Source organism: Phaenicophaeus curvirostris, chromosome 15, assembly GCF_032191515.1.
Source record: "Phaenicophaeus curvirostris isolate KB17595 chromosome 15, BPBGC_Pcur_1.0, whole genome shotgun sequence".
Taxonomy (NCBI): domain Eukaryota; kingdom Metazoa; phylum Chordata; class Aves; order Cuculiformes; family Cuculidae; genus Phaenicophaeus; species Phaenicophaeus curvirostris.
Window position 1 is genome coordinate 11,128,202 of NC_091406.1, and position 254,925 is coordinate 11,383,126.

A 254,925-nucleotide genomic window follows, 5' to 3' on the forward strand; every position below is an offset into this window, starting at 1 on the left:
ACTGCCTCAACGTGGCATTCCCCTCCAGCGCCTGGTGAAGCAGCAGGCGTGGGACAAGCTATCTGAGATAATATTGGAATATGAGCACATTTAAAACTGAGAATAACCTGTGCCTCGATAGAGACTAAAGGCACTTGAACCCTGGGGTGCTTCTTCCTCCCCGAGCACCCGGTGTTGCAGATGTCAGGGTGGGAGAAGAGCACTGGGTTCTCTGGGAGTCTGCCTCTGTTTGAGACAGCATGACACACACTTTATTAAAGCCACCACAGAGCTATCATTAGCACTCATACCTCAAGAATGTGTGCTAAAATCCTCCTGGAATGTTCCAGGCTTTGAGCTAATAAAGCTATTATATGTAAATTAAGTTACAGGTATCTAATCTTAATCTCTCTGGGTTTCATTGCCTTTTGTTTATGAAACTAAATACAATGATGCATAATAATAATTAAAGATTGGCTGATGAGCAGGAATAAATCCATGTCTCCTGGGCAGTCACTGAATATTAGTAATTTTTAAAAATCCGTTGTTTTTTTATAACATACAATTATTGTTGTACTAAAACCGAATTAGCAAAGTTCGTCTGGTGTCCGTCTGCATGTAAAGCAGCCCCGGCAAATGGTGATGATTTCTACATGCTCCAGCTTGAGTTTCTCTCTGAAAGAGGTTCAGGGCAACCCAGCACAGCCCTGCTCCACAGCAGCCAGTGCTCCTTGCCATGGTAACCTCTTTCTGCCTGGACACGTGCAGCCTTTCCACCTGCCAGCAGTGGCTTTTATTTTTCTCAGGCAGCTTCTCAGTTTTAGATGCTGTCACTCACAAACCCATCCTCCAGGCCATGCTACTGGGTGCAGACCCCAGCCTTCCCGTGCAAGCCTGCATCACCCTAACAAATACAGAAAATGAAGAATAACTTCTTCAAAGCAAAGCTTTCTGTATTGATCCCATGGAAGAGAGCGAGTTAAGCAGAGGGCTATCCCAGGAGCTACCTGTCTGGAATGTTTCATTTCACAATGAACTAAGTGAGCCAATGCCCCAGTACTGCTGGTGCTGCTTCCATAGCTCTTGCCCAGCACAGCAAGAGGCAGCTCTGGACAGAGGTGGCACCTCACAGACACCCTGGTTCAGCTCTGGCAGCAGATGGACTGACTGAGGGGTTGTGGTTGACTTCCCAGACTGGATTTTTAAATCTATTTCATGATTTCTTTGGCTGTGTCAAATCACTGAATCCATGGAGGTGGGAAAGACAGTCTTGCGCAGGTTTATTCACAGGTCACTGAGGAGTGATGATGAGTTTGTGGCTACTCATGACATGTCCCTGGAGCTGTGATTGCAGCCCTGTGAGCCTGGTGTGGCCAATCTGTCACAGAACAAGAGCCAAGACACTGGTGTCTGTACTGTCGTCCTCTGAAACCCTTCCTGTGCGCATCCTCATCAGCAATTGTCTCTCCATTCCTCCTCCACTGCCACCCCTGTACCCCTAGTCCAACACCCTCAGCCAGCTCTTCCCAGAACACCGACCAATGTTGTTGCAACGTGCCTGTGGCTGATGCTCCCCTTGTGTCAGCACTGATTTCCATTCTATTAAAAGCATGAAGTGGCTTTAGCCATCTTTGTAAGCACAAAGCAGACATTTGTACCCAGGCATCACTCTCGCTGGACCTCCCAGTGCTGTTTTGCCTTCCTGTGTAAATGGCTTTCCTTCTAGTACTTACATGACAGTGCAAAAGCTTCAGACAGAGGCAGTTTTGCAATGTAAATACACCATCTTCCTTAACTAAACGCAGTCAGCGAAGGGTCATGTTTATGAATCTGTGGAACTGAATATTAAACACATTTCTTCATATATGGGAATAGTATCAAACCCAGAGCGTGATGCCAATCTGAACTACAAAATTCGGTGAGTTTGAGAGAGATGTTCTCTTCCCCTTAAAAAGCTCCCTCAGTACACATGCCAAGGTGAACTCTATGTATGAGAAAATAAAAAGGGTCTGGACTAGCAGCCTAGACTTGAGCAATGGATTAAAGAAACTCAATCTATTTTCTTTGAAAAAGAGATGACAGATGAGTAACTTGATTACAGGCTACAAATGCCAGCTCAGAAAAAGCTTTGTGATGATAAGAAAGTCTTCAACTGTGTAGCGGATCCAGAGCCTGGAAATTCAAATCAGACAAATGCAGAATAGGAAGCAGGGTAAGAAATTAAATAGCAGAACAGCATGCACAGGGATGAAGTGATTCTTTATTACTTGCTGGCTTTGAAAATCAGGACTGGGTGTCGTTCTAAAAGGTCAAACCAGGAGATCTAAGGCAAGTAGTGCAACATATGTCAGTGTCTTGGGGAGCCTGAAGAGCCGGGTGACACAGAAGGGCTGCAGTAGCAGGTGGATCAACACCAACACAACATTTCAAAACCACACAGCTAGCAGGAGTGAGGAGTGACACCGGCTCCCAGGACTGGCTCCTGTTCCCCTTCTCTGCTACCTGCATCCTCTTCCCCTCAGAGAGAGACTGGACAGCACTGCTCTGCACAGCAGCCCAGCTGTGAGCTTTCTGCAAAGTGACACCAAAACAGGGCCTGAGGGGACCTCCAGGAAAATCTGCTGCCTAGGGAGGGGAGGAAAAGCAATGTTTACAATAGCAGCTGGCCCATGACTTGCCTTTGTCCTGATCATGGTCTGTGTTTATTTTTTGCATCAGCCAAGGCCTCTCAGTTGTTTGAAGGCAATGGAAAGGAAAGAGCTCATTTCACTCAATCACACAGGAATGGCAGCTATGGTTTGGCAGAGGATGGGTCCAGGATGCCTGTGCAGCAAAGCTGTGTTTGTGAGGCTGCTTGAGGTAATGGCCCTTAGCCCGGAGAGCAGGAAATATTAATGAGCTGTTAATTATTTCTGAGCTTCTCATGCATTCACACAGATCTGTGTGAAAGGGTGTTGGCAACTTCTCAGTCGTCCAAAAGAGTGCAGTTCTCTTTGCTGTTTTCTCTCTGCCATCTGAGCATCTTTACATCCTCATTCTTTGCAGAGAAGCTATGGACACTTCCCATTCCCTGTAGTTCAGGCAGAAACACAGTGTCCAGGCAGTAGGCATTTACAGTGTCCTTTGCTTTTGACACTTGTTCCAGAACGCCAGGAGGCTCCAGAGGGATCAGAGCAGTGCTGCCCAAGCCAGGCACTGCTCCACCCTGCTCTCAGCTGCTGGTACCCAGCCCTAAAACCTCGGAGCACCCTATAATCCTGGGAAAAGCCAGATACTGGCCACTTCAGACTGACAAATCTAGTAAACACAGGCCTGCGTGGAAGCACATGCTGCAGATATGGGGAATAGCAAACAGCACCTGCAGCTTCCTCAGTGCCTTTTCCTGGACCGAGTACTGAAGCTTGCCAAAGGTTTACAAGCAGTTACTCCATGGCTCATTAGGATGTTCAAGCAATAAAGGTAATATCTGGGACTGTAGCGACTGGCAGGGGCTAGTACTTCCAGACAGCACTGGAGGACCTGGAGCAGCAGGTGAGGAGAGAAACATGGGTTTGCGTCATGTGTTGGGCCAGCACAAGCTTGCTGTGGCAAGCAACAGGCACAGGCAGTGAGACTGTCTTAGCCTGGAACCCAGAGCCAAGCAAACAGCTTCTGCCTCTCAGCAGGGCTTGATGAGTGGGTCCAGAGTCACATGCACGAGTCTTCCTGAGAGCAGAGCTGGCTAACAGCATGGAGCACCCTCAGCTGTGCCATGCCAATTCCCTGTTTCTTTGGCTAAAGCACCAATGGGGGCACAGAGACAAGCTGGCTCCCACAGGCACAGGCAATCAGAGCCAAGAAATCCAGCAAGGCAAAGAGAAAACAAACAGCACCCAGAAGACAACCTATGCAGCAGCGCACCAGCTTCCAGCCTTTTGACACAAGAAGGGAAATGTTTAGGAATTGAGCATTTTTCAGACTACAATGAGGAGACAGCCAAACTGCAGCAAGGTTGGCTGAGAGAGGGTCATGAAGCCAGAGCAGCTGCAATATAGAGAGAAACAGGCAAAGGCTGCATGTACATGTAATGCAAGCAGCTCTGGAAAACCCCTGCAGCATCCCCCCTGCAGCATCCCCCCTGCAGCATCCCCCCTGCAGAAGTGACAGGTAGGCATGGGAAAGGCTTTGTGACTGCTAGGTATCAGCATTGGTGAGCAGCAAGTTATCAAAAGTTTGATCCACAAAACAACATCCAGTTGTGAGCCTGGAAAACAACTTATTTCTTTATGGCTGAAGTTCACAAAGCACAGGACCTATAAAATAATTAAGCCTTCAGAGCTGTGCTTGTTTACTACAAAAAGGCAAGAGGGAGCTTGTTGTAGAAAGGGCACCTAGGGGCAGGCTTGCTGGGCAGCTGAAACAGGCTCAGCAATATTCCAGAGCTCAGCAGAGGAAATGATCGGAGAAAAAAGCAAAACACAGCCAAGAGAATATGCAGAGATGAAAAAGCAGAAGAGAAAGATAACTGAAAAGGAAGGTCTGTGGGTGGTGCTGAGAAGAACATGACAATGGAAAATGATGTTCATGTGGTTCCTGTACTGTCACCATGGCAAAAGATATTGTTATTCTAAAGCTTGCAGAGCAGAAAAACAAGGGAAAGAGCCACCCTGTTGAAGCCATGGCTGAGGGTTTCAGATTGTGCCCATGGGTGACACTGCAGGTAGTGCAAACTTGCAGAGAAAGGAGCGCCCAGATTAAATCAGTCAAAGCAAGGTAGGTGGGTGCAGATCAGCCTCAAACTTGGTGCCAAAATGGCACCAGGACATCAGGGGTTTTGTAAGTGAACCACTCCAGCACTCTGCAAGTGGAGATGGCACAGCCCAAGCAGGCAAAGCCACACTGAAGTGTCTTATGCAAGCACAACCACAGCACAGGCTGCAGGGAGGGAATCCCCACAAAGCCATGGGAAACAATGCAGTCGGAGACTTTGGCAATACCACCAGCTCACAAACCCAGCGCCACCAAACCTCAGAGAAAGTCTTTGTGTATTACAGGCAGAAGAAAGCCACGAGGAAGTCCCAAATGCAAGTGATGTGCCATGCCATGATATGCCTTTACTAACACAGAATAAAGATGGATTTCCAGGAGGAGTCATTTCAGAAATGGTATCAATAAAAAGAAGGGGACAATTCATGCAGTACAGGATTTTCCCAGGGAAGATACACTGCACTGGTAGTAAAAATAAGGGAGGGAGTGAAGTAAACTGGAAGAGAAGACCCTCCATCAACAAGGCAGAGCCCATCAGCCATTCTCAGTTTGTCGTGTGAGATTTTCTTTCTCCATCAGCCAGATGCAAACAGTCACAAACCTGACTTAAAATGCAAGTGGAAGAACAGGACTGCCAGCAGCATGCGCGGCTGGCAGGACGGTGTCACAGCAGATGACATTCTGGAGTGAGGCTCTGAAGCACCAGCCATCACAGCTCTGGCTTAGGTCTCCAAAGAAAGGCAGGAGCAGGTTTCAGCTTGCACAAAAGCAAGATGAAATTTTCAGTGACTGTGGCACCACTGAAGGGACACCTGCTCTCTTCCAAAGTCAACAACCTTCCTGCCAAAAAGCAAATGCAAATCACCATCTGTCCTTTCAGAGACTATTAGGATTTGTAAAGTATCCAATGGACACTCTTGCCTAAATGCCTCTTTATCCATTGTATCCTTCCACATGAAAACACAACAGATAAGCAAGATCAAGACGTTTCCAGTCTGAGATGCATACTGAGAACAGAAAGAGACATGGAATCGAAAAAGTAGTAATGTGCCAGTCTTCAAGGCAAGTTTGGAAAGCATCTGAGAACAAATCGTACTGCTAGTGCTTATGTGTGTGAGTTTATCAAGACAGCATCAAGGAGATTTAAGAAGAAAAGATGTCCGTTCCCCACAAAGTTACTTTAAGGAGTTCAGTAAAACACAGAAGGAAAGGACCAATAGAAGCTAGAACAAACCCAACTCTGCAGAAGCCAGGTACAAAGCAGGTCATGTTACCTCAAAAAATTGAGTTTCTGGAGTATCAAGCAGCTTCCAAAATAGACATAAGATAATGCTGACAGAGAGGACAGAGATGACTCAGAAAGCAATGACCCTCCTACCAAGTCTGGCTGCCCAAGGATGCACAGCATCCCTGCAGCTGTCTTGTGGTGCACCAGCGTGGTCTGCCCCAAGTGTAGCCATCACCAGAGCATGCACTTTATTCTTCTATCAGACCATGAGACAAACAAGATGGGAAAGCCCAGCTGATGAGTTAGGGAAGTCTGGGAGAGGCTCCAGAAGAACACAAGCCTAGTGCACAGCAGTAGTATAGGAACTTCTGCGAATCCTTCTCAGAACACCAAAGCAGGAGGGATTTTTTTACCTGATTAATGTTGTACTAGTACTTTGGGATCAAGCATGGCTTAAATCTTGGAAAGCAGTAAGAAGTCACCCTGCAATCCAAAAACCAGCTGCAAGAAACTGAAGGTGTCATAGACAGAATTAATCCTTAGAGTCAGGACATAAATGCTGTAGCCACTGTTCCCTACACACCAATGGATGTTTATGTGTTCTTGTCTGGCCCCAAAGCTACTGTCAGAGAAAGAAAAAAACCCCAAACAAAATAGCAAAATAAACCCATCACCCCATAACCAGTGCCCAAATGGAATTCGATTATGTAAGAATTTATTCTTCTTTCTCAAAAACCGTCTGGTGCTCAGGGGCTTATTTCTTTGTATTCATCCCGATTCCTGGACTGTATCCCAACAGCCTTTATGGCAGCCAAATACAGAGTCATTTTTTAATCTCACATACACCCACCCCTCCTCTAATGTGACGGGAATTGTTGGCACTTGTGCTGCTTCCTACACTTGTCTCCAGCGTGGTTGTGAGGGAAGCCTCTTGCTGCCAGGTTTCCTGCCGGTGTTTCCCCCTCAGAGGAGCCGTAGCTGTGGGACAGCATGCAGGAGCTGGGACACTTAGTGCACTCTGACACCATCACATTTTTCTGCAGAGCTGGGACAAGACAGGAACATGGAGCTCTTCACCCATCAGCTGGTACCCAGAAGAGCCAGTTGCCCTTTCATGTGTCCCTGTCACTAGCATATGTGGTTTCTACCAGCTGTACATTTGGAAGGGATAATGTTTTCTGCACCAAGTTTATCAGTTCACTGTCTCTACTCTCTCCAGTCCCAGAGAGATGAAAGCCCAACACAGCATCCAGCCCTGTTCTCCCATCAGTCCTGCTGAATGCGAAGTACCTACAAGTGCAGAAAGTGACGTGGAGGTCAATGCTGGTAACTCCTGGCAATACCTCTGTGCCCTGTGGCTGGTGACAGCAGAGACGACAGTTCCAGTGCTGACCCATGCCTGATGCCATCTCAGCACAAGAACTATTTAATGTCAGCTGGGACTTTTTTTTATCTGGCCTCACTGTTCCCTGTCCACAGTCAATGGCCACTTCCCAGCTGCCCTGTCCTTCCTCTCTTTACAGTTTCGCTTCTCCCTTCCCCCAGGGATATGGCAAGCTCTCAGGGCAGGGACACATCTCAGCACACACTGGTGCATTCCCACCCTACCACAGTGCAGGGGAGGGAAGCTTTATTCAAGCACATGCAGTTACAGTTCGTGACTCTTGGCTGTGGCTCAGTCTCCTGGAATCAATCTCTAATGCACCTCCTGCCATACATATTTATGATCCCAATTATCGCTGAACAAACCCCCAGGTTGCTGTGAAAATAAAATATTTTTAATCTAAATTGCCCAGTTTACGTACCTCACCCACTTCTCCCTAGCAGAACAGCTGGTGTTTATCAACATTTCATTACTCTTCCAAGCAACATAGGAATATGCTGGTTGGAGAGGACCAGCCTCCTCTGAGGTAAGATGAGCTCTAGTTTACCTCTGCCTGTGACTCTCAGTGATGAGTCTTCAGCTGGAGGCCAGCCTTTGCCAAAGAGTTTGATGGAGGTGGATAAACGATGTGACACCTGTGGACACCATCTCCAGCTACAAAACTTAGGCACTGAGCTCCAGATCAGCTCTGTACAGCCGCAGTGTGTTTTTAGCAGGGTGCATCATCATTAGCTGTAGTTGATTGCCCCGGTTATGGGGAGGCCTAGGTTTGTATCCTTGGGATGGGAGAGGCAGCTCCCAGTCACACCTTAGATCCACACAGCACACCACACCACCAAAATTCAGACTTCTCTTCCAAGCGATATGTGCTTCCCTGCCCAACTGCCAGGCTTTGACAGTACTCAGGGAGGGTTTCTATCCCTTGTGTAACACTTGGGAGCTGAGGCATGGAGTGGAAAAATGCTGAGTTGGAGCTGTATGGTACATTTGGGAAAAGGAAGGTCTCTGCATCCAGCCCAGCCTCCATCAAGAATAGGCCCATGAGGATTTGCAGCTCTGTACAGTGAAGGAATGATGAAAGATGCCTGATGATAATTATTATTGTTGGGTGTTATAGCTCAGCAGGAAAGAGAAGTTTCCGTTTAAACCCAAATAAATATAGCTATCTTTACACTTCTGTCCATATCTATATTTACAGTTCTCAGCACTTCCTTTTTCCTAACACCTTGGGAGGCTCACACCGGAGCTAAGATGATCCAAGAATTATTCTTGTTGTGGTTATTTCCACTGTCCAAGAATGAGCATATGTTAAAGAAATCTAGTCCCTCTTTATTCCTGGTGGTAAATAGCCCACTGAGGTATTATACAAAAAACAGGGTCAGAGTGCCAGCATTGATTTTCAGGTGGGCTTAGATCAGGACTGGTAGCACTGGTGCCAGGAAGGCTGCACTGGTGAAAGGTCAGAATGACACAGGTTGGCATCAGCTCCAGACATCAGCGCACAGAAGCACTGAAGCCAAAGCAAGGAGGCTCCTACAGCATGCCTCGCCTTTTAGAAGTGCTGGAAAGAAGGTGCTGCTTTTAGCAGCCATGTGAAGGCACATGCTGCTGCACATGGTCTCTGTCGGTGCTATTTCCAGCTCGGCTGGCTGAGGACTGAAGGAAGGAGAACTCCTGGGACCAGTCACGGAGCAGACAGTCACGTGCTTCTCAGAAATAAGTCACAAGCCACAATAAGATAACAACACCTGGTGTGAGAGGAGACTTGATCCATCCTTTCTCCTAATTTTTCCTCCGTCTGTTAGGGCTGACGTTAGTGCTGTTGAAGGAGGGCTGGACACTGGTGGCCATTGTCTAATGTAGAATAAACACCTCCTGTGTGTTCCTACAGTTGTGCTTTTCCAAGCTCCTCTTGGAACATCACAGCTCTGGCCAGGCTCTACATGCTGCAGCCCAAGGGGTGCGTACCCCTTATGTGATCCCTGTGCTCCCTCCCGACATACACTCGTGGGTGCTCCTTGCCGTGTCATTTGACAGACAGCTCCCCGTCACTGGGCCCCAGAAATGATGGACAATATCCCCCACAGCCAGGAAAGGGTGCAGGACAATAACCCTCCATCTGGCTGCCACAGGACGTGAGCCATTGCCTGGCACAAAGCCCCCAAAGCACGTTTCTCAGCCTACGAAACTGCGCTTGGTGGCTGAAGGGATATGGTATCCTCACCATCCTTCAAGTGTGAGCCCAGGAGCTGGTACGCATGACTGACAACTCCATATTTCACTCTGTGAGAAGGCTTAGAGGAGATCTTATAGTGACCTTCCAGTACCAGAAAGGGCCTACAAGAAAGCTGGAGAGGGACTATTCATAAAGCCTTGTGGTGATAGGGTGAGGGGAATGGGTATAAGCTGGAGAGGGGCAGATTTAGACTAGACATTAGGAAGCATTTCTTCACCATGAGAGTGGTGAGACACTGGAACAGGTTGCCCAGAGAAGCTGTGGCTGCCCCATCCCTGGGGGTGTTCAAAGCCAGGGTGGATGGGGGCTTTGGGTAGCCTGATCTAGTGGGATGTCCCTGCCAATGGCGGGGGGGTGGAACTAGATGATCTTTAAGATCTCTTCCAACCGTCACTATTCTATGATTCTATTATTTTGGAGTTCAGTTAACCTTGGCCACCCGGATATCTCATCCCACTAGGAAAAGAACCCAGCTTTGTCACAGTGCATGGGAGCGGGCAGGTAGGCAAGGGAAAGGGGAAATGATATTTTATGGAACATTCCCAAGGAGCAAGTCTCTTTTTATTTCCCCTCAGGAATCAAAAATTTGTTTGCTTTGTCAAGAGGACACATATGGTTAAAAACCAAGGGCCAGATCCACACTCCATGCAAATCAGAACATTTCTGTTTGACTTCATGGAGCTTAGTTGATTTAGACCAGCTGAGGCACTGACCCTCTATATTTAAACAAAGCCCATTTTTGCTCATTGGTTCTAGGCAGAACAGCCTCAGGTTTTGCTCTGGAAGGGGTATTTTAGCGATATTTTAGCATGATCTCTGCACGATTCATCCTCCACTGGGCCTAACCTTGACAAGAACCACAACAGTCACTGGCCACTGGTGTGCGTCTAGGGACTCTGCCACAGATAGAGGCACAGCCCACCACATTCTGGCCCTCAAGTACAGAGCCTGGCCAGCAGCGCAGCACCAGCCGCTACAACCACTGGTAAGAAAAGCCCTGATGGGATGCCTAGGCAGCAGCCTTGTGGTGGCCTCAGACTCCACCTCAAGGACCCAAAGGGCACTACTGAGGACCAGACAGTCGTGTAGCAGCTACTGCAGGCAAGATGCTGTGGGGCCAGGCAGCATCCCTAAGCATGGTGCAAGCAGGAGAAATGGGAACGGCACCACACGGACCCTCAGGTCTTCCAGAACCACCAAGGCATCCCTCCCTTCCTGCCCCTCGAGAGCCTATTGTCCAATTGTCAACTTGCCTTCTGGTATGAAGATGTGAGGCTGTTATTTTCACTGCTTAAAAAAACCCCAACAAAACAAACCAAAAAAAAAAAAAAAGAAAAAGAAAAAAGAATTACCTGAAAACGGCTGTAAAGATCCTGCCCTAATACAGTGAGCATCAGCCACCTGAACTGAGCAGGGGGTGAGCAGCCCTGTGGAATGAGGCAGGAAGGTTTTGGAGACTGACTCTTCCCTGAGCTTGCTCTGTTTCAAATGGGACAAAGATTCACCTCCTCTAAGTGCAGGGCTGAGGCTCCCCTAATGGCATTGCAGAAATGCCTGGTAAACAAGCAGTGAACTATTCATTGTCTCTATGATGGATGCTTCACAGAGATTAGAAGGCGAAAATGAACTCAGAGTTTGCAAAGAGCAGTGAGGAAATAAATGTCCTGTGTTTAGCATTTCCAGCTAGTGGAGCACGTCAGGGAGGTGGGAGGACTTGGAGCAGGGTCTTGCTGTGAAGTCCCAGCTTGTTCTCTGGCCTCTGGTTGTCACAGCAAAGAGATAGGCTGGAAAAACTGATCATTCCTCACTGTACAGCAGTCCAAACTGGAAACTGAAGTTGGTATTGGCTGGGAAGCATCGCTCGCCTGTTTCAGTCTGCAAACATGGGCATTTATTGCTCTCTGGTGGTGAGATGGGCGGTGGAGGAGAGCTGTATGCCTGTTCCTGGTGCTGGGAGGCAGCTCTCGGAAGCCTCCCCATGCCTCCTTCTCCACCTGCTCATTCTGCAGAGGAGCTTTCATTTCCCCTTTAGTCGTACACCTCAGGGCATCTGGAGGCAGCTTGCCTGCATAGCCAACTTGCCCTGCTGCAAGTCCCCCTGTCCCCTGCCAGCACCCCTGACCCTGTCAGTGCCCCAGTACAGGGGGCTGGATGTGTGCCACACTCAGTGTGCACCCATCATCCCCATCCACTCTCCAACACTCCTGCATCCCGCAGGGATCTGCTACCTGGAGAAGAGAAGCTGGGGATTGGTGCCATACTGAAAAGCCTGAGCAAGGTTGAGAATAATGGATCTTTTCCTATACAGGACCCACTGCCTGTTCATGCTTTAGATGCTGAAAAGGCACAGGGGCTGTGTGGCAGAAGAGGCCACCCTGTCTGCTCTAGTGCCAAAGCTGGGGCTGATCAGCAGGGCTAGGGTGAGGTAGGGCTCTGCCTCCTCCCCAAGAAGCTGTCCACTTGCATACGGGGCTCATGCAGCCCCTTTAATTTCTCCTTTTTTCCCTAATTCTGCTTCTGGCTGCCAATAGCTTTAGTGGTGCTTTGTACCAATGAAGCCCTGGGCTCTGCAGAGTCGTGGGTCACAGACAGTACAGAAAACAGTCATCAATAAATAAAGAATTTACTATTCAAGTTAAAACACATTTGGGTTGAGCTGTGCTGTTCTATGGGACCTGAGGTGTAGCGAGCACCTCGCTGAGACAGGCAGGCACATAGCGCACAGCTTGACTCCCAGAAAATGAGGGTGGGGTCCTGTGTGCTTGGTCCTTTGTCTGCTGGAGAAAAAAGTGTAAATGCCATCAGCTCCTTAGGACACAGCAGAGGACCTCTTCTAGGCTGGTTGTTCTAAAGAGCAGATGCATCTGTGCCAGTGGCGATGCAAGGCACTGCTTGATGACTTGTACTTGAGTCCTCAGGGTGGTGGGTCAATCAGATGCTGTGGCTGCCTTTGCTCAGCCATCTGGGCTGGTACGTGGCACAGTCCGGAATCACACAGCTATGGGGATGTCCCACAGCTTGGCATGAACAAAGCGTTGCAGATTCTCATCTCCCAGCTCAATCGCTGTGGTGAGGGCCAGGAGGAAGAAGACTTCTCCATTCTCTCCATCCTAACCATAAAAGACAAGGCAGGCATTAGGAAGTGGTTTAAAGGAAGGTCACAGGGTATAGGGAAGCTGGAGCAGGGCCCAGTGGTTCCAGGCAGAACCCAATGACACCTGACTTTCTTGAAATGGACTCCATAGAGTCACAGCTAAATGCCAGCACTTCTTTCCAAATTGCCTTTCCCCCTTCAAAACCTGATTGTGTCAGCATTGTGCACATTTATTCTAAAGCTGGAGATAGGATGGACAATCACAAGATGCGGCCGCCTACATGTGTGGCTCTCTGGCAGCTTAGGTGATACTCAGCCTCCATGTCTCCATCAAAGACCAGATTGCTCAACACAGTATCATGGAAAGAGGTTCCTACCTTCAGTTTGTGCAGAGCCAGTTTGCCAAGGTGGCAATACACCTTGCAGTAGTACAAGGCCTCTCCAGAGCACTGCAGCAATGGGGGGGTGGAAGGCAAGTGTCTTCAGGTACCACTCTTCTGCGAGCTCATATATATGCAGCAAATAGTAGACTGTAGCCAGGCGGTGGAATGCAACCAGCTTTTGCAATTGATTTCCTGGAAAAGAGTTGCTGATACAATCAGCCTGCAGCACTGCTTGCAATACATCCCCAGCCTGGGGGCATGGATGTCTTCATAAGGAGGCACTGGGTTTGAAGACGATTTAGACAAAACAGCCATGAGCAGGGCTGCTGATATCAAGACTGGACAGATTGTGCAGGGAGTATGTAATTCAACCAGGGGATTTTGTGGGTGCTGGAAGAAGTTGTTACAAGACTGGTTCCATCTCAGGCATTTATGCTGGCATTTTGCCCATTCAAACTATTTCTGTAATGGGAAGGGATGAGCTTATCAGAAGAGCCAGAGCAGAGAAGAACTGTTCAGTCCTGTTCCTTCATCAGATTATCCATGTTCTGCTGTAGCAGCAACCCTCAGCTCAGCAAGTCCCCCCACTGCCACAGAAAAGCACTCCCGTAGGGCTGTCATGCAGCTTTAAAAGGGAAGTGGCCTTAAAAAGATGTTACCTCTTAGTCTTATGAAAGCAGGAGTTCCCCTTTTCAGTGCACACTGTTCTCATCCAGAAAGGCAACCCCATCTGCAGGAGCCAGTAGGTACTGTACCCTGCGGGTGTGCATCACTCACCGACCCTGATGCTCAGCCTGGCTGCCAGCGTGGCAAACTCCAATTCCTTCCCATAGTCCCGCAGCTCAATCTGCAGCTCCACCAGCTTATTGAACAGCCGTAGCTCTGTCTTAGTGGCCTTTAGTTTCCTGGCCAAGGGCACAGCACGTCCCTGAATAGAGAGAACAGTGAGTCCAGGCTGTTCCTGGAGGTATGGCTACAGCACTGGCCACAGAGAAGTGGCAGAGCAGCAGGAGATGGACCAAGTGCTTGGCATGACAGGCAGATGATGGAGTGGTTTGAGTGCTGCAGGTTCAGGTTCTAGTCCATTCTTTACTTTGAAAATGAGTTTCATATCCCGGAGCGTGGTTCTCAAAACCTGAGTCTCAAATCTCTACCCTTCCTTAGGTGTCAGAAATTCTGACCCTGAGCATGTCCCCAGGGGTGATCAGCTCACAACTAACACTGCTGGAATTTGTAATGTAAGGATCTTGTTCACACCTCCCAAATGATCTCTAGGGTGAGCTGCAGACATTGCAAAATATGTTTGTGCTCCGGGCTTCCCCCCCTGCAGCAATGTTTGCACTCTGGCATGCTCAGAACCACCTTGTTCCTCCCCAGTCTCTATCCCTCCAGCCTGGCCATGCAGTACTGCAGCCAGCCCTGGGGCAAAGGTCCCTACAACCATCACTTTGTGGAGACACAAGAACAGAAACACTTAAAGGGATCAATACCCTATGAAACGCCACTGCTCGATCTCTGTTTCGGCTGCCATTAAAAAAGGTATCACCTGCTTTTTCATAAACATCCATGGCCAAGTAGGAGTTCTTAGACTTCAGAGCAGTCTGAATGGCTCCCTAGAAGGAAGAGGAACTGAAGTGAGTCATGGAAAGAGGCATTTGCACATAGACATTGGTGTGATTAAATAAAACCAAGTCATCATAAATGTGAGCCCCAGTGCTCCAAAGAGAATGCAGACAGCTTGGCCAGCAGGTATACGGCACTGTTGCACTGCTTTTGCAAGTGATGTGTGTAAGGATGGAGCCAGGAGCCAGGTCAGCTGGGATATCCAGTGGCATCAGGATTTAGAGTTGGGACTGTGCAGCCAGCAGCTACCGTGACCCTGGTCTGTTGTTAGGATGTGATGGAGCCCATGTGAAGATTAAGAAGGTGAACTTAGAGAAAGTTCAGAGTCAGCAGGAGGGAGGGCAGGTATGCTAACTTATGGGAAGATCAGTTATTTGTGCCAGTTATGCACTTGGCCCTGATGCCACCTTCCAGCCAGAACATGTTGTTCCTTACACCATTATAGTTTATCATTGCCAGTGACCTTGCCTGGGAAGGAACCTCTCAGAGACTCAGACATGTCTTGCTGGGATCTGGTGCTGACTGGCCCTTCTTAGACTCTGCCTCCTTGGCCCTCCTTTAGACCCTGCTTTCCTGCCAAAACCATAATCCAGAGAGGCAATGATGGCTCTTTGTTATGGGTCTCAGATCACTCTTATGAACAGAAGGAAACAGGCTGATGCCAAAGCTATCTATTCATTTCACCCATGCCACTGAGCAGCCACCCTGTACCAGTATCTCCCTGCCTCCACCACCCTGATTTAGAGGCACGCTGGTGTGGCTGATGGGAAAAGCTCCTCTCCTTGTTCCCATCAAGGTGTACCTCAGTCACTCAGCCTCACCAGTTCAGAATTGTTTCTGGACAATAGTGAGGACCTAAACATCCTCTACATGTGCCCAAGCCAGTGCTTTGCTGGATACCCCATCTCAGTGCAACCCAGCAGATCTAACCAGCCTTCTGCTCTGCTCTGGAAGCATGAAAGGATTTCTCATCTTTTAATAGAAGCTGCTCCCTGAATGAAGAAGCTCTAAGATTTTATGAGCTGCTCTTCCTCCTCACAGCTCAGATGATAAAATAATGCTAGAGATGGAAAGAAGCCAGTGATCTACTCCACGAAGTCTCCAAGCACTTCCCTGGCACCTTACCCCTTACCTATATGTATTTCAATAGGAATCAGTAACCTAGCACCTCCAGCTTCTTTTGGCACTCCTACATCACTTTCTTACTCAAGAGATTCGCTTTGCCTGAAGAATCCTCTAAACCTAGTACATGGAAGGAAAGACAGGAAATTTCGTGCCAGATAGTGTATGACTGTAAGGCAACAGCTCCTCCTTCCAGCAGCATAAAGAACTTTCCCTTTCAAGTCTTCCAGCTCACAAAGGCTCCTACGATGCAAATGCAGCTAGCTGAGGTGAGAATGGGACTAAGCCAGCTCCCTCCTCCACACCTGAAAGTACAATTCCATCAGCTCATCTTCCTGCATAAGATAGCAGATCCTTCCTGCCTGCAGCCAGGCCTCTGCTGCTTTTACAGTCTCCTTACGGTCAATGAAGATCCTTACACTCTGTTTGGCGCAGTCCAGTGACTGTTTCAAAGACCTGTGATGGTAACAGACAAAAATCCATCACAGGGCCCCCACAGCAATCAGCACCTCCCCATTGGCAATCCTGTCTTCTCCTCCTACAGTTGTCAAAGGTTAAAGACTACTGGACAGCCACAGCTCTGGGCAATGTCCTGTTATAATTGTGGAAGTCTCTGTGCTTTACTGCACATGTGTATCATCTGGAAACCTTGTATCAGCCTGGGACCCCAGTGCTCAGCACAGCCCCAAGGCATCCAGCTCCCAGAGGGGCCGCTCCCTGACCCCTGCTGGTTTCAGCTGATAAAGAGGGGTTTGTCCAGATCACCTGCAAACCCTATTTTCTCCCCTACACTAAGCCAGAGAGACACTCCTAAAAATGTATGGGAGTACAGGCAGGGAGTGCTTGCACCATCCATTTTTCACACACCATCTGTCACCCAAACTCAAATCTCTGACTATTGTTTGTCCCTCAATGCAGCACACACTTTCCCCACCTCTCTCTTGGGACTCCCAGGAAAGCCACTGCTCTTGCTTTGGGCAAGCAGGGACCCCAATCTAACAGCATCTAACAGCCACAGGCAGGACTTACTCAGATGTACGCAAAGCCTGGTGGAGCTGGCTGAGTGTCTGCAATACTTTGCCTTCCATCTTTCTGTCCTGCAGCTGTTGTGCCAAAGATACCCAATGCTCATGGTCGGCAATACAGGCCTGGAGACTGGGGGACACTTTGTTGTAGAAATGGCAGAGAGATTCAGTGATAGGAAGCTGACCTGCATGGTACAGGGAAGGGAAAGGGACAGGTCATGAAGCTGCATTATGGACCTGACAGGGTGCTATGCAGAGGTGAACACTGCTTTGGTTTCCACCAACAAAGCTGTACTCATTTCAGGGCAAAAACCAACGCCAATTCATAACAGAGTTTGGCATCCTCCACCTTCTGCCTGTTCACCATGGCCTGCTCTAGCCACAGTACCACCCGCACCAACTCCATCTCCAGATCTTCACTGCCCTGGAGTTCAGCATACAGCTGAGTGGACTGCAGCAGATAGAGCTCAGACGGCTGTCTCGGCCCATGTGAGAGGCTCAGCTGACCTAGGTTAGCCGGAGCAATAGCTTGGTTCCTCTTGTTTCCATTCTCCCTGGCTTTGTGCAGAGCCTGGAGGTAGCTCTCTGCAGCCTTTTGCACCTGCCCTTCTTCTTTGAGGGCAATGGCCAGGAGATTGTGCACAGCTCCTTCCAGAGTCATGCTCTTCGTTCCATGCAAAGAGCGTAAGAGCTGCCACATGATGTGTGCAGCTGGGCCTGGCTGGCTATTCAGGAGATACATCCACCCCAAAGAGAGAGAAGACTCAAAAGCTTCCTCCTCGCCCATCAGTCTGCTGGGGGTTACGGCCATGGCTGCATAATGAACAGCCCTGTCAAACACACCATGCTAGAGGTACATCCTGGATAAGATGGTACACAGTGCCCTCTGGGCAGACGCAGCTCTGCTTTCACAGGAGAAGTGCAATGCCTCCTTGAGATAGTAACAAGCCAGTACTGGGATGCTACTCCTCTTCACCAAAACATCAGATAGCAGCAGGGGACCTGCTGTAGGCAGGGACCTACAGCTAGGATCAGTCAAAAGCAACATCTACCAGGGTGAACCACAGGTGAAGAGCTGCCCTGGAAGTAGAGAAAACCCCTACAAACCACAGTGTGGCAGGGCACAGCTCTTGAAGGTAGCTACAACCTCCACAACCAGACTGAGCAGGAAGCTTGGAGGCTGCCTCAACCATAGTAGTTGTCTACCCTGCAAAACCCCACGCAGGGAGCTCTCTTGAAACTGCCCAGCATTGCTCTCTGTGGGGAGCCACGGGCTGGGCATGTAAGGAGAGGGGAAACTCACCCAGCTGGTACACAGAAGTGATGTCAGTGCATGTCAGGTCACTGAGGAGGGTGGTGAAGTGCTGCTCATCATCATTGCAGAGGATACGCAGGAGAGGTGATTTTTCTTCTTCACTCAGAAACACCAAGTTCTTTCCCCTGGGTTGAGACAGATGTCGGGGAAAAACAGCCAATGTCGCCCCATCCCCTGACACTGCAGCTGTCCTGTGGGATGGGGATGGGCATTCCCATCCCTCCTCTTCCTCACACCATAAAAGGTCTGCTACAGATGAATATAAGAGTCTAGACACCTTCCCCACCAGGGCTCTCAGAGGCAGGTTCTCCATGGAGGAACTGGTGTGTACAAGAAGGAAGGATCTATTGGTCTTTTTTGTCTCCAGAAGGCTTTTCTGAGGCCAGGGCATAATCTGCTCTCCTCTCTGTTCTCTGTAGTGTCACAGAAAAGTCCTGCCACACACACTACTGGAGGAGAAGCCTTTTTTTGGATGAGTATTGAACCAGAGCTGTGTTTTTAAGCCTGACATCAGGCTCAGCTTTGCATCAGCCTCTCATCTGCTACCAGTTCATTTCCCTGATCATTCCAGTCCTCTGCAAAGTCCCTGTGTGCAGGAACACACCCTGCAGCATCCCTGGGGGAACTTCTTTTTCTCATCTGGGTTTGGTGTCCCATCATATATCCCATCATGCTGGGAGCCTTCCAGTACATGCTCTGCTCTGCTGGGCAGAAGCTCCTAACTTGAACAGGACACAGGCCCTTCTATCATCACTCTGCAGGGCACACAACTTCTTTCTGGCTGCTTTCTGGAGCTGGGAATTGAGGCACTGGGAAGAGCGGCTCTCAACACAGAAGAAGTGTGAAATCTCTTTAAAAGGAAATACACAGGGTTAAGGGGAAGAAGAAGACAAACAGAGCTGCCTCCACCAGAGGGGTTGCAGCCCTCCAGTTATTTTTATGGTCCTCCTCTAGATCCTCTCTAATAGACCCATCTCTTAGTTGCTCTGGGGGCTGCAGAGCTGGATGCAGCACTCCGAGGGGCTCTTGTTCTGACGGCCAGTGGTGCTGCCCTGTGCTGGTCTTGCTGTTGCCCTGTGCTCCACTCTCACCCTTGCCTTTGGGGGCACGTCCCCCAGCCCACATGGCACATTCACCTAATCCCTCCCACAGGCCTCGGCACCAGAAACCCCATGATCTGCCCAGCTCACCCCAGCTTCCACGTTGACCTCAGTGGAGCAGAGCTACACCCAAGCAAGCCACAGCTGATTTCTCTGTGGGGACCTTCAGGGCTGGCAGGGTTCATCTCACCTCTGAGGTCAGAACTGTCCAAACCCCAGATGTGAACACCAGGAGGGACTGATTTGGCTGCTGTGCAGGATCCCTTGGGCTGTCCAGGATGGAGACGCATTCCCTCTTCACTCACATGTTCTGACCTCCCCCAGCCTCCAGGACTCAGGACCGGCTGTGTGGTCTCACTGCACTAGAGGTGGCAGATGTCTGCAGAGCATCTTTGGGGAAGAGCCACACAGCCCCTGCAAAATAAAACCAAAAAGGTCTAGGAAGAGAAGGTAGAGAGGCCTTTTCTGGATGGACCTTACTTCAGTAGCCAGTCAATGCCAGTGCCACCACAGCAGTGACTTGTTTGCTGTGGTGTGCTCCAGAAACATTTGTGGCTCTCCCAGACACCCAAGCATCACAGTGCATGACAAAGCCTTGAGCTTTTCCAAAGTAGTAAGTAATTACTCCAGTAAGCAATTTCTCACCAGACAGACTCCCATGCCACGACACGGGCTGCCTGGCATGACTGCAATATCCCTAAAGCAAAGCATGAGGAGTTGTGGGACAGGCTGTGACAGGACAGACTTCATGTTCATGCAGCAGGCTGGGAAACTTCTAACTGAAGTGCAGTCAAACCAAAACGCTTTGCTGGATGAGTTGCACCAAGTGATGCTTCTGTGCAGTCCTGGCCGGGCACCAGACTGCCTGCACTAGAGAAGGCTGAAAATGTGGGGATTTCTAGTCCTTATCAGCAGAAACGCGGTATCAAAATGTTGGGGTTGCCAGGAGAAGGGACCATCCTCCTTGTCCTCCTTGCTGCAGCTCGCTCACCCTCCTGATCTCCAGACGTTAGGGTGCAAAGCACTGCAGCTCTCTCCTGGTGTGCTAAAGTCAAGCTGGTATTTCCCATGCAAAGCTGCATGGCCACAGGGACCTGCATGAAGGTGAGTGCTGGGACAGGCCAGTGCCGCTCTCCCTGTGGCAAGGACACTGTCTGTTCCTGTTGCACACTGTCACTGGAAAGCTCCACATTTAGAAAACTCCCCCCAGCTAACCTAGGGATGCTCTGAAGGTGTGGGAACTGGAGGGGGATTTCACATCAGGTGCAGGTTTTGGGCTGTCTGCCTGTGCTCAGAGCACACTTTCCGAGTCTCTGTGTTGAAGTCAGGCACACCTTTACACAAAAAATGTTGCTGGTTTGGGCCCATGTTGTCAAGGTGGTCAGTGCTTGGACAGGGCAGGTATTTTCAATCAAAACTTTTTGCTTCATTCAGAATGCTGTGAGTTTCAGCAATGCCTGCTCACTGATTAGTGTCAAATTATTTTACCCAGGGGAAAATAATATTTTTCTTTCCTAATTCAACATAACACAACATTGTTTCATTTTGATGAATTTTGATAGGAATGGTTGGACTCGATGATCCGGTGGGTCTCTTCCAACCTGGTTATTCTATGATTCTATGATTCTATGATTTTCTAAACAAAGATGTCTTCATTTGTGGTTTGGAAATTTCCTTTTGCTTTCAAGTTTACCAAGATAACTTAGTGACTAAACCCACCACTCTACAAGCAAAGGCATCAACCTCCTGCTTGACTTGAACTGTTGTTTGCCAGCAACCCCAAAAAAACTCCTTTTCTCCTCCTTATCCTGCTCTTCACCATCCCTGAATCTCCTCTGGAGAACCCCCTTGCTGCTGCTGAAGCCCTCAGCATGGCCTCCATGGGAAAGCCCAGTCCTGTAAGTACAGAACAATTTTGCAGGGGTCTTGGTCTGCACTGGCTGGGGATCAGCCTGTGCCAGCTCTCCAGGGTCTCTACTCCTTTTCCAAACACGGTGTAGCCTTGCCAGCTGAGCAGCCTCTCCAGCAGTGCCAGTCAGTCACAATTCCCTCTGCAGGGCATGAAATGGGAGGCACAAATCATCCAAGCACTCCTTCTCCAGGGGATGCAGCTGCTGCAGACACCACAGTGTCCAGGGCTTCACGCAGCAGCACCCTTCCCTGGAACCAAGTCCACTTTCTTCAACCAGCGTGTCTGCTGGGATTTCTCCTGTCACTCTCCTGTTAGATCCTGGGTATAAAGGAACCAAGCCAAACCTGTCCTTCCCCAGTGTGCTCACCACCACCGGATCTGAGCTTCAGATTTAGCCAGGACAAAAAAACCCCAACTCTCTGTCTCAATCTGGATTTACACAGCTGTGTCCCTGCACTGGACTGCTCCAAACACCTGCAACCACCATGTCCCGGCCATGTTTGCTCAGCTAGGGACAAAAGGCAAAGGCAGGCGACTGGCACCCAGCAAGAGACTCGCACAGCGGCCGCAAGGGCAGAGCAGTGCAAGCGGCTGTACTGACCTGCTCCTCTCCATGTGCCTGTGTGGGGCCCCTCACTCTGTTCCGCAGCAGTGCTTTCCTCCTGGAGAACTCTTGGCCTTGAAGCTCCAGCCTCTCCTAGCCAGGTCCCCCGAGGGAACGCCGCTGGCGCCGGGATGCGATGCGCACCGGTGAGTGTGTGCACTGGGCTGTGTACGTGTTTGGAAGGCGGGTGAGCTTGCCCAGCACCACCACTCCCTTGCACAAGGAAAGGAATTTCTTCCAAGAGCAACTTATCTTGGGAACCTCCGCTTCCCAGCAGAGCTGCCGGTGTGGAGGTCAATGAGTTACCCAGAGTTATGCTATAAACAGCCCAGTAAACAGCAGACTGCCGGCTCCCGAGGAAAAGCACAAACACCTAGGCACCACCTCTGCCCCGGCTCTGCAGTAAACACGATCCAGCGAGGCTGCCCATGGTGTCAGGGAGCAGCTCAGGGCTCACATGTCCACATCAGCCTCGGCTCTCTCCCAGCACTCACCTGTTCCTTGTTCCTGGACCCAGCGCTGCATCCTTGGGGCTTGGGACTTTCTGTCCTTGCTGTGCCCTGACTGCCTCTGCTACAGCAAAGGGAGAGGCTCTACCTCAGCCATAGTTTGAGCATCCCGGGGAGATGGCAGAGGCGCTCAGCTCTGAATCTCCCTTCTTCTCTGACAAACTGCAAATACAGACACACAGAACAAGAGATCTGTGGACCCAGCAGTATTTGTGCACCCTGGCTAAACTCTGCAAACACGGCTAGCAGAAAAAAAATACAGGGATTTTATTTTCCTTTGAAAACAATGGAAGAGCTAATATCAATTTTTTTTAATACTCCTTTTTCCTTCTGGGAGCACTCAGACATTTTCTATTCTGTGGCAGGTTCAAAATGACGACTCATTGCTTTTTGCTTTGTTTTTTAAAAATGAACCTGAAAGAAAAAGGAAGTTAGCCTCAACCTGACTTCAGTCCAGGGAAAAGGCAAACCAATAAGATGAAACATTTTGGTTTGGCCTAAACAAACTCCTAAACAAACTCCTTCCCTCCTCCTCTGAAAGCCCCCCCCAGCCACAGCACTGACCACATCCGAGGGAGCCGCAGGAGCAAGCAGGGCCAGCAGGGACATTTCCTCATTCTTGCATCCTCTGCTTTTGCTTTCACCCTCTGCAAATAAGCACAGAGTGGTGATAAGCACCTGCCCATGCCATGCCCCTTCACTGCAATCATGGGCCCTTCAGGCTGCGGTCAGTGCCTGCTGGCACAGGGGAACGTGAGCATGGGGAAGAGGGTTCTGCTCTCATTTACCTCCCTTCATACCTTTGCATGTCCAAGAATGATGGTGTTGGGACAGCATCTTCCTTGGTGTGCCAGCAGCTGGGGGCAGCTTGGGAATGAGTGCTCATGCACCGCTGCAGGACACAGGGGAGGTTCAATAGTAAAACCAGTGGGTTAAGTCACTGAAATGCAGTTGGACAGGTCTGCCTTTAAGGTATTTCTCTTTGCTGGTGGCTCTCACTCAATAGTCTTCTTCCACCTCCAAGGCCCTTCTTGTATTTCTCCTTCCTGTGCAGCACACGACAATCCAAATCTGCTGCCTGCTCTGGGAAATTTGCTTCAACCTGCAGCTAAAGGGTTAAGCGTGTTCCAGGGCTGAACTAAGCTGAACTCAGTGCTTAATTTTCAGAAATGCTGAGGCCTGCTCCTCTCACATTGTTTTCAGCCAGAGGCGGAGGAAGTAAGCGCTCTTGGAAAACAGACCATGTGTGGTGGTCATGCCTGGGTGGGTCAGGAGGCTGGGACCATCCTTCGGCACAAACAGCTGCCACCCCTGCACCAGGGAGCTGCGCAGGGAGCAGACCACGCTGCTGCTGTGAGATCCCCCCATTAGCGCTGGGGTGTGAACCCCAAGCATCCTCTCGGCTCCAGCATGTGGGTCTCCGAACGTGACCGCTGCTTCAGAGCCAGTGGGTCAGTGTCACTGCCCAGGAAGCCTCCAGACTGTGTTGAGACAGAGCCAGGGAAGTGGAAGCCACAGATAAGGCGTGGGAAGGAAGAAAGAAGGACCAGAGCCAGCGAGCTGAGCTCCAGTGTTTGACAATTGCTGCAGCTCCTGCCTGGGACTGTGTGGCTGGAAAGAGCCTTTCAGTTCACCCCTGTAGCTGGGGTTTTTCCAGCTCACTTGCAGGAAGGTTTGGATGCATCAGGGGAAGCCCCATGATGCTGCTCCATATGCAGGTGTCTTGCAGGTGCTGGTTTTGGTGTAGATAGCTTAGTGATAAGATACAGGAGAGCAGCAAGGAAAAGCAGTTACAAGCGTACAGCCGCATGGCACTGCCTCTCAGAGCCTCTTTGAACTCTTTTGTTCGTTGCATCCCTTCCTTGGCCACCCTGGACAGTGCTGGGCAGAGATACTTCCAGCCTGGGAAAAAAGCAGGGATGAGAGGCCAAGGAGAGAAGATGTGACTGGATGGGACAGTCTCTGTCCCAGTGCACTGCCTTGCTCAATCACCTTTGCCCAGGTGCAGGCAGACCTGCAGCACCTTCCAGTACCACCACTGCTTTGGAAATGGTTGCAGGGGAATAAGCCATAGGAGTTTCTAGGCACAGGACTGTCAGGGAAAACTTCTTTCTGCCTCTATAACACCTTATTCCAAGGTTGCAGAGGTAGCCTGGACCTCATGTCCTCTGCAAGATCTGAACTAACAGCTCGTGAAACCATTAGGCACCCTCAGGACACTCCTCCCAGCTCCCTCTGACTCCTGTCAGGTCTCTCCTGCCTGCACTACAAGTTTGCAGGGACAAGGGGTGGGGTGCCAGGCTCTCCGCCCCAGAGCAACTCCATCCTGCACAAGGACACCTGCACCCCGGCAGAGGGCATGGGAGAACATGAGATGTGTCATGAGCTTCTGACACTCCCAGCCTGTCCCACATCCCCAGGCTGCTCCGTCTCAAAATCCCACTGCTCTCCACATCACCTGCAGAAGAGGAGCCCTTCGCACTGCCTCACACTGCCTCTCAAACCGGTGATTTTCCTGGAGTCATCAGGCCCTCTCTCACCCCCAATATATTGTTTCCTCAGTATTTCCACCACCTCCAAGCCTGACTTTGCTGGGCACCCAGCCAAGGTGGCCACTCACCCCAAAAATCGGTCTTCAGCAGAAAAGGACCTCAGGTGATGAAGTCTCTCTTGGCTGATGGAAGAACTCCACCCTTCCTGCTGCCCCATCCAGTCACATCTTCTCTCCTTGGCCTCTCATCCTTGCTTTTCTCCCAGGCTGGAAGTATCTCTGCCCAGCACTGGCCAGATCGTTAAATGGCCTTAACTGTATAAATCATGTAGGAGATTTGGTAGTTTGTTGCCAGCCTCTGAGAGACACAGAGACCTCCCTAAACGTCCCCAGACATGGTCTGGGTGCAGATGAGCACCTGCAGCCCTCGTTGGGGTGGTGAGCTGAAGAAGGAGCTATCTGGGAGCCCTCCTGCCTTGCCCACCTCTCCAGACCAGAAGCCATATGAAGAGGATCCTCTCTGCTGGCCCACAAGGTGGCTTCTCACCAGCCAGAAACAGGGAAAGCACTGACTGGACACGGCTATATGCAAGTGGCTGTCTCAGCCTTTGCACCATGACCTTGTATGTGCTCTGGAGAGGTTTTCCTGTGGCCCCAGGGAGTCCCTGGCTGTCAGACTGTGCTGGGACAGCAGAGAAAGTTCTCTCTGATATGTCCCCTGGCAGGGGGGCTGATGCCAAGCCCAGAGGCTGTGCTATTCCCATCCAATAAACTGGAAAAAAAGATGGCACGATGCCTTTCTTTGTGAAGGTGCTCGGAAAATCATTACATCAGGGCTATGTGACCAAGAGAGGCAAACCTGAGCTGGTTTCCTGCAAGTTGCAGTCTGGTCGAGGAGTCACTGGTGTGCAGCTCCTGGCTGCAAGATACAAGCCAAGTGGCTGCTTTTCAACCCCGGGAGGGTGCAGGGCCACTCTTGTGGAAATGCATGGGCGCGTTGGGGTTCTGCCATATGGGGACTAGTGGTCCCCATCTGGGAGGCTGAGATCTGCCATCCAGGGACATGCAGCACTGGGCACAGCCCGTGTTGTGAGCACAGCCCCACACAGGACTCACTGCACTGCCCAGCTCCCCACTGCAAAAGGGGCAATTGGCTGATAGGCATTCTTGGCTGCTGGGAGACTCCCATCGCAGCTCTGAAGATGAGTTTGGGGTGCAAACCTTCAGCATGCAAATCTTGCTGCTTCCACGAGCTTGCAGATCATAGAATCATAGAATAACCAGATTGGAAGAGACCCACCGGATCATCGAGTCCAACCATCCCTATCAAACACTAAACCATGCCCCTTAGCACCTCGCCCACCCGTGCCTTAAACACCTCCAGAGAAGGTGACTGAACCACCTCCCTGGGCAGCCTGTTCCAGTGCCCAATGACTCTTTCTGTGAAAAATTTTTTCCTGATGTCCAGCCTAAATCTCCCCTGGTGGAGCTTGAGGCCATTCCCCCTTGTCCTGTCCCCTGTCACTTGGGAGAAGAGGCCAGCTCCCTCCTCTCCACAACCTCCTTTCAGGTGGGGTGTGATGGTGCATTTGACCTACCCAAGGAAGGGCAGAGCTGCTGGACCAGCAGGCATCACCTCTAAGGATCTTGCTCTAGAAGACAGTAGAGGTGCACAGTGCCGCTGCACTCTCGCCCTCCTGCATATTAATTGTCAGAACCATTAGATGGCAGCAACTACCGTGCCACCAGCCTCCTGCTCCCTCACTTGCTCCCAGCCTTGCAAAAACGGGTTTGGAGCAAGGAGCCAGCCCTGCTGCCCACAGCCCCGATGCAGCAGCAGCCTGTGCTTGCTGCACAGTGGGGAAATAACACTGAGATGCAGCAAGCATTGTGGGACTGCAGAATTGGGCTTGCAAGGAACAACAAGGGAAGGCTCTGAAATCAGATACTGGTATCCCAACATTGGGCTCAACAGTCCATGAGTTTGGCCACCTGGGTCTAGAGGACAACTCCGGGGAGGATGGCTCTCTGGAGCCCACCTGCAAGGGTCTGCTGTGAGCACCCAGCTGGGAATCGCCAGTTGCTGGCTTACAAAAACCAGTCTCCATGCACCAAGCTAACAAGCCGTCAGCAAAGACACGCTCAGTTCCAGCAGAGATTTTATTGTCTCTGTGCTAAAAACATCATAGGTCAAGTAACACATCGGGCAAATGTAACCTGGCATGTGCAGCCGAGGTTCGTCCTGGTGCTGTGCTGGATGGAGCTGACTGAAAGTTAGATGGAAAACTGCCCAAAACATCACAGTTGTTCTCTTTGGAGGGGTTTCCAAAGAAAACGTGTTTCATTTGGAAATATTTCTAGAAAATCAAGCTTTACAAAATATTTCATTTTAACTTCTCAGTTTCCTTGTATTTCTCCCTCCTAGTCTCTATTTTCCTTTATTATTCTCTGCTGTCTCTGCTTTCACCCTGTCCCTATTTTACCACTGAAATAGAAATGAACAAGACAAGCAAGGAGAGTGAAAAATGACAAAGTTAGCACAACACCCCCTGATCTCCAATTTTTCATTTTTCAATTTCACCCACAGTAGGAATACAGTAATGAAAATGCATTTTGTTCATCTTTAGACTACAAGCGTGTATTAAAACCTAACCTCCTTTGTACTACTTTTCCTTCCAACATCCACAATATGAGTTGCAAGAGGCTGTTTCCTGCACATAGAGCACCAAAAAGCAATTCCAGTGCTGCTTTCCCCATTGCCAGCCCGGCAAGCATTGATAAAAATAGTGCCACAGAGCCTGCCACAGAGCCTGGGCAAAGACAAAATTCATATTGAACCACCCTATCTAATTCACACAGCTCAGGCTCAAGCTTAACCATACAGTAAAGGGAAAACATTTAAAGAAATCTTTTGATAATTTGAAAAAAAATCAATATATTTAGACTTTCCTCTGGAAGAAAAACTGATTAAAATATTAATTGCCTGTGCTGATCTAGAGGGGTTTTTGAAGCTCTTAATGATCCAAACTGCTGGTGAAGGTGTTGGCCTTGATGCCATTTCCTTTTAAAAAGCAACAAAGCAGCTCAGTGAGGCCAAGCATCTTGGTTTGATATTTTCAGGGTGGAACATTTTGATTTTTCAACTTACAAAGATTTGCTCCTTTAATTCTTTGTACATAAAGCTGAGGCTGAAATCAGAATGAAAGCTTTCAGTTTAAGCTAATTAATCCAAACACTTTGATTCAAATCCTGTTGTGTTTTCTCAGTTTTGCTCTCCGGGAATTTATTTTAAGAGTCTGCATTCCATTTTTAGACTAGGGGGAAAAAATAAAAGTGAGATTTCCTAGAAAAGAGATAACCCACTGCCTACCTGGGGCTAGCCTTTCTGCACTGTTTCATATGCTTAGACACGTAGAAAGAAATTATCTTTTCTTAATTACATTGTTTGGCCTCCTTCTGAACTACGCAGGCAGCGTGGTCTAGAGAGCTGGTCTGAACTTTGCTGCCAGCCCCCAGAGCGAGCAGTGCCATGCACTGGCCTGAAGGTCTCCCAGATTCTCCTGGAAACACCCTGATTCTCGGTTTCCGTATGAAACAATATGAGGAACAAAAGGAAAAACAAGTTATCATGGTAACGCCACTCCAGCAATAAGAAAGAAGCAGCATTTGCCAAGGCTAAATTGCTCTTTCTGAGAAGGTGGTGCTCCCCAGGGAGCTCTGGGAAGACGGGAGGTGTGCCAGCCAGCTTCCACAAGCGGAGAGGTCCAAGGGCTGGGCTTCTCACAGGCTGTTTGTGGTAGGCAAGGCTGTCCATTAACATCTAGGGATCCTGGGAAGGAGGATGTTTCTTCCTTCCATCAGTCCTTGCTGCTTCAGGGCAACTTAGAAGGGGAAACTAAAAATAAACCCAACTTCCGATGACCTTTAATGGGTTGAAGCATAGTTGGCAATGGGAAAGCAGGTCAGGTACCTCGGGGGCTAGAGCTGCAGCTGGTATAAATCTCTCTTTGCATTGCTTTGCTGATGCCACTCGGCGTTGTGGGGCCACTGTCCCCGATGGGTCCCCGCTCGCCCTGCAGCAGGGCCAGGAGCAGGGCCTATGCCAGCACGGTGTACATGAACTCAGCGACACATGTCTAGGGGGAAAAGAAGCTGCCCCACCTCAGGCAATAAGCCCCGATACCTCCTGGGAGCCCCAGCCTTGCTGTGTGCCACAACAGCGTGCTCCTTGGCTTTTCCTGTGTGCTGCTGTGGCAGAGATGTGCACAGGAGCCTTAGCTCTCCTGAAAGGCTAAAGAGTGAGAGACTCTTGAGGGTTTTAGGTGTAGAGAATTTTAGGGCAAACACTGTTTTCCAATGTCCTGAAGCCTTTGCCAGCATCCTTCCCTTCGGCAGGTCATGCAGGACCTCTCCTTTCCTGGAGTTCTGATCTTTCAGGAGGGGAGGTAAAGCACTCCTGATATGCAGGAAGAGTCACTCCAGAGCTTCCACAGCACCTTGTTTCACTTATCTGCTTTTGATTTCTGAATATCTCTTGCTAAGGACTCAGCCTCTGTGATAAGATGGATAATGCCAAAGGACCTGTAGCTCCTCCTGTGCACAGTGTAGGCATCCCTCCCTGGCTTTGCAGGATGACTACAGGTCACAGATGATGGACTATGGTGCACACAAGCATGACCTGGAGCATACCCAGTTTACAACTATTCTCCATTGGCTAGAGGGTTTTTTTCCTGAAAAAATTTGCACAGCACTAAAATTAATGACTGAAAATGTGAGTTTGATTGAAAATAATCCATCATTTTGCTATCGCTTTGATGCAGGCAGCCTGAGGAACATCTGCCTCTGCCTGTCTGTGTCTTCTCCTGCCGACATGGGGAATTGCTGGGAAGGGCTGTTGTGCTGCTGTGAAAACTGGAAGAAAGCCAAACCACTGGAGAATGCCTCGATGGTTGCTGCAACTGAGGAAGAGGAGTAGGGTCCTGTGCTGCATGAGGCACCAACTGCGCTGTCAGGTCCTACCACAGCATCTCAGGACCCCTCTTAAAACACCCACTACAAAGTTCACTGTCTCTGCTCCTAGTTGCTATGTTTGCCATAGATTTCCAAAGTAAAAATCTAATCTTCATCATCTGGAAGGTAATCCTGCCAGCATGAGAAGAGCAAGTCTGGCTTTCCATCAGGGAAGCAGGCAACAGCATCTGACCACTCCTGACTTTACCTCAGCCAGCCCCCACCTCACAGGCAAGGCAGGGGTCAAGACAAAAACGGGTGGGGAGATGCATAGTCCTGCAGAATTTCCTCCATCCCATGACACAGATAATGCACCGTGGTATAATGGGATCTCCAGACCCCTTAGGCTTCTCTCCTGCCTTTGGGAAATATTACAGCCCCGGACTTACAGGCTTCTTTTGGAAAATGTCACCAGCTTCCAATGAGTCAGTCCTGCTTCTCTGCAGCCTGCCCAGACCTCCACAGGAGGCATCAGGCTGTGCTGTGCTGGGATCCCTGTGGGCATCTCACTGCCGTTGTTTGGACTTAACTCTTGTTGCTGGGAAAGGAGAGCTTCTCACTGCCAGCGCACGTGCAGGCAGGTCTGCTGGCAGCTTGGGCTGGCAGGGATGCGTTCAGCCAGCTGGTGCCTCTGGGACAGACAGACAGACACATTTGTGCGAGGGCACCCTGGAGCAAGGGCTGCAGCTGGGATCTCTGGCCAAGGCATTTCCACTCCTCCTGCAACTGTGATTCACAGGGCCTGGCAGTGAAGGTTGTTCACCAAGATAACTGCCAGTCGAAGGGGAAATAAAGTGGGTGGAAAGCCTGGAGCTGCTACAGGGAGACCTCTGAAAGTTGTTCCACGTGACTGTACGTGTGTGTGTTTTCAAATGTGTATGTATGCATGTGTCTGTACTGAGGTGTGCTGAAAGGGATGCTATGGCTTCAAGTAAAATAGAAATGCCAGAGCTAAGGTGTGCTTACACGATCTTTTAACTCTCTGGCCTCTCCTAACCCTGTCTCTCCTGGACTTGGGCCCTGCTTTCCAATATTTCCCTTGCAGACTTTCCATTCCTAACCCAAGACACGGAGGAGGGAGAAGGGAACCCCTTCTCCAAGGCTTTTTCCCCACACCCCACTCTGTAGGAGCAGGAAGGGGGCTGCCCCTCCATCCCTAGGGACCAACACCCCTTCCCGGGGACAACAGCTGAGCCTCAAACAGAAACCTGTGGCTGGTGGCTTCCCAGGTCACCAGCTGCAGAGAGGCTGAGCATGATTTCTCCTCGTTCCTGGTGTTAGTACAGCACAAGATGCATTTTGAGCCCAGTTTCTGGTGATTTCACATGGAGACAGCAACTTCCAGCTCTCCCAGTAATCAGCCAGCTGATGTTTGAGTCAAGGCATCAGGAAAGAAGAAACAGTTATCAAGTGGGTGAGGAAGGTTCGGTTCAGGTGACTCTCCCAGCATCTCACAAAGACACAGAGATAAGAATGTCAGTGTCCATGGAAGCCATCAGTAAAATTAAATGAATTTAGCACCTTGTTTTCTTCTGTCCTCTTACCAACATCCATATCATGTCTGTTTTCATTGAAGGATACAGGGTCCTGCAGGCAGCAGCTTCCTCTGCGCAGGCTGAGCTACATGGTACATGCTGGGTACTGAATGAGGCAGGCGCCTTATGGGAAAAATACGCATCTAATCATTGCTGTGAAAGACTGTGTTGCAAAGCACAGACACAAAGGGATGAAAGGAGTCTGCGTTAACATCCTGACATTTCCTCATTTCTGACTTCTTGTCTCAGGCATCCTCAACACCCTTTTATGGCAGCTTTTGCAGCTGGTTTCCTCAGTCAAAGAAAAGGAAATGGGATTTCCAAAACCCCCTGGGACAGCGCAGATGGTGAGGAGCTCTGACCAGTGCCCCGCACCATGGGTCCCTGCCGCAGGTTGGCCAGGGGCCGGTTCCCTGTGTGGGAGTCACTGGCTGAGGTAGGGAGTGGCAGGGCTTTGAGCTCCCTGCTGTCAACTCACCAGTGCCAAAATCCCATGGTGAGGAGCACCTGATGCCCTGTCCACCTGCCCTGCTGTCAGCATCCGCTAGCTCTTCCCCACGGCACATCTCCATGGTGCTGGGACCATCAAGCAGAGAGGGCATGGAGCACAAGTTCTGTGCTGGTGCCTCCTGAGCTTGGCTGAAGCATCCTGTCCTCCTCCACAACCCTCTGAATCCCAGCCTGTCTGTGCTGGAAATTTCAAGTTGTTCTGAAGGCAAGGAAGTTAACAAGATTTGGAAACCAGGTCAGCGGAAGAAGCTTAATTAGCTCGCTGAACCGTGGGGACCAGCTCACATCATATCTGCTTTATTGACTCTCCAAACAGACATTATTGATACAGTAAGTGTGAGCTTTGCCGTGCTGGGACCCTGCATTAGGTGGGGATGCCCTGTGCTCTTGGCAGGCTCAGGGAAACTTTGCAAAGGGCCCCAAGTCAGCACCACGGGACAGCTTGAGCCATCCTGCTGTGCTCTGTCAGCAAAATTGCTTTGCTCTTGCCTGCTCCCCTCAGCCCTGCAGGGGACCCCGGACCTCCAGTCCACTGCTGGTCCTGCTCTTGCCACCCACCCGCTGCCTCTGGGGAGGGGACAGAGCCAAAGAGGACAGGCAGCAGGGCTTGCAGTGAGCTGGCTGTGTCACTGGCAGCACAGGCGTAGCTCACACGACCTGCTCCCTGTCTTGTCATGTCACCGCAAACATCCGCTGCTGCAAATAAAACAGCAAGAGAGAGGGAAAGCAAAAGGCCCTCTCTGGGCCGCACTCCAGCCCCAGGAGCAGGAGAGATGCAGTGCCTGTCACACCACATGAAAAACACCTTTCATTAGCAGCAAGATCGTAGCTCACCCCTTTGAATCGCAGCGCAATTTCTTGGGGGCTCGGCAGGCAGAGGGGGCACAGCTCGCACCCTGGCAGCAGCTCTAATGGGTAAGGCTTTATTCTGACAGATAGCTGCTCACGAACAAAACAAGGAGCTAATGGCTTTGAAGTGTTCCAGGAATCCTGATGCACTGCCGGCAGAGAAGGCTGCTTGCTGTTTGTGACAGAAGAGCCCCCTCTCCATCCTGCAATCTGTTGCTGTGCAGATACCCCCAGCCTTCTTCCTCCTCCTGATGTGGGACAGACACCTTGCCTTGCAAGGACTGACAGGGGTGGCCAGCCTGGACAGCTGCTGGAGGGGAACCTTGGCACTAGAGGAAATCTAGATAAATCAAGCATAAATTCTATCTATCCTGGGGGAGCGTTTCTTTGCATGCTCAGCTCCTACAGGGCTAAGCTGGAGAGCGAACAGTACGGGACTGGCATCCAGTCCCATGTAGGTCTGGATAGGAGCAGCATCGGGTGGGGTGGCTACCCTGTGGGGTGTGTGTTTGGGGGACTCGGTGGCGAGGAGGGACTAGTCTGGAAGGTCCTGGGAGCTGCAGGCAGGGCTGACAGCAGGGCTGTGAGCAGGTCACTGAGCAGGGCAGCCTGCGGGACTGAGGGCAGGACTGCAGGTAGGGCAGAGCAGCAGGCAGGACTGAGGACGGAGCAGCAGGCAGGGCCAGGGTGGAGGCAGGACTACAGGCATGGCAGAGCAGAGGCAGGACCGCAGGCAGGGCTGGAGTGCAGGCAGGATGTGGGCAGGGCAGGGTAGGGCAGCGGGTAGGGCAGCAGGCAGGACACAAACGGGGCAGTGGGCAGGGCAGGGGTGTGGGGTGCAGGCAGGGCAACAAGGTGGGCAGGCGGTGCCCAGCAGATGATGCAGTTTCCCCTCTGTCCCCCATACTGCCCCCCTGGTCCCCTCTGCCACCCCTTTGGTCCCCTCTGGCCCCCATACTAACCCCTCCGATCCTCTCCCTCCCTGGTGCGCCCCTCCCCTACCCCCTCTGCCCCTCGTATCCCCCCCCGGTCCCCTCTGCCTCCCGTGTCCCCCCCCCCCCGGTCCCCTCTGCCCCTCGTATCTCCCCCCGGTCCCCTCTGCCCCCCGTGTCCTCCTCGATCTCATACAGCACCCCCCCCCCCAGTCCCCTTTGCCCCCCGTGTCCCCTCGGTCCCCTATGCCCCCGCGTCCTCCCCTCGGTCCCCTCTGCCCCCCGTGCCCCCCTCGGTCCCCTGCCCGGTGTCCCTGCCCGGTGTCCCCCGGTCGGACCGGCGGGGCGGGGCGGCCGCTGCGCATCCCCCGCCGGGCTCCCCGCCCGCTATAAGAGCTGCGGCCGCGCTCGGCAGCGGGACCCTCCCCCGGGACCCTCCCCTGCCCTGGGCCGGTCCTGGGCGTCCTCCTCCTCGCCGACAGCCTTGACCTTGGCCGTCGCGACCCGTCCCGTCCGGGAGCGAGGGGGCGTTGGGGCTGGGTCGCGGGCGGCGCGGGATGCGTTAGCCGGGATCGCGCAGCAATCTCTCTGCTGGCAAGGAGAAGGCGACCTCCTCCCGCTGCCGGGGGAATAAACGCGGCTTGAGAGAGCGTCCTTGCCCCCTGCGCTGAGTGAGGAGGACGAGGAGGACCGGCAGGATGAGCACGAGCAGTAAGTGCGGCGCTGCCAGCATCTGCGGGGGGAACGGGGCTGATGCTGCGCTGATGGAGCTGGGGGGATCGAAAAGAAAATGACAAAACGGCGCTGACGAGCCTAACGGGATGGATTTTTCTAAATTTTCCTGCCTGCCATTTTTTTTTTTTTTCCTTTGCTGGCCCTTCTTTCCTGTGGGCTAAGCCGCGGTGCTAATCTCCACGGGGCGCTGGGCTTGTATTTCTGGGGCTCGGAGGGCAGATCGTGGGCTAAAATGTCGATATGCAACATGGTGAGGGGGAGCCGGGAGCGATCTGACAGGCAGAAGGCTCGCTTGGTTATGCTACTGCCGATGAATAATTGGATGCAGGGGGAACAGCCGATGGAGACGAGGAGCGGGGTGAGGAGAGACCCAGAAACCAGGGACCTGAGCAAAGCACAGGTGCAGTATGGAAAAACGTACCTTCTGCAGATGGGGATGTGGCTGTTTCTATTGTGTGTGCTGAAAGAGAGTAGGGACAGAGGCACTCATGCACCGTGTATGAATTTCTAAAGAAGCAGAGCTTGGAAATGTGCTGCATAAGATAAGAACTGGCACCTGGTACTTGTCTGGTTACCTCTGCTTTTGTGTCCTTCTTGTGAAGTCTGGAAAGATTGATCACATTTGATTGAGTCTCAATAAATTTTGTTTTCCTCACTGATATGATGTGTGACAGCTGTACCCACCCCACTAGCACAGCTTTGATCCGTTCCTTTAAAAGCAGTGAGCCCCCAGCCAAAGGAGATGATGCTGGTGGCCACCTAAGGGTCTTCCTCCTGAGACAACCTGCCCAGGGAAAGTGCCCCCCATCCTGTAGGTCCTAGAGGCCGTGTGAAGTGAGGAGGGCTTCCCCAGGCAGAAAGCAGCAGGGCAGTGACTTCTCCATCACATTGACGTGTTGAGATTTCTCAATCTGAGGGCTTGGGGTGGTTCCCGAGCAAAACAGCGTGAAAAATTCCTTGGCATGCTGCAAGGCAACAGAACAGGTGATTCCAGCTCTGTTGGGCTGTGTCAGAGGCAAGAAAACTTTCCAGGTGCCATCTGCATGAGCCACACCTGGAACAGGAGCTAGCCCCCTTCCCAGGGCTGGCAGTGCCCACGCAGGAAACAATAGAGACTGGTTCTATCTGAGACAGCTGGATGACTGCTAACAAAGGGTCGTCCCTTCTGCCTCTCTGGGTGACGACCTCAGGTCTGGTGCAGAGGGCTGGGATGGCACATTGTGCTGGGATGGCACATTGTGCTTGCTGGGGTCAGTGACCGCACTGGTCAGATGGGGCTGATAAGCTTCCTCTAAGCCAATTTTGACAAATCCATGTTGGTTCCTTTTGGGATTCCTTTCCAGCTCTTAATAGCCAGCTTAGCTGCTGATAATGATAAGGCCTGTTTACGGTGCTGGTGTGTTATAACTATCAGATTGCGCTGCAAAACTCCTTTACTGGGTCCTCCCACGCAGCGAACAGTGCCAGCAAACCCAAACGTGCTGCCTGCCTGTTGCTCTGACATGACTCACAGGAGGAGGCCACGGGGCAGGCAGCAAGTGCAGAGCGGGGAGTCATTGGGGAGGTTTTCCTCCTTCTGCCACTGCCTTGCTCTGTGACCTTGGGCACATCACTTGGCTGTGCCTCGGCTGCTGGGTTTGCCAGCAGCAGGCTGCCCCTGTGGCTCTTGCCCAGCCCCTTGGATGGCTTTGCAGTCTTTGCCTAAATATTGCCATTACTGCTTCCTAAGAAGTCATGTGTTTCAGTAAAGGTTTCTGAACTCTGTCATATCTGCTGATCGTTTCCTCTGCTCTATGTTGATTACTTATGGTCTCTTTGGGACCACACTCGGTACAAGGGCTGTGCAAACCCTGCAGAGCAGTAGGCTCTGTCCTGTTAGACTTCCAGGCTTTTTTTCCCAGTAATGGAGGAACTTAAAGTAGGGCTTGTCATATGCTAATGCTGGGTCATGTCTTTTCTTAGCAATGGCACAATCCTCTCCCCAGCTGGTTCTGTGATCGAGGCATGTGGGGCCACCTCTTCTGTCAGCATGTTCTATGCTTGGTGTGAATGTTGCCAAAAGCTGCCTCTCCTCTTGCTGCTGCTTTAGTGCTGTGCATCCCTCACAGGCTGTGTGCCTGCAAGGCAAAAAGAAGCCCCGGATCCTCGTGTCAGTGCTGTCTATGCCATCCTGATTTCACCCCACCAACGCTATGTGGCAGTGACCTGCAATGGCTTTTGTGGCCCATTGCTAGCAGCCAGGAGCTCAGTGCTACTTGTTGGTCAGGGAAGCCTCTCAGCCTTGCTTGCAGCTCTGCCTCTCAGGTGTGGCCAGCTCTGCTGCTCCCTGCATTGATTTCCACCACCAGTGTAGTGACTGAGAGCTCAGATACAATGGGGTCCAGTCAGCAGAATCAGCTGGGCTCCAGCCTCCCAGGTCTGGTGTCTCTTGGTGTGCAGGACCCTACCTGTGCAGGTATGAGGAGGGAGCAAGACACAGGAAGAAGAGGAGGATGGATGATGCTGACAGATTGTGTATGGGGTGATGATCTGCAGTCCTATCTGTGACTGCAGTACCAAAGTTCTGGGGTTGGCAAATGAATGAGACTGGTGGTGTTGTATCCTCAGCTGTGCATCTCATCTGTGAGTTCCCACACTGCTTTCAATCTTACTCAGTGCATTTTGATAACTCTTCTGTCCTGTCTGAAGCTGACGTGAGGCAGGAAACCCGGGGCTGTGGGCTGCTGCTGGCCTCAAGCCATGCTGTTGTGCAAAACTGTTGGCAAGACCTCCAGGGAGCTCTGTGCAGGATTTACAGGGCTGTGCAGGTGCACTTCATGCACAGTACACAGGAGCCTCGCCTGCCCCTGCTGAGGGGACAGGGGTTTGCTTTTCACCCCAATATGGGTCCCACTGTTGGAGGCCCCATGTTATCTCCTCTCCCATGATGCAAGGAAGGCAAAGCCATATGGAAATTTTGCTCTTTTAAGGGGAAGAGGAAAAGGCCATTGATCTTGTGTGTAAACTCATATCCTGAGGCTGCAGAGCAGGCCAGGCAGCCCTGAGGGTACAAAGATTGTGCTGGCTGGGAAGGCAGCCTCTCCTCCTGGGCTCATCAGGTGTGCAGTGAGCATTTGGAGGGCACAGTGTTGATATTTACATTAGCCATGCTATTTATACTTCCCACTCCAGTTAGCACTGCTAATTGGTTGCAAATAGATTCATATATTCATAAACAGGTCTGTCAGTGCTGTGCTGCATTTCCACTGAAGCTGGCTCCTGTAGTACAAACCCTCGTCCAGGAGAACATCCCTTAAAATCACCCTCTGAACTACCCTACGTTCCAGGCTCAGCTGCTTCTGTGCAGGGAGGCTAATGTGGCCAGTACTGGGTTTGTATGCATTGAAACACAAAGAGTTGAAGCTGTCAACTGCTCCAGGTATTTGAGACTTTGAAATGGTTGTGAATAATCCCTTCTACTGCTGTGAAGGTAGCCAGCAGGTCTGGGTGCTGCTGGTCCATGCAGTGAGTATGGCCTGCGAGTAGGGGATCACCCTTGGAGGACCCATGAGAGATGACATTTATACATTGTCCCATCTCTCCCAGCTCTTTTGGAGTGGGAGGGGTCCTGCTGGAAATCTTGGCACTGGTCTTTTTTGGGAGCAAGGTCTTTGGCACTGGTCTTTTTTGTTGTTCTGGGTTACCTTGGTCTGAGCAAAGACATTCACAACTCCTGGAGGAGGTTAAACCCCAGTGGACTGGGTCAAATCTGATTTGGCTGGATCTGGGTTGCAATGGATGATTGAAACTGGTTCTCAAACTAGAGATCCTCCAGACACCCTTCTGTCCCCAACATGCATCCTGAAGACAGCAGAGCTGTCTATCCCTCATCCTTTTCCCTCCGAGCAGCTGACAGCCAGTTGGAGCATGGGTTGCTCTTGCAGAGGATTTGATACGTGAGGTGGAAAGTTTCCCCAGACTATCCCAAATCCTGGCACCTCTCAAGTTCCTGCTTGGAGGCTCCTCTAGGCTTAGAAATCTCGGCAAGGGAGACATGAGGAAAGGCTGGCCAGCTAAGCATTTGGGCAGGAAGGCTTCATGACAGATACTGAGGAGCGCAGCATGTTTGCCTAGTTATTTTTGTCTTCCCTAAATCATGCTCCCTGTTTCACGGTGATCTCTACTAAGCCTCGTTACCCATTAATCTCTAGGCACAAGTGGTTGCAAGGTGTTTACCAGCAAACTCTATTAAGTCCCTGTGTAAATAAAGAGGATTCACGTAGTGCTGCAGGTCTCTGGGAGCTCCAGCTCTGCTCTGCATAGCTGTTCAGGCAGGGTGATTCACCAGGTTTCCCCACCCTGTGGGACAGGACCAGCTGAGGGGAACGTGATGTTGCTGCTGTGTTCAGAAGAGCAGTGAACCCAGAGGTATCAGCCCATCAGCGTGATGAGCAGTGTCGGTGTCTTCTCTGTGAAAAGGCTCTAGGTTTTGCAGGAGTGGCAAGGGCAGAGGTGTTAAGGTACAGCTGAACCTTTTCATTCATAGCATACATGGTTCCTGGTCAACACTGGTTCCTGTTTCATCTTAGCAATGCTGGAGGCTGCTGCAGGTATATAGTGAATGAGGGACAAAGCACAGCTTCAGTGACGGGGCACTCAGAGTGAGATGCTGTGTAGGCTAGTGGTGTTGCTGCCTGGTCCCTGGGTACTTGGTGAGATGGGCTTTGGCTCTGGATAAACCCTTGTGCTTCTCATCCGTGCTCTCCCCGAAGAGAGCCAAGCAGAAGCCTTCCTTCTTGGTCAGGTTATCATGGAGGAGGCTTGTAGAAGTGGAAGAGCTTTTGGGGAGGCTGATGTACACTCAGAGTTCAAGGCACAGGTGCAGCTGGGACAGAGAAGAGAAGAGGGACATAAATGCAAGACAGAGTCTTGCAAAAGGTGGAAAGCTACCCTTCTAGTATGTTCTCTTTAAACCCAGCTGTGAACATTACCTAGTGTCTGTGCTTCTCCAAGGAGGGCTTTAGCACTCGGTTTTGCAGAACTGGGGCACCAGGCTTTCCACCCACAATTTGGACCTCTCAATTAACACTCAAGCCTGACTGCCACAAACAACCTAATATAAATTGTCCCCTCTGTTCTGCCGGGCAGACTTGCAAAGGGACAGTCATCTGTTTCATTTGCTTTGGTGCCAGAAAATTTGGAGCCCAGGCAGCTTCTCTCTGTCCTCAGGCTGGTAGATGGACTCCATCCTCTTCCTAAGCTTTGTTCAGGCTCTCCTGCAAACCATCTTTCTTGGCAGCTTGCCCTTCGAAGAGCAGAAGCCATGGAAAGTGGCCCTGCAGGCCAATGAAGTGCGTGCTGTAAAGTCAATTGAAGCAATTGAATTATTTCAAGGGCCTACCATGCTCTTGTAAAATAAATAGCGAGTTTTTTAATGACAAAGTGATGATCAGTTTAGCTAGATAACTGTATTTGTGATGCCAGCAGGCTAGACTACTGACAGACTGTCCTGTTACCAGCAAGGAGTCAGTGTGGTGCTGCCTTCACTCCCTGTGAAAGAGCGAAGACAAAGCCACCAAGTGCCTGCCAGACCCTGCAGTCCTATCATGATGGTGCCATAATGAAATGGCTGGAACATTTAATTAGATATTTTTAGACTAAATACATCAGTGCCTCTCAGCTGTGAGCACTGCAGCACCTCCAGAAAGCCTCCTGGGGGTAGACTGGTGATGGCAAGGAAGCAGGTGGAGGGTGATGTGAGAAGGGGGCTTTGCAGGGTGAAAGGGGGCTAAGAGTGACCACAGTAACCATAGAAAAGGCAGAGCCTTAAGTCCAGATGTTCACATCCAGGAAGTTTGCTTGTGAGCAGCTCAGGGCAAGTGGGCAGGATGACTGGCAGCCTGCAGTAGGGAAGGTAGTTCTTGCTTGGAGGACACCTAGGCTGTCCCAAGGCGTCATGAGCCCAGCCTCTCTATCTCTTGAGTCTATAGGCTCAGTAAATCACTAGGGCAGTAGAAGAGATTGAGTACAGTGATGCACAGCCCTGATGGACCTGGCTTTCTAGAAAAGGGCTGCCTGAAGCCTAACAGGATCAAACTGAGTGCACAGCTCCCACTTACTTGATGGTGGCTCAGGTTTTTGGTAGATCATAGCTTATACATGCTTTTTCCAATTCAGTTATAGTATTCCAAATGCTTTATTAGTATCAGCTGTAAGCCATGGGCTGGGAAGTTACGTGCCTTCTCTGCTGTCTGCCATGGAAATCTGAAAGAAAAAGAATCTGGTATTATGGTTTCCTTATTCAGCCGATCTGACCTTCCTTTCTTCTTAGCCTTTTTACCCTGGCAAAGTCCTCTGACCCCAAGCATGACTTGTTTTTCTGTTCATCGACTTTACTCCACCTCTATAATGAATAAATAATTTTGTTTCTGAGACTTGAACTTGGAGGGGGAAGAGATGAGAGCATGTGCTTGAGGGTTTGAAGCCATCCTGTGGGCTTCTGTGTTCTTTCTTGGTAACAAGTGATGCATTTTGGAGAGCACCACACTGCTGTGGGAAAGGAAAGGCTTCGCTGGTGCAGTTCCAGCCCTGAAACACTTCCTCAGCTCAACCCGAGTCCATTGCAATCTCAATTTGAATTTCAGGGTTTGACCTATTCTCACAGTAGTGAATTATATGATGGATTTTTGGATTCATACAGCCAGACTGCAGTCTGCAGCTGAACAAGGCAGGTCTAACCTAGACTAGGACTCCCAAGTGTGAGCTTGCAAAGTGCATGTGCCAGGCTCTGCAGTGAAGCTTCCCTCACAAACATGGTTTTAGTGTCTTGCTCCTAAAAGCACAGCACAAGGCCCTGCTTGTTCTTCCCAGCATCTGTTTTGTATGGGCTGTGCTCTGAGGATCTTGCTGCTTTTTTCTTGTCATCCATCCCTTTGCCAGCCCTGAATCTCCTTGCACAGAAGTGTCCCAGGGAGGACTGCCCAGCCCAGGGGTGCTTGTTTGCCAAGGGAAGCTATTTATAAAGCAGCTGGGGGACTGGGCGAGTTGTTCTCTGGCTCAGCAGTACTTGCTGGGGCATGTTGGGTGCTGTTGGGTGCTGTAGCGGGATCTCCCTGTCACAGTTGCTCCCAGCCCAGATTCTCAGTGGAGAATCCAGGGAGGGTCCTGGCAAGATAGCCAGCCCAGTGTGGCTGTGTTTCAGCCCTATCAAGGACTTTTCCCAGCTAAAATCTTTAGAAGAGGAGGAAGGAGGGAAGGAAGCTGTGTGTGAAACCCACTCTGTTGCATGTCAGGAGCTGCAGCTCATCCAAGCCCCAGAGGGAGGGCAGCTGCCTCCCCCAGCGGAACCTCTTCAAAGGTCCGGGCTTCCTTGCCCAACAAGGCAGGGCTGGATCTGGGCTTGCCTGGCAGCCACTGCCACCTCGCCTGTCTACTACAGCACTGAATCAGAGTGCTCTTCCCAGGGAAAATAATCCCCAGGCAGCTTGGCCAAAGTGGTGCCTGGCTGGGGCAGTGAGTGGCTTTCCACAGCAAGTCCTCATGGTTGATGCTTGCCCTGTGAGGTGGGCATTAATGGTCAGGTGCTGAGTACAGCAAAGGCATGGAAATGCCTTTCTTGCCCAGCCCAAAGAAATGGAAGCTGGGGCAGATAGAGGTCCCAGAGCCCCTCCAGAGGTGGTGCAGACCCCACTTGCTCTGACCATCCAGCTCAAACACAGCCCCTGTAGGGCAGCTGGAGGTCTAGGGCAGGCAGGTGTGCTGCAAGATTCAGCTTCTCCTGCCATCTGAGCAGGCAGCTCTGCTCCGGATTTTCCGTCTCTCTGCTCGTCTTGCAGCAGTCCTCAGAGCGTGATAGAGTACAGGCTTCCCCCAGCTCTTGTCTGCGCTCAGACCACAGCACAGCGCTGGTTCCCACAAACACATCCCTCCCTCCCTCTGCCTCGGCTGCGTTTTCCAAGGGGCTGTGGCTTCCCTCCTCTGCCGTGGCACCTTCTCCATCAGCTCCGGGTCCTCAGAGGATGAAGAAGGTGGAACAAGGTAAGATGAGCTCCCTCTAACCTCTTAGGTGCTATAAATAGCCGCGTCACCCAAGCATCGTCGGAGAGTGATGTGGCTGAGTTCAGGCTCCTCTGAGCTCCTGCTGCCTCCGTTGCAGACACACCCAACGCTCCATCATCAGAGCCGATGCACATGGGGTTCCTGCAGGTCTGGCTGGTGACACAGAGCATGTCATCGCATTAGCGCGTGCCGGGACACCTCCTGGGTTATGCACAGCTTAATCCCATCTGGCAGCTGCCAGGGCTGGTATCCTGCGGTTGGGTCAGCGTGCCCGCACCTCGCTGGCAGCGGCAGCCAGGCACCTTGCAGCAGGGAGCCTTCCCCCCGCAGTAGAGATTTAGCAGCCTGCTCTCGGCTCTTGCCAAGCTGAGCTGTGGCACAGGTGTCATGAACAGGCCAGGGCAAGGGGATGGCTTTGGGACATGTGTCAGGTCTTCAGGGAAGGGGAAGGCAGCTCTTCTGTAGGAAATGATGGGATTGGGGAAAGAAAAGTGGTTTTCGTGGTGCTGTTGGAGTGCCTCTGTGGTCTCTGAATGCTCCTTTGCTTCCTTCACCCAGGCTGGGCTGGACTTGATCAGGAAAACGTGGACCTTCTTGTTTATTCAGGCTGTTGTCAGAGAGATTCATTTTTGGGGGTAGGCTGTACCTTTGGGAGGGAATTTTGCTGGCAGCACCAAGATATCCCCCAGCTCTTGACTCTCTGGGATCACCTCTTGACCGCCAACCAGCATGGGCACAAAGCAGTTTAGCAGCTTAAAAGTGTATGGACATAGGATGAGAAGTACAGCCATCTTCTCAGTAAGGAAGCCCTCCTTCATCTGGCAGCAGATGCTAATGCATGAAGCTGGATGATCCCCAGCTTGTGGAGCCTTTTATTCAGTGAGCAAAACCATCCCTTCAGATGCTACTTGGGAGAACTTGCACTGTTGCCCTACCATGTAGCCCAGCCACCCCCTCGAAAGGTACAGGTTGGAACTGATCCTTCCCCACTGAGACAAGAGGTGCCTGGCTGTGCTGCACTGGGTGAGCTGGCCAGGAAGAGCACAGGGACAGAGTGTAGATGTCCTCCCCTCCTCTGCTCTTGGGGAAAAAAAAAAAAAAGTCACTGCCCGCCTGGTGAGTTATGTGGTGATGACGGCTCATGATGGGTTACATATAAAATCCCTTGCATCCCTGAGGATGCTACCAGTTGAAAGCTTTTATGGCATTTTAAAAATAGGCACAGAGGGGGAGAGAATGAGAAGATGGATAGGTAGGTGGATCCCTAATAAGGAGAGAAAAGGAAACAGCTAGAGAGGGAATGGAAAGACTTTAGTGAACGGCATGTGAGTGATTGCTGAGGGAGGGGGTGGTGTGGTCATACCGAGCGGCTGAGCTGCATGCCCAGCGGGAATGGGAAACCCTATAAAAAGCCTGGCTGTGAGATATGCTCTTTGCATGTGCCGGGGAGAGAAATGGGGTGAGCATCAGCTCGGGCTGTGTCTCCTGCAGACGCTGACTGCGTTCTACAAGTAGCTGTTAGAAATAATCCATGACTCCTGGATGGCTGGGCCTGGGCTGGCCGCTGCTGCAGTTGTGTGATTCCCTGAACAGCTCCAGGCTCATCTGTGCTCCTTTCCCTGCCTCGAGGCTCAGGCTGACAGCCTTGCCTGGGAGCTGATGGATGAGGTTGGTCCTGGCTCTGGCTTTCCTGAAGGTGGCTTTTCCCACCTGGGCTGTGCTCCAAGAAAGATTGAGAGCTGCCTCTTTGGTCTGTCTTCTGATTTCCTGCTGCCTGACAGCTTGCAGCACCTAGAGGCAAGATGTGGTGGGGGGGGGGGGCATGCCTGTGGCTGATTGAGGGTATAGTTCCCCAGCGCCTGGCGGGAGCGGTGGTCCCAGAGCTGCTGCCAAGAGGTCCTTTCAGCGGGACAGCCCTGCTCTGCCTTGCATCACTGCCAGCACAGTGCCTCCCAAGTCCCAAGAAGCAGCTTCAGGCCCTTCCTTGTGCTTGTGGCAGCTCTCCCCATCACTCAGAGAAGATTACACGGAGTGTCTCCAAGAAATGCTAATCGCTTTGGCTTGCGCTTGGTACAGCAGAGCCACTGGGCATTCAGAGCTCTTAGTCAGCTTAGAGATCTGCCAGATCCTTCCTCTCCTTCCCCTGGAGAGCTGGCAGAGGTCTGCCGTAGCGGCTGCTGATCCCTGCATCCCTGGGCCCCAGCTGAGCTGCAGGCTTGCACCCGTGCTGGCCCAGACCTGCGGTCCCAAATACCCAGTGGCACAAAGCACAGTGTGTTCTCATGGGGTCATTGCAACCTTGTGGTGAAACACCCCAAGCTCAGCTCCTGGCAGGCACAGCACAGTGTCTCATCTCTCTGACGGAAAGACAACAGGAGTTTCCCATCCTGAGGCATGAGGATCGAGCTCGTGCTGCGGCAAAAGCCCTCAGCACTGTTCTGCTGTCAGTCCTCCCGGACCCCTCAGCTGCTGCCGCCTGCCCCTGCTCTGCCACTGGCAATTAAAGCTCTGTGCAGCCGGTCTCCTTTGGTGCAGGCTGCTGAGAAGCATTCCTTGGCTTTGCCCTCGCTCGAACTGCAGGGGAAAAACGCTGCTAACAAGACTCCTCTGTTAGACTTGCCAGCCTGCCACATCCAGGCAGTCTCCCTCTTGCTTGCTTTCTTGTCTTTTATTTTTTCTTCCTCATCACCTAGACAAATAGCCAGGGAAGCGGAGGCTGGTGATGGGTTAGCCCTGCCTGCCTCTGGGCTGGGGAAGGGCAAAGCCGGGGAGTGTGTTGCACTGGCCTCTTGCGAAGAGTTGCCACTCACCTGTGTGCTGGTCTGGCTGTACTTCTCCAGCCCACAACACTTTTTTGTAGTGCTGCAGCACAAGAGCTGAGGTCTGAGCCCAGTCACCCTCTATGGGTGCTGAGGTCTCTTCCTTAACTCCTTTACTCAACCTTAGGGCAGCCCCTAGCTTGGGGAGGGTGAAGAGCTGCCTCCTACCCTGACTGGCTTCTGCTGACTCTGAGGAGCTTCTCACCTGGTCTGAAATAACTTCTGGAGGAGCAGTAGAGTGGTCTGAGCCAGCAGCACCGTCCTTGCTGGTGAGTGCCTGTTATCCTCCTGAAGGCAGAGGGTATCCTCAGTCCCACCATGGGCCTTTCCTGGGCTTTCGACTTTCCTGGGCTGCTGTGAGAGCATCCTATGGGCGCGTGGCAGAGCAAGGGCTCGCCAAGAGAGGTCATCTGCGGCTGCCCCAGAACTCGCTCCCTGCTTTGCTGGTCAGGTGGCATAAAGGGTCCGGTTTGGGAAATAATTCTTTTCCTTGGCAGGCAGTTTTTGGTTCATTTAAGCCAAAAGCATGCACAACAAAGAACATGTTCATTTTTCTCCCTTGAAAGGGAGCTTGTTCCCTGGAAAATGCCAGCTCTGCTGGGCCTGTTGATTGCCTGTTAATTGTCACTAATGAGGAACTGGGCAATGTGGCTTCCAGAGGCTGGTGGGGACAGACCGTCGCTTCTGCTTAAAAAGGGATATCTCAGCGGGAATGGAGCTGTGACCTCAAAGCAGGCAGGTTTAGCTGCATGAATGGGTTTGTTACTGGAGAATGCCTCAATTCCTGTACCTATAGCATGGGGCACGGCAGCACTTAGCCCTGACTCCAGAGTGAAGGGTGTGGAGGGTTAAGAGGATCTCTGGTGCTTACTGTACACAGATGGATTTATTTACATGTATATTGCAGGGAGGTGGAATGGGGAGGGCTAAGCCCGTGCTGCCCAGGAAGGAGGGAGGGTTAAATCTCTGTGGCTCTCGCATGTTGGGAGCACGGGGCTGCCGGGCAGCAGGACCTGATGCCAAGGCTTGGCTGTTTGCCTCCAGCCTGATGGTTGAAGGCTGTTTTTCTCCTGGCCCTGATGAAAGGCTTTTTAGCAGGAGACAGTCACGTCTGCCTGCCTGCCGCTTTCCGTGCTACAGCCCCCCCCTTCCTTTTGAAGTTGGGTTTCTGGGAGTATGCAGGAGCTGAGGAGAGCACAAGTGTGGGAAGGAGGAGGGGAGAGGATTACATCTGTGCTGAAACCCCTTGTATGCTCATGGGAGTTCATTGTTCTGCATGTGCCTTGTCCTGCTGTGTCCCCCACCATCCCCAGTCTGGTTTACTCTCTCTTGGCTCCATCACTAGCCACCCTATGCTCTGCTAGCAGAGGCTTAAGACGTAGCTGGGGGGATATTAAGCCCCTCTGAGAGTGTTGTGCTGCATAAGCACCACTGCAGAGATGTGCAACGAGGCTGGGCTCTCTCTTCTCCCACAGCAGCCGCTCTCCTGGTGCCTGTCACCTGCTGCCCTGGCTGCTCTTGTAGCATCTGCAATAATTAATTTGGTGGTTTCTCTCATCTTCTCTTTGCTAAAATGCCTGAGTTGTCTCACCTGGTGCTTTTCCCAAGAGTTTTCTCAGTTTTTTCCCCATTCCTACCTGGCTTTCCTGTACAGCCAGCCCTGCTGACCACCTCCCTCTCCCCAGGTACCTGCTCTCATCTCTGCAATCAGTGGGCTGAGGCACCACCCTAGCACTCGCTGTCTGCCTGCAAGAAGCTGTTTCTGTGTTATCTGTTCTCTGTATCATGAGGGTGGCTCAGCAGAGGGGGAACTTCCCTGTGGGATTTGTTATTTCATTAGAATAAACAGCCAAGTGGAATGTTATTTTCCATTCCAGCTAAGAGAGGTTGTAGTTGCTGCTTTTTGACCCAAACCCTGGTGTCCGTATTTTAATTCTCTGTCTTCAATGAAGTGGGATGAAGAAGTGAGAGCAGAGCATGCTTCGGCAGTGGATGCAGCTTGTGTTCCTGCAGTGCAAGGGCTTATGTCAATATATTTGTGGTTGTCTCTGCCTCCTACCCTGACCTTGGATTAGGGGTTCGGGTGAGTCTCAAGCCATACAACAAAATGTGCTTTGTCCCATGCTGCCTCCATGCTCCTTTCATAACCAGCCTTGGAGATAACCCACTACTGTGGGTTTGGGACTAGCTATTGCTCAGAAGGGTCCTGTTCTCCACTTGGGGGTCTTGACAGTCTGGCCTCCAAAGTGCCTTCTTGAGGGCTCAGGGGATGCAGGCTGCACTGTTCTGCTTGTGAAATAGCAGGACAAACAGGCTGAGAAAGGGTTCTGGACCCCAAAACTGGGGTTTGTGGGAGCGTGGGCAGCCCTGAGCTAGCATGCTGCATGTGATGTGCTGTGACCCAAAAGCTGGGCTGCTCCATCTATGCAAGTGGAAGAAGATGGGTGCTGAATAAGCTGGTCCCAGACACCCATCTGTCGGTCACCTTAAGGGTCTCTTCAGTTTGAGATTGGAGAGCTGCCTCAGGGTGTGGGAAGGGCTCCTTGCAGTCTCCTGGGTCTCTAGGACGTCCTGCAGCGCAGCTTCAGGCTGCCAGCCTGGGAATTGATGTGGGACATGGCATGTCTTGGAGGGACCTTTTGCTAGGACAGTCACAACAGGGCTGACAGACAGCGTCTCTGTGGTGTACTCCGTGTGCACCCTGGGTCATCTTGCTGAAGGTCATCCCAAGGTGAGCAGCCTGAAGGCAGCTCTTCTCCTATCTCTTCCACAATGCCTGTGCTTTCCCACCCTGTCGCTCCCTCTTGCCCCAGACATCCCTCCATGACTTTAGACTGTTTCCATCTTTTTTTGTGTCCCCTTCCCCATTTTCTTCTTTCATTTTTCTCTGTTGCTCCTGTCAGCTTTGTTCACCCCAGCTGTGTACTGGGGTTGCCATGGTGACTGCTAGAGCATCTCTGCATCCCGGAGCAGTGGTCCTGTGCCTGCCCTGGCTGTGGGGCGCCCACTCAGACAGGACAGCAACCACCCCCACCAAGGGGGATGGAGATCCCTGGGGACATCCCAGCAACACAACCTGATGTCAAGGGAGGGGGCAGTTCAGGACACAGGACAGACCTTGCCAGCCCAGGATGAGGCCACACAACACCTTGCCGGGGGCGGGTGGGGAACACGTTGGCAGGGCTGGCTGTGTGACACAGCTTTATTTACCTCTCGCTGCCAGAACTGTTAATCTTCAATAAATATGTTTTTAATGAGCAAGCGCTACTTAAGGAAAACAGAGGAGCTGCAGCAGCCCAGGCAGTCCCTTTAGATTTAATGGGGCACTATCACCTGCCAGCAGAGTGGAATGTGAGTCTAAATATATGAATATAGAGCTGCACCCCAGTGCAGGACATGTGGACCTTTTTTCTTGCCCTTGGGAATCAGCTTCCTTTTCCCATTCTAGGAGCCATGCTATATTGATTTTCTTGATATCGTTGCTTATTGCTGTGCTGCAGTGACTTGACCTTGCCTTGGCCAGGACTGCGGGGTGCAAACCTCCCCATGTGCTTGGGCAAAGCATCACCTGGATCCCAGATCCAGTCCTTGGCTCTGACTTGTGGAGAATCATGGCTGGCAGTGGGGACTTGGATGGGTCCCCTGGTCTTGTAAGGCATCCCCATGAGCTGTGCTCTGCTATTGGAGGACATAAGCAGAGCCCTGGTTTAGAGGCAAGTCTGTGGCTTTGGCTTTCTGGTGCTGCTTTGCAGACAATGTAGCTTTTCAGTGTTTGTCAGAGCTTCTGTACCCCTTTCATGAGATAATTAGGATGACGTCTTATTAGCTGATTACTGGAGAAACATATATTTACTGAGGATTTATTCTGGAAACAACATTAATCTCCTGTATAGTTGCTAAACCCCCATAAATAATCTGATTTTGATAATCAAATGCTATTGCAACCCCCTCCCCCCATAAATCTCAATTAAATGCACATTTAATTCACATAAAGTTGCCAAATTTGCTTGTATGCTTCTGTCCTGCTGTTTGCCTCAGGCAGATGTCTGTGTATGTGTGAGCTCAAGTCTGTTTATCAGACAGCCCAAAACCAGAATATAGACTGCCAAGGCAGCGCAGTTATGGTAACAGCAACGCTCCTCTCCTGTGGTCTTAGATGGGGAACCCAACACATCCCAGCTTCCTGCTGCCAGAGCTGCTCAAACTCAAGTGCTTCACAAACATCCCCATGCGTGGCCCTTCCCTGGCTGATTCCTTGTGCTGGAATTTGCAGTGAGGAGAACAGGAGTAACCATAGGAGCCAGCACCTGGAGCACCCCAGCCTTGCTCAAGGTGCATGGACATGGGTGTGCCTGGGGAGAGGCAGGGAGGGGAGGTGCAGTTGCTGAAACCCGTGCAGAGGCTTTCAACAGCATTAGCGTGGGATGAAAACCTAGGTCTTGCTGGGCTTGGTTGAGTCCTGACCAACCCTGCGCCAGCCATGGAGACTTCTCAGGCCTTAGTGCCAGCGAGTGGCTCACAGTGGGAAGAAACCTTCCTGGAGGAAGGAGGTGGCTAGCCCTGGACTTATGACATGAGGTGTTGCCAGCTTCTTCTGGAGCTGGAGGGAGATTCTAGGCATCAAATGATGTTGTCAGAGCCACATTGATTTATTTTTATCTCCTTGGTTTTGCAAATAGTACGCAGCTAGCTGCAGCGGGGAGTGCTCCAGAGAGAGCTGGACTCGTAGCAGAGCTCTGGAGGTGGTGGTGATGTGGATCCACACTGAGGGACTGGATTGCAGCAAACCTCCTGCTGCCTTTCATGGTGTGGGGCTTTGACACTCACCTGTGCTGCTCAGGTGCTGTCCCTGCAGCTGCAGGGGGTGATGGTCTTTGGAGTGCAGGCTCCCCATCCCTGCTGCCTCTTCTGGGGTGCCAGGAGTGACAGCCTGGGCTATGTTCATCTCTGTGATGGGGACCACACTAGGGGAGCCATAAAGGAAATGATGAAGCTGTTTAAATTGCTGAGAAGATGTCTACTAAGATCTCCTCCTGAGCCTGGCTGGAGCCCAGCCTGCTAATTATGGTGGTAGGGGATATACACAAACATACAGATGGCAAGAAGAACAAAAACTGCTTCTAATATTGAAAGCTCAGTTTCTGGCCAGCTGAAACCAACACATGGCAGAAGCTAAACGTTACCAGCTTTGGGTGAGGCTGAAGCGTATTGCCAGCCTGTGCAGGAGCTGTTAGAGCCCTTACAGAGCCCAGCGGGAATTTTGCTTCTCCCAGGGCAGCAGGATGGACCTGAGCCTGCAGCTGCTGTCAGCAGAGGAGTGGGGAGGCCAGGCTGTGGTGGTGGTATCTGTTGATCCTTGCAGTGCCAAGGGGCTGTGCTTCTTGGAGCTTGTAAAAGATGCTCTGTCCCACAGAATTTTACCCTTCCCATGGGCACTAAGGATGGAGTGGGTGAGATGGACATTGGTCAGCAAGGGGCTGGTGTTTTTCTAGCACCGTTCTGAGGAGCCTGTGGGACAATGCACCTGCCTGATCCTTGTGCCATCCTGCAGTGCTTGTGGTGCCTGAAACCTGTTGGTGGCCGTGGGGCTGTCCCTGGCATGGTGCTGTCCCCCGCTCCACCCCACCACCCACACAGACCTGGTGCCTGCTGTTCTCCATCTCTGCCACCCATATGCAGAGCCAGGTGTCTCAAATAAGCTCCATGGGGGGTGGAACACAATCTTTTTATGACCACTTAAAGGCTACATTTGCTACCTTTAACAGAATTAGAGTGTGGATCACAGTAGATTAAGAAAAGTAGTAAACACCCTCTGTGCTGCCTGGTCCTCCTCTGCAGGGAGGGACCACGCTGAGGCCAGGAAGGCTGAGGTTCTGCTGAGCCCTTCTCTGAAAGGGGGTTTGCACGGTTTTTGTAGAATGGTCTGTATTAATTGACTGCAGATATGTGGTTTTGTTTCTTTTGACCCCATGGTTTGCAGGCAGTTTGATGGTTCAGCAGTGCCCTTTGTGCTGCAGCCTGGGCTGTGTGTCACCCCTCCCAGGAACACAGCTGATGGGATCCCAGTTGTTTTAGAAAGCACCTTGCCAGGATATAAGAAGAGTAGATAGAGGAATTTGGAGCCTGCTGGGAGAGCTCCTGATGGTGCTTTGTCGCCAAGCCTAAGCAGTAATTCATCCCCTGGAATGGGACTGGCTTGGGGGGTGGCTGATCTTGAACCTCCTGTCCCTCTGAGCATACACTGATTGCATTGAGATTGGTCTGTAACATATGCCCCTTCCATGCATCCTATTTATGGGGAGATTGTCCCCTCTGTGACGCCAGGGCTTGCTTTGCCAGCTGTCACCTCCTATCCAAATTCCCATTTCATTGCATTAATATCTATACAGTGTCTCTGGATAGAGATTTGATTTCAATTCCCTTCCTGGAGTAGAATGAGTTAAAAATAGCAAATCCAACACCCCTCATTCCCTCTCTGTGACGCAGTCTCCCAGGTTGGAGTTACAATGACAGAGTGAATATGGTTTAAAATAAAACAAGTCAGTGAACTGCACTATGCAGAAGAGGAGAACAAGCTCCAGCCTGTAGAAGTGACATGGAGATGTCTCTGGTCTTCTAACCTTTGCCTGCAGAAGGCAGGAGTTGGGAATTGCTCTGCCTTGAGGTGCTGCTATGGGCCAGATAAGCGATGCTACATGCAGAGCAATTAGTGGAGTAGTACAGGAGGCATTCAGCCCATCAGGGAATCAACTGATCGCAGAAGAAACCAGGAAGAAATTAGCTCATTGCATCATGGTTTTGGGCTCATCTCTAGAGCATCACGTGCAGGCTGCCTTGCCAAGTATCGGCTGGATGCTAACCTGAATGATCAGGCCAGAGAGGTGCTGGACTCGGCAGCACTGTGGTCCCCCTGAAATAGCTGCTTGCAGACACACAGACTCACCGGGTGGATCCTCTCCCAGAAGGGGTACCAGACTATATAAGCAACAGCCTGCTGCAAGGTGGCGGATTGCCAGCCTGGCTGCATCTCATCTAACAGGGCTTTTTCTCTGCTCTGGTATAGAAAATTCTAAATCCCCACATTTTTCATTCTCAGACACTGCCCTAGTTTAAAAATGCTGGCTCCTGGCTTGCTTTGTGATTTTTTTAGATATAGCATCCTTTGTTTTTGATGTATGCACCATATGTTTTGAAAACTGCAGCAAAATCCATTGGGCTTGTGGGTGGAGGTTAAAGGGAAAAAGCATTTCCATACGGGAAGCCACAAATGCAAAACACAGCAGCAAACAGAAAATCCCTCCATGCATCAGCCAGAAATAAGCTCCTTTCTGTCCTGGCTGTCTCTGGCGTGTTTGTGTGCGTGCGAGGAACAAGCCTGAATGTTTCCATTGTGTCAGCTCCTGTCCTGGACACCCTGGTACTGACTTCACAGCCCCCTCCAAGGCCCAGCAGGAGATGCCACCGTGTCAGAGACCATACGACAGCTCCTTTGCCCTTCCCCTTCCTCAGAAACCCTCTTTGCTGCTTTCTAGGGGTTTAATTTTTTTTTTCTTTTTGTCTGGGACAAAGCCCCCTGCTAATTCTTGTCCAGGCTGCTGCATCCCTGGTTGGCAGCAGCTGGTGAGCTTTGGTGGCAGAGGGGAATGTCCACCCCCAGGCTCACTGCACTCATACAAAGCAATGACTGTATCCCAGCATTGAACACAGCCTCTATTTAGTAGGAAATTTGGCCTCAGCAAAATGACGAGCTAACGGTTTTTATCTTTTGGCCAGGACCTCAAGTTTAGTCTCTTCTACCAGTGCACATCTGGCACGCCTTGGCTGTAGGACTCAAGAGCATTCTCTTGCATGGACCACCCCAAACCTGTCCAGCCTGGTTAAAGCAGAAAATAGCATCATGCGGGCTGGGTCCAATCCTCAGCTGAGGCATGCTCCTATTCTCACTGTCTGAGTCTGCTGGGTGAGCTGTTTGGCTGGCTGTAGCTCACTCACTTGTCACGTCTCATGAATAAAATCTGAGGGAGGAGATGGGCCAGTGCCTGGCTGCCAAGCGGGCTGTCACCCTCAAGACCACCCTGCCCAGTCTCCTCCCCAGCATCACCCAGGGTGGGCAGGAGAGAGGCTGGGTTGGCCAAAGGCTTCAGTAGGAGGGGAAGAGGCTGGTGGGACCCATGTGGTTATGAGGTGGCCTGAAGCTCCTGCCACCTCTTGCTGGGGGTGGCAGCTTGGGTTTGGCCCCACACCCAGTGTGGGGTGGGATGCAGTGGCTATGTGTGCTGAAGGAAGGAAATGTCGTGGGATGGCTGCAGCGGAGGGAGGGGATGTGGGGAAGACTCTCCTGCTTGCCCTTGCTCTGCAGCATCCTCTTGCACTGGAGATTTGGAGCTGGGACCATGTCATCCCACGGGGCGTGTGTGCCCTGGGGCTGGCAGGTTCCAGCAGCAGGGCAGAGAGGGGCTGCTACCAAGGATTCTCCTGTATGCTGCAGCATGGTGTCCTCCAGAGAACAGGGCTTCAGGTGGTCCTCCGTGCACCTGGGATCACGGAGGGCCGCCAAGAGCAGCCATGTGTCTATGTGGCTGCTCGCGTGGGTTTGTACTCACCTAGGTGCCTGCCCCAGGGTGGTCCCTAGCTCTGCTTTCGAACGCAGGAAGAGCTTGAGCCATGGTTGTGTGACGTGTCTCTGTGCAGGATGCACTCATCCGCCTCACGCCCCCTCACTCATACACAATTTATTTGTATCTATAGCAGCTTAAGCAAGGTTTTTTTAAGCTGAACCAGATGTAAGGATGAAATCCCATCTTCAGCCTCTCAGCAGGGATCTCTCCTCACCCACCTCAAATAAACCTTCCTGCAGCCCAAAATGCTGATCTGAGTGCTGCACATCTGCTGGGGAGGTGGCGGCCAGTGGGAGTGATGGTGAACGCTGGTGGCAGAGCGGAGTGCTGCCAGCTGCGTGCAGAATCCAGGGGATGCCTCTGGCTGTGAGTTAGGGCAGGGATGCAGCAGAGATGTGCACGAGGGTGAGAGGACAGGAGCGTGTTTGTCAGCTCTCACTGTGTCCCTGGTCAGATTGTCATTAGGTTTGTGTGCAAAAGGGTGGGTTTGGTGCAGTGTCGTAGGAGCCTGGTCTCACCTTTCACAGTGGGAGTGGAGGGCTGTGGACCAAGAAGGGCTGCGACCTGCTGATGCAGGGATGGGGGCTTTCGACAGCTCCCTGCTGGCTCCTGCAGCTCTGCATCACCCTGGGTTTCACTCCTGCTGCTTTGTTGCTTCATTAGACCTCCTGAATTGTGGCTGACCTTCTGAATTGAGAGGCAGGCCCTCAAGAGGGATCCGTTCTGGCTTTCTGGGCCCAGATCCAGCGTTTTAGCAGCCCCCTCAGTGATGAATCTAAGGCGGGTGTGTGCAGGCATCTGCTAGGGGTGTCTGAGTGCATATGTCCCCTGTGGTGGTGGGACACCTGTCATCTACTGCTGGGGCAACGGGGGAAAGAGAAGAGCTCTGGGCGGCACACGTGCTCTGAATTCAGCCCCTGGGGATGCCTGTTTGCTGTCTGCATCCTCCATCTCTCCTTCAGCTAGAGCACACTCATGCCTCTCACTCTCTTTCCACCGTGGCTTCACTGCTCCATTTTTCCTGAAAGAAAAGCAAGTCGATAGTTGCCTGCGTTCCTGGGCAGCTCTGTGCAGTTCCCCAGCCCTACACCAGTGTGTGTCCTGCAGTGTGGTGTGCTGCCACGGTGCCCTGCTCGGCTGCTGGCTCTGCACTGGCTCAGCGGCAGCCCCTGCACAGCCAGCTCCCAGACCACAGCTGGCACTTGGACTCCTGACCATGGCCATGGGAGCTGCAGGCATGTCTGGATCAAGCCGTTCTCAGCCCTGCACGTCTTATGAGGAGAGGCTTGTGGCACCAAAGCCACCAGGCACCCAAGCTTGGGGTGAAAGTGCCTTGTGCAGGGACCTCAGCATGGCTGTGGGGAAGCCCAGTGGAACTGGGATCTGGTCCAGCTGTGCTGCAATGATGCCCTGGGGCCCTGGAGGCTTGCTCATAGGGCCAGAGGTGCTCTGATATGGTCCCTTCCACCTGTGCTGCACCTGATACCTGTGCAAGCCAGGCTGCTCTTACAGGGTGTGGGAGATACAGTAGAGCTGGCAGCACAAGTCACCTTGTAGCTGTCAGGGTATGGAGAGGCTTATCCCATACGCTGGGGGAAGCATCTCACTTCCCAGCACTGCTAGTCCCAAGTTGCTGGTAGGGGCTTCATACCACTGCAGTGGATCTGGATAGCAGTTGGATAGCCAAGTTCTGGGGAGCTGCACCAGCAAGGAGCTGTCCTGCTCCCCCCAAAAGGATGCTCAGGACTGCCACAGTCCTGGCTGGTACCCTGCTGAACCTGGGCTCTGGCAGCCACGAGCCTCAGTGACCTCCAAGCGCCAAAGCCAAGGCTGGCCAGGCAGACTGCTACCACTCCTTAGCTTCACCATCACGGCAGCTCCCCCTGCACTGGGCTACTCCTTCAGGAGTCTGACCTTATGTCAGAGCCGGGAGTGAGCTTCAGGGCTGTGACTAGCTAATGTCTTCACAAAGACTTGAAGAGGAAGAAGGAGAGTAGCTGTCTGGCTTGGAGAGGTGCAGAGTATCCTTGCTCCTGCCTGGAAATGGAACAGAGAGGGCTGCTTACAGCTGTCCTGCCACAGCCAGCCTGGGGCAGGACTTGGCACCAGCCCTGTGGTGTGTGGAGCTCACCATGCCTTCCTCTCCTGCTTAGTGTAACTCCCTGCTCCAGGCTCACCACTGCTCCTTCCCTGAGCAGCCATGCATTTCAGCCATTATTAATTAAAACGCAATCTATCCTTTCTCTTCTTCTCCCCAAGACGCCAAAACCTGCTAAAATATTCTCGGGGATAATAGGGAGGGGAATTAAATTGTTACTGTGAAATTCGAGCTGTGCCTTTTGGAGATCTATTGCCTCTCCTAGAGCCTGCAATTCCCAGTTGAGTACTGCGCTCGGTGGAAATACCATGCCTGCCTGGGAGCCTAGGAACGCCATGTAAGATATACAGGCAGCTGCAGCATGTTCAGCCTGCATGCAGATATGATGCACCAGGTGCCGGGGGATCTCTTTTCTGTGAGCCATTGGAGAGGCCGAGCTCCTTGTCCCTGACCTGTGTGGTTATCTGCAGCACTCAATGTCAGTTGTGGGGTGCAGCCCAGGGTCCCCCATGGGACAGGCACTCTGGGTGTGATGCTGCATGTTAGGATGCAAACAATATTGCTTGTGGAGAGCATCTCCCGGTGCGTGTGTGCTGCTGGGAGCAGATGCGGGCAGCAGCCAAGAGGATTTTGCCTGCGGCTCTGAGCGCTGTGCCCAGGAGTGTGGGAGGAGCAGCCCCTGCCCTGCCTGTGAGGAGGGGGCTGCTGGATGCACAGTCTTCCTTCTCCCACATCACCTGGTTCTTCCATTCCTCCTGCAAATTGCTGCTGGGGAAAGGGACGTGCTCAAGGTGGGGAGCAGATTGCCCAGCGCAGGGAGACTGAGCATCCCACAGGGCCTTCCTGGAGGGGATGAAATGGGAAGAACTGCCTGGTGCTGTGTTAGTCATGGCAAAAAATCCCCACATCCCAGTTGCATCTGACTGGGGGGGCAGCTTGGGTCAGGCATGGGAAAGGCAGGCTGCCACCGTGCATTTGAGGTCCCCCTGGAACCCAGTTCAGGAGCATGTGGAGCCCAGAGCTCTGCTGGAAGAGGCTCTGTCATGTCTGCAGACAGGCAAATGTGCTAGCACCAGGCGTACCAGCTGCAATTGCAGTTCGAGGAGATCTTGTTGCCATGACAAGCTGTATAAGTATTATCTGGGAAAAAAAGACCCCAGCAGTGCTTATTGGAGATGGGAGAAAAGCAGCCAGCGTGGAGGGCACATACAAACCACATAAACCATGCACTGATGTGTCTACAAGCACGTGTGTTCAACTGCACATGTTAAACTCCTCCTAATGTGTGTTGTCTTCCAGTGTTGCACCCCGAAAACCTGCCTTGCTTCGGCCCCCTCCCTTGCTTGGTGCCCACTCAGCTCCCACAGGGTTGCTGCATTCCTGGCCCCTCACCCTCCTCCTGTCCCTGTGCAGCCATCCCAGCAGGGCCCTTACAGGCATGGGAAGTTATCCGCAAAGCTCTTGAGAGATGTCAGCCCCATGCCGCAACACATTTCTTTAGTAGCAGGGGCTGGTGAGGGACAATTAAACTTTAAAGGGCGGTTCTGCACTGGGAAGTGAATGCTGTTAAAGACCATGGTGCCTCAGCAGGTGTTGATACCAGGGTGAGAGCATCAGTAGTGGGTGATGCAGCCCAGCTCCAGGCACCTACCCTGCAGCACAGATCAGTGTGGGGCTGAGGATGCTGAGGATGCTGTTTAGCCTGCAGCAGGGGACTCATCCTTTCCCTGGACAATGACTCTTGCATCAGTGATGCTCTAGGTGTGACTCTGACCCTCAGAGTGGAAATGCCATGCACAGGCTTGTTCCCCGTGGTGCTCCTTGGCTGCTGCCAGGCTGGGTGGCTGCGCGTTGTTGGGACAGTGTGCTCCCTGCCTTACCAGCTCCAGGCAGCTCAGGGAATTGCTGTCAGGCTGGGGAAGCTCAGCAGCACTACACAATGCTTTCTGTTGTCATGCTGCACTGCACTGAGGTCTTCGAATTTCCTTGCATCTGCAAGAACTAGAAGAGCAACTTTTTCCTCTCTTTCTTGAGAATCTGAGAAAATCACGGTTGCAGCAGTTGGTGGTTTCAGCAAACCAGGGCCATGCTGAGGCCCCTAGCCCAGCACACCCTGCAGCCCCACTGGCAGTGGGAGTGGGGCTTGGTGGTGGCAGAGGGGTTCCCTGGGGTGGCTGCAGGTTTCTGCAGGGGAGAAAATAAACCAGCTGCAGTGTCTGCTGGCAGTGGCATCTTTGGGTTTCCCTAGCACATTATGGGCTGCCTGCGCTGGGGAGGTAAACATCCTGCAGGCAGGCACAGGCAGCTGCCGGTGGTCGGGTCTGTGTGGGAGACAATCACCAGCTTCCTCAGCGCTGGTGTTTGGAGAATAATTTCCATGAATGCAGCCAGAAACGAACTCTGATGTGTGAGCAGGGCCTGCGCTGTTCACTGCTCTGTCTTTTTTTCCCTTCTTCCTTCTATCCTCTTTCTTTTTCCCTGTCTCTCCTTCTCCTTTGTCACCTCCAACTGTGTTCTTGGCCTCCCTCCTCTCTCTTTCTGGAGCAGTAGGAGTGCGTGTCTCCCGCAGACCAGCTCCCACCACAGCATGTGATCCTGCCGTGCCCTTGCTGCTAACACGAGGCTTTGGTGCCCTTCTCACATCACTGGCCAACCGCAGTGGCTGCCACTACTCAAGTCTGCGTGAGAGAGAATTTGCTGCCTCCCTCCAGCTCCGCCTTGACATGAGCTCTGGGGAACCCCCCCAGCACTAGGGACCCTCCTGGCACTGGCTGCTTTGCTTCCCAGTGCGGTGCTGGGAGCTTGGGGAGCAGAGCAAGAGACCAGAGAGGCTGGTTCTGCCCACTCCACCCCTCTGCATAGGCAGCACATGCTGTGCAGAACAAGGTGCTGTGGGCTCTCTGGACTGTGCCCACACCTCCACCCCATCTATCCTGCCTGCAGTCCTGCCAGGGCAGGGCGTAAGCCTTCCAGCATCCCAAGGTTCAAACCTGCAGCGAGCCCCAGGGTCAGGGGCTGGAGCAGGGCCAGAATGTACGTTTGAGCTCATTACGAGCCCATTGCCGTAGTTTTACTCAGCTGCCAGTCCTCCTGGAGAGGCAGTGGGTGGGGAGAGGCACAGACAGGCCAGGCGGTGGCAAATGGGAAGCAACATAGGTGCTGGCACCTCTGCCTCACATCCTCTGCAAAGAAAGGACTTCCACAGAGCTTATTTATTGCTATCCTCTGTGATATCCAGCCACGCTCATTCAAGCCCTCCCCGTGATATTTGGCTAAAGAGGACTCCCCCATGCAATGCCAGTGCTGGCTGAGCATCTCCATCCCAGCCCCACCCTGCTGCCAGCAGCCGGGTGGCCTTGCTTGTGCTGGCACCTGCAACTCTGCCTCCCCTGGCTGCCGTCCTCACAACACTCGTGTCTTGTTTGTGTCCCGTGTCACACCCAGGAGGGAGGTGATGTGGTGCAGGAGCGATGGAGTAAGGGGACAATGTGAGGCAGGTGGCAGCAATAATTGGTCATGATGTAATTAAGGAAGCCTAGGGCTAGATTAGGAGCTGCGACACAGTGGAGGTTTTTTAGCTGTAAGCCACAGATGGCTCTGCCTGCAAGTGGGGAGAGGAGAGGCTGGTATGGACTTGCTGGGGGTTCGTAATCCTGCCTGCGTGACACTCCATGCTGACTAACAGGACTGTTTTCTGATGGCTTGGAAATACCTCAGTGCCTGGTCCACATGAGGAGGGTGGTCTCTGTTGCTCCCAGCCCACTCTCCCTGCCGGTGCCCATCACAGCCCATTCCTGTGCTGCTTGCGTGGGGACAGCAATGAATGCCATGCAAACAGTGGGAGAAGCAGCCAGAGCCACTCCAACTCAAACTATCGTACAGCAGATGTGTGGTACCTGCTCTTGACCCATTCCTTCATTAGGAGCACCTGGCCTGCCTCAAACTAAAGACATCAATATTAAGTAAGGAGCCATATGACACTTCTGGATTTTACTTAGGGGAATGATCAGAAGGGAAAATATTTTGACCAAAGGTGAATATATAATTTTCTCCTTGATCAAAATGACTTTTATATGCAGAAGCTCGATGGAAAACAATGGCCAGCAGCCTGAGCACTGAGATGGCCACACAGATACCACAGCAGGTCTCAGATTCGCCACTAGAGCTGCACAACCTGACTGCTGGCCTCTTCTTCTATTTCAGGAGGAATTCAGCTGATCTTTCAGCTAGGCCACAGAGCAAGGTGCCCCTTACCTGGCTGTCTGCTGCCGACAGACCCAAGTGCCATTTGATAGGAATGGTTGGACTCGATGATCCGGTGGGTCTTTTCCAACCTGGTGATTCTATGATTCCCCACTGTCACATTCTCAGCAGGGAGATGGAATGAGCAAGCAGCCACGCTAGCTGGAACACACTTGTCCCCATGCACTAGGGTCAGAGGCAGTTCTCCCCACGCCGCCCATGGCACCGGCATCATTTGGCTCCGAGCTCATCTTTCCATTTCTCCTCAAGACTTTTTTGTGGCTGTGGACAAACTCTCTCCTGTGGGATGGCAGGCAGGAGCCCTCAGCCCTGCTGCTGCTGAGAAACCCATATCCTGCAGCCTCTGGAGCTCCCACCCTTCCTCCCGGCTGCCCTTGGGACACAGAATGACTCCTGCCTGAAGGGGAAATCCTCCCCCTCGCCTCTCACAGGGCTCAGAGCTGGCTGTGCTGCCCCACATCCCTGCTGAGGCAAGAGGATTTGGGATGCGGGCTTCTGGAGGGCCACCTCTCCATCCCCGCATCCCAGCAGGGCTTTCTTTTGCATCCCCTCGCTCTCCACCCTCAGCCCAGCACATCATGTGCCATCGCCCAGGCTGTGCCTAGGCACACCTAGCGTCCCCAGGAGCCAGCCCCATGCTGACAGGCACAGCTCCCAGCAGGGACATCTCCCAGCACGCAGCCAGCACCCACTTGCTCACACCTCGTTGCACATGCCTGCGCTCAGCCCCAACCGTGGCCCCTGGCTCCCACCCACTTCAGCTTCCGACAGTGGCACTGCCTCTCAGTATTAATTAAGGAGTGAACGCTTTACTTTTCCACAGTGCCCTTCACCTGTGGCTCTCCAAGCATTGTGCAAATATTCATTACTGGTAATTAATTAAATCAGGCCTCCCCATCCCCCTGTGGAGAAGCTGTCTCATAAACATGCTGATAGCAAGCACTGCGTCAAGGCAGGCTCTCCAAGCTGGGTGGGAGCATCTAATTACCTGTTGCTAATGATGCAAACTCCACCTGCAGCAGTTTCTACCTAGTTGGCCTTCCTGGAGAGCTGATGGACTGGGAGAGGGAGATGGTGGGAAACTGGCAGGATTGGGTCTGATCCCAGTAAGGAATAGTGGATGGATCTTTATAAATGCCTGTGGATGTCCTGTTCCTTGCAATTTGTACTTGTGGAAGCTTGGTCGTTGTTTGCTGGTTGAGGAGTGTGGGGCTGCGGTACATGAGGCTGCCTGAGCAGGAGGTGGGCTGCCCAAGTAGCTGTTGGAGCTGCTTTGTGTCAGCCTTTCAGCCGCTGTGGGTTGTGCCCTGTTACTTGTATTGGTGCTGAGGTGTTATCCCTCCAAGGTTGGTAGAGATCGTGTCCCCACAGCCTCTGCACTCCTGAAGGGCTCAAGGCGTTTCAGAGGCACTACAAGGGCTCAGCATTCCTCTGTCCTGGTGCTCCTTGGTGGAGGGCTGGGATGCTGCGCAGCAAGAGAAACGGGAAGGCAAGCAAAGTTGTTGACCCTCCTGAACTGGAAGGTGGGTGCTGTGGAAATGAAGGAAGGGGATTGCCTGGGGATGCGCAGCAGGAACCTGCGGATTGCTTACTGCAGCATAGCTTGTGGAATCTCTTGGGCAAGGTCCCTCCGCCCTCCTAGGGGACAAAGCTCCTCAATGCAGCGTTGGGTGTTGTTTGGGGGCACTGTCTCTTCCCCCACCCAGGTTGCAAACTCCCTTGTTTGCATATGGATGCCACTATCTCTAGGGCTGCGTAGGGCACCGATCCCTGACCGGAGGTGCCACGTTAATCCGGATCAGTGGGAAATCTGCTGCATGTCCACGGAGTCCCACGTGGCAGCTCCTCGGTCTCTGCAGATCAAATGCCACTCAGGACACGGGGCAGTCGCACAGGAACCTGGCCCTGGGCCGTCTTTTGCACTGCATTGTGGAGCACAAATGCATTAATCGCTGAACGAAGCCAGCTTAATTTCCCACTTCACAAGCAAAAGCAGGAGCAAACTGGGGTGAGATTAGGGCATTCCTTGGGCAGCTCCCACCCCCTCACCTCGACTGCTGTATCTCAGCCTGCGAGGCCACTAATGCTACTTACATTATTACTGGATTATTTTGGTGTAATGAGCTTTGCTCTGCTCAGCTGTCCCTCTGCTCAGGGGTGTTGTGATGTGTAATACTTCCTGCACAAGGCCACGAGGCGGGCAGCTGCCTGCTCAAAAACAAGCAGAGCCCCAGCAAAACAATGCATTAATGTTCCCGGAGCAAAATTCCAGCATGGGCCGGAGGTTAATCACAAATCAGGGAGCTTTTGGCTTAGAGCTGAACAAAGCCAGCAGGCAGGAGGGTGATGGTGTCCTACGCCAGGTCTTGACCCATCCCCGTGAGTACAAATAGGAGTGACGGTATCGGTTTCATCTCTGCCAGCAATGTAACGCAGCTATAAGCATCTCTTTCATCTTCAACTCCTTTTCTCTGCTTTCTTTCCCATCAGACCTGCCAGTGCAGTGGCTTGGCGATGTGTTGCTATGGTCACCAAGAAGTTTCCCCTAGAGACCAGAAGCCTGGAATAAGCAATGCCTACATTTTCTGACATCGATTTTTTTTTCTTTCCCTCTTTTTTATTTTTAATGTTTGTTTAAGTGTTGATTAATTCCCAGCCTTTTCCCCTACCTCCCTCCTGCTTTTTTCTCTAAGCTTTGTGGAATGCTGTGGCTGTGTCCCACGGCTTGGCTTCTGCTACGTTCTCGGTGAGGGCGCGAGCGTGGAGTGTGTGGGAGGAAGTTTCACTGCTGTAACTCCTGCTCTGCTGGAGACACCTACAGAAGAAATCCCTAGTTTATTCTAGCCTTGGGAGATCCTGTTGGGTGGCCTGCAGCAGCAGCCGCAGGAGGTCGTGGACCCCTCTTCCCAGGGCTTGCACATCCTTGCCAAACATGCCTGCAAAAGCATGGGTGGGGGTGCCCTTTGCAACTGTGCATTGTATTTAGGGCCTCAAAGTGATTTAGGTCTACACTAATTAGTGTCTCTGCTGGTCTGAGCTCCAGGCCTGACTCCTGTTTTATGCCTCCTCCTTCGGTACCTCAAGTATCTCTCTTGGCCTCTCTCTTGGCCTGGAAGAGCACAATCAGGAGGGAAACCCCAGCAACTCTTAAAAGTTCACATCAAGGATGGAGCCTGAGATTTGTAAGGGGCAGTGGAGCACTCATAGGAAAGCATCTTGGCTTTCCTGGTAGTACTCAGGTTGGACTTGGCAAGGCAGTCAGATCCCAGCAGTTCCAGTTTCCAGAAGCTCCTTAGCTGTTGGAGATGAAGCAGTGGTCAGGGAGGGTCAGCCTGTTTATTTGAATAGTGCTGCATGTCCAGAGAGTGTCTCCAGGCACTTGGCACATGGGATGAGATTTTACTGTGAGACAGTCTCAATGTCATTTTGACTCCTCTTTCTCTGCTTTTGAAGCTGATAATGGCCTGCTTCTGTTCCCTGTCACACGATCTGCCCCTGGTGAGTGAGGAGCCTCTCTGATGAGTGATCTCTTCTGTCCTGTGGCCTTTTTTCCCTGCCCTGGAGGAAGTTCACATACCAGGTTTCAATCAGCCACTTCTCTTGTTCCTGGGAATGCAGTTCAGCATTGGATCAGAAAGGTTCTGGCCCATTGAAATCCTGCTGTTGGCTGCTTGAGTCACCCACATTGCAAATCCCTCTCTGAAATCTTACAGCAAACAAATCCTTTGCTGCTTGGCCCAGCCCACTGGGGTTACTGTGGTGTCAGCCAGCCCGGAGCTCCTGTGAGCAGCCCATGCACTTGCAGGTGGGGCCGGGAAAGCAGGAGCTGCTCTTTAAAGTGTTATCTCTGTGTGTTTGGGGATTGTGCTGAGAGAGCAGGAAAGACCCCTTGCTCTTTACGGTTCCTCCCTCGGCACGTGGGACGATGCTGCAGAGCGTCAGCCCTTTGTGGTGATTTGCAGAGCTGAACAGAGGGAAACGAGGAGTGGAGGTGAGTCCTCGGACCATCAGCAGTAGCAGAAAGTCAGATCTTGCCCATAGGTCCAGGGGAGCTCTGTTGCCCTCCACTGTAGCCCTGAGAACAGATCCTGCACACACTGTGGTGCTGCTCCAGCAGGAGCAGCAGGGCTGGAATGCTGCTCCTTACTGAGGAGGCGAGAGTCTCACCAGGGTCAAACACTCAGTTGCTGTGATGTTTGAAAGCTCCTTGAAAAATGACTTCTTTATTCAGTTCCTAACCAAACAAGTGGAAGCTCCAAAATACAACAATTCCTTCCCATGCTGCTGCCAAATCTGTGTGGGCTGGCGTGTTTCTGAGCAGGTCATCAGCAAGCCAGGACTGCCCAAGGGCTGAGTGGAGCAGAGCTGGTGGGTAGCTGGTCCCTGTGTTGTCCTTCTGCACCTGTATAGGAGATAGGAGAGCATCTGGGGAGCTCTACATGGCCTTGGGGTGATGGTGCAGGTGACGTGGTTGTTCATGCAGGAACAGGGAGCAGTGCCCAGTCACTTACACTGCACAGAACTTAGGACTGCAGACCTGCATAGCAACTTTCTGTGGGGACAGGGGAGTCCCAGATCCAGAGAGGTGTATGCACCCATCTCAGTCAGTGGATGCTGGCATGGTCTCAGCTGTCCTTTGCCCTTAGTGACTGGCCTGATGTCGGGCTGCTGCAGTTGCTGCAGGGCTCTATTGCAGCTGCCCAGCTGAGGTCAGTACCGTGATGCCCGGCTGCGTCCCGAATGCTAACAGAACATTCCTCTCTCTCTTGCTTTTCCCTCCCTCCTTTCTACCAGCAGTTCCCTATCAGCAAAACCCCTACACTCCAGGGAGCAGCTCCACTGTGATCCAGTGCTACCGCTGTGGGGACACCTGCAAGGGCGAGGTAGTGCGCGTCCAGAGCAATCACTTCCACATCCGCTGTTTCACCTGCCAAGGTAGGATGGTGCTGCCCAAATTGCTGGTGGCCAGGTTGTCCTACAGCCCCAGCTGCACTGTGGAAGGCAAAAGGCTGGGGACAGACCTGCCTGGTCCACTGAGATGTCATCTAGCTGGGGGTGGCAGCTTCCTGCAGGGATGGATGTGGCTTGGTGCAGGCAGGGAGGTAATGGCATGGGTGGTGATGCCGCTGTATGATGTGGCTGAGACCACTCAGAGGTGCCTGAGACATGGGCACTGCCACTCTCCATGAGCTGCCTGAATGGCACCAGCCTGCACTGTGGTAATTCCAAACATTCCTACAGCCTATCTGTGATTTGAGGGGGCCACCTCATCCTTCAGCTGCCTGTCCCCAAATTGAAAGAAGGAGGTGTCACCAGCCTGGCTGAGAGGCAGCGAGGTGGGGGAGACACCCAGAGCAACTCCTGACAGGGCTGGGGGAGGGTGACAGATCGATGCTACCGAGGAGCTGTGAGATGCCATGTGCTGTAGCTGGAGCTCAGCAGCCCCCAGGGGTGGCAGAATAGAGAGGGGAGTTTGTTTGAATTCTCCCTGAGCACAAGAGCAGAGCTGCAGAGCTGTAAAAGCTAATGGCCCAGAGCTGACACTGAAGGACTCCTTAGCGTATTTATTAAAGCAGTGGCTCTCAACCAGGCCAGTAGCCACTTCTATAGGTTGTAAAGCATCCCATTACCAGGGCTTTTTAAAGGTTTCTGGTTTTCCGAGCTTCCAGCACCTTGTTCTAAGCAGGACATAAATCCCCTTCCCCTTGACCATGCTTTGCTTCTCCTTCCCCGGGAACAGAGAGTTTGGCTGGAGGAGACTCTTCCTCTGGGCTGTCACCCCAGCTGAAGCCCCCAGCTCCGAGTCTCTGGGTGGGGATGCAGGCTCCAGGTTGCCTTCAGGGCTGACCTACATGCTCCGGGCATTGTGCTGAGCTCGTACCAGCTTGGTGCACAGGATCAAGTGGGAGCTGTGCATCCAGACAAAGAGCTCAGACAGCCACCAGCTTCAAAGGGGCCAGGAGCCAGCAGGGAGAGCTTGGCAATGCTTGCTGCCTGGTTTCCAAGTGAAAGGGAATAAATAATGAGAGGAAATCCTCCTGTCTCACCTTTCCTCACAGCTCTTACCCCCTGCCACCTCTAGCTGGCTGCTGCCAGCTACAATGACAGCCCCATGGCTCCTCCCTGACGTGTCCCTGGGAGCCTGGCATGGCTGGTGCAGCCCCCGGGGATGTACTCTGGGTCCCACAGCAAACAGGGCTCGGACCCAACTCAGATTTTTGTGCTTCTGCTTCCTGATACTGTCCCAGGTAGCCTGTCCCTCCTCACTGACAAGGAAGTGCTGGCAGGCTGATTTGGAGAGCAGTGGGTGCTGGCGAGATGCCTGCAGCCCCAGGCAGCGGCTTTGCCAGGGAATGCTCAGTGGGAGGGGAGCTGCATCTCTGCCCTCTGCAAGGTCCAGCTGTGCCCTGGGGAGCAGGGCTTCTGCGCAGGCTGGCCCAGGGGTGCAGGAGAGGTGTGCAGAGACAGGACAGAGGGGTGCTTGGAGTTGGAGGGTAAAGCAGAGGCCAAGATAAGCTGTCCCAGAAGGTGCTTGGTTGCTCTGTCGTTCCCACCTCCACCTTGTCACCTTGTAGGACATCATGCAAAGGGTGGTCCTTGTGCCACTCCTGCAATGCCTTCCAGGATCCTGTTGCTCTCGAGGTCTCTCTGTGGGTGGAGAAGATGTAGGAGGGAAATGGCATTAAGAGACAAGGCTTGCCTCGTCTCCTTGGATTACTCTGACAGGCAGTGCACCACCCACGGTTTCCACAGCAGGGAAGGAAATGAGGTTGGGTTGGACACCTATGGAAAAATAAGCAGTGAGAGCGCCAGCCCCAGTGTGTCCCAGGACCTGTTCCCATTAGGGCATGTGGCTTCATGTCCAGGCCAGGGAGTGGAGATGGCTCATCATGGAGAAGGTCACGGCCCAGGGCGTGGAGAATCATAGAATAACCAGGTTGGAAGAGACCCACTGGATCATCGAGTCCAACCATTCCTATCAAACACTAGACCACGCCCCTCAGCACCTCGTCCACCCGTGCCTTAAACACCTCCAGGGAAGGTGACTCAACCACCTCCCTGGGCAGCCTCTCCCAGTGCCCGATGACCCTTTCTGTGAAAAATGTTTTCCTGATGTCCAGCCTAAACCTTGCCTGGCAGATCTTGAGGCCATTCCCTCTTGTCCTGTCCCCTGTCACTTGGGAGAAGAGGCCAGCACCCTCCTCTCCAGACCTCTCCCCCGCTGTCCCTGGGGCATGCCAGCTCTTTCCCAGCCCTGCTCTTGGCTTCCTGACACCTTGACAGTGTCAAATGTAGGGGCTGAGCCCCATCCAGGTGCCGTGGGTCCAGGAGGGGATGCCACAGTCCCTCCCAGGCTGTTTGTGCATGGTGAGTGGAGGCTGCACAGGTTCCCTGCCAGCGCTGGGATTTCCTCTGGGAGCGCCCAGCCCTGTCCTGCACCCCCACCACAGCCCAACACTGACATCTTGTGGTGCTGGGGAAGGTCCCGGTGCGTCTGGTGGGAAGGGAAACCCTCCGAGATGCCTACAGAAAGTTGTGTCTTCGAGGATGCCCTGGGACTGCTGTTGGAGAGGCAGCAGAGGTGGGTTCAGAGATCCTGGCTGAGCCGTGGGGCTGGACCTGCCCGCTGCCCCCTTGACTGGGTGTGTGTCCTCCCCCTGCAGTGTGCGGCTGTGACCTGGCCCAGTCAGGCTTCTTCTTTAAGAACCAGGAGTACATCTGCACCCACGACTACCAGCAGCTCTACGGGACCCGCTGCGACAGCTGTGGGGACTTCATCACTGGAGAGGTCATCTCTGCGCTGGGGAGGACCTACCACCCCAAGTGCTTTGTCTGCAGCACCTGCAGGTGAGCTGGAGCCATCGCGGAGGGTGCGTGACCGCCCTGCAGATCCCCTGTGCAGCCCTTGGCTGTGCACCATGGAGAGGGCTGTTCCTTAGCCTGCAGTCCCTTGTTCCCCACTCAGCACCACAGAAGACACCTCGTCTGTGTTTTCTTAGTGGAGACCTTTGGGAGGCAATGAAATGGCTCCAACCCTTCCCTTTGGAGCCTAGAGACCTGCCTTAATGCCTGCCTCCATCCTGCTGCCCCAGCACACACGCACTCTCACTGCCTCTTGTTGTAGCGCTTGCCTGGGGCCCCTCTGCTCCCTGGTGCTGTGGGTCCCACTGGCCCCTTAGGGAAGGAACTCCTGGGCAATCCCAAGCACTGCACAAAGGGCAGTGAGCAGCTCACACCTCCCGACTTCTCCTTGGCCACAGGAAGCCGTTCCCCATCGGAGACAAGGTCACATTCAGTGGGAAGGACTGCGTCTGCCAAAACTGCTCCCACTCACTCATCAGCACCAAACCCATCAAGATCCACGGCCCCAGCCGTAAGTTGTCTGCTCTTGTGTTATGTGGTGGTTGCAAGGAGAGGGACGACGTGCCCCTGGACTGTGCTCGGAGTCAGGATGATGAGATGGGTTTTGGGGCTAGCATGCAGTGCTGCAGAGAGTCATGGGGGTTCGCAGAGGTTTCAGAGGAGGAACAGGGCAGTCCTGCGGCTCCACCCAGGATTGCAGGTCACTGCTGGTTTCAGAAACTCCCTTGGCCTATTTGTGACCTTGGCAGGTGCTGCCACACTGGCAGGTGCTGTCTGGGGCACTGGGGAGGTTTTTGGAGCCAGGTTTGCTCTGAGGCAGTGCCCAGATGTTGCTTTGTGTCCAGCTGCACAGAAGTCTCTGTCAAAGTGCCAGCCCCAGGACTCCTCTCTCCCTTTGAGTTGATGAACCCAAGCTAAAACTTGGCAAGAGCTATGGAGAGGCTCTTTTGAGTGGATTTGGCCTCGCTTTTGACCCCAGCTTGTTCCTTGGGATATGCTCCCTTTGTGCCATGTTCTTCGCCCTCTGTTTTTTCCCATACTGCTGCCTCTCTCCCCCAGACAACTGCAGAGCATCCCGTGGGTGCTGTGCCTGAGGGCTGGTAGAGCATCCCTGCGGCACGAAGCTGCAGCACGCAGCCTCAGCCTGCATCTGGAGCGAGGAGACTGCAGCGTTAATGCGTGGTCCATGCTTCACTGTCTCCCATATGCCCCGTGTTTGCTGCTGTCAAGTCCCGGGGGAGCTGTCTCAGCGCAGTGTGTGGGCAGGTGGCAGAAGGCAGGGAGAGCCAGGAGCTGTGCCACAATGTGGAGCCCAAACTCTGCCACATCAGCAAGCTGAGCTGGGTTTGGGGGCTGCGTTGCTGCGGCTCAGCAAGCCCTGGAGCATAAGTGCCTGAAGCAGAGTCCTGCAGACAGGGCTGGATGCAGATCTGTGGTGTCATCTGTGGTCCTCGTCACCCACAGTGGTGGCACTGGTGGTGGCCATTGAGTTACGACTTGGTGCTGACGGGTCACCTGGTGGGTAGCCCCCCCCAGGCTGCCTCCCCCTGCTCTCATCATGGCTTTGATGGAGCTGGGGGATGCGACAGGGTTTGAATGAGCCCCAGCCAGAGGACAGGCCTTCCCCCGCCTTCCTCCAGCGGCCCCCCAGGCTGCGCAGAGGCAGGCTGCGGCCACCCCACAGCACTCCGCTGCCTTCTGTAGCAGGGGAAGGGCAGCCACATGCTCTGCCTCTTGCCTGCCTTCTTCTGCCTCCCTGTCCCCTTCCTGCCAGGGCTCCTCCCCAGCCTGCAGCCTGGGGTTACCTGAGGGCACTATGCTTTATTCATAAGCACTCACAGGCAGCAGCCAGACAAAGCTTGCTGCCTGTGTGTGCCCCTGCAAGCCCAGGTGGCCCTGGCAGTGCCACTCAGATAGGAGATGTGCCTACTGGAGTCTGCGCCGGTGCCCTCTGCGGGGAGGACATCCCTAAAAGAAGGATGCTGAGCCTCTCCCTCAAGCCCCAGTTCAAAAATCTGAACCTGCAGCTTTCTGTAGCTGCAAGGACTTGGTGCAGGGCTGCCTGGGGATGGGCTGAGTGGAAAAGTCATCCTGCTCAGGCTGCCTGTGTGGGGCTGCTGCGCTTCCTTGGTGCCAAAGCAGGGAGAGGGTTAAGGAGAAACTGTCCGGCCAAGCCTGCTGCCCAAGGGGAGAGGAGGACAAGGAGGAGTCAAGGTCAGGGGTCCGAGGCCCATGTGCTTCCTGCTCCCATCCTTGACAGGAGCCAGGGGAAGCGGAGAAGGAAGGGAGTCTCGTAAATACTGCAGCGGGGCCGGACGAGACTGCCGGAGAGCACAGCCCTTCCTCTGCTGCGCTCACTGCCGGACACTTCCCACAGCTCCTGCCATGGAGGAGAGCCCCCAGGGACCTGCCAGGACAGCATAACCCTGGCTATCCATGCACTTGCCCTGGCTTGAGCTCACTGTCCACCAGGGAGACCTGGCAGGTGCTTGGCTGGGCTGGCTTTGCTCCTGGCTCCTTTACTGGGAACAAGCAAAGGTGGTGTATTCATATAAGGAAATTATTCTGCATAAAGAAGGGTTCCCCAAGGGGCTACCCCTGGAGTGATCTCGGGAGCAGGGTTTTTATAAGAGCAATATCCTCTAGAAAAGGGGGTCGTCTGGGGCAGGGCTTTCCTCTGGGTGCTAGAGGTGCACTGGGTTAAACAAGCCAGGGTGCCTCAGCATGAGCCAGTAGCTGTGGATGTTCCTGCCGTGCTGCCAAGCTCCCCACCCGAGGGCTGTCGTGGTCCCATGAGCTCCCCTCGCTTCTGTCCCCCAAGACTGTGCAGGCTGCAAGGAGGAGATCAAGCAAGGCCAGTCCCTCCTGGCCCTGGAGAAGCAGTGGCACGTCAGCTGCTTCAAGTGCCAAACGTGTGGAATCATCCTCACCGGCGAGTACATCAGCAAGTGAGTGCCACCGTGCCAGTGGCAGGTTTGGACCTGCCCGCTGCTGTTGGGCTGTGCCGTGCCTAGTCTGGCTCATCCATAACTCACCCCCTTCTCCTCCCTCTTCCGCAGGGATGGCATCCCGTACTGCGAGTCCGACTACCATGCCCAGTTCGGCATCAAGTGCGAGACCTGTGACCGGTACATCAGCGGCAGGGTCCTGGAGGTGAGTCCTGGGGCCACAGCTGCGCTGTGCCAGTCTGGAATCTGGAATAGGGACCACATGCATCTTGCCGCTAGGTTCTTGCCTTGTTACCCTGCTCTCTCAAGACTGTGGTTGTCCCTGCAGCGGGTGTGTGGACACAGTCTGACCACTTTCTCTGGAGGGATGGGGAAGGAGCACAGCCATGTTTCATACCTTTGGAGAGGTGACTTGAGAACTGGAGCTCCAGAGGCAGACAGAGCATGCGGCTGGCCTGTGCATGCTGGGATCTGTCTGGAGCCCAAGATGTAGGAACACGAGACTTAACTACTGGCATGTTCCCATGGTGCTTACCCCAGCCTGCCTTCTGAGCGCATCCCTCTGCAAGCAGCCTGCCTGTTGCCTTGGAAACACATCCAGCAGAGCTGCCCGCAGCAGAGCCTGATCGAGGGTCTGCAGCACCCTGCCCACAGGCGGCTACCCCCATAGCATGACCTTTCGCAGGGTAGCAAGCAGAGCAGGGAGTCCTCTGCCCTGGGCCAAATCCAGAATTGGGGCTTTACTCATCACCTTGCTGGCCTGCAGGAGCTGCTCTGCAAGGTTTTGGTGCAGGTGGCTGTGGAGGATGCTCTGGGAGATGGTGGAGCTGCACAGCCAGTGAGGGGACAAGGGTTGCTGTTGAGGAGGGGCAGAAAGGTCCATCAGGGCTGGTCCTTCCTGTTAACCAGGCAGTCCCTGCTCCTGGAGGTGATGTGTCCTGTCATGCTTTGTGTTTATACCCCAGTGTTTGCAGGGGAGAAAAATAAATCCAGAAAATCCAGTCTGAGGGTAAACTAAATGCCCAGGAGACAGAGATGTCAGAGTGGAGCCTGTTGTGATTTTTAGACTCCCTGGTGATGCTATGGAGTCAGGCTGTGGTGGTGCAGAGGCAGCTATTCTGAAAGCATGCTCAGTCACTCTGAGACCTTCCCTTCTGCGCAGCAGAATGGGAGGGAAACTCTCCCAGGGCAGCACTGGCACCCACTTGTCCACCTTCCCTAGACAGCAGCAGTAGGAACTCTATCCCAAAAATGAGAGGTACCATGGCTCTACAGCAAGCCAGACTGCAGGTGCTGTGGGCTGGAATGGCAGCGGTTGTGAAGGTCTCCAGCCTGCTGAGAGCTCTTCCAGGCCATCTGCCTGTTTCACTCACAGCCTATCAAGAAGTGGTCACTCCCTCTTGTCTGCTGCACCCACATCCAGGCATGGGAGCCCTCTGTGTTTGATGAGATTCTGGGAGATTCTGGTGGGCCAGAGGTGGTGTACCTCGGTGCCAGGGATCCCACAGGCAGAGCTGAAGTGCTCCCTCCTTGCAGGTGCTGTCACAAAGCTGAGAGGAGCGTAGGGCTTGGGTGCTAGGGCTGTGCTGGACAAGGACAGCAGAGCATCCCTTGCCTCCCTATGGCCAGGGCTCAGTCACCCTCCCCAGGTACGTGCCTGTTCGCAGTATTGAATAATCTCCTATAGAACCATAGGCTTTAATTGTCTTCTCCAGCAGAGTGCAAAATGGAAAGGGTGCCTTTAAATAATTTTAGGCCTTAAGGAGCCTTTTTGTGCTATTCCAGCAGCTTCCAGGCTTTCCCGGCTGCTCTGAGCTGAGCAGCCAAGCTTGGATGATTAATGAGTCTTTAAGGGACCACAAGTGATAGGTCTCTTCCCTCACAGGTCTCTTCCTTCGCAGCTTCTACCAGCCTTTTATGAGCTATAATTTTAACCAATATAAAAGGAACAAGGTTTGTGTACAGTTTGGAGAGTTGTTCCTCAAGGGGCAATGGTGGGTGTTGAGGGGTGTTTTTAGAGAAGGTCTGTGTTGAAATGAATGTTGGGATTGAGCTGGTACATGGCCCTGGAGGAGCAGCCAGCCTTGCTCCATGTCTATGCCTCCAGATCTGCAAAGCATCCTCTTCCAGCTGCCTGTGACAGCAGCCCAGGTACTCTAGATAGGAAAAGATTTGGGTTTTTTCTTATTGTGAGCACACCAAGGCATGGCAGGGGACTAAGTCAGTCCTAGAAAACCACCCGCATCCCACATTCAGAGGACTGGGGGAGACAGCCCATGAGTCACGAGGAACCTGTGTCCCCAGCATTAGCAATACAAGCAAGGGAACTGCAGGCACATGAGCATGAAGCGCTTAGGAGCTGGGTTGTTTTTCATCTCTTTTTCCTGTGTTTATAGCCATCTCCTCTGATTGATGTGTCTCAGTGTGCCTGTCCTGGGTGCACAGTATTGGCTGGTGGGTGCCATCTGCAGGGATGCTCGTGGGGCGCTGCAGCAGGCAGCTGCCCAGCAGGGCTTTGTGCATGGGGCTTGGGCAGAGCAAGAGGATCCATCCATCTTTGGAGAGCCTCTGCCTTGCTGGGGATGGTGGGTCGTCTCCTTGGAGCAATGGGCATGAGACTCAATGAGACCATTGGCATGATGTCAGTGACATGAGGCTCCAGGTGAGGCTTTTCATGGTAAAATTGTTCTGGGATCTGTGCAGCCTGGAACAAGCTAGCACATTTGCTCGGGCTGGCAAAGGGTTCAGTGCAAGCCCTTGGCATGGTAAGCTGCTGGTGTGCCAGAGCTCAGGGCAGCTACTTGCTGGGGCTGCCATGGGGACCACCGCTGTCCCTTGGGGAGCCTGAAGAACCGGAGCTGTGGCCTTTCTTGCTGCTCATCTACATTCACCATGGATGTGAGCCTGCAGCTCTCCAACCCATGATTTCTCTGCCATGTTATCAAGCTTTTGGGTGTGAACTCGGGGCTGTGGGCTCACTCAGGCCGTTGTGCTGCTTCCAGCTGGCATGAGGAGAGGTGCCTGGGCCACAGGGCTGTTCCATCCCTGGATTGAGATGCATTGCAACAAAAGAAAGAGGGGTACAAACCCTCCCACTCCTCTCCCATGCCTGTCCTGAAACCTTGCTTTCATTTTTGGCATAAACTGGAGGGAAAAACCCACTGGTTGCCATTTGTGCCCCTTGGACACTGAGCTCCAGGTTGATTTTTATGGTCAATCAACTGGCAGATTCTATTATCCTTGCAGTAAATTTTCCTGTTTATCCTCCCTATTTCAAACAAGCTCCAGCCTCCTCTATCATAACCTTCCCTTTCATCAGCCAGAGCCTCGTCTACCTTCTGTCGCCTTAAATTATCCTTTCTCTTCTCTTGGATTATTATGGGAGTAAAATGTCCTTTAGGGTCTGGCTCTAACCGCACAGCCCAGATTCGTCCTGCCCTGAGCTAGCTCCTGTCTCCCAGCTCCCAGCCCAGAAAATGAGCCTATAATTGAAATACTAGCAGACACTTTGAGTGGAAACAAGCTACCAATTAAAGCTATTATCCCTGTCAAAGAGCAAAGGGAGCAGCCCAGCTTCTGCTCGGCTGGGGAGCAGCATGTCACTAGTGCTGAGGTTTGGGCATGGCCTCACAGGAGGTGAAAAGTTTCTTTAGAGAGAGAGGCTGCCCATGGTAGTCAGGGAGGGTCTGATAGCAAGAGGAAGTCTGTGCTTTGCAAGGTTTATTTTGGGGCCCTTCTTCTCCCTTTACTGCTTTCCTGCTGTAACATCCAGGGCCAAATTTGTTGTTTCTTTTCAAAGCTGTAGAGAGAAGGAGTGTGGCTGCTTGGCTGAGCATTACTGCAGTGGGTCTTGATTATTTCCAGAGTCCAAGGACAATTTATTAGGGATGTGGATCGTACAGGTGCCTTTATTGGGGGGGTTGGGACCTTCTGGCTTCTGATCATAGAGTCACTGGGTTAGAAAAGATCTTTGAGATCATCAAGTGCAACTGTATCTGTCCATGACCAAATCATATCCCTAAGCACTTCATCTACCCATCTTCTAAACACTTCCAGGCCATTTCCTTGGTGTTGGGCAGTGCAGGTGGGGTGCAGAAGGGCCCCAGTCTGGCTCAGTCCTGCAGGACCATTAGTGATGAAGTGGTCTGTGGTTTCCTCTTTACACTGCAGTGGTCTCTGAGGCCACTCTAGGCAATTTTAACTCCCAGTTCATCACTGCCTGCAGCAGCGAGTGATGCCAGGTCAACTCAGCCTCAGGGACACCAGCAGGTTGGCATGTCCTGCCTACCTCAGAGGCGCTTCTTCTCTGCTTGCCCTTGCAGGCAGGAGGGAAGCATTACCACCCGACTTGTGCCAGATGTGTCCGCTGCCACCAGATGTTTACAGAAGGAGAGGAGATGTACCTCACAGGTAGGTAGAGATCCTTCTGCAGGGAAGAGGGACTCTTCTGCCCATCACTGGGGCATGGGCCAGCACGGCTGTGTAGAGGTTTTGGGATTCAGGTCCTCGTGGTGATCAGTATCTCCATGGAGCATAGACCCAGTGTCCACAATGCCAGACACCCTTCCATGCTGCTCCTCAGACCCTGCACTCTTGCTGGACCACGTGGCAATTATTCCTCTCCATGAAACCTTCCCTGCTGTTGATCTGAAGGAGACTTTGTTCCTGTCAGCAGCTTTTTGCTCCCTGTGAGTCTCCCCGCACAGCTGGGGAGTGCTACCTGGCATGCCTGGATGTGTCCCTGGCCTGCGCCCAGCAAATAGAGGCTGAGATGGTGCAGGATGCTTGGCTCCCCACTCTCCCAAGCCCCGGGGGAGTGTGGCCCAGGAACCCTTCCCCACTACCCCACTCTCACTGCCCAGGTTATGCTGCACGGAGCACCGGAGGGGTAAAGCTTTCACTTGGCACAGATAGGTGGTTTGGGTTTGGTTTCAGCTTTTGCTTATCCCTGCCTGGAGCTGCCTTAGGGACTGTTTCCAGCACAGAGGGAGGGTTTGTTTTGCCTCAGTAACCTGTGCTTGTCTGTCACCCTGAGTCACTAATGATTCCATTGGTGAAAAGGGGAGAATTGTGCCCTGAGAGAGCCAGCATTGGAGTCCCAGCAAGGCCCTGTTGTGGGCAGCAGGATGATTGTGGTCAGTATCAACCCCAGAGCACACCTCCACGAAGCTCAGTGACTTTGCTGGTTCCATCCCGGAGGGTATGTGAAGGGCTAGGGATGCCCTGGGCTCAGTGTTACCCTGAGTTTAACCAGCAGGAGCTGTATGGCCGAGTAGTGGTTAGGCTGCACCAAAAATACACCTAGGTTTGCTGTTGCGGTGGAGTAGTGTTGGCCACTACATCTCAGTACTTCAGAGCTATTTTATTTCTTAGTATGGACACTCAGTCCCCACTACCCTGACTTCCCAATGGACACACACCTGTGGCTGCTCTGTAGTGGAGAAGGCACCCAGGGAAGCTGGTGGGACTCAACAGGTTACCCCTCTCATTATCCTCAGGGCTCACTGCCTCCTTTCTCCATGGAGAGACTCTAGTTCCTACCCCCCTGCCCCTGCAGAACTCCCAGGAGCCGCCTCCCTGGCATGCAGGGGTTGCACTTCTGTAACACTGGATGCTCAATGCAGAGAGAGCACTGACCCATCGGCTCCGGGGGAACATGGGCTGCAGGTCACTGCTGGAGCTGGCAGGGACAGGATGGGTCTCCCCCATGGCAGGGGCAGCTGGCTGATTCCCTAGCAGCAGGGTTGAGCTCTGCGTGGAGCTGAAACACTTCCACTTTGCAGGCTCTGAAGTGTGGCACCCCATCTGCAAGCAGGCGGCCAGAGCAGAGAAGAAGCTAAAGGTAGGCGGCTGGGTGAGGGGCATCTCTGAGAGACGGCATTTCCCACGTGAGGTTGCCCCTGAGACCCTGCTGGAGGGTAACTGTTGTGGCAGTGTCCGAGCCTAGGGTGGCTTCTTGAGGCTGGTGGTGCAACTTTTATCCCCACTGCCCAGAGGATGGCGGGTGGCTGTGGCCAAAGCTTTTAGTGGGATGTGGCTCCTGGCTGGCACTAGCCCATGCCACAGCTGGGAAGGGGGTACAGCAGTCCCCTTACTGAACATTTGCACCCCTCTCTGCACCCAGATGGCCACGGGGACAGCTGTTCAATGGGTCTTGCCAGACCACTTGCCTTATTCTGGGTCTGGCTGTGAGGTGCCAAGCTGGACAGCAGGGCAGCCTACAACAGCCATGGGCACCAGAAGCAAGCAGATGAAAAAGAGGAACTGGACCTTGAGTGAAATTCAGCCCCAAACCTTGTTATTTGCTTGCTGCATCCAGCATTGTGTCTGCTCAGAGGGCCCTCCTTGCTGTGCTCTCACCTATCCTCCGCTTTTCTGCCTCCACAGCACAGAAGGACTTCAGAAACCTCTATCTCACCCCCTGGTTCCAGCATCGGCTCCCCAAACCGTGTCATCTGCGTAAGTATAGCTCCGCCCCTTGTCTGCATGGGGCAGGAGGGATGCTCTGGCCCCAGGGAAAGGAACCTGGTTTATGGCGCTGCTTTGCAGTGGGAGGCATCTCCCAGGGACAAGTCCAGCTTTTGAGGAAAGCACGGACAAGCTGTGCCCTCTCTCTCCATCAGCATCCCATGCTGCCAGTGTCGTTACCACAGACCAAGAGTGCTCGGAGGGGCACAGTCCCACCCTCCTAGCTCCTCTGCCTCTTCTTGTTGCTGCCTCTCAGGCGTCTCTTACCTTGTCTGGCTGCTGGGGTGATGGTGGGCTCTGTCTGCTCTGTGCTGGCTCCACACTACATGCTCCAGCCTCCCCTACTTTCTCTCCTCTTCCTTTCCGTCTCTCTGTCTCTCCCTCTCCCTAGGCTAAAGTGGATAATGAGATCCTTAATTACAAAGACCTGGCAGCTCTTCCCAAGATTAAAGCCATCTATGAAGTGCAGCGTCCTGACCTCATTTCCTACGAGCCCTATCACAGATACACATCGGATGAGACGTTGGAGAGATATAGCTATGGGGAGGTACTGAGTCTCGATACGCCCAACGCTGGACTGCACAGGGAGCTGAGCCCTGAGGCAGGGCAAGGGGAGAAACTGCATGTGGGTTCGCTCACTCCAGAGGGAACACTACAGGGAGGCAGGAAAGGGGGTGAGGTCTTTCCCAGAAGCTCCCTGTTGCTACGAAGAGGGCTTGGACTGGAAGGGAAGTCTTAGTATTCCTGCTGTAGAGTAAGAAAGAAACCAGTGACCTTATCAGCTGATGGCAGCAGCCTGCCCACCCTGTGCTGCAGGCCTGACGTGCAGTTTCAAATGGCACTGAGCAGCGGGAGGCGTCATCCCTGGGAGTGATGTGGCAGGGAGCTCGGTCATCACAGCCCACAGCGGGACAGGAGGAGGGATGCACACACGTGCATCCTCTAGGGTTGAGGGAGAGAAAGCCAGTAGGCTCAGCCCAAAGCCTGGCCCCTGGCAGACAATCCTCCTTGCCACCCAGCTCCAGCATAGCATCCCTGGAGCACAACGGGGCTGCCCTTGTCGCGTGCTGTCCTCATAGCCAGGGGAGGGGGGTTTGGACAGTGCGTTTGTGCAAGCGTGTGATGAGATGATGCCCTAGCGGTGTGTGGCACAGGACTGCCTTATCCCGCTTCCCCAAGCAGGCTGGGGCTGCTGGGTGATTTCAGTAAGCTCATGGAAGAGGAGGGTCTGAGCAGCTCACGCAGAGATGAGGGACCTGAGGTGGTCCTGGAAGAGGACTTGTAATGACCAGAAGCAACATCTCTTATATTTCCTGTCCCAATGCTTATTCCAAGCCTGGTTTCCTCCAGCCCACACAGTGATGGTGCAGGCAGCGTGGCCATAGCCTGCTGAGGAGCACCATGGGGCCAGCAGCCACCTTCTCCCCTTGCAGGGAGGTCTCTGAGGAGGGGTGCAGGCTTCTGGTTCAGGAGGTGCCATCCTCACCTCAGCTTCCCTCCTGACCAGGGGCTCCTTTCCACAGTTCAGCTGTAACACAGCAAAAAGGAGCCACTGTGGGACCCCAGTCTGTCACCACTTCTCTTAACCATGTGCGCTCTCTCTCTCTCTCTCTCTCTTTCTTTCATCTTTCTCTCCTGCCTTTGCCTACTGGTGCCTCCAGTCCCTGGGGACCCTCTCCCCATACTCACAGGTAATGTCACCTCCTACTGCCATAGTGTGTCCGTCTGTCCAGGGAGCCCTGGGGCTTTGCTGAGCCCGCCTGGGTGCTGCCTCAAGGTGGGGGGAGGCAGGGGGACCCTGTCTAGGGGCGTCCTGTCCTTCGGGCTCTGGGGAAAGCAACATGCAAGTCCTCCCTGGAAGAGTGGACCCAGGGTGCAGCTTCTGCTCCATGGAGGGGGACACCAGTAACTGGGAGCAAGCACATACAAAGGGTGCAATCGCCAGGCAAGGGGGTGAAAGCCTCTGACTGGACAATGTCACCTGGTTCCAGACCCTGAGCTTCGCTGCCTGCATAGTGGGGAGGCAGAGCAGCCTGGGGACCCCTGTCTGTGAGACACTGAGCTGTCTCATCCTTCATCATGCCAGCTCTAATTCTGCTTGTCTCCACACCTTTTCCCATCCCCAGGACATCTACGAGAGCTTTGACACACGGCAGAGGCGAGCCTCCAGCCCTGGCTACATTGACTCTCCCACCTACAGCCGCCAGGGCGTGTCCCCCACCATCCCGAGGTCCCCCCACCATTTCTACCGCTCAGGTGAGGATTTCAGCTGCAATGGCAAGCTGGGCTATGCTCAGACCCCCAGGTGGAGCAGGGACCACCAAACTGTCACCTGCTTCTCCCAGAGGACCTCGGTGGTCCCTCCTCTGTCAAGCAGGCAGGGGACCTGTGGGGTCTGTGGGGTGCTGATGGCCACAGGAGCTGTGGGGCAGTGACCAGCTCTGCTGTGAGCATCCTATGGTTCCGCTGACTCTTGTCTTGTGAGCAACAAGGAGAAACTGAGAGGGCTTTGTCCTGGCTCAAGTCTGACCTGGGGCTCATGGAAGATGGAGTGGGGAGGGAGGTCACCCCAGGTCCAGAGAAGCCCCCTCAGCTGGCTTGGTGGCTCTGGGAGGGTACTTGTGCCCAGCTGGTGCTGTAAGCAGGGGGTCTTTGCACACACACGTGTGCACACCCTGGAGCATGTTCTTGGGGAGAAGCAGAGTGTGTCTGTGCCATGTTTCCTGTTCTTTGGAGCCAGGGAGGAACAGCTGGAAAAATCCAAGGTCAGTAAGTCCAGAGGTCCCACATTCCTTGAGCTCCACCTGTGCTGCACCGCCAAGGGCCTGTCACTGTTTGCCTCTGCAGCACGCTCAGCTTTTCCTCTTGCCAGCAGTGAGGCAGCCTGCTGCCCTGTAACAGCACCCACACGCGGGGTTTCCTCTGCATCCCACCTTTCTCCAGAGATGCAGGAAATCTCCCCCTGTTCCATCACACCCCATCCTGGACCACGGCCCAGCGTGCGTCCTCATCACCCCTGCCACATGGGTCACCCCCTGCTCTTCTAACACCACTGCATTTAACACCCATTTACTTCTGCTCTTGTTCTCTCTCTTGGTCACTTATGGCTGCTTCTGCTCGGCACTGCGTAGGCACTGAGAGCGGGCGCAGCTCCCCATACTATAGCCAGTTAGATGTGAGGTCCTCCACTCCAACCTCATACCAAGCACCCAAGCATTTCCACATCCCAGGTAGGCTCTGGAGCACCCCAGTCTGTGGGGAAGCACTGTGTCTGTGGCATGCCCGCATGTGCCGTCCTCCCTGTGTCGCATGCGTAGCTCCACCACCTGTCTAGAGCCAGCTGGCAGCAGGACCTACCCCTGGTAGAGGCCATCCATAAACAGAACCTGCAGCTTGAACTCTCCTCCTTCCCTATCACCCCCCAGACATCCCAGAGCTGCCTGGAGTCTGCTTGATCCTTGCAACATCCCTGCCCTTCCTCTTCCCTGACCTTCCTCCACACCCCACGCGAAGATGAGTCCCCTGAAGAGAGCCTACCCCCTTCCCTGCCTTCCCCCCACCAAGGATCACAAGCCAAAGTGTGTCTACTGGAGGCCTTTCCGTGCCCATCTGCTACAGATGACTATTTTATACTCCCCCTAGGGCCCGCTGCTCCCTCCCCCCAGAGTCTTCTGGGCTTGCCAGATGCCTGCTCCCCTTCTGCAGGGATTGCAGGGGGCCACCAGGTAAGGGCCACCACTCCCTCCCAGCCACACAGAGCCCATGGGGATGGGGATGGAGTGGGCAGAAGGGGAGAGCAGGGAGGGAAGCAGGCAGGCAGAGCAGCCCATGCATCCATCAGCAGAGCCCCAGACCACCCTGTTAAGCTGTAGGCATCTTCCGTTGCCCTTGTCCTCCTTCCGAGTGGAACCCTGCACAATGTGTAGCTGATGCCCTGGAATGCCCAGAGGCTCCCCACCATGGTCTCCTGCTCCCATCCCTGCCAGGGTTCGGTCCTGCTCCCTGCCCTGCCCTCCTGCTGACAGTCAGTGGTTTATGGATGGCCCCGTCCCTGCTCTGCCGGCTCTGCTGCCTGGTCCCTGTGCAGGGGCCGTAGGTCTCAGCACTACGCTCCAGCTTGCTTCCCCTCCCAGCTCTTTTCTCTCTCTGCTGTGGAAAGAGGCTTTGGCTGATGTTGTTTCACCCCCAGGTAGATTGCAGGTGGTTCTTGCGGGTGCTGGCACCCCCAAGAAACCGCATCAGAGTGAGCTGTGGTGCCTTGCTGCCGGCTGGCAGGGGTGGCCGGTGGTTCCTGGCTGTGCCGCTCCCTCCCGGGGCTGGCAGCACCCACCACCTCGTGGTGCATGCTGACGCTGGGGTGCTCACTGCATGTCCTCTGTGCTCAGCGCTGCCTGAGAGCAGCCCTGGGACCGCGCTCCGGCTGCCCATCCCGGAACCTGCCTGGCCCCGCACTCCCATGGGATGCGTGGACCCAGAAGCAGTTGTGTGATGGAAACGTGGTGTGGGGATAGCATCTCCTGCAGGACCTCCGTCCTGTCTGCTCTCAGCACACCCACACTGACCTCCCCTTCCTCCCCTCTTTCCTTCTTTCTTCTTTTTCTTCTTTTCTTTTGCCACCAGCTGCCGGCGAGAGTAACATCTACCGGAAACCTCCCATCTATAAGCGACACGGTACAGTTTGCTTGCTGTGCACCGGGCACTGCTCCGCGGGGCAGTGTACCAGCCTGGGGCTTGGGCTGCCTGAGTTGTGTGTAGGGGCAGGGTGGGAGATGGGAGTTATTGGGGGCTGGGCTTTGGTGGGATGATACTCCTGCTTCCCCTCTGGGCAGCAAAGTGCAGAGTTCAGTAAGAGAAAAGGCAGCTTTGGACCACAACCTTGTATGGAAGGCTGAAGATTAACAGGGGCCAGGGATAGCTGTGGGAGAGGAGGTGAGGCTGTGAAAGGATGGCAGAGGGGACAAGGGTGGCCATTGCTTGCTGGTGCCAGAGCAGCCTTAGGAAAGGGATGAAGGAAGTAATTTGTAGTTTGATATGGAGTCCTGGAGAAAAATCATAGCCCATCTTGCATGGATGCTTCAGGGCGAAACAAGCCTGGGGGATGTTGAGGGGTGGGGAGGAGGCACAGGGATGTTTGATGTCTCTCAGTGGGGCTGGCTTACACTGTCCCCTCTTGCTACTGAGCATAGAGGGTCAGCAGCTCCCCCTAAGCGGTAACTGTGTCTCCTTTCTCTCTCTCTCCGGGCTGTCCTTTCCCACTTGCCCAACTCCTTCTGCCCTGCTGCTGGCTGCACCCACTGCTGTAAGTACCTGCCATCGCCAGGGTCCCCTGCACCTGCTTGTGGTGGTGGGATGGCTCTGCCACACAGCCTGTCCTTGGTGTTTCTTCCCCTGTGAGTCTCCTGGCCCCTGCAAGAGAGGAGCAAGGCTCACCCTTGGGTTCCTCACATGTGCTGCCAAGGCTCAGCTCCCAGTCTGAGCAGAGCTCTGTGTGTGGCCCTGCCCCTTCCAGAGCTGCTGGGTTCACCCATCAGCTCCTCCCTGCTGCACAGCCCACGGCTACCTTCCCCAGAGCCCTTTCCCTGCCAGGACTGAGCATTCCTGCATCCCCTCCAGCCTGTGTGGTTCTAGCGCTCCAGGTCATGGGACTGCCTGGGACACAGGGGCACAGGGAAGTTGGTGGCACTGGTGGTACTGGTGCTGGGGTGAGCGCTGTGCAGGAACCAGAGCCTGTTGTGGTGCTGTGGAGCTATTTGGGTCCCTTCCCGAGAGTTTGTTGCTGTCTCAATCGTCTGTCTCTGCACCCTTGTCTCCAGGAGGTGTCAGCAGTTTGAAAATGGATTATTCCCAGCCCTGCTCCATGCCATCCCAGGCATAAATTACTGGAAGCCACTGGGGAGAGGGCTGGGAAGAGTATATGCCTTCGTCCCGGGGTGGATCTTTGCAAGTCCTGCCAGTGGGACCCAGGGTCTTCATTACAGCTCTGCTTGCTCCTTTTGCAGACAACCTCCCTGCAGCCACAAAAAGCAAAACCAGTGAAGACATTGCACAGTCATCCAAGTATAGCCCTGCCTACTCCCCGGACCCTTACTACCACTCCGAGTCAGAATACTGGTCCTTCCAAGGCTCCCCCAAAGGTAACAACTCCACATGAGTTCAAGGGGAAAGGGAAGCCCATTCCTGCCCCTAAACACAGCCCTTCCCTGGGAGGGACACCGCCTCATGTTGGGTCTGGATCCAAAGGTGGGGTTGGGGTAAAATACCTGCCAAAGTGACTCCAAAATCTTAGAAGCCTTTGGGACTCAGCTGTCCCCATGTGGCTGGAGACTGCTTCCTCCCTACCCGCTTCCACCTTCATCTGCATCTAACCACACCACATGTCTTCTTGCAGCCCCCCGTGCCCGGAGGTTCTCATCAGGAGGTGAGGAGGATGGGTACGACCGGGGCATGCACAAGGTGAGTGATCTCCCTGCCTGCAGCCTGGCAGGGGAGAGCTGGCAGCAAGCTGCCTCTGTGGTGGTTGGGTTTTCAGAGGAGGCTCAGCTTAGATCCACCACCCAGGAAGGGGCCACCATCTCCGCTGCCCTCTGCCATCTCTCCCGCCTTGGCCACCCCCAGCATGGGGTCTGAAGGATGGGTGTGCACCCCTCGTCAAGGCACCCCACACCAGCACCTCGTCCCCAGGGATGTAGGAGCAGATTGGAGGTGCTGAGCCCATGCTGGGAGATGCCATGCCCTGCCGTGGTCTGCCAGTGATCAGGGCTGGGTGGCAAAAGAAAGGGTGCAAAGCAGCTTTCCCTCCCTGCCCAGATCCAGAGTGGCATCGGCAGGCTGATCCTGAGGGAGGAGATGAAGGCTCGATCCAACTCCTACGCAGATCCCTGGACACCCCCTCGCAGCTCGGCCAGCAGCAGAGAAGCCCTGCACACGGTTGGCTACGAGGGCTCCCTCAACGGCTGTAAGGACAACACTGTCTGTCTGTCCATCCCACCTGGCACAGTGTGGGAAGTTTGCTGGGGTGGAGAGGGCAAAACGAGGTGCTGGGAAAGAGTGGTGGAAGAGTTGCTGGACAACAGAGTTGGAATCAAGAGGCTCTTTTCCTCTCTGGAGAGCTCCATTCATGCCCTGTGGTCTGGCTGGGAAGGGGCATCACCTGGTTGATGTTTGCAGTCTGTCTGAGCGGCCTGTGAAGTGTCTCATGGGATGGATGGATGGATGAAGGGTCCCTTGAGAATCTCACAGGACAGGCTTGCTAGGCTTGCTCTGAGCTATTTGGGGCTCCCTGTGTGCGTACCTCCTCGTTACGGGCACATTGGGGACCTCCTGGCACCCCAGACTGGCCCCAGGGTTGCCTTCCTTGCTTGCGCTGCTCTCCCTGCACAGCACCCAGCCCCTCTGCCCTCGGGGCTGCAGGAGAGAGTATTGGGGAGCCTGACATCACAGGTGCCCCTGCCCGCTCTGTGCTTTCCTTCCTCATGGCACATCTGCCCTCATGGTGCTGGGGCTGTTCAGAGATGCTCAGGGAGCCCCCCAGCCCCCCTGGGCTCCCGGGAGCCCCAAGGACCCATGGGGCTGACAGCCAAAACGCTCTGCATGGCGTGGGGTGCTTGGTCCCCCCTGATGCCTGGCTCTGCTCTCCTTGCAGCTCCCCGGACTCACTACCTGGCTGATAGCGGTGAGTGTGTGAGCCTGCAGCTCTCCAAGGCTGGTCTCCCTTGGCTGTGGAGTCCAGAGCCTGAGCTGGAGAAGGTGCTGGGACCAGGGTGGGAATAAGCGGAGAGGAGAAGGAGTCCTTCAACTGCCAAGCCAGGGCAGAGCTGCTGGCAGCTCCAGAAGAGGGCGGGTCAGAGAAACTGAGAGAGGAGATGGTGTTGTGGTGAAGGATGAGCTGGGTGGGCTGCCATGGGAAAGGGATTTTGGGAAGAGGAATGTCGGTGCAGGAAGAAGCCAGACTGGAAATGAGTTGGAGCTGGAAGGAGACAGAGCTGAGTGATGTGGAGCTGGGTAGTGGCACGGGAGCACAGGGGTAGGGTGGCCCAGTGGGCGTTCTCCCAGAGTGAGGAGCTCGCCCCTGCATTTTCCTTATGCACCTTGGTGACTTATTTGCAGATCCCCTCATTTCTAAGTCGGCCTCCCTTCCTGCCTACAGGAGGAACGGGCTGCACAGGGTAAGTGCCTCCTGCCTGCATCCTGCTGCTGCACCCTTCATCACTCTCCCCAGGCTTCCCCTTCGGTGCTCTCCTGTCACAAGCAGGGTGTCCTGCTCCCCTCTTCTCTGCACCACTGCTGTCCTTGCTGTTCTGTGCCAGTCCAAAGTGACCCTTAGCAAGGACCAAAAGGCCTTTCCAGGTCCTGCAGGACAGAGGTCCCTGCCCTGAAAGCCATGCAGGACATGTTTCTGAGGGATGTTGGCTCTGCTTCCCAGCAGAACTTTGCTTTATATCCTGGGGCAGCGATTGCTGGAGGTCAGGAGATCTTGTCCTGCTTCCATGTGACCTGGGCTTGTCACTTCACCTCCTTGTGCCTCGGTTTCCCCACTGTCATGCATGAAGAGAGGGTCCTGCTTTCGGGTGGGTGCCTTGTCCCCTGGGGACATGTAAGGTGCTGTGCTGAGCATCTGGAGGAGACCCCTGCTTACTCCTCCCTCCCTGTACCTTCCTGCAGCCTCCCAGCGCCGAGCTTTTCCACTACGACAGCACGAACGCCGTCAACTGGGGGATGCGAGGTAAGGCGCCGTGGGGCTGGGGACCCTGTGGGCATGGAGATGCTGTGGGGCTGCCTACCCTGCCACGGGCAGCGCTGGAATATGAGGCTGAGGGTGGAGGGAGAAGGGTGAGACAGGCAGGGGTCTCTACAGCCCCAGGGGGAGGATCCTGGCAGTGGAAATGAGTGTGGCTTATGTCTCTCTTGTCTTTTCTCTCCCCCACAGAGTACAAGGTAAGATGCTCCTGCTCCAAGAAGCAGCTGCCAGCTGGAGGTGCAAGTACCAGCCAGAGGGAGTCCCAGAGACACCTCTCTGTGTCTCCAGACCCTTCAGGAGGAAGCTTTGCCCTCTGCCCACAATGCCCTGCCTTCATCCCCTACCTGAAATCCCTGTCCCAAGACCGTGGGGCTCAGACCAGAGTCCTTCCCCTCCTACCAGGGTCCCAAGCACTTGGCTGAGCAGAAGTGTCTCCTGGGTGAGGAACAAAGAGAGGTGGTTGTGCTGGGCGCTTCCTGCTCACGCTTGTCCCTGGGTCACTCCTCATTTTGCAGAGTGAGCAGGTTATTCCAGAGCACCAAGGCGGTTCAAGGTGGATCAGGGTCACCCTGAAAGCAAGTACCCCTCTGCCTTGTCCCATCCAAGCTCTGGAGGCAACTGTGCCACCCAAACACTGCCAAACACAGAAGGGGGAGGCTTTGTCCTTGTGGCCCCCACGTCATCATTCCCAAGTATGCCCCAGCTGTCCTCTTCTGGCTCCAGAGCTACCTCGTGGTCTTCCTGTCCCTGTACAGATATATCCCTACGAGCTGCTCCTGGTGAAGACGAGAGGGAGAAACCAGCTTCCCAAGGATGTGGACAGGACTCGGTTAGAGGTGAGGAGAGCCTTTTCCACCAAGGACAATGGGGCTTAGAGGGACCTGATCCTGCTGTAAGGGGCTCATGGACATGCAGGGAGCATCTCCGTAGCTCCTCAGGAACACACGGGTGCCAGCACATGGTCATGGTAACCTGCTTCTCTGCTGGCTGGGCTGAAACGTTGCCTATGCCAGTAGCATGAGTGCGTTTGGCAGGAGGGAGCTGGGTGCTCCGCGACTGGTGGGAGTTGCAGCACACCATCACCTCCAGCTGGGCAGGGGATGCTGTCTGACCCCCTCATGTGCCCCCCCTGCCATGCTACAGCCATGTGGCTGTCGTCCCTGGGTGGTGGCTGTGGTCCCCAGCATCCCCTCTCTTCGCAGCGCCACCTCTCCCAGGAGGAATTCTACCAGATCTTCGGCATGACCATCGCTGAGTTCGACCGCCTGGCCCTCTGGAAGAGGAACGAGCTGAAGAAGCAGGCCCGGCTGTTTTAAATGCAGTGCACTATAAATATATATATACCTATAAATATATATATAGAAAGATCTCTATATTGCAGCTCTGTATGATTCTCGGTGCTGTATGCAGCAGAGGTGCCCTCTGCACCCCTGAGAGTGAATTGGAGTCTTGCAGATCATTTTATGCTCTTTTTTCCTTTTCTTTTTCAACCCTGTTCCGTACCGATCCTCGGGTTCTCCCGGGGGTTAGAGCCACAAAGTGCTTGGTGTCTGTCATTGCCACCCCATGGGGACAAGGGGGGAAGAAGTTTCCAGCTGTCGCTGCAGTTCCCAGGGCTGTGTTTTGGGGCCAGGGAAGAGCAGGGCTGTGGGCTGGGGTGGGTGCCTTGTCAGCCTCTGTTCAGCTGGTCTCTGTATTTACTTATAGGTTGGAAGATGTCCTGAGTACAGTTGCAGGGAAAGGGGATCCCACCAAGCCAAGGAGGGCTCCTTAATGCCCTCCATGCCTTTAACAGGACTGAGCACTAGTGGCACCTTCAGCCTCGCCTCGGGGGTCGGAAACACAGAGCCTGGGACAGGGATAAAGGAGGATTGGAGATGGGAATCCCAAGAGGAGCAGGGTGCATCCCTGTGGGTCAAGGTGCAAATGTGAGCCCCATATTTCTGCATAGCCAGTTTCTCCTCACAAAGAGCCAGAATAACTTATTTCCATACCATCTCAAACCCAAGCATTTCTTAAATGAGAACCAAAGCTGCCTCTTCCCTTGTGCAGTTTCTGGTTGCTCTTCAGATCTGGCCAGGGCCAGCAAGCCCTGAGAGCAGAAAAGCTGCAACAGCACCTGGTCCTGGGGCTTGGGGCCACCACGCTTTGGGCCCCACCAGAGGTGATGTGACCACCCAGTCCTGCTGCTTGGGGGTCTCAGCACTCACGTGAGCAGTGGTGGGAGCACTGAGGCAGGGCTAGATGTGCCCGTCCTGCTAACTGCTGGCCCTTTTCATGGAGATTTTCCTGAAATACCCCATCACTGATGTCGGTGTCCAAGACTAATGCCTCTGCAATTCCAGAAACAAACGCTGTTACCAGGGCCATTTGGTGTTCACTGCAAACTATTGGGATTTTTATTTTGCTTTTGTATGTTTTCTTTTTAAACTAATAGGGTTGTTTCCGTACAAACATCTTTCCTGGTGTCATCTGTGGTGCTCTGGTTTCCTGTTTGCTTCTCTGGCACAGTTTTCAGGCATACTGCAGGACTGAGCAGTTCCCAAACAGGCCAGCAAGCCACGGGTCACCTCTGCAAGAGCTGGGTCAGCAGGGTTGCTCCGACGAGACAGTGAGGGTCTCACCTTCACTGTGCAATGGGTCAACTCTGCTTCTGCCTGTTCTGGTCCTTTTGGAAACATTCCTGCCCTTGTGTCTCCTCACAGGTGGATCAAATGCCCTCCCTGTCATAAGCACCAGCACTGGGTGCTGAGCCTGCCCAGCTTGTTGCTCAAAAAAGCCCTCGCCGGGTTCCTGTGTGAGGCAGGAGAAATACGCGGGGCGCTTTGCAGGGGTTTGCCAGGGTGCAGCGTGCCCAGGGCAGGAGAACTCCCACCAGCAGCAGCCCCGGCTCTGGGAGCTTTACGCTGGCATGGAACAGGCTGGGGACTGCGGTGGGGATAGCAATATTGCACTGGTAATTGCTCTTGTCTACTGTAGAGCTGCAGTAAACGAGCCCATCATATTGATAATTATTTCAGCCATATAAATTATGGCTCTGTAATTCAAGTGCAGCCATTCGGGGCTGTAAGGAACTTGCATCTCCAGCAGCACTTTCGGTGGTAAAGCCTGGGGGATGTTATTAATAACACAACAATGGGAGTTTTTTTATTTTCAAAACATTTTAGGGACAGTCACTGTTCCTCACAACTACCTGCATGACAAAGATGGGGAAACTGAGGTGGGGCTCAATGCCACCTCTCAGAGCTAAGGAAGCCCCTCTGGCCTGCACCGTTTGGGGCAACAGACACCCCACAGGAGCTTTGTGGATGGGCAGTGAGCACCCACTGACCCCATATTATGAGAGAAAATGGGGCTCAATCCAAATGGGAGGGAACAGCCTCCAAGAGGAGCTGCCTGTGGAGAGCAGGGCTGGGTCCCCGAAGGCCACAGGGCATGCGGCAGGAGCTGCTGCCTCTATGCCGTCCTGGCCTGAGCGTGCCCAACTGTGGAAGCCCTAGAGGCAGCTGCTAATGCACCTCTAATATTTCAGTTATTGCTTTCCCAAGTGATAACTGGGTACATGTGAAACCAAATCACTGTTCTGTCACAGCCTGCTGTCCCCAGGGGAGGACTCAGCTGCAGTCCTGAGGCCAGGGGAAATTGTCCCGGGGTGTCAGGAGTCACTGCCCTGCTGCCAGGCGGTCTCCACGAACAGGACACTCCGTTGCATGCCTCACAACTCTCCCAAGCCCAGGCATCCCCTCAGGTCATTGTTGGGGAGGGACAATGATGGTGGCATGAGCACCATAGGATTGTAGAATCTTTAAGGTTGGAAAAATCTTTATGGTTGAAAAAAGCCCAACCATCAACGTAACACCAACATATCTACTAAACCAATGTCCCAAAGTACCACGTCTACACTTTTGTTTCTTAACACCTCCAGGGATGGAGACTTCACCACTGCTCTTGGCAGCCTGTTCCAGTGCTTGACCACTCCTTCAGTAAAGAATTTTTTCCTATCATCCAATCTGTACCTCCCCTGGTGCAACTTGAGGTCATTTCCTCTCATCCTATCACTTGTTACTTAGGAGAAGAGCCAAGAACCCACCTTGCTACAACTTCTTTATTTTTTTTAGGGGGTTGTAGAGAGCAATAACGTCTCCCGTCAGCCCCTTCTTCTCCAGGCTAAACAAGCCCAGTTCCCTCAGCCTCTCCTCATAAGCCTTGTTCTCCAGCCCCCTCACCACAGCCAGGCAGAGGCTGGCACCAGGAGGGAGCAGGTATGCAGAGGGCTGCGGGGGGGAGTGGGGACAGAGGTGATAAGGGGGAGCTGTACCTGCTCACTGGGTGGGTGTTTGGAGAGCGAAATTGGCTCTGGGATCTTTGCCCAAACCGAAGTTACCCAAACCCAACAACCGCGGTGGGGCAGGTGGCCGGGTCTAGCACCCCTTCCCTTCCGGGGGGGCTCTCCGGTCGCTGCCGGGGATGCTCGGGATGCAGGGATGCGGGGCGCTGGGTACCACTCGGGGGTCAGCGGCCAGGGGACGCCTCGGGGCGGTCCGTGGGTGCCGTGCCGAGCCGTGCCGGTGCTGGGCGCTGCCGCACAGCCTGGGAGGGGCGGGCGGAGCGATTGGCCGCTCGGGAGCGCAAACCCTGCCCCGCCGGGCGGCTGCGAACGGGGACACTCGCCCTGCTGCGCCTCCCGGGGCGGCCGTGCCGCGGCTCCGAGACCATGGACCGGCTCAGCGGTAAGGGGGGATGGGATGGGACGGGACGGGATGGGATGAGCATCCCTTCCCCCGCCGAGCCGAGCAGAGGGGATGCCCGTCCTGGTCCCAGGAGGCTGCGGGTCGCGCATCCCTTGCCAGCCGAGCGGGTGCAGCACCCTGGCTCCGTGCGGGACCCTGCCCCGAGGATGCCCTCGCACCCAGTCGGGGCACAAACTGGTGCCTGTTTACCTTTGCTCGTCAGGTCGGTGGAAAGGCAGCGGCTTGCGAGCAAGTGCGTGGGGTGTAAGCGCTTGTTAGGGGAAACCGTGGTCGTGGAAAGGGAGGCGGCTGGTGCTTCAAGCCGGAGATGATCGGGTCTGGAGAGTTTCCCCAGCTGGGGAAGATGCCGGTGGTCTCATAAAGCCGTGGAGGGCTTGATCCCCACCCTGCTGGGAGGCGGCTGCGTTCCCACACGTGTGCGCTTCCCGCCTGCAGCTTGTGGCATCGGGCGCACGTAGCTGCGAGGCTTTGATCTGGGATAGGAATAAACCTGCCAGGGCTTTGGGCCAACTTTGCAGAGAAGGTCCTGGCTTTCTTCTGGGGCTGGCAGGTCCCAGGATCGGAGCAGAGGGAGGCTTTCGGGGGGAACGCTGCTGTAGAATGGTGGCCTGCAGCTGCAGAGAAGAATCAGGTGGTGACATCGTGTACCACAGGGGTCCTGGCCCTTGACCCGTCCTTGGAGGTGCTGCAGCAGCACCAGCCAAAAATGATAACAAAGGGGCCAGGGGTATTGCAGTGCAGCATCTGCAGCCCTGGGTCAGCACCAGAAAGACCTGAGGGTCAAGAGTTCCCCTTCCCGATGTAAAAGGATGGGGTGGTGTTTCCGCAGTGGAAACGCAGCATGAGGAGTTTGACTCTTGGGCTGCAGCTCACAGTGCTCAGAGAGCAGTGTCAGTGCCCGGCAGCCTGGGAGGGACAGGGATGGTGACAGGGACAGCCTTCCCCACGGCTGCAGCTTGCCCTGCCTGCCAGCTGGCCAGGGTGGCTTTTCCAGCTCTGAAGTAGGGAGATGTTGCAGGGAGGGTGAGTGTTATCAAATGACACATGATGCCAGAGCTGTCCTCCAGACCCTCCTGTTCATCACTCAGAGCCACCGGATCCTTCAGGGGGCTGTGATTCATGGAGGGAAGGTGTGGGGATGTCACCAGGCTCCCTTCCCTAGTGCAAGGGAGTGCTGGGTCCAGTGATGAGTAGGAGCTCTGTGCCCTGTTCGCAGCCTCTGCCTGCTTTCTGGTAGCTCCTTTCTTCACCTGGAGCTTCACTCGGTGACTCTGTGTATACTGACTTGCTCTTGCTTTATGACCTACCAGCTTCTTCATTGCTTTCTGTGCTCCAGCTGAGCCTGCTGCCTTCCCTGGCAGGCTGGGCAGCACGCAGTTTGAGGTTCAGCTCTACACCACCAGCTGACCAGAAGAATCGATGCTGTGAGGTGTCTGCAGAGTTGTCTGGGTTGTTTCAGGTTGTGCTTATAGAGAAGTGAATGTGTGTGTGATTTGGGAGGTGATCTCTGCCAAGAACCTTTACTCTAGCAGGGCTGTGCTCACACACGGCTTCTCCTTGTTAGTGGCTCTTCCCTGACCTTTTGTGCCACCAGAAATTAGGTCCTGCACCAAACTTATCTGGGGTTTAAATCCAGAAAAGCCAGTGGAGAAGTGTCAGGGATAAACTTGGCTCCAGCTCGCCCACAGGGATGGGGAGGCAGCAGGGTTGGTGGGAGGGAGCCTGGATCATTCCTGACCTGCTGCCTGCAAGCTGGCGGCAGGAATCCCACCCGCCCCATGCACGTAGCCCAGTGGAAGGGGGTGTGGAGTGGGTGAGAAGCACAGATCAGGCCAGCTGTTAGCACGCCAGGCAAGTGCCGAGCTCTCCCCTGCATTGCAGCCATTCCTTCTCCTGGAAATTCAGCTGCCCGGGGCCACAGCCTGTTTATAGCCAGAGAGCGTGTGGAGAAGAGGATTGAGCCCACCATGGGGGTGGGAGGGTTGTCCCAGGGATGCTGACGCTGCGAGAAGCAGGAGTCATTGGAGTTGGGTTTTAACCTGTATCTTCCAATATCCTTCCACACGCAATGCTGCCCTTAACTAGGGGAAACGGGTCTCACTGCGGGTACTGGATCCCTGTTGTGTCCTCCAGCCAGGGACCCTAGGGACTGTCCTATCTGCTCAGGCCGTCTGGAAAACCTGCCTCTTTCCTGTTTGCTCTTGACCTGGAAATGCTGCTTTCCAGTGCAAATGTGCTGAGCTGCAAGGCTGATGCACCCTGTGCCACAGAGCAGTGCTGAGCCCCGATGTGCCTGAAATCCTCTCACCTGCAGCTGACAGGAAAACTTTTCCCAGCCCAGGAAAACTTTGTTTAAGGTTTTGAAGAAGTTGCCTTATCCCAGACATTTGGAAGGCTTTTCAGAGAAGGACAGGGAGTGAAAACTGGGCTTGACCCAAGATTTGCCTGTCGTTCAGTAGACAACTAACTTGCTGGGGACAGGAGATAAGGATTTAGCAGAGTGGAGGCTTGAAGGAGTTTCTGGCATCCCAGACTCACCTCCTAAATCCTTAACCCTTCCCTACACCAGCTACCATCTAGTCTGGCGTGGCTAAAGCTTTCTTCTGAGGAACGCACACCTCCTCCTGTATATAAGCAACCTTCTTCCAGTGAAAATTAATGGCACAGCTATCAGTCCTGCAAAATATCTGTGAAATGTCACTCTTCCAGAGCAACACTAGGACAGTTTGGTTGGAAACTTCCCAAGGAGTTCTGCATTGTCTCTGCCAACCCTGTCCCACTGCCGTGCAAACAAGAGGCTGGCACCCTGTGCCAGGGCACCCACGGGGTGAAGACAGCGGATCCTGCCACACGCGGGGAGGGCCAACAGCCTGCCTTTCATCACCCCGTGGTGCTAAACGTGGCAGCATTCAAGTAGCTCAGGTCCCTTTGCAGCCACTGTGCTGATGATCTGCAGCCTCCACAGTGGGGAAGGATGAAAATAACTTCTCTAACCCTCCCTCCCCCAGCTCTCCCCACAGCACAGCTGCTGCAGCCTCTTCCATCTTTGCTCCTGATATGCCTCCCATCGCATCAAAGGCAGGCTCTTTGGCAGGCAAGGGAAAACACTGACATTTCGTAACAGTTTGGAACAAAAACAGATCTTTGCTGCAAGGGGTTTCCATGATTAAAATACTTTTTTTTTTTTTTTGAAGTGGGTTTCATGTGCATGTGATCCTGGAAGCAACAGGAGGGAGCTCTGGGAGGCACTGGTATGCTCTGATTGCTAACAATTAGCAGGAGATGTGTAAGAAGCAGCTTGAAGAATGGCTTTGGCTTTCTTCTGGTTTTTTTTAACATTAAACCCACCCAGTTTGGTGATAGGGGAAGAGCCGCTTTTTGACTCCTTGTCCAGTGGGCTCAGCCTCCAATTTTCACGTGGTCCCAGTGTCATCTTATGCTTTGGGAAACTGAGGTTGTAAAGGGGTGGAAGTTACATAGGAACAGGTTTGATATCTGGCTTCTGTGTCTGGGAGTTAAAAACAGGTAGGATGAACCAGTCCTGGAACAGACAGAGCCATCAGCAATAACCAGAGCAGTCGCATCTTACCCTGTGCTCAAGCCTGTCAGCTCTCCCGCCAGGATAAACTGGTTTCCTGCCTCCCCACAGGGGTTAAGTGGGTAGGAAATGCTGTCGGCTGGTGGCCTTGCCACTGCACCTGATGCTCCCGGCGGAGCTGGGCAAGGGAAGGAAAGGGAAGGGCTGTTCTCAGCTGAGAAAATACGCTTATCCTGCCCTCTCAGGGTCCTCTGGAGCAGCACAGCCCCAGCCCCCAACACGGAGACCCTCTGCCATGCTCTGCCTGCCCTGGGATCATCACTTTCCAGGAGGGACGGGGCTGAGGTGGCCACTGGGAGGGTCCCAGTCCGGGCAGGGGGACTCCTGCAGGGCACAGGTCCTGAGTTCTGGGGTGGGGATTATCCCTACAGGGCATCTGTAGTTTCTTCTCCCACCACCTCTGAAAAGAGACTTCTGCATTGTGCAGTGGCTGAAAGTGTTTGGGAAAGCAAAGCTGGCTGGTGGGTAATCCAGCAGCTCCTTCCTGCAAATCCCACGCCCTTCCTGCCTACACCCTGACAGGTGAGGGTTCCATACCCCCCTCTGATTCTCACAGTCCAAGCACAATTGATTTGGTGTGACTCTTCCTCCTAGAAACACCTACCAGCACTGTCAGCCTCCCCACGTCTCGCTCGTGCATGTTGGGTATTGCATCCAAGATGTTTTGGACCTTGGCTTTAGGAAAGGGTGATGTGCGGGACACAGGATGTACAGGACACGGATGCAGAGACCTTTCCACCCCCATCAGTGGTCCTGGGGTGTCTATTTGAGGATGTTGGGGCTAGAGGAGGCCCTCGGTGTCTGTTCCTGCCTGGGTGCAGGGTGGTGGGGAGTGCATTCCCATCACAGAGCTGCCATTAGCACTGGGATGCTGGGTCAGCAGGTTTCCCCACCACGGGTCCTGCAATTATCTGTAATTCCCTTCTGTCCGGGAAGCTGAGGTTTGGTAGAGACAAAGGGCTACAGAGAGATTAGAGCTTCAGGTGTCCCCAGCTCGGAGAGAGCAGGAAGGTGCGACACAGGATGCTGTTTGGTGTCTGCCCACCACAGAAGGTGGGCGCAGGGCAAATGACTGTGGAATCAGTCCCGCGGCCTCTGCAGTGCTGGAGGGGAGCCCAGGACAACCTGCAGCTCCTGCACTACAGAGTTTGTTTGGAAAAGGCCGACACCAAAATTTTGGTTGGAGAAAATACAGTTTATTCTGGGTTCTGACTAATCCTAACATCTCCCCTCTGCCTGAAGCTTGTTTTTCATACATTACTCAGCAGGTCTCGCCCCTGCCTGACTATTCCTTTAAAGGGCATCTCAAACCTCTCTTTTTCATTCATTATTTAAACGTATTCTCCAGCCAGCAGCCTCAAAGCCCGGCAGAGCATCCTGCCTGGTGAGGCTGGCACCAAGTTTTGAAACATAGCCTGGAAGTCCTGAATCTGGTCTGCATGTATTTGCAGAGCTAATTGTGTTGATTGGGTTGAGCTGTGGCTGGAAACAACTTGTACCTGGGGTTAGGAGCTGCTGGGATTCCTGAGTCTGGGGCAGAGTGAGACTGCCCATGCCCTGCCTGCTGGGAGTACGACTGGGGTCACTCAGCAGTATGTCACCTGTGTGCTTTTATTTGCTCAATTTGTTGCTGTGCTCAGCAGTAAGAGAGGGCAACCCAGAAACCACCCCCTCCTCCTCCAGGCTCTGGGCAGCTTCAGCCTCTTCGGGTTAGAGGGATAAAGTTGGCTTTTCGGGAGCTAAAGCAAACCACCACAATCTTCTCGGGGAGGTGAAGAAGGGGCTGCTAAGCCATCAGTAACCCCTGGACAAGGACTCGTGCAGCACCATGGGGCACCCCAGGGTCGTTATCTGCCTGGGACACAGGAGATGTTTGCGGGTGATTTAATCAGCCTGTTAATTATTACCTGCACCAATTGTGGAGCTGCTCTGCTTCCCTGTGAGCTGCTGTGAGGAAGGACATATGCTGCAACGCAGCAAGGGCTGCCCCTGGGTTTTTTTCCAGTTCAGAGAGCCTATGCCCCTCCGATGCCCCGTGGCTCTGGTGGGGGCTTCCTGCGGAGGTGACACCCCTCTGGGTGCCATGCCCGAGGGGACTGGGAGCCAAGCAGAGCGCACAGGGTGAGGGTGCTGCTGTCCTGGGGGAAGGCTGCAGCTCTGGCCACGCAGTCACTGCCACTGAGGGGGGGATTTTCCACCTGCAGCCATGCTCCAAGTGTGGGCATTGCCAGGAGAGCTTGACCCAGCTTGGGCCAGCGCTGCAGGGCAGCTCCCATCCCTCTGGGCCAAGCTGCGAGGAGTGTGCTTCCAGTATGGGGCTGGATAGGGAAGGAAGCACCATGATTCCCTTGTTCTCCAGTTTCTCCTTAATCCAGGTGTATAAAGAAGAGACTTGGCTGGCCCCGCAGCAGTGAGTGATGCTTTCTTCACTGTGTGAGCTGGCAGGGGTGTGAACAGAGGTGATAATCTTTGCCCTTTTACAAGCTCTGCTGGCCTGTAATTACACTTCTCTCAATTCAGGACTCCTGGTTTTTGTGTAAGACTGTGGAGAGGTTGTGAAACTGTCTCTCCTCAAGAAAAGAGAGCACAGGGATGTGGATGTTTGGGATGTAGCGCCTGTGGCAGATTCCCTTGTGCCCAGGTTCTTGGCACTGGCTGGGTGCACTGGGCAGAGCTCTAGCCATGTGCTGCAGCTCCCCTTGCTCTTCTCTGCTTTTTGGGGGTGGAAAGGACTCCAGAAAGCTGCTTTGGCACAGAGGGATGAAGCAGGAGGGTTTGGGGTGAGTGAGGTTGAGAGCGTGGTTCTGCCACTCTGCCCTGGGTTGGACTTGTTGCTTGGCCAGTCTCTGCTGTGGTGGGTGAGCGACTGGGAGCAAGGCCATGCGATAAGGCTTTCTGCAGGGCTATTTATACTGGCAGATGAGCTGCTGCTGGCAAAAGCACTGGGCCAGACCCAGGACCCTTCACACAAGTGCTGCTGAAAGTGGCAGAGCTGGCCGAGCCCCTGGGGTTGTGCTGGGAGTGGAATCCCCCTGTCAGCATCGGGGTGTGGGTCTGGAGCGGATGGGGCCACAGATGAAGGGGGTTTGGCAGGCGTGACCAGGACAGGTTTCTTGCTATTTAACCTCTCCTCCTCACCCAGGGATGGAACAGAAGGGAAAGGCCCTGTGAACCCTGCAGGCTGGTTCATGTAAGGAGAGAAGCCAAGGGTGACTGTGCTGGGCAGGAGAGCTGATGGAGGACCTTCTGCCTCCTTGAACAAGCAGGTTTCACGTTCATCTCCTGGGACTGATTCTCCAAAGTTCTCAGCTAATGATATTAGTTGCAGTAAGGTCACCACAATGAGGTTCTCAGGAGATGTGTGTCTTTGCCCTGCCTGCTGCAGCCTGGCTCGTGGGGTGCAGGGTGGGCAGTGGGGAGTTGGGGAGGTGGCAGGGAAGTTCAGCAGTTTGGACAATGGGTCAAAAGGTTTGACCTCACCTTATGCTGCTCCACAACACCCAGGGATGCTGTGGCAGCCGAGCTGGGAACTGCAGGGGGAGCAGGGACAGCTGCTGGGATCCCAGGGCTAATGGCAAGGGATTGTAAGGGGTTGGAAGAGTCACCGACTGGGGCAGTTGGAGAGCTGGGGAGGGTGGGGGGCCCCTGGCCACATCAAGTGGCCCCAAGCGCTCAGGCTTCCGCTGACATTGTTGTATGCCGAGTCAGAGATGCTCCCCTCATCCACCCCACTCAAGGGGCCCTTGTTTCCAGGGAGGAGATGATTCATGTGCATCCACTAGCCCCTTAGCAAATCTTCCACTGTTACAGGATGTTGCCGGAGTTTAAGTGTGATCATTAATGGTTGGCTTTTCTCTAAAAACCCTCCGGGCTGGAGCACGCCAAGTTGCTCCATAGCTGTACAGACTGCTGCTCTGGGAGGAGACATTACTTTCCAGGCTGGTGTTTCTGGCTCCACCAGCTCATCCCAGTTATCCCAATTTGCCCCACACCCAGCTGATGTTGGCTGTCCAGGAGCCTGAGCCTGGCTGGCAGGGATGCCCTGCTCATCCCTGCTGCCCTCCAGGGCTGAGCTTTGCCCTTCTCCTGCCTGCTTGGCAGAGCTCTCCTCCTGCCTGCACCGGAGGAGCCGTGGCCGCAGGCAGGGTGCAGGCAGGCAGCAGTCTGTCCTCCTGTCTTCTGCACAAAGGAACAATTCTGGGAGCGCTGAGTCTCCCCCACCAAGGCACTTCCTCACTGGCTACGTGCCTACCTCCTCCCTGTGTGTAAGAAACCTCCTTGGGGATGGGAATGGGAATGGCCCTGAGAGCTCAGCAAAGAGCTCAGGATGCTTTAGTCTTCCTCAAGCAGTGCTGGTGGGGAAAAGGTGGCCCTGTTGGGATGAGAAGCAGCTTGCTGGAGCTGGAGGGGCACTCCAGGCATCACCCCTTCAGGCATCACCCCTCCAGGCATCACCCCTCCAGTGATACCTGCACCCTGTGCTGGGGCAGAAGAAGGCTAGGGGCAGGCAGTGAGGTATGGAGGCATGTCCCAGTGCCCAAGTGTCTCTTGCAGACTGCTCAACTTCATGATGCCTGTGGAGAGGTCAGAGTGGTTTATCTGCTGCCACGAACTCCTCAGGTGATGCTCAGTCTGTCTGTCTCCCATGGTAGGCAGCCTCCCTGCAGGGCTCCTCCTGGGGCTGGGGCATCTCTGCTGCTGTCACTGGGTGCTGGGGCAGCCCCCAGCTGTGCCCCCTTCCCTAGCCCACACCCCACCTATTTATGGTATCCCAGGAGCTATAAACATTTGTTTACTGCCGGTGGCAGCTCGAAGCAGCTCTCTGTGGGCCAGCACAGCATCCCAGGGCCCTGCCCGCGCCAACAGGAAGGATTTATTTTTGCTTGGTTTTTATTTTAGCTACAAACAATGGCCGTCACTCCCAGCATCCGATTTCCCCCCAGCCCTCCTCACCCCCAGCCTCCACCTGGCGCAGGAGGAAGTGTGGCCAGGGGCAGGCAGGGAATGCGAGAGCTGTGGCTGTGGGATGGGAGTCCCTGTGCACCTCCCCGCAGCAGCCCCGCAGCATTATGGTGCTGTGGAACAGCATCTCCACTCCGCAAGGCTCTACAGACAAGCTTTGCTTGAGGCGACAACTCCACGTGTGTTGTCTTATTTGTCCCCCCTACAAAAGCTGGGTCTGTACACCAGGAAACTCCTGCTTTGGCTTGGCCAGATCTTCTTCCTCCTCCTCCTCTTCCTCTTCTCTGCAGGTTGCTGGAGCAAGATCTGACTTTTGCTCCCATGACAGAGCAGAGGCTGGGGAAGGAGAGATGGACTCTGCAGCTGCAGGCTTTGCCTGGAGGGCCCTTATCTCCGCACTGTGGAAGTGGATTCTCAAAGGGGGTCTAAAAATAGAGCTGGCCTGGGTGCAAGGTGGAAAGAGATGGTGGGGTGCTGGAAGGGATGCAGCTTCTCTGCCAGCATTGTCTTGGTGCTGGTCCCCTGGCTCACGCAGTTCCAGCAGAGCTGCACTGGGGCCCCCCAGCCCATCAAGCCCGAGTTAGCTAATGCTAAAGCCATCTGCTGCTGCAGCTCCTGGTGTTCCCAGGCTCAGGAGACCTTTCTGACATCTCTATCCCACTGTTGCAGTGGGACAGGCTGCAAATGTGGAGAGGAATTAATTTGCAGGAGGGGCTGGCGTTTCTCCCTGTCCTGGGATGCCTGCATCCAAAGCCTGAGCCCAGCAAAGTGGTGTAATCCCGCAGGACTTGGGTTGCAAGAGAAGCCCCAGAAGAAAGCAGCAGGTGGGAGCCATTTGTCAGCACCAGAGGCAAGGCCAGAGGTGTCCTGCAAATGAGCCAGTGCCGAGGCAGGTGGGGGACACGGGGCCCCTTTCTGGCTGTGTTGCCTGCTCAGTGCTTGTGGCTGCTCTGTGCTGCCTTCTCCCCAGGAACCCTTTGATGTCCTGCCAGTGCTTCCGTCCCCTGGCTCTGCGGTTTCACGCTATGGTTGATAGGACCCGCAGGGGCAGGGTTGTGCATCCACACCAGCACCCACGCACCCAGCACCAGCACATGAGCCTGGTCCCCTGCCTGCTGTGCTGTGGGCACAGACACAGGCTGGTGTGGGGTCTGCACTTACTCCTGCAGCTACTGCAGAGGGAATGTGCTGGTTCTTGCTCACCAAGTGACCTCAGGGAGGTCACATTGGCACCCACTGCCCTCCACAAAGCAGCCCTGAAGTAATCTCTGCTCGCTTCCTGCAGCACCCCATTAACCTTATTTAGACCAGGAGCCTAACCAATGTAGGAAAATAATTCCTTCCCTTCCTCTGCAACCCTGGGCAGAAGCTCAGCTCAGCGGGCCATGCACTCTTCTGGGATCACAGCCCTCTTTGAGTGCCCCCCCTTGTATTTCGGAGGATGTTTAACAAGGGAGACGGAGGGGACAGCTCAGCTGGGGAGGAACAAAGGCGCCTTCAGTGCTCATCCTGCGCCGTGCTTCGTGCACCCTGGCTCAGAGCTGGTGCTTGGGATGTCGGTGGTGAGTTCATCCGCCTGCCATGACAGGGGACAAACCTTATGCGGGTGCTCTCAGTTCTTTTGCTCAAGGGAGTGGCCTCACCATGCACACCACCTGCTTTGTCACCAACAGTAGAAACCTGCTTCATCTTTTGCCCTCAGCTGGTGTGAAGCCCTAACTAGGAACTGGTGGCTGTGATGGGGGATGTCCTGCACACAACAGGGGATGGGAAGCTAGTGAGCACCATGGCGTAGACTTTGGTGAGCTGTGGGAAGCTGATGTAGTCCATGTGCACAGGCCGCTTCTCTTCCATGGGCACTCATGGCTACCTGAGAGCCTGCTGAGCTGAGGCAGCAGCAAGGTGGATAAGTGTCTCCCTAGATGCTTGTAGGTGCTGGATGGACAGGGAGGAACCTTGCTTTTCTGTCCCAGATGCTTCCTTGCTAGTCCTGTACCCACCAAGCCCTGCAGGGGAGGATGTGTCAGCTGGCCTGGAGAGCATCACTGAGCATAAGCCTGCTCCCATCCTGCCCATGCAGTGCTCTGCAGACATCCCAGGGCAGATCTGCCTCTCTTTCCTTCCTCTGCCTCTGCAGAGGGGCAAGAAGAGGACCATGGGAGCTGATCCCTTACCCTCACTCATCGCACACCTGAGCTGGATCAGATCCCTGCCCCAAGAGGTACATGCTGAAGAGGGCAGTGAGCACGTTGTCAGCAGGACTTAGGTCCCATGGCTGCCTGTCTGCTGGAACAGGATCCCCATGCCCTCTTTGGTTGCCCTCTTGTTCCCCGCAGGCTTAGGGTTGCCGCCAGCTCCCCAGGCTTACTTCTTACTTCTGGAGCTGTGCTGAGGGTTCTCCCCACCCCTGGGGCTACTTGTCCACGTTTGGCCTGCTCACAGGAGATGGGCGCTGGCAAGGCCACCCTTGCTGAAAGGGCTGATGCTGCTGTTTAGTTTGGCACTAGGGAGGGAGGAGGAAGCAGAAGGTCCGTGGAGATAGAAGCCCGTTGGCAGGGGCAGCAGGAAGAGGCTTGTGAGCCTCATCCTGCCTCATGTCCTGGGGAGGCATTGATTTGCGGCTGGGCATGCTGTCTCCTTGCCTCAAGGCTTATCTTGGGCTGGTGCTGTTCCACATCAACCCACTCGTGCCGGGCTCCCCTTGAGCCAAAAAGCTTTGAAACAGAATTTGGTTTTGCTGTGTTGTCCCTGCTTTGGACAGCAGAGCCAGCCTGCTTCCCGCTGGTCCCAGGGGGCTTATTGCACTCTGGCTGTGGCTCACCGGGGTGCAAAGCGAGCACCCAAAATTCTGGGTCAGACCAGGTCAGTTTTTGATGAGTGTTGTGCAGAGTGGATACAGTGTTTGGATAGGACTCGTTAGGCAGAACCTCGTTAAAGAACATGAGTAATGAGGATCCCAGCAGCACAGCATCTTGCCTTCCCTCTGGGAAATACGCCCCGTGCCAGCCTTCACTACCATTCAGCTCTGCTCTGCTGGGACCCTTCCCCTGGCAGAGCCCAGAGGGGCTCAGCAGTGGGGACAGAGCCCAGCAGTGGGGACAGGCACAGCTCAGGCAGAGAGTCCCCGATGCTCCGTGCTGCCAGGGCGCACACCCTCCCCTTCTTGCAAACCGTCCTCATCAGTCAGCACGTCGGAACTGCCTCTGCCATCACCTCTGGCCTCCCCTCTGTCCCTGGAGGCTGTAAGCCAGCTGCACACTGTCCCAGCTGTGCTGCAATGACTTTCAGTTGCTGCCAATAAAAGGAATCCGGCTCACGCCTGCACTGGAAGAAAGAGCAGCGTTTTTTCCCCCCACCCTCTGTAGGCTCCAGAGCTGCAAGTTTCCTGGTGTCTTTGAGCTTGGCCTCTCCAATGCAGGCTGGCTCCTGCAGGACCTACCCTGGGTTCCAGTGGAGCTGGGCAAGTGTGTGGTTCTGGGTAAAATGGGAGCCTGGCTTTGGATGCAGCTTAGTTTAGTCTTATCCTGCTTGGAGGAGAAAAGGTACAGGAAAAACCTGCAATAAGGATGTCAGTGCATGTGCAGAACTGAAGGTGTGGGAGCTCATGTGAAATTTGGAGTCCAGAGCTCACCTTTTTCGAGTCCTCCCTGTCCTTCCCATCCCTGACCAACATGTGTTCCCAAAGCTGTCAGTCACTGCTGCCAGCACCATACATTCTGCTTTCAGTGTATTTTTTGTAGCCCTGCTCTGCTATGCAAACACCCAAATGTTTTCTGGAGCCCTGCTGCATGGGTAACCCCACAGCTGTGATGTGCTTCTGCTTCAGGAAAACTAGCCCATGAATCACCATGTTAAATACCCACACTTCTATGTGTTGTGCCTGTAATGGTGATTTGCAGAAAATTCTCTTTTCCTGCTTTTTGCTGGGCTCTCTCTACCTCTCCTGCCTGGTTGGTCTGCCAGGCTGATGCTGTATTCAGGTGCAGCAGCCACTGAGGAGCTGGCAGGTACTGGGATCTCAGACACTGGAAAGCTGACAAACAGTGACTTCTGGTGTGGTTCTCCTTTGCCAAGATTTCAGCTGCTCCAACCCTCTTGGCCACCTCTGGGGCCGTGTGTATTAGCCTGAGGCTCAGCAAACACAGGGCTGGATGGGGAGAGCCCCTCCTGTGCTGCAGGGACTGTCCCCAGGGGGAATGCTCTGTGCCTGGAGCGAAGAGTGGAGTGGCCATGGAGCAGGGTGGATGAGCTGGGATCATACAGGGAAGGACTGACAGCAGGGCAGAGGAGATGCTGTTGGTGAGCATGGGAAGGCTCTAGCCTGCATAAGGGCACCATGCAGAGGTGGTACTGGGCTTTGAGGCTGCAGGGTGGTCTGAACACTGCAGGGGAATACAAATGTCCCCTAGCAGGCGACAGGTGGGAGGACATCCCTCTGGGCAGCACTGGCAGGTGGCTCTGACAATGGCCTTTGGGTTTCCTTTCCTTCCTTCCATCACTACCCAGCACCCAGCACAGCAATGGGGCACCAACAGCAGTGATATGCTATTGGGCGAACAGGGATGTACTTTTGTCTGTGTGGAAAAATACGAGTGCTGAGCCCTTTGATACTGTCCAGGAGTTCTGCAGAGCTGGTGTTTCTGTTCATGGGCTCAGCTGTCTACATCCCAGCATCTGCTTGCAGGTGGAAGAGCTTGTGCATGGAAGGAGCATGTGTGTGCTTAGCAAATGCTGGTCCAGCTGGGAAAGATGCCCATCCTGGGGTCTTCCACTTGTTTCAGTGCCTTCTGCCTTGTCATAACCCTGGCACTCCGACTCTATTCTGGCTGACAGGCTTCTTCCTTCTCCCCGCAGTGCTGGACCAGCTCCTGCCAGAGCTCAGCATCTTGCTTAAACTGCTGGACCACGAGTACCTGAGTGCCACCACACAGGAGAAGAAGCTGGCTGTCTCCACTATCCTGCAGAAGCTGCAGCCACCCACAGGTCTGTGTCTGCTCCTGAGGTGCCCAGTGGCTGTCTCCGGGGGCAGTGGGTGTCCCCAACAGCTACCTGAGGCCAAAACCCCAGTGAAGTAAGGAAAACCATCAGCAGCACAGGAACCCCAGCACCTGCTCAGCATCCTCAGGGAATTTTGGTCCCAGTTCTCTCTTCCTGGCTTCTCCCAGCCCCAGGTGCAGGGGCTGGCGTTGAGCCCTGCTGTGGCTGCAGGAGGGCTGTTCCCTGCGGAAACACCACTTTACGGATGTTTTCCTGCCACCGGTTTCTGCTGAGCATAGGGGTTTCCGCGGGAAGGCCGTGCACCTGGGGCTTCACAGCCTTCCCACCTTCCTGCCCTCCCAGGGCAGGGGGGCAACAGGATCCCTGGGGGCTCTCCTTCACTCCCCAGGCGCCTGCTCCAGAGGAGTGCCCTGTGGCATGGGTGGGTGAGCTGGCCTGTGCCCTTGGGTTGGTGTTTGCGGGCAGGAGGGGTGCTGATGCTTGGCACAGCCCCCCTGTCCACCCCCTGGCTGAGACCATCCCTCTCCCTCCCAGGGAAAGATGTGGACTACATGTATGTCAACACAGCATCCCTGAGCAATGGCACCAGCTTCGTGGAATCTCTCTTCGAGGAGTTTGGTATGTGTGGACATCCCAGGGGTCACACTTGGTGGGTTCTGTGCTGGTCCTGGGGTCCCCACTCACAGTGCAGGCTCTTGGGGCACCCCAGGGAGGGAGGCTGCAAGCCGTGTCTTTGTGCCATGGGGGGTCCGTGCACACCCAGCCCAGCTGCATTTACCAGCAGTGCCCAGCTCCCAGCACCTTCCCAGCGAAGGTGCTTGCCTTGGGGGTCCCTGGAGGGCATGGCTGAGGAGGCTGGCTCTGGGGTTTCCTGCTCCCTTCATCCTTTCCGCTCACCCCTGGGCAGACTGTGACCTGCGGGATCTCCAGGACATGCAGGAGGAGGAGGGGGACACCAGTGACAGCGTTGGCTTGGAGCTGGTGAGCAGACAGACAGAAAAAAGCGTAAGTCCCTGAATGCCCACCTGTGAGGTCTGCTCTGTACCTGCCTGGGGAGGTGGCAGTGCCCGGCACTGGGACCCCTGCCTGTCCCTTGCCACCATGGTAGCTGCTGAGACTCGGGACCCTCTCCGCTGCCTGGCTAATGTGGGTGGTGTTTCTGCTGTAGGTGCCTGTGGATCCTGCTCCACCACTGCCCACCACTCCGCCGCCTGAGGATTACTATGAGGAAGCCCTGCCCCTGGGGCCTGGCAAGGCTCCCGAGTACATCACCTCCCGCAGTGAGTCCTGCTCCACACTGGGGTGGCAGGAGGGTGGAGGGAGCCCTGCAAGCTGTCCTCTGCATCCTCTCACCTGCCTCCCTGCCTGGCCAAGCAGGCAGCCCTCAGTGGGCCTGATGGCTCATCCAGGGGAAGGAAACGTCCCTGCTCCCACCAGCTTCGCTCTTGTCCTGCTTCCTTCCCATCACACTGCTCTGTTATTCCAATGAGTTGTTTGCTCTGGCTCGACGGAGAAGGGGGCGATGGGGGAAGGTTGGAGCCACGGGGTGGCCAGTGCTGAGATGCCCTGGGAAGGTGTGCTTTGCTCTGTCCCTGGATGGAGCATCCTTGAGGGAAAACAGGTGTAACAGCCCAGCTGCCCTCTGCTTCTTCCACAGACAGCTCCAGCCCCCCCAACTCCATAGAGGATGGCTATTACGAGGATGCAGACAGCAATTACCCAGTCACCAGGATGAACGGGGAACAAAAAAACTCTTGTAGGTATCTGAGTGGCCTTACTAGGGAGAGAGAGCTTCAGCAAAGTCCAACCCTGACGTGGGGGCTTGAGGGCTAGACTGGGGGCACATGGGATTGAGGCTAGGCAACTTCTCATGTGTCAGAGGCTGCTGGGCAAAAAGCAAGAAGTGTGGAGTGTTGGTTGTGACACAAGCCAGAGCCCTCTTGCTGCAGCAGGGGTGTGATCAGTGCCATTTCTGTCACCAGCAAGGGGAATGCCTGTGCAGTTCTCATTGCCCGTGTGAGCTGCCTCTGCCACAGTGGAGGAGAGCCAGGACAAAGACACCCCTGCAGAGCCCTGCTCCTCTGAGCCCCGCAGAGGGCCAGCACATGATCCTCTGTTGCAGATAGAAGGTTTAATCCAGGCTTTCAGTTTGAGGCTTGCAAAGAAATAAGCCAGCCCAGGGGTCTGGAAAAACACACTTGGCCTAGGAGCATCCTGCCTGGCTTGGAAGGGAAGCTGGGGGTGGCTGGGGTCAAAACACCTCTGTTTTCAGAGGCTGACAAGGAGTCCATCCATTGCCAGCCCAGGCTCTGTGCTGGAGCTCACCGGGCATGGGGGGCAGCGCGTGAGCATGCTGGGCAGGCAGGGCCCCGGGGTGCATTGGGGTGACCCGCCTGCTTCCTTCCAGACAATGACTCGGATGCGATGAGCAGCTCTTACGAGTCGTATGATGAGGAGGAGGAGGAGGGGAAGGGCCAGCAGCTGACACACCAGTGGCCATCGGAGGAAGCCTCCATGAACCTGGTGAAGGACTGCAGAATTTGTGCTTTCCTATTGCGCAAGAAGCGTTTTGGACAGTGGGCCAAGCAGCTCACCATCATACGGGACAGCAAACTGCTGGTGAGCCCAGAGCTGGAGAGGGGCAGGAGCCCACTGGAGGGTTGGGTGGGAAGCCGAGTCCAGGCTGAAGAAAAATAGCACTGACTGAGCCAAGACCCTGCCCCAAGGCTGCGACTGCCCTGCAGAGCACATGCAGGGGCTACCCTTGCTTTCCTTGCAAGCTAATGGAAGTCCCTCTCTTTTGGGACTCCACAGAGCGAGAGGGCACACCACAGCCCTCCTGCCCCCGAAGCACATCCATCCGTGCTACCTATGAGAGACCCTGAGAGGGACCCCAGCGCTACCCGGCACAGCAGGTTTCTTCTGAGCCCTGAGCAGTTTTTTTGCTTCCCTTAGTGCTACAAAAGCTCCAAGGACCAGCAGCCACACATGGAGGTGCCTCTGGTCTCCTGCAACGTCATCTACGTCCCTAAGGACGGGCGACGCAAGAAGCATGAGCTGCGGTTCTCGCTGCCAGGGGCTGAAGCACTGGTGCTGGCCGTGCAGAGCAAGGAGCAAGCGGAGGAGTGGCTGAAGGTACCACTGCCACAGCTGACCCCCACTTGGCCCAGAGGGGCACACCGACCCTCCTTGGCATCCTCTCTGGATGAGGCAGGGAGGGGGCTGCCCTAAGAAAGCCCTTACATCACTGAAAGGGGAAGGGGGCTTTGCTCCCATCTCTTATCGATTGGAGGGGGGGTGGTAAGCCAATTCCCAGGGCCTGGGCGTCTCCGGTGCCGATAGCCCCCGCAGGGTGGGGATGTTTGCTCTCCCCCTCCTCTTCCCTGTGGCCCTTTCCTGTCTTTGTTCAGGGTTGGGAGGCAGGGGCCGCAGGGAAGGGGCTGTGGGTGGGAAATGCACTTCTGTGCACGCCACAAACCTGGCTGGTACCCCAAATGTGGAAGAACAGGGTCATTTTACATGGCCTGGACAAGCCATGCTGTGCCTGCCTGTAAAACGGGGTCCTGAGGTGTCTTGCAGTAGCAGCTGACTATGGGGCTTGGCACCCAAGTCCCTCACCTCTGAGATTTCCAAAATCTAATAAAATCTGCAAAAATAGTTGCAGTTTTGAAGGGGTCAAGGTGTGTGCAATTGCCCAGGCAAGCCGAGCTTGTGCCTTGAGCAGGGCTTGTCCTGTCCCACAGAGACCTCCCTGTGGTTCATCCCTGCTCTGGCAGCAAGAAGGGAATGTACCGAGCCAGGAAAAGCAGCCCTGGCTCTCTGGTGCCTTTTGAGCAGCTGCTGGGGTCTGTCTCCACAGGTGATAAAAGAAGCCAGCAGTCCAGCAGCAGGTGGGATGGAAGCTCCCACCTCCCCAGTGATGCCATGCAAGATGGACCTGGATAAGGTGATGGTTTCTAACCACAGTGCTGGGGTGCTGTGTGAGGCTGCTGCAGCTGAGCCTCCTTCAGCTAAGCCTGGGGAATGAGGGTCCAGGAGAGCACCAAGCTCCTGGTACTGCACAAGGTATCCTTCCCACCCTCACTGTAGCTCCGTGGGGCTTATAGGGCTCCCCACTGCTGGGAGGGGGGAACGGGGCTCCCCTGGCACCAGGGGATGTCCCAGCCCTATTGGGAAGGACAAAGGGCCAATAGTGGCTGATGCTGGAGGCTGTACAGGGGCTGCTGCTGACAGGCTGCCTGCTCCACTCCCCCTGCAGCGGCTGTCGCAGGAGAAACACACCTCTGACTCGGACAGTGTGGCGACGGGTGAGACCAGCTCCCCAGCATCCCGCAGAGATCCCAGTGAGCATGGTACGGCACCTGCCCCCAGCCAGGCAGGCTCTCACCCCTGGCCTGAGGGGATGGCTGTGTGCACCACAGCTGGGGAGCATCCTCTCCCAGGGACTGGGGGTGCCGTGACATGTGCTGGAGGCACACAACTACCCTGTTCTTCTTCCAGGGAAAGGCAAAAAGAGTGGCTTGGCTGACCTGAAGGGCTCAGTGAGCCGGGCAGCAGGGAAGAAGATCACCAGGATCATCAGCTTCTCCAAGAAGAAGCCTTCCTCTGAGGACACGCAGACCTCCTGCACCGAGGAGGACATCCCCTGCAGTGGTTCGTGTGGCCAGGGCAGGGATGGGGCTTGGCTCGCATGGGGCTGGGAACACTGGGGAGCTGCTATCTTTCCCCCCAGCCTGTCTATGTTGAGGGCAGGCAGGGGATCATACAATCACCAGGTTGGAAAAGACCCACCAGATCATCGAGTCCAACCGTTCCTATCGAACACTAAACCATGTCCCTCAGCACCTCGTCCACCTGTCCCTTAAACACCTCCAGGGAAGGTGAATCAACCCCCTCCCTGGGCAGCCTGTTCCAGTGCCCAATGACCCTTTCCATGAAAATTTTTTTCCTGATGTCCAGCCTAAACCTTCCCTGGCAGAGCTTGAGGCCATTCCCTCTTGTTCTGCCCCCTGTCACTTGGGAGAAGAGGCCAGCACCCTCCTCTCCACAACCTCCTTTCAGGTAGTTGTAGAGAGCAATGAGGTCTCCCCTCAGCCTCCTCTTCTCCAGGCTAAACAACCCCAGCTCTCTCAGCCGTTTGTCATAAAGCCTGTTTTCCAGCCTCATAAGTGGGTGCTGGAGTTGAGGCAAGCTCACTGAGCTTCTGGGGGACAATGACCTAGCCTGAGGCTACAAAATGATGCCCAGTCCTGGCTCTGCCAATTCCTGTGGTGTGTAGGGAAGGGGTGAAGGGTCAGCTCTGCCACCGCAGAAAACGGACTCTGGTGACTGCGTGGCACTGAGCAGGGTTCCCATCTGGCTCTCTGTGGGGAAACTGAGGCACAGGAGGATCAAAAGAGTAGGAAGCTATGTTGTAATTTCTGAGCATCCCTGTGTCATTAAAGCCTGCCCAAGGTCCAGCTGAGCAGGTGCTGAGACCCTTCCCTCATTCTTGCCTCCCTCAGGCTACCTCAGCGTCCTGGTTAACCAGTGCTGGAAGGAGCGCTGGTGTCGCCTGAAGGGCAACACGCTCTACTTCCACAAGGACCGCACTGACCTGCGGACCCACGTGAACGCCATCGTCCTCCGGGGCTGTGAGGTGGTCCCGGGTCTGGGCCCCAAACACCCCTTCGCCTTCCGCATCCTTCGCAATGGGCAGGAGGTGGCCGCACTGGAGGTGAGGGGGCAGTGGGGTGGGCAGCGTGTGCTGGTCCCATGAGGAGGGGGTTGCGAGGCTGAGGGAACGTCTCCTGTGATGATCAATGCTTGCATGCAAGCAGTGCCTTGTTTTCCCTTTCCCTGCACATTAAAGAAGCCCAGGGCTTCTGTGGGGTGAGCTGGAGGCAGCCATACAGGTGTCTGCAGGCTGGAGGCAGAGAGAAGGCTGGCAGGGCTGACGTGTGCAGTTTGCAGGGAGCAGCTGGCAGTTTGGGACTGGGATCTCCTACATGTGCACAGCCTGTAGCATGTGTGTGTTCTCTTAGACCTTCCTAAGCCTTGCACACATTCTTCATGTTACAATGTTCTCCACAGCAGAGCTTTGCACGGGGAGGCAGGAGCGAGAGTGAGGGGCCAGCAGCTGGGCAAGCACCCCAACTCTTTCTCTCTCCTACAGGCGAGCTGCTCTGAAGACTTGGGCCGCTGGCTGGGTCTTCTCTTGGTGGAGATGGGCTCACAGACGGCACCGGAGGCATTGCACTACGACTATGTGGACGTGGAGACAATTGCCAACATAGTGACGGCTGTGAGGCACTCCTACCTGTAAGGCTGCCCTGCTGCTGTGCCATGGGCTGGGCAGGGACCGCGCTGGGGGAAGAGCATTGGCCGTGGGTGCTGATCCCTAGAAAAGACACAGGCTGGGGCATGGTTTCATAGAATCATAGAATCACCAGGTTGGAAAAGACCCACCAGATCATCGAGTCCAACCGTTCCTATCGAACACTAAACCATGTCCCTCAGCACCTCGTCCACCTGTCCCTTAAACACCTCCAGGGAAGGTGACTCAACCACCTCCCTGGGCAGCCTGTTCCAGTGCCCAATGACCCTTTCCATGAAAATTTTTTTCCTGATGTCCAGCCTAAACCTTCCCTGGCAGAGCTTGAGGCCATTCCCTCTTGTTCTGCCCCCTGTCACTTGGGAGAAGAGGCCAGCACCCTCCTCTCCACAACCTCCTTTCAGGTAGTTGTAGAGAGCAATGAGGTCTCCCCTCAGCCTCCTCTTCTCCAGGCTAAACAACCCCAGCTCTCTCAGCCGTTTGTCATAAAGCCTGTTTTCCAGCCTCATAAGTGGGTGCTGGAGTTGAGGCAAGCTCACTGAGCTTCTGGGGGACAATGACCTAGCCTGAGGCTACAAAATGATGCCCAGTCCTGGCTCTGCCAATTCCTGTGGTGTGTAGGGAAGGGGTGAAGGGTCAGCTCTGCCACTGCAGAAAACGGACTCTGGTGACTGCGTGGCAGCCTAAACCTTCCCTGGCAGAGCTTGAGGCCATTCCCTCTCGTCCTGTCCCCTGCCACTTGGGAGAAGAGGCCAGCACCCTCCTCTCCACAACCTCCTTTCAGGTAGTTGTAGAGAGCAATGAGGTCTCCCCTCAGCTTCTTCTTCTCCAGGCTAAACAACCCCACAGTTTGTGATGTGATCTTGAGCTACTATCCTGAGGGCTGGCAGTTCAGGAAGCAGGGCAGTTTCCCTCAGGCAGAATGGAAAGGGGAAGGTGTTTCATCAATGCTGATGAAGAACTTAAGGGATACACGTGGCAGGGCAGGGTAGAGTGCTCATGAGTGAAGCTGGGAGAGCAATGCAGGAAGCCCTCTGAGACAGGGTTTACTGGGGGGCTGCCAGGGATGTCCTGGAAAGGAAAATTGCATCACTCCATCCACAGATGGGCCAGCTCCTCCCAGGACCACCGGCCAGATTCCTCCCGTGTGGTGTACGATGACGTCCCCTATGAGAAGGTTCAGGTGAGTGTAACTTAAAGGCTCGCGCTCTTCCATCACTGTAGCTGGGCTATAGAAGATGCTCCAGGGAGCCTTGGCTGGGCTGTGATGGCCCCACAGGTGATTCAGCTTGCTCTCCCTCCTGTCCCTGCTGCAGGCTGAGGAGGAGCCAGCGCGGCCGGCAGGAGCCCAGGTGAAGCGTCATGCCTCCTCCTGCAGTGAGAAGTCACGGCGGGTGGACCCACAAGTCAAAGTGAAGAGGCACGCATCAAGTGAGTGATGCCACAACTCTCCATGGGGGGACCTGGCCAGTGCAGGAGGTTGCTCTTCCCCCAGGAGGTCTGCAGCCAGGCTGGGGCTGCACTGGCTCAGCTGGACCTTGGGTGGCATCCCTGCAGCTGGGGTCAGAAGTTTTGTGACAGGCTCTGCTTCTGCATGCAGATGCCAACCAGTACAGGTACGGGAAGAACCGGGCTGAGGAGGACGCCCGACGATTTCTGACAGAGAAGGAGAAGCTGGAGAAGGAGAAAGCGTCGATCCGCAATGAGCTGATGTTGCTAAGGAAAGAAAAGCGAGAGCTGCGGGAGGCAATGAAAGGCAGCACAGGTAGGTTGGAGCATCCAGCGCTGCAGCTGGAGATGCTCAATGACACTTGGATTCTGGGGGAAGGCTGCAGAGCTGGGGTGGGATGGGGACACTGGGCTGGCAGTGGCATTGTGGCTGTGAGCAGGGCTCTCTGCAGCACACTGCTGGGCTAGCAGCCCCATCTAGTGTCCCATCCAGGAGGGTGGGTGGCTCCTCTGTCACCTCAGCCCCAGGCAGGTGCTGAGCTGGGCACACTTGTGCAAGCAGGGTCAAAGCTGCAGGACCTGGAGCAGCGGGTGGCAGTGCTGGAGGAGCAGTGCCGGCAAAAAGAGGAGTATCGTGTGGACCTGGAGCTCAAGCTGACAGAAGTGAAGGAGCGGCTGAAGCAGTCGCTGGCTGGAGGGCCAGCCCTGGGGCTGGCTGTGACCAGCAAGGCTGAGAATGAGGTATGTGCCACTTCTTCATCACTATTGTGACTCCAGCTTCCTTCAGCAATGGTGTTTGGGGTGATTGAGGGAGCAGCACGTGGGGAAGAGGAGACATCCCTTCTGCTTTGTCCCATTGTAGATAGAGGTGGGAAGCAAAGTGCCAATTACTTTTGGCTACATCAGCTTTGACTTCATGACAGTTTGTGCTTTTTTTTATTCCCTGGCTGTCCCTGTTCCCTGGGTCTCCTAAATCCTCCTCGTCCTTGCTCTCCCTTTTCCACAGGAAGCTACAAACAAGCCAAACGGGAGCCCCCCTGAGCACTTGGTGCCTGTTAACTGTGCAGCTGAACTGAGGAAGAGAAGTCCCTCCATCCTCCCTGCCAACAAGGGAAACGTGCTACGGAAAGCCAAGGTCCAGCTTTGCTCCCCATCTCCTCCCTGGTCCCATGGGAAATCTCATTCTTTGTCCCATCCTCCTTGCTTGACCATGAAATCTGGGGACTGGGGATGCTTCCTCCTCCAAAAGCAAGGGGTGCTGCCAGGGTGTCCTGCAGCCAAGCTAGTGCAGTTCAGCTGTACTCACTGCTGGCATGAGCCTGGTCTGCAGGGAGATCTAGAAGGTGGGCAGAGGGAAGAACATCACTTCTACAATGACCAGGGCAGCAGTGACTCCAGGCTTTGAAGATGCTGGGGTGGTCTACAGTCCCCCAGTAGGGAGGGATGCTCTCGAAGGACTCAGTGCTCATTTCTCCAGCAATGTCTCCTTATTTCCTGTTTCTTTTTTTTTGCCCTTTTTCCTGCAGGAATGGGAAAAGAAGCAGACTTAAGCCAGGCTGTGGAAGCACCTGCCAAGCCTCTGCCGGATGCTGAGGCTCATGGAGGAGCTACAAGCCCCCTTTCTCCGAGGCGCCAGGAGGGTGCTGGGAAGGCATGTGGGGAGAGATGTCCTCCCACACTCCACCACTGCAGCACCATCAGCCTCGTGGGCAACACTATAAACCATGGGGAAGGGGGTGGGAGAGGAATATGGGAGGAGGGTGGGGAAGGGGAGTCCTTTGTGGAACATGGTCACATACTACTGGGAAGCCCATCTCTGGGGCGAACCTCCTCCAGATCCAGGAGTTGGGCACAAGGTGTATGTGCCCATATGTGGCGCAGAAGTAAGAAGAGGAGAGCCTGATGGCTGGCAGCCAGCGTTCCGATTTATCAGGATCAGTGTGTGCCACCCTGGGGATGCTGGAGGCCAGGCTAACACTTTCTAAAGTGACTACAGACTCATTGGGGATTTTTGGCTGCCCTCAGTGTTGGGGTTCATGAGCTGCTCAGGACTGGATGTTTCAGAGACACTGATCGTTCACCCTGCTCACTGCTCCCAGCTCCGCAGGGTCTCATCTCAGGGTTCCTCGTGCCTCAAGCTCGCTGTGCCTCAACCAAGTGCCCTTGTCCACTATTTTCTTCTTGTCCTCCAGGTAGTAAGGGTGAGGGCACACTGGCTTCCCTTGGGAATGAGCAAAGCTCGAGCGTCAGCATTTGAAAGCAAATTAACAGTGGACACCTTTCAAGCTTGCTAAACAGCTTAGATGTGCTGCAAAGGGCTGAGGCTGGAGGCAACCCAGCTCTCTCTGCCCTAGCCCGTTACCAGCTTTTGAGTGAGCAGGGAAAGGGATGGGTTTGTCTCCTGGCCAACAGCACATTCACAATATTTCTGCTGCAGTCAGACATGGTTTGCCAAGGCATGCGCTCAAATGGAGCGAAGGGAAGTTTTAAAAATTAAAAAAAAAGAAAAGCTTTCAAATGAGGGGACTGGAACAGAAAAGAGAAATAGAGAAAGGTCATTTAGCACAAGAGGTAAAAAAGGACAGGAATAAAAGGGAAAGGCCCAGGCTTTTGTGCTGGGAAAGGGAGCCCATTGCCCACTCATGCTAATGACTGCCACAGTTAACCTTTGGAGCTCGCTCTTTCAAAGCCCTCTTGTTGGTAACTAGGTAAGCAGCTTTTAATAAAAACGCTGGCACTGGTATGCCCCTTCCTGGTGTAGGTACCATGGGGGGATAGAACTCCTCCTCCTCACAGGAATAGGGCAGGACAGCTCTGGGGTGGGCTCAGCATCCCGGTGGCAGCGGCTGCTGGGACTGGCAGGCTGGGTGAACCTTGTATGCTGGGTTAGCTCAGAGCCCTGAGCTTAGCTGCCTGCCGCCCAGGCTGGAGGGGATCCCTGTCTGTCAGGGATAAGGGTCCGGAAAGCCCTGTTCCCAAAGTGCTTGTCCTCTTCTGTGCAGCATCTTCCCTGTGCTGGTTGTTGCTGCTGCTGTCACCTCTGGGACCTGGACCCTCACCGTCCCATGTCACCTCAGAAAAGGGTACATCCCCTTTCCTCAAAGCATCACCTCTCCCAGTAAACAAACAGTGGGGAGAACTGGAGCTGGACCGCCACAGCCTGCGAAAACACATCATAGAACCATAGAACGGTTTGGGTTGGAAGGAACATCAAAGATCACACGGTTCCACCCTCCTGCCATGGGCAGAGATACCTCCCACTGGATGAGGCTGCTCAAAGCCCCATCCAACCTGGCCTTGAACACCTCCAGGGGTGGGGCATCTATGACTTCTTAGGGCAACCTGGCCTTTAATTTCACCCACACTGCCAAGAAGCAGAGTTACCATCTGGTGCACAAAACCCACAAAAAGTGTGTTCAGCAGTGAGGGCAAGCCAGACAGATTCCGGGGTGAGCTGTGCCAAGGGGGCCAGCCTTAAACCCTAGGGGCCCAGGGGGACCCATCGGATGGCTCATTGGGAAAAGCTCCTCTGTGCTTCTTTGGTGTGACACGAGGGGCTCGTCCACGGGGTGAGGAACGGAAAGGGGAGACTTATTCCTCATGCTTTAGTCCAGAGCGTGTCCAGAGAAGAGCACCAAAGCTGGTGAAGGGGCTGGAGAACAAGTCTTATGAGGAGCAGCTGAGAGAGCTGGGGTTGTTTAGCCTGGAGAAGAGGAGGCTGAGGGGAGACCTCATTGCTCTCTACAGCTACTTGAAAGGAGGTTGTGGAGAGGAGGGAGCTGGGCTCTTCTCCCAAGTGACAGGTGATGGGACAAAGGGCAATGGCCTCAAGCTCCGCCAGGGGAGGATCAAACTGGATATCAGGAAAAAATTTTTCACAGAAAGGGTCGTTGGGCACTGGCACAGGCTGCCCAGGGAGGGGATTGAGTCACCTTCCCTGGAGGTGTTTAGAAGATGGGTAGATGAGGTGCTCAGGGTCATAGAATCATAGAATCACCAGGCTGGACAAGACCTCTTGGATCATCAAGTCCATCCATTCCTATCTGCCACTAAACCATGTCCCTGAGCGCCTCGTCTACCCGTCTTTTAAATCCCTCCAGGGATGGTTTGGTGGCAGACAGGAATGGTTGGACTCGGTGACCCACGAGGCCTCTTCCAACCTGGTGATTCTCATTCTCTGGCCTGGTGACCCACGACGTTCCCCGACGCTCAGCTGAGGCCCCGCCCCCTCCTCCACACATCGTTGAGCGCACAGACCACGCCTCCTCATTAAACCACGCCCCCAGCCACGAGACCACGCCCTCTACTACAGCGCTCCCGCCCCGCGCCGAGGCCCCTTTATGCCCCTCCCGGCATCCGTAGCGCGCGAGCGCGGAGGCTTCTGGGAGTTGTAGTCGGGGGGTTCCCCTCGCCGCCCTCAGTCGCTCGGCGAGCGGGGCCATGGCCGCCCGCTCCCTGCGGAGCTTCGCCACCGCCCTCGGCGCGCAGCGGCGCGGCAGGTACGTGAGGCGGCGGGAAGGGGAGGCCGTGCCGGTCCCCTCCTTCATCCGGGAGCGAGCGTGGCGCTCCGCTTTGGGGCCGAGACGTGGCAGCGCTCAGGGCCTGTCGTGGCGCCTCGGCGGGCTGAGGGCACTGGCGGCTGTGGAACACGGTGGATGGAAAAGCGCAACCACCCCCAGAGCTTTTCTTGTCCCCCGTCGCGAGGGGCACGCTGCCCGCCTTCAGCTCGCCGGGTGGCCCGGGAGAAAAACAGGCTCTCATTTTTCCTTGAAAAGTGACATTTAAAGGCAAAGCTCGTTTTATTTTTTAGGGGAAAGCCTTTTTGCGGTGGGTAAATGATGCCAGGAGGTGGTTTGTGGTGATTCCTGCGCCTCTTGTCCGTTTATTCATATGCTTAAGATGCTCCTCAGGCTTTATTTTTGGTGGTGAGGCAGCACCTCTGCTTTCAGGCTCATAGCTCTCTGCAGCTCCCTGAAAGGAGGTTGTGGTGAGGTGGGTGTTGGGCTCTTCTGCCAAGTAACAGGGGAGAGGGCAGGAGGAAATGGCCTCAAGCTTGAGGGTTTCACTGGAGATTAGGAAAAATTTCATTGCTGAACGAGTTATCAGGCGCCAGAGCAGGCTGCTAGGGAAGCGGGATGCCGTCACCATCCCTGGAGGGATATAAAAGGTGGGCAGGTGAAGTGCTCAGGGATAGCTTTAGTAGTGGACAGGTACGATTGGACTCCATGATCTCAAAGGTCTTTTTCAACCAACCAAGTCTATATATAGACAAAAAGCGACCATCTGGTCATATTTTTGGGCACTGTGGAATGTGCTTTGAGAAAGTGAAATCCATAACAGGTGCTTTTGAATGAAAAGGAAAAAAAAGTCAAAATACATGTTAGTTTATCCTAGAGTTTTCTCTGAAAATAAAACAAACCCAGAAGAGCACTTAATTGCAATAAAATAATTCTGCAGCACATAAAAGCAGCCTCTGTGGTCAGGTGAAACAAACAAAAAAAAAAAGGCGAAATGTCTGTTAACTTATTTTAGAGGGAATAACTTATTTTCCCTGGGAATAAAACTGAAGAGACCACTCACATGCAATAAAATAATTATGCAGCACTTAATGGAAGAAACTGTGTTTGAGACTAAATGTAAAGATTTGTGTCTGAAAGTCCTTCCTCTTTCTTGAGCTTTTCCATGTGAGAAGACTGCTTTGCCCCTCTCAAAATGTGCCCAAGGTTGAAATAGGTGACTTTTTCTGATGAGAGCTGAGTAGGCTTCCTTCATGGACACCTGCCAGAACCTGCCGTCAATGTGAAACTCCTCTTTGTATGCGAGTTCCTCGGCTGTGCTTGTGTCCCAGCCAACAGGAGAGGCTCTGTACAGCAAAGCAGTGGGTGGTGGGGCCCGTGCTGTACCGTTCTTACCCTGGATGCGCGGTAGGCTGGGAGCTCACTGCCCTGTTTGAAGCCATCCCGCATTAAGATCCACTGCACAACCTTGTTCTCCAGTTTGGTGGAAGAGGAATCCACGTGGTATTACTCCTCGGTATCACTCCCTGTTGAAACAGAGCAGTAATTGGAGGCAATTAGGAGATTTCCTTCCAAAGCAGACTCATCTGAACTAAAACACTAATGCAGATGTGTCTGTATGTCTGGGCACTTGTGTGCTTTGTCATGCTGATTTGGGAGGAGGAAGAGGGAGGGTTTAAGGAGAGATGGGGTAGGACCTTAGTGTTCAGAGGGAACACAACAGAGTCAGTTTGGGATATTGAGGTGTGCCTGTGCTTCAGGAAGAGGTGATGGATACTGTTGTTCTGCGATTCTATGACAACTGCAATATGGATGCAATCAGCTTCTCTGCTTCGCTGTCTGGCTTTCTATGACATCAGTTTGTGAATCTTCCAGCATCACCAGCTTAGTTGTATAATCCCTTCACAAGCTCTGGGACTTCCACGTGTCTCTTACTTGAGGATGTGTCAACTTCCTCCAGGGGGATATTTGCGTATTTCTAGGGCAGCTGTCATCACGACTGTGTTTAGAGCACAGTGCAGTGGACAGACTGTAAATAGCACTTGCCCTTTTTAGTGGAGTATTTCTTTCACCCTGAAGGAAGAACTAAATTGAGCGGCATTTTCAGTTCTGCATAATAGCCTTTCTTAAGAATTCCCTTTGGAGTTAGTCTGTGGTTCTCGTTTCTGAACAGGCGTGTCTGAACGGTGTGTGATACCCGAGGCATTTTACTGCACAGATGAGTGTTCTGTAACTTGGTTTCAAAAGCTGGAGAAAGGAGTCCATACAGGCAGCTCTCTGCTCCACGTAGGCAGATCCCCGTGGTTGAGGCACCAGATCATCATGCCCCTCTCCTCCTACACACAGAAACACACCCATTCGTGTGGTGTAAATCACTTGCAGAGGGAAATGAGGCACTAACTTTTGCTTCTTGGATACAAAAGAGATAACTTTTGTATAGCTTTTTTAAGATACAGGAGTCTAAGCTGTGAAGTGCCTGGCAAGGCTGCTTTCTCAGCTGCCTTTCAGGTTTTTTGATTCATCTGTAGCATGGCTAGTTTCCATCCCTGAAGCTCTTTAAATGAAATGCGAGATGATAAAGGCCAAAGCTTATAGCTGGTGCTTATCACAGACACGCCTTTTGTTTACAAAGGAAGTTTTGCAGTTGTTCAGAGCTTCACGGATTGACTGTGAAGGCTCAGTGAAGAGGGTCCTTCTCTGAACCCATGTCCCCTGTAGTCTCCTTTTTGTAACTTTGGAACAATGCTGTGTTAACCAGTCAACAAAAAAAAAAAAATGTCACAAGCATCTTAAAAAACATTCAAGATGGAATCTCGTTCCCCAAAGAGATCTCTCTGCAGCCAGGGTTAGAATTCTGGGGTTTCTTCTGTGCTGGTGGTCCTGGAACCCAGAACTGCAGTGGCTGGGCAGCTTTTTGGAAAGAGCCTGGTGACAGCCGCTCCCCTGGTTCTTTAAAGATCAGTGTGAGGAATCACACAATTGTTCAGATTGGGAAAGACCTTTAAGATCATCAAGTCCAGCCTTCAGAATGAGTGTACATAGCAGAAGCACTTTCAGACTTGTAGTTAGTATGTAACATGCTGAAAAGGAGTTGTTTGATGTATAGATCATGTTTTAAGTACCCACTTAATAAAAAAAAAATTGCATATGCAAATGTCTTCAGCTGGGAAAAGAAAGTTTGTCATTAATATTGTGGGACATGTAACAACCTTGTGTTAAAGATGAGATGAGGGATCATGTGGGCTGCTAAGCAGGAAGTGGGAGGAGGTGCTTGGTGGTCTTTGGGCAGATACAGATCTCTTAAACTGTGCTTCGGTCTTGGAGCTGAGCCAGTCTAAGCCCTGGCTGCTGCCCAAAGTGGGACAATTCTTCCCCATGTTCTCCCTCTCACATTTTGCCAGGCTTCGCGTGTTTGTCTTCTCTTTTGTACTGGCACTTGCACTCATGTGATACGTCAGCAAACCTATTCAGGGACACAGACAGAAAAGTCTTTTTGTTTTGTAGGGTTAGTTTTCAGCTAATTTAGTTCTCTGAACCTTTGTTCTTTGCAGTTCTAGTACTGGAATAAGGGGAGCAAACCTGTCCCTTCCAGTTACTGCTGTAAGCTCAGCTTAGCTGGATTGCTGATCAGCATTTAGGTCTCATGATAGATTTAATAGCACCAGAAACAAAAGCTCTGCACTTCTACAGTGATACACCTGAGTAATATAGCCTTGCAGAAGAGTAAGAAAGCTTAATGGTGTAGACTTGGTAATGTGAACTTAGCTATATTGACTCTGGGGCTGCAGTTGTTGTCTCTATGCAGTGTTGAATTGTGCTGTATAAACACAGAAGTTTGAGTCGGAGCCAATGCAGTCATTTCTGTGCCATGATGTGGTTCACGCGGCGGATGTGCACTTACTATATGCACAACCCTTCCATTAAAGATGTTGAAAGCCCTGCTTGGAGGGAGAGCCTAGGTGTTCCCAGAAAAGGAGACGCTTCCTGGTTAAGCGTGTTCTGAAATGTTTCCTGAAAGGCACTTACTTAGGAGTAAATGGAACTTTCTTCTGCAGACTTTGTTCCTGGTATGAGGTGTGAGAGGGAGCTGGGCATGAGGCTTTGGCCTCATGCCGGCAGGAGTGGTTCCTGTCTAGGTTGCTTTGTATAAGCTGGGGTATAGGAGGGAGAGTGAAAACTCTTTGTTTCAGTTTTGGAATGACAGCATTGTTACAGCAGGTGAAGGGCTTTCTGGGAACAAACAGCATGAAGTGCTTTTTTTGGTGTCTACCATACTGGATTTTATTATCATTTGACCAAACTGTTTTCAGCCAGACTTCTATTATCTAGTTTTTTTGAAAACCTATGAGATTGTTATAGTGTGGCATAGGCTGCTAGGTACCTAGGCAGTGTTTAGACAGCTCAATCCAATTATCTGACTCTTAGTTGTTTCATCAATTCATCTGCAAGTTGTGGAGTCAGCCTCCTGGGTGAGCTCCACCTGCTGCACCAACAGGAACTGCTGACAAGTGTGCTTTAGTTGAAAAGCATACTTGGATGAAAAAGTGAGTGGAAATATGGTAGGCTTCAGCACTTGAGGTTTGAGCTTGGTCTGTCTTTTTTGCCTTTGGGACTCTCACATTGCTAGTAAAGATAAAAATAGTTGAAGTGCCTTGGAGAATATTAAGGACAATTTTCACTGGCATGTTCAGTCTCTTTCCCAAACACAGCCAACAGTGCTAGGAAAGTCTGGGCAGAAGGCCCCAGAATATTGGGCTGCACACAACTTGCTCATGTCTCTGACAGTTTTCTTTGACTTCTTAACTCTTCTTTGTGCAGTGGACATGCAAGCAGAGCACAGTGTAGTGATTGCTTCTTTGTAAAAGAAGTGATTGGCAAAACATTCAAATTCTTCTTTTCATTCATTGGAAGGAAAACTGAATGCAACAAATGGTGTGTCTGTTTGCACCCAGGAGAACAAATAGGTCAGAGCTTCCAAGAAATGGATCCTCTGTTAGGCAGCGGTTTGAGATGTGTACCTCTTTCCTTGCTTGTTGAATTGCTCCACAGAAATCCACAGCCATCCTACTGGTGTGACTTGCACTATTGTGGGCACTGTACCATCTTAGGTAGCAGGCTGGGCTCTTCTTGCCTGTCTTGTTAAGTGCCATGCGATTGCAGAGTTACTGAACTTTGCTCAGAACGTTTGGGTTTTTTTAAATAACTGTAAAACATTTATATACACCACCTGCCTCCTTTTCAAGACTACCTTGCAAAAATGTTTCTGAAGTTTGTCATCTGGTACTGACCGCCTGCACTGGGAGGTCAGCAAAAATGCAACCCACAACTTGTTTCCCTGTGAAAAAGGGACTCTTTTTAAGGTACATCAAAGAAGTGGTGTACAGCCTTTCTAGTGGTGTGTGTCTAAAATAAAAGAATTTTTCAAGGCCTGTGTTTCTGTGCTAGCTTTCCATATTTTCTGAAAAGACCTAAAACTTTATCTGGAGTCCTATATACCTTATTTAAGTGAGCCTGCTTTTAGTAATTATGCTAAACTAGAATTCTTTTTGACTCTGTTGTTACTTAACTTTCCTTCTTTGTTGCTAGTTTGTATTTCAGGGAATCCCCATGTGTTTTCAGCACTGCAGCTCAGCAGAGAAGCACAGGAGATGAGTGTGGCCCAGAAGATCCCCGTGAGGAGCCCAGGCATCCTCTTTCTGACTGTGCCTTAGAGCACAAAGCCATCAAATTGGAAGAACAAGTCCGGGATTTAACTGTGAGTATGCTGGTGGTGGCATCATGTGTTTCGGTTGGTCCCCTTGACTTGATCTGTCTTTCAGCGGTAGCTTTTCTTCTGTAATCCATGCATCGTTCACACAACGCTGCTATTGCAGATTTCAAAGCGGCTTTGTTCTATGTGTGAGAGGGAGCGCTGTGAAAGTACAGCCTGCCTTCCCCAGAATTGTTGCCAGTCAGTAGTGCTGAGACACTCAAAGTATGATCCTGGCAAGCAAGACACTGTGTTGGAGCTGGTCAGGTTAGTTCTTTCACAGCATTGTACAGAGAGTATGGCAGTAGCTTCACTGCAATTAGTATCACATATTGTGTCGCACTGGATCCAGATTGTCTGAAAATGAAAGTCCTCCTCAGTGACAGCGGTGTGGTGGAAATGGTAAGGATCATGTTATAGGGACTCTGAAGAACAGATGTGACTAAGGGAAGGATTAAATATTGCAGCACTGGGCAGGCAATTCTAAAGATAATCACCCTCAGAGTGCTACCACACCAACTGATAAAACAGCTGGTTGCAGATCTGTTGCTGAGACCACCAACTTGCATACTTGAGAACACGTGAGTGTCTTAGTGGCTGCAAGTCATGCAAAAAGCAGCAGCCTGACGATGCACTGTTCAATTGAGCTGTGCCCTGAATGCTTCTGGCCTTCGCTCGGGTCTTATGAGGGAGTTGAATTTGTACTGGTTAATCAGGAGGAAAGGGATTTGGGTTTGCATGTAACGAAAATGCAGAAGCTCAGCACAATCTTCTGACATGAAGTGGCCTTTTTAAAAATAGTTTCTAGAGGACTGCCAGCTTGTCAGGAAAAGGGTCTTAGTTTGATGTCTCCCCTTGCTATTGTGGTTACAGGAACGGTACCGGAAAGCTTTGGCAGATTCTGAGAATGTCCGGAGGAGAACACAGAAGTTTGTGGAAGATGCCAAGCTCTTTGGTAAGCAGATTGAGGCAGAGCTGTGTTTACTGTGATAGCCTGCCTGCCTGATCATAAAATGCTCATGTACAGCTTTTCTCTTCCCCCATCCTGCCCTTGTTCGTTGAAAGTCTGGCATGATGTTTGGCCTGCACTTCTGGCAACTGGGCTTACTTGCTATTTTTTCTGTATATCCATCTGTGTCCTGTCAGGTTTATCTCAGTTTCACAATCTTTTTCTAATAAAATACGCCTGGTGCAATTGAATGTAATTCTGCTGACTTGGTTAAAATTACAGTTTCTTCTGTATGCTGAGAGTTGGCTCTGACAAGGTCTATGTCATACTCTTAGCTGTGTCACCAGGTTGTGATTTCCTTTACTGTAATAATGGTCTCTTCTTCAGAGGTAGTTCCTGCCTGAGACAAAGATTGTCAGTTCGTATATCAGATGTTCTTTAAAGCTTCTAAAATATTTTAGCATCAAGGAAGTGGTGGGCTGCATTTATAAGATTGGCAATGGAGACAGGTAAAGTGCAAAGAAACTGCTGTTTGATCATCACACTTTGCCAGCCCCGTATCTGAGAATGAGAAACTGTTCTCCACAATGCATGAATCTTGGAAGATTTTTTTTTTTTTAAGTTAATTCCAGTAGCTTTGAAATTAGAGCTGCTGTATTTTTCTTACCATTCTACCCACTACTATAAAATAGCTGTTGAGTTCTGGGATAATCAGCACCAAAGGTTTTGAGAGTGTTTTTTTGAGCTCTTTGAATTTTATGTGTAATGTACTTCAGATCTGAAGAAAGGTTAGGTTCTTTATTAGAAGTTACTCACGGAGTGAGACATGAGTGTCTGTAGAGCATTAAAATAGACTCTGGTGCAAGAGGAAAACCTGAAGGGAGGTTGTGGTGAGGTAGGTGTCAGTGTCTTTTCCCAGGCAGGATGCGAGGAAGCAGCTCAAGTTGTACGAGGGAGGTTTAGGTTGGATAATAGGAAAAGAATTCTTCACCAACAAGGTTGTCAAGTGCTGGAATGGGCTGCCCAGGGAAGTGGTGGAGTTGCCATCCCTGGAGTTATTTAAAAGATGTGTAGATGTAGCACTTAGGGACAGGATTTAGTGCTGGACTTGGCAGTGTTAGGTTAAGAGTTGGACTCAATGATCTTAAAGTTTTCTTCCAAATTAAACAACTCTGATTTTATGAAATGGTAATTGGTCTACTTCTGTCTGCTCCTTTGTTGCTTCTCCTTCATGCTTCTTCATTCTGTGCATGTTTAAACATGTAGGTGCTACTACTGACGGCACATAACTATTCTTTCTCTGTTTTCCTAATGTATCTTTCCAGGAAGTTGGCTGAATTCCTGATATTCCTGCACTGTGTAAATACACCACTTCTGGAAATGCATAGAACCTAAACACATTTTTCTAATGAAAAAGACTGCATGACTTTTCATGACCATCCCAAAGACTGTTTTGTCCAGTACTTCCATAATGGTTTTAACTTACAAAAAAAAAAACGTTGGATGTGTTTTTGAATGGTCATGTATTATTTCTACTTCCTCCCGTTCTGCTTGTTCTCTGCGTGCATGGGCATTTGTGTGAGCTGCTTGGCAAAACATTTACCTCTGTGGGACTGTGTGAGAGGGTGTGGAATAGTGTCCTAAATGATTACTCTTGATTACAGGAGTTATTTGGAGTGAAATACTAATGCTCTGCTTGTCAGGTATACTATATATGTGTGTGTGTACGTAGATGCATATAGATGTACCTTTCCTGGATATACCTTGGTCTGGAGAGTCTTTAGATTTACTACCCCTGTAATGATAACGCTTTGGCTGCAGGATACAGAAGGCACTGTCTGCTCTCATTAAAGTAAGAGCTGAGATCAACCAGCAGCTTTAAAAGTGCTTTCTAACTGCTGTGACTTCATGGCTGCCATTGGTACTGTAGTTTTGCGTGTTTATTTATTGTTTCTTTGTGCCTGTAGGGATCCAGAGTTTCTGCAGGGACCTTGTGGAGGTAGCAGATATCTTGGAGAAGACTACCGAGAGTGCTGCAGAAGAAGCAGAGCCTAGTAATCCAAATCCAACCCTGAAGAAAATATATGAAGGCCTCTCTCTCATAGAGGCCAAATTGCAAAGTGTATTTGCCAAACACGGCCTTCAGAAGATGAACCCTGTTGGTGGCAAGTATGATCCGTATGACCATGAAATAGTCTGCCATGTGCCAGCTGAGGGGTTGCAGCCGGGCACAATAGCACTGGTGACTCAGGATGGATATAAACTCCATGGTCGCACTATCAGACACGCGCTTGTCGGTGTGGCAGTAGAGTCACAGGAATGATGTGGGCATCATCCCCACTGGCGTCTGGGACCTTACTGAGCTGAGGACCCCTCGGGACTCAGTCACAACTGCAGCTGCATGTCTTTACTTATTTATTAAGCTAGGTTTGTATTGTACGTTGGCTTCTTTATAATGTGTGCAGTCATTTTGGCATTAATTCTAAGGTACTTGTATATTTAATAGTCCTTTTTGGAATATGTGGAGTAGTAAGAGAAGTCCTCCTATTTGTCAGAAATGTGGCACTGTAGCCCCTTTCTCCATTGCTCGTTTCTCCATTAAGACTTGTACAGGGAAGAGGAGAAAGGTGGAAGAGAAAGGGAAATTCTCTGAGAGCTAAGGAATCTTATTTCCTGGTTCCATTTCTGAGACAGATTCCTGCAGTGGCCTTCAAGAAAGTAACTTCTCTGCCTCAGTTTCCATATCTGTATTAAGGGACATATATAATAATACTTACTGACCTACCTCACAGGGATGTGGTGAGGCTTTTTTTTTTTTTTGCGAAACACTCGGAAGAGGAAAAGCCCAGAGGGCTGAGTATTATTATCAGACTGGTTCTGGTGTCTTCCCTTGTCCCAGACCCCTCAGGTGTGGATGAAGGTGATCGCTCGAAATGACATTTAGGGGCAGCTTTTTCTTATGTTACTTCAGGAAAACCATATTGAAACAATGAAATCTTTGTCTTAGTATAGCTCAGTAGGAATGAGGTTTTAAAGAGAATTCAGTTCTTAGGTCAGACTTTAACATGTTAATATTTGTTCTCCAGGAAAAACTTCAGCTTACCTCCTTGTTCCTAAAGGTAAAACAGGGGGTAGTTGTTCTTGTTGGAGCCAGAAAACTGTTCTCAAAGCTCTCTTTCTCCAACCAAAAAAACCTCCATATTTTAGAGGAGAGTAATCTCTCTTCCCTGATGGGTATTTGTGCAGCCTTCAAGCATGATAAAATATGTTCTTTGTTGCAGCTGCGGGCAAAATGAAGATGTGCCCTGAAGCAGGAAATCTGGACTGTTTTATTTTCTCAGCTCTCCAATAATGGTACTTTTAACACTAACTTCCAGTTCACGTTCAGATTCTACTTTTGTGTGGTCATAGTAAATATCAAACCTTTGGGGTTTTGACACAAGGAGAGAAATCTTTTCTACTAAAAGTCTCAAGTGCCCTTGAACCAATTTTAGTAGCGGTGACAAGAAAAGCAAGAAAAGCAGAAGGCTGAGGAAGCGAAAGCTGACTTCAAGCTGTCCTCTTAGTTGGAGGCATGTTGTTGTCACAGCGTGGCATATGTGTTTCCCAGTGGTGCTTTGCCTGGGAGTCCATTTATCTCAGCTGAAAGGATGCAGTCACTGAGTAAAATAAGAATTTAACCCTTTACAGAGCAGCAAGCAGTATAATGACAGAAGCGTTATGTAAACCAGCCTGTGGTCTGCACTATACAAAACCAAGGCAGGAGTGCTTGTTTTCAGGTTGGTTTATACTGATGCGTTAATTCCTGCCTTTTTACTTCCTGGAATCGGATCCATGGTTTGACAGTAATTTGAGATGCAGTTTAAAAACTTTTTTCTTATGGTGGATGCCATAATTGGTTTGGAAGAAAGTTTATTCTCCCATTCCTTTGCAGGCTTCAGTTGCATAATCCTTTTGTGGCGGACCTCAGGATTACTGCAGCCTTCAGTTAGCAGCTATCGACAGTCTTTCATCTGAGGAGACTGTGTGCAGCTAGTTAGTTGTCATTCCAGAATTTAAGGAAGATGTACATTTCTAGTATGCCCTGTGCAAGCTGCTTTAGTGGCAGCTGTGTGTGAGTGACTTGGTAGTGGATACCTTTAGAAGTGCAGTTTTCTGCCTCTGTGTAGTTAGGTTTTCAGGCAGGTACTTGAGATTTCAACGCTGAAACAGTGGTTCATGGCAGCGTTGGGCTACTTCAGACAAACCTTTTGTTCAGTGTTCTTGTTTTGTCTTGTTGGAAATTCAGAGGTATAGAAGACTTCCTGTTCCTTGTTTTGCTGGTCTGCATGCTGACTGGCTCACCAGGTTATGCTGTGACTCAAGACAAAGAACAGGTACAATACAAAGCGTGGCAATGCAAAGTCTTGCTGCTGTGCCTCAAGACTGTCTGGAGCCTGCTCAGAGGAAACCCTGTCTTGAGCTGGAAAGAGCATTTGGGTTATCTGCTGAGTCTTTTTCCAATATGGGGGGAGAGATGGCTATGGAAACTTTGAATATGAAATTTTATTTATAAGGAACTCAACAAAAGCAAAGGCATTTTACACAACAGGTGGTTTTCTGTCATAGGCTGCAGCTTACATGAACCAGATTTAAAAGTAGTGTGTGATCAGAAGTGATGGGATCCAAATCCTCTTTAAACTGACCCAGAGCCACTTGACTGTGAAACTATGCTACAGCTACTTGATCCGCTTCCAGACTGTTTGCCAGGCCTGCCTGTCTCCTCAGCCAGTATTCACCCGTTTTTGCCTTAAAGAAATACCCTAAAATGCACTCCTGACATTCTGTCTGTAATAAGAGGCTTTCAATTCTGCTTTTGCATCTGGGATCTGCTTTCACTGAGGCACTATCGAGTGGCTAGAGCCAGAATCCAAGGCATCCAGTTCTTGTGCAGTCTTTCTCACCCTCCCACATGCCCCATTTAAGTTTGGGAAAGCCATTTTCCCCTGTTCATGCCCCAGTTTTTTCAATCTAGGGAACTTCTACAGGATCTTACTGGGCTTTTATGATGATTACTGTAAGATGTACCGATTGCTTAGAGACTCTTTTAGAAAAGTTACCAAAGAGATAAATACTGTAGCTATTGTTTGTCCTAGTTTCTGCTTCCTTTGAATGGTGAAGTGAAAATGAAATAACCAAACCTGGATTCCATCACAGAAGCCAAATTTCCTAGGCAAAATTAGATTCTCTTGCCTTTCAAGCACACTTAATGATCTCTTTTATCATGGATGAGATTGTGTAAGGGTGGATTGAGTTTCTTCTTTGTAGATTGTTGCTCCCTTGCCTGCCCTGTTTGTGTAAAGCTTGCACACTCAGCACAGTGGGGCAGAATCCCCGCTGGTGCAGTTCTGTTGCACTCTGCAGATTTAAACTAGAGAGGAGAGCGACCTGTGAACTTTTTGTTTCCAGTCACTTTATTCAATGACTATTTAATAAAGCACACAAATACGTTAGAAGGGATGGAATAGCAGAGGGGAGGAAGTGTCACATACCTCTTGGTCATTTCCACTCTGTTCACCCAGCCATGAATGGAAGAGCTCGAACTAGGAATGCAGACAACTAGATACGAGGTGCATGCCACGGTGATGTGTGGGCCTGCATTTCTGCTCCTGGGAAGCAGGCAGCCCTGATGTCTGGGGTGTTTGCCTTGCTCTGTGACCTTGCCATATCCCTCCAGTGGGGCATGCTTGAGGTGAACTCCTGGACGAGTCTCCTGTGGCACTGCCTCATGACTGTCGCAGTGTCTTAACTCTGACCAGGAGCAGTGCACAATGTGAATGTTGCTTTGTTAACCTTAAATTCTCAGTGCTGCTTCAGCAGAGCTTCTGTTGAAAGAAACAGCTGCAATAAATCTAGCTATTAGCAGTCCTTTAATTTTTTAAACAAATGTATTTAAGTTTTATATGTGAATATTGTAGTATTTTTTTATTTTAAAACTTGAGATGTTTTGATATTACTTGCAAAGTCAAATGAACAAAGCGTCGCTAATCTCCAAAAATCTTAAGTCCATTTATTTGATGGGAAACCTGTATATATTGTAATTTTTTTGTGTTTCTGTGCTCTTTGTTTACCCAAAGGTTATGGCTCTGTGAAAGACAGACTGAAGTGTGGGAGTGGTGCAAGTAATTGACAACGACATTTGAGTTAATGTTGGAAAGGGCTGATTTCCTTTAGATGTCCAGATACTGTCCATTTGCTAATAAAAACAAAGAATTGCAGTTGTTTCCTTTTCCTTTTTTTCCATCCCCAAACTGCTGCTCATTCTGACCGTCACTTTAACTGTCTGGGACTGTGGATTGAAAGTTTTCTCGTTATTCCTGATCCGTTGTCTAAAATGTGGGCTGTAGTCCATGGCACTGGAGAACACTGTTGAACGTGTTATTAGTAATTTTTCAGGTGGTCTCCAAGAAATTCACACACGCGCGTGTGTGTGTGTGTCATCTTTCCTGATGCAGGTGAGTTGTTGGGGATTTTTGCACTAATAAACTGACACGTGTGTCATCCTCTGCTTCTGTGTGCCTGTTCCTAGAAATCTGCTCATGGACCATGGCATAGAGGAATGCTGTCTGCCAGCCTTCGGGGATGGATCATTCTGCAGAACTCTGCTAACAGCTGAAATCTTGATATCTGGTTTTATTTTTGCTGTTCTGTCTCTCTCAAAGCTCCAATGTACTGCTTTTTTGTCCTTTTGTGTGTGGTGCGCTGTAGCAAGTGTGCTGTGTGGCAGCTCGATTTAAGGGTGGCTCAGCATACGCTGTGTATTAATGCTTGTGGCACCCACAGGCAGGTTATGGTTCCAGGGATTTGCTGGAGAAAAGAACGAGCTTTCTCTGTCAGGGGGTGATTGTAACAGATCTTGTTCTCTCCTGCATGCCTCCATTCCTCATTTTGTCTTAGCCTTGGAAGGGTGCCATGTTAGTGAGCCTTGCCATGTTCTGCTGAAGCTTTGCATGCCCCTGGACACTTCTCACTATAAAAAAATACTTTGCAAAAGACCATTTGCAAATGGCCTTTATGAGATGAGATGTGTATTTCTATGTCAGCAATGTCCCCTTGTGATTTTGGAGATTCTGCCTCACAGAGGCTCATCCTCATTCTCCCAAAGTGTGTGGGCACTGCTTGGTGTTCGCTAGCTGGATCAGAGCAGGGCATGCTCCTGCCTGTTAGAAATTTCTGGCTCTGCTGGTTTTTCTCTGCTGCAAGAGAGAGAGTCAAAAGTTTTCCAACCACAGCCACCTCCATCTGCAGAAAGGACCTGAGCTGGTGAGTGTGTGGAAGAGCATTTTGCTTATGGTGCGGTATTGCAGATCAGCTCAAGCAGGGCACAGGCTGAGATTCCTGCTGGGGCCATTGGGAGTGTTATGACACGGACACCGAGGAGCTTTGCTGTGTGAACAACCAGATTTCTTATCGCCCACAACCATCGTGAAATGAGGGTGGTTAAGTAAGAGCATGTTAAAATCCGAGGCATGCTGTGAAGGTCTGTGTGCTGTGTTCTAAGTTGCTTTGGGAAGATCATCTCTCCATCCTGGTGTGTTGACACTGCCCATTGTAAGGACTTGGATGGACTGAGCAACAGGAATTTTGGCCTGTCCCCCCTCTAGATGTTCACACCTGATTTGGTGGGTTGTGCACACTCCCTCATGCAGTGGCTCCACCGGGGAGGAGGGGTGGGGAAAGGAGAGGGCCCCGGTCTTGTGTTCTGTTGCTCCTGAGACAAAGTTCAGATAATGGATTCCCAAACTAAATTCTGTCACTTGGAACAGAGCCAGCCCTGGGCTATAGCAGGCACTCTGTCTGTAATACTTGTCCCTACCTGTTCCAGAGTTTTCACTGAGTCTTTGCTATCCTTTGTAATGCGAGCAGTGGCAGCCTCTTGGATGGGATCCCCATGGCACAAGCTGCTTGCTGGGAGCACCTTGTTTTGCCCGGGGCAGAAAGTACAAGCAAAAGCTTGAAAGCTTGAAATGCTTTTGCTGATGCATAAACGGCCGGGAACCCAGTACTGAACGCTCTGTGCCGTCACCGTGTGCAGACTGAGCACATGGAAAATGTGCTCCAGCAGCACCCTGGCTGAGTTCTGCCCTGGGGTGCAGCCCCCAGCACGTTTGCAGCCGGACAGAGGTGGTGCCAGGGGGCAGCTCTGGCTTTTGGGCCCTTGGTTAACCCCTGGGTTGTTTGCAAGTGGGATGCAGCCAAGTGTCCTGGTGGATGCGCAGTGGGCATGTGAGGAACAGGGCACCGAGGATCCTTGCTGAGGTTGTGCTGGGAGTTGCTGGTGTGCTGCGCCCAGCACTGTTGGATAGAATCATAGAATGGTTTGGGTTGGAAGTGACCGTGGACATCATCTAATTCCAGCACCTTCCCAGAGGCAGGGACACCTCCCACCAGATCAGGTTGCTCAAGCCCCATCCAACCTGGCCCTGAACACCTCCAGGGATGGGGCAGCCACAGCTTTCTTGGGCAGCGTGCGCCAGTGCCTCAGCATCCCCATTGTGAAGAATTTCTTCCTAACATCTAATCTAAATCTTCCCCCTTACGGTTTAGAGCCATTCCCCCTCGTCCTACCACTACATGCCCTTGTAAAAAGTCTCTCTTCAGCTTTCCTGTAGCCCCTTCAGATACTGGAAAGCTGCTATAAGATCTTCCCTGGAGCCTTCTCCTCTCCAGGCTGAACAACCCCAAATCTCAGTGTGTCCTCATCGCAGAGGTGCTCCAGCCCTTGGATCATCTTCGTGGCCTCCTCTGGACCCTTTCCAACTGTTTCATCTCCTTCTTATGTTGAGGATTCCAGAACTTGGACACGGTACCCAGGTGAGGTCTCTCGGGAGTGGAGTAAAGGGGCAGAACCCCCTCCCTCGCCCTGCTGGTCCCACTGCTTTGGATGCAGCGCAGCACCCGGCTGGCTCTCTGGGCTGGGAGCGCACATCACTGGCTCACACCGAGCTTCTCCTTCGGAGAACCCACCGCCAGGGCTGCTCTAGCTCGTCCCCGGAGCCGCGCGCAGCCCGTGCCGGGGCGGAGCTCCGCACGCCATGGCCGCGCTCAGCCTCCCGCTGCTGCTCCTGCTCCTGCTGCTGCTGCTGCCGCCGCCGCTGCCCGCCGCCCGCGCCCCACCGCGAACCATTGGTACGTGCATCCCCCCGAGCATCCCCCTGGCATCCCTGCTGCGGCCCCTTGGCATCCTCCCTCGGCATCCTTGGTGCATCCCCTCTGTATCCCCGCTGCATTCCCTCCGCATCCCTCTGGCTCCCCCTCATTATCCCTGCTGCACCCCCTCAGTATCCCCACTGCACCCCGTCAGCATCCCTGCCGCATCTCCTCGGTACACTGCATTCTCTCAGCATCCCCCCGGCACACCCTCAGCATCCCCACCGCATCCCCCTGGTACCCCTTCAGTATCCCTGCTGCATCCCCTCGGTACCCTCTTCCTCGCAGGCGCTGCTGGCCCCTTCGGTCGCTATGCGTGGGGAAGCAGTGGGTCTGGCAGGGGGCAGAGCGGCTGTCTCGGGGCGCCCTGCTGACCCCGGCCCCCCGGCCCCTCTCTGCCGGCAGCCGTCGTGGGCGCCGGGCTGGGCGGCTCGGCCGTCGCCTATTTCCTGCAGCAGCACTTCGGGCCGCAGGTGCAGCTGGACGTGTACGAGCCGGCGGGCGTGGGCGGCCGGCTGGCCACCGTCACCGTCAACAAGCAGCAGTATGAAAGCCGAGGAGCCACCATCCACGCTCTCAGCCTCCACATGCAGGACTTCGTCAAGATCCTGGGTGAGCACGGGCACCCCACGACGTGCTGAGCTTGTGGGGCTGCGCCCTGGGCTTGTGAGGAGGGCTGCTGCCAGTCCACCTTGGCACCCGCAGCGTGCGGAGACCCCTCTGCTGGCCCTGCCACCCTGGCCCTGTTGTGCTCTGGAAGAGAAAGGGATGGGGCGCCCCAGCAGGGTGAGGGGTCCTGGTGGAATTAGTGCACGGGAGAGGGTTCACCAAATCCCACCAGATTGTCCCAGCCGGCAGGATATCAACTCCATGCAATGCCCCCACATATAGGCTCTGGCTGGGGTCCTACTGCCCTGGTGTCTCACGCTCCCTGGTGCTCCTCCAAGAGCATCTCTGCCCACGTCCGTGCTGCGGTAGCAGTTGATGTTGGCTTCCCCAGCCGGCCCCAGGGAGGTGTGTGAGCCCCGTGGGGCCGGGGCCCCTCTGCTCACCCCAGGCCTCAAGCACCGGCGTGAGGTGGCAGGGAAAAGTGCCATATTCAGCGGGGAGCACTTCGTCCTGGAGGAGACCGACTGGTACCTGCTCAACCTCTTCCGTCTCTGGTGGCACTACGGCATCAGCTTCCTGCGCCTGCAGATGTGGGTGGAGGAGGTGATGGAGAAGTTCATGAGGTAGGGGCATGCGGGATGGGGGGATGTGAGGGGTCTTCCCCAGCACTGGGGGATCATCAGGTGCCCCTGTCCCCTCCAGGATCTACAAGTACCAGGCACACGGCTACGCCTTCTCCACCCTGGAGGAGCTGCTGCGCTCGCTGGGGGGTGACACCTTTGTCAACATGACACAGCGCTCAGTGGCCGAGTCCCTGCTGGAGGTGGGCGTCACGCAGCGCTTTGTGGACGATGTCATCGCTGCTGTCCTGCGCTCCAGCTACGGGCAGTCGGTGCTGGTGCCCGCCTTCGCAGGTGACACCAGGGATCCCCTCTCCTTCGCAGCGTCGTCCCCTCTGTGGGTCAGGCTGTGGAGCCACACTCCTCTTCCTCTCCCCAGGAGCCATGTCGCTGGCGGGGGCCCAGGGCAGCACCTGGGCAGTGGAAGGAGGCAACAAGCTGGTGTGCTCGGGTCTGCTGAAGCTGACCAAGGCCAACGTCATCCCGGCCAGGGTGACGGGCATCTCTCTGCACAGCTCGGGTGAGCCTGGGTGTGGGTGCAGCAGGGTGGGAGGCTAGTGGTAGCAGCATGGAGATGCTGGGGCAGAGGGAGGCTGGTCCTGGGAAAGCATCTGGGAGAGGGGCCTGGGATCCCTCCGTCTCCTCCCCTTGTTTGATCTGTGGGGGCCCTGCAGTACAGGCGTTGGCCCTGAGGTCCCTTGGGTCTCTTCTATAGCCCCATCTTGTTGCAGGCTTGCTCCCTGGCCCAGCACAGCAGAAGGGCTGGGTAGCTGGGGCTCAAGGGGTGGGCTGTGCTGCCCCGATCCTCCTTGTCCCACTAGGCTGGGCTTCTCTGGAAGTTTTTCCCCACAGGCTTGGTAAAATCTTCTTTCCGCTTCCCTAGTGTCACTGCACTGGTGTGTCCCAGAAAACCAGGGGATGACTAGGAATAAAGAGGTCACGGTAATACAGCCTGGGGCTCAGGGCTACTCCTGACTGCCCACCATCTCGTTTCAGAGGGAAGAGCCCTGTACCAGGTGCACTACGAGGGCAGTGAAGGCCCTGGCTCGGCTTTCTATGATATGGTGGTGGTGACGACTCCCCTGCACCCCAGCAGGAGTAACTTCACCTTTGAGAACTTTGAGCCATCCATTGCTGACTTCCCGGGAGCCTTCCAGCCCTCTGTCACCTCCGTGGTGCACGGCTACCTCAACTCTTCCTACTTCGGCTTCCCCGACCCCAAGCTCTTCCCCTTCGCCAGCATCCTCACCACCGACACCCCCAGCCTCTTCTTCAACGTCATGGACAACATCTGTCCTGTCAACATCTCAGCAGCTTTCCGTCGCAAGCAGCCCCAGGAGGCCGCGGTGTGGCGCGTCCTCTCCCAGCAGCCACTGGACAAGCAGCAGCTGAAGACCCTCTTCAGGTCCTACTACTCCGTGCAGGTGACGGAGTGGCAGTCGTATCCCCGCTACGATGCTGCCAGGTCCCTCCCACCCATCGTGCTGCACGAAAACCTCTTCTACCTCAGCGGTGTGGAGTGGGTGGCCAGCTCCATGGAGATGATAGCCGTGGCAGCCAAGAACGTGGCCCTGCTGGCTTACAACCGCTGGCATCAGGACCTGGACAAAATTGACCAGAAGGACTTGATGCACAAGGTGAAGACAGAGCTGTGATGCCTGCAGGGAGGTGGTGGGCCAGGAGCTTCTGCGTGTAGTAGCCTGGGGTGTATTTATTGCCTTGGGGACACCAGGGGGTTCAGGGCTGGGGGGAAGGAGATGGGCTGCATCCTGGATGATTTAAATGTGCGTCGCCATCAGGAATACAGTCCCTGCCCCGTGTTGCTGTGTGTGTGTGCCCGCGTGCCTGGATTTCCCTGTTCCTCCTCCCCAGGCTTTACTGGGAAGGAGCCTGCGCTTTTTTTCTGTGACAAAGAGTCACTGTACATCTGTTTTCGGGGGGGACCTCAGGAGGGCTTTCAAGGATGAGGCTGGCTGGCACGGGCAGCAGATGGGTGCCCCTCAGTGAGTTGCTTGGCTCCCACCACAGCCTCTCCTGCTTTCCTGGCTTTGCAGGACCTTAGAAGTTCCCGTGGTCTCTCCCACACCACGTGTGCATGGAGCCTCGACCTGGCTGCTCACCCGGCACCCTGGGGATGGACGTGCGTGGTGCTCCTGGCTTGCAGGGAGAGGTGCCTGCTGCTGGGTGCTCCCTGTTTCCAGGGGCATCCAGGCTTCCCCGAGCGTGGTGCTTGGCTGTGTTTTGGGGAGCAGAGGGGCTTCTCTGGGAGAAGGTTGGGCAGCACCTACCACCGGGGGGACAGGGTGGAGGGGCATCACGGCAGGGTAAGGCAAGGGGTGGCTCAGACAGGGGCCAGCAATGTGCTTTATTGAGGACCTTGGAAGCTGCCCAGACTGCCCTCTGCTTTCCCCCTTCCTGGGCTGCCTGGCCCAGCACAGAGGAGCTTGCAAGGGAACGCTAGGGAGGACCCCATCCTACTGATGGAGCAAACAAAGGCAAACAGAGGCTTTGGGAAAGGAGGTGGCCTGATCCTGCCTAGCCAGGGGAATCTAGGGGCAACTGCCTCCCTCTCTCCCCCAGCCCACCCTGCTGAGCTCCTCCCTGGAGGTGAGGGGGCTGGGGGTGGTGTCTCTCTGCAAGGCTGGCTGCGTAGCTAGCTTCGGGGGCTAAACACCCCCCGAAGTGGCTGCTTGGGCTGAGGCTGATGGAATCTGCAGGGGGATTCTGGGGAGCTCTTGGAGCTGCAGCCTCCTTGCACAGAGGCTCTCCTTACCCTGACGCTTGGCTGGGCGACTCTCCCAGAGGGCTGGAGAAGCTCAGGAAGCAAGAGCAAGCTGGTTAGATGCCTGGCTGCAGCAGTTAGCTCTGTAGCCTCAGAAGATGCATGTGCAGGCCACAGCAATGGTCTCCATGACCATCTGGTACTTCTTGTGACACTTCTTCCCGGAGGGCTTGTGCCCAGCCTCGCCTGGCGCCTGGCAGAGCAGCCGGCGGACGGGCAGGCGGCTGTAGATGGGGATGCTGGCCATGGTGCGGTCCTCCTGCATTGTGAACGGGTTGATGCAGCCAGTGCAGAGACATTGGGCTTCTGGGATGTCTGCCGGGATCCGCGTCGCATCGTGGTTTATGCTGGAGGAGAGGAAAAGCAAGATGAGGCTGGAGAGGTGGTAAGATGGGAGTCAGTGGGTGGCTGGGGAAGGGCAGGACACCAACTCTGCTGGGTAAAAAGGGGTCCTGTTTCACATCACACCCCCCAGCAGCCACCACAGCTCCGAGATGCTGGAGCTGGAGCTGCCACGGTGCTCACTGGCACAGAGCTACCCTGCGTGTCCCCAGGGTCCCTGCCCCAACCTCACCTGTAGGCCCAGGGGGACAGGCTCCTCCTGTTGGACCTCCAGAGCCTCAGGTTGACCTGGCACTTGGTGTCTCCTGGCTCGGAGCTGTTCCTCAGCTGGTGCACCATGTCCTGGATGCTGTGTTCGTAGTCTGACATGGAGGTGTAGGAGTCATCTGGGGCCCAGGCCAGGGCCGGGGTGGCTGGTGGGGGGCGCACTGAGCCTCTTCTCCTGCCTTTCGCTGCCTTGCTTTGGTCCTTTGCTTCAGGGACCAGGACCATGGCAAAGGTGAAGATGCAGAGGAGAAGCTGAGGAGGAAGGAGGATGGTGCGTGACTGCATCAGTCTGCAGGGTTGGCGTGGAAGGGGAACTCTCCCACCTCCCAGGGGTCACCGAGCGATGGCAGAACCACCTTGGCTTTGGAGTGGCCTATGTGACCCCCAAAGGGTGCAGCTGTCCTGCAGGCAAGACCCGTGGATGCACTCAAGGGCAGGTGGCAGGAGTGGTGGGCACAGGGGCATGGTGAGTCCCTAGCCAAGCCCCAGCTGCTGTGTGTGGCTATAAAGCCCATCAGCTGAGTTGGAGCTGCCCCAAGTGCCCCGGCCACCGCTGAGAGGGATGGGTGCACCTTCAGCTCAAGCCATACCCAGGCAGTCTCTGGTTTAAAAGAAGCTTTAGAGATGAGACAGTCAAGAATGAGATCTTTATCCAAACCCTCCTCTCCCTCCCTCTTTGCTCTGAGGATGGTGAGAGAGAAGAGAAAGATGCTTTTTCCTTTCCTTCTCCCTCCAGCCTTGCCGGGCCGAGCTCCCGTGTGCTGCCACCCGGCAGGCTGCCCAGTGCTGAACAAAGTTGCTTTCTGTAGTCCTGCTCCCTGCTATTCGTGTCCCTGCAGCCGGCCACAGGCAGCCATGCACCCTGACCGAGGGCATGCGGTGCCCTGGGCAGGGACCACTCCGACGGGGCTATTTTTCCCCTCCAGTGCCAGTCTGTCCAGTTAAACTGTCGCAGCTTTGCTCTCCGAGGCTGTTGCAACCTTGCCATGCCAGGCATGGGAGCGACGGGCCTGGCAGACCACAGCGTGCATCTCCAAAGCAAACAAACCCAGGTAGCCACCCGTAAACAAGCGTGCAAATAATCCTGTTATAGAAGGAAAACAAGGAAGGAGCCCTGAGCTGCTGTGCAGCCACCTACCAGGTTTGGAGCCCGCTCCATCGCCGCCGAGGGGCTGATGTCCTGCAGTGTGGCTGGCACGAGCTGAGCTGGGGAGCTAAAAAGGGAAAGCCCCAGCCCCTGGCTCCGCTCTGCCGGAGGTGTGTCCGGTCCCCGAGGTGCCAGGGAGCCTCGCCACCCGCAGGGCTGGGGGCCAGCACGCTCTGGGACTCGGCCACCCACCGCCTCCCTGGCCACTGGCTCCACCTGCGGAGGTGGCTGGGGATGGTGGCAGGTCCCCTGCGGACCGTGCAGCCTGGAGGGGGCTCAGCAGGCAATAACCTGGGCTCTGGGGGTGCTACCTGCATGGTCACAGCCCTGCCAGGGCCAGGGGGCACAGGGCTGGTGGAGCAGGGGCTCGCGGTGACTGTGTCCTGAGTGGGCAGCAAGGTGTGCAAGGAGCTTGGGGCTGTCCTGCTGTCCCTGTGGGGGCAGCTGGGGGCTCATCGTTATCCCTGTGCCACCACCAGTCCCTTCTGCCCAGCAGTGGGACAATGGAACCCCTCTCTTCCTGCGCCCCTGGTCTGTCTGTCCCGAAACGCTTCTCCTCCTGCTGTCTGCAAACCCGTCCCAAAGCCCAGGCAGGGGGTACACCCCAGCTCTGCTCGCAGCTGGCCTCGGGGCTGAGCCCTGAGCTGCAGGGTGACGGGTGGGTGCTGCCCCTGGCTGTACCGCACTGCCCCGGCTCCCCGGGACCGGGCACTGGGGTGCAGGGTGCTGCGTGGGGGAAACTGAGGCACGGGAGGGGCCGGCCGCCGAGCCGCGTTTTAGGGAGGGGGGATAGGGGGCCTCTCTCGCTGACCCTGGATGAAGGCCGAGGGCTGCAGCAGCCCAGTATTGCAGCCCCCTTGCCCTGGGCTCTCTGTCCCCGCAGCCACGCAGCCGCTGTGCCACACGATGGTGCTGTCCCCCACCCAACCCCCGTCCTTCCTTTCTGTATCCCTTCCTTCCCTCTTCCTCTTCATCCCTCCTCCCCTCCCTGCATCCCTCCTCCCCTCCATCCTTCCTTGCTGCCTCTCCTCCCATCCATCCCTCCCTCCTCCCCTCCCTGCATCCCTCCTCCCCTCCATCCTTCCTTGCGTCTCTCCTCCCATCCATCCCTCCCTCCTCCCCACCCTGCATCCCTCCACCCCTCCATCCCCAGACTGTGAAGGGAGGCAGGGATACCTCATGCTGCTCCCCAGCTCACAGACAGAGGAGTGGAAGTGCCCCTGCTCCCTCCCCAGCACCACCAGCATGTGTGGAAGCACTAGATGTTGAGCTTCCCTCTGCTTCCCAACTCTGTGCACATCTCCAGGGGTCTGAAGGCCTTTGTGCTTTGTAGGGTGGTGGGAAATTTCCCCCTCCTTGTCCCAGTCCATGAACTGGGCCACTAGAAAACCACACGAATAGGATAAAATTCACTGCACCCCCAATTCACGCTGCATCCCTCCTCTTCCCAGCCTCACCATCCCGGGATGCAGCAGGGGACGCAGCGTGGCTGCTCGCGCTTGCAAGGGAGCCCCAGCCCATGTTAAGATCCCCCAGGTCAGCCCCAGCACAGGGTTTTAGGGTACTTGCCGTCCCCTCAGGTGAGACCTGATGCTCTGCACTAAGCACTGCATGTTCCTTTTGTCACCTCGGGGACCCGGTAGAGAAGACTTGGCCATAGCAGGAGCCCTGCAGCTGCCCCAGACAGTACGGCAGCTCCTCATCCTCCAACATCAGCCTTTTTGGGGATGCTGAGCCAGTCCCTGCCTGCACCCCAGTGATTTCACCCTCAGGTCTGTGATCCCCCAGGAAGGGCTGGTGAGCAGCCCCAGGTCTGGGTGCTCGGTGCCGTCTGCCTGTGTGTACCGCAGCCGCCTGCGTTGTGTCAGCGCTCGACAATGCTGTTTACACATGAGAGAGACTCAGAGGCATCCACGCCGGCAGCCAGTTACCCAGTTTTGATCTTTTTTGGTGAAAAGGAAACCAGGGCTTTTCAGACATGGCCAAATTTGATAAGCTGGAGGAGGCAGGGGCGGTCTCGGGAAGCTTTTCCCCACTGGCTTTGTGCGAGGGAAGGGGCCATGGTGTGCTGGCAGCTGGGTGGTGGCCAGCCCCTGTCCTCCTCCCCTGGGAGTGGGTTGCCCAGAGGGGAGAGGGGGGTTGTTTTTTGGTTTTTGTCATACATGCTCATCCCTGCTCCCTTCCCACAACATTGCTCCATTGCCACTGGAAAGCAGACCCGGGGAGTGGGAACTGGCCCCTAAACAGGACAGGAGGAGCTGCAAAGGTGGGCTCTACCTGCTTTAAATAAACCCAAGCATCTATTTCACAGGGTAACAGAGCCCAGTGCCATGCTTATAGCTGAGCCCAAGCTCCGCGTCAGAGGCATGCAGGGCAGCTGTGCTGGGTGGGAGGGATGCGCTGGCCAGGAAACCTGTGACAGGGCACACAGTTGACAGAGGCTGCGGGTAAGGGAATGGGGGAAATGCAACCACAGTTCCCACTCTGGCAGAAAATAGCTTTTTGCCTTTTTTCATGAGCAGGAATGCACCTACTGGGGCAGGAGATACTGGTGTGGGGTCTGTGGCAATGGGCAGCAGCGTTGCTGGGGCCGTACTGCAGCGCATGACCATTTCTCAGGACAGCAGTCTGTTCCCAAGCTGGAATTCTCCGTGGGGTTTGTGAGGCCCCAGCACAACCCACCTACCAGCTTGGGCTGATGGGAGGCTCCGACACAGCCGTGGCATCTACTATCTCTGTATGAGCAACATTTTCCACTCATCAAACACAAGCATATTCTAACAAGCCAGCCTTGCCAGAGCCAGCCCCATGCCCTGGCTGGGAGGAGAGCTGGGACTGGAGCCACTGGTGTGGGGAACAACACAGAGATCCCCCACATCCCCCTCCACCCCCTGGCAGGTAGTGTCCAGCTGAGCCAGTTGCGTGGGGCTCACATCCATATTTGCACAAAGGGCCGCTGAGCGTGTGAGCAGCTCCAGAGACACCCGAGCCAAAAAGGCTTATTTTAAGCTTGCTGGAAAAAGAACATTGTTTAGTGGGAATTAAAACGCCATGTTCTCAAAAAAGGGAAAAACAAAAAGTGCTTAATTCTGCCGGATCCTGGCGCTACATAAACACAGCCACAGCCCGGCTGGCGAGGGTGGCCAGGAATTTTTTGCTGGCATCGAGGAGGGTGGATGGGTGCCCTCCCCTGGAAGTTGTCATGGGACACAGAACCATCCCCTCCTGCACCCCGGTGTCGCCAGTGCTGTCCCTGGAGTCCTCACCCTGATGGGAAGGGTTTTCTCGTGGGAGGGAAGGGGCATCGCTGATGCAGATGCTGCAGCTGCAGAGCCACCTGAAGTGCCCGGCTGCCACCCATGGGCAGGAGGGGTGACGATGTGAGGGTCTGGATGAGCTGTCATCGTCCTGGAGTCTCCCTGTGCCTGGGTTCTGCATCAAAGGACACAATTATTTATATAGCGCTAATCCGGCTGTCTCAGCCGCCCCACAGCCAAGGGCAGGGAGCTGGGTGATGCTCGGGGCCGTGTTAATCACGCCTTTTGGATCACATGCATGAGATACCAGCCAGGATTCAGTGTTGGGAGGCAGAGCTGTGCAGGGCTGTTCTTTGGGGCTGGGGACCGTGGGGCCAGCAGCACCCTGGCCTGACTACCCCCAGACAGGAGGCTCACAGGGGGCTGGAGGTGTCAAGAAAGTGGCTGCTGGCAGTTCTGGGACATTGAGGCAGGAGAGAGGCTGCACGTCCAGCACATCCTGCTGCAGCCCCGCCGGCGCATCCATCAGCCGCCCAGCGTTTACAGCACGTCACTGGTTACATGATCCAGACACTCAGGTTCCTCCTGCCCCACTCCTCTCCTGCCTTTTGTTTTCTTTTGCTTTCTGCTCCTGGAGACAGAACACCTGATGGAAAAAGCCTGCTCCCCGTGCTGGAAACACCCGCTTCCTTCCGCCCCTGCCTGGCACAGCGCCTGGAGCGCTGAGGCTCCCTGCTCCTGCTGTCCCGTGTCTGGCTGACCCTGGGGTGGCCGTGGAGGGGACGGTGTCAGGGCATGGCAGGGACAGGCAATGCTGGGTTTCCAAATAACTCAGTTTTTCTTCCAACACACAGCCTAAGCCACCAATCGTGGTGGCTGGACGCAAGCCCCTGAGCACCTCAGAGTGGTGGCTGCATTTTGTGCTGGACTTCAAAGGTGAGACAAAGTCCTGATAGGACACCCTCTGCATCCTGACTCCTGGGTGCTGGAAGGACTGTCCTACCAACCCCATCTAGGGCACAGGGAGCAGCCTGGAGCCACCCCTCTGCCCTCCTTGTAAGGCCACAGGTAGCTCCCAGGGATGGGCTTCCAGGGCAGCGATGACCTACAGATGTGTGAAGAGAAAGCCTCTTACTTTAGGGCTTTGGTAGCTTTTGCTTGCGGGCAGTTATCCAAGTTCCCAGTTTCCCAGGGCAAGACAGAGGGCAGAAGGAAATGGAAAGCTTGGCAATCGCACTGACGCCTGCCCTGGAGGGTGCTCGAGTCAAATGCCCCCTCCTCCCTGTGGCCCTGCGCATGGGGCCACTGCATGTGGGGAACCCTGAGCTCCTGGGGAGTCAAGCGGTGGTCAGAGCAGAAAGTCTCCTGCCCTGGTCTCCATCCCCTGATTGTATGTGCTGCACTTTTAGGAGTTGGTGGAGGGAAGGGATCTACAAAGCAGCACAGGCCAGTCCTGAATGTCACCTTCAGAGCTGCTCCAACCCAGCTTGTTCATTAATCACACTGTCCTGCCCCTGGAGGGGAGATGGAGCGTGCATGGGGTGAGGGAGCCAGGGGCTGCCTGCTCTTGGGTGTAACGATACAGGGGCTGAGAAACAGCTGCCCCCTCACAGCCTCCTCTGATGGTTGGACTTGATGACCCGATGGGTCTCTTCCAACCTGGTGATTCTATGATGTCGGGCAGCAGATGAAAAGCCTGTAAATTCAAGTGTGCTTGGATGTTAGCAGGGCTCGTGAGAGAGGAGTTTCTTCTCTCTCTCTCTCCCAAGGCTCTCGGGACGGTGGGAGCAGCTGGGGGGGCTCCCTCTGCATCCCCTCATCCCCTCCTTGGGGCGGACGTGAGGCTGTCGCGGCCACCCAGGACCATCCGGACCTTCACACCCAGCCGAGGGGGCTGGAGGGCAGCTGGCGGGGGTGGATATCACTTTTGTGGAGATACTGAAACTGAATCTTCCACAAGGAGGGATTGCTGGGCAGCATCTTAGTGAAGGAGTAACAAAAACAAACCCGCGCTGAGGAATCCTGCTTTGCCCCAAATGTTTTTCTTATGGAGTTGTAATAAGACAAGAGTTGTAAAGATAGTAACCTCCTAAACATTACCTTATTAAGGCTTCTCAGAAACCACAGGGCACGACCCCTCTGGGTCATGGAACAAGAGAGCAGCATCCAGCGAACAAACAGAGGTTAACGTTACATTTTTCACTTCATTTAGGAAACCTGGATTCTAATTATAGGATTTGTTTAATGGCAGCAGTGGCGCTTCACTCAAAGCCAGCACCCTGAGAGCAGGGGCTGTGTGGCCATGTGGAGGGGAGAGACATCAGGGGTGGAGGGGCCAGGAGATGCCAGTTCTGTGCCAGCTCCGGGGGAGGCTGCTGGTCTCCCAGCACATGGGGATGAGCTCAACACCCGTAGGCTGCCCAGCTCAGCCGTGAGAATGGGGGTCAGACGTGGTGTGGGAGGGTTTTTGTGCCCAGGGAAGAGCCCCATTGTGTCCTGAGGGCATGCCACACATGCTGTTCTAGCTCTGTGCCCTACTCTAAGGCTCATCTGCAGCAGAGGAAAGGGGATGCCACTGCAGCAGGGCTGTGCTCTGTGCAATTCCCTTTGCATGCCCAGCCCATCTTGCGTTCGGCCCCGCACCCTGGTGCCTGCAGGCAGACCGGCTGGGAGCTGGGTGCTCCTGGGGCATGGCAAGATCAAGGCTTGTCCTGCCACAGGGCCACTGGATCTATGTGTGTGCAGGGATTGAAACAAGCAGGGATTTTTTCCCTTAGTCTGCTGCCAGCAGCCCCAAGGAAGTCCTTCATATTCCTGTGCGGGTACTTCATCAGTGGCTCTGGCTCCTTGGAGGACACCAGCTGCCTGTTCCCCCTGGGTTTAAGCTTGCTGCCGGCAGGTTCAGGCACTGCTGCTCCAGTCCCTGCTCTCCTGGTAGATCCTGAGCATCTCCCTGGGGCCGTGTTGGTGTCTGATTTCCCATATCTTATATTCTCCTCCACTGAGCCCAGCTGGCCCCATGGTCCTCATTGCAGGGGAGGGAGCAGGGCTGAGCACACACCATCCCCAGACCCAGCTTTAGCGGCTGGGTGATCCACAGCGGCCTGGCCAGGCGCTGCCTCTCCTCCTTGCCTCTTTAACTCCCAGAGTGACTTGCCTACAACCCTCGTGGCCAGCAGTGAGTGTTTCTGCTGCAGCTGAGCAAAACCAAGCTGGCTGATGCAGGGTTGGCTTTGCCAGCTTGCTTTCTTGCAGCCCCCTTAGGAGAGCTGGTTGGCTCCAAGCTCCCATCTCCCTGTCTGCAAAAGGCAGCAGGGCTTCATTTGTAGCCCTGACCCTCCAGAGATGCCTGCAGACATCCAGAGCTGTGCCCTCAGTGTGGGAGGGATGTCCTGGGAGTCAACAGAGGTGCTGTAGGGATGCTCGGCTCCTGTAGCAGGGACTGCTGCAGCGCTGAGCTGGTGCATAAATCTGGGAGGAGTAGGAGGGATGCCAAGCACTCCACTTTGTCCCTGTACAAAGCTTGACACGGTGGCAAAAGGGCCCTGGTCCTGGCTTCAGGGCTGTCCCCAATCCCCGGTCTCGGGGATCCAGGCACAGTAGGACCCCTCTCCTTTCCTGGCCCCTCCAGGACGTGTTGCTGGTAGAAGTCCTGCCCTGCCAGACTCTTACTCCACACTTGTCCCTGCCACGGCTAAGGCAGCGCATGCACATCCCCACGCACCAGGAGTGCTCAGCCACTCCAGCTGTGCCTGTGCATGGATCAGGTTTGACCTCCTTCCTGTGAGCTCAGGGCATGAGACTCCAGGGAGTGACACTGCCTCAGAAAACCCAGAGGAGAAAGTGTTGGTACCCGCACCTTACTTCCTCAACTCTCCCTTTGTTATCAGTTGCTGCAGAGGACCCTACAGTGACTGTTTCCTCCTCCTTTTTCTGCTGCCTTTGGCTGTATCGCTCAGAGGGGCTCAGTAGAGCAGTGGTATCCAGAGAAGACGCAACCCCCTTCCTTGCCATGCTGGGGCCGATGGAGGGTGATGAAGCTGCTTCGGTGCTGGGTGTTTCGCTCCCAAGCCGCCAACTGGCTGCTCATTGACAGGGCCCCAGTGCCGGCTGGAGCCCATACATGGACTCATGGTCCACGCAGGGCCGGGAGGGGCCAGGGCTGACGCAGCCCCACCGTGATGAAGCTCCCACACTGGCTCCTCATGCTGCTAAATCCCAGCGAAAGCTGCCATATGCATGCGGCTCTGCAGTCCTGGGGGTCCTAACCCCACCGGCTCTCAGGGATCTCACCCTGCACACATGGACAGCCTGGTGAGAGCCCCATGGCCACTAAAATGTTTTTTTTCCCAGGCCAGATGGAACTTTTCAAAGTAATGGGAGTCACAAGCCATCTCCAGCCAGGCCAAGGAGCACGTCCTCTCCCTTCCCCCAGCTGGACGGACAGACACCGGTGCTGTCCTGGCTCCCCAGCCCCATGGCCAACCTGCCGTGCTGGGACCCCAGCCCACCAGCAATGGGGTGTACGTTCCCCGTGCGTGGTCCCAGGGCTGGGAGGAAGTCAGTTATTGCAAACAACTTTCTCCGAGCGGGATGGCCTCGGTTCCCAGGCGTTGCTGGCAACCGGCGCAGCCTTGTCTGCTCTCCTCCCCCTGCTCCCCCCAGCCCTCTTTCCCTCGCTCCCCCTCTCCGACTTAATGACTTCCACATGGGCCTCTGGCATCCCGAGCCAAGCCTCCCAGCATTGTCTGAAATCTCCAAATTTAGAAGAAATATGAAAATTGTCAAGCAGCCCTTCCTTAGGGGGTAAAAGCAACACTCGGCTGCGCGGCGGCGGGTCGCGGCTGTGGGGCCACGTGACGGCACCCCAGCCAATGGATCCCCTCGACGCCCCTGACAGCGGTGCCCGTCGGCAGCCTGGCCTCCTCCTGCAGCTCATATAAGGTAAAAAGAAAAAGGTTTTCCAGCTTCTGAGCAGCCTGGAAGGAGTTTTTTGCCAAGGGCTCCCATGCCAGCCACTTAAAAAACCCCGTCTGGCAGCGCAGGGGTCCCAGTGGCGGGTTATAATGTGCCAGGAGGAGATGATGGCTGCGTGCCCGTGTCCCCACGGTGCCCTGTGCAGGTGTGGGGCCGCAGGTAGGTGCCCGCGGGTGGAGGGAGCGAGTGGGCTCGTAGGTGGGAACACTGGGACACCCGTCTGTGCCGGGCAGTGGGGATGGGGGGCAGTTGGTGCTGAGGCTCCCCGGCTGCGCGGATGCTCCTGCTCTGCTTGGTGCCTTCCTGGCTACGGGCTGGGACAGGCACATAGGAGGAAAAGAAAAGTGTGGCTTCTCTAGCTTCTCCTCTGCCAGCGTGGGATGCTCAGCTCTGCCAGCTGCAGGGAGGTGGGCAGGGATGCCCCCACCATAGATGCGTGGGTACTGTGGCTGAGGAGCCAGAAAGGAGAGTGGACCACTGCCATGGGCCACCAAGCAGGGAAATCTGCCCTGCATGGAGCTGGTGAGGAGTGACCAGGGTCACCTCAGGGCTGTGAGATCCTGAGCAAAGACTTTCCCCCAAATCAGTCCCTACAGCTCCTTCTTGTCCCTGGGAGAGGAGTTTGGTGGGGCTCATCCAGCTTTTGGGAGGTGGGGAAGGAGCCTCCCAGGGCTGGAGGAGGAATCGTTTTCTACTCTTTGTACATTTAGGATGCAAAAAACGGGAAGCCGGAGGCAAGCCCGGGCGGGCTCCTTGTGCAGCAGGGACCATGGGCTGCTCACTTGGCTCCTCCGGCCAGCCGTGCCGCTGCCACTTCTTGGGGAAAACAGGCTAGGGAGGGAACGGGACTGCGGCTAACCACCAGAGGCTTGCAGGGGGCCGAAGCCACCCTATCCCATGCACTCGCACTGCTCAAGAGCAACCCGCAACTTGCAGCTCTGGAGACCCTAATGCCAGCCCAGCCTGCGCTGCTGCCTTGCCCAGCTGGCACCACCGGTGTGCTCTCACCTGCCAGCATGTCCTGGGCTCCGCTGCTCACTGGGTGAGTGGTTGCCATGCCCTCATTCCCCTGGAGCTGCAGCAGTGCCTGCTGAGCGAGGTCACCCCATGGAAGCTAGTGGCTGAGCCCTGGCCTGGCCACAGAGCTCATGGGGAGGGCAAGGGGCATGCGGCAAGCAGTGTCGTGTTCCTAGACAGCCTTGAGCTTAGGCTTTGAAGAGGATGTCGTGCCTGCACCCTGTCCCTCACAGGACACAGCGCTGTCTTCGCCTGGGTTATGGCTGGCTCTGTACTGTCCCTCTGCTCGCAGGGTGCCAGCAGTGGCTGTCCCCTCTCAGCGGGTCACCGGGGGACACCATGCCCAGAGGGCGTGTGGTAGCCAGCTGCCATGTCCCTCTGCCTCCTTCCTCCTGCCTGTCCCACCACTACAGGGACAGCCAGCTGTCAGTCAGGTCCAGCCACGGTGCTGTTAATGCTGGGGATGCCAGCTCCATACAGGCTGCACGTCCCTCTGCGAAGGGACTGTAACCAGGGCACTGTAACTTCTCAGGGTTAGCCTGTCCCAACCCTTTCCCACCCAGCTGTGCCTCAAGGGCTTCTCGCTGTCACTAGCAGCTCCCCGGGCAGCTGCAGCATCTCAGTGCTGGGATGCCACACATGGGAACAGGGAGCCACCACAGAGACGTGGCCTGTGTCCCCATCCCAGTGGTGGCATTCCCTGCCCTCGCCCTGTGCCTGCTCCAGCTTCTCGGCCTCTGCATATCAGCCGTAGTGCCCTGCTGGAGGGCAACACCATAACGTCCCCACCACCAGCCGACAGGAGAGGAGTTAATTCCCAGCACACACAAGCAGACGCCTCTGCCAAAGATTTCCCAAGCAGTTATCAGCAGGAATTTGGGAAAGGCTGTGTCTAGACAGGCTGCAGCTCTGGGTGGCTGCTGGATAGAGTGGCATTTCCCTCCACGCTTGTCAAGAGGCAGTCTGGAGATGATTAAGGGCTTTTTTTTTTTTTTTTTCTTTTTTAACCAAAACCCAGCCTTGTTGCTGATCAGGTTTTTCCGAGGCTTGTTCCTTCATAACTCCAGTGAAACCTGCCTTTGCTCATCACTAGCATCCTGCTGCTGCTTTCCTTGTGGGGCTGAGCCAGGGAGAGCCAGTGCCCGAGGCCCAGCAGAGCCGCCTGCCACGGCTCCTGGAGAAGGAGTCGGTGACAATCCACACTGCCAGGCTGCAGCACGAGGTCTCGTGTCAGCAGCATGCGGGCACTGTGCCCAGTGAAGGTGATGGGCAGTGGTGAGGCACCCCTAGCCTGCAGGCAGGGCTGTGACAGAGCAGGGGGCTGAGTGCGAGGATGGGGACCCCGGTGTTCTCCCCGGAGTGGCCCCAGTTCCTCAACACGTGCAGGGCAGAAGCAGTAAAAAAAACCTCATCTTAGTGAGCGAGCCGAGAGTCGAGCAGCAAACAATGAGGCAAGAGGCTGGAAATCTGAGCTTGGAGCCGTTTCACCATCCTTTGACCTTGGCCGGGAGCATGCAGAGGAGGCAAGTGGAACAGATCCTGCATGGAGGGAGGTTCCAGATATGGGGATGAAGCCCAACACACATCTTGCCTGCTGCCGGCAGCTGCGGGTGCTGGGGGAGCACTCGCTGCTCCTCCATCCCGAAGCCCTTTGCCCACACAGGACCGTGCATGTTCACAGGGCTTGTCTCAGCCCTGGCTCCGTACCTGGTTGTGCCCTTCCCTGGGCGATGGGGACGTCCTGGGGAGCTGGGGCAGTGCCTGCCCCCCGGCAGCACCGGCCAGCCAGGCTCAGGGAGGGCAGAGGGGAGCAGGACCTCCTCCTCCCCTACCAGCTGCCAAGAGGGTCACTGGCTGTGACATGCTGGTTCTGGCAGCCCAGATCGTGCTTCATTGGCTCGGAGCACAAACAGCATGTGCAAGGCCAGTCTCGTCTGGCACAGCCACAGAGGTGGAGGGTAGTGTCTGGAGTCAGGCCAGGGACGTGGTTACCTGGGGGTACACAGTTTTTGTTGTCGCACACCCTAATGATGCCAGGGAAATAGGTCAGTGGATGCCCTGGGCTGCCCCAGGGATGGATAAGGACCGTTCCTGGCAGTGGCAGCCAGATCACTGCTGCACACCCAGCCCATTCTGCTGGTAGAATTGAGCATGGAGCTGGTGTGGCCATGCAAGGACGTGCCAGCACCATCCTAGGGCAGGGAGAGGTGGTAGCACTGGGGCAGAGCTGGCCTCTGCCAAGCAGCATGCCAGGAGCCCACTGTGGTGTTAGCACAGCGGGGCAGCGTTCCAGCACTGGGGCTGTGGCTGCTGCAAATGAGCATCTTCCTGCTGCCCAGCAGATGTGAGGGATATAGATGCCTTGTGCTGGTGGATAAGCTGGTGACAATCATGTTGCCTGTGGGGATGTGGATGGGGCTCCTCGAGGGTCTGTGAGCCTCCAGGGCCAGCCCTGTGCCCACATTAGTTGCACAATGTGTGCAGCTGTCAGGTAGGCAGGTGAACAGACTCGCATGCAGTCAGGGCAAGTGAGAGGCAACCAGTGTGCTCAAGCTCTATTTGACACGAGGCATCGAAGCAGAAGGTACTGAAAATCAACGTTGTCCTTGACCCGCTGTTCTTGAATTGGGGAAGCAGTGCCGTGCGGCACCAGAGGCACAGGAGATGCTGAGCATGCCAGGAGGCAAGATGCCTATGGCATGGACAGCCCCTTGCAGGGCTCTGTCCTGCTGTGCGCAGGGAGGGCTGCCCGCCCTGGCACTCTGCTCCTTGTCAAGCACAGGGGACTCAGCCCCGGCTGAGGCTGTGTTGGGATGAGGGTAAGACAGCTCTGTTAGACCCCTTCCCCAGCAGCTGTAGGGAGGTGGGATGCACTGGTGATGCTGGAGTTGTCCCACCCTGGGGCAGCAGCGTGCAGGCAGCGAGGTCTTCACCCTGAGCTCACTAGGATGGCTCCGTCACGGTGGCAGGGCCAGGAGATTAAGAACAGCACTCTATCTCCTTCCCTGGGCTGAGCTGCACCAGGAGGTGAGCCAAGGACAGCAGTGGATGGGGTCTGTGGACAGGGCCACGGGACCCATCATGCCACGTGCAGGGCAGATGCTCTGTGGTGGCAAACAGGTAGCCCCGGTGCTTGCTGTGTAACCAGCTTAATGGATGCTGGTACATGGGGAAACCTCTTTTTCTCTTCCAGCCTGGCCTTCTTATCTGGGCTCCCCCACTGAGGATTTGACCTTCATTTTTTTCTTTTAAATTTCATTTTAATCATTCCCTGCCTCCAGCCCCCAACAGCCGTGTTGCACCTGAGCAGAGGAGCTGCACCGCTCACCCAGCTTGGTGTGATCCCTAGAGCCCAGCTCTGCAAGGAAAGAGCACCAAGTACCAGTCCTGAAGTAACTTTTGTGCTGGACCTTTTCTCATGTCTTGTCTCATGTTTACTAGTAGCTTGATCCATTTGGGGCATTTTCTTTTAGCATCTTTTGCAGCTCGCCTGCGTAGGCAGCGGGCAGGGCTGGGAAAGTTGGGGCCTGCAGGGGAAGTGATTTACTAACTGGGCTTCTCTCATGTCCAGGCGATGCTGCTGCACACATACCCCCACTTCTCCTCTCCCTTGCTGGAGCAGAGATAAGACGATAAAGCCTGGATAAGCAGCCAAGAGTGCTGGCAGCTTAATGAGCTCCAGCCACACCATGGCTGTGCCTCCGTGACAGGAGGGGGAGCTTGGCTGCTGCCCGACTGCTTCATCTCTAGGCTCTTTGCTGCTCTTGTGTGAGCTCCTGTATGCTCCATCAAAGAGCCACCAGGTCCTCCAGCAAGTACCAGCCAAGAGCCATGCAAGAGTGGGTTGAGGAGCATGAGCCCAGGGAGCAAGGAGGATGCTGGAGCAGCTGCCCCACACCACTTGGGAACAGCGTCCACGGAAAGTTCTTTATGCGGTGCTCTGGGTTCCCATCAGCTCTTCCCAGGGAGGACTAGAGGCTGGTGACGTGATAGCTTGTTCCCGCTGGGACTTCACCCCTGCACCATTTCCTCTGGACCAAGAATGTGACGTGTAAACAGAGCGGGAGGGCTGGTTTTGCGCCCGCTCTCACGCTCCGCGTGCCCCGGGGCCAGCACAGGAGCTGGCAGGCGTCAACCCTTCCCGGTGGGCTCCCCATGCCCCCCAAACACCTTCCAGTGGTGGGATGGGGAGGGGGAGGCACCTCTGGGAGGAGATGGTGGCTGGTGGGCTGGGGGCAGCGGGAAAGAGCTGTGGCTTCAGGAAAGGCAATGACCAGGCTGCTACGTGCCTTGGCTCTTCACAGCCATGCTCCTTCCAGCCATGAATCCCCATCCCCGTCTCCAGAGGCTCTTTCTCACCCTCAAGCCAGGCTTTGTTGTTGCTGGAAGGTTCCAGACCCTTGCCACTGTGGTCAGCACAAGCAGCTTTGTAGGAGCCGTTGGGTCTGTGTGGTGGCACAGGACTGGGCACAGTGGGTAGGGATGGTGGGGCTTGTCCCATGCCCTCAGGGTGACGAATGGAGAGATGCCAGCTCTTCTGTGCAGCCTGGAGGTGGCAGAGATCGCTCCTGTCTCTGGGCTCCCTCCTGCCATCCTCACCGTGCCACCACCCTGTGACTGGAGGAGCCCATGGAGGAGCCCGCGGAGGAGCCCGGCTCTCCGCAGAGACACCAAATTAGGCGATTTCTGCCTCACGCTGGCACCAGGAGAGGGGCCTCCTGCCTGGGATGAAGGAGCACAAACCAGATGTGCTCTCTTCTCTGCACCCATCCCTCGCGCTCAGCCCCCCAAACCTGCTCCTTTGTTCTTGGCATTATAAATTATCCAAGCAAAACCCCAGCGAGAAAGAGCAGCATCCCCTCGGGCCCCCTTGGCTCCCCCCCAGCATGGGAGATGGGGGCTGTTTGGTCTCCAAATCTGCCTTTTTGACCATAAAAGGGCAGGCACACTGCAGCCCCGGGGGGAGGATGGGAAAAGGAAGGCAGAGCTATTTATAGCCGAGCATCAGGACCTCAGCCTGAACTCAGGGTTAATCAGCCTGTGACCAGATTAGGATCTCCCTTGGCTCCTTCATTTTCTCATAAACCGTTGATTTAATACCATCTCTGGTGAGGGAGAGAGGGAGGAAGGGAGGGGGAACTTCTCTGTGGAGGCCACTGTGGTCCATGGGGTACGGGATGGAGATGCTGGGGGTTGGGATGGAGATGCTGTCAGAGCCAGAAGGCACCAGTGGGAAGGAGCATTGGAGCTATCCTGCTACCAGCTTGCGCTGCAAAATGACAGTGAGCAGCATCGCTATCACTGCCGGCAAGGGACACCCAACAGGCTGCAGAAGCTGCCCTGGGGTCAGTCTCTTAAATTTCTATCGTGTTCAGTGAGTGCTTCCAGCAAGGGCACATTCCCCTCCACCATCCCAGCCCTCGCCGCCCAGAAGAAGGCACCTGGGAGGTCCTTGGGCAGGATTTACCTTGCCTGGTGTCACCCAGCGATGAGTCCCTCAGTCAGCAGGAGGTGGCATCAGCTGATGACCCAAACTGGAGCAAAGCTCATCTGGGGTAGGGATGGAGCCCCTATGGCTGGTGGAGATCAGGCTTTTGGGGGCCAGGAGCAGGGAAAAGGGCACCTGCACAGGGCTGAGCATCGCCCAGTGCCTTACGCCCTCCTCCAGTGAGAGAGGCAGCCTGGAGCTGCTCACGGCTGAGCCCTCCTGGCTTGGGGGGTTCAGGATTCCCTCAAAAGTCCAGGTCTGGCCTCCCAGCTGGCCTCATGGGACTGGGGAATTTCAAGGAAGAAACAAATCCCAACTGCTCTTTAAGAAGGACATTTCCTGCAGTGGCGGCCTGCCTGGAGAGGGGAAAGGGCGCAGTGTTGTAACCGCAGGGAGGGCCGAGCTCTGACTCAGCCCAGCGCCGCTGGGGAAGCAGCTCACAGCACTGAGCACTCGCCCTCCTGCTCCCATCCTCCCGGCACCCACCAGCAGCAGCAGGGCAAGCGAGGAGAAGTGGCTCAGCAGAGGCAAAAGCTGGAGGTGAGTGGAGGGTAGGAGCGAGGTCAAGGCCAGATTGGGTCAGCATGACCAATGAAGGAGCCGGGGGATTGTCCTGGGCACGCAACGTCATACACCAGGGGCACTGCAGAGAGCCTCGGGTTGGGGATGCGGTGGCAGCTGGTGGTCCACCCAGCATTGCTAGGACCATGAGTCCAGGCATTTATTATTCTGGTTTCTTCTTTTGAAGCCACATGGTGTGGTCACACCCTTGCAAGCAATGGGAAGAGACACCTGGAGCTTGGAGCTCTCCTACTGGCACGCACTGCTTGGGGAACACTGGTGTCCCCCAACACGGAGGTCCTCCAGCAGCAATATGAGTGCTGGGGAGCAGGGGGTCACAGCCTCCTTTCCTAAGGAAAACTGGACAAAATTGAGAGTGGAGACAAGAGCAGGCCCTTTCTTTCTTTGCCCCATCTTGGGATGGGGAGAAGGCAGTGTGGATAGTGAAGGGAGGATGGGGTTTCTTCCCTTCCCAAGATCTCCCCTCGGGCAGAGGAGGGCAAGCCCTGGCGGATGTTTTGCCTCCAGCCTGGGGGGATGTGCAGCCCCACGCATTCCTTCAGCTTTTCTTGGCCTTTTTTCCCCCCGCCCCCGCCACCACCTCCCTGGGGACAGCAGCTTATGTCTCCTGGCCCCACACTGTGGGGGCAGAGAAGGTTCCATCCCAACTTTTCCCACCAAGACCGGAATGGTGCAGGGGGGAGGACAGGGGCCATTCCCAGGTCCCACCACTGGACTGCCTGTGTGCCTGGGGACATGCCAACCACCTCAGGCTTTGGGGACACATGGGTTTGAACAATCAAAGGGAGATCTTTGAGTGGACATTGCAAGGTTTCTTGTGTGCACAGAGCTGTTGGGATTGCTGTCCTCAGTCCCAAGGGATGGTGAGCATCTGCCCCACAGCATCTTCCCAGGAATGGACACGAGAGCTCATGATTTCACAGCGCCGTGCTGACTGTCACCCTCTGTCTCTTACAGGTTCGGCAGTTTGAATCCCTGGGGATATCGACGCTGCCAACGGCACATGACAACAGCCCTGGAAACGTGGCCAGTGGGAGAGATGAGCAGAGCCAGCACAGGCACCACTGCGAACAGGCAGCCACATGCTGCAGGTGCCACACATCTCTCCCTGCTGAAAGAACATCAGCCCCTTCCCAGGGCTGCGTATGCGACCGGGGAGCTGCTGGCGGTGGGGGAGATTCTCTGCAAAGGCACATGGCAGCAGGAGGGTCCCCTTGGCTGTTGCCACACTTGGCCAGGGCTCAAGGCTGGCCCAGCCATGGATATAACGCCATGCTGGCCAAGGTTGCTCCCAAACCTCATTCCTGACTGACCGATGCCACAAGCTTGGGCCACCATGGGTTACTTCTCCCCCTCTTTTCTACCAAGACCAGGGGGCAGCAGATGGAGAAGCCCAGTGCATGGCACAGGGTAGTTTTTGCCCCGGTTCCCAGCTGGGCGCATGCAGCCAGAGGGGCCGGTGCTGGATGCAGGGGCTCACGCCGGAGATGCACCATCTGCTTCTCGTCAGGCTGCTGGGAGCGCTGCGGCTGCCAGGGCCTGGCAGCAGGACACGGTTGTGATAGATGGTCTGTTTATCGCATTTCAGCTCTGCTCAGGATGTTAGTGCTCGCCTGAAAGAAACATTTTTGGGCTTGGCTGCTCCCTCTGTCCTCCTTCTCCTCCTTCTTCCCTCCCCAAACCTCACCCTTGGATCCAGACGAGCTGCAGACCACATGGACTTGAGAGCGAGTATTGGGAGGGCATCCCGCCTGCAGCCCCTGGTCCTTTCCCATGGGAAGGGCCAGGCTCAGCCCTGCCACCCCAGGAGTGGATCCAGATGATATCTGAGCTCCAGGAGCCAAGGCTGAAGCCTTCCCACAGGTGCTGACCAGCTGCAAGCTCTGCTCTGATGGGGACTGGGACAGGGACAGGGGTGGGGAGGGACAGCAGGACTCACACTCTCATCCCTCCAGGGCAGGGAAGGGGCAGAGGGAGACGTGCTATGTGATACCCACAGCCCCACTCGGTCTTGGGGTGTCCTGGCCCCACTGAGTGGCAACCCTGGGTGACTCCAGTCATCCCCACCCTCCCCTCACTGGCCCTCAGAGGAAAGTACATGGATTCAGAGGCAGAACCCTCTCTGTCTGTCCCTACCCTGTCCCTGCAGAGCTAAGGCCACGCTGAGCAGCCAGACCCAGGTGTGTCCTGCTGTTGTGTTGGGGTTGGGCATAGGGGACGTGGGCACAGGGCTCGGGATGGTGGGGAGACTCCTTTGCCTGCATCCAGCTGCACAGGCAGACACACAGCTTTGCTGTGCCATGACCCATGGACACACACGGCCACGGTAAGGCAGCGAGGGCAGCCGCGGGCTCCTCCATGTCTCCCAGCCCAAGGTGCAGTGCTGCATCTCTGGTCAATTGGGAGTCTGAGATGAAGCACTGTAGCTCGGGAAGGGAGGAACTGCGCACCCTGGGGACCTCTTGGATACCCCTCTCCCCCTGGGATGAGCAACACAAAGACAGTTGACATGCGGCTACAGGGAAGGGTTCAGCTCAAAGCTCCAGTTCCCTATGGAGGGCAAGGGGGATTGGAGGGGGGGAAGGTTTCTCCGTGCAGCAGCGCCGACCCCTGTGTCTGCTTGGGACCCCTGGCCCAGCACTGGGCACCACTGGGAGAGGTTGTACAGCGATGTGGGAGCTTCGTGCGGTGGAGGGACAGAGGGGACAAGGCGTTGGCACCCACCATCAGACACTTACAGAGCCTGGTCAGCAGCGAGGATGCGTGGGGCTGGCGGAGAGCCCAGGTCGCCGTGCCCTCAGGGTCCAGTTTTCCCAGGAATCCCTTAGACCCTACGTTGGGGATTCCTGGAAATACTGTTCTTGGGGCCACGGCTCGGCGGCTGGAGACGGCCCATCCTGGGGAGAGCCACAACCTGCAGAAGAGCTGGTGACCAAGGTACGGGGCCGTGGGGGATGCAGGGGGGAGGAGGAGCAGCGGGCAGCAGGGAGAGCCCCTGACTGCCCCAAGCGCGGGGAGGTGGGCAACCCAGCCCCGGCAGCCCCAGCTCTCGGGCTCCAGGGAGTGATGGATGTCCCCGTGTGTCACCACTTGCTGCAAGAGGATGCAGCTGGTGGTCCTGCAGCCCCTACCCTGCCCTGCATGACCCATCCAGCCACTCTGGGGTCAATAAAGGTCTTGACTCCTGAGTGACTCTGTTCTGGCGGGTCTTTTGGGGCTGGGAGCAGGATGGGAGTGAACAGCTGTTGCCATTGACGGCTGAACCATGGAAAAGCCCTCCCCATCCCCAGCTGTAAGAACAGTGCAGGGCCAGGGGCAGAACCAGGGGCCAGAGGACACTGTGGGGGTGGCTGGGCTTGTCCCCACCTCCCAGCCAGGATAAGCGAGAGGCCGTGACCCACCAGCCAGACCCATCCACCTGTAAGATGAGTGCAAACCCCATCAGGGACAGGTCCCCAGGGGCCTGTGTGACACTAACCCAGCCACTGGCATCGTGCTGGGGGCACAGCCTGCCTCGTCCATCACACAGCACCGTTCCCACCCGGCCCGTTCTTGGCTCTCAGGGCTGGGCTGGAATACCACGGGGCAAACCACCTCCGCACCCGTGCCACTGACTCAGCGGGGCGCAGCCGGCAGCACCCAGCCCTTGCCGGGGGGACTCGCTGCTGACGCAGGGCTGGGCATCCAGCACATGGGCATCCCCCCCACAGGATTGTGGCCCCCCCCGCATGGCTGGCAAAGTGTGCCCGTGTGCAGCTGGTGCTGCTTTAGGGGCAGAGAGGGATCACAGAATCAGAATCTCTAGGTTGGAAAGGACCCACCAGATCATCGAGTCCAACCATTCCTATCAAATACTAAACCACGTTCCTCAGCACCTCATCCACCCGTGCCTTAAACACCTCCAGGGAAGGTGACTCAACCCCCTCCCTGGGCAGCCTGTTCCAGTGCCCAATGACCCTTTCTGTGAAATATTTTTTCCTGATGTCCAGCCTGAACCTCCCCTGGTGGAGCTTGAGGCCATTCCCTCTCGTCCTACCCCTGTCACTTGGGAGAAGAGGCCAGCACCCTCCTCTCCACAACCTCCTTTCAGGTAATTGTAAAGAGCAACAAGGTCTCCCCTCAGCCTCCTCGAATGGTTGGACTCAATGATCCAAGAGGTTTTTTTCCAACCTGGTGAGTCTCTGGTGCTGCTTGCAGCGCTTGCTGCCTGTTCTACTGAGAGCAGGAGGCTGGCAGCCCCTCTGGGGAGCTGGAAGGGGCGCTGGGCTCATGCTGTTTGGTTTCCCAAACCTCCCTGTGGGGTTTGGGGTGCCCAGCATGGGCAGGTGGAGGGGACAGGGCTGGGAGGGCGAGGAGAACCTGCCCTGAGGAGCAGCCCCAAAACCCAGCCAGGAGAAAGCAGAGATGGAAAAGTCCTTTCCCATCACTTACACCTTCCCATCCAGCACGAGAGGAAAATTGGAAATCACAAAACCTTCCTGGAAATGGCAAGCCAAAACCTGAACCCAGCCAACCCCTGTGGCAGCACTGTTGGTTTGAGGTGGCTCTAACCACTCAGTTCCAACCCTTCCCAAGATGTTTTTATTTCGGTTGTTGGCAGGGGGGGTTACATGACACACTGTTACAGGATGGAAATCCACGGCGCTCTTGCACACACACACAAATTAGAAAAATATGGCACTTAGTTCAGGAAATGCCAATTGAGATAGAACTGATTGTTTTCTTTCTTTCTTCCCCCTTTTTTCAGCCAGAAAAATTATCAGACTGACTCTGTCCTTGAGATTCGAACAATATTGGGAATTTCTGGCCAAAAAAACCCTTCAATTAAAGAATCCCTGACTCACCCCAAACCTGCCCAGGAAGCAGGGAAGCACCAGTCTCCTCCTTGTCAGTGAAGCAGGGCTGGGGCTCGGCTCCCTGCCTCTCGCTGCCAGCTTCCACTCAGGTGGTCGCAGAGCCCACCTAGGTGGGATCAGTGCCCCTGTCCTTTGTAAAGGTCTGACTTCGGACCCCCTGGGCGCCTCCACCAACCCCATGCACACAGGTAACCAGTGGCTCTGATTGTTCTAAGCACGAAGCCTGGAGCACTGATCCGTTTTCCCGACAGGGAAATCGAGGCACACATGTCCTGCCTCGATCTTGCCTTGAGAACACAGCTAGGGCTTTGCTACCTGCCTGAGGATGGTGGGATGAGGATGGCTGGGCAGCATGTGAGGGGGGAGCAAAGCTTTGTCCCTCTGCTGGGCTCAGCCAGAGCCTCTGGGCAGCGCTGGGGTCTGCAGAGCAGACACAGGGCAGCACTGGAGACCAGGGCCAGGGTGGGGTGGGCAGCCACGCTGCTCTGGGCCAGGGACAGCAAGGAGTGAGGCTGCCCTAGACAAGATGCCACCCTGGCATCAGCCACAGGCATTGCACGCTCCCTGCCTCAGTTTCCCCAGAGGTGAGAGAACCTCAGTGCAAAGTACTTGGACACTCAGCACAACCGCCAGCCCAGGACCAGCCGGCTTGCGCCACTGGTGCCACAGCAAGGCCTGGCCGTGCCCGGAAGGGTGTTGCCCTGATTCAGCTGGCACCACTGGGAAGCAGCACCCACCTGAGCTTGCCCAGGCTTGGAGGAGGGAGCCAGGACACGACAGCAGTGGCAGAGCAGGGCTGCTCCCTCCAGGCTTACAGGCAGACAAGATTCTTCCCTTAATTCCTAGCAGGATGAGCCCCCATGTTTCGTGCTCTCTGGAAAGCACCCAGGAAGGGAGGCCAAGCTGCCAAGCTGCCAAGCTCCCTTTTTTGGACAGTTTTTCCCACTCCACTCCGAGAGTCCTGCACAGTTATTGTCTCTGCAGAAACTCAGTAGCCATAAATCTTTCTCTGCCTGCAGGGACTGCCCCCTTGTGCTTCCCCACCTCCCCTCCATCTCCTCCCAGAGCTGTGGACAGACCAAAAAAAAAAATATTGAGGATGTCTTACTGCCTAGTGAGACAGGGAAAAGTTGCTGTGCTGAACTCCAGCACCCACAGCCCCCCCTGCCCCAGCACAGGGCAGCTCATCCCCACGGGTGTCCTGGGTGAAGGTAGGTGGGAGGGTCCTACAAGCATCCCAGCAGCCCGGTCTCCCCATCTCCTAGAGGGTGATGAGCCCTTACAAGCTGTGGTGGCAAAAGGAAATGGATTGGGGAAGGGGCAAAACCCCATCCTGCCCCACAGTGGCCACACTCCCCTCAGGACCAGCCAGCTGCCAAGGGAACCACAGCCAAGGCTCCCAGTGCCTCCCTAATGGGCAACAGCAATCAGCTTACAACTAATCCTCCTGTCCTGCGCTGGCCTCGGGTGCAGGGCTCCCACAGGGGCCGGGCGATGCCAGGGCCTGAAGGGAAAAAAGTGATGTTAAGCAAGTGCTGGGTGCCAGTGTGGCACCTGGGTGCACCCAGAACAGGGCACCCCATCACCTTTCTCCCAGCACGGCATCAAGGAGCTGCAGTACCAGTCCTGGGGTCAGACATCCCTGACTGCCCAGCGCACTGAGCGCCGTGGCCCTTGCAGCATCACGCTGCTGTACTTCAGCACTCAGCCCCAAGGTGGTTTGGAGCTGCCGTGTTCACCTCCTGACAAGGGCAAGACACCCCTGAGCTAGGGAAAGGGTCCTGGGATTAGGGCTTTTTGCATATGCAGATTTTCAAAGAACTCAGCCAGGCTGGGATGGAGGATAGAGTGCGTGCACACACACATGCACACGGAGAGAGAGAAGCGGAGGAGCAGATGAGCCCATCTGCGTCCCCAGGGGCCCTCCCACATGCCCCTGGCCCTGCCTGCTCTGCAGAGATCTTCTAGGGGCCCTTTGCAAGCACAGCCCCCTGCCCCACACCCTCCCTGGCTGCAGAGAGCCCCCAGGGCTGCGTTGCTGAGCTCCTCAGCTCCCTGGAGTTATGCTGGAAACATGAGGCTGGGGACTGGGGCAGCTTCATCCAGGCAGGATTGTGTCACTCGGTGCCTGGCGTGGGTCACAGCATCCCAGGGCCCCCAGAGCAGGAGCTGTGCCTGCAAATGCAGCCGCATCAGGCTCTCACTGCCACAGCAGGATGGGATTAGCGTGTGCGTGGGAAGCTGGAGGGGGAAGGGGGGCAGGCATAAGCACCCCATGAGAATTCCAAGCGTGCAGAAGTCAAGGAGGAGGGTGCAAGCATGGGGACTGCTGCTAACTCACATGCAGACCTGGGGGATGAGGCTGTCTGTGCCCACGGAAGGGTTCAGCCCATCCGGCACCCAGAGCCGCCCCAGCTTGCAGCCACCCACCGTGCTGAGTCAGCATCCAGGAAGGTCCTGTTGGCTGCTGGCACTTGCCAGACCTGCCGGAACCCTTGCAGTGCCAAACGTGGCACGGCAGGAGCTCAGCAGCCCTCTCCAGGTGAGCAAACCACAGGCGTGCAGGACACTGCCAGCCCCTGCCTACTGGGGGCACTGGGTGTACATGACAGGGCAGCAGGGAGGGGCTCGGAGGGAGCCCCCCACGGCACAACCACGCTAGTTTATGCACCCAGAGCCCTGCCCAGCCCATCCCTGGGGCAGGAGGCACGGCCCTGCACACTCACCCGCCAGACCGACGCATCACCCGAAAGCTCCTGCGTCAGCAGCTCCCGGCCCTCCCTGCCCCGGAGAGCAGGCTCAGCAGCTCCAAACCTGCTCAGCCTGGCACAGCACCAGGCAGGGCCGGCTCGCCCTGCCCTGCTCCCACCTGGCAGCCTAGGAAAGCAAAACGCACCCAGGGAGGGAGGAGGTTGTGTGAGCTGATCACCAACGGGACAGTTTCCCACCGCTTTACCCTCCTCCCTGAGTCCCCATGGGGCCTGGGACTAGGACTGGCTTTGATCCTCCTCTGGCTGGTCCTGCCCTGAAAGCAGAGACCGTGCACAACTCGCTGCCCAGGCTCAGCCCCAGAGGGTAAATGGGGTGAAGCTACCCACCCTGCTCCCCTCATTGTGATTGCCCACGGGCTGTCGGAAACCAGTATTGATTCAAAGCACACCTTGAGCTTGGTGCCACAGGCTGGGCTCTGGCTTTATCACACCTCCTCTTCTGAGGAAGTGGCCCAAGCCCTTGCTCTGGGTCCCAAGGCTGCATTAACATTTTCCCCAGGGGTGGGGATCAGCTCCTGTGGAGGATGAAACAACTCAGGGCTGCTTCGGCCACCCCAGACTAGCCAGGAGCAGGGCAAGTGCCATAACCAGAGCGGCAGAACCCCGAGCCATAGCTTGTCTTGCTCCAGCACACCCCTCCCTGGGCAGGAAAAGGACCCACAGCCACAAACTGGCTGTGCTGGCCAGCTGGACTTTGGTCTATGGAGCCTGGAATAAGGGGCAGCAGCTGGCTCCTCCATCCGCCCTTGTTTGCATGGAGACAAGCAGGGAAAGCTAAACACACACAGACACAGAAGCTAGAAGCCAGAGCCTGCACAGAACAGGGGCAGTCAGCTGCCAGGATGGGCCTTTCAGGCTGCCCAGCTGCCCTGGGATCCCCTTACAGCTGGGGCACCTGCGGGGTCTGCACAGCACAGTGACAACACAAGGGAGGTGAAGAGCAAAGCTCACTCTGTCTCCTCTCTCCAGCACTGAGTCCTTGCTGGGGACCACACCTGAGCTGCCACCTGCCCCAGCACCTGGTCTGCACCAGCTTCCCCATTATGAGCAGTTCTTTCAAGGGCAGGAACAGATGTAGCACTTGTTTCCCTTCTGCCATGGAAATATATGACCCCATGCCACCAGCCCAACGCTCCCCCCTCCCTAACCACAACCCAGTCTCCCACTTGCACTGTCTTCATCCTGCAACCGATCAAAGGTCAGGCTTTTGCATGGCTGTTAAGAGAAACCCAGCCCTGACCTGTTCTCCCCAGCTTCACACACCAGTGACCAAAGTCCTGAAGCTGGAGAGTCCAGGCGGAGCTGCAGCAGCCAACAAGGATTTCATCACTCAGCCTTGCCCCAGGTCTCACAGCTCCTGAAGTGGGTCTGCCCAACCTAGAACTAGAAGAAACAGAGCAACTTTGTACTTGCCCTCAATTAGCGAGTGACCTATTTAGAAGGAAATCTGGGCTAAGTGGGATGAGGGAGCTGGAGCCTGCTTCTTAGGGGTGGGCACAGCCCAGAAGCTCCAGATACATACAGGACAGAGAAGCCAGTTCAGAGTGTTTTAAGAAATGCCCTAGAAGTTTTTACAGTTGGGGAAGAGAAATAGTCTGGAAACCTCACACTGTATGGTCCTTCCCGAGACCCCAGCAATGGGATGCCCCCTGCTACCAGCCAGGGCTCAGCCAGCCCCCGTGTCCCAAAGGCAGGTAGAGGGACGAGGAGAGAGGCGCAGGGTGATGCTCTCGGATGGAGCCTCCTTGCAGTGTGGGAGCGGGCGTTCCCCCGTGGGAGGAAGAGTCAGAGTACATATTTGCCTGATGAAATCCTGCCGAGAGCAGGAGCACTGTATCAGCTCGATGGCAGCTTTGAAAGGTAGGCGTTGGTCCTGCCTAGCCAGTGTGTTAAAAGAAGTGCTTATCTAATTAGTGAGTCAGATGCGTGTCTCTCCTAGAGACTGCACTGCCCTAAGCCTGCAGCTTCCCGCTCTGCTCCAGAGCCTGAGAAAGCCAACTGCCCTAGACCAACCCTGGCAGGAGCAGACACCACACCTGGGGGCCTCTGCAGGAAGGAGACTGGGTGGCAGCTCACACGTTTTAAGCCAAAGCACTTCCCATGCTGCACTCAGCTTTCCATCAGCAACACCTCCATACTCCAGCTATCAGGCAAAGCCAGACTAGACAGTGGGGATTTGCCACGCTTTCCCTGATGCAAGCTGAAGCAATGAGCAGCTTATTCTCTCTCCGTCTGAAAGAAAAGCAGTGTTATTTTTCGAGTGGGACTGCAGGGACCAGGAACCAGGTGGGTGGGTTTGAGAGGGCAGCCAGATTATAGGAAGCTTTTTACTTAGGAGAAAACAAAAAGATATGGCAGGTTCCCCAGCAACAGTCCCACTTGGGGCAGAGCTCCATGGACTGTCACAGCCCTGGCAGCTGGGCACGAGGATGATCTTAAAGCTTCAGCTGCTTTGTGTTCTAAGATCATCAACAAGGGGGAGCAGAATCAGGGCTTTTCCCACAGAGCTTTCCCACAGGGCAGTTTCCATACCATCTCTGCAGCAGCTGCCCGAACACAGCCAGGATGCTCATGGCTGTTCCCCAGCACCAGGGTAAGGACCTGGATGGGGTAGAGGGAAGCAGGGTACAGATGGGACTGTGCTCTGGGTTGGGCCAATGCTTTTGAACCCTCTCCAAAGCAAACACAGATTTCTAAATCAGGGCAACACCCTGAAGACGCCAGCAGTCAGCCCTAGGGCAGCGGGAGAGCTGACATGGAGCTGGTTCAGCCTTCAGTTTCCAGGATGTTGATAGAGCAGCTGAGATCAGGACTTCAACCCCAACTCTTGATTACTGCCGCAAGAATAAAAGCAGCCATACATCCACACAGGAGTCTGCCCTGCCCTTCTAGAATACGGGTTTGGGTACAAGCAGTTCCTTCCTAGGAAGTGTTCCCTGGGATTTGGTATTCCTTCCCATCACACAAAGCTCCCCTCACAACACCAGTTTTGAGTACTCCACACTCCCCTAAGACCAGGGCTCAGGCACATCAATATTATCCTCAATATCATGCTCAAAATGAGCATCAATACCCGACAAGCTATTTAGAGGAGCAGGATTGCTCCCAGCACCACATGCCTCTCCCATTCTCTGCCAGCACTGGAGGCAACAGCCCCACTGCAGCCCACCACCTACTTGCCACAATGCTCCACACAAGCCCCCATGGCACGTCTAGGAAGAGCAAAGTGGGCAACAGGCTTGTCTGTGCCATTTCGCTTCACACTTAAACTTTTACTAAGCGTTATAGTGAATCTGCTGCTAACTGTGCTGGGCTGCTCAGCCCCGGGGAGGCTCAGCACACGGTGGCTCCAGAGCTCCTTTGGGCAGTCTAATGTAATGCTGGGGCAAGAGATGAGCCACCTCCCTCAGCCAACAGCCCTTTGCTCCCTGCGCTTGGGCAAGGAGCCCTGGAGAACGTCACCAGCATGTGCTACACTGCGCCAGGCAGGCTACTCGTGCCCGTGAGCTGGGGTTCACCATGCATGGGGTTGCCCTTCAAGCCACATCCCACACTGCTGTCCCGGCTGCTGAACTCCATTGGAGACAGCTGTGCCCCAGATCCCAGAAAGGAAGGGTGAAGGCCAACCAGCCCCCACTGCTGCTTTTGCTGTGTTTACCCGTCACCCAGCAACCCCGCGGAGGAAAGTGGCACTGGCTCCACTTTCATGGACTGCCTGGCTGCTGAACCTCTGGGAACAGAAAGGCAGGGGAGAAGGTGGGAAGCCAGCAAGCAGGTGGTGTCAGGCTTACCCATCATCAGCAGATGAGGACAAGGACCAGGCAGCTACCCTGAGACTTCCCAAGAAAACGGACACAAAGTCCTCTAGGAAAGAGAAGCAGGCAGCTGCCTGCAATCTTGGCACTGAGACCTGCTTTCTGTTAGAGCAACTGCTTCCTTCCCCTGCTTCCCCTTGGAAAGGGCCATAAATACATTCAAACACACACCCAGGTGTCCCTTGTCACACATTTCCACTACTTCCTTGGAAAAGCCAGCCCAGGAAGAGCTGCCTAGCCACAACTGCAACAATTCCACTCTCCTTGACCACTGAAGGGGTCCTGCCCACACAGCAACCTGTCTGGAGCTGAGGTTTTGGGAGACACAGGATGGGAGTTGAGAGCAGTGGGCTGGCAAACCCTGGTGGCCTCTCACTAGGAAAGGTTGAGTGCAGCTCAGCTCAGAGCTGTGAACTGTTCCCATACCAGGAAGCAAAACCAAGCCGCTTCCAATAAGCATCAACCAACCTCCCAAGCCCGTGGCTTTGTCTCCTGGGAACATGCGGCCAGACTGGCTGAGCCTGCTGGTTGCTGGCATGTGAGGTGGCCCTGGCCAGTGGCGAGCAGCTGCTTGCCCAGCTCACATCCCACCTGCACTGGTACCCCCCAGCCAGCAGGTACAGGGAAGTTCAAGAGGTCCAACGTAAAAAGCTGTCAATGAGAGGGAGAAAAGGTCACTGAGCAGCGACTGACACCCATAATCAGTTTATGGGATTTGCTAACAGCTTCAGGCTAACCAGCCAGGAACTTGCTACAACCACATCAGCTCAGCTTTCAGGCAGCAGCACGTTCACATGCTGGGGATGCAGTGCTAACAGGGTTTAATGGATGCTCCTTGGTTACCTAGACACAAGCAGTGCGGTATGGCCATTGTAGCACAAGTCCATCTAATAAAAACCATCAATTCATACTTCCTGGGCAGCCCAAGAGAAGCATGGCCACAGTTGGGTTCCTTGCCTTTCCTCCCCTAGAAGAAAGGGGTCTCGGGAAGGAAGGTGAGTGCTTCCAGGATGTGAGTCAGAAGGAATTTCTGGCCATACCTGTTTTTCAAGCATGTTCAAGCCATGCAGTGGGAGCTACCTTAGGTCCAACTCACATAATGCAAGTACCAGCCCCAAAGAAACATAAACACAGGCTCCACCATGCAAACACCCCTACTGCTGTTTGCAGGCTTCGCTCCACCAGGTAACCTCGACCCAGACGCACCTGCTGCAGACAGTACTGGCCCTGCACCAGCAGCTGCCACGCCAGTAGCCACAGAGAAGGAGGAACGAGCTCAGCAGAAGTCAGAGCTTTGCTGGGGGGGGAAGCCTTCTACACACAAGAACGTCTCCATTTACTGCCTGAGTGACTTTTCTCAGCTCAGAGGACTTCCACCAGTTTCTAGCTTTATCTCTCTGCTCTCCTCCCCCACTGCCTGACTGTAGCGGCCCATGCACCACAGCAAGCAAACACTTCCTTGCTCCTCTCTGCCTGACCTGGGCAAAGCCCAGCTGACATCAGATGAACATCTGGCAAATCCTATCAGCAGTGGCTTGCCAGCTCAGTCCAGCTGCCAACCAGCAATGAAAAACTTCTGAACACCAGAGTCAGCTGCAAGCCCCAGGCCAGTCCTGGGGTCAGCCCGCACTACCCACTTGCCTTGGAGACAGCAGGGTTCGTGAGACACCAGTCCTCGCAGTTGTACAGAAATGGACTCAAGAACTCATGGACGTCAAGTCATCAAGTTCAACAAGGCCAGGCACAAGGTGCTGCGTTGGCACAATCTCCCAAGCACAAATACAGGCTAGGCTAGGCAAAGAATGGACAGAGTAGCCTTGAAGAGAAGGACTTGGGGTTGGTGGTGGATGAGAAGTTCAACATGAGCAGTTACCAGCTGATGCACTCAACCCACAAAAAGCATGTTCAGCAGTGAGGGCAAGCCAGACAGACCCCAGGGTGAGCTGTGCCAAGGGGACCAGCCTTAAACCCTAGGTGCTCAGTTAAACGCGTCTGAAGGGCTCACTGGGAAAAGCCCCTCTGCGCTGCTTTAGCTCTGGTGCCACAGTGACACGAGGGGCTCATCCACAGGGTAAGGAAGAGAAATGGATTTGTTCCTCATATCTTTGGTCTGGTGGACCACGAGGTCCCACAAAGCACAGCTGTGTCATGCAAGTACCCACTGCCCCACCTCTTCTGGTTATCTGAACTGTGCCCTCTGTATCTACAGGGCTGTAAAGCAAAAGACACAGATTTATCATTATATGCAGGCGCTTTGACTGCATCAAGGAAAGCTCAAAAGCCAGTCTACCCTGTATGGCAGCATGCACACTCCTTCAAAGTCTTCCAATAATCTCAAATTGCTTTCACTCAAAAAGAGTTCAAAGTCCATCATCTGCAAAGTAGCTCAAGGCATTTCCAGCGTGGCAGAGGACAGGGAGCAGCAAAGGGAGCCAGCAGCCTGCTCTTCAGGACAAAACCTGTGCACAGAGCAGCTCTGGAAGAATTCTCTGCCACCTAAGGATAAAGAAATGAAGTAAAGACCAGTTGTGTTTACAAAAAACAATCCACATTATCAACATGAGCAAAAGGCTCCTGGGAAGGTAAGAGGAAAAAAAACACTTAGAACTGTGTGCACTCAGGTGCTCCCAGGAGCAGCCCTTGAAATCAAAATGCCCAGCTGTTCTCTGAAAAAGGAGCTGAATTACCTTCACAGTCATTCTATGGACCAAGGACTTGAAAGTCTATTCACCCTGGGCAGGTGTGAGAATACTCCTTAGTTCCTCCCAGTTTCCAGCTACCTAAATTCAGCAGTAGCAACAGCCACATCTAAGAGTATCTGACATGATGCAAAAAAGTCAAGTTAGCACATTAATTCCAAACATTTGGCACCTTTACTACTGAGCTTTGCAAAGTGGCTGAGCCCTCCATGGCTCCTTTACAACAGCCTTCCCCTGACACACACCTTTTCCTTTAAGGCTCAGGACACCACAGTCCTGGGTCTGTTTTGAAACGCTTCATTAATAGAGCCAAGAAGAACAAACATCCTGAGTCCCAGCACAACAGTCAGTCTCAATTCTTTGCATACAGACCTGGTACCATGTTCCCCCCTTCCTGTTTAGCCCTGGCTAACAAGGATTACATTAAAAGCCATTTCCACATTAGAACACACCATGAACAGTCCTTCCTCTCAGGCCCAATTACAAGGGTGGGCACTTCCTCTGCATCGTCTTTCTCCTCGTGTTTCCAGAGGCATTAGTGTCTGGAGCAGACAGCTCTTCCTCCCAGCCCGCCTTTCCTTTTTGTCTGGAGCCTCCCATGCTCATAAAGTTGTATTATGACATCAAGCTGATATGAAATCACGATGATTTCACTGCAATTAAGTAAGGAGCAGATGGGGCTGACTGAGCTGGCTAAGCAACAAATCTTCTAAATTGGAAAACGCTGTCAATAGAAATTAAAGCCTTGTGCAAAAAGCCAACTTCAGATCACACAATTCTGTCACTCCTGCTCAAAGGAGTGTAGCTACAACCCAGGTGTCTCCACCTCTGCCACCATCCGTTTTGGAAAAGCACAGTACACAAAGCACAGGCAAGCTCCTGCAAGTTGTAAGCAATATGCTTAAAAAAGCCGTCTGTGGGAACAGGCAGAACAATGGCAATAGCAAAAGTCAGCACACAAGCTTGAAAGATAGCCCCCACACGCAGAATTAAAAGAGAAGTCAGCAAAAATTAGGATGAGACACACTGGACAGGCTTGACATACCTACCAGACACATCTAGCCTTCATACTGACAGCATTCTTAATGCTTATTATCAATACCCAACACAACAGAGAACAGAGCCAAGGCAAGGAGAGTGACATTACTAACAACCCAGAGCAGCCTGCCCTTCTTTCAGAGCCTTTTATGGGAGAAAAGTGCACTCCATTGTTTGCAACAAGGAATGGCTTAAATAGGTTAAAAATAATGAACTAGTATGCTGCACATATGAGCATTCCAAATTAAGCAAGCCTCTAGGAGAAGGCCTTAGGCCAAGCTGCTGCAAGAAGGCCAATATATTGCTTTGAAACTCTGTAGACAGCTTAGTAAGACGACCAAGAAGCTGTTGTCACTGCCTAAAGTCACTACCTGAATTCTAGCACTTCCCAGGGAACAATACAAGGTTGTAGTTTTTGCGCTTTAAGGCCCCTGCTACACAGATAATTGCTTGTAGTGCCTGGGACTGCCTGCAGATTGACTTTATCAGGGCAGCAGATAAACTTCCCAACACAAAATCTTTGCAAAGCTGCAACCAGAAGTCAAGATCCACATAGCTTTTAATGCTTTCAGTTTTAAGTCTTTTTACAAACCAAATAAAGTACAGCAAATGAGTATTCAGTATCACAGCATCTCTTTAAGGAAGGTTGCCATCTCATTCACTGTTCAGCAAGTCTGGTGCAGGCTGGTTTTCTGCAAAGCAGCAGGACACAGCTGACAGTTTAAACTCACACTTCTGTGTGAAGTAAACTCCATTAAAACACCACATCTGAAAGACTAATGATTCCATGCTCCTCTGCAGGACAAGGCTTGCAGTTCTAAGAACTACAAACAACGCATTTTGACACACTGAGCATACGCACTGTTCTTGCTTACAGTACCTAAAGGGCAGTTTTGTTTCTAAAAATCTGACAACCCTCCTCAAAGTCATGAGTAAATGTAACGGTCAGAGGAAATAATTTCTGTTCCTGAAACCATTATTTCATCCGACTTTCAAATACCTTATGTCAAAGCAAGAAAAGTGGTGCCAAAACAATTCCAAGCAGTCACTCTGAAGACAGCTGCTAAGAAGGTATTTCATTGACACTTCTTCCCCTTCTGACAATGCATGTTGTCAGATGCATTGCCTAGACAGTAGAAATCATATGTAAGGACATAAGAGTATTCTAGACACCAGTTCTTAGAAACATACCAGTTTTCACATCAGGGATTGCTTGTAAAGCATCCTACTGGGATAGGACAAATCTCAGAGCTTTGGAAAACATCCTAGCCAGAAGAATGAGCTACATTTCTTCTTCCACCTTCCAGGTAACAGAGAGACCACTCTGATTCAGAAGAGAAGTTTCCAAATGTGAACCAGTGTCTCTGAAGCCCAAGACACTTGTTGCTGCCCTGTACTCCCAGATCATCTATAAAAATGTTTATCAGCACACAACGTTCTCCAGCTAAAGTTTAACATCTTCTCAGTTCAGATGCTTCTTGTAAAGGAAGTATGCATAGAGACCACACATGAATGTGGTCTTGATCCAGATTACCACTCTGTGATGGCAGAGTGCACAGTGTAAGTATTACGATCTTGAAGAAATGGTTTTCAAAATTAAAGACCTTTTCGAACAGTAAAAATATGAACTGTGAGCAGGAACTCTGCTACATGCATAGAAACGGTCTAAAAAGCTAACATACAAACAACATTTACACAATAGGCATCTGGCAGCATTTTCAGACATTTTTTTAATTTATTCTGACATGCTATAAAGGAATAAATTACACTGTTAAAGAATTACCAGCAATAAAAGTACTTCTTTCTTTCAGCTGGGCTAGAATAGGAGTGAGAAGGAAGACAGCCTGGGGCAGTAACCAATGTGAACTCTGCATGGTGCGAGGCTGTCCCCAAGAACAAGAGTAAATCTGGTCATATCCACTTCACAAGAACTTGAAATAAAATGCCTTTGTTTAAAACAATCCAAATACTCCATTCAAATTTTTCTCAAAACGAGTAATCACAAGTCAGTCCAGCCGATGCATTACATGGCAACGCTTGGAGGCTGCCAATCCCAGTTCTGCAAAAGATGCCATTTCATTTTAAAAATATCCAATCTGAGTACAGAGGGCTGGTCTCAAACAAGTTATAAAAATGCAAGATCCTGCCCCTTCCCCTCAAGGAAAAAATACAAAATTTATTCAAAAACAAAATGAGGAAGAATTACAACACTAAATCTAAAATGATTTAGAAAGAAATATGACTTCTTTCGCTTAACAAATGGCGTTGAAACTTGGTCTAAAAACAGGGTAATGCAGATTTCTTAAACTGAATTAACAAGGCAAATTAAAAAAAAAAAAATCTCATTTCCTTACAGAAACAGTTTTTAGTTTTTAATGATCTTGTAAACAAAAGAGCTCCCGCTTCAAAATAAAAACAAAATCCCAGATCATATAGATGTTTACAGTGATTACATTTATCTAAGCAACTTACATACAGGTTCAGTTGTAAGATGTTAACTAAATTTTGTGACAAATATGCTTTTTTTCCTTTTATAACAAGAACATTATAGAGTTAATGCAGAGTCCTAAAGATTATCTAGTAGTCGCTAAGTTTCTCTTAAGTCTTCACTTTAGATGCTGTTATTTCTAGCACAGGTAAGCAGGCAGAGTCTTTCATACGCTTAAAAACTGGAATCTTTGGTTACTACCATGTCAGCTGGCTTGGTATGTTGCACATAGAAGCCAACAACTTTAAGAATGTTTTAAGTGTACAACTTTCAAAACCCAGGGAGGAATACCCAGAAAAGAGTGCACAATTGTGAGCATTTACAATTATCACAACTGTTGCCGAAGACTGTTCATGCCATTCTTCCAAAACAATGAGATCTCAAGCAGTGTAGTTCAAAGTAAAAAGGTAACAAAAATTGGCATATGCACAATTTTCTCCACTTGTGTGTCAACCATTAGTTAACTTCTCAACTTGAAAAAATGCAATAGAAAACTGGACACCATGTTTCACTATCTCAGTAATATTCACAATTACAGCTGCTACAACTCAACGTGCAGCATCATTGACACTGCCCAGAGCCAGTTTATACTGATATTAAGTTCTTTACACCAAGTAAATGGTTGCCCACAGCCACTGGCAAGTGTACGTATGAACTAAAATTTCTAGGATTTGGGGAGTGACAAGTCCTGCTCCGATCTGCTCTGCTTTGTCCCATCCTCGCCATGCTCAGAAACCTGTAAGATAAACACAAGGGCAACTTATTGATACTGGACAAAAAATGAGAAACATCCTTTACAGTAGAATTAAATATCAGTTATGGTCATTCAAAGGGGAAAATTCTGCTCCGTCTGAACTGTGGAGTTCCTGGTGTCCATTTCCAAGCTAACCAGCATTTGCCACCACATACCTCTCACACCTACTGCTGCACTGGAAAACAGGCTTATGCATCAGCTGGATGCCACATTTGTCAAATGGATATTCAGGCTGACAGTTTGAAAACAAGATGTGTTACTGCCACTAGGAAGAAGGATGTAATTTCATAGGATTGTTTTCTACTTGACTGCAATGTCTCATGTTTGTATCCCTGAATGTCAAACTGTCACCTGATTGCAGTGGTGCTCTTCAGAGGCGCAGTACAGCCGTGTCACACAGACAGAAGGAAAAGGAAGAGGAATAACTTACCTTACAGTAACTGGTGTTTACTACGTGCTCATATGTACAATGCTCGGGCAACCAGAAGTGTGAATCTTTGACAGTAACTAGAAACTCAATATACTCTCTGTCCTTGAAAGGACAAGCAAAACAACTCCTGTGACAGGTGAGGTGGGGCATCAAGAACAATTCTTTTACAGTTCAGAACTCCAAATGACAAGTTCAAGTCGTTGTGGAAAAGGCAGAGTAAAGAAATATGCACACAGATCTCAACAAGCCAGTTACTGCAAGCTAAGCCAGTCTCCATGTGACTGTTCATCTATATTATGGTGACTCAGGTAGCAGTACTATGCTTTAAAGACGTAACAGTGGTCTCAACCAAGGACTACTTTGCCAAGTAAGTTTCCGTTCTGGATGCCCTCCAAACAGCACGGTATTCTGTCAATGTATGAATTTATCCGAGCATCAGACCTGAGCTTTTGCAACAGAAATCTCTTCAGTGATCTCTAAAGCTGACCTCAGCTATAGCTTGTGCTGTCATCCAGAGAGAAGCAAGTGCAAACAAGTCTTAAAGAGAGCCTAACATTCAATCAAAAAAATGTATCTGGACAGTACCCAGAAGAGAGTTCCAACTCTTCCAGAGGAGCCTACAGGTAATTTAGAAGATATTCAATAGCTTTGTTTGAACCCAATCTTAATGCTGATGGACAATTCCCTTCACCCAGCACTAGCAATTCTAAAAATCATATCCTGTACCAGTATTAAGACAGTCATTCCCACTTGAGTGCAAATTCTCACAGAAACCCAAGGGATTCCTTAGTTCTGCTGGCATAAAGTTGTTTGTAACCCTTACTTGATGCATACAACCCATCGTTAGACCGTTTTTCCATTTAGTGTGTCCAACAGTGAACACTGATTCATCATTTGAACCACTTTCTCCATCAAAGCAGCCAAAACCAAGTCAACAAAAGGAGGAGTGTGCTCCCAGTGTGGAAAGAAGCAGATGAACTCATTACTTTAGAAGACTAGATGTTTCAAATGAAACTAGGACCCTGAACCTGAGGACAAAGGATATTCTAATAAATCATAATGCCGCTATTTGTTAGAACACCTCCAATCCAAGGTGTTACAGGCAAGAGCGTGCCCAACTCTACAGAGAGCAACAGGGAACTGGATTCAATCCACAGCATCCCTTGCAAGTCCTACTCAGGCTAGAGACGTGTTTGCAAATACAGCCTAACCACAGCTGTGGAATGAGATGCTGAGACATTCACATTGCACACAGGACTTTGCCAGTATGAAGAACATGCTGAAGAGTTTATGCCAACATCTCTCTAATGAATGTTCACTAGCTCGAATCTGCACATTCATCACTCCTTGTCCCTCTAGGGTGCCACCTAAAACTTCAATGATACTTATGCTACATGAGGGATTCTCAAATTGCTTTATTACTACAGCTGCGGAACTGATCAACGGGGCAAGAGTAACTGTACAGTCATTCTCCGAGAAGTTCCTCTACATGAGAGATGTTCAAACTTCTCTATTAAGCATCTGCAGAGACAATCAGTGAGAAGTATTTAGTTGTCAACTGGCTAAATCTGAAGTAGTGAACTAGTGGTCTGTTCTGAGAAACATCGCCACTACAATAGGTGTCCAGTGAATGCTAATAGGACTGCTGACAGGCTTACAACAACTCAACACCAAAGTAGATTAAAAACATCTCTCACAAACAGAACAGACAGACCTTATCCTGTAGATTGACTGCTTGAGTCAGTTTTATGACTGAGAGGAAGCTAACTGTAAGCACTTTTACAAATTAAACCTGAACAAATGCTGCACTGTCAAGAGATCAAGAGAGAAACTTCCCAGAGTCAGCAGAGAAGCTCTGTCTGTTGAAACCATTCACCTTTCCCAAGTTCAAAAACAGCTGATCTTGCTGTAACAAAAGACACTGCACAGGGTTCCAGAGAAGGACAGGAAAAAAAAAAGCAAGCAATAAAAGGCCTCTGACAGAACAGGCTACCCTGGAATCAAACAGAATGTTCAGCATGAATAATCTATAGGACTCTGAGATGGTTTAATACAGATCTGAGTTAAGGCAGCCAGGAACACCTATAAATGAGCACACTGCCCAAATAATTTAAGTCTCTAGAAATTATTTGAAAAAAAAAATTTCAAGATTCCACACCCCTCTCAACTCCCTTGACGCAGGTCTTTAATAGTACTAGTACTTTACATAGTATATTGTAAGGTTTTAACCAATAAATGCACTTGTACACTGCTACTTCCAGTACTCTTGTTAAGCTGGATATGGTTACCTTAGGGGTATAATTTGACACCATAAAGCCTTCTAAGCCACTTCACCACAGGCTTTGCTATAGCAACTACATGAGAATTTAACTGAACTCTGGAAAAAATAAAGCAGGTATTTAATTCATCTTCACTGTGACAGCAACGCATAAGCCATATGGTCTGCTCAAGCTTAGCTGGTTTCAGAAAAATCTTCATTAACAGGGTGTATTTTCCACAAAAAGGCACGTAGGATTTAAAAAATCTGTAATCTTTCCTTTGAAGAGACTAAGCATAGTATTTTAGGAAGCTAGGCAAGTCTGCAGATGCCTGACAAGCACTACTTTAATGCTTTGCTGACATTACAGCTCAATCGATCCATAGGTCACAAGCCTTCGTGGTGAGAGGAGGGAAGAGGAGAGAGTCCTTCCCTGTTACTCTGTGCAAAAGCGAATGAAATTCTGCTGGCAAAACAACTTCTCTGAAGCTATAGCAATGTGTCTCATTACTGAAGGACAGCCTGAGGAGGAAGGCCCATCAAGAAACAGAAATGGTCTATTAATGTTCAACACAGGCTCCCTGATACCCATGCTTCTCAGTCAGCTGCAGCTTTGCACTCCGTCACTAAGTCATCACTAAAAACTGTAGGCAGATGATCATTATGACCTTTCTTTCCCTTAGTGTAGCACTTGGTCAGGAACTACCTAAGCCAGGAGAGTGGCACGTTACACCTCAATATTTCAGCAGCAAAACAATATTTCAAGCACATACAACTTGATTTTCAGTGCAGCATCCATTTACAGATCACCACCAACTGTAAGACTTCACCTTTAAGCACAAGCCATTGTTAAAAAAAAAGAAAAAAAATTGACATTTTTCTCAAATTATTTCCTCCTGCTCCAACAGCCAAACTCTCCACACCTTAACGTCAGGCTGCATTAAGTAGTGGGTTCTAAACTCCTCTCGGAGCTTCTGTATTTCAGGAAGCAATCTAAGCCTAGGTGCTAATCACCTAGGCTGCTATGTATTTGTGTTACAGCTGAAGGAAATGGTTTACAGCCTTCAGTGCTCTAACACCTCTCAGCTCCAGCAAAACAAGCCGGACCTGCCACTGAGAATCTGCCATTTAATGGTATCCCATGGAAACTTTTTTCTTCCAAAACACCTCAGACTGAATCTTAGAAAGACGAGTATTTTACTTCATCCAGAAAAATGAACGCAAGTAATATTCTTGGACAGCTATTTTTACTAAAGCCACCTGCTAATGTTTGACTGCTGCCACAACACATGAAAAAATAGCCTTTTAGTAAGTTTACTGTAAACACTTCCACATTTCTTTGACTTCTAAGTCTGCCATGTTAACTTAATACACAATTTTACATGTAAGTGATAGTCAAAGACGAAAATGTACTGAAGAGTAACAAGCAGCAGCAATATCTCAACAGGCGACCTTGGTACCAATAACTTAAACCTAGTTTCTCTATTCTCACTTAAGTAACCTTATTAGCTTTGACTTTATCTACAGCTCATCTTGAGGAATCAGCTGCATTACAAGACGGCTGTAGTTGTCACTAGGAGTGTTCCAGTTTCACTATAGTGACTTTCTACATTGAAACACTGGTAGATTTACATCACAAAAATTTTAAATAGCTTTTGGAATGTGTAAAACGAATTACATGTGCCATTTCAGAACTCAGATTTTACACAAATACATCTTCAACATTTCACAACATTTCCCTTTGAAACCATAACCTAGAAACAATAAAATGTCAAGAAGCCTGAAGCCCCATCCCAGAGCATTCAGATACTTCAAGAAAATTGTGACATGGCATTCCACAGCAGTTCAGGGTTACTCTACGATTTAGGCAGGAATCTGAGCTCACTGGTCCTTTCCTTTGATTCTGGACCAAATGTCGCGATGTAAACCCACTGGAGGAAGCCAGATCATTCACAATTTTCTGTTTCCAGTGTCTGAGGCATACAGAACAGAAGCAAACTCACAGCACTAAACCAGCTGGAACAAAGTAGAACCCAAAGTCTCTAGATCCTTGCCTAGTTAATGAGAATTATCCCTTAAGAAGTGTTAGGTCTAGGATTTTGGATTGTATTATATATTTATATATATTTATATATTTCTCATATATGCATATATATAAATAAAAATGTCACATTCCCAACACCAAGTCAGTTTCTTGTTTTTGGAAAGTGGTTAACACAGGAGCAAAAGATGCAGTGGTTAAAATGACCCAACATCCCCAGAAGAAATGATATGAAGAACAAGGACATTTTGCTATAAAGTTAGTAGTCAAATTCTCCAAGGACGTCTTTTGGTTTTGCTTTATAAATTGACAGCCAAATATATTTTTTAAACCACCTCCTTGATCTAACACTTAAATTGCCAACATTGTCCAAATTAGTGTAATTTTTTTTCCTGTAACGTCACTTGGTTCTTGGCTACTAACCTTTCATGTTACTCTTGGATTTGTCAGTTTGCTTGCCTGTGGGGGTTTGGGCCTGCTGCCCCTGCCCACTGGAAGAGGCTGCCTGCTGTGCTGCTTTCTGCTTTAACATTGTCCAGTCGAATGTGTAGTCATATTGATGGTTCAAGGTCCTAGAAGAGAATGAAACACTTTACTGTAACACATCGTAACTTTCTTACTGCTAATAAGCGCTTGCTGAAAACCCAGACCTACAGGTTAATTCTTTCTGTAAGCTGCTTCGGAGATTATGAATGGTATATAAAGGCTAAGTATTACTAACTTAAAGGGATTCTTGAAGCAAGCCAAAATACCATCAAGCAGCATTTTCTCCACCATTTCCACAGAAGTCTGCATTTGTAGAAGCATCTCCCCACACACCTAGCTCATGTGTTTGCCTGCATTGAGGCTGCCAGCTTTTTATTAAAAAAATATATGTAGTTTCAAGAGAGTCTGCAGCATTGTGGAGCATCAAATGAAAATTGCTTTGTATTCCAGAAACCTGGAGAGAGACTCTTGAAAGATCAGTATCAGCTCTTTTGACAGATGCTGTTTACTCAAGAGGGTTGAATTTGTGTTTTGGTTTCTCTAGCAAGGTCAATGAAACAGAACTATTCCCCTCCATTAAAACCCATCTGGGCACCACTGCCAGTCCCATCACCAATTTCCAAATATAAAAAAAAAAAGCTTCAAATACTTCTACTGAGGGATCAATTTCTTAAGCTACTTGCAAAATAACTTGAAGCACATGCTCAACCCTCTAGAATCAATGGTCAAATCATGTAACTCAACAGTATCTTTTCCTTCATGTTTAATGTTGAACAATATTTTTCCAGTCCTCTGAACAGCTTTTCAAACTCTGAAATGGAAATAAAAAGAAGGAAGAACTTCCTACACCACACACACAGAGCAGTTTTCTGTACTGCAAGTCCCACAGAGCAGTTAGCGACTGGTAAAGCACTGACAAGTTTCTGTACTTTTCCACTTTGAGACTGACCTGAAAAGAATACGGAATAATTGCCTCAGATACATGTAATCTGGTGCCTCTTCAAAGCGCAGGCCACGACAGTAGTTCAGATACATGGCAAATTCTGCAGGGAATCCCTGTAAATCAACAGCATTAATCAAGCCATGGCTTGAAGCAAAGAGCTTCTAACAACCCTGTAAGAAGGCAAAAAGCTGTATTGCTGTCTATACTGGCAGAGAAAAACTGGCTGAAGATTTTTTAAGTGTAAATTTCACTTTGCCTCTCATTATTAGTTTGTTCTGTATTTCAAAGTGGATTTGATCAGCAAGTTACCAGATACCCACTCCTTCCCCAGAATTGCATTTGATGCGTGTTTTGCAACCACAAGTCTTCTGTTACCAAAACCTTCAACATATAACATACTTAAAGCACTTCATCCTAATTAAACCTAGTTCTTGTTAACTAGGTCTCTGAAATAAGTAGTAATTGTTTCTTAAAGATTCCTCTTATGCTTCCTTGATAACCTACTTGAGCATACTAGAAGCAAAGTCAGTTACCACTTTTAAGCGTGAAGTCTTAAACCTTTAAGACTTCTTTCAAAGATCCCGATTTACATGTCTATACATGTCACTCTATATTTCAGCCTACATGTAAATAGGCAACAGTATACAGCACAGGGCTGTACTACAATAAAGAAAACATGGGGTATTACAGTTCAGGAGCGTGGAAAATGTCGACCTGTAAGGGTACTTAACTGTGTGTGACTGGGAAGTGCAATCCCTGGTGCTGCTGTTTGATGTGCAAAAACTACTATGAGGTCTAGAGGACCTTTGTCAACAAGCATGTGGCTGCCACAGTTCAAGAGAAATTGTAAGACCCAAAGGACAGCACTGGAAAAACATCATCCTGTTGGCATGGCTTTAAACATCACCTGACATCCAATTCCACTACAGCCTCTACTTGAGAGACACAGGAGAATCAGAACAATCTTGAAGACAAGTAAACAAGTATATACAGGCAAGCTATGCAGCTCTACCTCAGTTTTGTTTATTCAAGAGGGCACAGGTAGGAGCTTTCACTGTAGGAGCTGAAGAAATGAACAAGCTACAGCTAAAAGAGCTGAAGAGCTTGCACAGCCAAGTCACCAAAAACTGGAACAACAGTGGCATGAACTATGCCAAGAAAAAGCAGCCAGAGCCTGTCCTGTTATACTACTCACTGACAATCTTGTTGGGTGGCCAAACACAAGGCACCCATGACTGCCAGAGAAGTATTATTCAGCAGCAAATGCCATATGAGACTATCTAATATATTGGCTCTAGTTTTAAAAAACAAGAAACAAAAGATCTTCTATTTCACAGTATGACATCATTTGGAAACTCTTACCTTACACAAAACCTCAACAGGAGTGGACATTTTCTTTTCACTAATCTTTTCATACTTTTGCTTCTTTGTTGCAGCCTGTGGAACATGTAGGTCAATATAAGAGACATTGTGCAACACTGGATTAACAAGGACAGTAGCAAAAAAAATGACAAAAATCCTTTGGTCAACCATAAGTATTTTATGTGAAATCTCCAAGTCCCACACACTTATTGCAAAGAGAATGAAGGTCAATCTGGTATTAAGATTTGGACACAGTTTAATACCATTTGTCGCAGTCTAATGCTTCCATCACATGGCACAACTCGTGTAGTTCTAGCTGCTGCTTTTGTCCATTAAACAGACCTGACTTGCATTTCCATTCGCCAAAGTTCTATTAATTCCCACTCAGTACCCCATTCAGGGCTGCCTGCGTGTTTCAGCAAGCAGCCATTAAATTCATTTGCAGCTGACGAGTTCCAACATTTCACAAGCTGCTTGCCTTCTTAGAAAAACTTGCAGCTGCAACACCATTTGAGTTACACAACTCACACAGAGGAAGAAAAACAATTAAAACATGAAAACAAATCACTGAAGTCTATATAACTGAAGTAAGAAATGTTTGCCATGCTTGTACTTGGCTACCATACACAACAATACTTGAAACAAGTCTGCTACAGCTGAAACAAGTCTGCAGCAGCTCGTAATCAGTCACATCATAAACTGGACTGAAGATAACTCTGAAGCTGAACTTGCTCAACTTGCTGTGCAAGGGATTATTTCCATGCTCTCTACAGCAATTCAAAAAGCCACTAACAATGTTATTTTCTACTCCCCAAAAAGGGCTTCAGCCTACAACAGGACAACAATAATCTGCAAAGATCACATAAGCTATTGTTTAGTATAAATTTTAAGAAAGTCAAACAATACACATTTTGCCTGCTGCACAGGCAGCAGAAAGAACCTTTCTTTGACATTCTATAAATATCATGGCTTGGGAAAAGCTGCTTTGTACAACTGAAGTTAAAGCATCGTATACAACCATCCATCCAGAGCAGCACGCAGAAGTGCGATACCCAAACGCAAAATAAAATGGAAAGGGGGGGGGGGGGCAGGTGGGAGGGAGGCAAAATAATCTACCTTTAATCCTTGCCAAGGCAGACTGGTTCTATTAAAGTACATCAATACATAGCCTAGAGACTCCATGTCATCCCGACGACTGAGGAAACAAGAAAAACAAAACAAATTACAAATGTTGGCATCTGGTGCTTTATTGCAAATAAGAGCAAGCATTTTAAAAAGTTTTTGAAAAGAAAAATTAAGGAGTAACATCTAATCTTTGGTGCAAAGGAAGGTTTCCAAGACAGCTAAGATATTTAGGTGGTTCAGAATTCCACCAGTAGACACGTAACAAGTCTTGACAAGCAGGAAGGACATACAATTTGTTTTTCAAGCAAGGAATAGTCAGTAGGTATTGTGTGTGTTAAGTGACCACCTGCAGTTACAGCAGAATTATGGGACAAAAACTTTGATAAATGAAAAAAGAAACATTAAAACTCTTCCCATTTAATTAAATAGGTTGGACAGAAACTACAGTTTTAACTGCAGGGACAAAATAATGCATTTTAAGAGAGACACATGATATTAGCGTTAACTTAAGGAAGATTTTTCTCTGAACCATGCCTTATTGCAGTACCAATACTCAACATCTAGCCCCAAAAGGGCACAATTCTTTTCTTTCCTTACCTCTCAAGAAACTTTGAATTGCCTCTGATTTTTAAAAGACAAGTAATCCTTACAAAGGCACATCCACCAATTCTAAAGGTGCCTCTGCTTTCTTCCCACAATAAGTCTGTTTCAAGGCAACTATAGATCTCCAAAGTCTTCTATCCTTCGACTTTGCTGAGAATTTGCACACAAACTCATCTAAAAAGCTTCAAATATTTTCTGTACTGCACATGCTCCAGATCTACACTTTAGCCATACAAATACCATCATACTTTGCTAGAGAGTTTTCATGATTACTAAGGCTAGTACAGTTCACCGAAGTGGAAAAAATGCTCCACGATTATTTTCCTCTTGGCAAAGTTGCCTCTTCCCAGCTGTGGCAGAATCAGATTTTTCCTCTGAAAGCCCCTCTGCAGCCGACATCGACTTAACAGAAAAAACTTATTTTTCCCCTCCCTGCTCCCTTATCAAGAGAGCCTGACAGGTACTGCAGCTGCTTTGCCACACAGGGAGATCTGCAAGAGAAGTATTTAAATTTTGGCAGAAAAGACTACACATCTACTACTCCCACAAGGGGTAAAAGGCTGAGAGCAGTATTGCAAACAGGATTACACATATGGGTGAAGGTAAAACAGCTCCCTTTAAGTGAGAACAATCTTCTAAGAACCTGGGCAGATCTACTTCCACATCTTGGTATCACAGGAAGAGTTGTAGGTGATGCTTTATGTTATAGCCAAGCCATATAACCACCAATAATCACCAGAATTGTGTTCCAGCTCTCTAATCCTTTGGGAAACCAGTTCAGGGAGCTATACTGGAAGAAAACCAGCTTGGTGCCCTGAACCATTTCACCACAAGGACAAAAAAGCTTTGGCTGTGCCCAGGAGTCAGGGAAGACTGATTCATTTTTCTTGACAGCAGCTAGCTCGGAGGTCATCTCAGCTGTAACATGAAACCACAGCTGAAGACAGAGTGGTGAAAAATGATATAAAGACCAAAAATTTCAGCCTGCAAAACTTGTTAAATCTATTATAAATTGCAGATTTTAATTATCGACGAGATTCAGTGAACCGGTATGGGGCCATGACATAAAATTACCTTTTCCAAGAAGGCAGGGGTTAATTCAGAAGGAATAAAGGGATCAGTTTCCATCCCCCATCCAGTTCTTTGCTTTAATGTTTTATTTGATAGTAGTAAACATTTAGTTCTATAAATCTGTAATAGGCATATTGCATTTGAGCATATACTAATAAAAGTGATTTTTGCGATTTGGAAAGCAGGATGATATTCTCCATTACTAAACCAAGAAATGGATAACATTGCAAACAGCTCCTCAAGAACAGCTGTCATTACATACAGGAAAACATGCTCTGCAACTGAAGTTAAAGTATAGCACTAAAAATTCTTCCACAGGCCTCAGGACTGGTTTATCCTGATTACAGGAATATACCATTTGTTTCCCTTGCTGCTGGCTTGATCTAGCCGGTTTCATAGCTTGTAGCATGCATCAAGCTACATTTTTAATTACATTAGAAATCCCGTAACCAGCAGAATTGTACAAGGCCTCCAGCTAAATTCAAAAGCAAGTCTCTTGCAGTTCCCCCCCTTCACTGTAAGGTCCTAGCACAACTATTCCCTTACAAGACTGGCTTGGGTTCCACAAAACGTACTTCAGAAAATACCTGTCCTTTAGCCTATCTGACCCGCATGTCAAGTAGGCTTAAATAATGACACTGACAGACAATAACACACTCCTAAGGAATCCTAAGGAAACAAAAGCAAAGAGGAAATAGAGCATTTTAAAGCATCAACTTTTACACGTTCTGCTGAAGTTGAACACTAGAAATTGTCATTCCCATCTTGATTATGTGGAAGGCCAGAGGCACAGACATTCATGGAAGTTTTAACTACATCTAAGTGACCTCAGCACCAGGCAGTAAAGCCACATTACGGCACTTAACACATTACAATATATTGACATACAGGTAAGGAAGAGAAGATAGGCATCACTTTACATCTCTTAAGTACCTAGCATACACTTTCAAATAACCTAAATTGCTATCTTTGTTGGATCACTACAATACTGTAGTAGCAATATGCTTTTGATCCAGATGTTAAGAATGTGTCTGTTGATTACAAAAAGCTCAAACACGAATACAAATAAACACGTATACATGTGTACATATACACAGATAGCCATTACTATAGTTGTGTATACCAGAAACCAAAATGCAGCATGAGCAAAACAGAGGATCTTTAAGTCTTTCTTGCAGACGAAAGGATAAAAAGCAGTTTAATTTGAAGAGGAGAGAGAGAAAATGGGACAGACCAGCTTTAGAATACCCCTTCTGGCTAGAGAATTGCATCTCAAGCTAGTCAGCAGCAGCATCAACAGGTACCAACACAATGACAAAAGTTTTATTATAGTGTCACAAATTTAATTTGTGATGGGAAAAAATAACAGCATGCAGACCATCCACCTCATCCCTGCAAGACTTAAGACTCTCTTCAAGAAATAAAGGTGCTTGGATTTTTCTCTCTTACCCTTGCATGGGCAAAGTCAAGAAGAAAAGCATTTGCAAAGGGATCTATATATTTATCCACAAAAATCAGTTCAGTCACTTCAGAAGCTTACAAATAAGACCATCTTACAGCCTCCAAAAGCACAGCAGTAATCGCCTTGAACTCACCTCTGCTCAATGCCAAGATGCGCATTGATACTGGCATATCGAGCTGTGCCAGTGAGATTTTTGTCTTCTCTGTATGGTATGTGTTGTCTTGTCCTGTTGTCCCGGTACTTTTTGGCCAAACCAAAGTCAATAAGGAATAACTTAAAAGGAAAGTAAAAATAGATTATATTCCTACACAATGCAAGGAATCCCCGACCTCTTTCACTAGGCATTAGCTGTTTCATGACATCCACACAATGTAACGGTCTATAGTTAAAAGGAAGCAAAGTAACAGTGCAGAGTTGCAACTAGCTCTAATTAGCCAGTTCAAAAAGGCAACAGTGAATTAGTTCAAGCCTCTTCTCAATCCATAGATTAGGTTGTGCCATACAACATCTGCAGCTTAGTTCTACAACTATCCTATGTTACTATAGTACTTTGTATCACGTTAGCTCAAGAACTACAGTGCACAATTTAGGAAGGAAACCTGTGTGAAAGCACACTTCACAAACCCCCACTCACACCAGAGCAGTTTACACACACAGACAGTTAATGGTAGCTCAGCAGCTTAATGCAAATGATGCACATCCTGTTTTCTTCTGTGTTTCATAAAGAACATTGGCCATTCTATAGAGCATGAGGCCAAAACCTTCAACAGCAAACAAGACACCCAGCTTTCAGTCATATGCTCATGTTAAGCCTACCAGAAGACTACCACAGCAGCCTGATACACTTGCCAATGGTATTAATACAGTCAGGAAGCTAGAGCCTAGTACATGGAACCCAATCTAGGTTTCTAAAAACCAAGCTCGCCTAGCAATTTGGTATTTAACAACTGAGTGTGTACCAATTAGTGTACTAAGAGCCAGCCTATCTACAAAAGTTAATACAGACTGTACCTTCTTCCAACAAAATTTCAGGACTAGGCAAACAAAGCTGAGGCAGAAGTATACAAGGAACATTTCTAATTCTAGCAATCAGTCTTCAAGCTACAAATCATCAGACTGAGCCTCACTCCAGCACTGGATTAATGCTACAGGTACTATAACCCCTACAGATTAAGGAATTCTGAAAAAGTAACTTGGGTGGGGCAGGGAAATGATGGAAAGAAGATAAGGTTTGAGAAGTTCTCAGTAAAAATCTATTCAGTATTACCTTAGAGGCAATGCCAGAACAGAAGATACCACTTTAAATGCAAACAAATCCTGGAGATTGATATGCAGGTATACCTGCATCCAAGACTGAAACAAAGAGTTACTGGCACACCAGAAGTGCTATGAATAACATGACACTTGACAGGGAAGTATCCAAAGATACTGAAAGTCTGAATTGCACAGTAGGTATGCTTTAGAAGCCTGGTTGAAGAACTTCTTCTACCTATAGTAGTCTAGACAGGAAAAAACAAAAGCTAAAATCCTTTTAAACCACTGATGTTGAGGCAGAAAACTGAGCTGAAGTCTTGCCATGATTTACATGGTACCACAAAGCATAGCAGTTCTACGGTTGCTGTTCTAGTGAAAGTCACCCCAAAAGTCCAGAATGCTTTGAGCAAGAGGAAGCAAATCCAAGTTTTTAAATCAACTACACTGGTCAGACAGTTCAGGAATGTGGGGGGTCTTTGCTGCACCCACCAGAGCTACCACTAGAGGTAGTGATTCACTTAGTCAGCATGTACATATTCTTCAGCTACCAGGAAATGAGCCATTCTGATACTGAACACCTAAAGCAGAGAGCACAAGCTTCTATGTGATTATTAAGAGTGCAAACACTTTCCCTAGAAGCAAATCCTGAGCACAAATTCAATCCCTTACTTTCTGATGAAAGCTCTATGATCTGAGGACAGTCTCAGATGTATTGTTTCCAACAGCTAATTTCGCAGGGCCTTTGCCCATTATTTTAAGCAAAATACTACACCTTGGGGGAAAACTGAATGCTATATACATCAGTCAGAATATTTTCACCACAATTATGAACACTTTAAACAATTTAGTCTTCCTGTGCTTTCTGTAATCCCAGGGATATTAATGTTAATTAATGGCAGAAAACTACAAAAATCACAGCTCATATCAAAACAGTTAACAATGGGAGTATGCTTCTAATACAGAAGTAGCTGGTGTCTAGCCCTGTTTAGCACCAACTTGGTAAGACTACTTCATTCAAGAGTTAACAGCAAATGATGCTCTTTCACAGATGATACGTGCTCTTGGTATCAGGTCTGAACAACATAACTCTGCACTCTCAGAGATACAGGCAGAACCTCAAAAAAAGCAAAGGAATCAGTTCAGCAGCACAGACCCGTTTTACACTATACTATTTAAGTAAATGGGTATTATTTTACAACAAAAATTTCTCTGGGGAAGTTTACTCTGTTCCCTAGCTTAGGCTCATTCCGTATTTCCTGTTGCAGGTGGGTGGAAAGCAAAAGAGGAAGTTCATTTTGCAAAGAGTTAAACTTGGAAGATAGAGCTTGATTTCGATGAGCACAGAAAGTACTGATGCCAGGCAGCAGGAACACAGACATATTCCCACAGATAACCTCATACCACCTTAACTCCGCCTGTTGCTCTATCAGCAGGAAACTGGAGAACTAGGGCAAGATTTTTGCCAAGAGCAATTGGAGAAGCAGATCAAAGTCTGCCTCAACTGATAAGAAAGTTTCACAAGAAGGCAACAGCTGCCTGTCAGGTCAGGTACAGCAGCCAGCTGCCTGGGACCTAATACATGAAGACTAGCATTGTGGAAAGCTACAGACTGATTCTATGGCCAAAGGCCTGAGCTATGATTCACATTCAGCAGTTTCCAGCTGCCCTGCTACAAACTGGCATGTCTTCATTCTCTCCAATTCATCTTCTCTTAAGAGACAGGAGGACTACATTTAACACTAAGATAAGCTCATGCTTCTCCAAAACACAGCTTGTTGGAGTAATTTTATAAGCACAATGGATAAAAAAAAATAAGAGTCCTCACATTTGTGAAGGTTCTTGAATGAAAGCTTCAAGTGAATGAGTCTGGCTGAAACGATAACAGAACTTCATGTGCATTCAAAGACACTGCAGGAACCCTGCAGGAGGCAAGCAGACAGCCCTAGGCAGAAACCCTGCTACTTCACTAGGGCAGCATGTCTATCCTTCAACACATTCAGATTACTTTTGTCTTTTAAAGCTCAAATGCTAAACCTGCCCCTGCATCTGAAATCAAGCATGTACATTTAGCCCTTTTTAATATCAAGTTTAGAAATAATTCCACCATTTAAACAAGCGCCACAGGGAAACATCTTAGTAATGTTACATGTTTGCCAAGTATGTCTGAATAATGCCAACATAAGAGGTGCTTTTGCAAAGTCTACATTCTCCAGAGGAAAAAAAAAACAAAACCAAAACCAAACAAAAAAAATAAAGCACATGAATTTGGGGTTGAGGTTGGAATAGGAGACAGTTCAGACCTGGTTTAATCCTGAGAAAGATGGGTCCTGAGAAGTACTAACAGTCATGCTTCTTTTCCTCTTCCCCACTGGAGATTCTAAACACTGAACAAACAATAGAGGGTGGCAGTGCATCAAACAGTATTGCTTACATTGCAACAATGGCCGGCGCAGACAGGCAACACCGAGGCGTTTGAGAAAGAACAGGGTAGCCAAATGCCATCCTTCTTCCACCAAGCACTGTAGTTTTTGAAAAGCTTTGTATGTTCATTTTTGGTTTTTTTCCCCTCCAAGGAGAAAATTTGAGGTGTGACCAGGTAAATTTCAACTGTGAGCCGCTCCAAAATGGCACTGCCTTGACCAGGGGTAGCAATGGTGACATTTGGCTCTACTAAAAAAGGAAATGGAAGTTTTGCTTACAAAAGCATCGTTTGGTTCCACAAACTGCCCTTCCCCCAAAAGACATTTAGAAAAAGTAAATCTTCAGTAAGGAAGAGGTAGAAGGCATTTAGTCACCTTAAAGTTTACTTTCATAAGCATGCAGGGCTTATTTCTAGCAGAGCTGAAAATTAATCTTTTAAGGTGGGAGCAAAATTTCTCCCAAACACCAAATTGAAATTTGAAAAAACCCAATTTTTAATTTAATTTATTTTTTTTAAAATATAACTGACAGGAAGCTACTGGAACAAGATTACCATGCTATGCTAGTCTTTGTGGCAGATTTTCTTTAAACTGTGTAGTAATCCCTGTAAACCCCAAGCTACATTTAGTTACAAAAAGAAACAAAGTAAACACTGCATGGTGGCAAGTGTCCCCTAAAGCACTTGGTTCAGAACTGAAAGAGCCCATTCCTCATTTTGCTCAGGTTAACCTATCAATTTGGACTCCTCTCAAGAACTATCTCCCTGACCTCTAAAAATCCTACAACAGGCCCAAGCCACAGACAGTGTTTACCACCGTAATACTGGGTGGCTCCCTAACTCATCTACTAATGGGGGGGGTGGGGGAAATACATAATTGTTAACAAGCAATTTTGTTTTCCAGTTGATACAAATCTAATGTGTTCCTCCACTAACATAAGCACAGCAGCATTTTCTAGGCCATTAATCCACATCAAGATGACAGAGTGCAGCACTGCCGACCTAGCATGACTGTGCACAAGTACAGGAAAATGGCCCAAAAAGAACAATTGTAAATCGGAAACTAAAACTAAGAAATAAAATAAAGTTTAAGTTATACTCTAAGTCATGCTGGAAAATTAAGGAGCCTAACTGCTCAACACAGCAGAGGAAAATAGAGCTCTACAGAGTGAAGTATGAAACTTGGGAACAAGCAAAGTTTAACAACAACAGGATTACACAAAAACTGCCTTTCAGCTGGAGTTAGCTTTTCCAGTAATGGTTGTACCTAAACATCTAGTGCACTGCACCTCTTCAGACAACAGCTGTTACCTCATGTTAATCAAGCTTTCCCCTTCTAATGTTCATGGCCCTGACGTTGGCATTCATACAGGCAAACAAAGGTAAACATTTTAAACAATAGCCATGCCTAAAGAGATGAGGCGTTCTCTGATGGCATATAGAGAAGATAAGTGGGAATCTTGCTTCCAATAAATAGCTTGATCACGTACATTTGTCCTGAAGTTAATTTCTATTAAGTAGCATGCTTAATGCATTGCCAATGCTGCCTGTCTGCCCGAGCTCAACATACAAATTGCAGGATTAAGCATTATTTCACTCAAGAGAACTAAAAATAAAATAAAACCCAGTTTTCTTCTATATAAGGTTTTCAATGGGAAACATGCACTTCTGACTGCATTTATCCATCCAAACAAGTGCAACAACCTCAGCCCGCCCCCACCCATCCTGATTTTTTTTTTTCCCCACAAAGTGAATTGAGAGCAGTTTTTTTTTTTGTTGTACAACATATTCAGGTACTCTACAACTTCAGTTTTCTATTAACATATTTGCATAATTCCGTTTATTGATAAAAGAGATCGATCCACTTGTTGGCTGTTAGTTGTATCCACAGTTCTGATGGCTGAAGAGTTCTTTTTAACAGCCTGCCGCTGCAAGATTCAATGCCCTGATGACTGGTAGGTCAGCAGCTCCCACGTTGGCATAAATTCTTTGGAAGTCAGCCCCAAAGCCAAATACAAGATTTGGCTTTATCATTGAGGACAAATATGCTATCACAACAGTTATCCTGATAAAGAAACTCCACCACTGAGTAAAGTATATAAGTGTTCTCTAGGTTTAGTTTAATATCTTGTTGCAAGATGATTTCTAGGCTTGCAATCAAGTGCATCTCACAGGGTGAGTCACAAACCTGCATGTGCATGCCACTGCATTTAGAAGTGGACATGGAGAAATCCAGGTTCTCAAAGAATCATGGTTTGGCATCCAAAATATGAATTTTAGCAACGGGTTTTAAAAAGGTTGTGCAGCTTGAATCAAGCAACATAGCCATTCCCTTTGAATCTTTTAAATAAAGAGCATTAGACTAACCTTATTACAGTGACGCCCAATACCCATTAGGAAGTTATCTGGTTTAATGTCTCTGTGTATAAAATTCTTTGTATGCACATATTCAATTCTACTGATCATCTGTAAAAAAAAAAAAAGCAACAACAAAACAGGTAAGATTTCAATGAGAGCAATACAATTCACTTAAACCTTCAGTGAAAGTGTGAATTTTTACTGTTACCTTCCTCTACCACTTAAGTTTCTATATTTGCTTAATGAAAACCAAGGGGGCAGGGCATTATGATGTTCAAATAAGTTTATCTTTATTTTAAATGTTAGAATTTCATAACTTTGGTCAGGAAATACCAGATTAAATACCTGAAACTATTTCCCAGATGGTCAAGTTCATGTTCTACCTATAGGGTCCCATTGAAGAGTAATTTTTTTCTTACTTCAAGCAAATGTTTCTATACTTACCACAAGAAAATTTTAAAGCTCACTCCCTCCCCCATCCCAGTTATTCATTCTTATCCAGTCATTTATTCATCAAACATCACTCTTGCAAGTAACAGTCTTCACGGAGCAAGTAACAACTTGATCGTGGCCCATGCCACCATATCTAGACCACCATGATCCAGGAGTAACAGCCAGCAATGAAGGCTCAGAGAAACACTGGCACATCTGTATTGTCACATAGAGTCATGTGATTTCCTGTGCATGAGATCACAGCACAAGTGTTTGTGGTACAGCTTTCCGGCCTCTAAAACACTTTTCACAGTCTTTAGCGAGTTGAATTGTTACAACATTGAGCCCTTGACAGCTGTTCTACCACTATGATCTAAAAGCCAGTTCTGTGCACTGATATACATGCTGTCTATTATTTCCCAGATGAAAACTAATTAGCATTTAACATCCAAAGGAATACTGCATGAAGACTATACAGAGTCTCTGGAGATGCTGTAACACCCAGACACCAGCTAACTGAGCAGGCAAATGGCTCGTTAAAGCAAGCACACCACTCGAGGCAGCAGACAATAGGGACAGCTGACCTTGTCTCCATACAAATGCCATGAGCTTACTTGGCCAAGAGCCTGGGATTCTACAAGCATCTGGCTAAGTGACAACTTGGTACTAACATCACTTATGTAATATTAGATGAAATTTAAACCACCATTGAAAGTTTAACTCAAGAAATCCTTAGTGCTTTTCAAGTAGCTGAAGAAAGCAAGAAATAAACATGGCTGGCCATTTTAAACTCTGTACTCCTAACCAAGTTGAAAAAACATCAGTTGCTAGAAAGACTTAACAGACCTCAGTTTTAGAGGTCTTGATTAAGTTTGAGTTAGAGTGGCATCTCCACTAACAACTTTATACTGTCTTCAAGCACTGCAACAAACAAACCAGTATTGATTAGCTCATGGTCTGGTACCAGAAGTTATAGGAGGTTGCAAGTGCTCAGTGACATTCAATAAGAACAGATGAGTTGCCACAGCTGGCCAACACATAACATGTTCCCATTGAATCGGATCAACCATGACTGGAGGCTGCTTCAGACCTTCTAACACCAACTTCACTGCTGATACTGGGAGTTAATCCACCCATACTAGTCTCAATACTCTGAGGTTGCACTTGCTAGATCAGCAGCACCAAGGAGTTCGTATCTGCACTGCCCTCCAGTACAAGCCGACAGTAATTTTGTCTGCCACACACAGAAGCCAATATTATTTTGGTCCGGTACAGATCCAGTGCTCACTTAGCAACATATAATACTGCACAACACATTATTTAACCCACTTAAAGAATCACGTTGCACAAGTACTTTGGGGTTTTCAATTTTCTCAATGTAAGACTTGTACATACCTGGTCTGCTAACATAAGTACTGTTTTCATCGTAAACCTGCGAGAACAGAAGTTGAATAGGTCTTCGAGGCTGGGACCAAGAAGATCCATGACTAGAACATTGTAGTCCTTTTCTTGACCATACCACCTGCAACAAAGAAAATTACTTAGCATTAACAGGAATCTTAATGCAGCCCAGGATGCCATTAGCCCTCTTGGCTGCCAGGGCACACTGCTGGCTAATGTTCAGTCTTGAAAGTCAACTAAAAACCAGGGCTAGTAGTGTCTTACTTCTCCTGGAAACAATATGTAAGGACAAGCCAGAATACAAAAGCTGGTAAGTGCATGCATACACTTTATTTTCCATTAAGAGGAAACACTACTACACCTCAGCAGCAACTGAAATACAAACACCAAAATCAAAATGCAATCAAAGCAGATATCAATATAATGAGGTGTGTGTACGAAGCCTGAACTGAAACATCCTACACTCCCATCATTGTTTCCTTCATTATTTAACTTCACAGAAGGATCTTTAAATGATTTAGGCTTTGTTTTCAGCCATGACTTCTCTGCCACAGACTAAAGCAGCTCATGCCTAACTCATACTATCTCTTTGTTCATTAATCCAAATTTAACAACTAGCAAAAAAGTTCTACTATCTTATTAAGGAGAAGGAAAAGGCTCTTTACTGGATTCTCAGCATCACAAAGGCACTAAAGCAGCACTTAAGTGCCATAACAGCAAAAATACAGATGTAGTACTATCTTAATCACAGCCAAACAGACTGTGATAATTCACCTTTAAGTGGCCAATGTATCAATCTTGGGGGCGGGGGCAGGGAAGTGCTACTAATGCTGTGAGAACCAGCAGGCTGCCTCCCATGCATATTTGTCCTTGCAACCCATGTCTAGCACTGCTGTCATAGTATTGCTTTATGTTATCCACAGCTGGGGGAGAGTATTACACCACCTAAGCTGCCCAAGACCACCTGGAGTCACATCCTTCACTTCCGCAAATCTCAGCTGTGAGCTTCTGTACTTTAAATGGGCACTGAAAGACAGAACTTGAATATTCTTCTCTACAGTCCTTCTGCACATTCCTGATACCTAGTTAAGCAAGAGGTCTGTGTAAAAAACTGTTCATGAAGCCATGCCAGTATATCACTGTAAAGTTCAACACCTTTTTGATCAGAAGGCTGCATTTTGCCTTTGACCGGCACCCAAGTCCTTGTAACAAGGGCCTAGAACCAGCCACCAGTGGATGAGGCACTGACCAGCTCCCTTGTGGGGGAGTCTTGAAGCATCCAGTAACAGTGGTGCAGACAAGGCAGACCAAGAATACAGCCCATAAGAGGGTGCAGATTAAAATAAAATATCAAGATTCAGCTGAAACAGTAGGAGTTGTGGCTTAAAGAGCCATATAGCCATTTTATTTCCACTTTAGGTAATTACTCCAGGAGACTAATGCATTGTTGCCTGGAAAATAGTTGCCACTGATAAAGCCAACAAATTCCTTGGTACTAACAAGATTCCAAGCTTAGCCAAGATAGTCAAGTAAAATGTTTACAAAACCAAAGAGTCTATATTTGGATTTGTTTCATGAACTACTGGCCTGTACCTTCCCACTGTCAGGATTCTAGAAGAAACCACACACTTTTATCAAATTTAACATAAAGCAATACAAAGTTCATATACAGACTGTAGATCATACTCTGTTTCACAAGTCAGTCTAGGACCTTTATTCATTCCCTATGTCAGGAGGGGTACAGAAAATACATATTTTGAATGCAGTCATTCAAATGAAATGACAACAAAACTGTTGTCCTCCAACATGTTAATGATCTGGTATGATCCAAGTACCCCAAGTACTTATTTAGCAGTTTTTCCCTTCTAAAAATTCACTGGATGTACTACGATGTACTACAAACCAGCTTTAGTTGAAGAATTACTGACCATGCCTGCAGCTCTGCTTCTTGTTTCCTATCAAAGCCACCTAAGCAAATGGCTGACTAGTTTTGACAAGGTTCTATTAACAACTCCGCAGGACATAATTGAAAATGAAACATTATGAACAACTACAGTAATGAAACCCAGACTAAAGGACCTGCCTCATTATTCTGTTACATGAACACAGGTTTGTTGTGAAAAAGTAAGCAATGAGTTGAATTGAAGCATTCTGAGGAGTAAGCAAAAGACCTAGATAAAGTATGATACTCTTTAAGAAATGGAAGTCCAATTCAGATGCTGAGTGTAACTGTTCAGTACAGGAATGGTTCAATGCCCAAGAGACTGCAGTATAAGGGAAAAGGATCAAAGATCAGTCTTCAACTAAGAAAATTTAGTTACAGAACCAGAAAAAAAGTGAAGCTGATTAAAAGAAAGCCTACCCTGGGAACTGTATTTTAAAAAGTATCTGATTCCTCTGCAGGGATCTTTCCTTCCTAAGTGCAATAATTCAGGTTGATTGCACAACCTCCGTTTGGCCTACTTCTACATAGGCATAAGAAAATTTTAATCTCCCGACCATTTTGCGCTGGTGGAAGCAGAATTGGGTCTGCAAGACAAAGAAATAAGATGGGGCCTCTTACCATTTCGTTTTAATGTGTACCTGCCTGTAATTCCTTATGGAAGAGTGCTCCTTCCTTTCATTTCACTACTGGCAACTGAACCTTCTGCTAGAGCACTGGAGTAACTTGTGCTTTATTTACTTTGCTAACACTGCAAGTAAGTTTTCATTTCCCTTGGAACACTTCCAGAGAAAACAGGATTAAGAGGTAAGGCTACATCACATCCATTCAAAGTATAGTAGCTGCACTACTCCTGGCAGCTCTGAGTAAAAATGTTAGAAGTCTTGGCTCTCCTTAGGAAAGGTTAGATACAGAGTTTGGCAAGTACTCCATACTCCCATACTCATTGTAAGATGGCATATAAGCACAAATTTTAGATAAGTACAAATTAAGAGTATTTTGGCATGCAAATTTTAGCACTACTGGGCTAAAGTGCAGAACACCATGGCAATAAAGGGAGCGCAATTTAAAAAAAAAAAGCCCTGCGCAACTTAGATGACACTAGCATCTAAAAATAGAAGGTCTCAAGCCTGTTAGAGCTCTATAGACTTTAAAGCACACGTGGATGTGCTCTCTCATACTAAAGTTTAGAAAGCAACAGCAGCAATACATTTTAAGCAACGAGAGTTTTGAACAGGAGTAGAAAGTGGGAGCAAAAGATTTAACTACAACAGTTTATTTTGGGTGGGTAATGACTTGGTTACACAATGCCAAAAAGAGAATCTAAATTATAAGACTAGGAAGCCTTGTTATTTCTCTACTTCATTCCCACAACACTGTATGTTCCATAAGGACATATTTCCCAAACAGGGAATTATAACGCTGTAGCACAGGTCCATTTATAACTACTAATGCCAAAACCCTCACACAATGTACAGAGTATTTGCTATTCTTCAGGAAAACTGGAGATTATCTTATTGAAAACTTCACAAAAGGTAAGAGGACAATATTATTATGAAGAGCTAAGAGTCATCCTTGATTAGGCAGTGTCAACACTAACATTCTATACAGTTGTTAAGAAGCCTAGTCCACAGGCAAGCTGTAAGGTGCGCCCAAGCTCACACAAGCATGAAAATGCTTTGTCACCCTCCCTTGTCTCATCTGTTTAAAGCTACAGATACGTTAGAATACAGTCAATATACTTTAATGACGCTTTTCAACAAATCACAGTCAAAAATGGAACACACTGACCTTAACTTGACTTCAGTGACTTGTCGGATTTTAAAGACCAAGACTCACCACACCAAGTTTCCAAACTGCGTGGTTTAGCAGCCCCAGTATGCGCACAGCTGACATCTTGCAACATCTTGAATTCCAACATCCCCATCTCTATGCCAAACAACTAAGTCACAGGACACAGTGGTGTGAAAGCATTTGGTTTCCAAGCCCCATGCAGTACAGTGGGTAGGATGCCAGATCACACAATAAGTGAATGCTTCCTTGAACTCTTGTGGGGTTGAGTCTTTTTAATTCCCTTGATCAACCTTGAGACAAGCAAGCTTAAGTATTGATGCACACCTAGCACTTAGTAGCATGTGCTATAGTTGGGTATATCCAAACTCAAAATCCTTTTCTGTTGTCAGAGCTGCATCTTTCAAAAGTTCTATGATGTCTATTTCAGCAACTGCATATTTCCTAAATAGTATCAATGACAAAATAAATGTTTGAGGAAGCATTTGTTAATAGCTTGGACTTTTTTTTAACTGAGAAACCATTAATTTGGTTATCAGAATATTCTCTTCACATCCAGTGTTTTCCTTTGAAAGGGTCAAGTTGATGTAGGCCCATTTCTACAAGTCATTCATACGAAAGCCTCTGAACTAGGCATTAGTCAGATGATGTGACTAAAGAGGAAACAGACCTCCCTATAATCATACATAAGCAATAATCAAACAAGCAATCCTAACCACTGGACCAGGCACTCTACGACAGAAACTGCAAAGCAACCTGTATCAATGCTTAAGGCACTGACATGCAAGACCCATCACCAACATTCAGGAAAGGAAACCCAAATCAGGACAGGGACAGAAGAAAAGACTTCAAGAAAGATGGGAAGGTGGTGACAAGAAGACTGTAATAGCAGGAAGGTTATTAAAAAAGATAAGAAAGAAATAGGAGCGGACTGGCTATGTGTACAAGCATTTACCTTTAGGCACAGAAGCTCACTCTCTCCAATGAGAGATCATGAGCACTGCCACGCTAGCCTAGAAAGTTTTAACGTTGCACATGACTGATTCACAGAAAGAATAACATGCTGTCCAAAATAAGTGCAGGATTCAGACCAAAGCAGTCCCTCTGGTCCCATGTTCTAGACTTCTCAGCACACATCTCCTAACAAATAATGGATCAGCTGAATCGGGAAGCATATTCTGCCTGCAAATATACATTAATTCAAAATCTTAACAGATACCAAAGCAACACAGAAGAAAGGTCATCTAGCCTCGTAAGACTCATGTCTACATTTCTATATATTTTATATTTCATAGAATCATAGAATAACCAGGTTGGAAGAGACCCACCGGATCATCGAGTCCAACCATTCCTATCAATCACTAAACCATGCCCCTTAGCACCTCGTCCACCCGTGCCTTAAACGCCTCCAGGGAAGGTGAATCAACCACCTCCCTGGGCAGCCTGTTCCAGTGCCCAATGACCCTTTCTGTGAAGAATTTTTTCCTAATGTCCAGCCTAAATCTCCCCTGGTGGAGCTTGAGGCCATTCCCTCTCATCCTGTCCTCTGTCACTTGGGAGAAGAGGCCAGCACCCTCCTCTCTACAACCTCCTTTCAGGGAGTTGTAGAGAGCAATGAGGTCTCCCCTCAGCCTCCTCTTCTCCAGGCTAAACACCCCCAGCTCTCTCAGCCGCTCCTCATAAGGCCTGTTCTCCAGCCCCCTCACCAGCTTTGTTGCTCTTCTCTGGACTCGCTCCAGAGCCTCAACATCCTTCTTGTGGTGAGGGGCCCAGAACTGAACACAGGATTCGAGGAGCGGTCTCACCAGTGCCGAGTCCAGAGGGAGAAGAACCTCCCTGGACCTGCTGGTCACACCATTTCTGATCCAAGCCAAGATGCCATTGGCCTTGTTGGCTACCTGGGCACACTGCTGGCTCATGTTCAGTCACTGTCAACCAACACCCCCAGGTCCCTCTCCTCCAGGCAGCTTTCTAGACAGACTTCTCCTAGTCTGTAGCACTGCATAGGGTTGTTGTGCCCCAAGTGCAGGACCCGGCATTTGGCCTTGTTAAACCTCATGCCATTGGACTCAGCCCAGCGCTCCAGCCTGTTCAGATCCCTTTGCAGAGCCTCCCTACCCTCCAGCAGATCAACACTTCCACCCAGCTTAGTGTCGTCTGCAAACTTGCTAAGGGTGCAAGTTGATCTTTGTAGCTGATCTCCCTCAAAGCTGGAAAAGCACTTCTTTACTGTTAGCCAGCTAGGAGTAATATAAATGTACTTAACATAACGTGGCATGACTGAAATACTGAAGTGGAATATTTAGCAGATGTCATCTAACATTAGTTGCCATGGTGAGTATGAATTAGGCCATCCAAGTACTAAATAAAGAAATAGCAATGAACACCCTACTCTATGAAGTTAGACAGACTCTATAAATAAAATTCTGTATCATTTTTTGTACAGTTATTAGACAAATATGAATGCATGTGGTATGCCAGTGCAACTCATCTCCCAAGCAATAGTCATTTCACCTGCACAGCGTTATGTTGCATACATACAAGGTCCAACAAAAAAACAAGGTCATGCAAGTAATTTTATTTAACAAATTTAAAAAAAATCAACTATGATAACCTTCAAAAGAGTTCCCTTCTGAGCCGACACACAGCTGTATGTGATGCTGCCAACATTCAAAGCAATTCCACAGATAATTTTCCAAAAGCCTGTTAAGGATTTCCATTGTTTTTTGCTTTCACATCTTCTGTGGACAAAATATCTGCTCCTTTGAACACTGACTAGATCTTAGGGACCTCTTCACCATAAGCCTCAGTCAATAACTGAAAAGTTCCTATCACTGATTTCTTCCATTTCCTGAGAAACCTGATGTTAACTAACTGTTAACTCTTGCACACTGACATTTTCTGACTGAGGGTAAGAAAGTGACTATTTCAACAATTTCTGTCTCCCCTCCCACTCTTGTTTCCTGAGCTGCATGGTTAGTCTCAGGGGTTTTATGTCAGACCTCGTACTTCCATACAGCTGACTTGCTGTTTTGCTAGCTACCTGACAAGGTACATTAACACCTGGTAGGAAGCGAGGTGAACAGAAGGTTCTTTCATAAAAGTCAGAAGGCTCAGTTCAGTTGAGAAGGTAAGCCATTAATCCACAGCAGGTACAGGAAACACTGCTAAGGAAAAGTGTTTCAATAGCACCTCTGCTGATCACCCAGTCCACAGAAGATTAACACTGAACTGAAAACTGAGCCTTTCTGCAACTGTTTCAGCAAAGGCTGAGCTAAGGCAAGGAGAAAAAACTAAAAATCAAAAGGCACAGCCTCCTCTGCTTTTCAAAATGCAGTCTCTCTTGGATCTTCAAAAGCTCGCAAAGACCCATTAAAACAAAGTTTAAATTGTCATAAAATATGAAGCTGATTTTGTTTAAAGACATTCATTCTTTTAGGTATTAAAAGACTAACCTTCAATTTTACTTTGAGCTATCGGAACAAGAGGCTTCCTCTTATCTGCTGGAGTGGGTCTGCCCTTCAGCATGCAGCCTTAAGTAATAACAGAAGGTTAATTAATAGGAGGCTGAATTGCTAAAACCTTCCTCCTCATGACTTGCAGACATAGATCAAAGTACCAGTCTTGCCAATAAAAAATGGACAGAAAGCTTTCCAGACTTTACCTGACTGCCAGTTTTAGGTTTCTTTTTTTTTTCTTGGTGTTTGAGGGAATCATTGGGGGCGTCGTTTTTGTTTGTAGGTTGGGCAGGTATTTTTCTGGTGGTGTTTTGGGGTGGTGGTGGGTTTCTTTGATGTTTTGGGATTTGGTTTTTTATGCCAGAGGAAGCCCTTTAAAACAAAGGTGTTGGAGAGCTGTATTTACAGATCTTTAAGCATGGCTTAGAGATCAAAATTTGAAGCACTGAACAAAAAATCCATTGTGGGCACCCTAAAAATCACCAACTTTGAGCACATTTTTCTGTTACACGTATCACTTTGAGGAATAATACAGGCAGAATCCGTTATTAACAGTTTATCCAACCACATGGCAGTACGCGACCAGAAGAACGATATATTTTTTTGCCAGAAACTTTTAAAATACATTTCACTATTTAGAAGTTCGCATAGTGATACATGAATGGTAATTCTGAATTTCAACATCAAAATATTGTGCAAGAACTTCTTCAGAAATGTAAGGATTTACTCATCCAGTTTCCAAGAGCATGTTGCAAAAAAAAAAAAAAAAAAAAACAAAAAAAACAAAAAACCACTAAGTCATTAGCTTTTGGGTTTTTAAATTAAAAATTACTCAAATATCACCTTGATTATCTTCACATGCTGTAGAGTATCTCTTTGGCCTCACCCACACATGAATACACACAATATCTGTTTCACATTCACCAGGATGAGAGTTCCTGACCTCAAGTGCAACACTTCTAATAGATCACCAATAGTCACAGATGGTTCCAGCACAGCCGTTTTCCATTTGAAACTGACAGTAACAAAAACAAGCTATCCTCACCAGGAAAAAAACCGGCAAGAAAAAGCCCACTTCTCTTTTGAAAGTACCTCTGAAACAGTATGTAAAAGTAATCTTTGTAAAGGGTATGAACAATAGTTGATAAACACCATAACTGGCAAAAATCAAGAGTGGCTATCACAGATAATACAAACAATTGCTTTTGTCAAGAGTGCTTTACCAGAGTTACACTACACAAAACACACAAAAGCACCAAACATGCTCTGCTGCATTCCTCCAAGCCAGAACCAAGAATTTAGGAACAAGGGTAGACAGTCCAAACTAATAGGATCAGTGCCCAGTTAACAAGATTACAGCTAAAAATGCTTTGCCACTGAAAAAGAGAGGAAAAAAGAAAGGACAGCTGATGGATGAGAACAATGAGAATAAGCCCAGCAGAATACTGTGGACTTTGCATTGTGTCCTAAAAGCAGATCAGATTGTTAGTGTTCAGCGTGCTTCAAGAGCCTTTTGTGAAAAATTAGGGTAATAATTAACCAAAATTTGTGCATCAAGAACATACCAAAGCATAAATTGCAGAGCATTTATATAAAAAGTTTTTTGAAACTCCAGAGACAAGTTCAGAAACTTTGCTATTCTTCCAGGAAACAACAAACAGTAAAGCCAAAAGGTTTTTAAGTCTAAAACGGTTTACAAAATCCTGAGAATAAAGACATCCCAACCACAGGTTTTGCCATTTTATATGCAAAGTGTTCTGTCACAACAAGACCACTAAGGTCCCTTCTTTGCTCTCCACAACAAATGAAGGCTCACAGTTTATCCCACGGAAGCACTGGTAAAAAACTTCAAACTTCATTTTGCTTATCAGCTCTCTTCCAATCAGGCAGAAAGGCCATGAAATCAACCTTAAAGGATATAAAAAAAATTGCTGGGTTCTACGTAATTATAGTGGCACTCCAGATATGCTATATTATAATTACTAAGCTTGCAATCACATCTGAAGGGAAGAATTCAGCTTTGAGAACAAGAGCCCAAAATGAATGAGCAATCCATACCTCACCTATAATTTCAGCCTTGTAAGTCAAAGAACCACAGCAGACCACTTCAGTAAGGCAAAGCCACACAATGCTGCATCTACTAAGAGCTCATGGCCACCGTGTTACTAAAGTAGACGAAAACTAAAGAACAAGTCCCTCATTCTTAAATGAGGAATGCAAGCTTAAGTGCCTGTTCCCCAGATGTGTAACTAAGATAAAAACACTGCTGAGGCCAGCTTACACAGCATGACAATGGCAAAAAACTTAGCGAGTCCCTCATTTCCTATCAAATCCTCTGTTTACACTGCCGTTGTTTAAAGGTGTCACATTACAGAAATTTTAACAAATGTATTGAAAGATTTTCCTTCAACTTGATTCATCCTTCTAGAGTAAACTAAGCCAAGATCAGCTTATTCTGACTTGACAGCACGCCATTATAAAACAATGGCAGAACGTGTATTATCAATTACACATGCAGTGACCTAAGCACAAAGTCACACATCCCCCAGCTTAGTTGCTGCCAAAAACGCACGTTAGAAAAGTTTGGATTGTATGGAATAATATGCACAGTAATCTCACTCTGGTCCCAGTCCTTGTAATCACTTATTCAAAGACATATCGTTGTTAAGCACCCCAGAGATACATCTCATTTGGTAGGTCAAGTCCTACCCCTTAGAATTGAGTACCACTGATTCTACTTGTATTAAACGAATCACGCTTTGTTTCTCACAAGAACTCTGCTAATTACCCCGCTCAGCTTCCTCTTAAAGAGGATTAAAAACTATAAAAGTACTATTTTGGATTTCTTTAAGCATCACCAGACACCATAATGACAACTAACCAAAGCCTTTAAAATTCTGAAGACAAAAAAGCTATTTCCAGAAGTTTTCCAAATGGCACTTTTCTAGGAAAAAAAAAACCCCAAGCTACCAACATTAACACTGTAAGAACCTGAAAGTGAACAACTTCAAGACTCACTGAGACTGTCAAATAGATCACACATCTTTAGCACAAGGAGCCTATGAATCAAATTTAGTTGTTTGGAGTATCACCTCAGTTGTCTGTTCTTATTCAGATTCTTGTAAACTTGTATTATTTTAGGGAGAGGAAGGGAGAAGGAAGGAAGTGTGTTTAAGAAAAGCTGTAGGTCCTCTGCGCTGGTGAGACTTCTAAACCACAATCACTGGTTATACAGAAAACAAAGTCAAATAAAAGAACATCAAAGACTGATGAAAAAGACTTAAAAAATGACTGCTGTAATCGAAGCCAGAACCACATTTCTCAATACGCAGTATGACTTCCAGTTTTTCAGCTTTAAATAAAACACTCTTACAGGGCATTCTAACCAAATCCAAAAACTTACTTTTACATAGTAGTTCGCTTCTGCAACATGGAGTTGAAAAATCTGCAACTTAGGCCTCATTATAGTAGCAAACATTTCTCTACTTAAAAAAAAAAATAGTTTAAGAACGTCTGCTTTTCCAGTTTCATGACAACATTTTACATTCACTTGCTTTGGCTGTTTTCCCAGTTATCCTTGCTTTAGCAGGTAAGTGTACTGTGGTAGCTTTCCAGAATACAATTTTTGTTCTTCCAGTTGTGAAATAAAGGCACCATTAGAAAGGGGAAACTAATCTAAAATGATGAATAAATCTGTTCTCATATAAGCAACTCCGTTTAAGCTGCAAGTATTCCACTTAATTCAGATATGTTTATCCAGTTCCTGCACAAGGCTGTACTGAATGAGGACAGATGGCCAAAACACTGTGTCCTCCCCCTCTATAGCTTCAGCTCACATTCAGGACGACATCCATTTGTGTTCAGAGCTGGAAGGTGGGGGACTGCAGCTATTAACCTCAGAAATGGAGTTTCGTTTTAGGTTTTGTTAAAAGTAACACATGATCCACAAAAAGTCACCATTACGGCCTTACAAAAGGCTCTACAGGCCAGCAGTGATACAGACGTACATACAATAAAGTCTTGGAAGGGTTAACAAAACAGAATTCACAGTCTGACCCAATATCTAAGCTGAAATTGTTCTGTAGCTCAAGGAACAAAAAAGCCTTTATACTATAATGGAATAATAAAAAATACTAACTTTAAAAACATTATTAACAAAGTTTAAAAAAAGAACAACTTATACTAAGTCCTTCTGGAAAAAGCTGAAGTTTCATTTAATCTATTCCGATGCACAGATCGGTAGTTGGGAATTAACTCTGTACAACACCTCAAGAGAAATAACACCTCCTGGAGCCTGCTGCACCCACGATCTGCTTTCAGATCAGGACATTACAAAACATTACTGAAAGTTTCGGACTTCATACGAAACAAGGAAGCTGTGTAAGGAGCAACTGGGAGGGATTAATCTTGGCACTTTTAACTGTACGGAAATCCTAGTGACGCATCTGTTGCGGGTAACAGAAAGGGGCTGCCATTTCATTCCTGGTTGAGGTTCTCTGCAGTCTCAAGCCTTGCAGCACATAACTATGAAAGGAAAAGAGACACGCCTGAACACGTCCCTTGTCCCAACACGAGAAGGGGGAGGGTTAATCACGTCCATCCGCCATTTTCTGAGCGGAGGAGGAAGACATGTTGGAACAAAAAAAAAAAAAAAAAAAAAAGCAACAAAAGAAAGCAGCCATTTCCAGTGCCGGTTCCAAACTCTCAGCCTCATCCAGAATATCGGCTCTCACTGAAACATTCCCACACTTCGTTGTCATCGAAAGAATTTCTCACAGCTCAGGAATTACTGAAGATCTCGCTTTCAAGGCACAGCACGTAAAGATCAGAAACGACAGCGGGGCCGGTGGGGAAGATATCCAACTAGTTGTAGAGCTCGAAATGGAACACATCCTCCCTCCCCAGCAGCACAATCCCTCCCATATAAACCTCATTTTAACGGCGATGTCTTGCCCCACACTTAACATTAAAGAAGTCACTGTACTGGCATACATCAGTGATTCCTACCGTATATGTGGGATGCCAACTCCTCCCTGCAGAATCTTGTACAGTTTGCTTTCATACAGCAGCTGGGGATGTCTAGCCTTCTGAGATTCCAACTTTACAGCAACTTCCTACAGTGAGAGGGAACAGGGAGTCAGAGCAGAGCGTCCACCATGCACAGCCTTGCCACTGGGGTTTAAGAGACACAGCATTTCAACATCCCCCACACATCCCTGGTGAAAATGCTTTCAGATATAAATTTTTTTAAGCTCTTGTTGCTCAACGTCTTCAAATAAAATCCATACGGTGACGATCTGTACATAAACGTCCATCCCAGGTCATGAAATTGAGCTGGAAATGTAAAGTCTTCAGATCCATGTAAGTGAGGAAGAGCGTACGTGGGTGTTTCTTCTTTACAGCTCAGAGCCATGAGGGGGAAGAAAAACAAAAAGCACCACCAGGAAAAAAAAAAAAAGAGCTGGAAACAGGGGATCTTCCTTGTTTCTATTACTGTTGACGAATACGAGGTAAAGCGATCCCCGGGTGGGAGAGGGGGAATAGATAAAGGACGGGGGGGAGAAGGGAGATAGGCAGGAGAGGGACGACTGTGGCCGCTCAGAGAACACAAAGTACCCTTTCCCATCACAACGTCCCCCTCCCCGGGGAGGCGGCAGCGGGGCTCTGCGCGGGCAGGGTCACCCCCGAGTCTCCGGTTCCCCGACCCGAGGGGCGGGAGGTTCCACGCCGCAGGGGCGAGTGCGAGCCGCCCTTACCTCCCCGTTGGTGATGTTGATGGCCAGGTAGATGTCCCCGAAGGAGCCCGACCCGATCTTGCGCACCAGCTTGTATTTGCCTCCGACAATGAACTCGGCCTTGGAGCCGCTGCTGCTCGCCATGGCGAGGGGCGGCCGCGGGGCCCGCTCGGCGGGACAAAAAGGGCTCTACCGCCGCCCTGGCCGAGGGGAAAGGGGCAGGGGGCAGAGAGGAGAAAAGGGGGAGGGAAGGGGGGGCAGAACAAGGGGGGCCGAACTCAGCTCCAGCCGAGCCCCTCCGGGGCGGCGTTCGGCTCCCGGCGCCCTCCCGAAAAAGCGAGGGGGCGTTCAGCGAGGCGCTCTGAGGACAGGGAAAGGGGAAAAGGGGAACGCGAAGGCCGCTGGCGCCGCCGGGTGCCGGCGGTGCCTCACTGGGCCGCCGCCATCTTGTCTGCGCCGCGGCTCCCGCGGACACAAAATGCCCCCGGCCCGCGGCCGCCGCTTCTTCACCGCGCGGGGCGCGCTGGGAGCGGGGCGGGGCGCCCGCCGCGCACGCGCCACGCAGGCCACGCCCCCGCCCCACGGGGCGCCTGCGCTTGGTGCCGGGCGGGGAGGGGGCGGGGCGGCGCTCTGTGCGCATGCGCGCTCTCCGCCCCCTCCCCTCAAAGCCAATGACCGGCGGCGCTCTGGGCCCGTCCTCGGCGCAGGGGCTCGGCGCGTGCGGCCTCTGCGCATGCGCAGTGCTCGAACCGGCACCGGGCGGAAGAGGAAGCGGAGAGGGGGCGACATGTCCTCACTGCTTCTTAAAGGGACCGGCGTCCTAGCCCCGGGGCCTCGCCCGTGCTGGGCTGCCCTGGGAGCAAGGAGGCCCTTATGATGCTCCTGGGTGTCCTGGGCAGCCTCTGGGGCTGGGGCAGAGCCACAGCGTTCACACACGCATTACGCCTCTCCCATGTGGGGCTGGGGCTGCTGGCGCTGCTTCAAGGTTCTTATCGAGCCCTGCTCTGCATGCTTGTGGACTGGGTTTGCAGATAAATGAACCCAGAGTAACCTCCCTCCCGTCCTCCTGCGGTGCCCACAGCTGAGCTGAGGCCCTGAGGTGCTTGCCCTGCTCCTCCGCACACAACATCTGCTTCATGGCCTTTCCTGCCCAGCCTGCCATGGCTGATTTATCCTTCTAACCTTCAGCCTCTGCCTGCCTGGGTTGCAGTTCACAGCACTGCTGGTCCTGGGCAGGCCGTGTGTGCTTCTCCTCAGTCCGGGAGGAGCATGAGGAAGCCCCCCCACAAGGACCATGCCACAGGAAGAACCCTTTGTCATGGCCACAGCTCTTGGCCCTGTAGCTCTTGCTTTCACGTGGCTGCTACACTTGGCTCCTCTTCTTCCCCTGATTGCTTTGACCCAGCAGCTTATGCTCCAGGAGCTGTTTCTTGCCGTCTGCTAAAACTGAGATCTCCTCTGTTGCCCCCTTGCTTGGTGCTGTGAGTTTTTCTTTTGCAGGAACACAAAACCGTGAATTCCCGGTGAGTCATCATCACTCCTTGTCAGAGTGGCGTCTTCTGCTGTGCAAGCCTACATTTGGGAAATGATTCAGTCTGCACAAGAAAGAAAGCTCCTACAATAATGTAGCTCATGTATGTAGGAAGAAAGCCTACTCAGGATATCTGCTTTTAAGGAGGGCAGTAGCAGAAACTGCTTTCCAGCTTGTGCAGTGCACCCAAATCCATGAGAATAATAAAAAAAATTGTTTTAAGACTGGTCTGTGCACAGATTTTTTTAAGAGCTCTTTTTGGAGGAAAAATGAGATAGAGAGGTCCAGGTTAGGACACTGCTATGTGGATAGGAAGTTGTTCCTATAATGGTAGAGGAGTCCTCTTAACAGAACAGTGTCCCCGTGGCAAATAGAGGCTTTTGTCGCAGTCACCATGTTGCTTTCTACTTCATAAAATCATAGAATCATAGAATAACCAGGTTGGAAGAGACCCACTGGATCATCGAGTCCAACCATTCCTATCAAACACTAAACCATGCCCCTTAGCACCTCGTCCACCCGTGCCTTAAACACCTCCAGGGAAGGTGACTTAAACCTCCTCCCTGGGCAGCCTGTTCCAGTGCCCAATGACCCTTTCTGTGAAGAATTTTTTCCTAATGTCCAGCCTAAACCTCCCCTGGTGGAGCTTGAGGCCATTCCCTCTTGTCCTGTCCCCCGTCACTTGGGAGAAGAGGCCAGCACCCTCCTCTCTACAACCTCCTTTCAGGGAGTTCTAGAGAGCAATGAGGTCTCCCCTCAGCCTCCTCTTCTCCAGGCTGAACACCCCCAGCTCTCTCAGCCGTTCCTCATAAGGCCTGTTCTCCAGCCCCCTCACCAGCTTTGTTGCTCTTCTCTGGACTCGCTCCAGAGCCTCAACATCCTTCTTGTGGTGAGGGGCCCAGAACTACTTGGTGAAGGCATTGTGGTGCAAACAGTTTCTGTCTGCATAAGTGCAAAAACATCCTGACTTGTGTCCTTCTGGCTGTTAGGCAGCAAGGGACGTCTTTGATTTGCCCGTGTTTCCTCCTCTGGTGAGCTCTGTCAGCTACGTAGTGAGAGACCGGGAGGAATGGAGAGGGGTGATTAACAACCAGCAATGCTATGGGCTGCACATATCAGTTCCAAGTTCCTCTTGTGTTTCAGGGAGCTTAGTTCCAATGTTTTACTACAGGTAAATTAAATCATGAAGGATTCCAAATCAGCCTGAACCGTGACAGATGCTCCAGAATGAAAACGATGCTCTGAGAGCAAGCTAGCCTCCAACTCATTCCCACCTCAGCTCTGGCAGGGAGCATTTGCGCAAGCAAGAATATCTGCACTCTTGTCACTCAAAGCGAATGTGGATCTTGTGCGGAGGAGCTCAGATACATCACACACGAGTTAAGGGGGCTGGAGTTTCAAGGGCAAACGAGGTATCTTTAAACATCACTCTCACTGCTAAATGCAGAGCCCCGTGTCCTCAGTTACCCGCACGTTGCTGGGGATGGTGATGTGCAGACAGCTTAGAATTGATGTGCACTTAGCGGCCTTTGGGGTTTAGTTGTTTTTAATGGTTGCTCTGGATGAGATTTGAGCAGTTTGGATTAGTTTGGTTTGAGTCATGTATCCTTGGAGGAGCTGGAAAAACAGGTCTGCAGCTCCTGGCCAGTCAATAGAACATGCAGGGGTTTCCAGGAGAGCAGGAGCTCCTGGGCTGTGCAATACTGCCACCTCCTGCCTTCTGGGGACATCTCTGTGTCCAGGGGACACTGTCACTGCCTGGGGTCCGGGGACATCACAGGGACAGGGGGTGGTCGAGCCGAGAATGGTGTAAAAGCAACCAGGAACACATCTTCACCCCAATATTTGTACCCTAGCTGGGTGTTGTGCAAAAATGACCGGCAATCAGCATTTGGTATTTTTTTGTCTCGGTCATTTTTAACATGCATTCACTATCAGGTCCTGCAGCAGGGACAGGGATGAGGAGGTTCAAAGGAGGATCAGTCAAAGGAGAGTCTATGTGGGAAGGACTGCAGACCAGGCTGGAGGGTAACAGAGAGGTGGGACGAGCCAGCCAGCATAAACCAGGCTAAATCCAGGACACAGAAGAGAAGAAAGACCCACCAGCACAGCTGCAGCTCCATCCCTCTTGACCAGGAGCAGTGTGGATGCCTGTGAACACCCTCCTGCACTGGGACCAGGAGTGTGGGGATAACCTCCGCCCCTTCTCCAGCTCTGGCTGCTCTGTGAAGGAAGAGCTGAAGGGCCCTGGGAGCCAGTGTCCCACCATGTGCCACACTCAGATAACGTCAACCTGTTCCTTGTTTCCTCATTTCTGTGGTCACAGACCACATCTGTTTGCGGGCTGAGGACACTGCGTTTGGGCTTATCTTTCAGATCTGCATCTCAGCCACTTTGGGTCTCTGTTTACCTCTCCACAGTAACAAGATCATCTTCGTTCCATTTTAGAGAAGGGGCAACGTGCTTGTGTATTTCTGAGTAGACAGAATTTAACCCAGTGAATGAACAGCACTATTCAGAGCAGGAAGTTGGAGGAGATTCATAGCCTGACAGATCCTAGCTGTCCAGAAGATGTTCAGATCTAGGGGGGCATCTCACCTGGGATGTTGTCCCTTCCTGTGACAAGACAACATTGACCTGTGCCAGAGCTTTTGTTGCTTTTTATTTTGGCCAATGGACCTGTTCTTCTGTCTTTACTACATGGTGCAGGAAAAAAATTCCCATGCTAGCCTCTTGTGGAAAACAACATCCTATGGCGCCATGATTGGGATTTGCCTTGCTGACCAGTGAAGATACTGACAGACTCAAAGCACTCCTGGCCTTGTAAAAGTCCTACCAGAGCCTCTGCCTTGGGGGTTGTGTCCTGAGCCTTTAGGAAAGCACAGAAGCTGGTGAAGACAAACACCAAAACCACCAAGATCTGTACAAACATAAACACCACACAGGTACTGCTCAGATTTAAAATTATATCAGTTAAAACCACTGCAAATGTAAGTCTGTAAGTTGGGAGGGGAATTTTAGGCTGTGGTTTCACAGCGGCTGGCCTGATGTACTGACTCACTGCTGCGAACACAGGTTGGTCTCACTTCTGTGTCCCTCTCCCCTCCTACTCACCTCACTCCCAATGTTCAGCTCTGGCATCTTGTTCAGCTCTCCAAGCCTACAGAATATCGCCTGAATGGTTTCTCTTGGTGTTTTCTCTGGGTTAATGTTCTGTCAGACTAGGCACTCGAACGGCTCACAGGGCTCCAGCGGATGGTGCAAGGGTTGTCCCCCATTGGCAATGACATGCTGTCAGCCGAAACACCAGACAGGAGTGGTCAGGTGGGAAAACGGAAGAAACATTCCATGCTGCCTGGAAAAGCACTCTGCAGACACCCGGGAGAGAATATGAGAATCATTAAATTCACTGCTAGCAGGGAGAACACCAGCCTTGGCACCACCACCAAAATGGATGGGATGAACCAGACTGCTACAGTGTCTGAAAGCTATTCTTTATCTCCTGTTTGTTATTAATTTTCGCATCTTTCAAGGACAACACTTCCAGATATAATGAAAACCCATTTATAGCTCTATCACTTGACAGAATGAAAGGAATAAACCCCCTCTCTTCTCTTTCCAGAAGACAGGCCAGAAGTCCTGCTGCATGGCCAAGCCTCCAGTGTGACCGGTCCTCCTTGATCCCAGCATTGCTCACCCTTCATTTGTGCTTGCTTTGCAACTGAGCACCCCTAAACCTCTTAATTTCATCCCAGCAAAGGAAAGGAGTGGTTTCATTGTAATAAACCAGCTGTTTGATGCAGGACTGATGGAGCAGCATCCTCTTTGCATGCTTGTAACTGTGTCAGCAAATATGTGCTGCTGTGAAGCTGGAGAAGGAACAAATTGCTCATCCTCCAGGGCAGCAGGGATATCCTGGCATCCTGTCTAAAGGCTCCTGGGGAGGGAGGAACAGTGAAATGACAAGCTAAGCAAAGTCATGATTGAAAAAGTCAAAGGGCATGCAATGCCTTTGCTCTAGAGCAGTCAGATCACAATCAGGTCAAGATCTAATTTCAGAGCCTTTCTGGTGTGGAGCTGCCATCTCCTAGGGCTTTCCTTCTGCTGCTGTGGGTAGGACCTAGGAGCACCAGAGATGCACATCCTGAGCACTTCTTCAATATGGACCACAAAGGGCAAAGTTACGTGCCGAGCTGAGCTGAGCTGACCTGACAGATCCCACCCGCTCTGAAGTGTTGATTTTCTCAGAGACATGGAGAACGCAAGACAATTTTTCCCTTGGTTTTCCCTGTAAGTGGGCAAACCCCAGGTGCAGATGAACAAAATGAGACACAACCAAAGAGTTTGGCTGAGTCTCAGGCAGCCAAAATAATCTCAGTATTCCTTTGCTCTTTGGCAGGAGGGGTAAGTGAGTTTCTGGCGCGGCTGAGTGATTTGTGTTTTAAATTAGATCTGGGTTGCGAGTTTGTAGACATAGCAGGTTTCTTGTCTGGGGACACCCGTTCTGCTCTAGCATTTCCTCCTGCTCCCCCTGCCCACACCATTACACCAGCAGCACGCCCTTCATTTAGGCGCATTTGCCCTCCCTCCTGAGCCCCTGGGCTTCAGCTTTGCTCTGACCTTAGCTGACTCTCGTCTAGCTATTTTTAGCAGGGCTTACGGCATTTGGGAAAGTGGCTGGAGAAGAGCAGCTTGTGCTGGTAGGAACCAAACCCAGCCTGTTCTGGGGCTCCACATGAGGTAGCTCAACTTTGGATGGTCCCATCTGCATGCCCAAGGACACCTCACAGGTTGGCTTTGCCACGCGTGTAGCCAAACCCTGCTCCCCCGCAGGTGGAGCAGAGCGGGGTGGTGTGGGGCTCACCAGGGCTTTGCAGTGGGGTGGGAGGGATCTGGTCTCTCCGCATTCCTTGAACAATGTCTTGCTTGACACCCACGCACGCATCCACAGGCACCAAAAGGTGCTGAGAGCCACCCCTGCCAAGGCCACTTGTCCCTGCCCTCTTGCCACTTCCTCCCTATGCTGGCAGGGCTGGGCAGGGGGCTGTGGGGAGCCAGCCCAGAGACCTGGTCCAGCTTGAAAATAACTCTGTTTTTCTGGAGCAGTCAGACACCAGTGGTCTTTGCCAGTCTGGCTCTCAGCACTAAGTTTCAATGCCAGTGCTGGCACAAGGCAAGAGGCACCATTATTTTTGGCAAGGGTGCCTGCTTTAAGTGTTCACATGTAACCCTCAGAAAGTTGTCATCTTTCCTAGTCTGGGGTTACAGCCAGCACAGGCAATGCCTTATTGCTCCAGAAAAGATACAAGCCAGCACACCATGTCCGACCTGGATCCTGGGATTTCATCTCCACTAGTGTCCAGTGGTGGAAGGTCAGGAGACAGGCAAAGCTGGAGTGAGCCTTTCCCACTTTTTGACTTCTTTCCCACTTGCATTTGACCACACTGTGTTTCCAGACAGACCCCATCACCTGCAGCTACGGCAGCGTGGATGTAGCATTGTGCCTTGCTCTTCCTCCAGTAGGGAAAGGACATGGGGCCAGCTGGGCATGCTGGAACAGCTGGGACAGGGGGACAAATCTCATTTTCGCAGTGCTTGAATTGAACCAACGGTATCTGGGTCTAGGGAGAAGGAGTCCGTGAACTATCAGTGTCGTTTCCAAGCCTTGCAAAAAGTTAGATGGGGAATTCTGCAGTGTGGGATGTTCCTGGCTGTTTGGAGTGAGGCTTTTTTAAAGTACTGCAGGAAAAAGGGGCTTTTCAAGTAAATGATTGATAGGAAATGCTGTTAGTGCACAGCTGAAGCGCTACCAAAGAACTTGTTCCCTAGAAGACATTTTCCTGTCTTCTAGTTTCTCTAGTGAACAGATTTGTGCCAAGCAGCGGTGCCTGCAGGCTGCTTGGATTGTCCCCTTTCTGCTGCTGAGCTCGGACTATCGACCCAGGGAGTATGGTTCAGAGATGTGAGATCAATAAAAGTTTCTTTCTTGGTGGAGATCATCTGGTTTCCCTTGGGATACCTTGTTTTACCTTGCCATGACTCTCTGAAAGGCCATGAGATTTCCAAAAGCAGATTCCTTTCCTAATCCAGTGCCAAGAGTCTGTGCAGCTCCAGAAGTGTTTGTAGGCAGGTGGAGGAACTGCAGCTCCTTTCCTTTGGCACAGTCACTAGGGACAATTTGCTGAATGGGGGTGAAGCTGAGGTCCAAACTTTCTGCTGACGTCAGATTTGAAATTGCTTCAGGTTCTTCAGCGGATGCACTGGGAGGTGAGGTGAGGCGAGAGACGCTGAAGAAGTCATGAGCGAAAAAAAGATGTAAATGGCAGCACAGCTGATTCACTGCGTGTCAAGTGCTATGGATAAGTCTTCAGTAGCATTTTCTTCAGTGCTTTTGAATTAATTACCCTGCTAGTGCAGAGTTCTGTCATTTGGCATCCAAGACACATTTCCGCTGTGAGACTGCTGAAATCAGTCAGGTTGAAATCACTGAGGTGAGTCTCCCCTAGCGCAAGATAATTCAGCTTGTGGATGACAACTGATACACCAGGGAGAAAAACCTTCTGCCTGAGTATAATTTCTTGAATCATTTTAGGGAACAGGGATCCATGTGCTTTGGTTTAGGATGCTAAGGAGGATAAGAGGAAGGAGAGAACTGGATCATTTTTAAGGTTCCTTCCAACCCAAGCTATTCTATGATAAGCAGAGTATCTGCTGCAGCAGGGAGCGCCTGGAGAGCAGCATGTGGCCAGCTCAGTGCTCGGTGAGGCTTTGGCTGGGCTGGGTGGTCACTGCTGCTCTCTGGTGGCAGGAGGCAGCTAAGCACAGTCCATCCCAGCGGGATCCTCATCACTCTCTTCCTGGGGTGCTCTGGATCTCTTTACACACTGGGGAAGAAACGATACCGGGCTGTGAACAGGGGCTATATCCCTCTGTTCCCCAGGTCCCTCCACAGCAGAGATGCTCCCTCTGCCTCCCACCTACTAAATCTTAAAACACTTAGAGGCTGCCTCTGGGCAGCACTTGAGCAGATTGCAGATAAGGGACCCAATCAAGGGCTGCTGAGTCTGGTTGTTTTATCACTAACAGCACATCATGTGGTGGCTTTTATCAGCACCTCCACAGAGGTCATGGAGTCAGTCCTGAGGAGTCAGGCATTACAGCTCCTTCCACTTTTTTTTAAGCCAGTTGCTTCCTCCCAAGTTGGAAAGAAAATCACATTTGAGAGTACCCCAGAGAGCCTGGAGAGCACAGTGCAGTGGAAAGGAGCCCCATCCCTCCACGGGCTTGTTTATAAATGTCTCTGTTAATTTTAAGCAATATAATTCCTAGGCCATCCTCCTGATTTCTGAATCCTTGGGGAGATTTGCAAGGGACAAGCTCTGAAGGATGCTGAGTGCTGGCCCATCTGGATGCCATGCACGAGGACATGACACAGGGCAATACAGGGCAAAGTATCCCAGGATTTAGACTCAGGCTGGAGCACCTAATTCTAGACAAATTGTGACTAGAAATCTGGAGCACCAGCCCCTGTGTGAGTGCATCCTCTCACAGGTAGCACTCGTGTCTTGCCCCTTCCAACAGTCACCTGCAAGCCTGAACATCCTCTCTACTAAATGGAGCGGCTTTTCATGTCATTCAAAAGCTAATTCTTGTTGAGAACAAAACAACATGGGCTGAGAGATGCTGTTTGCTTATGCCTGAATTTTTTCTCTCCCCTTCTCCAAAGACCATCACGAGCTCTGTTTCATTAGCATTTGTGACAAGCGCAGGGTGGAAAGTGCTGGATAAGGGGAAAGGCTCATCACATGTTATTGTCACCACAGTACTGGAAATACCACTAACTAATCAATCAGCCCCTTGATATGCAAGGTCCTGCTCCACATCTCCTCTGGAGTAGCAGTCACACCACGCGGGTTCCACTTTGTCATCTGAGGAGCAGGGTGAGCAGAGGAGAAGGGTGCAGGCTGTCCTGAACTGATGCTCTGGAGAGCGAGCTCTTTCAAGGGCTCATTCATTGATGAGCCTTTGGCTAATTTTAGCACCAATGAACAGCAGCTCAGGACAGCTCAGGGGAGCGGGGACCATGGTTTGCAAAAGCAGGTGTCCATGTTAGATGCTCTAGCCAACACGTGGGCATCCACAGAAATGGCTCTGTAGGGCCTCACAGGCAGCCCTGAGCTTGCCAGACCCATGCTCCAAATGAGCCAGGGACACGTCAGCTTCAGTCCTTGAGCTGAGTGGCAATAAGACCCTGTGGGAACAGCTCTGTGACACAGCAAGGCAGCTTTTGGCCATTGCTGCCTGCTGGTCAGAGGCACAGGGCCAGTCATCTGAGTGCCCTGGGAACTAGCCGATTGCCTTGAAGAGCAGACTGCTTTGCTGATGACCCTGATGCAAATCTGGGAGCAGCACCAACTGGTGGCAAACCTCCCTTCTACCCTGCACCAACTGCACCTCCACCATGAGTGGCACAAGCTCCCTCTGCATCATCCTCCGCCAGGTGCTGGCTGGAACTGGTCTGTGCTACAGAGCAGGAGGGCACCTCTGACAGCCTGGGACCAGATTCAGCTGCAGAGCAGCTTCATGATGGGAAAACAACTCTGCTAGTTGCTGCTCTGTACCTGGTCTTGTTGGCACTGAGACAATGAAAATACAGCCATTTAATGTGTCACTGTGTGAGGCTCCAGGTGCGGAGCTCCTGTACGCACACTCCTTTCTGCAGCCACCTGCATCGGGTCTGTGAGGCCACATCTATGCAGTGGTGACTGACACCTGGCACAGGAATGTCACACAGCAAGGGTGGCTCACCCTGATTACAGGTGCTGCTAGCCTGGTCCGAAGCCCACAAAATCTGCAGAGCAGATCAAAATCAAGGTGTGACCTAGGCACAAGACTCATCACCTCTCTCCTAAATAAGGCAGTTCATCTGCTGTCACAAGGTCTCTTGTGATCCTGCCTCCAGCAGGACACAGTGTCCTCCAGGGTCCACAGAGGTGGGGAAGGTACTCTGTGGCTCAGCTGTGGTTCCCCACAGCAAGCTCATGCTACCTGGAGCCAGGTTTCTGGGACTAGTGCCCTGTCTATGGTCTGAGACAAGCAGTTACATCACTCGGAAGCTTCTCAGGAAAATTCAGACGTGTGGGACCTGCCTCCCCTTTGCAGGAAGGAAGACAAGGAAACCTCTGAGACCAGGGAGGAAGAAGCAAATGTTCGACGTTCACCCAAGGGTAGATCTGCCACAAGTATGGGCTGCAGCATGTGACAGTGTTCTGTCCTGTATCACCTCTGGCTGAAAGATGGGCAATGCATCCAGAGCATTCTTTGGAAGCTGGAAAATGAACTGCAACAGCAGTGCACTAAGTCAAAATAAGTGCCAGGTCCTGGCTGGGAGCTCTGGATATCCTCAGCATCTCTGTGCTGCTGTACCAGGACAGTTTCTCAACAGCATTTTGAGGCAGGAACTACAGAAGGGTTCATTCCCCTGTAAATGTGCTGTTCACTTTCTTGGGTCAGAAAGCTGCCACTGCGAATAGTGTTTTCACTGTCAGGAGCACACAAAGCCCCACCAGTTGCCTCTTTGAAAAATTATTCTGGAAACGAATGTTTCTAAAAATAGGAACTTCTCCTTGTTTCCCCTCTGCTGGACCCTCTCCCAAACAACAATGAAGACAGAGCAGAGTCAGATCTTCCTGTTAAATCTGGTGGAGTCATATCTCCGTACCCAGCAGCTAGTACCTGGCTGCTGAGAACTGGTGCATTGCAGGGAACTCCAGGCACATGACAGCATCTCTCTGTGTGCCCTTGTGTGTTTCATGACCCTGGGGAATTGGAGATGATGCTCTGAAATCTCTAAACTCAGACTGAATTCAGTAGGGCTGCTGAGATATCACAGTGATCAGATCATATCATCAGATCGTGTGGCAGCAGGCAAACAGAAGACACAGGAGTCAGCTGCCATGTCTGAATAGACAGCTCCTGCCACCTCTGAGCTGATTAAAATTCTTGCAAGCATTGAATGATGGAGGGGAGATACACTTGCAGAGGTGTTGGCTGATGAAAGAAATGGGACTGAGTCTTAGCAAAAGAACTTTTGTAAAATGATTTTTTTGTGACCAGAACATGTGTTGTGGTTTCCATGAGTTCCCAGAGTCTCTTCCCTTCTTCTTTCTCAAGGACATCACTAGAAGGTTATTAGCAGCCTAAGTGTTTGCTTTCGTTAGGCTGTATGCAGCCTGAAAGTCCAGAGGAGAACGGGTGGAGGGATGTTCCCCATCGTGAGGCATTCCAAAAAGCACTACAGGGAAAAGAGTGAACTTCAGCTGCTTATTATTGGCTATTCTCCTGGAACTGAAGGGAATGGGAACAACTTGTGGTGACACAGCTGGTCCAGCATACTCCAAATGTTGGGATGAGCCCCCCATGTGGGGCAGCCTCAGTGCAGAGCCTGTGACCAGACCAGCCTGGGCTCCCCTTGGGCGAGGATGCGGTGTGTGGTGTTCCCAAGGAGCTGCCCACTCTGTTCCTTCATCTCAGGGCAGTGGTTTGACAAAACGTAAAGGCCGTGCGACATCTCAGCTACACCAACATCCTGGCTCCAGCTGTGGCTCATGGCAGATGTTTACAGAGGCATGGAGCAAGGACACAGCAAGACTTCCTGAGAACAGTCCCCCAGCTCTCACCAGTCCTCCAGCATTAAGGAAGAGATGGTGGTTCTTTGTATTTAATAGCCCAAAGGATTTTTCTTCCATGAATTCATCGAGTTCCTGTTTAAGTGCTTTGCATCTGTCACATCCTGTGGTGAGCAGCTCCATGGTTTAACAATACATTGCACTGAGAACCACTTCCTTTTCCATGTTTTAAACTTTCCTCTAGGTAGTTTCGTTTGGAAGTTGTACTCTTACACTGGAAGAGAAGATGAGTAATCTCCCGTCCACAGCCTCATGTACCTCCCAAGGTGGTACATTCTGTATCATACTTCTCTCTGTCACTGCTTTCCTGGCATGGGTCATTACTCACAGAGGCTGCTCTAGAGTTTTGGTCGTTCGCGCTTCCCTTCTATGAGACTCTTCCATATCCCTCTGGAGACAATGGGAAGAGCCAAATCCACATGCAGCGTTCTGAGCATGGGCACAGCACTGGCTTACACAGTGGCAGTGCTTCCTTTCTCATTCTCCGTTTCTTTCATGCTCTCTTCCAACATTCAACTTTTTGATTTCTCTGCTCCAGACATTTTGAATACATCATTTAGCTCTACCACCAAGATCTCCTTCTTGGGAGGAGATGCACCAGTCTGAACCCATGACTAGGCTACCAACATTAGGACTGATTTTTGTGTGTTTCTTTTGTCTTTGCCTGAGTTTTGTTGACCACCTTACCATCCCGCTGCGCAGGGAGAGGGACCTGGCAGTTCCTCGCAGACTGCCCTTGTCCACTCTGTTCTGAACAGCTCAGTGCTCATGGCAAACACGGTCACTTTGCTATCCATGCCCTTTTTCAGATCATTTCTGGACACACTGAATGATTCTCCACAGGTAACACCCCTCTACTGTGAAAACAAATCCTTTACTTCTGTCCTTCCTTTCCTGCCTGTAGTGACTGATTTGCCTAGCAAGTCATCCCTCTCTCCCTCCTGTCCAGCACCTGAGGGTGGAAGGGCCTGGACAAACATCTCTCTCGACACTCCAGCAGACTGTATGAACCAGGTATCCATCCCTGCATCCTTGCTGGATGGTCCTGTGATCCCCCTTTGCCAAGCACAGGACGTAAGACTTGGCAGAGAAGTCTCTTAACTGGAAGGCCTCAAGGCTGGGGGCTCCCCAGCAAAGTGGCCTGGGGTGGAGTCCTGCAGCTGGGGTGTAGGCTGGTGAGTCAAGGTGGGTGGAAGAGCTGGAGCTGGCATCTCATCTACACACATTAATAATGGAGACAGCCTCCTGATGCTGTAGTCATCTTGTGGCTGAAGGAGATGAAGTAATGGCTGCTGACGCACAGGGGAGCTCTGCTTTCAGCTGAAGTCATTGACAAGCAGCGCACACCCAGCCGGGCGCTGCCACCTTCTCAGGAAATCCCACATGGCTCGAGCTGGGATAACCTGACAGGTAAATGGGGGGATGAGCTGTACGGGGCCCTGGGGCCTGGGCAGAAGGTTCTTCTCTCGGCTGCCAGCCCTCCCTGCCACCAGTACATGAGATTCATTGACATCGTTTTTTATTCTATGGAATTAGCTGCTGGGTTGTTTTTTTTTTTCCACAGCAACCTTCTCCCCAGCAAAACATCCTTCTCTCTAAGATGTGAGGAGGTGGTTAGAGGATAATATATGGGCAGCATCATAACCTGGTCCTGCAACTTCTCTGCTTCTGCTGGTGTCCCCAGGACCCCTGGACCTCTCCTTCCACCTCGGCCTCTTTTACCCGCCTCTGGGTTTGTTTGCCCACATCTCTCCATCTTCTCAGCCTTAGCGTGGGACAGCCCCACCAGCACTGTCCTGCCAGGGATCTGCAGTCAGACCTCCATTAATGCCAGCCAGCTGCCCACCCTCAGCATTCTGCAGCTTCCCGTGGAGATGCCCAGTTCTCTCTGTCTTGGTTGTTCATCTGCTCACAAAATGAAGGGGGAGCCCAGACGTTAGGCTGATCCCCTGAAAAGGCTCTTGGCTGGGGGCTTCCCCAGCCTGTCGCACAGAGTTCAAGGGCTGCCCACCCCTGCCCTCCTTCCCATCAGGGCACAGAGCTGGTGGCCTCCTGCAAGGTCTTTGCTTCAGACGTTTCTGCTATGTTGAGACACAGCATATCGGCTGAGATTCCTGGGCCGAGCTTCTACCTTCAGCAGTGAAACAAGGACACAATGATCGCTCTACGGCGGCAGCTATTACACTTGCCTGGTAGAGAAACAAGCCTTGTCAGGGCAGAGGCACTCCCAGATGCGTCAGTGGAACAAGGGATGGAGAGCTTGCGTGTGGACTGGCTTGGAGCTTCAAAGGGCTGCTCTTGTCTCCCTCCCACCCTTCATTTCTCTCTCAAGCAAGAGAAGTCAGCTGCTGCAACGTCTCCCACGCAGGCAGCAGCTATTGCAGTGACTCCAGAACAACCACTCTTGCAGGAATTTGCCTGGAGGAGCCGGTGCTGGTGGGACTCCAGAGGTATCTGATCCCAAAGAAGGTGAATCTTGAGGAGATGTACCTCTGCTTATCTTCTCACGCCCTCACCTTGTGCAGGAGAGCAACTGCACCCAGGGACAAAGGCTGGACATAAAGCTTCAAACACTAAAACATGGATACAGGAGAAGTGTAGCCACTGAGAGGCCGAAAGGGTCTCATGCCTCCTCCACAAAGGAGATCTGCCTAAGGCTCATAAGCAATTCTCTTAGAAATAAAGAGCTGAGTTTTATTTTTTTCCTGCTCCGATCAAATCCTATCTGATTATTTTCAGGCTGTGCTTTGCCTCTTGGCACAGGCAGTGCCCCCTGCCAGGAGACTGGAGCCTGCAGCTAACAGTTTCTACCTGCTTAGGAGGAAGCTCTCAGCATGGCTCTGGTGAAGGGATGGGATTATCCCAAGCAGGTATGCACAGTCCTCCTTCCCTCCTGTGGAGGATTTAAGCCCATTAGTTGGGAAGGGAAGAAGGAAGAGAAAGGAACAAAATCTATGTGTTTTTTCAGGAGTTGCTCGTGCTGATGGCCAGCTCAGCAGCATGAAGACCTTTCATTTCACGGGCTTTTTCCTCCTTTCTCCAGCACCTTAGCTCAAATTCCCCTGTCTTGCACAGCACACGCAAGCAAGGCTGTTGGAGACAAAGTCCACCTCCTAGACCTGCAGTGTGGGAGGAAGATTTGTGATTAGGATGCACCTGCAAGCACATTCTTGAACTGCTGTTTTTTTCCCCCGTGTTTTCATTTCTACCATGAATGGCTGATAGCGGCATGTGGTCATGAAGCCCATTCAAGATGGGAGAGAAACCCACAGAACAGTAATAATGGGAAAGATTAAGTACAGGAAATGTAACTTTCCTGTGCAAACCTGCTGCTTGGAGAGGAACGCCTGCCTGCTGTTATTAAGCACAGCCTGAACTGTTGTGCTTTGTACGGCTGGAAGTTGTGTTTGTTTTCTGAGCAAGCGCTGACTGACTCAAGGCTTATCTCGTGTGTTCCCAGAGAGCCCCCTGATGGCGTTTGCTTTCATCTGAACACTCTGAGCTTTCAGGTTTTGAGTAGCTGGGAAAATTCTTGTCGACAGCAAATGGTTTTTCAGGAGACAGCAGAAGTTTGAGGTGAGATGTAGAGGGGCAATAACCACCTTCTTGGCTGAGGTGATACCTTCTCCCAGGATGGCTGCATACATGCTGGCAAGACACGTGTTCCTGCCTCCTGCCCTGAAAAACTGCCTCTCTCTTGCTGATGTTTTTACAACAATTCCTATTTTAAGCTGGAGCCCAGCACAATCAAGCAGATGTTTATTCAATCTCTGGACTGGGTCCGTGGTCAGCACACAAAGGGTGTCAATGGGGGGACCATGTCCCACCAGCAGCTTGAGAGAGGGTTTTTTTCTAAATACTTCCAGAAAAGAGCTGGCAGAGCATTCCTGCTGTGGCAGTGGGTATGAAGAGGGCTGGGTGAAGGCTGCTCACCCTTGCTCTGCGAGAAGCATCCTTTAAAAACAGTTTTGCAATGAGGTTACACAAACCTGGCTCTGTTGCAGGAGAAGGCAGTCCTGCCTCCCTGCCTCCCTCTGGAGGAGCTCCAGGGACCCACGCCTGATCCCATCCACAGTCCCACACCCTGCCAGCTTTGTAGGGTGGGAGTGCTGGCTGCCCACTAGGCTACACAACCACTTAAGATAAGGATGCTGTGGAACAGTCCACCCCACTGTGACTCTTTGGTTTGACGTAACCTGAGCAGAACATCTCACCCTGAGACACAATTACACTCACCTGGCTGGCACCCATTTGATTTTACCTTCTAAGAAAAGCCAAGCCAGGGCAGCCAGCCTGCTCTCAAGCTTCCCTGGGTAGCCCCAGGGTGGTGACAGGGCTGTGACAATGCTCCCAGTTTCCAAGGGACCTGGGCGAGCCAAATGAAGCCCCATCAGCCCCAGCTCCAGGGCTGGACTGGAGGAGCGTGAGGCCGGTGGCACAGCAGGAAGGAAATGAATTGCACCGAGGGGGAAGGAGGCTTCAGATGCTTCCTGCAGGGCTTGATGGTGAGACTATCGTGCAAGGAACCTGCTGGAGCCAGGCTACTCAGCATCTGAAAATCTGGACTGGAATGGAAAATATGTCCTAGGCAACACCCATGGAGTGAACTGGCCAGGGCAGAGCAGGTGGCTAGGGTAAGGGCAAGGACACTGTCCAAAGGAGGGACACTGTCCAAAGTAGGAACACTGCCCTGTTGGGACTCTCTCAGCAGCTGTGGGAGCACGCTTTGTACCCTGGTGCACACAGACTGCTGATGGGAGCAAAGTGGTGGTGACAGACCTCGAGTGGTGGCTTCATTGGGCACCTGCCCGAGGAGGGAGCTGGGCAACTCCTGACAGTGATACAATGCCAGCCTAGAGGCTGCCTGGCCAGACATCTTGCTGCTTCAGAAAGCACCTGGGCAAGGACTGAATCCCTGCTACCGCCTACAAGGGCCACAGCCAGGTAAAGCTCTTGCTGCCCAGCCACGTGCAGGTCACTCCTATGGCTGCGTGTCTCTTCTGAAGCCCAGACAGCATGATGGGGTTAGCAAGGAGACTGCTCTCATGGGGTGGTTTTACCCAAGGCACTTAAGGGGACATCACTGTGTGTTGACATGTTCCCTGAAGAGCCTGGGCATCAGTGCTTCTGCCTTTTCCCATCCGTGGCTGCTCTTGCTGTGTTGCTGCCCTGTTTAGCCATCCAGAACTGCTCCTGCATGCTGAAGCATCCTTCCAGCTAAAGGACAAGGGCAGGTGGACACAGAGAGATGGGCTGTGCCAGGAACTTCATCCTAGCCCATGGGGAGGTTTGGCTCTAGACACAGACACTACCTGTGACCTCCATGAGTCACTGAAAGACTGAGTCCTTTTTACTGTGACACTTCTTGGACGCTGTGCGTCAGCCTGCAAAAACCCAGGTGCTGCTGTCCCCTCCCTGTGGCTGGGCTGGGGACAAGCTCCCAAAGGCAGGAGGTGGCTGCAGATCAGGTTCTGTCTTTTCAATAACTTGTTTATAAGGATGTAAATACCTTACAGGAAAACAAACAACTTCATGCCAAATAGCCACTAGCTCCCAAAGGCACAATCTGTGCAACCACTTCCTCGGTTATATATTTTTGTTTCTGTTTGCTCTGAACCCTTTTTCATGGCTGAGCAACTGGGAAGTGTATGGCAGAGCAGAGGGACAGAGCACCAACTAGGCTCCCCTAGCTAGTGCTGCGGTGACCACAGACCCGAGCTGTAGCAGGGCCATAAAAACACACAGTGGATTTTTCCATGTTTATTTACAGCAGGAGCAAGCTGTATGTGTCCCCTACTCTCCATTCAGAGAGTGTCACCAGGCATGACACCACAGTTAGAGGATGGACAGGAGGAAAATGAGGGGGGCTTGTGGCTGCAATGCTGGGAGCTAATACAGACCAAGCCACAGTGCTTGAACCAGCTGATTTTGCCAATGAGAGCCCCTCAACCACTGTTACCACCGCTGCAGCGACTCCCCTGGCTCGCTCTCCCCAGCCCCGCTCCCAGCCGGGTTTGGCTGCTGGCGCAGGCGGCGAACACCCGCTGCCAGCCCGGCTGCCTGGCTGGCCAGCTGCCAGTCTCCCCGCCGCGGCCGGGCTTGCGCAGGGAATGCGTCGCTGCTCATCTGACCGGCACTGCCGGCCCGTGTCCCCAGACACGAGCCCCGCAGCCGGCTGGGGTGGCAGGGCCCGAGCTCAGTGGCAGCAGGTGCACGGGTACCGTCGCTCCGTGCCATGGGCTGACCTGCTCTGCCCACGCCAGCCGTGTCACCCGGGTTGCGGCACGGCTTGTTTATCATTAACTTCCCACAGGCAGCAGGAGAGCAGTCGCAGCTCACCGCAGCTCGCTGCAGCTCGCCACGGCTCCCCGACACCAGCCACTGCCTCCTCCGCAGGTAAGAGCTGGGGTTTTGGAGCATGGGGGTGGCTGTGGGGCTGGAGCAGTGTGGGAGCAAGGGGAAGGCACAGCCATGGTGGAGCCCACAGGGTGGGAGCTGTCACCGGCCTCGCACGCCAAGGGCCCCACAGCCACGGCATCCCTGACGTGTGTGTCTCTGAGTGACAGCTGGGGACGTTGCTTGGTCCCCGCTTTACAGACAGGGATGCTCGGAGGTGGCAGTGATGTGCCAAAGGCAGGCGGCTGCCTAGGAGGAGGGCTGGGAAATGAAACCTGCTCCTGCCCTCTCTGCCTGGTCCAGTGCTGCTTCTTCTGGTTTTGCTCAATTCCCTGTTTCCTCTAATGTTGCAGGCTGGGAGGCTGAGGGGAGGGGAAGGGGTTTCCCCAGCATGGGGGAGACTCCCAAAGCAGCTGCATGTTCTGGGGCTTGCTGGTGCAGGGACCAATGACACCCCAATGCCCACATACCCCTGAGCTACACAGCATCTCTCCAGGACTCAAGGGGTATCTCAGATCAGGGCTTTCTGCCTGCTTCCACTGCAGCCTTTCTTCTGAGCAAGGATTTTGCTGTTACTCCCAGGCAGAGGACGCTGGGCTTGTCCAATAGTCCTTGATGGGCATCCTTCTGCCTGGACACCTCTGAGGCACTTGAAAGGACAGAGGAAATTGTCTCCTGCTCTCCATGTCCCATAGCAGCTAATGGCGTGCCATAGGCAAGGGTGGCAGCCGAGTCTGCAGAGGGCAGGGATGACAGCTGGAAGGGTTACATGCCCCTGTGAGGCATGCAGAAGCCCCATACCTTCTCACAGGAATTTGCTTGCTGTGCCAAACTCAGCTCTTCTCTGGTGCAGCTGTGGGCACGTGACAGGAGAGGACACTCACCCTGCCTAGGGCTTGCAAAAATAACACCTGCTTATTAGCTGGACCCTTCCCCAGCAGAGGCTTGGGCTGTCCTGCCAGCCCCTCTCCCTGCTCCCACTGCAGATGCCTGGGGCTGCAGCCTCGAAAACGGGCACCTGGCTCATGGTCCGGTTGGTGGTCAGGCATGGAGGTTGGCAGCGGCTGTGCAGGCAGTGGAGGGCAAATGCAGGTCCACCCTCCCTGTGCTGCTGCTTATGCCGTCTTACTTTTATCCTGCCAAGCTACATCTGCCCTGCCTTTGCTCTTAACCTCCTTCACAGCCTCTGCAGCATCTCTCCGTCTGGCCAGCATCTGCATCCGGACAAGTCGCATGTTGCACTGGCGTGGGCTGTGCCCTGTTTCTCTCTCAAGGCCTCCTGCCTGGGTCTGAGCACTATCTGTGATGCTCTGGGAGCTGCTCCATCTTCCTTGGCATCAGTTAGAGCAGAGAATGTTCTCTGAGATAGAAACAGCATGAGTCACCTCTGAGTTTTCACACTCTCTGTGGGCAGAGAGGAGAGGGGTGTGATCTGGGCTGGGCAGCACATGGGCACTGCGGACCAGGGGCTGCCAACATCTCTGGCTTTGCCTCCTTCTTCACCCATCCCTGTCCCTGCCACAGAAATGCCTCTTGTTCAAGCACTACAAAAACACTCTTTGTACTTTGAATAGGAGTCTTGAAGGCGGGGCAATGTGCCAGGCGCTGACAGCCAAGGCAGGGAGGGAACAGATAGCTATGGCAGTCGAACCCCACTCTGATTTTGGGGACCAGCCCCTGCGCAGACCCAGTGCTGGGTGAGTGCCTGCCTGCAGCTGGGGCTCTCATTGCCTGCTCCTTAGTCCTGCACACGGTCGCTGGAATTAGTGTATGTGTGTAGCAAGCCCCTGCCTGCCACATGTGGGTGTCTGCCCTTCGCAACCAGCCTGCTCCTGGCTCACAGCTTTTTATGGTTTTATGGCTTTGGACTGTCATATCTGCCTTGCCTGTAAATGCAGATGGTTTGAGTGTGCCCTGGAAGAGTGCATCCTGGGGATGGCACAGAGCAGGGACTATGAGCACTGAGCCAGGGCGGGCACTGGAGTCCTGATCCTGGGGCTGTCCTTGCCACAGCCTGTCCCTAACCCGCTGCCACCACCCTCTGCAGAGCACCACGTCCCACTGAGATGGCAAGTACCCATGGGGCAGAGCCTGAGGCCGACGATGCAGCCAAGCCTGAAGAGGCCATCTACGAGGAGGTGATATCCTGTGAGAAGATGGAGCTCAGCCAGAGGTTGGCCGTGAAGGAGCTCATCACCACCGAGGCCAGCTATGTCCACAACATCCAGCTTTGCGTGTCAGATATCCGTGCACACCTTCAGAAGAAAGAGGTGAGAGAGGGTGCTTTCCCCCTGCCTGGAGGCTGGGGACTGTATGATGAATCTGCTAAGAACTGAAAGGCATCCAAATCACTGCAGGGAGGTCACTGCATGTTCACCATCCACCTTCCCAGCCTCCCCTCATCAGTGGAGGTGCTGAGTTGAACAGACATTGGGTCTGACCTACTTCAGCTGTCCTTCATCTATAGTGTGAGAAGGCCTCATTGCCCCACTGAGGAGCACAGCCAGGTCTCAGCACCTCCAGTGCCTCCTGAAGCGGAGCATTGTTCCAGCTCCTTGGATGTAGTCTGGGGCAGCTGGAAGGACATGTGTACTTAGGAGGGTGTGAGTGCCTCCAGGAGGCACAATCCACCTCATCTGATGTATTTGGCTTACCCCAGAGTCTCTTTGTTCCCTTTAGCTGCCTGATCTTGACCTGGAAGGACTGTTCTCTAACACTGATGACATCCTCCATGTCTCTAGACGGTTCCTGAAGAGGCTGGAGGCCACAGCCACCCAGGAACACGAGCAGCTGCTCTGCATCAGTAAGTTGGGCAATGCCAAGAGCTCCTTGGCACAAGCAGCTGGGTGCCTTTGCTGCCGCTGCCTGGTGCTGTGCCTGAGTGCAGCCCCAGCCCACACACCTCATTGCCTCCTGCACCTCTTGCATCTCCCTCGGCTCTGAGCCCTGTGAAAGTGCTGCTCCCTGCACACTTTCATCCATGGGCAGCCACCACACTCACCCCGAGCGAGGTGAAGCACCCCAGTGTGCAGAAAGTGAGGGGGCAGCGTCAGGCCCATCTTAATGGAGGTGCCTGGGGTATGAAGGGCTTCCCCAGTGTGTTTGGCTGGCGCTGCTCTGCTGGCTTCACCCTTCCAGCAGGCTGGGGAGAAACCACTGCCTAGGAAAGATCGTAGGAAAGGAATGTTCTTTCTGACCTTGCTCTCCTCCTCCTCCAGGCAACCTCTTCCAGGAGTTCAAGGAGGAGATGGAGACTGTCTACAAGATCTACTGTGCCAGCTATGAGCATGCCCTCCTGCTGGTGGAGAGCTACCGCAAGGACCCCAGGCTGCAGGAGGAGATCTTAGAGACCCTGAAAGCAACAGTGTAGGTACCTGCTCCTGAGGCCACCACCTCCCTCTCCATGAGTTACCTACTGGCCTTGCCCTTCTTTTGGCATAAGCTGCCTGCATGGGTACGTGCCACCAGGCTGAGTGTACAATCACAGCCATCACCTTCATGGTATTGCCTGGTGTAGTCCCTGGAGACTGTCCTGCACCCTTGGGGCCACTTGCCAAAGCAGCACTACAGGTTGATGGCCTTTCATGGTGGACCCCAAAGCAAGGGATGGGGTGGCATACACGGAGCTCCACACCCTCACAATCCAAAGGTGACATGTTCTCCAGCATAACCAGAGAGATGGTCTTGTCCTCAGCAACTTGCTGAACCCCTTCTGAACTATTGAGGGGGTCACAAACACTACTGGATCCATGAGAAGCAGGTGTGCTGGCAGAGGAGCTGCTGGGATTTGCTGCTCTCTGTTTTGGGGCATGGCCAGTGTGACTCCGTAACAAGCAATGCCTTGCATTTAGGCAGAAAGGGAGTCCTGCCTGCAGCTTGCACTTTGCCCTCCCTCCCTCCCCACTGCCCCTGGAGCAAGCACCAATCCCGTGCCTCCCGGCTAGACAAGCACTGCACTGTTCAGGGAGGCAGGGTGCCCGCCTGGGGCTGGCACTGCCTTCGGGGCTGGCGGAGACAGCGGCTACTCCTAGCACTCCCACAGCTGGCAGGGAACAGAGGTTCACAGCCAGAAACCCCTTGCAGCTCCTGGGCACAGATTCCCTGTGGGTCCAAGACAGCAAAGCTCCCTTGCAGCTGGAGAGGGGTTGCTTCCTCCACAAAATGTTCACCGAGAAGCTGAGGGGAGCAGCCGGGCAGCCCTCCACACCAGCCTTGAGCAATTCCTCTCTCTGCCAGGCCTCACACAGGCGCATCAGACCTCAGCTTCTTCCTGGTGATGCCGGTGCAGAGGGTCACCAAATACCCGCTGCTGCTGGGGAAGATCCTGGAGAACACCCCAACCAGCGCCAGCGCCTACCCAGCCCTGCAGGCAGCTGTCCACGCCATGGCCCAGGTCAATGCCAACATCAACGAGTACAAACGGCGCAGAGAAGTAGGTGAGTGGGCAGAGGGCACGTTGTCTTGGACAGCCCAACCCTAGTTGTCTCCCCTTGGTGTTGCACTAATTCTCACTTAAATCAGTTCAAAGCTCTCCTGCTCTCCACCCATGCTCCCTGGTGGAGCCGCAGGCTCGCGTAGGCAGCTCCCAGCCCTGCTCTTGTCCTGCAAATGCCACTCTGGGCAAGACCTGAAGGCTGCAGGAGCAGGGTGGCATGGGGGGACTGAGCATAAAACCAGCCTGTCTGCATTCCTGTAGCTGGGAAGGAACAGTCCTGCCCTTGGGATAGGAGAAATCAGGCTCCCCACAAATAGGAGCGTGCTCTTCATTTTGGTTTTCAATGTACTTTCCTCGGGGCTCCCCTTCTTTTATGTGGGTTGTGTGTGCTCTTCATTTTGGTTTTCAATGTACTTTCCTCGGGGCACCCCTTCTTTTATGTGGGTTGTGCTTATCCTGTTGATCACGACTTGTGAGCTCCAGGCCTGGGTGCTGCTCACCCGCGTTGCTGGCACAGGCTACCAAGGATGCTGCCCTGAAGTTTCTTCTCTTGATCTCTTTTTTTCTCCCACCTTGTGCACCCCTACCCGAGGCAGCAACCAAATACAACAAGGCTGAGCATCTGACGCTGCGGGACCGCTTCGCGCGCCTTAACACGCATTCCATCGCCAAGAAGACCACACGGCTGAGCCGGCTCCTCATGCATGAGGCCGGCATTGTAGCCAAGGTAGGCAGCCAGCTGCCCAAACCCACCAACCACAGACCCTGTGCCCCTCTTTGGGTCATTTCTGGGTCATTTCTGGGGTCCAGAGAAGAGTGACGAAGCTGGTAAGGGGGATGGAGAACAGGCCTTATGAGGAATGGCTGAGAGAGCTGGGGGTGTTTAGCCTGGAGAAGAGGAGGCTGAGGGGAGACCTCATTGCTCTCTATAACTACCTGAAAGGAGGTTGTGGAGAGGAGGGAGCTGGGCTCTTCTCCCAAGTGACAGGGGACAGGACGAGAGGGAATGGCCTCAGGCTCCACCAGGGGAGGTTTAGGCTGAGCATTAGGAAAAAAATTTTCACGGAAAGGGTCATTGGGCACTGGAACAGGCTGCCCAGGGAGGAGGTTTAAGTTATCTTCCCTGGAGGTGTTTAAGGGATGGGTGGACAAGGCGCTGAGGGGCATGGTTTAGTGATTGATGGGAATGGTTGGACTCAATGATCCAATGGGTCTCTTCCAACCTGGTGATTCTATGATTCTTTCCACTGCCTCCCAAGACACCTTGCCAGTGGGGACAGGGAGAGCCGGGTGGCCGATGCTGACACCCAGTGGCCCATGCTGTCACAGGAGACACAGTCCCATTTTCGAGCAGCCTAAGTCTGGCTCCCGGTCCCTGCTGCCAAGGATCAGTGGGGTATAAGGGATGCAGCTATGCAGGGGAGCGTTTTGGCCCCCGAAGGACCCACAGGACCTGAGACACACCAGTAAAAGAAAAGACACCCTTGTGTTCCCCAGCAACGCAACCACACTGAAAACCCGTTTCTGCACGCATCCCAAGCATCTTTTCCATCTTCAGACTCCTGGGGCCTCTTGGGCTCTTCCTTGCCTGTGCCTGTGCGTGTAAGGCAGGTGCCTGGTTGCTTTTTACATTAGCAAACAGAAAGGGAGCATCAACCCTGCCCAGGGCATCTCCTGGCCTGCCTGTGCTGGGGATCAGCTGCCCCTTGTCTTGCAGACGGAAGACAAGGAGTACGATGACCTGGAAGAGAAGTTCCAGTGTGTGGTATCCAGCGTGGCCATGCTGAAGGAGAATGTGGCATCCTACCTGGGCCATTTGGAGGTAAAACCCTCTCCACCTGCAGGGGGTTGGCTCTACCCAGGCCTCGGGACCTGTTTGGGGTTGCAGGATACTTTGAAGCCCTGTGGAAGCCACTAGTGGGACTTGCACCTCTCAGCTGAAGTGTACTGTTGTGCCAGGGGACTTGCATAACATCCAAGGACTGCTCAGGTCCAGGGGAGCTTAAAACAAAGTCAAGGCTTTGCTGACCCAGTCTGAGCTGGGTGTCATTTGAGAATATTGAGTCCTTAAACTCATCATTATTTCAAGACATTTAAATAGCTGGAAAGGCTCAGTGTTTCTCAGCCTGGGAATTCTTGCACTAGTAACAGGTGTAATGCAGAAGTGTCCCCACATCAGGCCCAACAACAAACTTCCCTTCTGAGATCACCTGGGCCAGTAGTTGCTATGATTTTCTCATGGAAATCCCTTGGGGCACCCGAGAGAAATGAGAGCATGAGTGATGGCAAAGCTTGCAGTCCCCTGAGACTGTTGTTAGGAAAATCTCAGGAAATGGCAGAGGTTTCAGAAAACAGCAAGTCAAGGGATGGAAAGCCTTCAGGCTGGAGAGAAGCTGCTGCCCACAGAGTTAACATTAAAGCAAACACTTTAAGGAAAGGAGGGTCTCCCCTCATCCCTTTCCTAGCCATTTTCCTTGCCCCAACCTCACCTTCCCTGCAGAGGGAAGGTTTCGTACATAAACACAAGAAACTCTGCAGAGCTGCTGAACCACCAAGCCCAAATATCATAGCATCAAGCTGCGACAAGCTGCCTGGAAGCCTTGGCCACCTTGCTGGGGTAATAGTGCTTATGCAAGCCAGTGCAATGACCCCTGCTCAAGGGGAGAGGGTTTTTAACACCTGAGTAAGCTCACTGGCTTGCAGACAAGAGTAGCCCAGAGCGTCAGTCTCACTGGGCCCCTAGCACAGATCACCCAAGCTTGAATGCTGGCACGTCTTTGGGAGCAAAGGGATAGGTCATAGATGGATTAGTTAGCTTTGGGCAGCTTCTGCATGTCGGGTTTGATGGCTTTCTCCCTTTCAGGCGTTACTGGTGCCCACCCCACACAAGCATGAGCTGCAGATCAACGAGGGACCTGCCCAGCAATACCGCTGCTTTGCGGAACACCTCCACTGCACTGTTCTCCCAGAGTTTGTGAGTGCTCCTTTCCTGTAAATCTCCTTCAGGGTGACAGCCAAGCATTGATCTCACACCTTCTGCCGGGGCACAGCAGGGGCTGGTTGCTCCCCCAGGGCAGGGCAGCCAAGAGGAGACAGGGCCAGAGACATGGTTCCATCCATGACTGGAGATAAGCTGCAATGTTCATCCAAGGTGTCTATCCAGGAGTTAAGCTATCTACAGCAGAGGTCCAAGATTCACCCAGAAGACAGAGAAACCAGCACACCCACAGCACTACCCAGCAGCAGCTGAAGGCCCTTAAATGGGCTGTGGGCAGGGAGGTGGGAGGTGGCCTCAGGTGTGGCTGGTGTGAGCCATCAAAGAGTATGAGTGTCTCCAGGGCCCTGACATGTCCGTGGCCAGCCATGCAGGCAGGGCTCAGTGGGGCACAGGATGGTGGAAAACGAGGGGTACTGTTTATATCGCACAAGATGTTTTCTGCCAAACCTCAGTCCAATCTACCCACACCTTGTGGACATCTGTACTTGCTTTTAGTCCCTCACCTATCTCTTTCCACCATCTCTGCTTGGTTGTCCAAGGCTTCTCTTGGGTGGTGGCTCCCACACAGTCAGGGAGGTTTTCCAAGCTGTGAAGAGTGTGGCAGGGCAGCCTGAATCCCACACCTGGGTGCCAGCATCCCCAGGGAGCCCCAGCACAGGGAGGGAGTTAGCTATGTGGGATAACCACTCAGACCTTGGGCTGAGGGCCTCCATCAAACCAGGACACTATGACCTGCGTGGGACAGTTGCTGCAGCACCCCCCTTGGCCTCTGGGACCTTGCACGTGGGAGTCCTATACGATCATGTGCATTGAGCACAAGTTTTGAAGTGTGGCACACATGACTGCTGTCTACCAAGGGTTTGCTTTGGCTGGCATCCTATGCACCTGCAGGGAAGGATGCCTCAGATGCCCTGCATTCCACACAAGCTGTTCAGGTCCATGAGCCTCATCTCCCATGTAGGCCAGTATCCCATGGAGACAGCTGGGCCTCTCTGAGGGACTCACATGGAGATTTGGGTTCTCTTACCCCTCAGAAGCAACGGCTGGACAGGCTGGTCTGCCAGCCCCTCTGCAGCCTCTCAGACATGCTGGTGGGACCACAGCAGCTGGTCAAGAAGCGCCTGGACAAGCTGCTGGACTATGAGGAGATGCAGGAACGGAAGAGTGAGATGGGCAGCGTGACGTATGACGAGGAAGCAGCCATGAACACCTACCTTGCCATCAACGCCTTGCTCGTGGCCGAGCTCCCACAATTCAACCAGGTGGCTCTGCAGCTCTTACGGCAGATGCTGTGCTCCTTCAGCATCCTGCAACGGGACTTGGCTGCCCAGGTCCTGCACCAGGCAGAAAAGGATCTGCAGGTAAGAGTGGCCCCTGGGTATGCGTGCCCTAACTGGTACACATGCTGAGCCAGACCTGCCTTCTTCAGGCTTGGGATGTGACTCAGACATTAGAGCACTGAAGGTTTGCTGTAGCCCAAGCTCAACCTTGCAGACACAGCTCCCTGTCTAGCATTTGTAAGTGATCTCTCCTCCCTTTCAGCTGGGGAAAGCCAAATTTTCTCTTCTTCACTGCCAGGAACCGTTGTACTCTCTTTTTGAGGACACCACTGGTAATTTATTGATGTGGTGCCTGAGAGATCAGTGTTAACTCTGAGCTCCCCTGAACTCTGTGCTGGGAAGGCAAAGAGCAAAGACAGCTTCTGGCCTGAGGAACAAGCATCCCTCGAATTCCCAACCCCTGGGAGATATCTCCCAGGACTTCTTATTGCATAGACACTCTCTGAGCTTGGTGTTTGCAAACATGGTGGGTCAGGCTAGTCTACAGCCCAGGACAGCATAGCCTTGGCCATGACCATGACCAAGGTGAGAAGTAGATGCAGCAATGTGGAGGTATCATCTCAGGCACTGCTCATATATACCTGCTTGTGAGGGGGATGCTTATGCTGCAGATGCCTACCCTGGAGCTTTATCCACCTGTCTCCCTTTATAGGCAAGTGGGACAGGCTTTGGGCTTAGGTCAGGACAGCAGGACCCAAGGACTCTTGCAGTGGGCTGGGTGCAGCCCAAGGGTCTCATGCATGATGGCCCTGCCCAGGGAAGGTGGATCAAAGCCAGAGAGAAGTAGCTTTGATCCTAGGTGCAAAGTGCATCTTTAGCAGCAAAATCGGTTCTCTTGCTTTCTCAGCCCTATTCTCCCTGCTCTTTCTCTTTTGATTCTGCCCACAGCTTTTCCTCTCTCTAGAGCCTTCTCTGATCTCAGGGTCTGTCTTCACAGATGCCCCATGGCCACATGCCTCTGCCCAGTTTCTGGAAGATGGTAGAAGACACCTTGAGGCAGTCTGGCACTCAAATACGTACCTTCTGCCAGGTGTTTGAGACAGTCACACCGAGCCCCGTGGCACAGGTAGGAGCTGGGAAGGGGGTATCTCAGGCCAGCTGGATAAAGAGGCAGAACTGTGGCTTCCCAGTGCAGAGCATCTCTTTGGGGAGGAGGTTGGCTCAGAAAGTCACACAGGGTGTTTCCACAGCCACAGTGTTTCCCCTAAGGCCCGACAGCAGCTGGCTGGGAATAACCAGGGCTGAAACAGCCTCAGCCCTTCTGATTCTGGACACTCATCTCCAAACCATGAGTAGAGCAGATAATTAGTGTGAGGGAGCTTATTCTCTAACATCTCATGGGGATGTGATGCTGAAGAAAGGAGGGCACAAATACATGGAGTACCTCGGCCTCCTGTGAGTCTCATCAAGTGCTCCTGTGTCTCTTGCTCCCCACCAGCCTCTGAACCCTGCTGAAGAGCGAAAGGTCCTTTCCCTTGTGAGCAAGCATGGGCCAGACAAGCTTTACCAAGTGACAAGCAACATCAGTGGCAGCAAAGACTTGGACCTGACTTTGCAGAGAGGACAGATCGTAGCTCTGCTGCAAAGTGTGGACACTAAGGGGAACACGAGCAGATGGCTGGTGGATGCTGGAGGTACTGTGAGCACTACAGGGAGCTTCTCCCCACCTTGGCACCTGGGTCAGAGACCAAACCCAAACCACTTCCTCATCTTTGATGAAACAATGAGCCATTGCTTCCCAGGTCCTCCCCTCTAGGGTTTGCTCAGCCCAAGCCCACCTCTGCTTGGCCAGCTGCATCAGCAGCCGTTAGTTCTAAAGTTCAGGTTTCCCCATTTATTCAAAAAGGCGCACTTCTGAATTGTTGTGGCTGGGAAGGAGAATCCCGTGCACACAGAAACTTCTCAAAACCCTTTTTTTGAGGGGTTTTCTGCTGGATATCACTTAGCGATGGAGCAGTTTGAACAGGGCTGCTGTGCCATGCCAGGCAGCAGCCAAGTTGTCTTTCCTCTCTCCTCCAACCGGTCCTACATGGGCCAAGCAGCAGGGTCCCATGACCTCTGTGTGTGTGTCCTCCAGGTCCCCGAGGGTTTGTGCCTGCTGGAAAACTCCAGCCCTACTGCCCTGTGCAAAGCCAGCAGCCTGGGATGCAGATACCAACCCTGGAGACCAGCACAGAGAGAAGGCGACATTCATATGCAATACCTGAAGCTCCCAGGCCCCAGGTGGCCACCTTCACCCCAGCTTTCCAGGTGAGAGTGGGGAACACCCTCAGGGCCATTCCTAGCCACTCCACCAGCTCCATGCTAGTCCTTGTGTGTGCAACACATGAGTGGGAAGGTGGATCTGCTTTTCCAGCACACACGTGGTCATACACGTGCAGCCGTGTGCATAGCAGGGCAGCATCACAGCCCCTGGCCGGGTGCCTCGTGAGCCTGGTGTCTGCCCTGCTGGGACCTGGGGTGGGAGGAGCAGGAGAACTGTGCTTGGTGGGGTCTCTGGTGTCCCTCCATCAACAGCACTACTGTGCTGTCCTTTCGGAAACGGCCTCCTGCCCTGCCATACATGTACTTTCCTTCCCCCTTTTGAGCCTAATGTCCAACAAGGGCTTCCTCCACCCTTCTCCTGCCTTTCGCAGGTGGTTGCCGGCTTCTCATTCACAGCCCGGAGTCCGCAGGAGGTGAGCCTCCAAGCAGGGCAGCAGGTGGTGGTGCTGGAGCCACACGACAAGAAGGGGAGCAAGGAGTGGAGCCTGGTGGAGGTGAACGGCCAGAGGGGCTATGTGCCCTCCAGCTACCTGATGACCATCCCGGTGCAGGAGCCCGCAGGCTGGAGCTTGCCCGTGTGAGCATGGCCGACCCACAGCCAAGGGCACAGGCTTCATCGGATGAGAGCTGTCCACTTAGCAGCCGAGGTCTGGTGGCAGGAGATGCTGGAGGGGGGTGGCCCGAGACTGGGATGGCAGTGGGAAGCAGATGGCAGAATACGGCCCAAGAGGACATGGGTGTGAGGAGTGGCGACTGGGAAGCATTTTTTAATGGGTAGGTGTGAGGGTACCACGTCCCAGACATGTTTGCATGGAGGAAAGCGGCATGAAAGAGTGAGGGCAGGTGGCTGCAGTCTTCCAGGTGTTTGCTGAAATCCATGTCGGTGACAAAAGCTTTCTGAAGGGTGAGGAGGCAGCATTGTCCCCAGAGAGACGAGGACCGAGCTGCAAAGGGTGCAGCGCTGCAGAGGGGGTCTTCAACCTTGCATGGAGCATCTGGGGCTCTTGGAAAGGGGCTCTTGGGGCAGAGCTGATAGTGAATGCAGAGACGGAGGTGGAGCAGCCCTGAAGACATAGCTTCCCGCTTCTCACCTGGAAACCTCGTCTGCCTGAGTGCTCACCTCGCTGTGCCATCCTGGTCCTTTCGGCAGCACAGCCTTCACCTCCTGCTAAAGGGCACGGCACTGCCAGTCTGCGCCTGGCTGCACTGTCAGCAACAGGAGGGTATCAAGCAGAGCCCTGCGGCCAGGGTCCTCCTCAGCCCTGCTCCTGTCATCAGTTTCCCCCTGTGCAGAAGGGATGATGCTACTGACCCCCTGGAGAGGACTTTGAGCTCTGGTGATGCAAAGCGCTCCGTACACCACTAATGCTATTTGGTGGGAGTGATCTGCTGACATTATAACACACTGTACTGGCTCGCTGCCCCATCGTGCTGCTGGGCTCGTGTCCTGGGGTCACGCTGTGGGGCCGTGTCACGGGGCTGTGCCATGGCGCGTGGCATGGGCTCAGGCTGTGGGGCCATGCTGTGGACTGTGTCTTGGGGTCGTGCTGTGGGGCTGTGCCGTGGGCCTGTACTGTGGGGCTGTGCCACGGGGCTGTGCCTGTGCCATGGGCTATGATGTGGGGCTGTGCTGTGGGGCTGTGTCATAGGGCCATGGGCAGTGCTGTGGGGCTATGGGCTGTGCTGTGGGGCTGTGCTGTGGGGCTATGGGCAGTGCTGTGGGGCTGTGCCATAGGGCTGTGCTGTCAGTCTATGCCATGGGCTGTGCTGTGGGGCAGCGCTGAGGGGCTGTGTCATAGGGCCATGGGCAGTGCTGTGGGGCTGTGCCTGTGCTGTGAGGCTGTGCCATAGGGCTGTGCTGTGGATCTGTGCCGTGGGGCAGTGCTGTGGGTCTGTGCCTGTGCCATGGGCTGTGCTGTGGGTCTCTGCTGTGGGGCAGCGCTGTGGGGCTGTGCTGTGGGGCCATGGGCTGTGCTGTGGGGCTGTGCCTGTGCTGTGGGGCAGTGCTGTGGGGCTGTGTGTGGGGCCATGGGCTGTGCTGTAGGGCAGTGCTGTGGGGCTGTGCTGTGGGGCCATGGGCAGTGCTGTGGGGCTGTGCCGTGGGGCTGTGCTGTGGGGCTGTGCCGTGGGTCTGTGCTGTGGCGCAGTGCTGTGGGGCTGTGCCTGTGCTGTGGGGCAGTGCTGTGGGGCCATGGGCAGTGCTGTGGGGCCATGGGCTGTGCTGTAGGGCAGCGCTGTGGGGCTGTGCCATAGGGCCATGGGCTGTGCTGTGGGGCCATGGGCTGTGCTGTGGGGCAGCGCTGAGGGGCTGTGCCATAGGGTCATGGGTTGTGCCGTGGGTCCGTGCTGTGGGGCTGTGCTGTGGGGCCATGGGCTGTGCTGTAGGGCAGTGCTGAGGGGCTGTGCTGTGGGGCCATGGGCAGTGCTGAGGGGCTGTGCTGTGGGGCAGTGCTGTGGGGCTGTGCTGTGGGGCCATGGGCTGTGCTGTGGGGCAGTGCTGAGGGGCTGTGCTGTGGGGCCATGGGCTGTGCTGAGGGGCTGTGCTGTGGGGCCATGGGCAGTGCTGTGGGGCCACGGGCTGTGCTGTAGGGCAGTGCTGTGGGGCTGTGCTGTGGGGCCATGGGCTGTGCTGTAGGGCAGTGCTGTGGGGCTGTGCTGTGGGGCCATGGGCTGAGCTGTAGGGCAGCGCTGTGGGGCTGTGCTGTGGGGCCATGGGCTGTGCTGTGGGGCTGTGCCGTGGGTCTGCGCTTTGTGTCCGCCAGGGGGCAGAGCCGCCCCTGGCGCCCGGCGGCGCTGCCGGGCGGGGGCGCGGTGTCCCGGCTCCGTGCCTCAGTTTCCCCGCGGCTGGCGCTGGGCCGGCGCGCTCCCTCGGTGCCGCTGGGGCTGGGGGCGGGGCCGGCGGGGGGCAGAGGGCAGCTGGGGCTGCACCTCGGGGCTGTCCCCGCGCGGCACAGCTCAGCCCCTGGGGCCATGCCGCCAACCCTTGGGACACCCTGGCGTCGAGCGGGCTGCCCTGGGCTTCCCGCAGCCAAGGTGCGATGGGGCGGCTGCTCCTGCGCCCTGCCCGGCGGGGAGGCAGCGGGCTCGGACGGGCTCCCCGCGGAATGCGCTTGGGTGGTGAGGCGGGTGCGGGTCCGGGGCAAGGGTGGCGTGTCCTCAGCCAAGCAGGGAGGGGCGGCGTGGGTGCCGGGCGAGCAGGGACGGGCCCCAGACACCGCTTTGCTTTCGCTCTGCCCTCCACGTGTGGGGCTGGGATCCAGGTTCGGGGCAGGCTCGCCTGTGGGGATCAACCTCCTTTGTACCTGCGGAGTCCTCTGTCTGGACTCTGCAGGACCCCTCCCCTCGGGTCCTGCACTTGGGGCACAACAACCCTGTGCAGTGCTACAGACTAGGAGAAGTCTGGCTGGAAAGCTGCCTGGAGGAGAGGGACCTGGGGGTGTTGGTTGGCAGCGACTGAACATGAGCCAGCAGTGGCCCAGGTGGCCGAGAAGGCCAATGGCATCTTGGCTTGGATCAGAAATGGTGTGACCAGCAGGTCCAGGGAGGTTCTTCTCCCTCTGTACTCGGCACTGGTGAGACCGCTCCTCGAATCCTGTGTTCAGTTCTGGGCCCCTCACCACAAGAAGGATGTTGAGGCTCTGGAGCGAGTCCAGAGAAGAGCAACGAAGCTGGTGAGGGGGCTGGAGAACAGGCCTTATGAGGAGCGGCTGAGAGAGCTGGGGGTGTTTAACCTGGAGAAGAGGAGGCTGAGGGGAGACCTCATTGCTCTCTCCAACTACCTGAAAGGAGGTTGTGGAGAGCAGGGAGCTGGGCTCTTCTCCCAAGTGACAGGGGACAGGACAAGAGGGAATGGCCTCAAGCTCCACCAGGGGAGATTCAGGCTGGACATCAGGAAAACATTTCTCACGGGATGTGTTCCTGAGGCTCATCCCCCAGTCTCAGCCCTGCAGGAGCGGGGTCCACACCTCCGACTTGCTGCTGATGACTCCTCCGGATTTTTCCATTCTTAATCAAATCACATCAGGTCGGATTTCCCTCCCAAGCCGCCTTCCTGCCAGCTCAGTGGGATACGCATGCAATCAGCCCCGTGCCAGCACAGACAATGGCAGGACTCAATGGTTCAAGCAGGTCCTGCTCCACAACCTGTGGTTGCCCGGGTCCCTTTGGAAGCTGAAAAGTGACAGTGGGACAAGAAGCGTCAAGAAACTGTGCCCTGACCTGCCCATTGAAAGGCCTGGGTGGGCAGGACTTGACAGGCGGTTTATAAAACTGGTTGGGCTTTCTCCATCCCACTCGCCAAGACTCTGGATTTCATGTGCTCTGAAACAACCATTCACCTTCCCCCTGCTAGATGACACAGCTTTACTTCAAGCTGGGTGCAACGAAGGCACCAAGAGCCTCCTTTGCACGGTGGTGAGGCAGCCAGAACCTGCACCCTGCCCAACAGTTGGTGGCACCAGTGCCCTGCCTTCCCTGAGGTCCTGGATGTGGCTGGAGCGCAACATGGACATCCCTGCTACAAGAAAGGGAATTAGCTTGTGCAGCTCCTTCTGTTTCTGGACCCAAAGGGCTGAGCTGAGCTCTGGTATCCACCAGCCCTGCTCCCAGCATCAATGGCTGTGGGACCTTCCTCATGGGGTCTGTCCCCAGGACTTGCCCCAGTACTTGGCTGCAGGGCATGGGGAGCCAACATCCCTCACTTTTCCCGTGATTTCATCCAAAGTTGTTTTACCCACTGCTGCCCCAAGCCTGGAAGTGCTCTCTTGAAGTCACCAGAGGGTACAGGCCTCTTCCAGCCTAAACACGCGGGGGAATAAAGGGCACAAGCATGCCTTTAAATAGCCTGGTGAGGACAGGCTCTCCAGGGAGGAATGCTCTTGGCTGGCCCAGTGGAACATGCTCGTGGCCGGGGGCGCAGGGGGACAGTCGGGCAGGCACAGCTCCTCGCCAGGAGGACAGGTCAAGGTTAGGCTTTGCCCTGGCTGGGTGCCACTGTGCCACAGCTCAGCACCATGGGAGCAGAGCTGTGCAGGGGAGAAAGGAAAATATGCCAGGCTGGTACCTTGCTGTGCCCGGGGCTGATCTGCAGGGTGGCAGGAGAGCGGGACAGGCATTGTTGCCTGCAACCTGACTGCTGGTGGAGCAGTCCGCCGGGCAGCTTGGGTTGTCCAGGAGCAGCTGCTGCACTCCTATCCAGGCTGATTCATATCCTGGACGTGCAAGCATTTGGCTATCATCCACCCATGGGGTGTGACAGCACACAGCCGTGTCCCCACGGTGCAGGGTGCCAGCCCAGCCGTGGGCTGGAGAGGAGGACGGTGGTAGCTCAGACTGCTCACCCCATCTTGTGGGGCATGCCTGTCCCCAGGGACGTGCCAGTGGCCTTGGGCAAGGTAGGGAGCTGCAAAGCGTATCTCCAGATGGAGACATCTAGATTGCAGGGAGGGTGGCAGTATGCCCAGATGTCGATGTGCCTGCTATCTCTGCTGGGGCACCCAGCACATAAGGAAGCACAAGAGAAAAGCAGTTATCAGTGAAGCCTAAATCCTGGTCTCCCAAATCTGGACCCATCCTCACTGGGGTGCGAGGAAGGGAGCAGGGGTGCAGCAGGGCTGCAGTGCGCGGGGATAGAGGGGAATGGGGGGACCCAGGAGGAGCGGGACAGCTGCCCCAGGCTCAAGGACACAGCAAGCCCGAGCAGAACTGTTTGCAGGCACAGTGCTCAAGTTCACCACCACTGCCAGGCTGAGCTGACTCCAAGCAGAGCCAGCCTGTAGCTGTGCCGTACCCAGGTGCCCACACGTGTGTGTGAGCAGGATGGCCCACACGAAACAGCCTGCAGCTCACGGCCCTGGCCCCCGGCAGCCCACGCTGGCCCTGCTCATTGTGCCCTCCTTAACATGATGCTGTGTGGCCTGAGCCCCATGGAGAGCAGCCCAGGGGCTGCACGACAGGAGCAGAGGCATGAGCAGCAGTGCTCGCTCCAGGCTTGCGCAGCCGGCACCTGAATTGTTTAATAAAGTGTGAAATTGCTTTCATGCTCTGCTACCTTTGCTGAGACGGACCATCATTACGGCCCCCCCTTCCCAGCCAGCAACCGGCTGCTGCCAGTGTCCCTGCTGCCACAGGCACTGCCAGATGAGCCCCTGGCTGGAGCTGAGCCTGGCACGGACCCGCAGGACCACTGATGGGGGGTACCCACCATCCTGGGGATGAGCACCTCCTCAGCACCTACCCCACGTGAAATCATGAACTGCTGCTGGTGCATCACCCTGGTGGGAGATGAATCCCTGCCATGGGTTTGGGCCAGGCTGGAGGCTGCAGACCCTCTTTTTTCCCTGCCATTGGATACTCTGCAGGAGCAGGGATCGGCGCTCCTCCCTTTCCCAGGAAGTGCTGGCAGGGAGTTTGCCCATCAGATAGTACTCACGAGGACACGGGGCTCTACCCAGCTGCTCCAGGAGTGCCAGAAGCTGCCTCGGACCCCTGTTTGGGCAGCAGAGAGCTCCCACCACAGCAGGGACAGAGAGGCAGCCCAGCCCCACCTCGATGGTGGGTGACTAATTGCTGCTGCACCAGCTGGATGTGCACAGAAACTGGTCTCCAGCCGTAATAATGAAAATCAATCATCCTGCTCTGGGCAGGGATTGTGGAAGGCTTTCCAGGGCTGAGAAGCTAGTGAGGCTGGCAGGGGGACAGTGGTGGTTCTCCCCTCGAGGGGACATGGAAATCTCTGCTCTGGGGGTGGCTTTCGTCCTGTGCTGCCCACCAGGAGGGCAATCCCTGCCCAGGTACGCTCTGCAAGGTGAAGTGCCAGCTCCTCGATGCTGGCATCGTGCTGACATGCCTGGGGCTGTGCAAACTGTCATTTTGGAGGGAAGACAGAGCCAGCTGGGAGCCCAGGCCATGCACAGGGTGCGAGGTGCTTGCTGATCCAGAGGGTCTCGCAGGTCCCTGTGCTGAAAGGTTGACATGAGCACCAAGGAGCTGCCAAGTGGGACCCACGAGAAGAAGCTGCACCTAGGATTTCTGCAGGGATCAAGACACTTCTCCCCAGGGAAACAGTGCCACATTTTCCCAGACACTGCTAAAGTTAAACCCTTGATCTGGTTAAAGATTTAGCCCACGAGGCAAGCTTGGTAGGGCAACAATGCTGTTAGTGCTGCCGATTTGACACTTGCCCAGACACAGGGGACTAACAGCACTTCCAGAGCACATCCCTGCAACCAGACCCTGCCATCCCTGGGCCACATCCAGGCTCCCACACAGGGAATGGAGCTGGAGCATCCGGGGCGCTGAACTGAGGCCAGGCAGACAGATGACACTGAGCCGGGGAGGGAAGCATCCCGCTGGGAGCTGCTCTTTCTTTGGTGTAACCTTATAATCCGTGCCCCCCCTGCCACTGCCCTGGCTGCAGCTCGGCCCAGTGCCATCGGCCGGGGGGAGGCTTCATGCCACTGGGAAGCCAGTCTGGCCCTGATGTGACATGAGTCAGCTGGAGCAGCCAAGCAATGCTACGCACTGCGAATATCTTGGCCAGAATGCCCCACTCTGCACTGTGTGCCCCTGCCCTACCATGACCCAGGGGGTCCCAAACAGGGACCCCCCCCAAGCTGGTGCTCTCAGGATGATCCACCCTTTCCTCTGGGGCTTTCTTGGCTCCATGGCATGAAAGGCTCCATCCACCTGGCAGCAAACAATGGAATTATGTTGTCTTATCCTGTCCCCAAGGTCACTCCACTGACTAGAGAGCACTCCAGGGCTTTCCAAAGGCCACAGGAGTTAGGAGTAAGCATGGTGGGGAGGAGGTACAGAGCACCCTCCTGCCTTCCTGCTGGCTCCTGTGGCAGCTGCCCTTTCCCACTGCCTAGCCTGGCAAAGGGGACAGACATCCACAGCCACAGCTCACCTCCTGTGGCCCCGTACCTGCATCCTTGGGGTGGTGGCATATGGTTGTTGCAGTGGTACTTGTGACTGCAAAGGCTTCCCAAAATATATCCCTGCAAAGGCATCCCAAATAAAACCCTTGGTACGTCCTTGGGGTGCTGGTGCCACCCTAGGCTGCAAAGGCAGCCCTCCCTCAAGGCATTTTGGTCAAGGGGCTCCGGACCCCAGCTCTGCTCCCCTCTCTGTGGGTGAGCAGATGTCCTTCCCTGCCTGGATGGGCTCATCGCCCCAGAGAGAAGCTGTGTGTGTGATTCCTGCATGCCACCGGGCTCTGCCATCGTCCCCTGCTGTGGCTGGAGCTGGCACGTCTGGCCCTACTCCAGAGCCAGGGGGTTTGTCCCCAGCCGAAGCTGGGCCTGGGTTTCCCTCGTTATACAAAGAGGGATGAAGGGGCTTTTGAGTCCCAGACAGTGGGAGCCCCTGGTCTGCAGGCACCATGGCTCAGTCCCCTCTGCCAGCTCCTGGCTCAGCTGGCCACTTGCTGCAGGCTGGGGAGACCCCAAAGGCAGCTTTTTGCTGGAGCAAATGCAGGTGGTGCAGATGGGAGGTTGAGATGGAGAAGCTGAGGTGTGCACTGAAGGGAAATGTCCTTGCCACAGACAGAGTGAGGACAGAGGGGTCACCCTGCCTCCTGCAGGCATGGAACTCTGGCAGGGGTGCCTGCCCGCATGCCACAAGGGGGAAGGCACTTCTCTCTTCTGCCACAGTCCCTTCCAAAGGGGCCACCATTTCAGTGTCAAGAGCTGTTTCAAAGTCCCCTCCTTGCATCAGGCACTGGAGGCTGAAAGGCTGACTAATTCCCACCTCACCTTCCCACTGCCCGGAGCCATCCCATCTGCTAGAGGAAACCAGGAGCTGGGAGCAGCCAGGCGAGCAGCACACCAGCCCTGCAGCATTCCCAGGCCCTCCTTCATTAGCATTCCTCCTCTCCCAGCCTGCACAGCCTGTCCCAACGCCCTGAGTGTTGATTGAATTACTTTCCCCAGAACAGCCACAGCTTTGGGGACTCGAACATCTGCCTACGCCATGGGCAGCCTGTGCCACGCCGGCTCAGCCCTTCCCTGCGCTCCCCACTTCCCTGCAGGATGAGCCGGCTGTGGGGAACAAAAACAGACCCAGCAATAACAAGTCCAGGTTGGCATGAAGGTGCAAACTGCTCCGTTGCGAAGTCTTGAAGAAAAAAGGAAATGGAGTAAAAATGTAAATTGGAACACCGAAGGGCTTTGGGAGCCCCAGGTAAGGTCTGCAAGCATTCAGCAGGATCTGCAGGGCTGGGAAAGTTCCTGCTGCTGCTAAAGCCATCGCTATGCATGCTGTTGGGTGGAAGTCCCTTGAGCTGTCAATCCAAGGTGGCTGCTGCATCTCTCCCTGGAGGAGATGATTTGTGGGTCTAAAATTTACCTCCTTTGGGCTGCACCCAACTCTGGCAACAAGCTGCAGACATGAACCCTCTTTGTGTGCCCAGCCCGCATCCTGGCTTGGATTTACCTAAAACAGCCCTAGGGAGGAACGGCTGGGTGGGGATGGGGCCAGGGATGGGGGAGAAGGAGGAAGGCTGCCTGGTATTTGTTTGCACTAATGAAGCCCCATAATCAAATAATTTCAATTTTAATTGTAAAGCCAGCAGGCAGATTTCTGTCTCCAGATGGGACGTGATAGGAATAGTTGAAGGCTGGGCACGTTCTGCTGCTCACCTTAATACTTGGAGCAAGGTCAACAGGAGCAGGAGGAACCTGGTCTCCACAGGGGCTGTATGAGCCCCCTTGGCATCATTGATTAAAAAAAAAGACCAAGGAAATAAAATAAGGGAGTGAGGGGTTCCTGCACCCTGAGCTGTTCCCAAGTGGAAGCAAAGGTGCACCCAGCTGCAGTGCCAGCAGAGCCCGGGGCTGTGAAGCCGAGCTGCAGCAGTGAGATACACTTAGGAGCACCAGGCGCACAAGCCATCATCCTGCCTGCACCAGCCTGGGCCCTTGTCTGCTCCCCATGCCTGAGGGAAAGAGCACAGAGCCCTTGGGGCTGGACAGGGCATGGTGGCTTTCCCAAGCACTTCATTGGCACCATGGGACTTGAGCTGGGGTCTGCCCCAAACCTCTCTGGCTTCTTTGACCCAGGAAATCTAACCAGGAGGAAGATGAGCTGCCACCATACCCGGGTCTGAGCGGAGGAGGCAGGAGCCATTTCCCCTGTTTTCGTCTCCTGGCCCTGTCAGGTTATGTGAAATCTATATGTGGCTTCCACTTACCATGTCATTCTTGGGGTGCTTGGACTTTGGGAAAAGAGAAAAATAAAGAAACTGGTTCATTTTCTATTTATTTGGACGAGCTGAAATGTTAGCCCTCTAGCTGCAGAGAGCTCTGCTCATGTCTTTGTGGGGCTCTCCCAGCTTGGAAGCAAATTGTAGGGGAGAGGAGAAACCTCCTCCTTGCATTTTGCCCAGCTTCTTGTTCAGGCTGGGGAGGAACTGGGTGCAGTAAGATTAGGATTGCCCTCGAAATCTAACCTGGCTAATTCAGGCTAAACACATCTCTTTGTTTCTCGTGATGGAGAAATGCAGCCAAGAGAGGCTGGCTTGCTCTGGGACTGATTAACTCCCCCAGGCTGGGGGCATTGTCTGCTCGGCCTTGGCAACAGGTTCCAGCTGGAGGTGTCATGGGAAGAAGTGCCCCTCTCCTCCCCATCAGAGAAGCTCCTTCCTCCAGAAGAGAACAAAGTCAGAGGGCTGGGGTGGTGCAGCGCGATCCAGGCAGGTCATGCAAGTATAAAATACTCAGCACTCTTGTTGGTGTGATTGTCATGGTCATAAGAGGACAGAGCCCATCTCTTATCAGGGATGGCTGCTTCTGCTATCACCTCCCCAAGGCGCTGCCCTCCCTGTGCCCGTGGTCCTGCTCTCGGTGCCAATAACATCCCTGGAATCTCCTGGAAAGGATCCAGGACTGGAGATGCTGGGTACTGAGCAGCCACCAGCACCCCTCCGGCTGGGCCTCTTTGCTCTTATCTGTCCTGAGTCATCAGAGACAAGAGCATCAAATCAGAAATAAAGTCATTAACTCACTAAGCAAATATGGATGAAAACCCTCTCTTTTATTTCATGAAATGAGAGACTTGGCCTCTCAGGGCCTTAAGTGGCATCTTCCCTCCTCCAGCCTTCCCGCAGCCAGGTCCATCCCAGCCCCGTGCACATCTTGGGGACCAGGAGGGAGACACGGGCACCCACCCTGCGGGTCTCGGTTTGGCCTCCAGTGCACAGTGCCCTGTGCACTTGCTGTCGATACGGCTTTCCAGCCAGGAAGGGGGAAAAGGTGCACCCCATTGACAATGAGCTCTGGCAACACAAAACTGTGGCCACTCGGGCATGCTGGGTGCATCCAGCAGGAGTGATGTGTCCCTCGTCCTGCCCTGTGGCACCCATCCCTGGCACTGTACCCCATGCCCAGGGCTGCTACACCCCTGGCACCTCCAGCCTCCCACATGGCTGCAGCTTGTGCATCCCTGTCCCAGCCGATCCATGATTTCGCTCTTCTTCCTCCTTTTCTTTTTTTTTTTTTCCACTGTGTACAAATGGGAATTAAATTGAGGCCACTAAACTCATTTGCACTCGCAGCCGTAATGGGATTGCAGGCAGCATTTCACCACCAGCTCTTCACAGCAGCTGCCTGTCTCCCTCCAGCTGGAAAACCGCAGCATGTTTGCTTCTGCTGCCGGTGCCTGGCGTGCCGCTGCCTGCTCCCCGTCGGGCTCTGGTGCCAGCAGCCTGCTCGGGAAAGCAGGGCTGGGGTTAAACCCAACCAAAACAAAGCACGCGCAAGCAATAATTTCTTTCTCATGTGAGCGCGTTTGGGGCCAAAAGGCACTGCTCAGCTTCTGCTCAGAGTCCTGTGGCTACGCTTGGCACAAAGCTCTGTCGCACAGGGGTTACCCCAGTGTCCCAGGGGTGTGCAGCCCTTAGCTTCTGCCCCTGCAGCACTGACCACTTGATTTTAGGAGGAAGGAGAGGTGCTGGTCGCAGGTGAACTTGCTGGAGGACCTGCTCCTCTACCACCCAGGGAAAAAGACTCGAAAGTGCCTGTGGACAGCAAAGGAGGGCAGGCGTGAGTGTGCTGGAAGGGAACAGCTGCTGGGAATTTAAATGACTGTGCGTGAATACTGGTTTTGTTTTGTCCCAGCCACGGCTCCACTCTACTCCAGTCAGGCAGCATTCAAATACAGCCGCTCATGAGACTCGCGCCTGCAAATAACACTGGCCTGGAAAACTTGGGGAGAAACTGAGCTTAAGAGGAAGCCTGGCATGGCACTCTGTCCCTGCCCAGCCCTGCCAAAATCCGTGGCCCTGCAGGAGAAACCAGTAGAGCTGGCCAGGGTGGGCAGAGCTGCAGTGGCAGGAGCGTGGAGAAGCCTCTGGTGAGGCTTTGTTCCCATTTGCAAGAAGGAAAAGCAACGTAAGGAGTGGAGATGCTCAGGAAGTGAGCGAGGCATGCTTCTTGCTCGCTTCCTGCATGCTTCCTGCTCACTTCCTGCACGCTTGCTGCTCGCTTCCTACTGACCCTGCCAGATGTGGCACCGTGGTGGGGCTGGGGAGCAGAATTGAACTTTTCCAGGGCCAGGCTTCAGGTGAAGCTCTTGGTGTGGTCATAATCCTGGGGTGTGAAATGCTGCCCTGTGACCGACCACAGCTCCCGGGGCAGATGGAGATGCTGCTGGTCACTGTGGTTTATGATCTGGGCCACGTACGGACTCTGCACACACTGCTGAACCTGTGCCCTGAAAATCTAGTTGTGTATGGATGAGCAGCATTTCTTATTACTATGGCTACTGTGATATCAAGTGCATTGCTACATGGATATTTTCATAATATATAGTTCTTCTAATGCAGGGGCTTAACAAACTAATTTACTTTCCAGTATTTGTATATGTCATATTTGCTCATTTATTCATGCAAGAAGTGAAATTAAAGTTACTAAACATTTAGAAAATAACAAGTATAAATAAGAAGTGCACCTGTGTACTAAAAAAATAAATAAAAGAAAAGCAGGCACAGCTTTTCCTAGCAGAAGTTACCCACAGGCACATACTGCTGGACATTTCTTCCTCTTCCTGCACTTCTGTGGCAGCACAGGCTGGAGGGGAGTGCAGTCGGGTGCTGCCAGTCCCCCATTCCCAGGGATGCTGACAGTTGTGACAACCCCCGCATTTTTATTTTTATCATCCCGACAATGTCGTTGTTTAGATCAGCTTTTATTAAAAATAAATAATGCTTTTAAAATGAAGCTGGCACCGGGCACCAAACTGTGACAAAGGCCAGGGAGGCGGTGCTGAGGATGATTAATGTGATTTTTCCAGCAAAAAACTGTAGCAGTTCTCCCAACTCGAGGGCTCTGCCAGGGGGTGCAGGAAGGACGAAGGTGCTCAGCGTCGCTTGCAGCCCAGTGGCTTGTCCCCAGTGGGCACAGCACATGCACATGGGAGGTCTGACTGCACTCTCATGCTCTCCCCAGGCCAGGTTTTGGTGGGCATGTGTCAGGCAAACGGAGAAGGTTGAGGTACGGAGCCCTCCCAGCCCCTTCTCAGGTCCTGGCTCTGTATCCATCCCTCCTTCGGCTGTTATCCCGCGTGCCTGCCCCCAGCAGATCCATCTGCTAGAGCCCAGCTGGATGATGAGCATCGCTCATCTTCAGGGTAGTTAAACAGGACACATTGCTCACCCTGACAAGCAGCGTACGGGGTCTCTGGGGCTTTGGTAATGTCATCTATCCATTGCTCCACCATGACAGGCACATGTATATTGCATATGGATGCTTCCCCCATATCACAGCCTCCAGCTGAAGCTGAGCAAACCTTCAGTGTCCTGGGAAAACTCCCAAAGGCTGTGCAAGGCCAGGCTTACTTCTCCTGGGAAGACTCAGCCTGCTCAGGCTCCCCAGGAGGGTGCACCCCATCCACCCTAATGCAGATTCATTTCGGTGCTCAGAGCATTGGTGCAATGATAGAGCTACCTCCTCTTATGGCCACAGGGACTGGGCTGCAGCTGCTGCCCTGTTGTGACAATCCCAGTTGCCAAATCTCCGTAGCGAATGAGGCTTGCGGCCGGAGGGCCCTTGCTTGGAGCTTGTCCAAGGAGCGCTCAGCGCTTAAGCTTTCCCCTGCTTCCTGCTCACAGCAACCAGAGGGAAAATTGATGAGCAAAGTCTTAGGCAAACATTTTGGGAATCAAAAATCCTCACTCTCTGAGTGCGGTTTGGCTGGACAGCTTGACGGGGGATGGCACGCACTTGATGTGCAGACTGGGAGACACTGCCCCACACAGCTTGCGGTTATCTGCTCCGCAAGGAAGAGGAGAATGTGCTGCTTCACATCGCTTTGCTCCTTTTATCTTGGTCCCTCCCCCATCTTTCCAGGCCAGAGCATTTTCCAGACTCTGCTTTATCCCATCCCTGCCTCTCCCTTTCTAGCACTACCAGCATCTCTAATAATAACGGCTCTAAATTCTCCTCGGCTGGTGCTTAGTCGGTGGCAACGGGCGCTGTGCAGCCTCATTGATCTCCATCTCTCTGTGTCTCCATTTGGTCTGCGGCTCTGCGTGCACCCTCAAACACAAAAAATACATGGGGAATCGCACACCATTCCCTCCTCCCCCAGCTCTGTGATTTGGGATGCAATATCCAACCCCCTGGCCCTTTGCTCATGGGAATATCATGCCCGTCCCCATGGCAGGTGGAGTAGCTAGGTGGCTGTATTCCTTACCTCTCAAAGGAGCCGGGAGAGCAGAGAGAGCTGGAAATAGCCCTGGCTGACACAGATACCTGTGCAAAACAGCAGGGGCCTGCACTTGCCTTGGTAATTGCATACTGCATGGCGATGAGTCACCCGCAGCCCCACTCTGGCCTCCGTGCCTCCTGCGCACAGTGCAGGCAGGATTCGCTCTGCTCAACTTGGTACCATTTTCCTGGGAAAGAACTGCACCACCCTCCCCCCGGGAAGAGGAGTCCGAAGCGCAGGCAGCGAGCGGCAAAGATAGCAGGAAGAGATGGGAATGAGAGCATCTTGCAGCTTTGTAAGCTCTCGAGATGCTTTCAAGTGCCAGAAGACTGTGTGAGCTGTAATTTTGCTGCATTATTTCTGTTGCTAGCCATCTCTGTGCGGAGAGCTCCTGCCTGCAGAAAAGCTGCTTGCAGTGAGCAGGCGGTCATGCACGGCTTGGTCTGGGGGAGCTGGCATCGCCTGCCTGGGACCAGGGACCGCCACAGGAACGGCCCTCAGCACTTCCCAGAGCCTCTGAGGTGGGCCTCCCTTATCACAGCCACTGCTACAACTGTAACCACCAGCTGGAGAAGGAAATGATGTGTCAGTTCACCCAGCGCTCCTTGGCCACAGCAAGAAGCCTCCACCAGCACAGCTCTCCATCCTCCTCCTTCATTGCGGGAGGCTTGAGGGATGCCTCCTTGCTGGTGATTGCACTGTCAGGAGGAGATTAATAAATAATTAACCCGCAAACTTCCACCAGAGAGCTTTGTTTCTTCTTCTCCAGTGGCGCTGCCTGTTCAGAGAGAAAAAACCAGGGGAGAGCAGCTATCTTGGGGGTAGAGGGGCTGGAGGGGGTGGCATTTTCCCCACCAGGCTTGTGGCTCCCTGAGCTCCTCTGCAGCTGACTTCACATATCAAAGGGATGCAGGAGAGAGGAGGAGGAATGGGTAAAATCAATGAGAACCTATTTGGCGGGATAAAAGAGCACGGATTTATTTATAGTGCTGGCTGGAGCTGAAGTGCCTTCTGCCCAGGGACACAGTGCTGAGGTGCGGAGGAACAGCAAAGCGGTGCTTGCGTGGGACTGGGAGATGCGTCAGCGCTTGCTGCCCTGGCACCCCAGCCTCCAGCCCCACCAAGCCCACGGCTCCGGCTGAGTCCCAGCTTGTGGTCAGATGGAGCCAGGACCAGACAACCAGCTCGTTCGCACCTCTGGTGCCTGAGCCGGGCGCGTAATAGCTGGGGACAGTGACCCTGGTGCCTGTGGAAGATGATCAGAGGAGAGCTGGTAGGGCAGGCATGGCCACGTGGAGGGGATGCTGTGGGATGGGGGCCAAGGGACAGACAGGGGCAGCCTGGCTGGTGATCATCCTGGGCTGGGAGCCACAAAGTGGGGAGATGCCCATGAATATCTCTGCCAACAATGGCTGCTTGAGGAACAGCAAGTCCTCACTCAGCAGCCCTGGGGATGCAAAGCCCTTTGCTGCTCACTGGCCAAGGGGGATTGGGACCCTCTCGGGTGATCACGGCACGTCCCTGGGAGGAGGCAGTTAAACAGAAAGAGGAAGAGAGAACAGCGATGGCAGCACCCAGATCCTGAGCAGCCCCTGGGGAGAGGCAGGAGGAGCTGCCCAGCTCAGGGCTAGGGTCAGCAGAGGAGAATGAGGTTGTTCTGGGTCTTGGCCAGCTTCCCTCATGCCCTTCGCTCCTTCTGGGGAGCAGACCATAGGAGCAGCCAGCAGCAGGACAAAGGGCATGGAAAAGACACCCCAGATGGCAGTGCCACCCAGCCAGGTATGGATGGGCAGGGAAAGGAGGCTGAGCAGTGCCACCAGGACCACAGGCACCTCCACAGGTAGGGATAGGTCAGGCGGGCCAGTGAGGGGATGGCAGGGTGACATTGATGGTCTATGACAGACACCACGAGTCCAGTGTGAGAGCTGGCAGTGGCACAGTGTGGCAGAGAAGCCAAGCTCAGACAGAGCAAAAGAGTAAGAGTAAAGGACACATGCCATATGGTACAGCTCCCTGTGGTACCCGCACACCAATGACTGGCTGGTGCCAGCATTCCAGGCTGCCTCTGGGGCAGAATCTAGGGACACCATTGATGAAACAGCAAGGAGAAGGGTTGGGTCTCCATGGCAGTCTCTCGGGCAGCGCAGAAAACGCGGTGCAGGGTTTCTGACAGAGAACTTCTTCCCCCAGAAAAAGTGGGGCACAGGGTGAGCCGAGTGCCCTGGGCTGCTGCTGGGCTCTCGTTCCCTGGTAGAAGGGACCAGCTGGCCCTGCTGTGCCGGAACAGCCTGGGGAGGAGGACAGGCTGCTTCAGCTGCTGCGGGTGTGCTGCTTCCCGCAGACAAATAAGTCACTGAAAACACCATAAGGAGGCAATGGGCATTGTGGTCTCCTTGCTCAGCCCACACAGCTGGTGGGCATCGTGAGCCATCACACAAGAACCTTCCCTACTTTCTACTGTGCTGCCTGCTCCGGGAAATTCCCATCTGTTACAATCACTCATCCACAACACACTTCTTACCCCTTTGCCATCACATTTCCCTCTTCATAGGTTTCCTTGCAGCATGTGCAAGGCTGTGGTTTCAGAGAGGAGCAGACTGAAGGATCAGGCAGGCTGGAGCCCTGTACAACATCAGCCTGCATGTGTGCATTCCCCAGCCCTCAGCTCTGACCATGGGCTCCTCTTCCAGAAACGAAGCAGCCCAAGTGCCTGTCTGCTCCAGGGAGAGTTTGATGGCATGGGTCAGGGAGGGATCTCTGCCATGGGCATTCCAGAGGGGGGACTGATGGGTCTGTGCCATCTCATGGGTGGATACGGTACCCATGTGTGCCTGCTCGAGGGGCTTTGCTGGCACGGTGGAGCATTGCTCCCTAATGATGCCTGGGGATGCTGAAGTGGGAATGGTAACCTCTGAATAAGCACAGCCACAGACCCACTCCCTGGATGAGCTGGAGCTCAGAGCCAGGAGCCCATCCAGCACCCACTTGCCCTCTGAAGCCACTCTTTTTTTCCCCCACATTCCATCCAGCCCAGGAAACCGCCTCTTCAGCCCCGTGGCAAAGAGAATGTCAGAATGAGAGCGTTTTCCACCCGGGCCTATGGGGAGCGAGGGGCCAATTTGTCCAGCGGTGCATTTCCAGAGGTTCACTCCTTGCTGACCATTGAGCATTCCAGAGCCCTCAAAGTCACAGACTGAGGAGGAGGAGGTGAACACGGCTGAGGAGGAGCCACCGGACACAGGGAGCATGGAGGAAAAGCGACCCTATGTCCCTACACTCAGTGACTTCAGGCGAAGGACAAGGCTGAGCTAAGTGCTGAGTGGGGCTGAGGGGAGAGAAAAGCAGAGCTTGCAGAGAGGAGCCAAGCAGAGAAACCCAGTGAAACTGAGGGGCATAGCACTGCTAACCACTGCTGCCTCGTGGGGACTGGGGCCTTCAATTAGCTGCCCGCATGAATGGATGCTGCTCTCGGAAAGGGCTCTGGGAGAGCCACAGGGACACTTTCCCCTTTGGCTACCCCCAGCCTACCCAACCACCAGCTCAGAGAGACCCAGCCAGCACAGAGCGCCCTTCCCCTGGGTCCCCAACGAGAGCAGCCACCAGGGTAACCGTCTTGGCCACCACTCATATTCCCCCTGGGACTGCATTTAATTTTAGCGCCAAGGAGAGAGCATCACGATGCAGGGGGCTGGTGAGGACCTTCCGGAGCCTGAGGATGTTGTAACTTGGAGGATCCCCATTTGCCGCTGCCTCTCACTGCCCGGTCCTTACAACATTTTCCCATCCACAAACAGGGGCAGCTGCAACATGAGACTGAAGGCGGGAGTTTGCACAGCGCGGGGTGTCGCCTGTCCAGCCGCCGCTCATTGGCTCCTGCCCTTGTCCCACATTTGGCCTTTGGTAGGCTAAGGGTACCTTCAAACCCTGTCCCCTCCTGACCGCTGGCCTAATGACATTACTCGCTCCCTGCTGTTTTGAAAGGGCATTTGCAGACTTTTCCTGTTATATTTTACCTTGGTAATATTATCCACAGCCCCTCCAGGCTTAGCGTAGGGTTACTGCAGCTGGTGGCAACACCGGCACAGCGCCGTGGCACGCTCCGGCTTAGCCAGGGCCAGCAGACAGGGGTGGGCACAAGGGTCTTAGTTCTGCCTGACTGTGGCTGACACGCCTCAGAACACATAAATACAAAGAGCAGCACAAGCCAGAGCTCTTGCAGCTTTCCTGCTCACAAAGCTCAGGTCCTGGGTTAGGTTAGCACGCTTGCTATGTGCACAGACAGAGAAGGGTACATGCGTATAGGGAATATAACACCCTGTTCACATCAATGCACTGAAGGACCGTGTATTGGACACCTTCTCTTACCCACCACAGGTATTTCTGAGCCTGCCACATGACTGACTTCTGAGGAGGTAGAGACAATACCAGCTATAACATCTTGTCCTCCTTCACCTCTCTCCTAGTGCTTTTGAAGTCCTTTTCATGAGCAGCCAATCCCCCCAAGAAGCTCCAGGGCACAGGGAAGTGGTGTGATCTCTGTTCTATACATGAAAAAACCCAAAAGGCACAGAAAAACAATTGGACTGTGCAAAAGTCCAGAGCAGTCAGGAGCAGAAGTTGGAGCATGTTAACACTGACTTGCAGCCACGTGAGCAACTGTACTTCGTCCTTCAGGACCCCACTGAAACCCAGAAGTAGCAGCAAGTCCACTCCTCTGAGATGCCCTCATTTCACTCTGTCTCTGTTGTCCTCTGGCCCCTTCTCAGCACAAGGGCTTCCTGACCCTGACATCCTATCCAGTTTTGCTCACTTGACTGAAAGAAAACCTAACCTGTCTCTGCCCAGAGGAGAAATGGGGCAGGTCAGGCTGGGTTTTGCTTTCCTTGTGCTCCTCGGTGCTACTGGGCTACCTGGCCAGGTGGCACCATGCATGGGTGGGCACCCCACGGGCTGCCAGCAGCTGGGACATGGAAAGGGCTCATCTTCTTGGATTAGAAAGCAAGGAAGGAAGAACTGTGATTGCACACACCAGAAGGGAAAAGGTATTTCTGAAACACATGGCTATGCATAACTTGATTTTAGAACAACTGTTCACAAGTAATTCCCATGAATGGTTACTTCCTTTTTGAGTACAACTGGTATAAAGGAAATCACGAGATAATTGAGTGAGAACCTTGCCTTTTGTGCAACAAATTACTCCCAAAAGGCTACTTTTACGGTGAGGCCTCCTAGTCCCGCTTTTTCCCCTGACAGGGTAAACATCCCTCCTGTTTCCAGCTCACCTCTTCTCTCTGTAGAGTTTGTACCTTCTACAAAGGAGGGACTGTGGAGAAGGCACTCCAGATCGCTGGCCAGTGAGGTCAACTGGGAATTTGAGTCTTAATCTGCAGGGAATTGGATGTGCCCCAGAGCAAGGCGATTTCCTTCCCCAGGCCCTTGTGGTGCAGCCTGGCAGCGCTGTGCTCTGTGCTGTGCCTCCCGGCAGCAGCGTTTCTGAGCCCAGACCTCACACCCACGGCAAGAGAAGTTTCCTTGCTGGCAGAACAGCTTGAAAAGCACCTTGGGTAACCGTTTCAGCACTTCATAATAGTAATTAGTAATAAAGTGCCATAGCAACGAAGAAAAGTTGGCGGCAGCTTCTCTCACGCTTTATCCCATCCCAGCAGCTGAGCATCCCTGCACCCAGCCCTCCTTAGCCGTATGATCTAGCACACACTGTCTGCTGACATCTCTTAGTGCAAGGCATGGGATCATCAGGGAAAATCCAGTGTTGCGTGGTGTTCGTAGCATGTCCTGAACCAAAAGCAGGCATGAGGGTATTAAAGAGTGGGCAGAAACA

At 52.4% G+C, this 254,925-nt stretch overlaps 8 protein-coding genes, 1 long non-coding RNA gene and 1 pseudogene across 23 annotated transcripts; 6 read left to right on the forward strand and 4 right to left on the reverse strand.

The window, feature by feature from the left end:
- Positions 1-12,242: 12,242 nt before the first annotated feature.
- Positions 12,243-17,119, reverse strand: LOC138727246 (SH3 domain and tetratricopeptide repeat-containing protein 2-like). The gene is given in 9 exon segments (XM_069869540.1): positions 12,243-12,566; positions 12,569-12,683; positions 13,045-13,131; positions 13,133-13,242; positions 13,828-13,978; positions 14,541-14,663; positions 16,101-16,251; positions 16,825-17,005; positions 17,116-17,119. Coding segments are annotated over 9 exon segments (984 nt in total). The 3' UTR covers positions 12,243-12,504.
- On the reverse strand, positions 17,116-17,888 carry LOC138727247 (SH3 domain and tetratricopeptide repeat-containing protein 2-like; annotated as a pseudogene).
- A 16,165-nt stretch (positions 17,889-34,053) lies between these two features.
- On the forward strand, positions 34,054-87,655 carry ABLIM3 (actin binding LIM protein family member 3). Of its 11 annotated transcripts, XM_069869484.1 has the most exons (23): positions 42,305-42,338; positions 64,952-65,092; positions 67,822-68,005; positions 68,419-68,531; positions 70,842-70,968; positions 71,080-71,173; positions 75,291-75,378; positions 76,752-76,810; positions 77,356-77,427; positions 77,828-77,983; positions 79,098-79,127; positions 79,563-79,692; positions 80,568-80,666; positions 82,057-82,107; positions 83,451-83,570; positions 83,825-83,889; positions 84,244-84,391; positions 85,079-85,108; positions 85,543-85,601; positions 86,098-86,158; positions 86,363-86,370; positions 86,929-87,009; positions 87,376-87,655. In XM_069869484.1, exons 1-23 carry the CDS (start codon positions 42,320-42,322, stop codon positions 87,487-87,489), a joined length of 2,049 nt encoding a protein of 682 aa, XP_069725585.1. In that variant the 5' UTR covers positions 42,305-42,319; the 3' UTR covers positions 87,490-87,655. The 11 variants fall into 11 exon arrangements, with proteins under 11 accessions (XP_069725577.1, XP_069725578.1, XP_069725576.1 ...); XM_069869476.1 differs by lacking the exons at positions 42,305-42,338; positions 86,929-87,009; positions 87,376-87,655 and adding an exon at positions 34,054-34,298 and having other exon boundaries at positions 86,363-86,767; XM_069869477.1 differs by lacking the exons at positions 42,305-42,338; positions 86,929-87,009; positions 87,376-87,655 and adding an exon at positions 34,054-34,298 and having other exon boundaries at positions 64,955-65,092; positions 86,363-86,767.
- A 3,136-nt stretch (positions 87,656-90,791) lies between these two features.
- On the forward strand, positions 90,792-115,017 carry AFAP1L1 (actin filament associated protein 1 like 1). The gene is made up of 19 exons (XM_069869107.1): positions 90,792-90,903; positions 104,339-104,467; positions 105,017-105,100; positions 105,390-105,487; positions 105,651-105,762; positions 106,140-106,238; positions 106,890-107,101; positions 107,438-107,617; positions 108,342-108,428; positions 108,741-108,834; positions 108,983-109,135; positions 109,987-110,198; positions 110,637-110,782; positions 111,900-111,978; positions 112,112-112,226; positions 112,396-112,560; positions 112,807-112,985; positions 113,251-113,379; positions 113,771-115,017. The coding sequence occupies exons 1-19, from the start codon at positions 90,888-90,890 to the stop codon at positions 113,792-113,794; spliced, it is 2,313 nt and encodes a 770-aa protein (XP_069725208.1). The 5' UTR covers positions 90,792-90,887; the 3' UTR covers positions 113,795-115,017.
- Positions 115,018-116,594: 1,577 nt separating this feature from the next.
- On the forward strand, positions 116,595-129,716 carry GRPEL2 (GrpE like 2, mitochondrial). Of its 2 annotated transcripts, XR_011338498.1 has the most exons (5): positions 116,595-116,743; positions 122,348-122,516; positions 123,384-123,465; positions 125,427-126,813; positions 127,394-129,716. XR_011338498.1 is itself a non-coding variant. In XM_069869023.1 (4 exons), exons 1-4 carry the CDS (start codon positions 116,685-116,687, stop codon positions 125,780-125,782), a joined length of 666 nt encoding a protein of 221 aa, XP_069725124.1. In that variant the 5' UTR covers positions 116,595-116,684; the 3' UTR covers positions 125,783-129,716. The 2 variants fall into 2 exon arrangements, 1 of the variants encoding a protein (XP_069725124.1); XM_069869023.1 differs by having other exon boundaries at positions 125,427-129,716.
- A 2,817-nt stretch (positions 129,717-132,533) lies between these two features.
- PCYOX1L (prenylcysteine oxidase 1 like) lies at positions 132,534-135,687 on the forward strand. The gene is made up of 6 exons (XM_069869541.1): positions 132,534-132,627; positions 133,054-133,260; positions 133,706-133,880; positions 133,960-134,171; positions 134,257-134,397; positions 134,874-135,687. The coding sequence occupies exons 1-6, from the start codon at positions 132,534-132,536 to the stop codon at positions 135,530-135,532; spliced, it is 1,488 nt and encodes a 495-aa protein (XP_069725642.1). The 3' UTR covers positions 135,533-135,687.
- Positions 135,688-136,457: 770 nt separating this feature from the next.
- Positions 136,458-137,515, reverse strand: IL17B (interleukin 17B). Its single transcript, XM_069869311.1, has 2 exons — positions 137,234-137,515; positions 136,458-137,006 (listed from the first exon to the last, which is right to left on the reverse strand). The coding sequence occupies exons 1-2, from the start codon at positions 137,491-137,493 to the stop codon at positions 136,751-136,753; spliced, it is 516 nt and encodes a 171-aa protein (XP_069725412.1). The 5' UTR covers positions 137,494-137,515; the 3' UTR covers positions 136,458-136,750.
- A 9,140-nt stretch (positions 137,516-146,655) lies between these two features.
- Positions 146,656-158,591, forward strand: LOC138727099 (uncharacterized). Its single transcript, XR_011338523.1, has 3 exons — positions 146,656-146,808; positions 154,694-156,673; positions 158,484-158,591. It is a non-coding gene; the product is annotated as an uncharacterized lncRNA (long non-coding RNA).
- A 12,029-nt stretch (positions 158,592-170,620) lies between these two features.
- CSNK1A1 (casein kinase 1 alpha 1) lies at positions 170,621-205,256 on the reverse strand. Of its 4 annotated transcripts, none has more exons than XM_069869339.1 (11): positions 204,749-205,256; positions 204,000-204,106; positions 191,796-191,922; positions 189,978-190,076; positions 187,492-187,575; positions 184,071-184,210; positions 180,793-180,871; positions 179,677-179,751; positions 178,321-178,427; positions 177,345-177,457; positions 170,621-172,139 (listed from the first exon to the last, which is right to left on the reverse strand). In XM_069869339.1, exons 1-11 carry the CDS (start codon positions 204,869-204,871, stop codon positions 172,132-172,134), a joined length of 1,062 nt encoding a protein of 353 aa, XP_069725440.1. In that variant the 5' UTR covers positions 204,872-205,256; the 3' UTR covers positions 170,621-172,131. The 4 variants fall into 4 exon arrangements, with proteins under 4 accessions (XP_069725440.1, XP_069725438.1, XP_069725441.1 ...); XM_069869337.1 differs by having other exon boundaries at positions 177,309-177,457; XM_069869340.1 differs by lacking the exon at positions 187,492-187,575 and having other exon boundaries at positions 177,309-177,457; positions 204,749-205,253.
- A 17,721-nt stretch (positions 205,257-222,977) lies between these two features.
- ARHGEF37 (Rho guanine nucleotide exchange factor 37) lies at positions 222,978-235,915 on the forward strand. The gene is made up of 13 exons (XM_069868986.1): positions 222,978-223,342; positions 225,390-225,612; positions 226,022-226,145; positions 226,561-226,708; positions 227,579-227,778; positions 228,374-228,504; positions 229,495-229,599; positions 230,641-230,751; positions 231,810-232,136; positions 233,053-233,181; positions 233,554-233,749; positions 234,193-234,365; positions 234,752-235,915. The coding sequence occupies exons 2-13, from the start codon at positions 225,409-225,411 to the stop codon at positions 234,959-234,961; spliced, it is 2,058 nt and encodes a 685-aa protein (XP_069725087.1). The 5' UTR covers positions 222,978-223,342; positions 225,390-225,408; the 3' UTR covers positions 234,962-235,915.
- The last annotated feature ends 19,010 nt before the right edge of the window (positions 235,916-254,925 follow it).

Excerpts from the sequence above, each read along its gene's own strand:
- GRPEL2 (XM_069869023.1), top strand. The coding sequence starts at position 116,685 with ATGGCCGCCCGCTCCCTGCGGAGCTTCGCCACCGCCCTCGGCGCGCAG. Across the intron at positions 122,517-123,383 it reads AACAAGTCCGGGATTTAACT|GAACGGTACCGGAAAGCTTT; the intron begins GTGAGTATGCTG and ends TTGTGGTTACAG. Across the intron at positions 123,466-125,426 it reads GGAAGATGCCAAGCTCTTTG|GGATCCAGAGTTTCTGCAGG; the intron begins GTAAGCAGATTG and ends TTGTGCCTGTAG.
- IL17B (XM_069869311.1), bottom strand. The coding sequence starts at position 137,493 with ATGGTCCTGGTCCCTGAAGCAAAGGACCAAAGCAAGGCAGCGAAAGGC. Across the intron at positions 137,007-137,233 it reads CTGTCCCCCTGGGCCTACAG|CATAAACCACGATGCGACGC; the intron begins GTGAGGTTGGGG and ends CCTCTCCTCCAG.
- CSNK1A1 (XM_069869337.1), bottom strand. The coding sequence starts at position 204,871 with ATGGCGAGCAGCAGCGGCTCCAAGGCCGAGTTCATTGTCGGAGGCAAA. Across the intron at positions 190,077-191,795 it reads TACTTATGTTAGCAGACCAG|ATGATCAGTAGAATTGAATA; the intron begins GTATGTACAAGT and ends TTTTTTTTACAG. Across the intron at positions 180,872-184,070 it reads CATCTTGGCATTGAGCAGAG|TCGTCGGGATGACATGGAGT; the intron begins GTGAGTTCAAGG and ends TTGTTTCCTCAG.
- PCYOX1L (XM_069869541.1), top strand. The coding sequence starts at position 132,534 with ATGGCCGCGCTCAGCCTCCCGCTGCTGCTCCTGCTCCTGCTGCTGCTG. Across the intron at positions 133,261-133,705 it reads GGACTTCGTCAAGATCCTGG|GCCTCAAGCACCGGCGTGAG; the intron begins GTGAGCACGGGC and ends TGCTCACCCCAG. Across the intron at positions 134,398-134,873 it reads CATCTCTCTGCACAGCTCGG|AGGGAAGAGCCCTGTACCAG; the intron begins GTGAGCCTGGGT and ends ATCTCGTTTCAG.
- ARHGEF37 (XM_069868986.1), top strand. The coding sequence starts at position 225,409 with ATGGCAAGTACCCATGGGGCAGAGCCTGAGGCCGACGATGCAGCCAAG. Across the intron at positions 226,709-227,578 it reads GAGACCCTGAAAGCAACAGT|GCCTCACACAGGCGCATCAG; the intron begins GTAGGTACCTGC and ends TCTCTCTGCCAG. Across the intron at positions 233,182-233,553 it reads CACCGAGCCCCGTGGCACAG|CCTCTGAACCCTGCTGAAGA; the intron begins GTAGGAGCTGGG and ends GCTCCCCACCAG.
- AFAP1L1 (XM_069869107.1), top strand. Across the intron at positions 108,429-108,740 it reads GCAAGATGGACCTGGATAAG|CGGCTGTCGCAGGAGAAACA; the intron begins GTGATGGTTTCT and ends CTCCCCCTGCAG. Across the intron at positions 109,136-109,986 it reads GGAGGACATCCCCTGCAGTG|GCTACCTCAGCGTCCTGGTT; the intron begins GTTCGTGTGGCC and ends TGCCTCCCTCAG.
- ABLIM3 (XM_069869473.1), top strand. Across the intron at positions 68,006-68,418 it reads TTTGTCTGCAGCACCTGCAG|GAAGCCGTTCCCCATCGGAG; the intron begins GTGAGCTGGAGC and ends CCTTGGCCACAG. Across the intron at positions 75,379-76,751 it reads AGAGGAGATGTACCTCACAG|GCTCTGAAGTGTGGCACCCC; the intron begins GTAGGTAGAGAT and ends TCCACTTTGCAG.